The 270,000-nt window shown below is 37.9% G+C and overlaps 4 protein-coding genes and 1 long non-coding RNA gene across 5 annotated transcripts in view; 2 read left to right on the top strand and 3 right to left on the bottom strand.

The window, feature by feature from the left end:
* LOC140242291 (quinone oxidoreductase-like protein 2 homolog) overlaps positions 1-19,333 on the bottom strand; it is a 23,300-nt gene extending 3,967 nt beyond the window's left edge. The window contains exons 1-6 of the mRNA XM_072322037.1: positions 19,173-19,333; positions 16,811-16,966; positions 13,985-14,053; positions 10,969-11,078; positions 5,073-5,154; positions 787-968 (exon numbers count right to left, since the gene is read on the bottom strand). Coding sequence (XP_072178138.1) covers positions 787-968; positions 5,073-5,154; positions 10,969-11,078; positions 13,985-14,053; positions 16,811-16,966; positions 19,173-19,316 — 743 coding nt within the window. The 5' untranslated portion in view covers positions 19,317-19,333. The remainder of the gene's footprint in view (positions 1-786; positions 969-5,072; positions 5,155-10,968; positions 11,079-13,984; positions 14,054-16,810; positions 16,967-19,172) is intronic.
* Positions 19,334-62,588: 43,255 nt separating this feature from the next.
* On the bottom strand, positions 62,589-70,682 carry LOC140242284 (uncharacterized). The gene is made up of 3 exons (XR_011902136.1): positions 70,564-70,682; positions 66,990-67,043; positions 62,589-63,051 (listed from the first exon to the last, which is right to left on the bottom strand). It is a non-coding gene; the product is annotated as an uncharacterized lncRNA (long non-coding RNA).
* A 58,075-nt stretch (positions 70,683-128,757) lies between these two features.
* On the top strand, positions 128,758-211,736 carry LOC140242273 (uncharacterized). The gene is made up of 21 exons (XM_072322021.1): positions 128,758-128,977; positions 139,262-139,345; positions 147,475-147,510; positions 155,384-155,818; positions 177,751-178,574; positions 181,477-181,491; positions 183,185-183,292; positions 188,501-188,649; positions 194,858-195,014; positions 195,955-196,042; positions 197,085-197,135; positions 199,901-199,959; positions 203,201-203,344; positions 204,302-204,397; positions 205,262-205,360; positions 206,584-206,661; positions 207,760-207,891; positions 208,679-208,807; positions 209,273-209,404; positions 210,273-210,424; positions 211,316-211,736. The coding sequence occupies exons 1-21, from the start codon at positions 128,758-128,760 to the stop codon at positions 211,401-211,403; spliced, it is 3,276 nt and encodes a 1,091-aa protein (XP_072178122.1). The 3' UTR covers positions 211,404-211,736.
* Positions 211,737-221,032: 9,296 nt separating this feature from the next.
* LOC140242264 (uncharacterized) lies at positions 221,033-237,625 on the bottom strand. The gene is made up of 18 exons (XM_072322012.1): positions 237,503-237,625; positions 236,441-236,584; positions 235,374-235,487; positions 234,638-234,973; positions 233,321-233,432; positions 232,477-232,619; positions 231,617-231,757; positions 231,007-231,191; positions 228,964-229,093; positions 228,204-228,367; positions 226,804-227,018; positions 226,047-226,197; positions 225,458-225,577; positions 224,178-224,284; positions 223,584-223,856; positions 222,910-223,074; positions 221,902-221,999; positions 221,033-221,272 (listed from the first exon to the last, which is right to left on the bottom strand). Exons 1-18 carry the CDS (start codon positions 237,611-237,613, stop codon positions 221,039-221,041), a joined length of 2,943 nt encoding a protein of 980 aa, XP_072178113.1. The 5' UTR covers positions 237,614-237,625; the 3' UTR covers positions 221,033-221,038.
* A 13,508-nt stretch (positions 237,626-251,133) lies between these two features.
* On the top strand, positions 251,134-257,862 carry LOC140244584 (uncharacterized). Its single transcript, XM_072324211.1, has 2 exons — positions 251,134-252,144; positions 257,569-257,862. Exons 1-2 carry the CDS (start codon positions 251,191-251,193, stop codon positions 257,860-257,862), a joined length of 1,248 nt encoding a protein of 415 aa, XP_072180312.1. The 5' UTR covers positions 251,134-251,190.
* The last annotated feature ends 12,138 nt before the right edge of the window (positions 257,863-270,000 follow it).

The following is a 270,000-nucleotide window of genomic DNA, read 5'->3' as shown; positions in this document are numbered from 1 at the left end:
CAAAAATTCTCGGATCACTAACAAAATTTAATCATCTGTTACTTGTATCATTCTAAACCTTTCCTGCAAGTTTCATCCAAATCCGTTAACTACTTTTTGAGTTATTTTGCCCACGGGCAAAGTACCTAACTAACAAACAAACAAACAAACAAACAAACCAATGGTAACGAATACATAACCTCCTCCCTTGGCGGAGGTAATGATGGCAGCTCTACTGATGATGACTCTCTCCTTGCTTCTCTTGCCAGGGACATCGATCTGTTTTCATGATCAGGGGACAAACCTTGGAAGATATGTGCAAGAGAGCGAAGCCACAAAGTTGGGGGGGGGGGGATCTAAGAGGATATTCCCTTTCCACACAAGAAAACACTTTAACCCGCCGAGGACGAGTTACGAGTATACTTGGGCAGAGGTCTATGGGAAATGCGTGTTGTAGCAAAATCAGTCCGTCATCAAAGGGTTAAGACCTGAACTTAAGCACTCTGGTGCCCCTTTTGGCGAAATGTTTGGACATTTTGCAGAAAAAAAGAGAAAAGTGTCCACATCTTAGGCTTAGGATTTTTTTTTTCTTTTTTTCTTTTTTTTTTTTTTGGGGGGGGGGGGGAGAGGAGGGGGAAGGTGGGCAAATGAAATGTTTGCCCCAAACATTTTAATCCCCCCCCCCCATTAATGCCCCTGTCTCTTGCAGTCACTTGTAACAGCAAGAGGGCCCTTGAAAAGACTAACTAGACTAACTTCTTTCCATCAACGTGTATTCCACTGACAGATATGGTATGCACTGTATACCTGCGGAGGCACTGCTTCCAAACGTCTCCACCAACCACATCCAGGATAACATTAGCCCCGTCCCCACCGGTTAGCTCCTTGGTCCGATCCCTGATGCTCTCCGATGTGTAGTCGATGCAGTCTACCGCCCCCTTGGATCGAACGAGGTCACACTTCTCCTGTCCCCCAGCTGCTCCAATCACCTGCATTTTATCCACAACACAATGTGTGGCACAGGGTATTAGTCATACTGGCGCTAGTGTCTTCGGACACATGTCTTTCGAAGGGACTAAACCAACTCTCACAAGGCATTCAAACCTGATGCATACTATTTCCACAACCGAAGTAACCCTATGACCCTTAAGCATGCCCAACCTTGCAACAACTAATGCATGCAACATGCATTCCCATAGATTTAGGCAAAAAAAACAAACAAACAAACAAACAACCCAAAACAACCAAACAATTGTATGCAAAATACTTGTTGGTTAGGGTGAAGCATGGACATTTTTCAATACATTATGAGACTGACTTATTAGTTTACTAATCTATTCAAATTTATAATTCCCACTGTAAGTAGGCTTTCTAACACTACCACAGATGTCCCCTGATACCTTGCAGCAGCATCTAATGGATATGAAACAGATTTGCATTACAGAATTAGACTTTTCAGAGTAACAGAGATGTACAGTTTAGGACAGAATAGTTGAGCCAGGAACATATTGATAATTGGAATACATCAATTCAACTGGGCCACTTCAGGTGAGTCATGTTCCTAGATACAGGATGTATAAGTACAGTTAGGGATCCAGGCAGGGGTGCACTGGGCACGCGCCCCCCTCCCCTTTATTTTTTGTTAAAAGAAAAAAAGAAAAGAAAAAATGGGGGTGGAGTGCGTGCGCCCCCTTTAATTTTGTAAAGGCACCCCCCCCCCCCCCTTTACGGAATTCCTGGATCCGCCCCACGTAATATGCTGGTACTATTGAAATTGTCCTCCTTTTGAGCTGAAGAGCTATCATGGAAACCTGTGACAGTCAATTCCTTCACTGTATGTGAGGTGTCAAATGCTATTAATTGGTAAGTCAGTGGAGCTTCAGACATAAAACCTGGAACAAGATTTGCTGTTGTCGTGGAAACTCAATTTTCATGGAAGTATGCTGAAATGTCAGTACTTGCTTAAAAGGCAGCTTGGCCTATTACAAAGGCAGCTAAAAAATTAAATTCATTTCACTGCATCTTGCTATCTAAATAGGGTATAGTACTCTATACTTGACTGCACTGGGACTTGGTAAGAGCAAATTTTACTCACTAATCACAGTGCATGATTAAAAGATGAAAAATTCTATGACATTCACAGACAGTGTTTATTCAAATATTGCCCAATCCACAGCAAAACCTGATTAGTTACTATTCTCATTAAGTGGAGACTACTGTACATGTATTCAAAAATACTTCCCAGATATCTAATTCTATCATACCTAAAGTATGCAATCAAAAATGCAAATTGGGAACATAAATTTCCTCTCCTTGACAATTATTTTCATGATACTAAATTAAACGGTATATAACATGCTGCCATTTTATTTTTATTTTTTTTTCGTGGGGAGGGGGGGAGAAAGGGGAGGGAGGAAATCACTCAATGATTCCACATGCGGATTACAGAGGTTTCAGATTTCTGTCGCCACTGAATGATGATGATGATGATGACTATTTGTCTTGTATGCGCAATGTCTTATTCATATCATAACTCAAACAGGTGTTCCTAACCACCACATGATGTAAGTAAAGCCACCTTGTCATCCATTTTTTTTTTTAACCCATTGTGGACAGGAACCTTGGGGCTGTTTCACCAAGCTATAAAATCAATCCTAAGTTCAAGTCAACTGATTTTAGCAACAATTCTGAGATCAAGTGACCCACATCTCTTCAAGTTTGTCTCTTTATGTGGGTCTCTCTTTCCAAATAATACAATTATTTTGAACAAATAGTTTTACATATATATGTTTACATATTGTTGTAATACATTGTTTGTTTCCCTTGAAATTATATCGAAATAAAAAATGTGATATTGGAAATAAAATTTGATTTGAAATTGAATTTGAATTTAATAATCCTCAGAAGTTACACGTAGGAACCGTTTCACTATAAAGTCATTTGGGAATGATATCTTGCTTCCACGTCCTTGCCACATCCTAGAATACATCTTGAATGCCTATGTATCCTTCCCAACTAGATCAGATCTGAATCAGTAACAACTTTGGGTTCGTTGTTCGGTTCCAAATAGTTCCTATGATAGTGAAACAAGACCGAAATGTACCAAATTCTGAAAATTGTAATGTCTTGGGAGCATTCCGTTTGAATGGAATCCTATGATTGATGTGGGAAAATACACGTATGTGCAAGATTTCCTTCACTTCTACTTGGCATATGAAACAAATTACAGAGGAATCTTGAAACCAGAAGAGGCCTTGTGGGAACACATAAATGTCAATTGAGTCAAAATCATTCTGAAATGCTTTCAATCTGCAAAAGTTTTGTGGAAATGAATCTCCCTTCCTTGCTGAAAGGAGCATGAAGCATGTAAAAAAAAAGTGAGAGATGTCAAATAAAAGTACTCAAATACCAGCGGTGCATTAGTAAATGTCTTACTGAAAACATTTTGCCAGGGGTCATCATCTAACTGTTACATATGGATGAATAATAGTCAGTGGTAGGCAACAAATCCCCAAATAGACTAAAAACGTGTAAAGAAAATTCTGATTTGTTGTCAATTCAAATTCAAATTCAAATAAAAAATCTTTAAATGCTTCCATGCTGAGAGATCACTTTCATTACATTCGGCTGCTACAGAATGGAATCTCCCCTTCATCTTCTTCCTGCCTTACCCCTCTAAACTCTTAAAACAGTCACATCGGGTCTATGGCATACTTTTGTGAGCAGTAATGCTTTAGTAATGCTTTGCTCACGCAGGATGACAATGGGTTACTTTCATATTCAATGGTACTTAATGAGCTGGCTCAGTCAGAAGCGTGCCCGCCTACAAACAATAGGTGTCTGATTCAATTCACAGCAAAACCATCTGGGTTGATGTAGTCTCCTAGCTTACTGTCCAGGGGTGGTATTTTGAAAATCTTCTAAAGTTTCTTCCAAAGTTTCTTGCTCAGTCAGAAAGTTAGGAAGTGCCTAGGAAAGACAAAATTGGTATTCTGAAATTTCTTCCAAGGAACTTCTTAATGTAAATTAGGCCATCCTTATCCCAGCCCACTGTTCTTTCTTAAGCCAATACGAAATGCCATATTACAAGGAACCAACCACATATTGTTATGACGTAGGGTTTTTACACGTGTGCGCGGCATGTCCCATTCTTCATGCACATTTTGCGCATACAAAGCAGGGGTGGATCCAGGAATTCTGTAAAGGGGGGTGCAAGTAATATTTCTGGTGCCACTTCCAGGTTTCATTTCATTTTTTTTTCTTTTTATTTCTTTTGCTTTTAACGATAAATACAGGGGAGGGGGGGGGGGCGTGCACCCCTTGAGCCCCCCTCTGGATCCGCCACTGCAAAGTACATATTGCACACAGTGAATGACAAGCACCTATCACAATGTTTTGCAGCTTGCTATATCTGAACAACGTCTTAGGACAGGGGTGGGGTTTTCCTAACAATCTTCCTAAAATTCTTTCCAAAGTCCATTTCAGAATACCAACTTCTTCCTAAGTCAGGAATCTGCATATCTTCCTAGGATTCATCCTCATTTACATATTTTCCTAGGTTTCTTCCTAAGTTTAGGAAAAAATAGGAAGGAACTTAGGAAGAAACTTAAGAAGATTTTTCAGAATACCACTGAGGAAAAAATCCTGAATTAAGAAAAAAATTCTTCCTAGGAAGGATTTCAGAATACCGCCCAAGGACTCTCTCCAAGGGATAGAAGAGGAAATGGAGGTTCTCATGTTTGACAGAGGCACAATTTATGCAGTCTAAAACCTCACTTGGATGAAGGAAAAGGCAATGGAGGCAGACAAGGAGAAAGAGACAGAGAAGAAGGAGTTGGAGGAAGAACAAGAAAAGGAGTAGGAGAAAAAAGAGAAGAAGTAGAAAAAAGAAGAAGTGAAATGACAATAGGAGAACAAAAGAAAAGGAGGGATAGGACAAAGAAGAAAAGAAGTAGAAAAGAAGGAAGAAGAAGTGAAATGAGGGGAATAAGAGAATGAAGGAAGAGGAGAGAGGAAAGGAGGAAGAAAAGGAGGAATAGTAGAAGAAAAAAAGGAAAAAGAAGAAGAAAAGAACGAGAGAATTAAATATCCACCTTTGCACCGAGAGCATTCGTGCCGAGCTCGACAGCAGCCAGTCCCACGCCCCCTGCAGCAGCCGTCACCAGCAAACTCTCACTGTGGACCATAGAGGCAAAGAACAAATAGAGAAACAAAATACACAAAGGAGTGAGCTCCTAGGTCAGATGGAAAGGACATTTTGAGAATCGTTGTCAGTTTTCCACAAGAACAGTGAATCAGTTTCAAATCTAGTGGATGTCGGGTATACTGTGATTGAGCTACATACAGTGTATACATGTACAAATGTATGTGTACAGGGATGCCAACCTTGTAAAGAGCATTGCTGTATGATAACTGCCTTTTTTTTTAGGAGGGGGGGGGGGGGAGAGAGAACAGTATTTTTACTTTTCCTGCAATCGACATGACTAATTGTGTAGTATACAATTTGGAAAAAGACAGAATTTTCCATGAAACCTGATTTCTTTTTAAATAAAAGAGAAAAAAAAAAACCCTGCAAAACAGTAACAGTTTAATAGCATCTCATTGTGTAGCATTTTCATAATATTACAATGTCTCTTCACCCATTGAGGACGAGTCCCGAGTTTACTCGGTCAGGGGTCTATTGGAAATGCGTGTTGTAGCAAAATCAGTCCATCCTCAATGGTTAAAGATGACTACGGTATATGCTGAATATTTCACAAGGTTTTTATTTTGCGAATTTTGCAAGTCAGGTGCTATTTGCAAAATCAAAAACACATGAAAATATTGACTCCAATCCCGATGTGGATGTGATGTACACGAGTGCATTTCTCTGTTCGGTACAGAACTCTATGATAGCGCATTTTACCACTCGCGAAATCATTGGGAATTCCCAATTCACGAAAAGTTAGACTCGCGAAATACATGGCGTATACAGTACATGTACCTTCCTCAATTCAATGTTAATCATTTCCAATCTTCACAATAAGAGATAAAATTCAGAGCATATTGGCTCCAGAGATATCATTCTTCATTCAATGAAAGTGGCACATTCAACAATAACAAAAACAAAAACACATGAAAATTGTATTTTCTTTTTCGCAGATTCTCTAACTAGTAGTGTGTTGGATTAGCACACAGATTTGTAATCATGGCTACATCAAAGATACTGATTAAGTTGGCCTCAATCAATAGATATGTTGCAATTTGTGAATCAATTAGAGTAAATTGGTGTAAACTGGAGCAAATCATGCATGATTGGTCACAGTCTTGGAGTGAACTCCAGTTTATCTCAGACAGCAATGAGAACACACAATTTTTGACACAACTCCCCAGGGGTCACGTTATAGCATTTCACCAGCTGCAATCCCAAAACACCACAAATTCACAATTCCTGAATTCTAGATCACTTTCTCCTCATGGGAGAAGGAAACATGTGAATGATGGAAGAGCACGCACAGCAAATCTAAAACAGAAAAATAATAGTAATAAACAAATTAGAACGATAAATGATTCACAACAAAGTAATAAATGAGTCACTACTTCTTGCTGGGAAGAGGAAATTCATTTTGTCAAACTTCCACTAAAGAGGAGTAAAAACACGGGTACTACGAGGTATCACAGTGCCATAGCCACTGATTTCTGTTTTTTAATACTTGATGTGAACACTGCACTTTTCACACGGCAGTTGGCTCAAGTTCAAACTCACATCAAAATGACTTTTTTGATAGACATTAGTTTTTAAATTCATCTCCTCCTTCAATGACTAAGGGTGCGTTTATCAACTCCTTTTCTCGGCAGAAACAGGTTTTCCAAACAGCTTTCTAGGAATTTTTACGAGTTGATAAACGCAAAGCTGTTTTGAAAGCCCTTTCGGAAAGCCTTTTCGAAAGGGTGCGTTTATCAACTCTCCTTTTCTCGGCAGAAACAGGTTTTCCAAACAGCTTTCAAGGAATTTTTACGAGTTGATAAATGCAAAGCTGTTTTGAAAGCCCTTTCAGAAAGCCTTTTCGAAAGGGTGTGTTTATCAACTCTCCTTTCTCGGCAGAAACAGGTTTTCCAAACAGCTTTCAAGGAATTTTTACGAGTTGATAAACGCAAAGCTGTTTTGAAAGCCCTTTCAGAAAGCCTTTTCGAAAGCCGCAAATTTGTGGCTTTCCAAACAGGTTTCCTAAACAGGTTTTCAGAAACCTGTTTGTAAAAGCCTTTTGAAGTTGATAAAAGCAAAGCTGTTTTGAAACGGCTTTGTAGGTCGCCCTACTGCGGTTACGCAACCATGCGTTTCCGGTTTCTGAAAAGACGCGCGCCACATAAAGTGCACACAAGTACGTGTACACACGTGTATACATACAGCTGTGCGTAATGCACGCACATGCTAGGAACAGGGAGGTGTACCTCTCACCAAGGAGGCTTGAGAAATGGAGTAACAACAGTCTCATTCCCTTTGATCCCATGTCTTATGCCGCCACTCAGAAACATTTGAAGTATGTGCTCAACTGGAGCTGCCTCACAGATAGGAAGACAATTGATTCATGTGGCATTGCATCATGACTCGTCACTCACAAAGGAAGATATGTCTTTATGATGGTAATTGCTTTTCACCGTCCCTTCTTAGAAAACAAGCGGCACATTAATAGTACAGGGCTTTGGAAAGGGCTTTGGAAAGGGCTTTCGAAAGCCGTTTAAACAGGGGAAAGTTGATAAATGCAGCCTAAGACAACAAAATATGAAATATAAGAGAGAAAATGAAAATCACTACTCAAAAAGAAGAAAATCTCAAAATAACATGTTTCTACAGATGGAAATAGTGACATCTTCTTGTTTCTCCAACTGAGTGCTGATGGCATTTATTCATTATGCGTCCGAGGGTGTTGTGGATGTTAAGAACTTTGGGACAGGAAGGATCACTGTTCAATATTGAAAATTATCATGTGAGAGGGAAAACTATACTTCATTTGAAAATCAATCTTGACGAGTTTCAAAATGGTAACACCTGATTTTCTCTTTGATTACCCAGAACACACACACACACACATTTGGGCCCTATTCTATTTACAGTGACATTAAGGTTCTAGCTTTTCGTTGACATGAAGGCAAATAAGCTCAGGTCCAATACAGTGTACATTTTAAATTGAACATTAATAATTGTGCATACTCTAAAGTGAACATTATTCAGATTACATTTCTACTTTTGTGGAGGCCTCAAAATCTCCTAGAGTCAAGACTTAATAATGCTCGAGGAAAAAACAAACAAACAAAACACCAGTAAACTTGAACTTTACGTAAAGAGGTCAATAACACTGTTGTCATTTCTATTCAATAGAGCCTCATTGACATCTGGCCAAAATGGAATAATGACTGGACAGTGCATAACTAATATATAAAGCAAACATACTATGCCAGAATAATGAAAACCTTCCTTCTCTTTAATCATCTCTCACAAAGTTACTCTTATTCGACTCTTCTCTCCATGTCACTGTATCACCCTCTCTTATGGCCCTATATGACCATCCTTTAACCCGTTGAGGAAGAGTCCCAAGTACAGTTGAACCTCTCGTATCCGGACAAGTCGGGACCGGGGCTCATCCGGATAAGGGATTTGGCTGGATACGTGAGACTCAATGCTTTATACGATGTACATGTACATTATACATACACATGTACTGATGTAGCCCATTATAGTACCACATGTAGTAATGTGTATACTGCAACCTTTTCATTGTTACACTCAGTAACAGACCCCAAAATAGAGGTGTATGTTAATGTTGGAAGTAATATGTAATTCATGTATGTCTGTGTAGGAGTTAAAGAGTTGGGAATCCCCCTTTCCTCCCGTAATTATAAAAAAAAAAAAAAAAAAATCACGGCGAGATTGCATCCGTATAATAGAGAGATCCGGATAAAGGGAGGCCGGATAATTAGAGAGGTTCAACTGTATACTCAGGCAGGTGTCTATGGGATGTGTGTGATGTAGCAAAATCAGTCCGTCCTCAACGGGTTAACAGACCTTCTCCATTTCCCCCTCTCTGTGATTATCTCTCTCCTCCCTTTTCCTGCCCCACTCCTGTCGCTAAATTCCAACCTTCTCTCCCTTTCAATCCTCATTGATAACATCTACCCTTTATATCTACCTTTATCTATTCCTTTACCCTCCCCATCCATATCACCAAATTCCCTTCCCCTCCTCCCCTTTAAACCTCTGAATCTTCTGAATCCCTATGCCTACATACAACTCTCGTCTCCCCATGTAACTGCACTCCACTCACTCTCCATCCCCTCCTTCATTTTGACCTTTATGAACTTAAATTGGCAAATGGAATGGTTAATGCCCCTGTGTGTCAGTCTCGAACTCTCTCCAAGTAATCACCTTTAGTTCACACTGTATCAAAATGCTCTAATATCTAGCAGAGAAGAGAGCTGGATTGAATTGAAATGAACTGAATTCATTTAGAAAGATAGTGAATGTCTTGAAGAAAGAAATCAATGCTTCAATGGTAATTTGTCAATTCTTTTATCAAATTCCCCCCAAAATCAATCTTGTCTGATTTCAATTTGTAAAAAAAAAAAAGTGCATGTGCATGTCGTAATTTTTTTTCCAATGACCCTGAAGATGAGGTGTCTTGGCCGACATCCATCCGAGGTAATGAAGGAAGCTTCGAGAGTAATGGGTGAGGTGGAACGGGGCGGAAGTATGATCCAAAATCATTTCAGTTGAAATAAATCTCAAGTGCTTGTTTGAGGAGCCAAAATCTGAGAGGCTACATATAATTATGACTAATTTTTCTGAGAGGATTTGGGGTGGGGGGGGGGGGGGTAGGGGAGGGCGAGGGGGCTAAGCTCATGTTTGAAACAGTCTCACTTCAACAGCTGCATACAGCTTGCGTGCAGCGTAACAAATGGGGCGGCCGATCCTAAATCAAACTGTCATCATGGTAAGAGTGGGCCTAATAAATTACTTCCTGCCAAACGAATTACGAAAAAAAAAAAAGAAACAGAGAGAAGAACTTCCTTCTCCAGAGATGGGAAAGACATCAGATCAAATGGAATGATAGACAGAAGGGATAAAAGGAGGATATCGAAGAGGAATCTGTCCTTGGCAAAGCGTTTGTCTGTGTCCCGTGCTCCCATGTGAACAGTAATCGTTTGGCTGTTCGACCGTTGCTCTTCACACACGGGAGGTAAGCAGGGCGCCTCACAGGGTTTTCCTGGCAGAGCCCATGACAGATTAAGCCAAGGTCTTTATAAACTGGAAGGGTTTGAGGGAGTGATCACCCTATTTATGCATTTTCTTCACCAAGGAAACTGTATAATGCTTGGTTTCCAATGCAGGTTTACAGCAATGCTCACATATGAGCCCAAATCCAAGTTAGCATTCACATCATGATTTCAAGGAGAAAGTCCCATTGTGCGAGACTGTCTCTGCATCATGAGTACTAACGTGAAAGCAGGGTTAGTTACAATACAATGGTTTCACAACAAATCCTATTCTTTCATTGAGAATGCTGTTCATACAAGAGGTGTGAAAATTTGAAAATGTGCATTGTTGGATGAAAATAGATGCAATTTTACTTATTTGTCACTGCTTTGCACCCAAAATAGTCCCAATTCTATCTCCAATCACTTAACTACAGAATAAAAAAGAATAAAAAATTCAGTTACTTACCTGTTGTGTGATGAGAGACAAAAAGATTCTAATAATATATGAACCTCATTCTTCTAGTCAAAGCACCATGGTGATAAAGAGAACAATTCAACATTACTCATTTGTGCACAAAAGAATGGTGGAAAACATTGACATTCTAAAATGTTTAGAAAGCCACACAACCCACTCTATAAACTATTGTCTATTATAATCAATGGGTGGTGTACATGCTTTTCATTAGACGTTGCCAATTTGCCGCATGAAGGACAGACCACTGGCATGAGTCAGCCACGACCTCATCCCTTCCTTACCCAGCCTGAAGGGCCGCCTTTCTGGTCAGAGCCAGCCATGCCGTCCCGTAGTTACAAGGAATGGATGCCGCCTCGGGAAAACTCAGTGAACTTGGTATGCGCCAGACTTCCTGGCAGATAGAGAAAGAGAAGGAGAGAAAAAGAAAGTGAAAGTTTTTATCAGATAATGGCTCAGAAGGATGAAATTCCCCCCAGAAATTTGAGACAGGGAAACGTGATGATCTGATCCTTCTTGCAGCTGACGTCCTCTTCATCCATTTACATCAATGGCAGCGAAGTGAGAAATTTATGTCTCATATTTGCAGCAAAGTACATACAGCTGAGAAACTGAACACAAAATTTGTTCACTTGGTTTTTCCATTGTTGATTTAATTGGATTTGTATGCACTAAATTTCAATGTTTTGATGATGAAGGAATTTCTTGATGGCAATTGTCAAAATTTTGTAGGCAATGAGTGACCGCAGCGATGCTCACATACACTTTATCTTACGGTGGAAAATCCAGAACGAGAGAATTGCTGACAAAATATTTAATGGTCTAAACCTTGAGACACATACATATCTCCTAAGGCATCAGCTTTCACTCTAATTGTAAATGCTTTAAAATGACAGCTTTGCTATCATGGTGGTGGTGTTCCAGTACTAAACACATGGGTCATTTAACGCCATATGTGCATCTAAATGCTGATGAAGTAACTGCGTGATAGATATTGATCAAAAGATATTTGTGGCAAATCAAACTGTTGTCAAATTCTTCATGTGCCAAAAGCACACATGAGGATGATTCATGGACCTGCACAGGAGACCTTAGCCCTCTTCCAACACGGAAACAATCACTCAACTTTCAGAACAGGAACAAGAGGGGGGCGTGCTGCAAAATTTCGTAAGAGTGCACGATGTCAGCGTCATAATCTATTACCAAGTGCTATGTTTGACACGGCGAACCAGTGCTGATTGCCGGGATCTGATAATGTCAAACAGAGTCGCAAGAGTTTCTAGTGCCAACTAAACATGAAGACTATGACAGCTCTGCAGAAACCCGATGGGCTCTGCATGCACCTTTTTTTTTGGGGGGGGGGGGGGGAGGGGGAGGGGGAGAGAACAGAAGCGACAACATGCTAACTGATTGGTTTCCGTTTCATGTCATCTGGAACTACTAGCCAAAAACAATGGCATCCCAACAGGGAGAGAGATTCGTGGAAATTTCCTCACACTAAAAAACTAGAATTATCACTGAAGATGATTAATACCCCCTCCCCTAGTGTTGCTTTATTATTATAGTATGTGATGTCATGAGGGCAATGACGTTAATACCAAGTTTGTGCACTTGTCGAATTGGAAACAGAATAATTTTAGTTTACTGTACAATTACAGAGTTGACACTGAGTTCCACAAGGTTTGGGTAAAAAGTGTGGTTACCATGGCAATGCATTGTCTGATATAAACACAAGGGACATTTTGCATAACTACACTTAAAAACCATCATACACACCAAATTTGACCTTCATAGCTTGAATGGTTTATTTTGATACAAAAATTAGTGGTTACCATGGCAACACATTTTCCTTAAACTATCACATTGGTGTCTTGCAAAACTACACTTCTAGATCATGATGCATTATACTAAATTTGACTTTAATTGCTTGAATGATGGAAAAGTTATTCAATCTGCAAGGTTTTGGTAAAATTGTGGTTACCATGGCAACAGTTTGTGTAACAAACACAAAAATTATGCGTTCCACATCTATACCTCAGGGCCATAATGCCTACCAAATTTGGTTTCAATTGCCTGAAAAATGTGGAAGAAGTTCACTCCACAGGATTTAAAAAAAAAACATGCAAGGTTTGGGTAAAAAGTGTGGTTACCATGGCAATGCATTGTCCGATACAAATACAAAGGCATTTCACAAAACTACACTTAAAGAGCATCATACACACCAAATTTCACCTTCATAGATTAAATGGTTCAATTTGATACAAAAATGAGTGGTTACCATGGCAACACATTTTTCTTACATTGGTGTCTTGCATAACTATACCTCCCGATCATCATACATACTAAACTTGACCTTAATTGCTTGAATGATGTGGAAGTTATTCAATCCACAAGGTTTTGGTAAAATTATGGTTACCATGGCAACGCTTTATCTGACAAACACAAAAATTATGTGTTCCACATCTATGCCTCAAGGCCATAATGCCTACCAAATTTGATTTCAATTGCTTCAAAACTGTGGAAGTTGTTCACTCCACAAGATTTCAAAGAAAACATGCGGTTACCATGGCAACGCTTTGTCAAGTACAAACACAAAGAGTGTCTTGCATAACTACACGTATAGATCTTCATAGATACCAATTTTGAAATTGATTGCTTAAACACTATGGAAGTTATTCAATCCACAAGGTTTGGGTTAAATTATGGTTACCACGGCAACGCATTGTCCGACAAACACAAAAAACATGTCTTGCACATCTATACCTCAATATCATCATTTACCCTAAGTTTCATTTAAATTGCTTCAAAACTGTAGAAGGAGTTTGCGACGCAAGATTTTGCAACAGACCGACCGACCGACCGCCCGCCCAACCAACATCACGGTGATTCCTATATATCCCTTCACACTACATGTGGCGGGGGTATAAAAATGCACATTATTTTCAAAATGATATCACAGCTATCAAATTCATGGTGTAGTGACAGCTTTTTGCAGGGTATAGGAAAAACCACAAAACATTGCATTTCCATGTTGCAGTCTGTCCCATGCTATCACTGCACTCAGTAAAATGAGAAATAACACATTTTCAGAAATCAGTCAGTCTGTCTGCCAGTAAATGTACATTACTTTGCTGTGTGGAAATTTTTGCACTCAAAAAAAAAAAGAGGAAAATAATACCACATGCGTGCTTTTAGTGATACCAAGAAGATAAATCTTTCATCCACAATATGACGGACCACTAAGTTTAGTGTGAAAAATTACCTGACCGTGTAAGCAGTCTCCAAATTTACAGTACTTACTCCTTCACTGGTGATGAGTTCCTCTGCCATACATCCAGCCTTTGATGACATTGCCACCACACGGTCACCCTAGGGAGAAATGAAGCATATTTTTTCCCCTTTACTGACAAATGCACATTTAATCTTGTTGAAAACCCATCATGCCTTTTAGCACAAAAAATTACTCTTAAGAAAATAACCACTTTTACAGCATCTCATAGAAAGGATATTGGTCTTCAGGAAAAAAGTGTTACATTGACATTACATTGACATTACACTGACAAGGTGTTAAAAATGTTCACACAACAGGTGGTACTGGCCTAAGTGAGACCACACTCTGAAAATTTATCTCCTAGAACGTGCTGATGACAGTTCAGTTCATCTATGCAAATTGGTATGAACATATGCTCACAAGTAGGTCAACTTACAAACAAAATGAAAAATATGCATTCGGCAATTTTATTTGTTATATCTAAAGTAAGGGCTCTGTGATATTTGAAAAAAAAATGGAAATTCAAGGATAATGATTTTATTTTTTTAAAAAGAAGAAGAATTGTGTTTTAGAAATTTTGCTCAATCTTGGCAGGGCCCAAATTGTATTCACAGCTCCTAAAGAGAAATTAATCACTTTAACCGACTGTGGGACCCCAAATAGTCTAATGCAAAGTATTCAGGGATTTCTGAGCCTGGTAGGGAATGGGTTAGCATGCTGTTCTCCCCAGATCATGGAGCATTCAGTCTAATCATGAGCAGTGTCAGATTTTGAGATATGTATGTAGCCATGCATGAAGTTCTTTGCCCTGGAAGCCCTGCTGGACCGCTCTCAGGAAGGGTGGAGACAAACTACAGAGTTGTTTATTCTCCCCTCACTCGGAGGAGCATTTACACACGCTTTTACGACATACCCCTCAGACATCCCTTCAATCTTCAATGTATATTTCCCCACGAGTCCTTCAGGCACGTGACACGATCAAACAGATCTGATTCACAGGTTTGGTACGATCAAGGATAAATTTGTCCTTTCATCTCCCTTTTCCAAGTGCCCAGAGCATATCTATTTTTTTCTTCAATCTTCTTTTGCACAATCCAAGTGTGTTAAAATGAAAATCATGAAAGTTTCTCAGCTGCATTCAGGTCCCCCCACAAATTAGCAATCCCCCACGCAGACAAGTCTGTTAATACCAGCTGTCATCCACAGACATTATCAGTAAACACCCTTGGGAGAGTACTTTTTGAGGGAGTTTCAGGGAGTTTGGGGAGTTTTGGTGGACGAAACAGCATACAGATTTATAAAAAAAAAAAAAAAATTCTCATTACAACTTTCCTGGATGGTTACCCCTGGAGCAAGCTGACACTGAAAACGACATTTGATCCGAGTAATCACAGCTCACAATTTCTCGGGAATACCATCACTGCAACTAGTCCCCTGTGATTCAAACCACGCTATGAAGAGCTGATTCATATCTCCCTTGAAGTGCAGTAGAAGAGTTTTACAAGTTCTGCTCGTATTTCTGTTTTTCATAAATGTATCCGAATGCAAACTCTGCAGGGCATTTCCAAAAATCATCCTTGACGTATTTCAAACTTTAATGTCATATCTTGGTGAAGATCTGGATTTTGATGCACTTCAGGATCATCAATGACAGCGTTATGGTAGCATCCATCTATGTGACTCTTGACACGAACTGGAGTTCATTTTTTGCACTAAGGACAACTGTATGTCTGTGTCTTTGTGCATGTTTGTCTTCATAATTAAAGGTTGCTGACATATTTCCTTAATTTCTGCACTGGACAGGAAGAGTAGCAACTATTTTTGCACCTGGAACAATTCTTGTCATCCTCTGAAGCGACACTCGAATGATGGATCATTCCTTACTGTACTACATTTTCGACAGCAACACTGCGAGGACCATTGTGAACACCCTCCTGTCCTGTATTAGTGAGTATTGGCATGGTGGATCAAGTCATCAAACTTTACTAGTTGTTGTGTGTGTTGTTGTTTTGTTTTCTTTGTTTGTTTGTTTGTTTTTACCATCTTGTGCATAAGCAAATGATAGCCAATAAAGGGGTCCCTGCTAAGAAGAGTTCAAAATTATTCTGATCATTTGATTCACTGCTGTTCAGAAAGATTATATCATAACATTTGTTCTTTTCTTTTTTTTTAATTTGTGTGTGTGTATGTGTGTTTGTGATTTTTATAATGTTCAGGTTAAGGCAGCAGCATTGTTTGAGTCTAATTTATGATTTGCATGTCTGTAGATAGACTTTCCATGTGATATTTCAATGTATTCTGGTGTATACCATTCAGATTCCTCTATAACATTCAACAAATCGAGTCCTGAGAATTGTTTCTACATAAATCATAATTTTGTCATTGAACTGGCGTCTCTGAATTTCACTGTATATTTCATTTTAGAGTGATTAGACAGGTAAATTCATTCAAGCTCAGTATAACCATAAAGAAATTTGAAAAATGCATATCAATTCTACAATAAAGTTCTTTTTTTTTTTAATAGAAGAGGTGCATAGGCTTCAATTCAATTTTCATTTTTCCATGTGATGCTTCCAACTATAAGTATTACACCTTACTCAATCAAGCAATGAGTTGAAGACAGTTTATCATCAAACTATGTAACAAGAATTTACAAAAGATGATGGAGAATATCAGCCATTTGAAGCTTTTAACAGCTTGTATCAATAACCTCTCATTTGAAGTTATCTCCTGAAGATGAAAAAAAAAACCAAGCAAAAACAAAAACAAACATTAAACTGCAAGATTTCAGACTAAATATTTTTCAGGGCTTGAAACAAAGGGTTTGTTTGTATATAAAAAAGTGAAAAATTCACCTTGGCAACCGTCTCAACTCCCTCACCAACTTCCATGACCACGCCCGAGCACTCAGACCCAGGGGAGAAAGGGAGGGGCGGCTTCTCCTGATACTGGCCGATCACCATGAGGAGGTCACCAAAGTTGACCCCGACACTGTGGACAGCAATTTTCACCTTTGACAGGAAGACAAAAAACAAAACACAAAAACAAAAAAGTGACTGGTCATCGCTCATATCAAAGCTTGGCAACACGAATACTACTACCACACCTGCCATTTCAGGGGTCGCACTTAACTTTTTTTTTAACTAGCCAGGCGAACTACTTAGAATCAATTTTGACACTGAAGCAATATTTTGGCTAGCCAGACAGACTAGTAACTTCAGAATTTTACGATTTTTACCTAGTCCAATGTGATTTTGGGTGGCCAATGGCCAGCGGACCATCGCCAATTTCAAACCCTGCATTTACTCTCACTGAGGCAACTAGAAAAGCACTCGCTGAGCGCAGACCTCCGCCAAACAGCTCATTTCAACCCAAATACCCATGCTGAAAACTGGCTAAATTTCCCAATATATAGAAGCCTTTTGTTTACGTCACACAGCTTCCTGCATGCTGCGCAGCACCTTGAGTAGAGCATGCGCTTTAGTGCGCATGAGCAAACCTCAAATAAGCGCTGCTTGAACTCTAAAGTTCATTGACCTTATATGCCAAAAGCTCAAAAATCCTTCAAAACTATATTAAAAATTCTCAGTTCACTACCAAAACTTAATCATATGTTCCTTGTGTCATTACTGACTTTTCCTGCAAGTTTCAATCAAATCCATTCACAATTTTTCGAGTTACTTTGCAAACAGACAAACCAACGCTGATGATCACTTAAACTCCTTCCTTGACAGAGGTATTAAGAAAAAAACAACAACAGCAAACAGAACAACAAATGTCACTTTCAGGAAGACTTTGGTTGAGCTCTAAAGGTTAATTCATGCCAATGACTGGCAATCTACATGTATGTGCATATATCTTGACATATTATATATTTAAATGGTCATTACATACAAACAGACACATTAAAAAGAATCATCATGGACAGTAATCTTATTAAAACAAAAGAGGCTATGAAATACAGGCTAGTGCTAATTTTTGTCCTTTTTTTAAGTTTGGTATACCAATCGCCACTTGCAAAGACATGTAAGTAGGGTCTGGGTTTTAAACAGCTTTATCTGGTCACTACATCCCAATGCAACTGAGGTTCTATACATAATCATAACACATTCTATTAAATGCTAATGATCATGGCTAAATACATTATACATTTTGCACAGGTTTTATTTTTCACAAATTTCATGAGTTCACTGCCATGATCTCTCGTGAGATTTAAAAAAAGCTACCCCAAGGTGAGGAATCACTAGTTTAGATTCTTATTTATGCATTATTCATCACTAATTTATCGATACTTGTTGCTAATTCAGATGCTGTAGTTCTCAATCATCAGGTCAGCCAGCTCCAAACTTGCCTTGCAAGTCCCATTCCTGAAACATACATGTATGTCATACTCTGTGTTAAACGGTGTTGTGTAACATAAACAGTGTTGTGTAACACCATTTTGTGTTCTTTTACAATTACACACTGCCATCATGACAGCTAAATTTTAGCAGTCCCTGATAATGATCGGAACACCAATTCAGCCAAATCATGGTTGTTGGGTTTTTTTTAACTGTAATGACTATAATAACGATACTTTTTCATAATTTTTTAAATACATGAGATTACACTTGTGAATAATATTTTAGAACAAGATCATTTCAATCCAGACACACGTCCCATGTTAACTTTGGAATAAAGTGTCATTATTCATATAAATATTACAGCCACATTGGTTTTTGGATTGAACAGATCAACTCAAAATCCTGAGATTAGCAGCAGACCCATGACTAAAGGTTGTTAATCCACTCAAGCTGAAATGGCTCAAATAAATAACATCATGACCTAATCACATCTGTTGATAGATAGCTTTAATCGTTGCCTTCAAACATCTCTCTATATGCAACAGTATAAAGTATGTGTGGCTTACTCTGTGATGTGAAAATTTTTGAAATTTCGCATTCCACTGAATAAGTGTGACAACAATAATGCTTAATTATCCAGGGAGATATTAAAGTATGTGCAAAAACACTCTCATTTATGAAATTATAAACAATACGAAGTCACTAACATTGGCCCAATAGGAAAATTAACCCCATGAGGACTAGCTGATTTTGCATAACACACATTTCCCACAAACACCTGCTCAAGTATACTTGAGACTAGTCTTCAGCGGGTTGAGGCCTGAAATAGTTTCTGTTTTAACAGCAACTGAAAGAAGAAGATCGATGAACAAACCTCCCCCGGCCCAAGTTCCTCCACGGATGGAAGGGTTGCCACGGAGAGTGGCTTGCCCAGTTCGGTGCACTGCGCGGCTCGGTACCAGCGTCTGGCCTGGGCGGAGGCACCGCTGACGTCATGTAGCCTGACCTGCCCCGCCATGGGCCTAGTCCTACTCAGCAGGCCCTGGGATCTGTGCCAAACGGAAACATCAGGAGATCTCAAAACATATTTCAGCACTACACATCATCATCCACAACAACAACAACAACAACAATTACAACATAAAAATAATGCTATATCCATAGGCTCTTTTATCAAGAGCAGAAATCATAGGACACATGACTCAACCTCCACGCGACAAAGATCTTCGGAACTCTTCCAATTCAACCACACTGCTTTTTACGTTGCCGCAACATTTCCCCTTCCTGTTGATGAAACATGTGATAAAGTTTTGTGTTTGGTTTCAACTGAGGTCAGCTGTAACATAGTTACCTTGAAAAGGTACTGAATAATAATGTAATATGCCATAAAATAGACTATAATTTCTAAATAGCCATATAGAATACTGCATGCTGTCACATTAAACTTCAAGGGAGGTGTCAAACTATGTTGTTTTGATTTTTAAAGATCATATCACCAGTATGAGTACAGCATTAACAAAGTGTGTTGTCTTACAGAGAATATATGTGTAAGTGCTTCATATTTATAGTAATCATACTTGATGCACATTGTCAGAAAAAAAAAATGTCAAAAAACTGCCAAAATGAGATGGAATGACTGACTTTCAATAATGTGTCACAAATTTCGGAGCAGCTTTAAATGTAGCAATTAAGAGGCAGTGAATCATGCAGTGTTAAACTGATCAAAATAAACAATGAAAAAAAAAAGATCACATATATTACACCATCTATATGGAGTTAAGTTGGCACAATATTTCTCGAATCTATTCTACACATATACATATTCATACATTAGGACAATATCCGTACTAACAAAAAAAATATATATCCACATCTTGTGGGACTTCAACAGATTAACTTTGGGAATTTTTTACTGTGGATATCACAACATTATCAAGCCACAACCCTTAAATTCCAGTGAAAAGGAAGAGAACTCTGAGCTCTGCTAATATCAATAGTGTAATGTTATTGTCATCACAATGTGAAAGATATAATCTGTCTTATTGCAAAAATTGATGAGCACTTATCTTTTTTCATAGACTTTCTTTATTTCATTTCCAATCATGAAACAGAAAGGAAGCAGTTCTAGTGTTCGGGGAAAGTTCTGCCTGATGAATTATAAAAGTGAAAGTATGGGGACTGTCATGCTTAAAGCTAAAATTTAGTACTTGGCAGGACTCAAAATTTACCTTCTTCAATACATTTGGAAGTTGCTTGCAACATATCGATAAGCTCTACCAAAAAACTTGTCAGGATGGCACAACTTGCCGTGATATTGAGCTGTTTTGTTGTATTTTGAGATTGAATGTGGGCAATAACAAAGGTCGGTATCCAAACAGCTTTTATTCCAGAAGTGCCCTCCCCATTCAGTAGTAGGTGTGCAGAATGCTGCTCATACAGCAATGACCAAATTGTGTCCAGGCAGTAGTATTGCATTGCATGCATTACAAGCTGCACATAATTCAATCTTGTGGGCTATTAGGCCAAGTAAAAAAAGAAACCAGTTTCTCGTCCTCGCGCGCATCGATTTTGGCCGCCGCATCGATTTTTTTACTACACCTGTATTTACTATTTTCAAAATGGTGCTGAAAATACCACGAAATTCATGATTCTCGTCCCAGCCCGCTCCCTGCCCGCATCGATTTTCAGTTGCCGAATCGACTTTTTTGATATTTACTATTTTTTCGGCCGCCGAAAAAAGAAATTGACAATAATATTCACCTACCAATGGTGATGTCTCATTTCTAATTACGCCTTGCGTCCTCTACTTAGCTGTAGTACAGCTGTAGCTTCTGTAGTGCGTATGTAATAACGTATGCATTTCACACTGCTCCACAAAGCAGTCGAACTGTAGTTGGATGGGCGGGCCGCGGGCGGGCCTGGGCTGTGATGTACAGCGCACTCGGTACGTCGTGAACGCGATAGCGGCAACATTTTTGCGAACAATCGCTGATATTCCACGCGTATTTCGCGCATTGTTCGTATTTTCCCCCGTTTCTCATATTTTAAGCGGATGAATTGTACTGTACAAATGCTTGCGAGGATTGTATGGAGTTTGTATACATTTTCCTGTCATTGTGACTATGTGCATGTGCGTGCAGTGTCGGAAGGTACGGTAATGCAGTGGCCGTGCCGCACCGTTTATTGGCAAAGTGTGCGTGTCTGTAGCTGTGTAGAGGCCCGTACACTCTGCTCTGTAACGTTGCATCTGACGGCGATGTATTGTTATATTTTGAAGATAAAATGAATGCGCCTTTCCAGCAAATGTAGAATCATTAAATGGGTGTATCTACAAAATAAATAACTTTTCCACGGATTCTGGTTTGTCTCGTATTTCTGCGGGATACTTTTCTTTACGATGTAAATTCACGGACACGGCCGTGAGTCGTATCATCTGTAGTGTGGTATACAATCATTCATCATCCAAATGATGAGTGATTATCAAATGTCTTTTTAGAACATGAAGAAACATCTTTAAATGTTTAATGCTATAATGCCATATCAGTATCATTTTGACATCCATCTGCAATTGTACAAGCCAGTTTCCAGTTGAATGTGCTACAATTGTACTGTGAAGAAATGCAGATACATACCAGCTGTGTGGACACAAAAAGTCACAAACACCAATGATAAATAAAGCAGTGTTTTGAATATCATGGAATTTATTTCAGTCGTACATTGTTGAAAGACATGTTTTATACCTGTTTCAATTAATAGCACAATACATCAGAATTGCAAATACACTGGTATCAGAAATGCCATTATAACACTATAGAATACCAGTTTTAAGATGGTCATTTTCCCTTGACATCTGTAGTGGAAAGAAAAAGCAAATGTATTTCTGCATGCATGAAGTTTCATTTCAAGTATGGTACATATAGTAAGGGTACTAGGTCTCGCGCAGGGACCTAATGATCGCGCATAGCGTAACTGCGTATAGCAAGCGATATTACGCGTAGGACTAAGCGCAAAATTTGCCGATACGCCCATGGAATAAACATACCTGACTTACCGCTCAACATGAGAAGGAAGCAGGTAAGAAATTTTGATTTCCAACAAATTTTCCACTAAATTTCCAATTTGTTACCTTGTACAAACCTACCTTCCCTTAAAATCTGTTCTAAGGATGTTGTAGCCTAGACGTGTCGTCTCGCTTGTCTCGTTCGTAGTCGATAGAATTCGTAATTTGTTCGATCGATCGTTTACCACGTGACGTCATCATACACAAGAACAATGTATGCTGCCAGCTACACTGAAATACTGTTAATAAATGCTGTTTTAAGTCAAATTTTAACACAACGATTATAATATTACAAAGGAATAAATATTTCAGTCTATCGAAGTTGAAGTGTGATTTCAATTTGAATTTGCTTGTGATTTCTTGCGCTAACTTGTGATATATTTGTGACAGGGGAGGGCCATAATGATACTGAAGAAAACAAATTAGATGAGAGTGTGACAAATGGGTGACGAAAATGAGAGGGTGACGAATGGGTAAGCACACACACAAACACACACACACACACACACACACACACAAAGTATATGTTCATATTTTACTTTTTTCCATTTTATATTACGTGTATATTATTGGTTAAAGTGATTAGAAATATTGTAAGAAAACTGTATAAATGAAAATCATTAACGATTATGAAAATATCAATGATAGAAATAATGATAATAAGAATAATAAAATGATGATGGTGGAAGTGATAATAATAATAATGAAAATGATAATGATGATGATTATGATGATCGATGATGGTGATGGTGATAATAGTAATAATGGTGATAATAATAATAACAATAATAATAATAATAATGACATTGATAATAACACATATAATAATAATAATAACAATAATATACACAAGTTAGGTAAGACTGCTGTTGCTTATAACAGGGACAAATTTAATATCAAGTGAAAAAATATTCTACGAAAGCCGGAGCACGTTACAGCCGCAGAGGGGCAGACACTTTCACGCATGAAACTACAGAGGGCAGCTGCGCGATCTTTACATACCCCGAGAAATTGAACGCATAAAAGAAAGTCCGACATACAAACGGCGACAGCGCACTATTCCGTCATCGTATCATCAGGAGATTCTGGGAGGTGATTTTTCTGCTTTTTCGTGATATTCATTGAGAAATTCAGGTACGATTATAGAATAACTTCTATTATGAGAGCATTTCAAATTTACGTGCGCGATATCTAGACCCCTCAACCATATATATATTTGTTTGAAAATGCACAGAGTGCAGGCAAGACATACACTTGGGACCTGGTCTCTCATAACACAGCTACCAGAGTGATATTTCATTTCATAAATTGGATATAGAAAATAGTAAAGCCCTCTCTCGTTACCTTTCTCAGAATTACCGGACGAGAAACACATATTACTTTCATTTTGACAATCCTCGAAAAAATAGTAAGATATCAAATAGTAAGGACCTCCCTCATCGCCTTGCTCAAAAAACCCGGACGAGAAACTACCGGTACTTTCTTTTTTTACTTGGCCTTAAAGGATAGCGCAATGGCCCAATATATTGCAGGGCTGCACGCTAACCCATTTTTTCTACTGGTCCAACTTGTCTGTCGGACCAGTCGGTAACTAATATTTCTATGTTTTACTGGTCCATTCCCAAAAAAGTTACTGGACTCACAGTAATTTTTACTGGTCCCGGACCATTAGACTAGTGCCAGTGTTGTATTGTATTTCTTATGGCATTCTTTCACTTATTTCTTTAAAACACATTGGTGTGCATATTACAGCAACAATTGACAGTTCTGCAGGCACACGAGATCTACGTTTTCACTTGAAGACCTTGCTTGTGTTTCTCTGTTGATGTCATGCAATACACTTAACAACAACAATAACAATAGGTTTTTTATCACAACTCCCCATGCAACTACGTGTAGCAGCCCCTTGTAATACCAACACCCAAATTTTCATGGCCAAATTCATATCCAGATACACATGTATCTATGACGATGAAGACTCTGACATTTTTTATTTATTTTTTTTTTTAAATGTGAGTCCTATGTAGTGATTCACACAGTTAATACCTTGGGCATTACGTCAAAGCTTTTGATGTCTCATCCGGGCAAAGCTGTGTTATTAGTGCCATATTGATAATGCCCTCAGAGCAAGGAAAGTATAATCAATTGCATAGCCATCATGTCCAAAAATGTGTTACAAAATTCCAAATAACACTTGAAAGAACAAAATGCTGTGATGGATTGCCACTTCATACTGAAGTTGGCATTAACATTCTGTGTCTACACGGAAGCAAACACTTTAATCATACATGTACAATGTAGATGTTTTATTTGAGCAAACATACAAATAAGACAGTTCAATCTTAAAGACTCAGCCATTGTTGGGAAGTGGTAATGGTGGCTTCGAATGAAAACAAGTGTCAAAATTTTCACTTTCACAAGTCTCCCACTGACCTGTAGACACAGAAATCTTTACTAAAGTTCCTGAGTGTTAAACACCAATGTGGGGAATTTGTGAGGTGGTATGACATCACAAACCTCATCTCATTTGAATATCCATAAACTGAATGTAGTTGCGACTATTATCAAGTTTCATGAGAACATGTGTACAACTTTTTTTAGTTAATTTTGATAGTACTTAGTACATGACTTTTATTCCTGAATTATCCTCCGTGTTTAATAGTGGGAAGATAAAATGCTACAGGTTACTATCAATGCATGTGACTAATCACACCCATAACACTGACGCTGCATTCAATTCACTCTCATGCAGCGGATACTGAGCATGGCCCAATTTGTATTCGATTATTCAACATTGAAACCACAATTGCGTAAGCTCAGAGACTGCGACCGCAAGACTGCAATACTTTTTTCTGGCAAATAACAACATTATTTCACGTTTTCTTACACATACAATGCATCCTTTTTGGAGCAAAAATTAGCACTTTTACCTTTAAAACAGAGCATAGCATGTACAATACCAACCATCAAAATATTACAAAAAAAAACATACAGAAGAAATACAGAGAAAGTGAGTGAAACGTACATGAGTGGAGATAAGTAGAAACTTGATGGTATCCAAGGAGACAAAAGGTGGATTTAGAGGGAGAAAGAGAGGGAAAGGAGAGAAAGGGATGGGGGGGGGAAGTAAAGAATGAATATATGACAGAATGATGGAGGGAGTGGGGTGAGAAAGAGGGAGACTGAAATGCTGAGAAAACTACACCATTATCCCGAACCACACTTCCTGCTATTTTGAGCTGTGTTCACACTCTCAGCAACAGTCGTAAAATCGCATAAAAGTTTGACTTGTAGGTCAGCGGGGGATTTCACTTTCTGTGAAAGTTACAGTCAAAGATATGTCAAATAGCTTAATGTTCCTATCACTGATTCTAAAAGATTTAAGATTTTTAATGTTTGGTTGCAATTAAGTGATTTTGAATAGAAATTCAGCTCAGTGTTTAAGAGCATTCATTCTCCAATCAGGACACCATCAAAAGTCTGATCACTTCAGGTTTGATAAATACAAATGCATTCTTATCTTCTTTTTTGTTTCAAAGCCTACTGGGCAAATCATTATAGGACAAAATCAATTTTCATTGCGATATGAATTTGATTCTATTAAATGCACAAGCAAGTTATCTTGATATGTACATTATCATTGAGGTACCACTGAGGTATGAAAATTAGGTATGCCAAGTAGAGCATGGAGTGATTACTCATAATTAATGATATACCATTCCACTTTGATATCCATACATGGGCAGAAAAGAGAGCAATTAGATCCTAAACACATTCATTTTAGATGCTGCCAAATGACAGGGCCATTTGAAGTCAAAATGTATCCCTTTTCAAGACAGAAGCCATTGCTATATCTCCAGATGACATTGTGCAGTACATGATACATGCATCATATTGTTTCCTCATCCATGCAAGGAGATAGGTCGGAAGATGTGGGTTAACTCTTTCTCTACCAGGGACTTTGGACAGTGTGTACACCAATGTGGTTTTCTGTGACATTCAACACACAAAGAGTTACTACAGTACCCCTTTCTGTGCCATAGACTGGACCTTCCGTGTACCATGTCCTCAAAATGTAATGGGCAATACACACAAGCAGCTTGCTCATGATAATGACACACACACACAAAGCTAATTCTATGCATCATCCTAACAGTGTGGGTCACCACATAATGATGAAACTAACAAAATTGAAGAAAAAAAAAAGAAGAAAATTACTGAAAAGGGAATAATATCACCCTAAGTTCAAGTTGACTGTAATAAATAAAACTGAAATCAAACAAACAAGATTACAGAACTTTCACTGATATCACTCTTTTAAATCATGAAAGAATTTTAACATGCTTTAAAAAATGGTATATGGTCACAATCAAAAATGCAAATTGTATGAAAAGATAATGAGTCCTTAAAGTGCTACTCTATCACTGGTTTCCCTATGAATATGATACGAAATTATTTTTTGTCAACATATGATCACCTGTGATCCCTCATAGAGCTTTTCAAAAAAGTGACTGTTGCTGAATCATTGAAAATCTCATATAATTTCATGCAAAGGAAGCAGTTTCTTCCTCTTCAATCAATGTCATGCTAGAAAATTTAGTCATGTGACATTAGAAAATGTCGCCCAATGGATAAAGGCGAATAAATTATCTCTCAATCTTCAAAAAACAAAATATATGTTTTTTAGCAACTCTATAGAGAAACCACCTGTTGACGTTGTTTTTGACGGGACTCCACTGGAAATTGTTTCCCATATTAAATTTCTGGGAATAACGGTTGATAATAAGCTTTCATGGAAATTCCATATTGATAGTATATGTAAAATTATTTCAAGAAATATTGGTATATAATCAACAAGGTTAAATTTTGTCTTCCTTTGTCGTCCCTTATTACATTATATTCATCTCTCATATTGCCGTACTTAAATTATGGTATTCTTGCTTGGGGAAATACATATCAAACATTCTTAGATAAATTACTTTTATTACAAAAGAAGTCACTCCGTATTATATGTCATACTGCATTTCTGTCTCATACCGACCCGTTATTTTTTGAAAACAAAATATTGAAAATCAAGGATTTGTATCTGTATAACCTAGGACAATTTATGTTTAATTATGATAAAAAAAATCTTCCAAATATATTTGAAACAATGTTTCCAAGAAATCAGTCCGTTCACAATTACCCAACAAGGCGTTCGAATGAGTTTCATTTGCCCTTTTTCAGAACTCTGCTGGCTCAGAACACCTTTATTTACGATGGGCCAAAGTTTTGGAACTCACTTCCTAATGATATTGTAACAGCACGAACTTTGAATTCTTTCAAGAATAAATTGAAATTATTTTTATTGAAATCTTATAACATATTACCGGACTAGGTTTGTTTCATTAGCTCAATTAAGTTATCACTTATCTTGTATATATATATATATATATATATATATATATATATATATATATATATATATATATATGCATTAATCATTACACATTATTTTCTATCATGAGAGTAAAATAATCTGTCGAATATAAGTTCTCCTTAAATATGACAGTCATCGAACAATGCATCATTGTGTCTATTCTTTCTTTTCTTTGTTTTAATATGTCCGCTCCTTTGTAGTTTTTCGGGCATATGTACCCAAATCCGTATATTCACAATATCATTCAAGGGTGCGTCTTATTACTCCTATACATCCTGGAAATCTGTTTGCTTGTGTCCACGATGGCGTATGTTGCAGTTTCATTTTCTTTTGTTTCCCTTTTCTCTTTTTTTTTTCGTTCTTTCCTGTTTTTTCATTTCATGTCAGTTGACATTGGTTTCTTTGATTTTGTTTCATATATTTGTTTGTAGTTTCATGAAGCCATTATTTGCTTCTTATGTATTTCTGAGGGTCCCATATCGTACAAGCTTGGCTTTTTAGTGGGACCCTCCATTTCCATTCCCATCCGTGTAATATGCATATGTATATACCTTATAAATGCAATTAGGTCGTTAATCATCATCACATGTATCTTGTTGATGTACGTTTATCGAAATTACTACAAATTTGTTTTGTTTATGCATTGAACATAATTTCTCCTTATTTAATGGAAATGAAAAATAAAATAAATAAAATAAAGTTGACATCATCACCAATAGCTCAATGACTTGGCTCAGCTGGTAGCACGTCTGCCTCCCAATCCAAATCACCTGGGTTCAATTCCCAATTCCCCTGAGCAATGCTGTATGTAATCATACCATCTCCTCTGGTTGGAGGCAAAACACAGGAGTCCTCGGACAGGACAATAAATGGAGGTCCCATGTGTGCGTTTACGATACATACAGCTCACACACTAAAAGATCCCACTTCCTTCATTTAAATTGCAAAGAGCAGGGTACTAACCTGTTGAAGTGGTCCACCTACAGTACCTACCCACACACAAAATAAAGGCGTGAATGATGCCTATCCCTTGTGGTTCGATTGCCCCAGATGACTAGCAACAGTTAGCAAACGGTATCAACCAGGCACTTGTGCCATACAAAGAAGAAGATCATCAGTGATGTGATTTTCATATGTAAGGTGTGACTGATATCAATATTTCATGAAAACAAACAAAAGTTTAGAATTCCAAGTCTTTCTTCATCTTAATCTGATCTTAACCCGATGAAGACGGTTTGATTTTGCTGCAACATGCATTTCCCAAAGACGCTTGCCCGAGTATACTCAGGACCCGTCCTCAAGGGGTTAAGGAAGGTTGCCCTTCTGGTTCAACTTCTCCATGTATATCTCAAATTCTTCTTATGAACATGTGGTGGATTTTCACCTAAAGACTGACAAATGCTCATTTTAAAAGCACATCTGTCCCTTTTATTTTTTTCCCTTTCTGTTGAAGGAAAACAAAAAAAAAGCTTTCTGAAAAAAAAAAAATCTCTGCGCTGTGTATGAGAAAAGAAATAATCAGAAAATCAAGAGCTATCTTTGACATAAAAAAAAACCAACCACCATGTAATCATAGATAAGAAGGAATGATATCCACTTTAATAATGGTTGATATTTGAAAATGGAGACAGCTATTACAGCAGCTAAAAGTATCTCAGATATTACATACCTACATGTATACCACCAGTTTCTGGCTTTTGATAAGGTGCAATTTTGGGTACAAGGAGAGAAATGAAGTGCATTATGCAACAACAATGTTGTTACAGCGACAATTAAGGCATTACAGGGTCGACTGATAGTTATACATTAACAGACAATAAAGTTACCATAACTAGTTACAGGGATACGCAGACTACGAAACAAACAAGCAAGCAAGCAAGCAAAAAAAAAAAAAAAAAAAAAAAAAAAAAGGTAATTAGGACCCAGTGAAGCAGAGCATAGACAAGCATGTGATTCCATGACAATAGGCTTTGGCCGTGTTGCAAAGCTGTCACCATCGAAAATTTAATCGGGCAGTCAGTGTGAACACAACTTCCTCTGTAATGTAAAGCCTGGTTAGTTTTATTATGCTACGAAAGGGAAACAAAATCCTGTTAGTCGTGAACCACCGGAATTCAACTCGAGGCCAAACATACACATGGCACTTCTGGTCCCTGCTCCTTTCAGTATTGAATTATTGTCTTTCATTTTGTGTCTATCTCTTCGTTTTCCCTTCCATTTCCTCCCAGTCGACGTCAGAGTGTGTTTTGTGTAAGTACACTGAAGGTTTTTAATTGGTACTGATTTGACTGTACGGCCTACTGTACTGACACGATTCTTTGCCATGGGTTTCTGCTGAAATGTCGTGAGATTACCTCCTACAAAGTGCCTTTAAAAACCTTTTTTTTCTCCAAAATCTGACAAGCCTGATGTAACTCGGAAGAGATTACACAGCGGGAGAGTGCGAAAACAGTGATAGGGAATGGTGTCTATAAAACAAAAACAACAAAACTGGCAGAACTTTTTTCTCACCGTCTCTAGCTGCTACAGTGTGTCACACTGACAAAGTGACACTCGGTATAAATCATCCGTGCTGCATGTGATGGAAGTAATTTTGGAATACTCAAAGACTTTGCTGAAGCTCAGAAACACTGTGATTGTGTATCTCTGAAGTGACTTAACCATCATTAACACATCTGAACTACTTGTTGATGGACAGAAAAGCCTCTCGTCCATTTCGATTGACGAGAAAGGTGGTGTGTGAGAAAGTGACCGCTGTCTTCTGCTAGTGTGGAATCCACAGTGATTTTGAGACCTTTCAAAAAAAATGGAGCGTGGAAGGAAATCGGCAACTTTTCCACGTCTAGGCACCGCCGCGGCGTTACGAGCTCAATTTGAACAAACAGGTAAGGTTCCCACCCCATGTCTTAACAAGACCATACAATTGTAACTAATCGAGTAGAGCAAATCGAGGTGGAATTAGATGTCATCAAATCTTTTCACAGCTAACCAGAGGACTGGATAAGCTTCAGGTTTAATATGACAGAGCATACATGCCAAACATTTGGTGGAAATTCGCAAATTTGTCACCACTTTGCACAAGGTTTGGAGGTTCTGCAAAGGTTCATACCTTCATTATGAAGCTTAGGCTTTCTAGCTTGGCTATCTTGCATGCATGCCATATCCACACTGCCCATCAAAAAAAAAAAAAAAAAAAAAAAAAAAAAAAAAAAAAACAGTCACAAAAAACCATGGCAACATTCCAGAATGAAGTAAATGACATTCCTTCCATTACTTATCCAATTTTTATATCTGCCACCTCCTCCCAAATTTCTTTCTATCCCCCTCCCCCATTTCTTTCCATCTCCCCCCCCCCATCTTTCTAGTATTGCTACATGCATTCATCAAGTGCATATGAATAAATATACTCTAATATACTGTAAATTTGCATACCAAAGTGTATTGGTAGGTGACACCATGTTTGCTCCTGTGACAATTGCTCCTGTCTTAATTTCTCCAAGAACTTAGGGTTAGGGCTAAGGTTGTAATAGAGTTTTAGGTGTAGTATGATGTGAGTATTAGGATTAGGGTTAGGGTGATGTGTGTGGGTAGAACTTATGCTTGGCTCAGCGTGCAGATATTTCATGGGAGCAATTCTTGCATGAGCAAGTGTCGTATTGGTAGTAGGGGTGTTGCAAATGCCTTCTCGCGTTTACAATTTGAATAAATTGTTTTATAGTTATACAACTTTTGACAGCTCGCTGACTGTTTCATTGACTATTGCCATTACCAAAATAGACTCAATATACTCGACAATGTAAAGAAGTATTGTTCTCTCCTATTTTTCTCTTAAAGGGAAGGTAAACCCAAAGAGCAATGTGGATTGAGTGAAAGCAGCAACATTAGTAGAACACATCAGTGAAAGTTTGAGGAAAATCGAACAATCGATGCAAAAGTTATGAATTTTTAAAGTTTTGGTGTTGGAACCGCTGGATGAGGAGACTACTAGAGGATATGACGTATGAGTGGACAACAATACAAAGAAAATATAAAGGAAATTCAACAAAAATTCACTTTTCTAGAATTATGAAAGAGCAATGGACCAACCTCTTTCAGAAAGCAGGGGGAATAATTGCTACCCTTAACATATGTCAATATCAAGTTGATGGAATTTGTAATTTTCATGAAAAGTGGATTTTTGTAGAATTTTCTTTATGTTTTCTTGGTACGTATTGTTGTCCACTCATACGTCATAACCTCTAGTAGTCTCCTCATCCAGCGGTTCCATCACCAAAACTTTAAAAATTCATAACTTTTGCATCGATTGTCCGATTTTCTTCAAACTTTCACTGATGTGTTCTACTAATGTTGCTGCTTTCACTCAATCCACATTGCTCTTGGGGTTTATCTTCCCTTTAAGGTGCAGATAAGTTTAAATTCATATTAACTGATTTGTGTCAACAGTCATGCTTCTATAGATTCACAAGATTTACTGGCCAGATAAGGAAAAGGTACTTCCTGGTAGTCTCTGCTGTATTTGACACATATGTGAAAGAGAAATGTTTTGAAAGGAAACCAAAACCCAAAGAGCAATGTGGATTGAGTGAAAGCAGCAACATTAGTAGAACACGTCAGTGAACGTTTGAGGAAAATGGGACAGTCGATGCAAAAGTTATGAATTTGTAAAGTTTTGGTGTTGTAATGACTGGATAAGGAGACTACTAGAGTTCATGATGTTGTGTGTGGACAACAATATAAAGAAAATATGAAGATAATTCCACAAAAATTTATTTTTCATGAAAATTACACATTCCATCAGCTTGATACTGACCTATGTTATGGGGTAGTAATTATTCCCCCTGCTTTCTAAAAGCGGTCAGTCAAGTGCTCTTTCATTACGCTAGAAAAGTAAAAGCATGTTGAATTTTCTTAATATTTCCTTTATATTGTTGTCCACACCTGATGTCATAAACTCAAGTAGTCTCCTTATCCAGTGGTTCCAATACTAAAACTTTTAAAATTTATAACTTTTGCATCGAGTGTCCGATTTTCCACAAACTTTCACTGATGTGTTCTACTAATGTTGCTGCTTTCACTCAATCCACATTTCTCTTTGGGTTTTGGTTTCCTGTAATGAAAGTAGGGATCAATATGCTTTGAAAACCACTGTGAAAATGTGGTAAATATCTTGTTTGTTTGTTTTATAAGGGGGTGTTGTTCTACCACAAAAGCGTAGAAGACACAGTCTGTATTATAAACAGTCTGTATTATAAACAAAATGATCTTGTTTAGATAAAAAAAAAAAGGTGTACATATTAAACATTGCCCTAATAACAGGGAGGTTCTTGTTACACAAGCTTAGACACCAGTTCCATTTTATACCGAGTGTTGGCAGGGAGTAGCAAATCTACAGCAAGTTCTCATAATTTTGAACAATACCACCTAGACAATGTGATCTAAATACAGTGCATGAGAAGTGCAGTATCAACAGGTAACATAATGATTAAATGCCAAAGCACCATGCATACTTTTATATCATAAACCTCTGTGGGAGCAAGGCTGTTCGACTTGGATTGAAAACTTTGGAAAGATAAGCTTTTACGTCACATTTCCATTGAAAACAAACTTCCTAAAGCAAGTTTCACCCAGTTATTATTAGCTGTACAGCTAGCTCACAGCCATCATACAAACAAACAATCCTGATGTCTACTTTGGCCAAGGTTGCTTGGGCTGACCAGAAAAACATGCTTTGCTGAAATGAAATGTATAGAATCTTTTTCATAGCTGCATTGCAACTACAAATCATATGTAGCTTCACTTTAAGCGGTAGCCTTGCTACCCAGTAATGAAGTTACTGACATGAGAGTTGAGAAAAATGAAAAGTCAGTTTATGAATTAGTTTTAAATGGAATTGATAATTTGTTCAGGAAAATGACATATCATACAGACTGTTCAAATGTCACAGCCTAATAATATTAAAATGTTCAGGTTTCTTTTTTGCTTTGTTTTTTGTTTTGTTTTGTTTTGTTTTGTTTTACTTCATTTCTTGAGGGGGTTATGCATGTTATGATGCTAAAATGCCATCAAGTTTTGAGTTGAACAGTCGTATTTGAAGGTGAAACCTTCTGGATGTGTGACTGCATTTCAATTTGAAGGCCGAAATATTCAAAACAGAGTAAAATGGACACCAGCTCACTCACTGATTCTGTGGTACATCTTAAAAGATGAAATAGGACAAACTATACACTGTACATCACTAGAAAGCATAGAGTCTGGAGAATCTTTTGGAAATAGACCGGTTTACTAATGATATGCATAATGACGTCAACCCCACGCGACCCTAGTGATTGTAACTAAGTCGGGCAAGTGAAATAAGCGCGGACGCGCGCGCCACACTGTTTTTGCATTCACACGTGTATTGTCTACGATCATTACTCGCTGCGGATAATCGACAACTTTTGTTTGCTATAATCTTGCTTTGAGATGGCGTCAGCTTCAAGTTCTAGCCAAAGTTCGAGCAAGCCATGGAAGAATTGAACAGTTAAGGAATTAACTGAGTATTTTAGGGATATATGGCGTGAGCACAAGCGGCTACAACAAGGAGAAACTCATCAAACTAGTGCAACTGCCGTAGCCGATTTGGGTTTGCCCATCGATCCCGACCTCTCCCGGGCTCCCGGGCGGACACCGGCCGGTCACTGCAGGAGAAGCTCGCTCTGGTAGGCCGCTCGTTCTCCGATCCTAACAAGCTCACTGGGTTTACATCCAACTTCGAGAGTATTCCGGATTTTGGACTCTTTGACGTGTTCAACTACCTGATCATCAATCGGACTGACTATGACTGGAAAAGCTAAAGGGGTACAAGTCATTTGAGGACTACCGTCTTTTCGCGGATGGGAGTGTTTCAAGCTTGAAGTTCAATGAGGTTTCGGACACGAGCCCTTTTCGTGTTTTCCTTAATGAGGTTAGGCCGACCGGACATACGATACCTCAACAAACCAACGTACCAGACCTGGGTCGTGATGAATAAGTCAACGGGGGAAATAAATGTTGCCTACTGCGAATGTGAGGGAGGTTAGGTCTATCATTGTTTTTGTTTTTAATTTTAGGTCTACGTCTAGATCTACTCTAGATCTAGTCTATATAGGGCTAGGCCCCCTAACTGTTATTGTTAATAGAAAAATAGGTCAAAATCGTCATTCTGTTTCATGAGGTCTAATCAGTCTGAGTCTAACTTAAAAAAAAATCCTTGGAAACATATCGATTATGAGAGATTCGTTGTCTAGTTATATTTCACAATCAACCATAATGCTTAAAATCATTGAAGTTTGATGTGATGCGGTCATACTGTTGTATGTTCCGACAGTTCCGTTGCAGCAGTGTTTTCCACCCATTTTCAGAACTACTGTAGACAAAATCGAAGCCAAAATTCAATAAAATCGAAACTGTAGTCCAAATTGCGTTTGATCACAGCAGAATTTTCCCTCATCTAAGGTTGGGAATTGATTTAGAGCCACACGAAATGCCAGGAGGTAAAGTCGAAGTTGATGCATCGCACACATGTACACAACATACACGTAAGTCTACATGTGGGGACGTGTCGGGGACGGCTGCAGCAGCCGACGTTGCATGCTCGCATCCTTTGTTTGCCCGAGGTTGCGGCCGTGTGCAAAATTAAAGATCTGTGCATACATTAGTAAACCGGTCTATTGGGATACTGATGGCATGTGACGTCATCATGCTTTGGTTGGTGCTGGTCACAGACAAGGTTCTGACATAATGACTTGACCAAACTTTTAAAAGCTCTGGGTGTGAGTGTAGTCATTTTGAAACTGCCATCAAACTGCTGATCAAGACAGGATTTACTCAGTCGCTGTCACCAGCGTACTGCATTGTTCTCATGATATTCTCATTTCTATCATAGTCCTACTCCAGTCAACCTCTTCAGCCAAATCTAAGTCTTGCAAATGTGAAATACACAAAATAGTGAGTGACTGGTCATAAGTGTGATGGTGCAGGATTTCACATTTCAATAGTGAAAGTCTTGTTGTTTGGAAATAGTACTAGTGTCTCATCTTGAATACAAACCTTGTTCTTTGGCACAAACAAGGACTAGTCACTATTTGTAAATTTTGCATTGCAAGCACTTACATGTACAGATTGGGCTGAGGAAGTGCTGTTGATTAGATTGTCTCATCTTGCATCAAATGTGAAATCCTTTTCCATTTTACAAATAAAGACCATTCATTATTCATTTTATACAACACTTCAAAAGTAGGCAGGCATTGTCCCAGAGTAGGCCTGAATATTGGATAACCAGGTCTCTGACACGGGTGAATGTAGCGCAAGTATTGACGGCTAAGCTGCGGGAATTCTGTAAATTTATGGTTTGTAACATTATTGTGCGCTATCAAAAACTACTTCATAGCATCTGCATGCTAACTTGCAAAAAGATGTAATTGTACCTTTAAGGGAATGGCATGTGATGAGCAGCCAGCCAAACCAATCGGGTAGAGGGAGTCTTCCTAGTTGTACAATGATAACAAGCATATCTTCTTGTGGTAAATATATATCAATTTTTGAGCCTCAGTTTTGTGTTACTAATGGTACAACTTCAAGCCCGTCCTTTTTGCGATGAATGAATAATATCAACATCGTTTTAAGTCACGCTGTGGTATTGGCAATGTGCAGTATTTCAAGATAATGTGCCTGCAAAATTTGCTCCTGCTTGGACAAGAATGCACACATTCTGGATCAGTGCACACTGCAGAACATCACATACTAGTAAGGTTTGTGGTTAAAGCTACTCTCACTGAATGCTCACAAAATTAAACGTGACACTTAGGATTGGTGGTTCTGAGTAATGCCTTTTTAACACAAAACCAGGGTGGGGTTATCTATATATACAAATCCTTTTCACATTATTCTGCGTTATGCATAAAGGGCATATTCCTGGTAAAAGAAAATCCTACAAATCACTTCAAAAAGTAGTATTCAGTTATTTCATTCATCATGAGTGCACCAAGTTCCTGTTGTGTTCTGCTAAAATGTTAATGTTTCTGTCAAACACAAGTACTGAATCAAGAAAAATTGACAATGATTGCAGCTGCTGAAACATAATCACTCTGTGAGATGAAATATTTTTCTAGCTGCTTCAAAAAAAAAAAAAAATCTTTACTTGATATACAGATTTCCACACATTTCCTCATTCTGAATGATTTCAAAACCGACAATAATGATCAGATGAACATCCATATCACATTTCACGGAAGAGAACACTCCAGTTTTATTCTTGGAAGCTCGAACTGACAGAGATTATTTCATTTCCTGAAAGAGACAACAACAACAATAGATGATGTAAAATACAAGGAAAATAAAGTTTCTTTGCAGCAGAGTTGTTCCAGGAACCATTCCAAGTTCTAAAATAGATCTGGAAGCAAAATTGTCTGAAATTTTCTAGTATTATACTAATCAGACCTTAAAGGTATTAGCCCACATTTGTAAACCTGCAGCAATTGGTCTCATAGTTAGCATGGAGTTTGGGTATGATTGCAGTAACACCTGTGCAAAATTTCTTTCCAATTAGTCCATTACTTTCATAAAAATAAATGAAAATGCACCGTAATCCGTATGCATGCGTATAACGCTCGTTAGCTCTGGTCCACGTACGTGTTACATGTACAATGTACGTAGCTATAGCCCGCGCTCGTAATTCGATTTTGGGTCGGGTTGACCCGGTTTGAAAATTGATTTTAAAACGATGATTTTCTCTCTTTTATCGAATGGTATAGACAAAGAGCGACAGGTGAGGTATGTTACTGTTATAACTTGTACTTGAAGTCATATTGGACCTGTTTTATGCAGTTTTGATTTTCGTGGGTTTGCAAATGTGGGCTAGTACCTTTAATGCATGACAGTGGATACACAGACTTGCCAGTGGGCTCGGAGGGCCAGTTTCTCAATGAATGGCATGGTCAAGCCAGACAACGTGATCCCATTAATCTTCTGACAAAGTGAAAACACCTGTCCACCGATTCACCTGATGATGAGAGTCGTTGGCGAGCAGGTCATCGTCCAGCGCGTGACAGTTACGCAAAAATGACAAATTTCTCTATGAAAGGGTGGGGCACATCACATCCTAGTCTGGGCTGGTCCTGACAAAACCAGCGACAATTTGGATGAAAACTCTCCTCTTTTCTGGAGAAAAATGCTGCGGGAGGGAAGAGGATTGGTGGCAAGTCTCTAAAATTAGAGCAATGAGAAATGTGACACTGGGCTGCAAAATAGCCAAGCACATACATTTAGGCTGCGTTTATCTAAAAATTTTCTGAGGCAGAATCCCGATCCTAAACGCGTTTGAGGCATTTTCAGGGGTTAGATAAACGCAACCGTGTTTTCAAATGCGTTTAGGAACGCCGTTTTGAAACGCCTTTCAAAGGGCGTTTTGAAACGTGTTTGAGACCACGATCGCTGTTCTGTGAGTAGATAAACGCAATGCCGTTTTGAAACGCGTTTATATCTCAAGGTCAAATCCCAGCTGTTTCCGGTTGTACTCTCTACCCATTATCTGTGTGTGACTGAGGAGGCATGTTTTGTGGTTGCAGTTGACCTTTATTTCCCGGGTCAAACGGCGCAAAGCAGCTGCGCAGTGACACCACTGGAATCCCGATTGTATGATGGTTAGATAAACGCGGCTCATCGAGAATCGCGTTTCAAAACACGTTTACAAACACCGTTACAAACGCATTTGGAAACGTGATTCTCTCTCCCAAGCTAGATAAACGCAGCCTAAGTCTTCTCCACGTGCAACATATTAGTTTTTATTTCAATTACACATATCAATCATCATCATCATTTTTATTATCATCATCATCATCAACATCATCATCATTACAATCACTATATGATTCTTAGCATCAGTATTATCATTATCATTGATGCCATTATTATAAACTCTCGGCATCACCATCACATCTACAACTACAGTGTACTAGTACTATGACAGTTATAACATCACACAAAAATCATCTCTCCATGAGATAATTCAGAAAAACAGGAATCGCAAACTCAGTCCAAGCGATATAGAGATTAGAGTCATGGTTTTTAGGGACATATTTCAGGATACTGATATTGCTGCATAGAGTAAATCATGGAATATTTCATGACACCTTCCAACTCAAAAGCTGTTACCTCACCTTCTGGTCACTTTCCCCTTGTATCTCCTTTTTAGTTTACCCTTTCATCCCCGATGCTCCCCTCCCTCAACTCCCACACACCCTTGCAGAGGTGGAAAAGGTGAGAGGAGTGGGTGAAAGGGACGGTTGCTAAGTGCTTCCCCCTGTTGTTCTACCGTAGTTTACTGCGCTTCCTTCCCTCTGCCAGGAATCAAAATGGACCACTTCCCACTATCCCCCCCCCCCCCATCCCCCTCCCCCCTCTCTTGCAGAACAGCCAAAATTAGCGCAGCGCTAGCTTGTGGGAGAGGGAGAGTAGTGGCGCACTGGAGAAGGCCAGCACAGAGGCTTTGTTAAGCGTTACGTCATGGCGCCCAAGAGTTCTATCTCTCGGTGTGACTCCCACTAATTTACGTGTTCCACGGCATGTTTCTCTCTGCCCCTCTCTCTCTCTCTCTCTCTCTCGGAGGCTGCTGCGATTGATCTTGTCGAGGATTTTTCAATTTACTATGCCAAACTTTCGCACCAATAGATGAATGACTGAATTAAAACAAGTCATACTGATTAGGGCTCTGTGACAGTCTTGGGAAAACAGTCAAGAAGATTTGGAATAAAAAGGGCGGCGAAGTTTTGTTGAGTGCGTATCATCAGCAATCTCATTTGAACTTGGACTATAATAGGAGCATCCTAAGGCCAAAGAAACACTGATAAGAATTTACAGAAACTCAGTGGCCTTCATCGACAGAGCATGTGAGCTTGGATTGATCTTGCAGGACACATGATAAAATATTCTGCACTGCACCAGTGCCTGAACGTGATGAGCCGTGAAGTGTGATATGCTGAAGCACCATCAGCCATTGCCAAGGGGCATGAATTCTGAACCAAAACTTGTGGCAGCCACCACCAACAGGACACCATAGGAGGGCAGCGCAGAACACGAGACTCGTCTGCAGAGTTCGTCGATCACGGCTGCGGCCATGAACTGGCCGGGGACGCCACGTTGGAAATTTTTACTGGAAATATGGCTCTCTGCTGGGCCCCACTGCATCACTTGATCCTTATCTGGAAAAGAGCGGGTGAGTTCCCGGCACCTTCCTGAGCCACTTCTCCCCTCCTTTGCTCCCCTCAACCCATCCCCCTCTCTCCCATCCCTTGTTAAGTTCAAAATGTCACTTTCAGTTCAAACAATTCACCATATTTCCAACTTTGCACACTGATGGCATTAATAATACAACAACTATTTAATGCAGAGTATTTCACATCACTTCTTGTTCATTGTATTTTGAGGCCATTGTTTTATTTCTCTCGAGGAATAAAAAGAACTATGACATCATTTTTAGCTTCATTTGAACTAGTGCAGAAAACTTACCGGGAAAAAAAAACGTCAATACTTATTGTCCCAAATTTGTATTCTTTCTCGAAATTTAATTCAGAGTTTTGAATCAATTTGTGACATGAGGCCATACCTCCATAGTATTCCCATCAAACAGAGTTCACAAGAAATTATCTTGTGTTGATGATGATGATGGTGATGGCGATGATAGAAAATTTAACTGCAGATTTTCAGAATAATCACGCAGATAAAGAGTCTTGCACACAGATGTGCAGCACAATGCTGTGGCGGGGGTTGGGGGAATAGCTATACCCTCTGAATGCCTCTTTCTGAATGCTTGTGACTTTTCCTATCTGAAGGTAGTAACCCTATTTGCAAATTCCCTTGGTGATTTGAACAGATATATGATATTACATAATTTTTTTTTACAAGACATTAGATTCATTTTACAGGCAACTGCACAGTGAACAAAATGACTAGAACTTAAGGAATAACTTTATATCCTGATATACCACACATATGGGGGAAATTGCCACTTACTATACTTATAATTAATAACAAAACACAGCTTTGGGATTGGGATGAATTTTTCTACAAATTGGGAGAAATTGTTTTTCAATACTGCCATGGCTAGAAATGTGAGCTTGAAAGATTTAAGTACTTGAAAACTTTACTGAAATCATGTTGATTAATAAATGGCAAATCATGAGTAATCCATGAAAGCTATGTCAGGCCGCATAGCTTGCATGCTGATGAGGCCAATTTCAAAAAATTATATCAATCTACAGTTTCTTTCCTTACAATTAATTAGACTACTTGACTACAGGAATACTACAGGATTGCTAAGTAGGAATTTGTTATCATCCATTCAATAATAAACCCTAACAGTACTGTACAAAACAGATTACACATTGCCCTGAGTGCGTGATTGAGCACTGGGCTCTAAATTAAGATCTCCTGTAGGGGTATAATTACATGAAGTTCCAGCCCATGGTCCCATGCCCAGGGCCATCCGTGGAACATAATTACTGCAATTAAGCTGTACATAGTCCAAATTCTCCTTGCATTTACACAAACACACATTCCAATTCAAAGACAGCTTTATTATACAAGCACAGCAATTTGTCACTTGGCGTGTAACATGAATGCAAATTCTGTGACCGAGGTTATGCACACAGGGCATGGGGCTACCAAAACATTGCTAGCATGGTAGAAAACAATGGAGTCAGCGGGAGCAGACAGACACGACCTGGCAAATCTGCGTATACGGGCTCTGCTATATCAGGAAATCACTTATAAAGGACAATTCCCACTCCCGTCCTTCCCCGCCAATCGCTGTTTGACTTTCACTTCCCCCAAACCATGGCCAATCCATCGGCAGCTGAGAGGGGGTTTTCGCGCGAGCCGATGACTTTCCCGGTCGTGACGACGACGCAGCAGGTAGAGGGTGTCTCTTCTTCTCTGCTTAGCTTGATCAACACCTATACCCCCTTTTCCCTCCCCAAAATTTTCTGTAACAAGGTTGTTGTTGTGTTTTAAAGAAAGAAGAGAGAGAAAAAAAAAATGGGACCCAATACAACAAATAATTTGCCCCAGACAATACTAACATAAAACAAACATAATAAATCTAAAAGATATTAAATAGGAATATTAGATCTACCATGATGTCTCCACAAGGGAGCTCATAACATCTCTGCAAAGGAGCTCTTAAAGTCTCCACGAGGGAACTCATATAAAAAAAAATACAAATATTAAATATTAATTATTAGAGTATCATTATCCATGCAGTACCAAAAATAATAATGTCTTTAAAAAGAGCTCATTATTAAGGTGACAATATCTATGTTGATGAATACCTCATATTCTTCATGCAAACTCATAAATAACTATACAATACATGCGCGCGTGTACCGCACACTAACTCACCCACACACATACTTATATCAGGGGTATGCCCAAAATATCAAGGCAAAACTTACATTTGTTTTCCTGTCATAAAATTGAACACAATCAAGTTATTTTTATCCCAGAAACCTACCTCCTTCTATACTTTGTCATTTATCCTTCTAGCACAGTAAAATGTGTGAAGCAGCGGAGAAGTCTCGAAGGAAGTCATTTATTGTCTGATTGTAGCTCAAAATAGCAACCCACGTAATATGCACGTCAAAATGATACTCATTGCCAGTGATTCAATAACCAAGATTCTGGTTTTATGCAGTAATATACCTATCATGAAACAGCAGGCTGTTTTGACAAACTGCATTTTTAGTCAAAAAAGAAAGGACATACAATGTACAATTAATGTGCTACTGATTACTACCTTTATCATCTGCACAGCATATTTTTTTTCTTTTCCTTTATATGTCTGCACACGTTTGTATATTAAAGTGCATGTGTGTATGCATGATTATGAATAACATGCACACTTTTGATGTGGTAGTCTCAAATACAAACTTTCTACTGATTTGAGATATAGCAAGCATTGCGGAAAGAAAAAAATGAAGAAGAAAAAAATCCAGTTTATTTCAGAAATCAGTCATGAATGAAGGGACAAATTCATTAAACTACTGGTACACCAAGTATTAAGCGAGTCTAAATTTTTGCAAATCGGGAATTCCTGATGATTTCGTAAGTGGTTAAATTCACGACCGTGGACTATACTGTACTGAACGGAGAAATATACACTGTATACGTGTGCATCACATTCATACCGGGATCAGAGTCATTATTTTTGCATGTCTAAATTCGTGAAAATAAAAACCTTGCGAAATATTCGGCGTAAACAGTACTTCTAGGTGATGCTATGCGATTGCAGCTATTTACGATAGGACATGAATAAAATGCACGTGACTGGAATTTAGACTACTCTTTATGTCGGTTAGCATGAACCAAGGGGATATCCTGTCTTTTGATCTGCTTTCCTATTGCCACAGATCTGAGGTTAGGGCTCCTGGGCACTGATTGCCACTAATTGAATATAATGACACATTACTGACTGCAGTCCAGATCTATACTCTGGAAGTTTTCATGGAGTTAATTGGTAGTTCTAATCTAATTTCTCGACACTGCAAGCAAGTGAGATACCTGTAAGTGTCAAATCTCACTGCGGAGTGCAAAAATCTATAAATCATCAATACACAAAACGTGCTTCCAGAAAAACACAGACACCACTTTGAATTAAATGGTATCATCAAGAACACACACATTATACACAAATACACACATGCACACAAAACATGATGATGCGTTCCTTTCACTTTCGAAGTAGAAAAACAAGTGTACAATACACACACACACACACACTCTCACACACTACACAAAATACACATAGGACTTGTGCTATACTGTAGATGTGGTATTGCTAGAGGTGTAGAAATTGTGAATTTGGTGATAATACTGAAGTTCTGTAATATTTGCTCCAGGTACAATTGCTCCCATGAAATGTCTGCATGCTGCGCCAACCATCAATTCTACCCACAAACATAACCCTAACCCCAATCCTAGTCCTCGCATCATACTAAACCTAAAACCCTATCACAACCCTAACCCTAAGTCACTGGAGAAAATAAGACAGGAGCAATTGTTACAGGAGCAAACGTCGGGTCGCCTCAACTGAACAAGCAAGACAGTAAGAACACACATTTATCATTTGGGAGATATCAGATGTGTAATACACTCATGACTGAATCATGATTAGGATGAGTTTTACTGAAACACATCCAATGGTGAAAATAAAAAGCTTCCACTTTACAGTATTGCATATTGTAATAATGCGATTTATTATTATGTGTATGACAATATTAATAACAGATATATTTCTAGGGTCTTGGAGCTCTCTTTAGAGTTAGACTATCATATGTGACCCTGCACCTCAAAACAAACAAAAAGTCGCCAGACATGAATTTTTAGTTAAGACTATATTCTGAAAGAGCAGACTTTAAGCTTTAAAATGATGTACAACTCAAATCAAATGGACTCTCCTAACCTATCTAAATATTGGAAAGAAAGCACAAACTTAGGAAAAGTGTGAACTGAGAAAAGAGGCTCTGAAGTACAGTGTCTATTCAAGCGTTTAATCTTTACCAAACCATGCTGGCTGTGAGATGAATGGGACAAAAAACAGGAAGTAAACCACCAGAGTAACAACAATGAAGAGATTATTAGATTAAATTGAAATTAAACATGCCTCATTAACACATTCTGTCCATAATTAATGCCTACTTTCAAAGCAGTAGCACTATCCTTTCAAAAGTTATTAGAGTTGAAAGTGAAGAGTGTGGACAAGGTTTTTCAGAAATTGAAAAGGGATTCTAAAGACACACCTAATCACACTATTCTACCAAAAATGTTCGAGATAAACTGCTAAAAAACACACTTTCCTGCCCGTTGTATGATACCAAATTCTAGCATAATGTAAAAGAAGACCCGCTCTTTCAGAAAATATGAAAAAGTCAAGTTCGGCTAGGTTGACCCATTTCACTTATTTTCAGTCCTTATGCAAAATCAGTGTGTACGACTTTATGTTCGTTTTGAGGTGCACGGTCACATATATACTTATCTCTAAACTCCACAAAAGGTTAAATTATTATTATCTAGACTACCACACGCAAGTGTATTAAACTTCACCATAAATTGCTTGAGATATTTATGAAAAAATAAAATCCTCAATGTACATTGCATGTTATTAATAACAATGTAGTACAAAACAAAGAAAAAGCAATCAACTTGTAACTTCTTTTATATGATGTCTTTACCTTTGTCTCATGAACAGAGGGAATATTTGGAAAATTTCTGGGCTCAATTCCAACTTTAATGCAGTCTCACATTGACTCTAAGCCACTATTTGCTAAATCAGGTTAAAAGCAAAACAAAACAAAAAAAGATACAACACTTTGTAAATTTGCATGTGGAAAGGCATGTAAATTAAGAGTTACATGTATGTGTATACTATTATACAACACTGTAGCTAATATAAAACTGACAAAGTTTGCTTGTTGAAATCCTCTTGACTATGATGCATAGTCTGCCTGTCTGGGATTTACCAGCCCAAGCTATATCAGTGAATTAGCACTACATGGCACATGCCAAAAACCAAGCTCAAGATCCTGAGGGTAAAAGGGGGTGGGGGATGGGATACCTCTGAGCCAAATAGTGAAGCAAATCGTCATCCCCCTAAAGTCATCTTGCAGCTGTTTATTTACCACACACCCTCCCCCCCCAAAAAAAAAAAAAAATAATAATAATAATAATAATAATAATAATAAATAGAAGAATACATACAAGATGCAAAGGTCACTTGTGCAAAAAAAAAAAGTTAACTCAGGGTGTCAAAGATTAACCCCCAACAAATTATAAGTCACAGGGTTTTAGAGGGTCAAACACAGCTCCAATTGAAGAGGCCAACAGTAGGAGGCTGTAGGGTGACTTGCATTATAGGGATTACATACAGCAGTTGAGTGTGGGTAAAGTTGAGAGAAATCGCTCTGAAATTATACCGAAAAGCTCTTTGGGGCCAACATTTTGATGATTTCATCAATTTGACTAATTTCATACTTCAAGAAACAAACAAACTTTTTTTTTTTAATGCAAGTGCTGCATACCCATATCCAGAGGGATAATTGTGGCATTCTTAAAGTAGTTGTTGATGTGATTGATTTTCAATGGCCCACACATTCAAGAATGCACTGGAATCTGTGCAATCCATGATTTGAAATACATAACTTACCATTTTATTTCCAGATCTGATTAAATTACATAACATTAGAGGAGAACAGTTTAAAACATCAAGGGCCCTTTTGAAAGTCATAAAACTTATACATACCCTACATATTCAGAAAAAAAAAATCTTTAAGAAAAGTACACAGGAAATATTGGTGTTTGTATATATGTGCTTTTTGCCAAATTTTGGCAATGTCTGTATTTTACTGAACATAACTGCGTAAAACCATTTTATTCTTCATTCAATAACAAATACATTATGTCCATGATATCATGAAAGAAAAAAAATAATGATTGTGTTATTTCACATTGTATGCCAATTTACTGATAAATGAGAAAGCCCACAATTTAGAAGCAATTTAGTGAGAAATGCCCAATTTGATCCTGACAAATCAGAGGTAAGAGTCAGTTAATCACAAGTCACATAATGCGTCCCTGTCATACCAGACACAAATTAGCAACTTTGGTCCATAGGGACTTCATGAAAGGCTACCACAATGCTCAGGATGCGCCAGTAAAGTTTGTGACCCCCCGACACAGACGTGTACTTCCATGGTGCAGATATTCACGCCTTCCCGTGTTAAGATCACCTTCCGCCCAACTCCCGTCAGCACAGCAACTCCTCGTCCTTTCACACCCCGTACGGATGGAGGGATGTGCAATTTAACGCGCTATTATCGCCTGGCAGAGTGGGAAAGCCATCTATATCTTACGTACTGGAGGGACACTAGCAGCCGCATCTATACGATGACAAGTAAATCCCACTGACAGACCGGCACTTTCATCTTGAGTTTACCAAGAGTAGCAACAAGTAGAATGAATGGAGGCAATTTTTCCCCTATTGCAAACTCTGTCAGTTTGCATCAAAATGATGATGATGATAATAATAACAAATTCAACAATAGCAATTACAATAACAATGATAATAATGATAATGATGATAATAATAATGATAATAATAATAATAAACGAGACATGAAAACTCGTCACATTGAGGACGAGTTAGGTGATACGCTTGTGGTCATCAGATGACGGTCATCTGTGATCGACAAAGAAAAGAATGTGATATAGGCACCTTGAACTTATATTGAGCGTGCATGCGAAACCGTTTCTGTAACCACTCGGCCACGGGTCATCCACGGAAATGGTAAGACAAAAAAAAAAACAATGTATAGATATAACAGGGGGAAAGTCAATGCCCACTCAACTAACGTGGCCTGGTGAACATCTATTGCATTGCTAGACGGAGAAGCGGCCCTGTAACGACTGAGGTCACTATGCCATTTCTGGCAACTTGGGAAAAATACGTCCCGCAGACATAAAACCTATAATCGGCTGGTTTTGATACCTTGCCTTTAATCACAATTTTCAGTGTAATGACGTCATCAAATTACAAAACAATGACATCGTCTTGAAAGACAATTGTTCAAAGTACAACACCTCAGTCGTCGTCATTACATACTATGATCGGTTTGACAAAGTCAACCTGCAAAATGTTGCTGCAGTCGAAGCAATGTGGTCTCCAACACACAAAAAAGAGGGATATGGCGTGTGTGTGTGTCTGTGTGTGTGTATAGGTGCGTTTATATACGAACGTGATTTCTACATGGACGAATATGAAATACAAAATTGAAGAAAAAAAGTAAAATAAAAAAAAAAATGTTTCGTGATCTTGTGGGGTTCGAACCCGCAATCTCACGTCTCTGAGACGGCGCCTTTAACCACTCGGCCATACGTCTCGATGAGAAAATATGGGGAACGTAAACTTATGTATGTGAAAGATACATGGGGAATCGTTTTGTCCACATTCCATTTTCATTTTCAGTTTTAAACTGCAAAATTGTCAATCTGATGAGGAGATTTCAAAGAATAAAATGCATGATTACTGCAGCTTATTGTCTCAGCTACAACATATTAAAGTTTCAGAGGAAATGAAGCAAAATCAGCTGAGATAAAGGTGCTTAAACGTTAAGTCAATTGATGCTTTTAAAAAAAATCACCTCCCATAGACAATACACGTAAACTTGTCCGATTTTGCGTCTTTACCTTTAATCACAATTTAAGGTATGATGACGTCATCAAATATCAAAAGCATGACATGGACTTAAAAGGCAAATGTTCAAAGTACAACATATCTGAATTTGGGATAATATTGAGCTTAAACAACAGAGATACGAGCAAATGAATGTCAGAAACAGTACCTTAAAAAAATTAATTCCACTTTTTTGATTTCAGATGACGATATGATGACGTCATATTTTAATTATGGAAATAATGATACTTGAAAAGTTATTTTCAATTCATATGCTTTTGTAATATGCAATAAAAACATAGGGTCACCTGACGTTTTAAAGAGCTATGGCGAAATAAACAAAGACATGTTTTTTCACTATATTTGCACATAGATGCGCACGCGAAATTTCAACTTTGACGCCAGTGCATTGCTTTGTTATTTGTCAAAATCTATCAGAAATCAATGTATATTGTTACTCAAAGTATCAGGAATCCAGATCAGTCAAAAAATGTGCATTTTCATGTTACTGACGCGCTGTGCGCGCGAAAATGCGCGGACGGACGCGCACGCGCAAAATTGTTTGAAACGCTTAAAATTGTCTGAAACTTCGAGATTTCCCATTGGAAAGTTGTTTTGAGCCTTTTAAATGTTTGACGCGCGCTTACGCGTCCTAGATGACGTCCTAGGTAATTAGCATCTGAGAAAGAAAGATAGAGCGTGACCTGAACTTTATGTCCACAAAAACTGATACAGAAATGACCTTTAGTTATGAAGTTATGATCGATCATGTAACATGGTCCGAAAATCACAAAATGGCGCCTAGATGACGTCATAGATACGTTACTGTCATGAAAACCTTATTGTGGCTAGATATTGTCATGAGACATGTTGACTGAAAATGTCATGTTACTCCGTAATGTCATTCTTGAGATATTGACGACACAAAATAGGCCAGAAAGAAAGAAGAATAAGAAAAAAGACAGATTTTGACAATCACAATAGGTGATACGCTAAAAGCGTATCACCTAATTATATTATCTTTATTATTATCATTATTACTATTATTACTACTACTACTATTATTATTATCATCACCATTATTATTATCATTATCATTATTACTATCACTATTATCGTTATAACAATCATCATCTGCAGATGTTCCAGCTTGAAGATGAATGTATTTGGTCATTTTTGTACATTTTGGAATTTGGTCAAACTTTTTTGCGAGTCCTTTGCAATTGCTGAATGTGACCTTCAATGCAAGATCTTATTGAACCAATGGACAAAAAAAAAACAAAAAACCAAATGAGGAGGGATTAGATAAAAGAAATAATCCACTTTTATCTGTTACACTTACATATCTCATCACACTAAGCAAATGTCAATAAAATTGATCAATTGGCAAAATGAGAATGACTATTAATCATTTGATCAATATGGATTGGATGTGAAAGGGTCATGTTTGCAATCACTTCAGGATGCCATGATATGCTAACATCATTATTGATCATATTTCTACGTATAAGCTGTGCAAGAGGCCCAAAAATGATGCATTGTATTGAAAGCAGTTTATCCCTTGCATGAATGCCAGGAAGATAGGCCAGAAAATGATCATGAATGCATAGATCTAGATGCATGATCACTAAAAGCTAATATGAAGTCCTGCAGTATTAAGACTGACCACTAGAACATTGATGAATGATGGCTTGCAGCCTAGCTTTTATGCCATATATCATCTGCAAATTATCAATGGTTGCAAATGTTGCATAATGACCATTAAATAAAATTCTTGAAAAACAAGGGATCCAGGTTCCAATGAGAAGAGTCATGTATCAGTCCAATGACCACAAACCCAGACACTGGAGGGTTTTTGATAATAATACCACTGATCCAAAGTGGAAATGGAGAAGAAGCCTCCGTCTAATCCTCCGACTGTACAATGGGGGAAGAAGCGATCTTGGCTTCCTTCCTGGTGCCACTAGCTGTGCCATTCCTGACAGGTAGTGGAATCCTCTTCAGGATGTCTACTGACAAGCAGCTCGCCAAAAAAGCAGGACCGTTGTTCCCGGACATGAGGCAGCTCCAGAGACGGCTCCTTAAAAGACAAACTTGTGAGCACTCACAAAATGTTCTAATGCATAAAACTCGAGATGGCTCAAGTGCCATGAAACTTTTAGCGGTGTGTATTTTAGCATTCATCATTTGCAGCATACTGAAATACACTACTTGACAGACAAGCACAGCTCTGTGAAAAAAAATGCTACTATCATAATCTCCATGGCAACATGATACCAACCTGCATCACACTGCAATGTTTCTTTGAACCTCATTTTTGTCTAAAGATTTCCTTATTTTGTAAAGTGGAGGTGTGGTGGAAATAATTACGTACTGATGAATTTCAAGAGTTATTTGTAGAAATATTGCACTGTCTGTCTGAAGATTTTTGACATCTGTTTTAAAGCTTAGGTATATTCCTAGAGTTCAGATGATTTAACAAACATTTTAACTTCAAAAAATGAATACAAAGAGAGTTGTTTATCCAAAAAAAAAATGTCCATGTCATCATGATTTGCAGGGAAGTAGAATAAATCTCTGCCCTCATAACATGACCAACATACCTGCAAATGACATCTAATCCTGACTGGCGGAAGGTGGCATTCAAGCCCATGACACAGCAGTAATTAGAAATGATATCGGCCCTGCGCTTCTTTACTTACTGACTAAACATACTTCCTGATGGCAACTTCCTGTTGATTTCTCACTACGATGTTACTACAAGAACTGACCGAGTGCCCACTTCCAATAAGTCGTTTGTGTATCTGTTTATTTATCTCCAGGTTGTGTATGCATAAGTGTGTATCATACACATTATCTCCACTTCTTTAATAGTATAATGTTTATGTGAGGTGTCAACATCTTGAATATTCAAGGCATACGTAATGTAGTGAGTGAATAAAAGGAGACACATTCAATAATATGACTTTCCCACACTTCTTATTTTGTCATGCTTTTGGACTTTCTAGGCTGTGATTGTGCCTGCTGTGCAACAAACAAAGTCATAACGAATCACAGTATGAACACAAATTAGTAATGATACACGGATTGTCTTAATAGAAAGTCTAATGTAGTCTAAATAGTGGATAAAGTAGATCAGTGTAAATATATCATAGGTGAAGAGAGGATGATGATTCAAATATGGTGACAGTTTAAAGGGTGTCCAGATGTCACAGGTAACAGCTGCATGATAGGTGTGTCAGCGGCATCCAGAAAGGCTGAAAGCTTGGCAAAATGATAATGTGGGAAAGCCATGTTATAGGATGTATCACCCTTTATTCATTTTAATATACTCACAAGGTAGCACAACTGAACAGCTACAATATTAGTCATCTATTCTTATGTTTTAACACTGCTAGTGCCTGGGGAATTTGTGAACCCCTAAGAACAATGAAACAATCGTCCAAATTTGCAGATAAAAATAAAACAGTGAAACAAATAATTTTATAAAAACTGTCCAAAAAGATCATAAAAGCAACATAATCTCCAACTCAACTTAACAGTTATATCAACAGGATCTCTATTTCTGAACTCACAGCTACCTGCAATTGAGATACTGTTGTTCTAAAAATGATATCTTTACGCCAGGGTATCGCATCTGCGAGAGAGGAAAGCCGGGAGTGGACAGGGAAGTTGGTCATTTGATGCTAAAAGGGAAAAACAGGTCATTTATGCCTTTCTTTTGCTCTGTCAGGGGGTTGCATTTCATACCTGACTCAATTTGACTTCAGGGGAGGAAGACAGATAATCTTGTCAGGTAGCCTATTCAAGACTGTCAGCTCTTTCCTTTCAGTCCTCCAAGAACCCCCCCCCCCCCCCATCAACACAAACACAAACACAAATGCACACACACACACACACACACACACACGCACAAACACCCACATGCTGGCTTTTTATTCAAATTAATAGTCAAGTTAATGCGGTCAACATTTGTAACCTTCAAATCTTGTAAACTTCAATGATTAGCTCGTAGTTTTAAGCTACGATGTGCATCCACACGACGCCTGGTCTTAAAAATTTGATTTTCAAGCCAAAGACCAACGCGATGATAAAACCACAGAACTGGAAGAAATACATGCTGTAGCATGAGTGATAAACTCAATAATGTGTGATCATTGATGGTGTAAAACACATACTAGAGGTTCCTCTGAAAGCTGAGGGGATCAAAAGTTCACGGAGAGGTCACGGTAATTTCCGAGTTCGTTGATTATCATGTCCACACAACACTAAACTGTTAAGTGATGACCCCCACGGCTTGTGGACAGAGCATAAATCCTAACATGTCTTGTGGTTCTTATCACTGACTTATCTTTAAGATTGGTAACTTTCAAGCGTGTCTACATGGAGCTAAACTACGAGGTAATCATTAGTTACGTTCAGACGACAAGCCTTAGCCTCAAGGTTAGGAAACCTCGAGGTTAGACCTTGTAGTTAGGGACCGTGAAGATGCACTCGTAGTTATATAACCTCGAGGTTAGTTCGATGTTAAGAGCCACGAGAAATCTTATGGTTAGCGCTCTAACCACAAGCCGCGGGGATCCCACTTGTAGTTAAGCACCGTGTGGACACAAAAATTAACGTACTCAAAGGGGCAGGAGCTTAACCTCGAGGTTAAGATTCGTCGTGTGGACACACGTCGTAGTTAGGGGGCGAGAGCTTAACCTCGAAGTTTCCTAACCTTGAGGTTAGGGCCTGTCGTCTGAACGTAACTATTGCAGATTGAAGCTTCAAGCTAGATGATCTTCAAGGTTAGGAATGTTGGGTGAACCCAACTATTGATTCTTGCATTGAGTTGTCTTTATTGTCACTGATTGACAAATTGTCCTTTATTGACATAAATTAAAAAAAAATTATTATTCACTGTTGAGAGTAATAGCCATAATAAAAAGTAAAAAAAAAAAATCATGGGCATACACATTTGTATATTAAACCCAAGTATGTATGCTCATGATTACTATCATGGCTACTATGCTAAAGTGTAAGATCAGTCTTTATTTACATGAAGGGCAAATTTGTAAATCAGTTGCAAAGTTGGTATTTGTTGGTAAGGACTCTCGCCGCCTTTGTGTGATAATAATTTTTCTTTAAAGCAAATGGATGATACACTTTCTGTCTGTTAAGGCTGTTCATTGTATAATCATGTACGAGCATTACGGTTTATACGGTGTAACCTAATGACGAAGGAGGATACAATTCAGCAGTGCTTAATTGTGTTTATACTGCCAAAGGCTGGTACATGTGCACAAGTGTAAAAATGGCTGCATGTGAACACAACCATCATGATCAAAGTGGGAGGCAGTACTCAATTGTGTTCATACTGCCAAGAGCTATTACTTGTTCACATAATAGTACTTTCAGCATTGGCTGCATGTAAAGATACTGACACTGCACACTTGAATGAAGAATTATCTTACATAGTATGAGACCTGTGTTGTTTGTATACAGTTTTATAAAGAGTTGTTTTTTGTTGTTGTTTTTGTTGTTGTTGTTTTTTTTTTTCATTAGTGGCGTGATTGGTAAATTCATAATGGTTTCTTAACTTGGCAAAGAAGATTGCAGTTCATCTCTAATATCCCTAGAAATTTGGCAATTTTTGAAACAATTTCTTTCTTTTAACTCTTTATGTGCCATGGTGGAAACCCCCTGTGTGCCACGTTATTCTGAGACACAAAGATAGTCATGCTTAGAGAAAGAATTCTGTTTTTCCAATCTGTATAACTTCTACAAATTTCTGTTAAGCTGGATATAATAGTGAGCAAAGTTAAAGAGGAATGCAAAACTTTGCTTCCATATACAATGTATAACAATTCTATTTTTAATTTTCCTTTTGAATTACCAGTTGCTACATTACTGAAAAGGAATGACTTTTGCACATAAAATAGTGACAGAAACTTAAAGTGTACATGCAAAATCTAGTTGGGAACACCGCTTGATAGTCATTCACCACATAGAATGCAAGCCGTATGTGAAGTTGGCACGCCGTCGACTGAGTCGGACGTGCAAACGTGGCACATAAAGAGTTAAACAGATCTAAGGAATTTAACCAGTTCCACCTTATCGTCCTCCCAAATAAAACATGCATTTAAGTTCAGATCTGCCAATTTGAAGATGACAACACGATAATTTCTTCAGTTGAAAAATTCTCCAATACTTCATGGCTAAAATGCAAGCACACACACACACACACACACAAAGGCTATAACTGTCGTGAAAATTGAATACAATGGCATGGAAATGATGATCATTGCGTGACTTCTGGATGAGTATTCACCAAACACACAAGCAGAGCCACTTCCGCCTGACACAACAACATCCCTTACACAATTCATGGCTGGAAAGCCCAAGAGGGAAAAAAAGTATAGGAAATTTTTTTGAATCTGCCAGAACTGTGCATGTATCTGCATGTCATGTTCTTCCGAACATTGCTGCAGTAAACACACCATCCTGTCTATTACACAGACCACCAATGGACGTGTCATCGAGCAAAAAATATGACGAGCCAGCGTCTAAATTTAGACATGCATGACACCCCTCTGAGATCCTTTGAGGGGGGAGCCCAACCCCAGCGGAGCACCTACCTCTCTGCTCCCTCCTCAAACACATTCTAGGCCCAATTAGTTATAGCTTGTGGTCTATGTGTCACCACAAACCAAAAAGCCCTTTATCCGGCAGGGACAAAAATGTGAATTAAACTGCTGGAACTTGATTCTTGTGCATTAGCACGCTTGATAAATTTGGTAAACAAGTCCTGTTTTAATGGGCTCAAACAAAAGCTATTGAAACAGCCATGAAGTCACAAGCTATTTGACATTTAGAATACAAAGTAGATTTTTTTTTTCTCCATGACCAAACATGTCAAACAAAAGAAATATTTTATGTTTTGTAGTGATAAAATGCTTTATTGGTTCCTAGGGTTTGATGAACATTTACTACTTTAATTCTGTTTATTTGCTCTTTTTTTTTGGCAAAATTGCTTACGGTATTAAAATCAGTTACTGTCTGACGCATTAATCCCACCTTGAACACTGTCCAATGTCCCATGCAATACACTTTAAACTTGCACGTTACAATTTTTTTCTCCCAAAACAATTAACATCCTTTGTTTTCTTCCCCATAAAAAATTGATTTCAAGTTTAAGACTTTCATGCTCTTAGCCAAAGGCATTTATAGCAAATTGAAATGCTCATCAGGAGAGAGAGAGAGAGAGAGAGAGAGAGAGCAAGTGACAAGCAAATGATAACTAAACTGGATATATCGCTACGGCTACTGATATGCCTCCGCCATAATGCATGGTTCTCCTAATAGGTCTATAGTACAATGTCTTGACAATGTGTGATGACAGTTTCACACAATTGGCAAAATATTAAAATGACAGGTTTGCCACAAATGTGCTGAATGTTCACTTTCCTAGAACTAGGTTCAATGGATGAATGATTAAAACATCAGAGTGCAGGTATTTGGGGGAACTGATGATTTTTACTTGACTTTTGACCCTTTTATAAGTTTATGCATTGAGTAATTTTCAAGGTATTGAGAAAAAGTATAATTTCAGTATCAAATGGTAAAATAGTATTATCTAAACCTGGCCTTTGACCTTTGACCTCACAGTTCCAAAGAGAATCACTGTTAGGTAGAACATGCATAAATATGTAAGTTTCATGATAATACCTTGAGTTACTTCTGAGATATGGAGGAAGAAGTGCAATTTAGCACTTTCACTTGACCTTTGACCTTTTGGCAAGAAACTTCCCACAGAATATATATTGGATTATACATGCATACATCAAGTTAAAAAAAAAATCCTTCAGGCATTGCATAAATATAAGGAAAGTAGTGATATTTTGAGGAGTAGACCTTGACCTTTGACCCATGACCCCCAACTTCCCTAGATAATCACTGCCCATCGGTACATGCATATATACTAAGTTCCATGAAGATACCTTGAACCATTTGCGAGATATGGAGAAAAACATGAAATTTCAACCTTTTTTTCACAAAATAACCTGTGACCTTTGACCTTTGACCCCGTGACCCTAAAATCCAAACAAAGTATCATCCCCCCAGGATATACCCTCATGCCAAGTTTGATGCAAAACCACCTCACGGTCCTTGAGATATCGACAAAAACAAAACGGGACGGACGTACGGACGGACGGACGGACGGACGACCCGAAAACATAATGCCTCCGGCCACTTTTGTGTTGGCGGAGGCATAAAAAGAAAGACCTGTTAGAAATAAACCTAAATAATGGATAGGAGAAAAGGCTTTTCAACAGTAGTTATATAATTTCTCAATATTTGCTGCACACACTCTTTGTTTATGTACACATACAAGATAATGCTAATGCAATAGATGATACAAATATTTTGAATCTACTCTTTCACTAACAAAACTGTTGGTAAACACTAGAAATAAGCAGAACAGTCCACAGCATGCAGAGTCTGATTACACACACTCTCCTTAAGATTGAGATAAATCCACATCTGTAGATATTCTTTCACTTTCCAACAGTAAAGTCTGGAGTGACAATCATCCTACACCTCCTCACTGAGGCTGAATTCAACAAACTTGATATTTGATAAGTGTGGAATCCACCATGTCTTTATTTAAATCTTTCAGTCGCTGGTTTGTCATACATATGTATGATTATTTTTCCCACTTCTGTTTTCTTTAAATTGTGATTTTATTGCAGGTATTGGAAAGCCATAAAAAATCTACTTCGAGGGCACATTTGATAATGGGCATATCTTGCTGTGATTGAATGGGTAGAGTTTTGATTATGATATTGTAAATGATGATAATGATAATAATAATGATAAAAATGATAATAATAATAATAATAATAATAATAATAATAATAATAATAATAATAGTAATAATAATAATAACAATAATAATAATAATAATAATAATAATAATAATAATAATAATAATAATAATAATAATAATAATGATAATAATTATCATCATCATCATAATCATCAATAACTGTCATTATATTTTTATCATGATTTTGTTATCATCACCACCTTCACTATTTCATCATTGTCAAACACAATATGCCAAAACAATGGCCATATCAAAGCCTATCCTCTCTCTCTCCTCCCAATTAAGTTCATGGGATGATACTTGGGTGGCTGATCCCTAGATTACTGGAGGGAAGAAGTCTAGCCAGCAGACTGGATCCTGGGCTAGAACAGTATTTGCTGGCACTGTGCACTATGGCAACACAGGGCCTGTATTTCCAAACAACAAAAGAGTCCCACACTGCCTATTGTTTGCTGGCTTATTCTGCACCCTGCAGAGAATTATTACTGCTTATAACTGGAAGTTCGGCTGCATGGCAGCTAACTGGTCAACGTTCTAAGGATGAACCTGCCAACTCAGAAGCTTGAGATAAAAAAAGAACACATGAAAGCAACATTTAAAGGGAAAAATATGAATTTCATTAACTTTCACATTCCATTATTAACAGATGTTTGCGAGAATAAGAATACAAGGTAGAATAAAGTGTTTCTCTCCTGAAAATTAAAAATACAGATGTACCTACAAAGAATAGTTAGCAAGGATGCCATTCAATCTGTACAGGCAGCTACTTGTGTCATTTCCACTGGGCATGGCTGTTCATTTCATAGATGCAATAGAAATTTAGAGAAGCACTCTGAGAGAGCAGACCTCTGCCAAGTAGCCATGATTAAATATCACCAATTTATACACAGTATCTTCAACACAAATATAGACTTAAAGGGAAATCTATACCATACATTTGGTGAAAATCTGACCATCCATTGTTGAGTTATTGGGAGATTAAGCTGTTTTATGTCCTTCATGACCCCTATGAACTATGACCTCATGACCCCAAATTTCATTGTTTCTTCTTTACTTTACTATGAAGTATGAACACGTCCTGCAAGTTTGCTGAAAACCAAGTCATTTGTTCTTGAGTTATTGGGAGATTGCACTTATTGTATATCCTTTATGACCCATATGACCTTTGACCTTAACCTCTCAAATTAAATCATTTTTTACTTCATTACAAACACACCCTGCAAGTTTAATAAAATTCAGTCATCTGTTCTTCATTTTTTTTTGGGGGGGGGGAGGAGAGGGGACAGGGGAGGGGGAAATCAAGCTTATTTTATGTCCTTAATCATGATCCCTATGGCCATTGACCTTTGACCTCATTATCCCCAAATTTAATCATTTCTTTCTTACCTCGCTATGAACACATCCTGCAATTTTGTGAAAATTTGTTCATTCATTCTTGAGTTAGATTTCTTGTACACAAACAGAGAGACTGACAGCTGTAGGCTTCATCTACTGGCAGATATAATAAATTTCCTTGTTAAAGGTATTAGCCCACATTTGTAAACCTGCAGCAATTGGTCTCATAGTTAGCATGGAGTTTGGGTATGATTGCAGTAACACCTGTGCAAAATTTCGTTCCAATTAGTCCATTACTTTCATAAAAATAAATGAAAATGCACCGTATGCATGCGTATAAAAACGCTCGCTAGCTCCGGTCCACGCGCATACTACATGCATGCGATACATGCATAAGTTAATGTACGTAGCTAGCCCGCGCTTGCAATTCGATTTTGGGTCGGGTTGACAAAGAGCAACAGGTGAGGTATGTTACTGTTATAACTTGTACTTGAAGTCATATTGGACCTGTTTAATGCAGTTTTGATTTTCATGGGTTTGCAAATGTGGGCTAGTACCTTTAAAATGAGAATGGAACAACCCCACTGCATAATGATATATATACATATATTTTTAATCGCTGATGGGAATGATAGAGTTAAACAGAGCCCACATCTAAATCATCCCAAAACAGATGTGAAAGGGGAGTACATGTACCTGGCTCTCAATCAAGCCATACACCATTTGTTTCAGGCTCAAAATAGTTTGGAACTGATTCAACATCCTATTCTGTTTTCCGAGATATTCTCTAAATTGCTACCATCACTCAAGGTCTTAAAGAGTTATGTCATTCCTCAACAAATTGGAAATATCAGTCATATGCATGCCAAGAATTGAAAAAAAAAATGAAAAAGGTAACTATCAGAAAATTAAATGCACTGCATCTAAAAAAAGAGGCATCTAATGACATCTAGATAAAATTTCTGTCAGAAACTACATACATGTGTGGTATACAGGTGAAAGGAGAACCCAATGCGTATCATCTTTGGTAGCAAGGCTTTTCCATCGGGTTTGACTGATGAAATGCTATGAAACGTTCATCATCATGAATAAAGTCGACTGTCCTTCCTTTTTCTTTGAAACGCTATTCCTCTAAATACAGTCAACCTCGCGTAAGTCGACATAATCGGGAATGAGCAAAACACGTCGACTTACGCGAATGTCGACTTACGCGTAAGTCAACATTTTGTCGACTTATAAATGAAAACTAATTTCTCCTGTACAGAGTAAGATTTGGATCACGATGCGGATCGCTACCCAAATCTTACTCCTTTTGCCGCCAAAACATGCCTACTGACATCAGCAACAATAATGTTTTAGTTCATGCAAAAATCTCGCGCGGGTTAGTAACGACAACGCACAATTCCCAAATCTCTAGAGAGATTTTGAGAGAGCGGGATCGGAAACCTAGGCCCGTTTCTAGACACTTTACGTTTTAAATTTGATTTGAAATATCAAACGCAAATTCCCCAAAATTGCATTAAACTTTGCGATTTAAATTCAAGTGCGTTGCTGCGAAGATATGCGTGTGATTTTGCATGATTCTGTCGAGATAATTTTCAGTGCCGACTGAGTTGAAATATGTGTGATTTTCCTTCCCTAAGTCGCCATATTTGTTCTGTTTAAATTCCTATTGCCAACTCTGAAAATGAATTGTTCTCGCGCTCCGATTCGTAACATTACCGCTCTGTACGGCGCGGGCCCGTCTGAAATAAAAAGAAGAAGACAAGTTTGTTTGAAAACGACATCTTTCGGACTACTATAACCTTCGTAAAAACAAACCTCTTTCCATTGTCGGACTAATTTAACTTTGGACTGAGATTTAAACCTTCGGCATAGCGAACTTTAACAATAATTCGTTGTCATTTTTTCATTGACATTTTGTGAAGCAGCATGCGTTTCGGCAGTTTGAAACGTGTGAATGTTGCTATGTCTTCCCCTGCAAGTGCCGACTAAGTTCGGTCACAGCGAAAGTTCCGTTACGAAATAAAAAATAATGCGAGCCTTTTCAACCATAACGCACTTACGTAAATTTTTATGCGTTTAAACGCAATTTCTAGTTTGGGACAAAACCCGCAAGTCTTTTCTGCAACGCTTTTGCTTTTTAAATACAGCGTTGCTTGTGATTTGACAGACTTGCATTTGATAGTTGCGTTTAAACGCAATTGAGTTTAAATTTCATACAATTTTCTAGTTTCCTATGATTATCAAACGCAAGTCTCTCCAGCGTTCCGTGTGATTTGATGGACTTGCATTTGATTTTCAGAATTGCGTTTAATTTTTAATCTTGCTTACGAAATGAAAAATAATGCAAGTCTTTTAAACAATAACACACTTCCGCAGATGTTTAGAGATGCGTTTAAACGCAGTTTCATATAGTTCCGTACAAAAACCGCAAGTCTTCTCTGCACCGCTCTTGCGTTTAAATACAGCGCTACGTGTGATTTGATGGACTTGCATTTGATTTTTAGAGTTGCGTTTAAACGCAATTGAGTTTTAAAAAAAGTTCCCTACAATTTTCTAGTTTCGTATGATTATCAAACGCACGTCTTTCAGCTTTCCGTGTGATTTGATGGACTTGCATTTGATTTTCAAAGTTGCGTTTAATTTCTAATTTTGCTTACGAAATAAAAAAGTAATGCAAGTCTTTTCAACAATAACGCACTTCCGTAGATGTATAGAGATGTTTTTACACGCAGTTTCTAGTTTCGTACAAAACTGCAAGTCTTCTCTGCAACGCTCTTACATTTAAATACATCGTGTGTGATTTGATGGACTTGCATTTGATTTTTAGAGTTGCGTTTAAACGCAATTGAGTTTCAGGTTCGTACAATTATTTTCTAGTTTCATATGATTATCAGACGCAAGTCTTTTCAGCAACGCACTTGCGTTTAAATGCAAAAGTTGCGTGTGATTTGATACACCTGCATTTGATTTTTTTGAGTTGCATTATTAGTTGCATTGTAATAAATTTTCTAGAAAGGGCCCAGGTTTTAATACCGCTTCGGAATAATTAACGTCAGAATATGCGGATTTACAAAAACATTTCATGTTCGGATAATGAATACTTACTGGGACATAGTAAAGTGTACAAAATTTTTGCGTTTTGAGAAAAACGAAAGGAAGAAAAGGGGTAAAGTAAACTGCCTTGGGTACTACATGTAATACTCCAGTGTAAATGAGTGTATGCCCTTTCTATTCTGGCATACAAGACAATGGACGCATGGCGCGAACGCTACCGCGCCGTACACTAGCGAATTGCCGAGTAGAAATGCAGCGAATCGGAGCGGGAAAACAATTCTTTTTCAGAGAATGGCGATAAGATTTTGAGCGAAAAATTATGTCGACTTAGATGAGGGAATTAACACGTATTTCAGCTCAGTTGGCACTGAAAAATCAGGTCGACTTACGCGAGTTGTCGACTTATAAATGTCGACTAAGACGAGGAAATTTTCAAGGAATAACAAAGGCAAAAATCGGGACATTTTTATTGTGTCGACTTAAGCGAATTGTCGACTTATGCGATGTCGACTTAGGCGAGGTCTACTGTACAAGCTCATCTTGAAATTGAGAGGGGAAATTGCCACTGACCACTGTAATTGGTCAGATGACATCTGCAATTGCAAGCCATATATACAGACGTCATGCTACTCGTACCGGAACAGCAGAGAAATAGCTCTGTGGAGAGACAGGTGTATTGGACGTTCCGTGCAGCGCAGCGGGTTAGCCGGGGGGACAAATTTACAACATCCCCATTACACAACCAATTGATGAAGTGATGTCATGCTATCAATGTGGCTTATCTCAACAATCTGTAATTACAGCTCTGTCTGACAACAATATCAGTTGCAGCGAACCAAACATCTCAACACAGAGCGGGTCTCTGCGATCTCAGCAGGAAAACTATACAAGCATTTGACAGTTTGCACAAAGATTGCAATCTGATGTAACTGACTCAATTCACTAATTACTGATTTATCATCAGAAATACCAAGGAGAATAAGGAAACGTTAAAGATTTCAACCTTGGGCTGTGCACTAGCCACGATCAATGTATAAAGTAAAAGAAAAAAAAAACTGTAATGTGCAACAGATAAATACCATCGTTAAACAAAATCTCTTGGCAACTGTGACAATGCATGGCAAATTTAAGTACCATATACGTGTCCATTACATATGTGTTAAATGAAACCGTCAATTCGTAAAAAGGTAGAAAATTTGAATGTCAAAAATTATTTCATCTTCTGCTACGTAGATCAGGTGTGAATGACCTGCCATTTGATATCAATGAATTATTGATGCATTATAGGGTAAATTCATGCACTGCACAAAACCAACATTAATACAAGAACATACTCTGGATGGTATTACATATGTAGGCCTTGCACTGCACAAGTGATACGGAGGGTATCTAAGGTGCCAGTGTGTTCATGCAGTCCTGTTTAGGAGTTGACAAGCTTCCATTAAAACTGAAACTGAACACCAATTTTCTTTTCTAAGACCCCTCGAGTATTTGACTGCTTACAAATTGGGGTTATTTCCTCCAAACAAGAATTTCTAATCCACACTAAGTAAAACTGAGAGTCTAAATTTGCTTAATGCAGAGCATGAACGTGGATTGGCGCTCGACATCAGCCTGATTAATTCCTGCAAAATTTGCTCGTTTGCACTTTTCAACCTTTTTTCGCGAGTTGACAGGAAGTACGGCCGAGCGAAAGATTCTTGATGCAAATTGCATGTGTCATGTTGAAAGGCTTCTCAGGGGCTGAAGGTTGTATTAAATCAGCGAGGATCTGAAACCCCAAAATAGACAGAGAGTATAAAACGCTTGGTGGTGCACCAGGAAATGAATCAAAGTTGCCACACTATGTCATGTTTAACTCAAAGTTAGGTTTTTCACAACCCAGCCTATGACTGTTCATAGCATCATATCAAATGCTCCAGATAATCTAGTATAAAGTCAAACTTGGATCTCACTTATTACCTGTTGAGGATGAGCTGATTCTGCCACTGTAACAATGAAAATTTTCATGCATTTTGCGCAACCAGAAGCTAGCGCAAATATAACAGCAGGTTAATATTTTTGCATGCTATATGTTCCAGTAATTAATGTCCTGATTCTGTGGAATTAAAAACATGCGAAATTCGTCTTACCCAGTCAAAGCATTACTCATGCAAAAATATCCACTCTTACAGTATAATATGCATTTCCCATAGACACCTGTCCGAGTATACTAGGGTTTAGTCTTCAATGAGTTAAGACATTTGCTTTCCATCCATTATATATGGATCATACTGACAGCGTAATCCAATGCTATGTCTGCCTGATGAATTCAGGAAGCATTTCGAGTACAGTATGCTTTCCAGTATGTATTATATGTTTGATCTCATCCTTTTTTTTCAATAAACACCACAGGAATAGCAAAATTAAAAGACAGCCAGAAGTTAAAAGAAAATAGACATTGAAGGTTAGATACAATTTACCTTGTAGGAGATAAGGCCTGCAAATACAGGACAATTTTAAACACCTTAAGAGCATGGATCAGAAAAAAGAGAAGAAAACAGTGATTTTTATCAAATAAAAAAAAAATGATAATAATAACAATATGCCTTGAAATTCACACAGCAGGTAATTAAGGTATCACACTTCCATGCTTTGTTTTGTTTAAAAGCCCAAATCAATTGTCAAAAATTTCTCTAATATCACATTTGAAATTCTTCTCAGCTTTATATAACCCATGCAAATAGTATTTGAAACTTAATCAAGGGAATCTAATCATTATTATTATTATTATCATTACTACTACTACTACTATCATCATTATTATTACTAATACCTATCATAACAAGAGACCCGGGGGTCACGCGCTCACCTGAGTATCGCAATTTCACCTTCCATGCATTCTTGCACACTCTTACCTGAGCAGAACATTGGAAACTTAGGTCTGCATAAATGGATCCCCCCCCCTCAACTCCAGGGTGGAGGGGGGGGGGGCAGGCAGCCCTGGATCTGCAATGAACAAACTTGGAACTAAAGTCATCAATGTACAATACAAACTCATGGTATTAACTTTGCTTTATCATTTCTGGTTCTAGAGTGGGGGGGGGGGGGGGCAGGTGGGCCATAGTGTCCATTTGAACAAATTGAGATCCTATCCCCCTAGGGATGCTATCTGCCAAGTTTGGTGAAAATCGGCCATGGGGTTTTCAAGAAGAAGATGAAAATGTAAAAAGTTTACGCACGACGGACAAGGCACGACGCACGACGCACAACGGACGAAGAGTGATCGCAATAGCTCACTTGAGCCTTCGGCTCAGGTGAGCTAATAATATGTATTCTGTCATTATTGCTACAGCATTACCCACACATATCGATTGATGCTTTTGGGTCAAGAGGCACATACTGAGCAACACGTCTTCCCCAATGATGAATGCATTGGGCAAAATTTGAACCCATGATATTCTGTTTAGAAATCTTTGGTCTCATCAACTATACCCATGGTGCTCCCACCATAAGATGACATGGCATTGTCCCAAAAGGAGCATGTATCCCAGCCCAGATCTGGCACTTTGAAGCATCCAGTCCCCCCAAAAAAGTTCCCCTTGTGGGCATATATAAAAAGGGCAACTAGACAACATTACACCAAACTTGGCTCATTGGTCGCTTGGCTGTTGCACCACAGCCATTTGTTCACAAAGGTGGATACAAATACCGCTGCAGATGATTGCTGTATCCATGGGTGTGTACATCAATCTGTACTTCCTGGCCTCCTGTTTCTGAATATCACAACAGTAACCATAACAACAACAAATTTAAAGTGAGGAAAATAAACTTTGATTGGGGGGGGGGGGGGGATGACCCAGACACTGTTGAAGAATTGATTAACACTGTAAGCATTTACAATTCATCTTGGAGAAATCATCAAAAAACAGACAAACAAACAAACAAACAAACAAAAAACCTGAATTCATATGCTATATGTCATGCGGATACTTTCTGTCTTCATTGACAGGCACTCTACAAACCGAAAAGACTTACAGCCGTATTACAATGCAGCTAAATTGGTTTGTTTATGATGAATAGCTAATCATTAGTAGTAACAAGTTTGTCTTTCAAGGGGTTAGTTCTTTCGCTCATTTCAGTTCAGGTAAACTCATTTGAAGCAAACAAATTTGGGACAATTGCCAGCTAAGGAACTGTGCTTCCAATAATGATAATAATGATGAACACTATAGAGGAAAGAAATGGCAAAAGTATGAGAAATGAAAAAAAAAAGTGTGTTGGTTCAAGATACTCCTAGGACTAGGTGGGAGACAGGAAAGAAAACAAAGAGAAAGGAACAAAGAATTAGGCACCTAATTCAGAATACAGGGCAAGGAATCACTGTAATTCTTCAGTTCTTATTGACTTCTGCCAATTTGTCATGTACTCAAAGATGTTTCCATCAGTGATGAAATCATATCTTCTTCCTGTTTCTAATTTAGAAACAGGGGTGGTTGTGTAATAATATGGAGTCGTCCAAAATGTCCTCGATGTTAACTGACCTTCAAAACTATGCCTGTCTGAATTGAGAGCACACCTGTGTGTTTGATCTCTTTACAAAGATTTAAAAAAAAAAATCCTGTATTAGTAGACTTCAAAATGCAAATAGATTTTAGATTGACACACTGCTATTTAGCAAAACTGTTATGCTCAAATACATCACACAAATACTGTAGTAACATCTCACCATAGAATAAACTCAGCCAGTGTCAAAGTAACCATTATCAATTAAGCATGCTGCCCTCTAGTGACAACTGTTGCAATAGCAATGTCATTCTCAAGCAGTGTAAACTTCACCATCACAACTGCTTGCAGTACAATTTCAAATGGTGTCTGGTCATTTAAACTGGAATCTTGTTGATCAAAGGGCAATATGCTTTGTACAAATCAAAAACATACTGTGTTGGCCTGATTGATCAAAAGATAATGGTTTTTTTTTTTTCTTTTTTTTTCACCTACAGTACAATTTTCTCTTCCATTGAGTAATTCCATATTTGAGAAAGTCTTTCAGCCAAAATGATTTTCATGAATACACATTAATCATACAGAGAGAAAGAGAAAGATGACAATATTTGAATGAAATTAGAGAAAGAGATGATGAATGCAGTGTTGCAAACTTTCTTCTACAGCTCAAAATAAAACATTCTGTGTTCTGCCTTTACTTTTTTCCACAATTACAAACTGAGTACTGTAAAACATGATATATTTGCAGCATGAATTTTTCGCGAATTGGAGCCGACAGCCTTTTTTGCAGCATGAAATTTTCGCAAACTGCCACTGGCATTCAATGTATATAGTGTAGACAAGAACTTTCGCGTGCATTTTAATTTCGTGAATCTTGGCGCTCGTGAAATTTGCGAAATTAAAATGCACGCGAACATTCCTCGTTTTACAGTAAGCTATGGAATTATATTGCTGTCACACTGCTTTAATATAAAGTAGAACATTTGGAGAAAATAACATAAATAATTATAATTACTGTGTTTGCTAATCACTAAAACTGTGCTATTTCACTGCACTTTTATTCAAATGATGCTGCTATAGATATTGAATATGAAAGGGGGTTGAGTTGGTTGCACCATGTGAGGAAAATCATTGCAGCTGAAATGTGCATTAGGAGCAGTGCAGTGTACATCTACTAAAGACCCTTTTCAGCAAATCTTGCTTCGGTGTAGAGAGTATATCTACCTGATGCAGGGATGTTTTCCAAGAGGTGTCCTAGCATGGTATGATGATGTATATCTGAAAGGTTACACACAGAAAAAATAATGCAGATGAACAAAAATGCATGATAGACTTTTAGACACAGCATGGAAGATAGAGATAACGTGACACATTACCATGTTATTCTGAAAACATCACAGATAAGGTGAATACAACATCTTCATATGATTTGAATTTAAAGAAAGCTTTGATATTTGTTTGAAAAAAAAAAAATGACTTCCTGAAGACACGTCTAGATTTCAAATTCTATGAATAACCTGAAATTAGAAAAATGTATATTTCTAATAAAGCATGTTAATGTGGTAATATTGGTATTTGCATAAACCAATTGCACTCAGATATCTAATCTTCTGTACATACATGTGACTGCACCCAAACTTTTGACCGAATTATCTCAAGAACAGATTTATCTCTTGGCTGATAATTTCACTATCTCTCCAGCAGATTACTGGAAATAGATTGAGACAAATCAAATATCAGTGAAAAGGTAGGAATCTGGAAAAATCTACTGATTTACCAATATTATAATGTCCATATTCTGTCACTCAGGATTTGTTGATAAGTCAGGGCCATTGATAAACTGGAAATGACATGAGGATGGAGTTGGTCAGTTGAAATATATCAACTTTTCATTTCCTCCAGAATTAGAATAATGATGCACAGATGCACATTCACTCATGAAGAAGACTTTGCGAATGACAGGCAACAGTAACTCCATTCTACTCTAAAATCACAAATTGGTACCTAAATCATACTGCTTAAAATGTGTATTTTTGACATGTCATTCCTACCACCAGAGCAGAGCTACAAAGTTTGTGACTTTGAGATATCTCTAGATCTACCTACATTTGCTTTTGAGCAGAAATGTGGCACATTTGAACTAGGTCTAGTGAGATTGAAGCGACTACTTGTATGACAGGTGACAGTGGAACTGACATTTGGGTGGGCTGAAGTTGTTATCAGAACTGTGTGAGCACTTTATAATAAACACATATGATGTATCAAATCGAGTAGTCTACATCAACCAGAGCAATGATGTGATGATGCGATGATGATGCCTGTGCTGTGTCTATGATTGTTGAACCTAGCCTGACCAGACGCTGTTAATACGCTGCGCGAATACAGCGTCTGACCAGCGAGCAGGCACCTTCAAAGTGAGGAACCACAACAAAACTACAAAACTTATGAAAATGTATACTTATTTTATAAAAAAATGTACATGTTACCAAATGTTGCTCACCTTAAGTGCAAGTTTGTATTACAGAAGGTTCGTAAGTCCATTGAGAGCCCTCTTGATAAGTCCGTGGAACAAAAACATGACACTTTCTGGCGGATTCGGTGACCGTTGTGGTTCACCGTTGCAGAATTCAAAACGGCGCCCTGGCTTCTGCAAATTATGCGTATGCGCTTGAGAACGTATTACAGAACCTATATGTACTTGAGTGCGTGCGCTGCTTGAGTGTATGTAGCAGCCATAGAGATATATACTGTGGTAGCAGCACGGTCGACAGCACGACCTGCATTCAGCAGTTCCTGTGCATCGAAATGGCCTGGCGTGAAATACATGTAGAACCTAGGCCTACGATGTATCGTGATACCGTTGGCGAGCCGTTCACACATGCTGCATACAGAGCTACCAAGTCTCACGCATTCTGCGTGAGACCCAAGCATTTAGGGCCTGTCTCACGATCTCACGCAGGGCACCCATTTTTCTCACACATCGGGTGAAGTCTGCAATTTGTGCCAAAAATAAGGAGTATAGCTCAAAGGATTCAAGTGATAGTTGCAATTGAGGGTATATTTCCCTTTTGTCTTTCAAAGTTAGTAAAATATAGTCACTTAAGTACAGTGTATGCACCAGATCGCATCATTAAGAGCTAATAATTAAAAAAAAAAGCTCCCTACCATGGGAGGGGTGACACCCTCCTCGTTCGCGCGCGCATGCACGCGAGCGCCGCAACGCCGAGTCATGAAAATCTCACTCATAAAAGTTTTTTGAACTTGGCATCTCTGTGCATATGACCATCATTTTAGGTAAGTTGTTAAATTCAAATTTCAATATTGATAGCATAGATATGAAGTCTCATTAAGTTTGTCAGATGGGTTTAAGGTGACAAAAATGATCTAAAGTATCAAAATTCAAAGCGATCGCATGCGATCGTTGAACTCTCTTCGTGTTTGGAGCTCCGCTGGTACAGCCCTGTCGCACTACGTACGTACATAGAGCGACTGGGCTGTGTATAGTTAGAGTAACTGCGTCAGTAAGCGGCCGTGCAGCCGTTCGCGGCAGGTACAACATACACGGTAATATACAGCTAAACACAGCATTGCACTGTTACATGCACACTACACATATACTAACACACTAGCAATCAACAAAAACCAACCGATAAAATGGGCACGATCTCTGACGAAAGTGAAATTTTCTCACCTACATGACAACATATCGCATCCAAAATGAAATTTTCGGTACTTCTTATCATGACAGTTAAGAAACAATGGTCCAAGAAACTGGATTTTTTTTCGTTTTCTCGATGTTCATGGATTTTGAAAACATATCCTCACGTATAATAGAATTTTCGCGAGCCGATGTGGGCCGCCATTTTTTTCAGAAAGTGGATGTTACCATCGAAAAAAATGAGAAAAACACGAGAAAGACATCAACAACACCGCCAGAAGTGCGATCTTGTTCGCGGCCAATGCATGTGCGCACGCTATTTTCACATGCTTTCGCAATGGGAATTGGCGCTTACGCAATGTTCGCGAGACATGTGAAGGCGTTCAGCTAAAGATCGCGGAGCACGCGCGTATTGCATAGGGATTGTACATCGTGCCGCAAGTAGAAATACAACGTCGCATATCGCCCTTATTGGCGAAAATTGTGCCGGGTTTTGCCGTGGTAAATCATGAAAACTGCGTTGGTCAATGGTAAATTTCTTTCATGAAAACAATTGCGTTGATGAATAATCTTGTCTATGATATATGAAATGGTTGAAAATAATTTGCCTGATTTGTTTACAAGTTGGAAAAACTCTTAACAATGCTTAAACTGCCGCAAACGGGATATTTTACTCTAGTTGAACCCAATTCGCACAATGTACCACCGACACCTCAATTCAGTTTAGCTATATGTGCATTTCTGCACATAACACTGGTGGATGAGCAAGTGATTTTCATATGCAACATCATGTCATAAGACAGAGGACGGAGTTGTGAAAATAAGAGTTTGATTAAGCCTGTTTTGGCTAAAGAGTCTGTCAAACTCATACATCTTCATATTCCAGCATGAATCCCTACGAATCGGACTGAGTGCACAGTCGCTCGCCTCTTGCTGCCACATACAAAGATCTAAATCTCCATAGACCCTACAGTGTACCGCCGAGTACAGAGTTGCTGTTGTACACCCCCGTGAGGTGGATGATCGGTAGCAAAATTCGCGAGGTGGCAGTTTAAACGATCGGTCGCACAAGCTGCATTAAAATTTAGTGTCAAAGCATGAACGATGAAGACCACATGCAGCTACACAATGACTGCTTACCTAATGGCAGAACGAAGCATTGCTTCTGGAGGACATCTAAAGGCCGACATTTTTGTAAAATTTTCTGCGGGTTCAGTACAGAACGGAGTAGGTTCAGTAGTCGGCACGGGCTGGATGTTCACGATTTTCGGTCAGGTGGTACGCGTACCTGGTTGTGGTTTGTTGAATCACGTGACAAAAAGTGGGCGTGCGTCAAGCCGGTCATATGAATATTCATCAAAAAGTTTGTAGTCATGGGCAATCTCAGCGCTCGGCTTTGTTCATTGGTCAATCAAAAGGCAGGGCAGTTGAAATGAAACTCTTACACGCTGGACTATATACCATTGCATACAGGGGAAAATCGGTCGTCCCATGATCCCAGCACTTCCGTCGTACGCTGTCTTAGGGTTCAAGGCGATAATATCCCACAAAAGCCTACCAATTTGAACATTATGTAGTTGGATAATACTCGGAAGTTCATTATGTAAGGGTTTCACTGCAGGCCTCTGGTGATGACATTGCCTCTCTATATGTGTTTCGTTACTTTTCTCGTGAATTGTAAACTAATCAATTAGACATTTAATCAAGCGATATTTAACATGGTTGCAATTAAGTAAACATGAATACTTACTTCATAATCCAGTGATTGCTGTGATTTTGTTTGGTTGGATGTATATGGACAAAAAAAAAAAACAATGCTTCACACAACTTATTTGACTTTTATTTTTAAATTTCAATGTGTTTGTTTTTTTATTTCTTATGTTGTTTACTATTATTTCTCACACATTATGAAGTTGGTTTTGAGTACTTAGATTTAATGCAGTTTAAACTGCTGCAAACAAATAATAACATGGTCGGTGATATTTAGTACAAGCGCTATCTCGTGTGATATAATGCTTTTTAATTACTAAAGCGAATGTTGGGAGATTCGTGATTGAAACTCACAATACGATCGTAATACATAGCAATTTTTGACAACTTAGGCCAGTGTGGAATACTCAACGGGAAAACGAAGAGGAATAAAAAGAAAAATGGTTTTGATTAGATGAGGAAGGAAAAGAGAGGGAGAAAAGGAGAGAAAGGGGAAAGACTACACTATAGATGGCGCTATTTCGCTTAGAACAGTTGACGATTAATCAAAGAGCACTGCTCGTAGATCTTGATGTAACAAAACAAACAATTTGCTTGCAAATTCAATTCAGAGTTTATCTAACAATAATGTGACAGTTCAAATGATACAGCAACAACGTCAAAGACGTTTTAGCCATGATATCGTGCAAAAAGGCTTACAATGACCTAATTACCTCCTCCAAAGAGTTTATGTTTTTGCCGACGTTGGTTTGTCAAAACTTTATGAACAAAATCCTTTCAGGAAAAGGTGATAATGACACAAGGATCAGATGATTAATTTTAGGTAGTGATCCAGATCACTGTCTCGATCATTTTGGGGTGGAAATCACAATATGGGTGGAAATGAAGTACTCGGCGGAGGTCTGCGCTCTCAGAGTGTTTTTCATTGATCTCTATTGTAAACTTAAAGGCATAATTTACCATTTGCAGATGAAACAAAAACCCAACATTAGTGCTTTAAAATAGATCTAAAATGTGAGTTAGGGATAGAAACAACCACTGTAAAAATCTGAATCCGTATAATCGATGTTAAGTATTGTTAAGTACACAAAATGTGAACAATAGTTATAATAAGAATGCTTCCAGACTAAACCGTATACAGTTATGGTTTATTGAGAAGCATGCTGATATCTCCCCATATTTTAGTCTTTATTGCAAAAATTTTATATGGTAGGATGTTTTGTGATACAACAGACCTACACATATGCATCAAAATGTGATATCTTGAACATTTTTTAAATCACTGCTCCCAAAGGTAAACTGGACCTTTAAAGATCAGCGGTGCTTTCTTGTTACTTTCAGTAAACAGTCACTCTGGCTGAGAGGGCGTTAGTGTTTACTGTATTTTTTGCGACCTTAAAGAAATATTAATCATTATTTAGCACAATATACAATACATGAGTATGCGATTTCTGTTATTGTTATCATTGTTGTTGTTGTGTGCTTCTTCTTTTTTTCTTGCCGTCCTCAACATAGTCTCATATTACTCTGCGGTATTGCTACTTTCTGGGCACAGACGTTCTGTACCAATGCCGTCGGCGAATTTCGCTAATGAAGTAAAGAATTGAATCGACTTGAACAACGACAAAAAATAAGGAAAATGATGAATTGAAATTGTTATTAATGGAAAGATGACAGACGGTAGATCGTACGGGTGTATGTTCCATTAATCATTGTATTAAAAGAGAGATATAGCAATACCTGTATAACATTATGCTTTCCTATGTTGGTTCTGAACCCACCCACCCCCGTGCTGTCCTTGTAAATTACAAAATAACACAGTACTATTTTACGCTCTGGGAAAAATAGGTTAAACTTTTCACCTTTATGTGTAGCACAATTGCAGCACATTTGCCGGTGTAATTTCGCGCCTTTCAGACCAGAAAAGTGCAAAGTTGCACCCGTAAAGGTGCAAAGTTAAACCTATTTTTTAAGGGTGCATACTGTAGTTAGTTATTTAAGACTGCGCATTGATCTGTCCGCTCCCTCGAGTCTTTGCTGTGTCGGACGATTTCTCCGCGCTTCATCGATCTGCTGTCCAAGTTTAATTATAGTCTTTGAACAGGAAATCTCGTGAACGGAAGCACTCATTTTGATCTCCTTCGGTACACATGAAAAGAACTTTGTCAACTCCTTTTCCGGAAGCATTGTGTGAAAACAAAATGGGACTAATTGGCGCTATGAAATCGGGGAATGTCAGATACTTTCGCAACTTTAAACTTGTACGATAATCTACGTGTAATCTTCCTTAGTAATCGCGAGGACGATTAGGGGAGACGGAAAGCAGACTAAACTTAATAATGACAATGTAGCCGCCAAACACCGTTACTTTTTAACGTCAATAAGCATAATAGGTAGTTTACGCACGCTTGCAACTACATGTTTGTTTTGTTTTGTTTTGTTTTTGTTTGCTTTTTTTGGGGGGGGGTGTTGGGGGGTTTGGGGATGGTTGTCTTTGTAAATGCAAAGTGTTTAAGAAGGATGTACATCTCACATTCTCTGCCCCATCCCTCTCTATATCACCCACTCTTCTCTCTCTCTCTCTCTCTCTCTGACAGAGTATAAAATATATTCATTGTCAACAAGCTAATTCATGCTCCCCTAATGCCCTCCTTCCAAGATCTAAACCAAAAAAAAAAAAAAAATATGTATATATATATATATATATATATATATATATACTAGTATGTAAAATATTGTCTTTATGCTTGCAACCTCCAGGAATAAAAGTAGAATAGCGCCATCAACGTTAATTTCCCTATACTCTTGGAACCGAAACGCTATCTTTCATTCGTGTGTGCTTTTATCACTGGCTCTTATTGTACGACCAGTCTGCGTCACAATGAATAACTTTCACTTGTACCAGTGGTACTGTGAAGTCGTTTCCCCCTTGATCGTCTATATGCGCGGGGTACACTTTAATTTCCTCTTCAAAGCGCTAGACTTTGAAAAGGAAAGGAGACTTGTCAGAGACGTGAATTGGAAGAAAATTAAAAGAAATGAACATGGTGACAGTGTAAAGAACGGACGTATTCCGAGGAACATAAAGAGACTAAAATAAAGTCACTTAACACAAAGAGATAGATAGATAGATCACTAGACGAAAAGATGTAGATTCAGTGCATGCGTTTCAAATGAAATGGATTGTCCATAATAATGTTCCACACACAAACGGTATAAAAGACTGATAGCGGGCAATCATCGAAAGAAAGAAAAGAAAAACATTACTAGATAAAATGAGAAGAGGAGAAATGAAATAAGAATGAATTGAAGAAAGAAAGAGCGAGAGCGAAAGATAATGGAGTGTGTAACCTGTATGACAATTCTCTTTCCAACACAATAATTACAATTAGACATAACAAAATTAACATTGTGTGTCTCGTATTCACCGTATTTTGTACAATCATATATAATTACGTGGTTGATGACTCATTTCGCGCATTACGTGGGGGGGGGGGGGGGGCGAGGTGAGATGCTTCATTCATATCCGCCGGATATGGGGTTTGTTTGTCAAACCAAACAAAGCAAACCAAACCAGAAAACAAACTCTATAATGCCGCATACAACCAACTGTGTGATGTTGCTGTAATGTTTAGATGCTATGTAAGGACCATGTTCATATTTTGAGTTATAAAAAGAATTAAACGTCTATATTCTATAACATGTCTGCGGAAGGGTTAGCAGTACAACAAAAACAGCAACAAACAAGCCCCCAAACAAACAAACAAATAAACAAACAGATTAACAAACGAGTATCAATGTAGCTACTTAATCCGTGGGCAATCTATATAACGTTTGGGCTTGAATTTTTTTCTACATCACCTTTCCCACTGAGTCCATAATTCTATTCAATTCAATTTCATTCATCTATAATTGCCTGTTGAATCTGAAGGAATTTTGACCTTAACCGGTTTTAACCCTGGCATGCACAACAGCGTAAAGAATAACTTTGCAGACCGCGGATTGAGTAACTAATTTCGAGTTTTGGCTATAGTAAAATGCAAAAGTGTCAATTAAATCTATGATACGAATGATACACGGACAGCGAATTCTCACTTTGAAACTTCTAAACGTTGACTGAATGACTGAACGTCGACCCCTTCTCCCTGCATGGCAGCCCTTATACTTACGCACTTCTCTCCTCGTATCAAATTCTCTTTTCGATTTTTTTCTTCCAATGCCTCGTTCTATAAAAGTGTCACACCCACGTGTTGAAAATGCGTTTGTCTTACGGCTGTCAACTTACACTCAATTTTTTTATTTGCGCCATTTTTGTTTGTGTGTAACTGGTATATTGCCAATAATACTAAAACACCTCAAGGGTAAGGATACTTACTTACTTGTGCTAAGAAAATGAATATTTTTGAAGATATTGCATTAATTAACTATATTAGATTTTGGATATGCTTATAAACAGTATTGAGACTAGAGGGCTTCGGCAATTCTCCTTACTCCGGGCTTCCGAATTTTAAAATTGATACACTGTATACGTGTGTTTCAGTAATGATCAAAAACAGAGAGAGAGAGAGAGAGAGAGAGAGAGGGGGGGGGGGGGAGGAGGGGAGGGGGAGACTTGGCCTGACGCCAACTTTACAGACAAATCTGTAAATTCTTCTCTTTCCGAAATAGAAATGATTATGCATCAGGAAATATGTGAAAAAAAAAAGAAAAGAAAAAAAGGTGCTCATGAAGGCTAACCACAATGTAGTCAGTCCTGGACTCATTTTGCGTCTTGATATGTATAATAAACAGTGAAGTGCACGACGTGAAACGAGTCTATAAAAAAAAAATAAAAAAAAAGGTATGATGACGTGAAACTTTGTGACCGTATACTTGTAACTCCAGGAAAGTGAAATGGGGCGGTCTCTGACCACAAGACTGCCCCATGACCACACGCTTGACCTTGTCCTCTTATATTTTCCTCTTCAACCAACGGCGAGGAGTGACCAATCTTCTGATTGATGGCAAAGCGTCAGGATAAGAACGCCACTCAAGCGTGTTGGCCATAAAGAAAGATTTCTCTGTTCTCAGAAACGGGGTTGCCATGAGAGGTCCCCCTCCCCTTCTCTTCAAGCCGCAAATATGCGCAGAGAGCAGCGGGGAAGTTTCAACCATCTCACACCTCCTTTCTTCGACTGTGCATGGCTCAATCATGCAGACGGGATTTGTAAAATTGAAAGCAGAAGTAATTGCGATTACCACCATTTATTAGGCCTTCATCTTTTGTCACACACCGACCTAGCGTCAGACAGGTACTAGTAAATCTCCGGCCTTCGCCTCGGTGTTCACTTGTGGAGCGGAGCAGCTCAGAAACCTCTCATGCGCGCCTTCTTTCAAAGTGTTGATACGCCGCCACTTCTTGTTCGCTCGGGTGGCAGCTATCAGGGAGGTGAGCACCTCCCTGCAGCTATGCAACTTTCCAACACACTGTAGTACATTTACATCGCGCACGTGTATTATTGTGCTTACTGCCAAGCGAAAACCACGAACAATGCGCTTCGCCCCACTTCCTGGTTTCACGCAATCGGGATAGATTTCACTTGGCTCTACGTCGATGAACACAGATTGTATTCTTGATATGGCGTGAGCTAGGGGGTGCTCAAGATCTGACAGTGAATGGTTATAGGTGAAGTCGCTTCGGCACCATGACATCGCGGATCGAATTGTTGAAGAAGAAATTTGAAGTGGATTCGAGCTCAGAAAATGAAGGCTCTCGGGGAGCGACCAAGGTGGTTCCGAAACATAACACCTCAGTCGCTCGAACGGGCAGCTCCGGCGCCGCTCCACCGGCCCGGGGCCCCGTGAGGAACGCTACGGTGACCGGTGTTTTCGAGAGCGAAAAAGTTGTGAAAGGACCTCCAGCCGTAGCGCCCAAAACCTCGACGCCAACCACCGTTTCGTTGAAAGCGAGGAAGTTTGAATGGGATCATGGAAGAAAACCCAACGAAACGCGCAAAACAGGATACACAGGATTTAACGCCGTTGCGAAAAATGCAGAGAGTGATGTAAACAAGTCTTCAAGTGATGATTGTGCTAAAGCAGGAACTGAAGATAAAAAACAAACCGTGAAAACAAGCTCGCCCAACAACAATTACATCGAGCAGTCTTGGTTACCTGGGAGGGCAGCAAACACTGCAAAAAGAAAGGAGAGTCTGTCAAAAAATAATAATGCAGAGATCAGTGTGCTCACGACAGAAACCAAGTCTGCTACCAATAAAGAAGAAGACAATCCAGCAAATTATCTTCACTATTATGGCCTTGGAAGGATAAAGCCAGTTAGGATCATCCCTCTGAAGGCCACCACAGAGAATGAGGGTAAGAGAGGTCATTTTGACTAAAAAAAGAAAAGAAGAAAAGAAGAAGAAGAGATTACTAATCACTGTTGGCATATTTTCATAGTGTGTACTTGTCAAGTGCCCAAGTGAACTTACAAACAACAGAGAGTGGATATCTCTGAGGAAGGGATAGTGGGATTTTATGTTAATCCCAACTAGACTCCAGAGAGAATGTTTCTCTCAATATTTGTTCTCATCAAAAACATTGCGTGGAGTTTCAAGTATCATGCATACAATCTTAACTGACATTGACAATGTGAATACATCACACTCATCATGATTTAGCACATCAAAGCACAGTATACAAAGCAAGGAAATAAGTAACTACTCTGTATCAGCATCAACTCACCTCACCTCCTTATCTTGTTTACATACAATCAAAACATTTGATAGCTGTTTTTAAAGATTACACCCAAATGATACGAGAATATAAAAGACACTCATCTGCTCATCTTCCCAAGTCTGAATGACATGCATGTCTTAAAGTATATGACAATACGTGTCAATGATGCCTTTTTTTTTTGCTTTACCAGTTTCTTTCTATATTCTTTTATTTACAGTACATCTGTAACATTGGAACTCTCCGTTTTGAACCATGAGCAGTGAATTTTTTTTTTCCCTTGAAGTAACTTTCATGAGCAGTCATGGATGTTTTCTTTGAGAAAATATGGCATTTGTGACATTGTAGATGCAGTAGTGGAGTATATTGTATTCGGAAAGTAGTTTGTTATCGTATGCCATAGCTGTGTAGCTGTTGCTGCTGCTGTTGTTGCTGTTGTTGCAAACGGCCTGAAGCAGTACTCTGGAGAAGCAGGTGTAGTTAGTTGTCAGATTGTTTCTTTGTTTTGTTTTGTTTTTTGTTTGGATTTGCACTGACTGTGTCCCTTGTTTTAACTCTCTGATGACCACCATCTGCAGTCTATACCTTTGATATTGTGTAGAACTGGGTTGCCTATAGGTTAGAGGGTTAAAGGGAAACAAAATCCGAATATATCTATGGATTGAGTGAATGCAAAACTATCAGTAGAACACATTGATCAGTGAAGTTTGAGGAAAATCAGTCCGTTTTTATCATTTTGAGGTTTGAAAGTTTGTAGGCTGCCATCGCTGAATGAGAAAACTACATCACGTTTTACATGTATTAATGATGATAAAGGAAATAAAAAGAGATTTCTGCAAACTTCTATTTTTCAATGAAAAGTACATATTCTTCCCCCTTGATACTGACATACAATGATGCTAAGGGTACTTAAAGTTCCCCTGTTTTCTGAAACATGACTAAAGTCAAGTGTTTTCTCTTTATACAAGAAAAGGGAACATATATGTTGAAGTCTTTTAAAGGGATTGTATAGTGTTGGTTAAGAGCTAACTTTAGGTTTCTTACATTTTTGAGTGAGATAATGAGAAACCTCCGATGAAATGTGAAAGAGCATGTAATTCCAAGAGAAATTCAGCATTTATTTGATGAAAATTGGTTTTCAAATGGCTGAGATATGGTATCCAAAACAGAGCAATCCTGATAAAAGGTGAGACCTACCTTTTATTATGATTGCTTTGTTTTACTTTGTTTTTGGATGTGTCAGGCTTTTCAAAACCGATTTTCATCAAATAAACTTTGACTTCCTCTTAGAGTGGTATGCTCTGTACTATTTCATAAGTGGCTTCTAGGTATCTCACAAAAAGTTAAAAGCCCAATCCTCACCTCAACCTATACTATACCATCCCTTTAATATTCTCTGATATGTATACAGTGTGACATCATGAAAATGTTGTAGTCTTCTCATCCAGCAATGCCAGTGCCACATTTTAAAACTTATACATTCTGAATGGATGATCAAATCGTTGGTTGAGAATGATAAGGGCGTTAAAGGGATGGTATAGTTTTGGTTGAGACCTAATTTCAGGTTTCTAACATTTTTTGGTGAGATAATGAGAAATCTCTTCTGAAATATGAAAGAGCATATAATTCTATGAGAAATTCAATGTTTATTTGATGAAAATTGGATTTGAAATGGCTGAGATATCCCAAAAGAGTGATTCTAATAAAGTGTGGGACCCACACTTTATTACGATCGCTTTGTTTTACTTTGTTTTTGGATGTTTCAGTCATCCCAAACCCGATTTTCATCAAATAAACTTTGAAGTCCTCTTAAAATGGTATGCTCTGTACTATATCATAAGTGTTTTCTTGGTATCTCGCAAAAAGTTGAAAGCGCAATTCTCATCTCCACCAATACTGTACCATCCCTTTAAGTTGCCACAAAACCCATAAACCCGAATTCACGAAGGTGGTACAAACGAAACCATGGTCTAAACCATGGACAAAAACCATGGAGCGCCAAGTGTCAAACAGAATATTTCGGTCCAAAATTGGTCATTTCGTCGACAAAATGACTGTTTCGTTAACAAAATTATCATTTCGTGGACGAAATGTTGATTTTAGTTACAAAATGTTGTCATTTCTTTACAAAATAATCATTTAATCGACGAAATGACTGATATCGTAGCGAAATATCCCATGCGACACTTGACATTCCATGGTTTTTGTCCATGGTTTAAACCATGGTTTCATTTGTACCACCTTCGTGAATTCGGGCCATAGTGTTCAAGACAATTTAAAGCCCTTCTCATTCTCAACAGACGAAATTTTCTTAACACTTCACTAATGTGTTCTGCTAATATTGCTGCATTCACTCAATCCACATTCTGGGTTTAATTTTCCTGTAATATATGTCCCAGCTCTCATGCTGGATGTTAAATTTTCTGTACCATAAATATATGAGAACTTGAAACTAATTACATCATACAGTGTCAGTCCTGTCTGTATTGTTTTCAGATACAAAAGGAGTTTATACCTCTACCCCCCCCCCCTCATTATTCTTTTTCAGATCAATTCAGAAATTGTGACTCAGGCCATGAGTATATACTGGCCTTGCAGTCTGTGACTTGGGTAGTAAGCCAAGTAAGGCAAGGCAAAGTGAAAAAAAAAATAATCAAACCCCTGAATTCATTTGGCCACTGTGCTGAAATGTTGTAATTGGTATTGCCATAAACTGTATAGCAGGGACACAGTACTCACCAGGTGCCACACAAAAACAGCATACCACAACATTAATAGCAGGCTTATTTGGAGCTAAAAGGTTACTGTATCAGAATACCTTGAGCGGAAAGGACTGGAAAAGATTATGTTTGCTAATCAGTGTTGGTACTTCTACAGTGATGATCATAAACTGCTGATAGGGTTTTAACTTTAGATAATAGAATTGCCATGTGAATATTACAATCATGAAATCACTTGCAACTGACAAAACAGAACGTATGGAAGATCATGCATTTTGGCATAGAAAGAAAAATGTACTAATTGATGATGCCCTAAAAATCTTTCTGCATTGTCATGGTGGTAAATGTGTCAATTTAGAAGCATTCTCAGAGACCTAACTTCCTGCATCGATGATAAATAAAAAGTTGGGTGTTATTGGCCAGGAATTGTATGGAATGATTCTCATTGTCATTGCTGCAAGCTCATTTTGAAACCATACTATTATGGATGAGAATGACACCCATGGGAAACAACCAGGATGAAAGTAATAATTGATAGAAAAAATTACTCTGGAGGACCTTCAAGTCTGGTTTTGGTTTCATTACATCATGAACTAGTACAGTACCATGAATGGACCAGGGAGATGCCAATTGTACCTGCCTGGATTTCACAACCCTACTACTATACTGACCTTCATGCTCTTACGCTCAGCATCTTGCTGGATTAAGTTGACGCACAAGCCAACTACTGAACATGCAGATTTAATCCTTTATACAGATATTTAGAAGAATGGTATAACAGAGGAGGAAAGTCACCTGAAATGAAAATAATGAAGCAATAATGACAAAACAGTAATAGATATTTTGATGGTAGTAAGTTATCGTTATGTAATGTGACACCATAAGGGGGGTGGGATGGGGTAAAGGAATGCCAAGTTTGTCATGTTACCATGTGTCATGTGATCTTGATGTCACTTGCTGCAATTTCTTGATGGCTCCTTGCAATTTGATTTTATGCAAAAACTGTAAGTGAAACCACATTCTCACCCAAATCTAGGAGGAAAAAAAAAAAGTAAGGAAAATTATTAATTCTTTCATCCTTAATTCTTTCTTTTCCTTTTTCTTATTTCTTTTCTGTACAAATGAAACAATGACAATTCTACACTTTGAATTTGTTGTTTCTCAGCAAAGGTGGCATAATTGCAATATATGCCCAAAGAACTCACCACTAGAGGATTTTTTTTTTTCCAGACAGTCAGTCAGTCCCTCCTCAAGTCTCACATTCCCCTTATTCTTCTTTTCACTGATACTGCATGTGTCCATTTCATGACAGCCTTTATCTTGAAACATCATTTTCCCACTGCATATGATTCTCCTAATATACATTGTAAAATACAAGGGTGTTGCAATTATGATTGTTGTTGCTGTTGTTGTTGCTGTTACACATGTTTGTTTTTGTGTTTTTTTTTTGTCCAACATGGCAATGACTAATTTTTGTAGGCAAAATATACATGCAGACATCATATGGAGCAACAGTCAGAAAAACAATGACTTTTTTTTTTTTTCACATTCCCCATGGATGGGTTACACCGATTGTGTAGATGAAAGAGAAAATCAATTGAATGTTGATTACCATTCAACATGATGATATGGGCCACTGTGGTTTTTGATGACATAATGACACAATTCAAGTGCAGAGGTAATTCATTTTCTTTTTTCTTTTTCAAAGCGTGAGAGCACACTCCCTCTTGTTCCTATCATGGTTCAGAGTGCAGGGATGTTACCTGTCTATGGTGGGGTGTTGCAAGAAAGTTGCAATCAATTGCAAATAATTGCTAATTTTGAAACAAACATTCTGATTGGCTCAGGGTCTGCCCTTTTAAGAAGACATGCATGCAACAATGATTTTGATTGGCCAGTGACAATCAGTTGTAAGTTGCAATTGATTGCAACTTTCTTGCAACACCCCAATTATGACATCTACAATATATCAAGTATGAAGTCTACTTGCTGCTCAGTCAGTATAGAGCTTGTGTACATTTGTGTCTAACGTGCTATCGATAATGAAGTCTGCTCTATATGTTCTGTATTTATAAAAGCAAGTCTATTTTTTTTCAAATCAGGACTTCTAGACAATTTTGCGAGTGATTGAATTCATGAAATGTATGTGTGCATGTCTCATTTGTGTCAGGATCAGAGTTCATTTTTGTGCTTCTTGTTAGATTCTCGAAAGGCACCCAGCTCACAAAATTTGTGATTTAAATGAAAAAGCCTCTGCATATCGTGTATAGTACATCACTATATTGTGACAAACAATAGGTCCTATATACAGATTTTCTTGTTTGTTTGTTTGTTGTTATAGTAAAGAAGAAAAGGCACAAAATGAAGTGGAAGATAAACAACTGTGCCTCTTAATCATGCATGGATGACCTAAATTCTGTGCCGTGCCACTGATCACGGCTCACTGGATTTAAGCTACAGTTATCTCCTCTATAAATAGTTTGGGGAAGTGATTCAATGTATGGATGTATGTAAATGCCTGTTGTGTAGCCTTTATTAAGTTAGAGACCGCTCAGAGTGGAATGGTAAAGCTAACCGAGCAATGCTAATTGGTGGAGGATGAGAGAGAGGGAGGGAGGGGAATGGCCATATAAGTCAAGGTTGCGTGATGTATAGTTGAAATGCAACGACTGACTATTTCCTGCGTTTTTCCCCATGTAAAATATAAAACCGCGTACAAACAGTAGAGCAAAACAAACCTGTAATTGAAAGAGACGACCAGTGCCAAATATTTACTCATCTGACATTGCCTAGAGCTGTATTTCAAACAAAATGATGAGCAAAGACAATAGACTCTCTCTGTTAATCAGTTTTATCATGATGAATTTAATTGAAAATGAAGGGCAATTTGTAATGAAGTCTCTTTTCCATACTTCTCCATAACAAGTCACCACTTTTTTTTACAGTTGCAGTGAAGTTAGTAGAGTGGTGTCTGACTCGTCAGTTTGAGAATCATTGGATAATGTCAATATGTTCAGAAGATCATTGCAGTCACTGACTTATGATGTCTCTATTAGTGATGCTCCTTGTTCACCTTTTGGATATATGAGTGCCTTTCATGGTAGATATGTGTATGATTTTAAGTATATTATATAACTCAAACTGTAATTCGCAAATACTATTGCTAGATTATCAGTCATAATGTTCTTCTTTGGTGTATTTGTTTATATTCTCTCTTTTTTTTCAATCACAGATAGGTGAATGTTTTTGTGTTAGATATTTTTCCCCTCTCCGGCATGATCAGTGATCAAAGATTAGCCAAGGAGATGCACATTTGTTGTCCATAAATAATGTTTGCAGTCGAGTGAAAGACTTGTGGTGGAAAGAATGTTACACACAAAGAATATGTAGGGTTTTCATTGCACACAGACTATCCTGGGTGATGCCTTTGCAAAACTTATTCTATCATATTTCCAATTCAGGAAGTTTCCTGCCATCTACTTTCCAGTTAGTTGTCAAACTCCCGAGTGAATTTTATTTTATAAAGTTAAGTAGACCACTGAAACTAGCGTGTATCTCTATCACAATTCATTCTTTCCATAGCGTGGTTGTGGTATAAGGGAAATTGATCTTTAAAGGAACATGCCAGCTTTGTTTTGGAAGAATGTATCATATCTTTGAAAATTCTCATAATGTAATCAGCATAAAAAATCTTGATCTTGCAGACTGAAAAAGTTCAACAAAATCTGTTGATGATTGGTTAAACCAAATGCAGATATGATGGGCTTATTGTGTGCAGCTATTTTTTTTATGTTTATTTGCAGAAATTTGACTAACAATGTAGATCTTAAGAACCTACCTCTTATGTGTACAATGTGTGTGCCTTTCTTGCATAATTTTGATATCATATCAATTCACTAGATCATAGAAAAGGAGCAGACCATCACATCCAAACATCCACAAGCCAAAGTTCCCTAGGTTTTAGCTTGGCAAATAAGGCTGAATGGCAATTAGATTGTTTGGCATTTCAATGAAAGACATGGAACATGATGTATGATTTAGTTCCAAAATGCAAACAGTAATGGAGGAAATAGTAATAAATTGAAGAAAACACTCCCCCCCCCCCCCAGTGTGCTTCAGCAGCTTTATATTTTGGACTTAAAGGCTTGATAGTTGGTATCAACTTGTCCTTTACAAATTTCATTTCTTTACATACCTATGATTTATAACGACATCTTATGTGTATTCTTATTGGTTTAAGTTCATCTATTATTAAGTTAATACTTGAAGGTCTGAATCTGCTAGCCAAAGTGACTCATGCTCTGTACAATAAGATGTTGGCGGAAAGCACATTTTTTGCATGTAGTAGATGATAAAATCAACTGGCAACTTTTAATTAACCCGTAATGCTGGCAAGGTCTTGTGGCAGTATTTCAACATTAACAGGACCATGGGCGCTGTTGAGGTGTCTGTCACCACCTTGTCCACCCTGATTTGCTTCCAAGTTGCTGCAGTTCCATGCTGCACGTTGCCACGGTTGCAGGTTGCCACGGTTGCATGGGTTTGCCAGTTCCAAGGTCGGCGGGCCCAGCAGGCTCCACACTGTGCAATGTGGCTCGGTGACAGGATCTGTTGACAGGCACACCCAGTGCTGGGCTATTCCGCGAAGGCCAACAAGAGACAACTTAATTTAAAAAAAAAGAAGAAGAAGAAAAGAGTATGACCCATTAGAGACCTTTTTTTTTTTTTTTGCGACATGTCAGTGCAAGAGTTTGGAAGTGGTGCCATAACTTATTCTGCCACCAAAGACCTACTGTACGATCATCTATCTGTGTGTTGAGGCACAGTTTGTAAAGAACAGAAAACAACAAGCAAGCTAAATACTTCCCTCAACATCTGCAGTTTTGCTTCTCAATAAAAAAGGGAGATTAAAAACCACCAACAACAACTATTAACAATGTACTCTTACTGACATGCTTGCAAGAACTTAAAAAAAAATATGCCAACCAAGCTAGATGTTTTTGAGGATCAACTCTTTCCATACTGAATTCTTAAATCCCCATTGACTTTAATTACAGAGGCCACCAGATTCCAGTAAGGAACGGGATAAGTGTCATTGAATTTTGTGCACTCATTTTCTAACAATCCCTGTTAGGAATATTCAGTCATGCTTTTAATGTCAAAGCAAAATTCTTTGCACACAATGAGACACTAAAAATACTTTCATTGTCATGCTGTGGTTCGACCTTTCCATGTCACTTAGTCCCATTTCTGTCGTTACATTGGGTTGCCAATCAAAAGGAGGACATTTTCCAGAGGACTGCATAGAATGAACCTGTCATATTAGCGGCGCACACTCACCATTATAACTCCATAATAAGAGCATTGTTCTTTGTTCCCTTATAATACATACCTCTTTCTCTTCATGACTTGGCATTACTAGTAATGATTATTCTTTTTGCAGCTGTGTCTGGATGCTAAATATGTTAGCTACATTTCATATTTATTTATTTGTTTATTTATGAATCAATAGTATCCAAAAATATGAGTGCTGGATGAATATGTTTAAATTGGCAATGATTGTAATAGGAAACAAACTCTATGTAATGAAGATATTGTGAACCTCAGTGCCTTTGTTGCTTGATTTTACATTGAATTATCAGTTCTGCATCCGTAAATAAGAATGTGCTTTCTGGTGCAAGTTTCAACTTTGCAGCCAATTAAAACAATTTGTGTATAATACCCTATCAGTGCTCTAAAATAACTTTTGAATACTGGAAAAAATGACTGCTGTGTGCAGACTTTTATGGAAATAACAATGTAATATCAATAGTGTTTGAATGCATTGTGCGCTTTCTGTGGTAACAAGATCACAGCACTCTGTGGTATTTATTGTTTATTGTTGTCTAGGAGAAATGGTGAACAAGGGTTATTTTGTGTATCTGTTCATCTATGGTTTTTGAAGGGGGGGGGGGGGGGAGGTGACAGAATGAAAAGAAAAAGTCCCTTCAGACTGCTGTAGGCAATCATAATCTTCTGTGGTTACCAATATTTTTTGGTCAGAAATTGGATTGGCTTTGAATGAACTGATTGTGTGCAGTCTATGCCTTGAGGCTGGAACATGTCTGCCAAGGTAGCCAGGCAAGTCATGATTTTAGTGAAATAGCAAAACACTTGCATTATTGGTTTGCTGAATATGTGAAAAACACAACTGAAAATTTTGGGCCAGAAGTGGTTGTGGAATCTCTTAAATAGATGTTATAGATTTCCTTATTTGTCCAGATGCTGACATTTTTTTTTTTTGCATTTTTTTCTCTCTTTTGGTGGGCTGGTCCATGTTAAAATACTGTCCAAAATGGCTTTTTATAGATTTTTACAATTTCAGTTTGTTTTCATTCAGCAGAAAAAAAAGTTGCCAACAGATGAAATGTTCAAGTTATTCATCACCCGCTGGTTCCATGTTTGTAAATAGTGTAAATAGCATGCTAATGTTGTGGTTGTAGGCTGGGTCACAACAAATTTATAAACAAACACAAGCTCAAACAGGAAAAGATGGACAGACAGATTGACTGACAAATTGACAGACAGACAGACATAGACAAACACACTCATAGATACATTAGGGAAAGAATTTTCTAGCATTATATTTTAATTTGTCTCTGCACAGCAAAGAAGGAAGTATTTTTCCCCAGTGAAAGTTATCAAGATTTCATTCAAATTATATTGTAATCATCGTACTTCAAAATTTACACAGAGTCATGCGTTCAATCTTATGAAAATATAGTCCATGAATACAAATCGCAAAGTACTTGAAAACTTGATATTGCTGAATCACACACACAAACTAACAGATACACGCACACGCATGCACACACATTCAAACCTACAAAGACATGATGTACCTCTATTCTGTAAATAATAATAGTGTTGTGAATCATATGCCTAATCTTGGCAGCCTCTCTCGGATGGGGCTGTAAACTGAGGAGCTCATTTTGGAGTCCGCCGTCTAATTGAACAAAACTGGAAAGTTCCCCATCAGTGCTCTACACTACGCGAGTATGAAAACGAGCCAGTGCTGGGAGGAGGCTCTCATTCGGCATGATGCACTGTACTTACCAATACATCAGCATTAACTAGAAAGGTTTACCAGTACCTCAAACCATGTGACAAGATCTCAAACATTCTTCAAATCGTAAGCAATTAAAGGGCAAAATTCTACTAAGATCTTTTTATAGCATTTTTTCTTTTCAAGTGAGCACAAACAAGCTGGAACTATTTTTAAAGGGGATGGGGAAAGATAAGGATTTCATTCAACAGATTGCTTCATTAAAAGAAAAAAGAAGACCCAAACCCAACTATAATTACAGTAGGTACATGTAATAGGTGTCTAATTATTAGTACAGCCTCCAGCTGCTCTCATTGTTATTTATTCTTGTTTGAGCAGCAAATTATAATCATCACTTGCCAGTTTTGATGACATTTTGATTGACAATGTGTTCTCAAGAAGATTTTTGTTTTGTTTTGTTTTGTTTTGTTGGGGGGGGGGGGAAACAAAGCCCTCAATCTCAATGTATAGACTTTTGAAATTGAATCTAACCTGTACATTGCATGTTACTTGTTCCTCCAGCTAGAAATAGGCAGATATTTGCGACGAGGAAACATAGCATGCCCATGTAAGGTAAGGTAAGAAGTGACAGTCACGAAGTTGATTGCGACAGGATTACAAGGAAGTTAAGTGATTAGCGAGAGTAAGGAGTGCTGGTGATGGAGGAGTTAGTGCCCTGTTCACACTGCCACACCAATATGGGGTCTGGACTCGTCAATTCAATGTACTACCTGACCCAGGAAGTTGGTAGCATTAGGCTCATCTGCTTACCCCATCCCATGACTACTGTAAAACATGATATATTCACGGCATGAAATTTTCACGAATTGGAGCAGACAGCCTTTTTTGTAGCATGAAATTTTCGCGAATTGACACTGGCATTCAATGCATATAGTGTAGACAAGAATTTTCGCGTGCATTTTAATTTCGCGAATCTTGGCGCTCGCGAAATTCGCGAAATTAAAATGCACGCCAACATCCCTTGTTTTACAGTACTCTGTCTGGGGCCTGTTCACACTTTGGTCAGGCCTAGACTGAAGATTTTACACTCTATTCAAGCAGATCTCAATGCTGTAACACCTCAGATGTGAAACATCACATTTGCATGCAAAGGCACATCTCTTGGTCTCTCTAGTGTGAACTTGATTAAGCTTGATTTAAAGCAAGGGCAAATACTACTGTATCACGGCCAAAGTTGCAGTGTAGATGGAGTGAATGTACCCATGCCCTTCACGGTTCTTGCTTTTTTTTTTCTTTTTTTCTTTTTTTTTTTTTAGGGGGGGGGGTAACCTTTTAGGGTGAAATTTGGTAACATCCAGCTTTAAAGTTAAAAAAGAAATCTATCAATTCCATAATATGATTATGCATAAATTAAATGCAGAAGCAATGGTCATGGCTCCTGGCTTCTGATCCAATAATGCCTTTGAACATTGCTTAAACACAAGGGGTTATATTTTAGAGATATAGAATGGAACTTATGAAGACACACACACACATACACCCACACAATTACACGCACAAAACACACACATGCTCTCAAATTCACTGAAACGGAAACATTCCAGTCGCTTTCACAAATTAGATGTGGAAACAATATAAGTGATCTCCCCATCACTAATCTACTTATCGTCATCTCCATTTGCACTTCATAGATAAACTACTTATGGAGTTAATGCTATAAAAAGGTTTTGCATCACAATTGTTGAGTAGTAAAGTACTAGAAGCATTCTATTTATGTTTGAAGATTGGTGTGTATTCGTGAAATTGGTGATGAATATAGATAAATGGCTCGATGTGGAATTGATGATGATACTTGCAGTGGTTGTAGAACATTTTTTTAAAAATTTTATGTGGGGGGTGTCTCTCTTATTGGGTCAAGGGGTGAACAGAAATGAATGAAAAAAAAAACAAACAAACAAGCAAACCAGATTTGAAGTTGCATAAACAAGGAAACCATTAGACGGACTGTTCAATAAACTTTATACTTTTGCAAAGTTCATCTATCATAAAAAGAAAGATATCTTTTGCATTGCATTTGTTGAGTGAATTATTTTATTACTGCATTATCATGAAGTATCAGTTTGATTTAACTCTTAGAGGACAAGAAGAGGACAAGAACCTGTTTGGTTAAACAACATGTTGGTAAACAGGTGAATGTTCAACTTTGTCTTAAAGGGATGGTATAGTTCTGGTTGAGATGATGGCCTCTGGTTTCCAATATTTTTTTTTTTTTTAAAGTGATTATCATTATTTTTTTTTTAAAGATAATTCAATTTCGTTCAATTCAATTCAGTTTTCGTTTTTCCATCCAGCAATGAGTGAAACAAAATATGAGGTAGTATAAAGCATGCGTATAACAATCACATTGTTTGATTAATTTCAGTCAAGGAAAAAGGAAATGCAAAATGAAAAGTGAAATGCATAGCATGTAATATGATATGATATAAGTAGTATAATGAGAGACAATAAGAATAAATAGACATAATGAGAAACCTCTTCTGAAACATGAAAGAGCATGTAATTCTATGAAGAATTAAAAGTTTATTTGATGAAAATAGGTTTTGAAATGGCTGAGATGTCCAAAAACTTACTGACTTATTTGTTTAAATGTGCTTAATTACCGGGGGGGGGGGGGGGGGATTAACAAAGAATATTAATACCAATATTTATGTATTTCCATGTATAAATTTGATTTGTACTCATTTGTATGTGTGGTCTCCATTAAATGTTTTTGTTTTTGTATCAGGCATTCCAGATTAGCTGTACAGAAAATGTAGAGAAAGAGCCCATTGAGCCATTTGAATTGAGTCCGCTTCGCTTGATATGAAATCTTTGTCGTCAAATTTACACTATATTTTTGTAGAGTGTACCCATGCACCAGAAGGAATGAAATATAAATTCAAAAACCACTAGATGTCATTTTATGACATTTCTCTTGCTCTATAAAAAAAAAATAGTGAATTTCATAAACAGAAAATGCAATGAATTGAGGGAGCAGCATCAAATGACGTAAGTCACCCCAAAGAAAATATTTCTTCTGTTTGAATAGTTTGTGCAAACCAAATAATGTACAATACTTCACCTGGTATTCCCTCTTAGATCAGTCAAGAACTGACCAAAGAGAACGTAAAGGTCATGCATGACCTACACAATTATAAAACCTGATATTGCAGACACAAATAGTAACTTTTCATTTACAATGGATGGAGTCAATTGATCAATTTAGAAATCCTGTTATGAGTTTACGAAATTTCATATGCCCTCTCTTTGTTGCACTGTGGACACCCCACATCCCCACAAGCAAACAACTGTGTGGGTTTTACTCTTCTTTGGGATTAGAAACTGCCTGAATTACCGACTGCTGTGAAAGAATTCTTTTCATGACCAACAGAGCAGAAACATTCAGACCATTTCTACCGGTCTAAAACCAGTTTACAGCTGTTATTGGGAGTCATTCAACCATCACCCGCAAATTGTCATTGTCAGAAAAAGGCCCTAAGAATATTAGCCCTTATTTGACCCACTGCTATAGCCATGTCAACATAGGAAGAATGATTTTATATAGGATACATGGTATTTGAGCAGATTTAGATTATTTTATGAATTGAAATCATTGGAACATTGTTTCATGTCATGCTGTCATTCCTTTTATATATTTTTTTTTCCTTGGCCATGATAGAGCACAGGGATCATTATGGAGGAATCTATTAAAGAAAATGGAGGGAGTCTTTAGTACATATTGTAACTATCCCGATCCTAACATTGTACATAATCATATTTTACGGAAGTTGTGAGTCACAGCCGTGATATGTGTCAGACTGAAATGTATCCCTCGTTTAAATTGTAGACTGCAGGTTTCACTTGATATTACTTTTGTTTTGATTTACGTGTGCGTAAGCAGACGAAAGGGATTGTGAAAGATGGAAGCTAAAATTGAGCCATGTACACATTATCATATGATAAGCCATCATGCTATGCATCATGAGGATTTCAAGGATTAGAAGAACTAATTCTACTAGAGACTGCTTTAACTATGAGTCCCTGTCATCACCTTAGCTGTACAAGGGCATTGGCTGATGATGCTCACTGCCCTTACATTATGCATCTTAATGATGCCATAACACCTGATATGAATATGATATTATTGGAGAAAGCTAAAGGAATGGGTGGTAGTTAACCCATTGAGGACGGGCTGATTTTGCTACAACACTCATTTCCCAAGACACTTGCCGGAGTATACTTGGGACTCGTCTTCAATGGGTTAAACAATGTTTTAAAGTACTGGCTAGGCATCAGATTCAAGTTTTCTATTCAAGTCTTGCAAAAAAGCAAAGCTGGCTCATCTATTTTGCTTTTGTGACAGTAATGTTGCTCTTTCTTGTTTTAATTAAATACAGTGGCAGTGGCAATGGCTCCCCCATGCATTGTTTTAATTTGAATCCTGTCTAATTTCCTATAATGGACCCATAATCTCATCATGTATAGTATCGAAGCTTGGAAAAACTGAAATAGTTCTCAGTAATATATGTCTAAATCAGATTTGGATGCATTTAATGAGCTCTTACTGTCAACCTTCATTCTGCAGTTTCATTTTTACAAGGACAGTGTTGCATACAGCAAGCCCACAGTTTTGGTTTACATTTACATGTATACAAAATGAAATCGTTCAACATAACATATTGTGGATAGTGATGTATTTAAATGTATATGTCTTGGTATTAAAAGTTGAAGGGGTTGTGGCCAGGATGTGTGGTCAAGAGATACAAGTGGTACAAGATAATTGCCTTCTTTATTATTTCTATTCTTTCTCATCTATGCATTTGCTTTGATTTAAGCCTGAGCATGGATGACAGCTCTGCTTTTAAACATCAAGCAATGGCAGCTTCAAAACTTTGAATCGAAAGTGAAAATGGTATTCTGGTCTCTTTAAACCCATTGGGGAGGGTTTTGACCTTTGAACTTGTCACTGAATGTCATGAGATGCCTGACATGACTTGTGGGTAATCTTCTTGTCAAGCTTTGTTGAATACAGCAAACTCTGACAACTGACTCTTTCATTACCAGGGGCAATGACCATGTATTGGATGCAAATGCTAATTTGAAGCTGTGGTCCTTCAGGAGTTAACAGAGAAAATTTGGGAGGAATGTATGTTCATAATATAATCCTCATATCAAAACTCTGTTTACAACTCCAAAAGCAAAAATCATTATAGGAATCTTGAAATAATTTTTTGAATGTCATAAATTAGTATGACACATATTATACACACTTGACTGGACTTGAAAGGCATAGCGCATGAAGAAACATGTGTCTTAACTTGTTTTGTTGCATATAGTAGGTGGGTGTTTTTTTATGTGTGTTTGTGTGAGTTTGGATGTGTGTATGTCTGTGCATGAATATGTGTGTATATGAGACAAAGGGAGGGGGAAGGTGGGTGGGGGTGGGAGGAGGGTGTAAAGAAGGAGAAAGTGACATATGATGTGATGGAGATGATGCATTCTCTGATTTAGCCTCTACTCCAGCAGGGATTAATCTGGGTATGTGGGGGGAACGGGAACGGGAACTTGGGACTTTGTTTCTTCTTCAGTGACTTGAGCTCTAGGCCTTCCTCAGGCTTCCATCTGCTTTTTGCTCCCTCCCTTGAAATCCAGGCCCCTCTCCCTGTCCTATTTTGGTTCTAGCTAAGGGCATCCCATGAACACACAAATCTGTTACCACCATAAAAAAAAAACATGGTCAACTCAAATTTCATTATGAAGGGCCTCCTCTGCAATACCACAAGAACAAGAACAAGAACAACAACAAAACATAAAGCAAAGCAAAACAAAACAAAAAAGGCTAATCCTTGTGTGAAATTAAACAGTTCACTTTAGGACATTTTATTAACTCCACCTGTGGTTGCTCTGAATAGCTTGCAGGTAATTTTCTCTCCTAGAAGGGTCAAGAGTAAGGCTATTTAAATTGTCAAATTGTCTGAAAGATAAAGAGAGAGAGAGAGTTCATGTGTGATTCTGTAAATATATTGCACATAAATAATGATTTAATTCAGACTGTGACCCACTTCAGGACAAAAAAATATCCTTTTTTTTTTGGTTTAAAGTTATCTGCATAGCATTGTAACTGATAATTTCATTTTCTTCTGTAGAGATTGATGTTTTCATGATGCTGGCAATATGTGATTGTAGTAAATGTACATGAAATACGGTACTTTTTTTTTAACAGTGCTTTTAAAACATAAACTGACATGATGTCCCTACTAATCAAAGGAAAAACAGGAGAAGGAAGTTTTAAAGAGTGCTTTCATCCATCGATCACTTCTTCATTATTGTCTTGTGTGAAACTGTATGCCTTACAAATGCTACCATACTGTGATGCTAATAATGGTGATGGGGGGGGGGGGGGGTGAGGGAGGTTGAGACATTGCAGGGCTTGGTGTAGTTCATCCCTAAGCTTGCAGTAAAGTATATTGTAAGGATGTGGTGAGTCACTTTGTAATGAACCAAACTCATGTAGGTGCCGATTTCCTCCTAGAACCAAACAAATAGAAATTATGTAAGGGAGATATTCTTGCTGCCAGTGAAAAAGTTGCAACATCTGAGTAGGAATTGTTAGGCAACTTCTCAAAAAGCACCCCCCCCCCAAATAAAAAGTAAAGTATGAAACATCAAAGATTAGAGAGTACTATTTCTTGGCTTGCATTAGTAAAGTAATGAGATATAGTAAGAATTGCTAAAAAAAAGTGAGCCACTTGTTTGTATGAATTCCACTCAATATTTGGATTCATTCCTGCGACAACAAACATAATGTGCAGCCAGGCACCCAAACAGTTGTCCATATGATAGCTGTAGTTATAGACAGTGGGCCTCATGGGCCTACAGAAACCTGTCAAATTTTATTCTAAAATGGACACATGCATGCATGTACTTTATGGTGTGAAATAATGCTATGATACAAACATGATTTCATTTGGGTGATGACAAAAATGCAAGTATTAGCCCAAAAAATATACTGATTTGTATTGCAATCTGAGAACCTATCTGATCGTGGTTGCTATGTAATGTTATATTATCAATTATTGATAATTGAAAAATCCAAACCATAGCAGTATCCATCGATCTTCTGCGAGAGAGTGAATAGCATGCAGCTTGGTGAGAAATATGATTGCTAGGGCATGATTGATTATCACATAACATTTTCCATACTCACTACTGAATGGGAGGGCTCTTTAGGAATGAAAGGTGCAGCACCTTTATTATTGTACACTTTTGATCTCAAAATACTCCAAAACAAGTCGTCATTGTGTCAGCCAAATGAGTCTTGGTAGACCCTGTCAATACATTGCAAGCAAATTCCACATCATTGTGAAATACAAATTTTTAACGTCACAATATTTCCTTGTTAGAATGAGCCTGCAGATGACTTTGCTACCTTTTTTAGCGCAGTCTGTCTGAATGGAGAGATTTGGGTACAACCGCTGAAAAGGATGCATTGAGTTGTATACCATAAACTATTGCGTGTGCAGGATGCGACGGATGCCAAGTGGCAAATTATGCAATGTGGCGAGTTCCAGGCAGATAAATTTGCTCCGAATAAGAAAGGTTTAAATAATCGTCTCCTCCCTGCATGGGGGCAAATTAAGTCATCAATTTCCCCCCTTGTCTTGCGTGAATTAGTTCCTGCCATGGCAGGACTGACTGGTTTAATTTGTGGAAATTCGGAGGGGAAAGAATGTCCCACTGATGTCAATCTTGTTTGTGATGCGAGGAAATGCGTAGCAGCGACTCAAAAAGATGTTCTGTGTAGGGGAGGTCATGTTGGTACAAGAGTCAAAGTGATTTTAGGATTTTATATCTATGTACGCAATTGTGAAAGGAGAGGCAATCACTATTAAACAAAGCATCAAAATATTTGGGTAGAAAGTAGAGGGGGAAAGATAGAAATAAAGAAGGTTTAGAAGTTATATCAAAATCCAAAATAATGACAAACACAATGACATTTGTGCTTGTCATCATGAAATATTTTTATTGTTCTTGGCTTTGTTGTTGCTGTTGTTGCTGTTGTTGTTTCTGTTATTATTGTCACAACTTTGGTCGTTATTATTCTTTTGACTTCTGATACTGTCAGCTGTGGAATTACAGGTTATCCACAAGTGCATACTGGTGCACGACTCTATATAGGGGTGACCTGCTGGCTTGGATCCGCTGAAATGTCAGGCCGTCAAATTTCCAGTAAGGTTATCTTTTGGTGGTCTGATTGGGCGACTAAGATTCAGAATGGATTATGTTTCCTTTTACTTTGGGAGGATACACTTTTCTTTTCAGGCCACCAAACTTTGAAATTTAAAGATATTAGTGGCCTGAATGGGCCACCAGAGGAAAAAAAAAAAGTTTGCGTCAAGCCTTCATGATGTATGAGTACACAGACATATACAGGGCAGTAGAATCACAAAACTATCATGACAAGGCAAGGAAAAAAAATATAGTATAGGTTTAAAAAGAACCTCAGAAGCTTGTTTAGAAGGGTGATGAACTATCCTTAGTTTAGTAAGATGATATGAGTGACACAGACACCATCATCTCTGGATAAATGGTAGTTCTTAGGTTACAGTGGGTGACCGGTGACACATGGTTCATCTGGAAAGATGCAGAGTCACGGGAATGCTAATTGAGGAAATGCGCAACATCTCGCCTCTAACCAGAAAACGACAGCTTTTTTTCGTGGACTAATGAGAAAAGGGGATGCAGGATTATGATTTTGTTTATAGTAGATTGATGATGTGTACTATATACGTTGAAATGTGTGTATTTGTTTGTTTGTATGGGTTTTTATGAAAGGTTGAACTTCTTGAAAAACTGTCTCATTGTTTGAAGCACACGAGTGCTATATATGAAGTCTTGACAAATTTCATCAGGATACATGTACAATTGGAAGTCTTCTATGATAGCAATGTCTGTACATGGTTAATTACCTATGCAAAGAGGGATTTTTTTTTTGTCAACATTGGTTTGTTTGTGTGTCTGTTTGTCAGTCTGTTTGCAAAATAACTCAAAAAGTTATCAATGTATTTGGATGAAATTTTCAGGATAACTTGATAATGACACTAAGAACAGATGATTAAAGTTTGGTAGTGATCTGGATCACTGTCTGGATGTAGTACTATGATAATAGTGGAAATTATAATGGATGGAAATGAGATGCTTGGCCGAGGTCTGCACTGTCAGGGTGCTTTTTCAGTTTAGAACTGCATTGGCAACACTTGTAAAAGTTTGCCTTCATGGCTTGTGGACTGATATGGATGAGGCAGTGTACTTTAAAGGATTGTCGAAAGGAGGCCTAGAATTGATGAAGACAATGGGAGTTCACCATTGCCATCAAAACTAGAGATTTGGTATTGTTCAGTCCTTACCCTTGTCCTGGCTAAATGTCTGGCTCCATTCTAAATCAAAGGTGTCGCTTAAAGCTACAGAGCATCATTTGCGAGTGCCGAGTAGTGGAGGTTGACTTGTCGTTCCATTGTATAATTGCCACTCTTCTGTAAGTTGACAACTTTTGTGAGCAGAAGTGATGATTGACATATCTCTGCTATATAAGTGATAACGAAATGAGAGAGGCATTCCATAACCACTTATCCCTGACAACGAAGACATGTCTTGTGACAAGATTACTGTACCCTAGCATCTCAAAACTCTGGCAGTCTCAATGCAATCTCATAATGTTTATTCAAGAGGTTTAATGCTGTTGACTGTGCTGCATCCTGTCAGTTACTTGTGAGTTCAAAAGGTGTCGAGAGATGACAGCTTCAGTAGAAGGTAGAAGGCAAATGGCAGATTGACTATGCATAGAATGATATCAAGCAAACAGGATAGTAATAGTTTCTAATGAGTCAGATGAAGGACAAGAAAGTAATGAGTTTTTGATGTATTTTTGTACATCTTTGCATGAAATAGAGACATCAGTCACAACTGCATCTATGCAAATTGGATGAGGCGATGGTGTCACTGTCTCACAATGCACCCATAAGCTTGTAAATCAAGAATACAACAACAATCATGATTTTTGGTATGTAATGTAACAAGTGAAACCACCTCATTCAACTCTAATAGTCATCATCGCAAAGTTATTAAAAACTCCAGGACAATTTGATCCACAGAATGTAATTGACGAATGAGCGTAATGAAACGTTGGCAACTTCTGATGATAGGATTTCGCTCCGTTCATTAGCAGAGTTGACTTCAACATGGGATGGCATATTGCTTTAAATCAGGAGTATGTCAAAAGTACCATCCGACATTACATGATGGAGTCAGGGATTAATGAGTGCCAATTGAAAGTACATCATATACTTATCAAGTGTTACGATGGTCTCTTTCTCAATAACTAAGTGATTCAAAAGTTTTGACATACAGTAGAACAGTCTAGCTTGGCTTGCTTGTGTACTTTTACCTACTATATCATAGAGCAAAGAGGAAATGACAGCACATCTTTTGAAATGTCACAGGATAATACTATAGTTTGTTTACCAGAATATGCACCTCTTTGGTACAGCACAGCTTTCTGTCATATACTGTTAAACGAGGAATGTTCACATGCATTTTAATTTCGCGAATTTCGCGAGCGCGAAGATTCACGAAATTAAAATGCACGCGAAAGTTCGTTTCTACACTATATGCATCAATGCCAATGGCATTTCGCGAAAATTTCATGCCGCAAAAAAGGCCTTTGGCTCCAATTCGCGAAAAATTCATGCCGCGAATATATCATGTTTTACAGTAACCCAGTCATATAATCTGCAGTTATTTGTTATCTCTTTTCTTTGAAAAAATATTTTCGGCAGTTAATAAACCTCAACATACAATACTAACTAATTCTGTTGAGATGATTGTTAAACAAGTCTGTGAAGTTAAGATTAAAATTAAAATTAGGAATAATAAATGGCAGAAAAAAAGTTATAGTTCTTTATTTCCAAGGTTTGTTAATCCCAAAATGAAATATGGTTCATTTTTCAAAGGTTAGTTAATCAAAGGGTTCCTTAATCCTGAATGGAGGTTCATGAATCTAAAAATAAGATAAGGTTCTATATCTGAATATTAAATTAGGTTTGTTATTCCAAAGGTTGGTTAATCCAAAAATAAAAGAAGACTTGTAAATTCAAAAATAAACAGGAGAAGCAAACCAAAGAACCTTTGGAATCAAAGCCTTATCCCATTTTTAGATCAATAAACCTTCAGAATAACAAACCATATTTCATTTTTGGATGAACTAACAATTGGAATAATGACCATAGTCAACATAATTAAATCTGGTCATTGTTGTCTATCGTTGGCAATCATGTTCACTCAAAACTTTTCTCCAGGGGGAAGATAGAGTCAAACCAGATGTCAAAGCCATTACAGATGTTCATGTAAGTGATCGTGTCATGACATTTGTGATACTGTGCAGTGGAGCCGACAGTGTGATGTCTTGTAATAATCGTGCATGTTTGGCATTTAAAAGCTGGAAATCCTTATTTAATTGAACGCCCCTCCAATTTACATCAAATTCATTCTGTATTTAGCCATTCTGCATTCTGTATGGTGGCACTTGCCAAATTGTGCCTCAGAGTATGCTGCCTACATTTTTGCTTTAAAACGAAAAGTGAGATATGTGCTAATATTTTTACGGGTACATACTAATACATTCCTAAAATCTTTTAAGCCTGATTCCAGTCACACTGTGTACGGAGCAATTAAAATCCATCCTGTTAATTAAGGACCATAAGCGTAAAGTTGTATTTGGCACAGAGATAGTTGACATGAACACCAATCAAAGGACACAATATAGCTTTAGAAAATAGGACATGTTTTTCTTTAGAAGATACAGTTTCTATACTATGGCGCGTCACAGCGATGTAATTTCTGCATGAAGTTTACGCTAGCCTCAAGTGATGTCAAAAGAAACAGGACATAGGTGAAGTCATTATGTCAGAAAGAAACAGGACGTACAGGTAGATGAAGCCATTATGGGAATTAACATGGCGTTACTAGGAAGTGCATGAGTCCCTTCAACTCTGACGATGATTGAATCAAAAGATGTGGCTTTAGTTTTCATGTCTCATTTTGTGGATGGGGAAATCTGAATTCGAGATTTGATGAGCACTTTCCTAACATAAAGTGCCATTAAAATTCAAATTTTGTTCATGATGTAAGTTTTGTTTAACAGTAAGAATATTCATCCCCAAAGTAAAGAGAGCTGCATTTCAAATGATGATATCGCTATGAAACTTGTGCTCGAAGCTCTAGCTCTGCTACTTTGGCCACAAATGGTGTATTTTTAATTCATATACATGTAGTTTAAATGCTGGACATTTAAACCTATACAGTTTGAGCATTGTGCAATTTATGCGTAATGCACAGTGTGTGCTGCTTGTAATAGGGCCAACTAGCATTGCTTTGTGATTTGTCTCTCGTCAGGACATAGCTACCATAGCGCTCTCAGCACTGCCATCTCAAAATGCCATGGGGATTGTACACAAAGTGACAAACAAGTTGCCAGCAATACCGACAGGGTTAAAGCAGTGGAAAAAGAAAAAGGAAAAAATAATTATTGGCATGCTGAAACATATTCAAACTTTCCCTGTTGTACATGTAATACTATCTCAGCGGTAATATAACAGACCATCTACGATGACATGATTTTGTTGATGCTCTTACGGACAGACATGCCAATGCTTGCACAAAGAGTAATGATAGAGAGCAAAATATAGGTTGCTTGTCATCTTAAGAGTCATTCACTATCACGTTTGAGGAGGTGCTACAGTTTCAGATTTTATTATAATTCAAAGTTTGTCTCAGGAACACTTACCTTGTAATAGATAAACATAGCTTAAATGCAGAATAGGAAATGATATCCCCCATCTGAAAGTCGATGTATAGCTGTATCAGTTTGTAACTTTCCTCCCATGAAAAGTGTTCACCCATCAAGTATTTAAGTGTATAAGTGTATTTATCTGTGAATTTAATTCTCAGTGGGCTTCCAGACTTCTTCCTCTTTTTTTTTTGTATTTATGATGCTTCAATTAATCTTCCCATCAATGTTTTTTTTCCAGAGGGGCCCACATTCTACAAGCTCTGTCTTTTTAGTTGGTCTCTCCATTTTTTTGCACTTTAAGCAAGATTGTATGCACTTCATTTCAACCACTTCTGTTTCTTTTTTACTACAATGTATAATTATTATATATAAGGTCCTCAATTATTGTACAGTCTTCTCATTACATAATGTTCTGTTTACCTTACTCTCTGTTATCAAAGGAAGTGAAACATGTTTTTGTCGAAAAAATGAAATAAACTTTTGAATTGAATTTAATTGAATTAAATTGAATACCACTACAATAAAGCATAATTGAAAAAAAAAAATTGAAAAAGTCCAGAGATAATGTTGCTGCAGAAATTATTAACTTTTCCTGTAATGTCAAATTGGCAGCCCTGAATTTCACTGAAGATTCAACAGATGAAACTGACTAAATCTTTTAATTTGTCACTAAAAGACAAAACAAAACAAAAAAGAAAATCTTACAAATATGAAAGGGAAGCAGGAACTTCAGTCTTCTGGATTGCGTTGCCAATTAGTCAGGTATGAATTTATGGATTAATATGCTTTTGAAAGTCTAGAATGAAAACAAGCAGTTACCCTATGAACAACAGAGGGTTAAACTTCAAGAGAAGTGATATTGTATAACGAAATGCTTGAATTGGATTGTAAATATGTGGTGAAAAAGCACCAATCCACCAAAATTAGATTCTTTGCTCTTCGTGGGTTATTGATAAACTGATTCACTAGATCAGAGTGACTTTTGCTTTCAAATGATGACAAAGGGAAACCCAAGTATTGACATATACTAAAGAAGTCAATGGGATTGATAGCTTCATTTTTCCTTCCTGTCTTTAGCTTTTGCTCTATGTTTTTTCTTTATAAATAGAAGTACACACAGTATGTATGCATATCATGGCCATCATTTTTTTTTTAATGAATTTAAAACTTCAAAATATAGGATGTTGTATGTGCAATGTAGACGTGTCTGGTTATCTGGTTGCCTGGATGGCGGTAAGATTGTGTAGACATTGGAATCCACTTGCCCTTTTGAGTGGCTAGGCTGCACCCCCTTCCTATCATGTGGTGATTAATGTTCCCCTTCATCTAGTCAATGTTCTTCTTCCCAATTCTAGCAGGGCAGACACTGACATGAAAGTTGTTTTGGATGTTACAGCCTTCTGCTTGTCACATCACAATATGGGAAATTACAAAGTCATTCGTCATTGGAACTTATTTGTATCCCCCCCCCCCAAAAAAAAAAAAAAAAAAAATGAAATTTGCAGCAGAACATGACGGATCATTGCAGGGTAGTGTGGCCTTAATGTTCAAATTATCTTGGGATTCTTCAAAGAGAGACATGGATCATTAAAATGACAATGTCCCATGGGTGCATTTCCTTTTGAATCTAACAAGTAGCCATGACATGGCTTTCCGATAGGATATGGATATTTTCCCACTACTGAAGGACTGTGACAAAAGTTGATGAAAATACAAATTAGCCTTTTGCTTCTTGTTTTGTAATGATTTTTGTGGAAAGTTTTTTTTTGAGGAAGTAAGATGGCATGAGTTGACAGGTGATGTGGTGATGGCAAGTTTCCAGTGACGGAATTGAATGGAAATTGGGAGGTACGCAGGCAGGAGAAGTTGTTTTTATCCACTTAACTCATTTCAAGGCAAATGATGACCTCAACTTTCCTTTTAATGTGAGATATTCCAGAAATCTTGTGTGTGTATGTTTGTGTGTGTGTGTTTAGTCTTCTTGTCTTTTTTTCTCCTTCTCCCTGTGCTGTCTGAGGGACACATTTTAGTCATGCAATGTGGGTGTTTTGCGGCATTACGGGCCAAGAAGGAATTAGCGATTAAGCGCAAGTCGCAGAGTCATAATGAACTATCGCAAGCAGAAGCACAAGGGGAATAGGGAACATTCTGCGACGTGTGCTGCATTCCATGCAGTGCATAGATACAGCACGACTTTTTGGGTCGTGAAACAGACAGGCGCGGCAACAAGACAGACAGACACGCCACCTCAATGTCCTTTACAAAGGAATATTTGCATAAGACACAGAGTGCTAGTAGGAATATGGGGGCCCTTGATATTGTATGTGGCGTGACGTCGCATCTTGGAGGGGGTGAGTAAAATCGTGCAAAATTTCTGGCTCGTCATGTGATGGATGTAACACGTAACTGATGTGGTCTGATTCATTTCCTAATATTTGTTGCAGTTTGGAATGATACAGTAGGCCTACTCCTTTCTCTTGGATGCGTACTTCAAAATAAAGTACGTTCACCCAGAACTCTCAGTGCTTATATTTAGCATAACAACTGTAGGAATACAGTGCAGACAAGTATAGATTTTAAGGCACGTTCTTTGCAAGAATGCATTAAGAAACAGTGAAGCGCTGTCTTTTAAAGTAAAGTTCTTTTATTTATAGATGTAGTAGAACTTGATAGCAGGTGGCATTACTTCTGTTAACTTCTATGAGTTTCTTTTTAAAGATTCTTTCACATTTTTTTTTTTTATATCCGTGGTACACAGGTTTACCTTTTTTGAAAGCTGGATGGAAATAATAATGTGCTGTTCATGATCATCAAATGTACACTGTGCATGAAATCACAGAAAAGAAATTGTTTGTTTTTTTATTTTTGGTTATGTTGTGCTCTATTTGTATTAAAAAAAATTGATGTGAACAGTGCAGGTAATTAATGATCAGAGGTTTCTTTAAGAAACAAAGTAATGTTGGTGTCCTGGCATGGTTCTTATATAGTTTTAGTCAGTTCAAACAGAAATAATGACAAGGATCTTATGGAGTGTTGTGCATGCCAGTTCAAACAAAGTACATCTATTACAGAGACAGGGAAGACTTGGTTTGACTTTTGATGGAAATAAGTCAATAGATAATGGGTAAAGGTAACAGCTTTACAACTCATCTTATTATATATCACAGTCTTCTATCTCACTGCTATGGATCATTTGTGATAAATGAGCCATATAGCAATCACAAACATTCACCTTTATACACCCAGCACACCACACCCCCACACACACACACACACAATACATGTATACAAAAACAAACACACCCGCACACTCACTCGAGAGTCATGCACTATACTTTCATGTCATGGTTGATAATGCATAGAGTATAGACCAGGCATAGGGAAAGGGCACTTCAGTGCAACATTGCTAGTTTTTATTGCATGGATAGCAGGTGTAAAAGTGGGAAGATGTGTTTTCCTGTACTTTCCTGTGCGATTTCTACCCTGAAAATTAGTGACCAAGCTTTCAAGTATATTAGAGGACACTCTATCTAAACTAAGAAGCTGCTGGTTTTAATGAACACGAACTGAACAAAATTTGTAAAGAAAGATGAGAAAGGGGGGGGGGGGAAACAGAAAATATCAGTGGACATTAATTTACACTTTCATATTTTCTTTCAAATATGTGATACCTTTTTGATTCCCCTTATTCTAAATGCAGTCACTTTGAAATAAGCTTGTTGGGAAAGAATTAGGTATCTTAACAAATTATGTACAATCATATTAACTATTATTTATCTGCCATAAGTCATAAAAATTGTGCTTGATTTTGTTGAACACATCACTGTCAACCCAAAGTTTCTCACATTCCTGCTTTGCAGAGGAAATGTTAATATAAATCCTTCAATTACATCTTGTATGCTTTCTGACAAATTTTTCAACTTGTATTATTTTGTGACTTAGCATGATTTTAAATGTATGAAGACACACTTTGAAAATATTCTAGAGAAATTCAATAAGTTTATTGATAGTATTCATAGTTTTTCTTGATACCATTTTTTTCCCCCAGACAAATCACTACATTTGCAGGCAAAAAAAAAATGCACTTGCTGAACAGGAATTAATGATTGCATTCTGTATTCTTATTTTGTGGGAGACTCCTACTTAAGTGGAAGACTGCTTGAGATGTAGAAAAATCACTCTAATTGTGGTCAAAGGAGCACTAGATTAATGATGCATTCCCACATTTGATTACATGAGTTCTTATATAAAAGGTATTCCCTTCATTGTTGGACATTCAGGATTTTCTAGCAACAATCATATATAAAACTAGAAGCACTTTAAAAAGAGAGAAAACAAAATCCTTCAAGGTCACAGAGTCACAAACACAACAGAACTATCCACACATTAAAAAAAAAATCTCAATTTTGAAGAGGATCAAGATCCACATCACCACCAAAAACTTATCTCCTGGTCCTCTCACAACAAAGTGCATAAAAATTTCTTTAAAATCTGTCAGTAACTATTTGAGTAATATTGTGAACAGCTATAGAAGTAAACAAACAACTTAGCAAAACCATAGCTCCCTTTGTGCAGGCGATTTTTGAGAAGTGGATTAGGTTTGTAGCTGTAAGAATGACTGAAATTTTGAGCACATTACAGGAAGCAATTAAAGTGCTTGACAGTAGGGTGAGTTGAAAATTGCATATTTGATCAAACATTAATAATGAAAGGAAACTGAAAGATATTCTACTCTCTATGTTCAAGTTCACTCTGATAAATGAGAGTAAGATCAAAGAAATTGAATAATAAAAGTTTGAGTCACTTCAGTTTAGACAGAAATAAAGTTATGGACTTTCCCAAGACCCTAAGGTTTTGCAAAACAGGTATCTCCCACAATCATATATATGAAAGTACCTAATGATGTAATGGGATTGTATGTTGTTGGTTTACAAAACTATTGGTTGGTTGGATGTTAAGCTATTCAATACAGTTCAATTCAATTAAATTTTTTGTTTCCATTTTTTGACAAAACATAACAATATACACTTTTCTCTCTTTTGTTATAATGAGTAATGTAGATGATACACTGTGAAATGAAAGGTGGAAAACATTTTGAAAGGGAATTTCCCTCTACAGTTATTATTCATGTCAATTTAATCCTAACACTGGGATAAATGGTCATCGATAAAAGGACATTTTGTGCAGAATCGAGAGTACGAGCATTAAAACAGATATTATGTGCAATCTTTAATGGTTACTGGTAATCCCGTACTATTCATGGCGGGGCTGAAGAATTTTGGCAATCGCATTTCTACGAGAGACGACGTATGCGTGCCGTTGGTAGCAGATGCCGTTGGTAGCAGATATAGATGTCTGTCTTTCGTGTGCCGTGTTTGCATGGGCCACTGCGCGTGTGCATCCCCTGCACGCATGGCTCACCTGGGTGTCTGTGGTTCGTGCAGGAAATCTAATTAGTAGAAACGATATTGGCCCACCGTCCTCCGCTTCACACCGCCAGGCTGCCCTCTTTCCGGCAATCTTCGGAGGAACTCAGATAACTAGATACCGTTCCTCCGCTACCGTGTCTTATCCGAGTACTGATGGGTAATTCTATTTTCGCAGCGACTGAGAGAAGCTCCAGAGAGTTTTTTTGTTGTTGTTCTTTTTTTTGAAAACACAGTCTGTATACTGCTCTGTATTTTACCGCACAAATGAAAAATCTATATGCTTTCTTTAAATTTCATTGCAAATAAGTGTGTGTGTGTGTGTGTTTATGTGTGATATGCAGGATGTACTACGATTCAACAATGGTTATGTCATAATGTGCTCATTTTGAGCACAGTAGGAAATATTAGGGAAGGGATTTTCCCTCCTATTTACCTTATAATCCTATATCTTCCACGACAGTACACTACAATCCCATGGTGTCTGAAGATGAATTTTCACCAGTGGAGGGGCTTTTTTGGGGTGTCCTTGCCATTGATGGCTTTTGATGCATTTCAATGGCACATAAAGCTGTGAAAACACCATAGCTTTCTTAGATTGGGAGATTGGGATTTTTCTGAACTTTCATTTAGAATTGCGCAACCTAGTGAAGCTAGTGCATCAACATAATACACAACAAATATTTGTTTGTTTTGTTAGTTTGTTTGCTTTTTATTCTGCTTAATATTATGAATAAGCAGTCTCCAGACACACACAATTTAAAAAGTAACCAAATAGATGAACTCAAAGGAACTTCATTGTTTGATTAAGTATTGCTTTCATTATCAATAAGATTATGATTACGTGAAGCCATACATCTACATTTGTGTCCACAATGCAGAAGGTTGGAGCTTTATACAAGGTAGACTATTTCTGTATGCACAATTTTTCTTTGCTTTTTTTTTTTGGATTTGACATCCTCCATACAAGAAGGCTTAGAAAGGCGGGTGTCATTGCAGACTGTAGGGAAGGGCCTCATCAGTGTACAGTTAAAAACACATGTCATGCCCAGGATATATTTGATTTAGAAACGGCTGCGTCTCCCCAGGAACCGTTTGAGCTTCTGGTGTGTATCAGAGGACATTACACTGAACCGTGACAAACACCCCATTCACACTGGGCTTTTAAGTCTGGTTCCTGTGCTGTTTTTAACTGTTTTAAAAGCACACCCACATGATCTCAGCCTACTTAACCCAACTTGAATCACCAAAGGTGATTTGAATCTGAATGCAGACTATGAAAACGGGGGTTTCATGGGTGGTTTAAGCCATACCGAGCTTGAATGAATGTTTCACAGGTTAAAGGGTGTGTACAGTTCTGGTCGAGGTGTAGATTTAGCTTTTAACGTTTTGCGAGATACTCAGAAACCACTCTATGAGATGTCAAAGAGCATGCAGTTCTAAGGGGTATCAAAAGTTTATTTGATGAAAATTGGTTTTGAAATGGCTGAGATATCCAAAAACAAGGTGAAACAAAGAGATCCTAATAAAGTTGGGGCATGTCGCCTTTTATTATTAGCACTTTTTTGGATATCTCAGCCATTTAAAAACCAATTTTCATCAAATAAACGTTGAATCCTTCTTAAAATTACATGCTCTTTCATATTTCATAAGAGGCTTTTCATTATCTCACTTAGGAATGTTCAAAACATGAATCCCTACCTCAACCAGTACTGTACAGTCCCTTTAAGCATTTCAAGAAAGGGTTTATTAGTTGACAAAAAGCTGATATTTCGGGTTGTGCTGGGTAATATAGTAATGATGCCCCTTGAAAACTCTGTTGTGGTTAAACAGCACGCATTAAACTTCACACTAAGTGAAAGCAAAATAATGTGCATGGTTTACTTCTGAGGTAGTTGGTCTCCATAGCAACAGTATGAATTGTGTAGCATATGGGTTTCACTGCTACGGACAAGCACTGACATTCTATAAATTTATTTGATTTATCCATATGTTTTTCAGGGAAACACTGCTGTCAAGGAGGTCCTGCTCATGATAAGACTTGTAGAGACTTACAAACCATAGAAAGGACGTATATCACTGTAGAGATCTTGACATTAGTTGATGCAGTGGCGGATCGGGGGGGGGGGGGGAGGCGCAACCGGCGCACGCCTCCCCTTTATTTTTCGTTAAAAACAAAGAAAATAAAAAGAAAAAAAAAATGAAATGAAACCCGGAAGTGGCACCAGAAATATTAGTTGCGCCTCCCCCTTTACAGAATTCCTGGATATGCCCCTGCGATATGACAAGGATCAAAATAAATTTGCCATTCTACAGGTAATTTGTGTCATAACAACGTCCTCACAACTGGCAGCATCCTTTGTTATATTGAAGTTTTGTTGTAACCAAAACATTAAGTATATGTAGTAATATATAGATGATAATTTTGGGACCTGCATTTTTACTTTGTTGTAAGAAAAACTTTGTTTAACCATGTTTATTGTAACTGGAGAGCACTGCAGGCCTATTTTGCCTGTCTTGCATGTCTTTGATTGTCTGCTGAAGAGATAGAGAAAGAGAGAGAGAGAGAATGAAACTTGTGTGGTTCTGAATCAAAAGTTTTCTATACATTATTGTCCTTTTACAGGAAGTAACCTTCATTTCATTGCAGCCAGACTGTAGTATCTGGGATGGAATCTGGCTCACTGTAGTCAAGGACTCTGTGTAATTCATGTGAACACATAGCATTTGACTAATAGTGGCAGTGAAACATGTACATGGGGCTGACCAAATGGCATTGCAAGTGGACTGCAAAATACTGAAGGAAGGCTTCAAGGGATCAGAAATGACAATTCAATGAAGGATTTATTATTTCTCATTGCCATATATGGCAAAATGTCTGCTACTTTAAGTCAACAGTTGGTGTGTTATGCCCCCCCCCAAAAAAAAAAACAATAAAAAAACAACAACAAAAAAACCCCTTGATAGCCGCATTTACACTTACTAACATCGCGATTTTTAAAATCGCGATATTTTGGTTCCACCGTTTACACTTGCGCAAAAGCATGCGAGGTTTGAGCTTCACGAAACATCGCGATTTATTAGTCGGTAGTGCGCATGCGTAATTTACCTCTTTTCAACACGGTAGCTGAGTAGAAGCGCTCGCTATTTTGTTCGTTTTCACTGCAGTGCGGTATATTTTGATCACAGATAGATGGTTGGAAAGTTGAGCCAGGGTTTTTATCAGTACAATGCACCAATGCACACATAAATTTGTGCTTCTCGAGACTGTTTACTTACGGTAAAACTATAGCTTGCTATATTAGATCACATACGTAGAAGGTGTGTAAAACTTCATCTAAGTATGGAAAAGTTGATGACAGCAGCATTCAGGAGGATCATGAAATTTTGCCGATATGACGAAAGTGCATGAGAAATAGGACTTGGAAGTTAGGACTGGTATTTTATCAGGCGACAGCAAGAACTCACACTTGTTACGTACTCCTGCATTCCACAAACAATGTATATCGAGAGCAGTATGGGCACTCCCACAATCAACGCATTTCTGGGAGAACATTACACATATTTTGTTAAGTCGTCATGGGTTAATGATAAGTGGTTGGAGAACTTCAGGTTTGCTACTTAAATTTGAAATAACTAGTAGTAATTTTCACGTACTAGTTTCATCAGGGAGAGTGAGGTGAGAGACCACGAGTCGATCGAGGATCGGCCGTTTAGACCTGTACACTGTACCGTGTACTTAGTACTCTGGCCAGTGACCGACGTACACTCTACACGTTCGAAAGAGGGATCGGGAGCACGCGTAAACTCCCGGTGCAATCCGATACCGAAAGTCATGTGATGAAAAATCGCAATATTTCTGCAGCTTGGGTTTACACTCGCTAACTTCGCCTCAAACTTCGCGATGTTTCAAAAAATCGCACTCCGGCTGGCGATTTTTCTGGCGATGTTTCGAGGGCGTTTGGGTGTAGTTGCTTAGCAACTTGCACCCAAATGTCGCGATTTTAGAAAAATCGCAATTTTTCCAAGCAAGTGTAAATGGGCCTAATGTTCAAATTGTGAGGGGTTATCATTCCCCCCCCATAGGTCCTGTAACAAGAGAAGATATTACCTTTTGAAACTTAGAATGCAAAGTCATTGTGTGGTCAAGTAGCCTTTTAATGATTGAAATGGAACAAACAGAGCAGTATTTTATATTCCATTAGATATTAATGAATGTTATGGAAATTCAAGTTTTCATAAGCTTTTGTGAAATAGAAAATTTTGTTAGTGTGTGTGAGTGTCTTTGGGTAGATCTATAATGTTCCCTGGTGTTTGAGATATTCACATTTAAACTAAAAATAAAGGGATTTTTTTGTTTTTTTGCTTGCATCATGTCACTACTTCGCTCTAAATTTACATCAGTGTGGTTGTTGTTTTCCTGTTTTGCTGAAATGTCCTTTTCACATACCTCCATTGAGGTAACAGTGGTTAAGCATAGGTTAACAGTGACAACTCTCATCACAGGTTGCTTGTTACGGTTTTTGAGTGAAATGGGAGCTGAAAATACCATCGTGAGAAGTAGCATAAAGTATATTTAGACTTGATTCATGACTTAAAATTAGACTTTGCACAGCCAAAGATCGGAAGGTACAAAACTTGTCTAAAGATATCTCCAGTATAAAGAAGAACAAAAACAATGGAAAAACCTAAAGATGACATATTTTTACCCAGAGGAGTGTTTAAACCTTGACAAGTTCTGTACTTATAAGAATGACCCCATATTTGATTGTGAATTATTGACATGCTAAAGTTGCTAAGGGTATGTAGCATATTGTATATTAAGGCATGTACTTTTATAGTACCATTATCTCTGCACTCTCTCTGCACTATGAATATATAAGAAAGACTTGTCGTACTCATATTCCCTAGTCTAGACAAAGATCTTATCAACCAGGAAGTTTATGAGCGATGTTTGACAACACATCCTCACCAAATGTGAGCTGTGGTTTCAAAAGGTGCCTGGCACATTCCATAGTGTAGCCATTGTGTGCCCCCTCCCCCCCCCCCCTCCCCATCTCCCTGAATATGGCTACACTTTCGTAGACTTGAAATTCTATGATTGCCTAGAGGGCCATGATGCCAACTAACAGGAAGTAATGGGCTGGTTGTACGCTCTTCTGTGTCACGAGGAAGAGTTGCGGGATCAAAGTGCAGTCACCCTGATGGCATTACGTAATACGCCAAAAGCTGTCAGATTTAGTTGTGCTGGTGTTTCTGTTGCTTCTAAGGTGCCCGCATCATGGTGTCGGCGGCATCATTTGAATCATCCCCAGGTGATGTGACTGTCCTGGGTCTCCTGCACAGGTTCTGTTTATTAGAACCATGTCCCACCAATGGTTCCCTCCAGACATTACTGGAAACAGTGCGCACCAATAAAGGTTACCTGCTTCCGTATTGGTCACCGGTATAAGGTCACCAGCTTTCTTCCTTGTGCTACTACGCAAGAAAGTTAAATTCTTTTCTATATCTACCAATAGGCAAAACAAATAAAGAAACAAAATGAAACGGTATATTCTAGAGGCACATTTTTGGTTGTGCTCGAGTATCAAGTAAGCGAGAATGGGTGCATCCGAGGGTGCTTAAACGAGGCCGCACAACCTGTCTCCTTGCGAGGTTTATGTTAGGGATTTACTTAAATATGAATATAAGATATTACTTTAATTTAATTACCTTATTACCTTGTGAGGTGGGATAGGAATGGGGGGGGGGGAGGGGTACTAGATACTTGAGCGAGAATGGCGAAAGCGCACCGAGAGTGAAACCAAGGCAAGTCACCTGAGTGCATTTGCACAAAGAAAACGTTTAGCGACGCCTATTATCCAATAACGAAAAGAAATTCCACTCCCCATTCTTAAATTATGGGTCACCAAAAGACGTTACCTTCTGTTGTTAGTTAAACAGCATGTCACCGGTAAAGGTTGCCCAGGCGAATCAGGACTTCCCGACTCATGGGGCACCTTCAATTTTACCAGTACTTCCTGGCACCACTGAATACTGTATACACCTAATATTTCGTTTTTATTTGATAAACAAGGTTTTTATTTTCGCGAATTTTGCAAGTCAGGTGCTATTCGTGAAATTAAGAATAATAACTCTGATCCCGGTATGAATGTTGGTGACAGACATTTAACAACTCGCGAAATTGTCGGGAAGTCCTGATTCGCAAAAATTTAGACTCGCTAAATATATGTTGTATACAGTACGTCACTTGCCTCTTGCCATCATAGTTCACAAGTCCCAACAACGGTTTAATACCTATCAGCACCACAGTGGTCACTGGTCATCGTTCTGGTACCATATCACACAGGTCATCACCGATAGTTTATCTTTCAGCACCACAGAGATTATTGGTGTTCTTTCTGATACCATATCACAGGTCACCAACGACGGTTACCCATCAATACCACAGTACCCATCCTTGGTCACTGTTGTACCATCATTCAAGTTACATATCACAGTAAACCAGCAGTTGTTACCGATTGACACCACAGTAATCCTAAGTCACTGTTGTGGCACCATTAAAATTATATGTCACCTACAGTGGACCACCTCCTGACTCTATCATTTAAAGTGACTGGTCACTATCAAATGTTACCTCCTCAATTTATTTGACATGGTTAGGTTTAGGTTCATGAAATCATCTAAAAAAATAATTTACTTTGATACTTTTCTTTAATTCTAAGAGTGACAATGTACTGTGTCCTGAAATGATGGGTTAATAACAGCTCATTCCATTCTATTCATTTACAATAAGTAATAGCAGTTAAAAGAAAAACAATGTGTGAAAATCCCAAGATTACAGGGATATCCTGCATATTTGAATAGTATATGAATGTATATTCTTGGAATTGTATGCTGGTATGCTTTTGCCAAAATGGAAGATTTTGACAAAATTTGATTTTGCAGGGTACGAGAAGGCTAGCTAAAGAGGGTTACAATTTTACCCTTAAAAGATAGATTAATGAGACAATATTTTTTGTTGCTGTCTGCAAGTCCATTGGTTGGCTGCATGAGGAATCCTTAATGTGCTCAGTGAACTCTCATTGGGCTATTACAAAGCTGTGCTGACAGAGTATGGTATACAAATAATGAATGTTTATGAGTGCAATGGACAGACTATTTCATGAGGTGAAAGATGAAATGATCCATTCAACGAGGCGCAGCCGAGTTGAATGGATCATTTCATCTTTCACCTCATGAAATATTCTGTCCATTGCACGAATGAAAAACATTTATTATTTGTTTTATATAACGCCTGAAAGAGATCCTTGTCCTTTCATGTTTTATTCATTTAGAAACAAGAGAGAATCTGAGATCGCGAGAGTGCTCACTGAGTGCTTTAGCCTTTACGCTATCATCAGTAGCGCGCTGTCGCATACATACACTGCAACACGTACACACAAGCGTATACGCGTAGTAAGCCGGGCTTACAGTGAGCGTGCAATGGAGCAGATCGTATGGATCCAAAATTGCACGGTAAATGGAACCACAATTGCGCAGATGATGACGTCATAGTGAAATGGGCCGAATAATCAATGTCAAACAACCAATCAAATGACAAGGATCTCTTCAGTCGTTATATAAAAGAAAATATCAAACAGAAGGAATAAATGTCAGCCATGAAAATGACAACTTCAAGCAGCTTGTGATGAAACCGAAAGTTTTTTTAAGCCGGACACCCTGCTGAGATGACCAAATAGACATAGAGCTTCTTTCCTTGCATCTCCTCCTTATTCTCCCTCTTCATCTTTGTGTTATTCAATGTTGTATTCTTAATCTCCTTTTTATGTATATCATAACTAATGCAATGAATAGCTTTGACAGTCACGCTAGTTGATAAAACCCCCTAATGAAGTGTGATTATTGGCATGAAATGAGGCATATTATCTTGTCACCCTAATCACGACAGGCCTTTGCTTTGTGATCCAAAAAGCGATAGTGTGTGTGAATGAACCTATAGAGTTTGGAAATGTCAAATCTACTGCATGCATTAAAAAAAGAAAAAGTTTGAATCAATTTTTCTCCAAACTGTACTCACTTGGTTGCTGGTTTTTATTTCTTGTACCCTTTTTAGGAGAGTTTCAGAAAATAAACTTCGATAACCATTATTTGAAAGCTTAGAGAAAGTTCGGAGAATAGCAATAATTAATATTATCTAACCAAAACAGAAAGATCATAATTTGACAACTTTATCGAGCTTCAAATTGTAGGGGGCCCAAATGTAAATATTTCTACAAAAGACCTGCAAACATTTTTTACCTGCCAGGGCCAAAGCAAACTACTTATTGTGCTGTAATTCACTTTTTCTTTGTCATGATATCACCACTACCTGCTCACTATATACTTCTACTTGTGATATGTTTATATAACTTAAAGACTACCGATTCATAACAAGTAATGATGTTAAGAAGAGAGAGGGAGAAAAAAAAGGTTGCCACTGTTTAGCAGTCCAGACAACCATTGACACAAAGTGAGAATGGGTTTCAATATCTGCTTCCTTGTTTTGTGCAGTTTTCCTTGACAGTAGTTATGCTGTGGGTGGGGGGGGGGGGGGGAGGGGGGAGGGGGACGTAAGAGGAGCTATGAGGAAGTATAAAGAAAGAAGATGTAAAGGCACAATGGTGGTATCCTTATTACAGTACCCTCATAATCTCTTTCTTTCAACAGTACACCCTTGTTACTGAAATATCAAATTGTCGGCTGAGAATGAGAAGGGCGTTAAAGGGATAATTGTATAGTTTGGGCCAAGACCTAACTTCAGGTGTATAAAATTTGTTGATGAGATAATGAGAAACCTCTTATGAAATTTGAAAGAGCGTGTAATTCCAAAAGGGATTCAATGTTTATTTGATGAAAATTGGTTTTGAAATGGCTGAGATGTCTAAACCAGAGCTATCCTAATAAAATGTGGGACCCACCTTTTATTACCATCACTTTGTTTTACTCTGTTTTTAATGTCTCAGCCATTCCGAAACAGATTTTCATCAAATTAACTTTGAATTCCTCTTAAAATGCCATGCTCTGTACTATTTCATAAGTGGTTTCTTGGTATCTTGCAAAAATTAAAAAGCTCAATCCTCGTCTCCACCAAAACTATACCATCCCTTTAAGTTGTCTTGAACACTATGGGTTTAGTGGCAACTTAACGCCCTTATCATTTTCAACCGACAAAATGTTCCAGCCACCACAGTGGCATTTTTGGTGTATCGGGGGAAGTACCCGTCATGACAGAAGAATTTGTCTCGGTGCTATCTAGTTACAAGTTACGGATGTTTTCATGTTGAGCACCATTAATGTTCAGTGACAGCAGTGTTAAGTGTCAGTCATTTTTTTTAGGGGGGGGGGGGGGAGGGATATCATCCAACTGAGGGATGTTTTTAAAGTTATTGGTCTTCTGTTTAAGTGAAATGTGTCCTGATGTTTATGTTGTGCAAGTAAACAACAAAGAAACAAAGAAAAGAAGGAGGATTTATTTGTAACTATTTGCAGTTTTTCACAGAAACTGCCACATCTCTGCAATCAAATCATACATATTCAGTACCACAGATTCCAAAGCAGTGTTAAAGCATGTGTTTTTTATGTCTCTCTTTCTGATCTGTAATTACACATTGATATATTTTTCTATTTATCCATGTTATTCATTGATTGCTTTATAATTCCCTTTATTTGTTTGTTTATGTACATATTAGATTATGTACATCTTTGTTTGTTGTTCTGTTTGTGTTTGTCTTGTGTAGCAATTCTTTTATTCACTATCTCTTCATTTAATCTACCCACATATATTTCATATAACTTTCCGGAAGAAACAATACAAGCCTTGTATTTATAAGAGTGAGAAAGATAACAAATTGAGCTAATGTTAAAGCTTTTCGTACTTGCCATATTTCCTGTAGGAGGTTATCCCGAATAACTAAATGATAGATACAACATTACCTGCAAGTCATTTTCTAATCAGACAATGACTTTTGGCTGAATTTAATATGTTTCTGTGAATTTGATGGAGGCACTACAAATATTTGCACCCACAACAATGAAACAGAGAAGAGTGGGACATTTTACACCAGCCAGAAACTATGATATTTATCCTAAGTAAAAAGAACAAGCCAGAGGATGCAGTTACGTCTTAGTATCCTGGTCACATTATCCAAGCTGTTGGAAAGAATAATGGTCGCTATAATGTTATGTCACTTTTTTTGTGTGGATGCTGTTGACTGCAACTCTATCATGGGAATGTGCAACATTGCTCTGTGAAATTTGGCAGAGATATGATGAAAGAGATTCACCATTCGATAACAAAGACCTAGTCTTTCATTCAGACTTTGTTATGTCAACCACTCTCAGACAACCAATTATGTATTGTGTAACATTAGCTGTGTGGTGAAAGCAGGTGCATTCTTTCCTCTCTCCTTGTTAAAGTGTAGCGGTAATATTTTCACCTCTCTGATTGATGTTTGAATGGAGGCCATATTCAGAAGATTAAGAACAGTGCATTCTTATTTCAGTGTTATGATTTGAAATGAACAAAAGATATGCAAGTGCTTTAAAGGCATAGTGATTCTTATATTGCCCTGTAATGCCACTGACTGAGTAAAATCACATTAATGGAGTTAATTTGCATATTCAGGTAGGTGTTTATGATTAGAAATCAATTGTGCATACTGCAGAGAAGCTCTGCTTGACATGAATAAAGCATTGCCATGCTTTATAGCACCTTTATGCAAGATGAACTGAAAAAAAACTTTGAAAAGCTGTGTCATGCCCCAATTAGTTTATTTTTCTTTTGAACACACAGCGATTCTGATTTATCTGTGAACGCTGCGTGGGAATTCTGATCATAAAGTGGCAACAAGTGCTCCAAAGAGTTAATTGTGTTAAAACAAGGCACTCACATGCCCTTTGTGTCTCGCTCTTGTGTCTGTGGGCTAATTAGTATCATCAACACCCAAACCTAGTCCTGTTCCGGCTCTCCCCCCCCCCCCCCCCCCCCACCCCCACTTGCTTAAAACCGCAGAGCAGTTTTGATCAGGAAGGTACCCAAGCCGCTCTTCACCATACAGCAAGCAAAAAAATGTCAAGGGCATATTCTGAAAAATGTTGTCGGAGTCTGAATGACGGAGTGGATGACAGTGATCACATGATCAACTTGCCGAGTTCCAGCCACACAGTCCCATGCCTTTGGGAACTTATTTGGCTCTCTATTTTAAAGTCTTTCCTGATTTCATGATCCAGCAGGGAATAGGTTCCATTAGTTTTCCATTAATCAGAAAGTCTCAAAAGAAATTTGAGTGATTTTTAAAAAAAAAGAAATGACTTATATCTGTGATAAAATAGTCTGCTTGACCGAAACACTCATTAATCTTGCCTAATAATATAGGACTGGACACGGAATGTGCTGAAGCATATTTGCATTTATAGGGCCGGATGCCCACTACAAGGAGGATACATGCCTTACACTTACCATCTTACTGAGATATAATTTGGAATATCCTCCATCCCGTAATGCTACATTTACACCATGTTCCCGGTGGCCATGGCAACCCCGTTTGCCCGAAGTGTATTGCACCATGGGTGGATGAGATATTCTCCTCTTTTCTCCAGTTTTCTCTCAATTGGCTTTATTTTTTCAAAATTGGTGCAGATATTCGTTGAATTGGATAGCACCTTCCAGCCACAATTAGACAAATTTGATTTTTGAAAATGTGTTTGCAAATTCATGAATCCAACAACTGTCGCAATGTCCTGACAGGAGATGCTCTTGTAGATTTCTGACATTTAGACCATAGAGTGCCCTTGAGCATTTGAAGAGATGCAAATGAGCATTAAATGTGGAATGTCTTCTTCCTATTTATGAAATGACAGAGGAGGTTTGCTACAAGCCTGGATTTCCAACATACACTATTCTAGCACAGGAAGGATTGATTGCCAAAATGGGTTAACCCACCGATGCAATTTGCACCACATTAATGATCAGACTGTTTAACACATCTGACCTTCATGTAAATAGCAAAAGGTCACTTCTCCTGCTACTGTAGGAAGCAGGGTCAAGTCAGTTCCAAAACGTAGTACGTGATACACAAACATATTAAGTTTGGAAGATGTACTCATCAACTTGCTGAAGGGCTTCATGGGAGATAATTGCTTTATATCCAATGCATTGTAATATAATAGATTTAATGATGTGAGACTAATCATATCTTATATTTGGTGTCATTGAAAGTACTTCATATTTTGATGTGTCATGAAGAGTACTGTGTTTTCATTGCAACATCAGTGATACAATACATCGTAAAGCGCAACAATGGAAGAATATAAAGGAGACATGAGGAGTGTGTGTACATTTTGCGTGATACCTTGCCTTGATTCAGGAAGTAGAAAAGAGTGCATCCTTATACGGTAAGAAGCGAGGTTCTTGAAACATTTGTGTATGTGTATATAGACAATAACACTAGATGTTACTCAGTTATCATTACTTATGAACAGCAAAATAGGGGAAAGCTAATCAATTGTTAGCCATGTTCTTATCTGCCCCCTCCAATTGCAGAGAGAAATGTTTTTGAGATCTATGGGTTGACCCTCAGATGCCCTTATAGAGTTACAGATGTTCAAACTGTGAAAACTGCAAGGTCAGGCAGTTGACCCCCAAAAAAGAAGATTTTTTTAAATAGTTTTCTTAAATCAAAAGTTTAATATTCTAACAACTATCTATCTAAATTTCAAGTCAGTGAGTCTTTAGAAATTGGCAACATTTCCATGTGAATCAAGCATTGTATTTTTTTTCTGTCATAGAATTTTGGAAACAAATGAAAACAAGTTTTATCTTTAAATCATTAAATTACACTTTAAAATCGATAAACTGGCTGTTGAGCAGAAGTTCAGGAGTCTAGTTGATATGACACCCGTCTAGTAATCAGGGGGTTGTTAGTTGGAATCCAACCTGAGTATGTATGCCCATGATTGTTATTTTGATCATGGCACTACTAAAACACTGAATAAGCAGTGTTATTAGGGTTGATAGAGAGCAATTTCATCAATTGCAATAAATCATATCTTGCTTTGTAGACTAATAAGATTTGTCAAATTCTAAATTTTATCAGGCTTTTGTGGTGACTTCTCATATATCAAACTATTACACTTGATATTTTATTTCATTGCACATGTTGAACAATTCATCAGTAACTTCCTTTACCAATGTGGCGAGTCCACTCCAGTAATTTTGCTGAACCTCAGAGCTTCTGTTGGCAGAGGCCCCCGTCCCCGCTCCTGAGGCAATACAACCAACCATGAATGATGACTAAATTTGGACCTGCTGTGAGTGCAGATCGGAAAGAGGTGTATTTTTAGTTTGCATTTTTTTGCACGAACAGCCCGTCTCGTAAAGGTGAAGAAAGATAGATATGTATAGACATACCCACATAGATCGCGTTTGTCTTCTAGTGCGACTAGAGTTGCCATGGCAAATATATATATATATATATATATATATATATATATATATATATATATATATGTGTGTGTGTGTGTGTGTGTGTGTGTGCGGTTGTATGTGTGTGTGGTTGTATGTGTGTGTCATGTTAGAAGTATCAGATTTTCTTTTGTAATTAGTCTAGCTACATATACTGTAAAATCAGAAATGTCTGCATGCATTTTAATTTCATGAATTTCGCGAAAGCCAAGATTCAGAAAAATTAAAATGCATGCGAAAGTTCCTGTCCACACTGTATGCATTAAATGCCAGTGGCAATTAGTAAAAATTTAATGCCGCAAAAAAAAATATCTTGCTGTACATTATACTCCGAGATATCAGTAATGTTGTGTCATTTGCATTCTGGGTGGTTACAATCTGGATGTCTGCAGTATGTTCATATCTTCAGTAAATGGGCAGTTCCTTTGGGTTGAGGGTGGGTGGTGTAGTGAATGTACAATGAATATAGTGCAGAGCACAAGTATGCCTACTATAGATACCATTTTTCTGTCACTGTGAAAATGGTTATTAAGTGGTTTGCTGGGTAGGATGGAGCTGTAAAGAGGTACATGGGGGTAGCTCAAAATGATTTGATAAAGGGTATGTCTATATTTAAAAGAAGATAAGAAGGAGAAAAGGTAAGAGAGAAATAATGGATATTTTCAACTTCAAACGTGTTGCTTTTTTTGTTGTTGTTGTTCCAGAGCTCAAACTGAGCAGACAAAGGCTTCTGTAATACATGTAATTCATACTGTTTAGTTTCCCACTGTAAATCTCATCATGGTGGTACGATGATTCAGACGTAGCATTTTCAAACCTGTCAGATGGTTTCTTTTTTAAAAAACTTCAGTCATATCTCTGAGAAATGGCTGCAAAGATGATTATAAATTTAAGCTTAACACTAAGTTTGAGGGGTGCAGGTTCCTCCTGCACACAAAAAAAGTAATCTCCAAAAGTAATCACCAAATATCGTGCATTCATGCCTAAATATAGATTTGTCTGACATCACCCCCTTTATCAAAATATTTATTATCTTCCAATACTGTGTGACCTAAATAACAACCCTACTGCAGAAATTTCTAACCTTTTTGCCAATTTTTTTTTTTCTGTTCTTTTGGCTTTTGGCTGGTCATCAACAACAAAAATGTTGTTGTCTTTATGTGGTATGTTGGAATGTTCATGTGTTGTCAGGGACATTGGGAAAAACCATGGATGATCTGATTTAGGGGCTGTCTCGAGTTTGTTAAGCAGCTTTGTGGCTAATTTGCCTGTCACTATGAGGTTGATTGCGTGAGAGATTCCGAAAGCCTTTTTGATGGAAGAGAGTATCTAATGCTCTTTTTATAAAATACGCTGCATTTCCGAACACTGCACACCAACTATTGATTGGCATTTGAGGCGTCATCAGAATTTAAAGGAAGACCGATCTTCCTTTCAGGACAACAATTGATAATGAAGTGGATATTGATTTGATAGAAGATAAGTGCTGCCAAATATCTCAGACATGAAAAGGCATCTGTAATGCCTGGGCTTAATTGAATCAAAATTGCGTGCCAATTTTTTTTTTTTTTTTTTTTTTTTTTTTTTTGCTGGCGAGTATACTTTGGGTATTATCTATATTGCAGAGAATCTCCAGTGAGCTATAAGTAAACTTCTTACTCTGTTACCGCCAATGGTAGTCATTTACAAATGTCTGCTTTGTTCTCTGGATGCTTAAAGGGATGGTATAGGGTTGGTTGAGATGGGGATTCAGGTTTAACTTTTTATGAGATAATTAGACACTACTTATATGAATCATTTAACAACATACTTTTCTTAGAGGAATTCAAAGTTAATTTGATGAAAATCGGTTTGAAATGGTGGAGATAAAAACAAAATTAAGTATGTCCTAAGAAAAGGTGGACTCTGCTTTTTATGAGGACCTCTTTATTTTGCTTTGCTACTTTTTTTGATATCTTGGCCATTTCAAAATCAGTTTTCGTCAAATAAACTTTGAATTCCTCTAAGAATATTAGTGTATGCTCTTTAATACTTCATATAATAACAGAATGTAGTTACTAATCATCTCGTAAGAAGTTAGAATATGAATCCCCATCTCAACCAAAACTATTATATCTCTTTAAATGTCCAATGGTAACTATCACAGATCATTTTTAAATTAGATGAGCTCATCAAGCTCCTTGTCATCATACCTATTGTTGTGGTTGTTGTTGAGGAAACATTAATCATCAAGATGTAGTAACTTTAAAAAGGGAGAATTTTGTCAACATGTACAGAGACTGACACCCCCCCCCCCCATCATCCTCACCATGGTTAGACAGTATGAAACAACATTGCCAGCAAATGGGCACTTCATAGGCATGGAGTCGTGATTTCCATGAGGGTGTATCCAGGCATAATTCACTTATGAGATTAGTATGCAGCTCCTGTTTGTAGTGACTCACCACACCAGTATTGAGAACAGCGTGCTGTTATTTGCAGCACAATCCCCAACAACAAACGACCAATGCTGCCTACAGTGCTAAGGGTGTGAATGGTATAGTACCCATTTGTGTGGCGCAAACTTTTCTCTCAGTACCTAAAATAAAAAACAGAGACAAAAACTCCACATCTAGACCCAACAAATTACTCTCAAAACTAAGCACCACATCCTAGTAATAATAATGATAATATATAACATTTATAAATTACTTAATATCATATTTCTAAGCACTGGGGAAGTGAAAGCAAAGGTAAAGAATAAGTGAAGTAGAAAAAAACGATGAACAAGTACATCCACATATAATTACAGTAGATAATTATGTATAAAGATCAATGCAAATGTATACTACTACTAACACAGGAAACACTGCCTGGAAAAAAAAAATGTTTTAAATTGTGACTTAAATGATTCTAAGGTATTGGCATGTTGGATGCTGATGGGGAGATTGTTCCATAGTTTAGGGGCAAGAGAAGAAAAGGCCCAACCCTACATTTGTTTTCTCTTCAAATTGGGAGAGTGTTTTGGGACCGAGTTAAATTTTAAGACAGGATGTTTAGAACCCCCCCCCCCCAAAAAAAAAAAAAAAATAGAAATAACATTTCTATTTCTAACATTTGATGCTACCACGAATTGATTTCTCTATAATCGTCCAAAGACTTATGGGAGTCTCTACTGCTGAGCCATTACTCACAATGGTTTTCTTCTCTGTTTTGAAGTGTATCGTTAAGAGGATCAGGTTTCTGTGTGTATTAATACTGTCTATAGTTTTCCCTTTTCATCAATCATTTTCTATCTTCTCTCTGGATTATCTAAAACAGCATCTGGGTGATGGGAGTAAAGGAAACGAAATCAGATAGTGCCGGCAGAGAGGTTATACGTATGAGGCATGTTCTATAAAAAGTCATCTTCATGTATCAAGGAGAAGCGTGAATGTCGACACCTAGTTAGTCACTGAGGAATGGGATAAGGTAAACTCAAGTTTTGATCAAAAATAGGATATCAATGCCACTGACTCAGAGAGAAAGAAATAAGTCTTCTTTAGGAGACACTTTTCACGCAAAGTTTTGTAACTCTGCAGGTGCCTGAAAGGTACCGACACAGTGCGGTACAATGCTGATCACAGAGCCTGTTCAACCTGTAGCATCTCTTTTGGCCCCATTTCCCTTTCTGGGAACAGATGTCATGTTTTATGGCATGACATTTTCTCTGTGGGTTAATGACTGTACATGACAGTTTTGCAGGTGCAAGTATTTGTTTTCCATTTAGCACCATCCCTGTTCAAGATAGGCTGTACTTTGCCTGGTTTGTCCCCCCCTGCCCCAGATGTATAAAAATTATGTACCAGGTGATGTTGGGGTACCAAGGTATAGATATGGCAAGAACCATTAATAGTGGAGCAGTGGCAATCCTGAAGAGGCTATCTATCCTAAAGCTACGGTCACAAGTGTTCGTACGAACGATTCGTTTGTACGAATGTCACTGTTCGTACGAATCCTGGAGTTCGTACGGCCGCCTTGCGAAGAGAGGGTTTCGTACAAGGTTAAAAAAGAAAATCTTGGACAAGACCATCGACCAGGCTACGAACTTGCCCACGGTCTACGAATGGTCTGCGAACGCTGATTTTGTATGGCCTTCTTAAGAAGATCTTTCGAAATTGTCTAAAAATTGTTTGTACGGCGTTCGTTACAATTCTTAATGGTATTTGTGACCAAGCCAATAACTGATGACACCATAAAGCTCATGGTATCATTATCATTATTTTGCATGTAAATGATACAAATGATGTATGATAAGAATTTTTAATATGATGTAAATGTCTTTCACACAATTCTTGCCTGTTGCGCATTTTAAGCATTTGAAAACCATGGCATTTTCAACTCACTGAGGCTGGCCCTGTAGTATGTTATTTTGCAACATCTCTAGTATATGAAGTTACGACTGCAAAAGTGGAAATTCCACATGCTCAAATTGGGGGAAAATGGGGATATTTTAACCAGGATGTCGCAGTGAAATAGACCGACATGTCATCGGGAATGAAACACCCTTACACGGAGTGATTTCCCCCGCGAGGAAGCGTGCTCATTTTGGGATTTGCAGTCCGCACATTATCGGATGCAGATTCCGGGATGCTGTCGATCAGCGGTTGTCCTAATTAGGTGCCGTATTTTGCGATGTGCACATGTTGGCAATGCTGAAATTCAAAACCAGCCATCAGTATGAATTTTTGGATGTGTAATTGATGCAACATTTCTTCTTGTTTCTCTTGCTCTCATTCTCCTTCAGTGCAATGGCACTGAGCGTCCTCCAGACTGAAATAAAGCAGCCACAAAAGTAATAAATATTTCCTGGCCAACTGGAAGTGAGCTATGGGGGGGGGGGGGGAACTTTGTGAAACGTAAAAATCAGCCAAAAAAAAAAGTCAAAACTTTTGCAGAGCACTTGCAAAGCACAGTTCATCTGGATTGACTGAAAAGAATGTTTTTGACTGCAATATGTATTAGTGCTTGAGACATTTGTTGTGATTATGCACTATATAAGTATTGTGAATTGTTGTAGTATCTGTGGCTACCTGTATTTGTTGTCTTCTTCTGCACTTGAAGAGTTTGTTTGCAAAAACCGATAAGTCCATATTTGCCAAATGGAGATATTTGCGATTAAAGGTCAAGAAAAATAAAGAGAATAGTAAGAAAATTTTTGCTTCTTTTGACCATAACTTCAAAAATGTACCTTTATATGTAGTGACCAATATATCATTTAAAAGGGATTGTTTTGTACTTTATGACAGAGAGCGTACTTCAAAATCTTCAAAAATGGACTTATCGGTTTTTGCAAACAAACTCTTCACTTGTTGATTATGTTGTTTTCTCAGAAAACTATGACATCACTTTGTAAACTTCACAGACTTTGGATTATAGGTCTCATCTGCTTATGGAAAATAGAAGGTGTATTTTTATTTTGAAAAGCAAAGATAAGGTTGTAACTCCCTGTTTGTTTGTTTGTTTGCTTGTTTGTTTGTTCTTTCTTGGGGGATTTATGCATCATTCATCAAGATGTGCAGGGAGGAGAGAAAGGAGAGAGAAACAGAAATTGACAAATAAAGGGAGAGAGGATGAGAGTAAAAGAGAGAGAGAGAGAGAGGGAGGGAATATAAGTGATACAGTGAGAGAAAGATGGGGCGAGAGGGGAAGAGAGGGAGAGAGAGAAAGAGAAAGAAAAACTAGCAGACAGGATATTATGAATCAAAAGACAGTTAACATATGTTCTTCTAATGGCAAAGTATGTTTTTTCATGGAGGGGCTTATTTGAAGGTGTATTACATCATGTAGTTTCACACTTTACATTCAGTCAATTGTCAAATTCCCCTTCTCACTTTCTGAAACGAAGGAATATTCACCCCTAACCCTCATTCATTACCAACACATTTATTTTAAAACATTTGACTAACTTAACCTTGAGGGCATATCCATGATTAATATAATCAGGAGGCCTGCCACGATGAGCCTTGAGACATCATTGATTCTGTGATGCTTGAAGCCAACCTGAACTGGAGAATTGCAGTCCAGTTTTATCACCAAATATAATTGTAGGTTTTGCATCTGAAAAGAGATGTCACAGTACTCAGAAACTTTACTTTTTCTCTCCCCCTGATAGTATCAAAAGCCCATGAAGTGCAGTTTTGATTTCAACCATGATTAATATGCAATTCCGCATCCTGTTCAAGGTAGCTTCAGTGCTTCAGTAGCTGCAGTGAATACAGAATAGTGAAACCAGAAATGCTCACATGCATTTTGATTTTTCGTGAATTTCGTGAGACCCAAGATATGCGAAATTAAAATGCACACAAAAGTTCTTGTCTACAGTATATGCATTGAATGCCAATTTTCATGAAGATTTCATGCCACAAAAAAAGCCATTATCTCCAGTTCGCAAAAACTTCATGCTGTGAAAATATCTTGCTGTACAGTAAATCAGATGTACAGATAAATAATAAAATTGTGCCTAAGATGTAAAAAGTTTGGAAATTTTATAAGTTTCCTGTATTTTCACTAATTAGTTATGCTAGTTATACTTCTTTTTTGGTACGAAAAAGTGATGGGACTCAGACAGGTCCACTTTATCAAAAAAGTTTAAGACTTCTGTATAGTTTTATTTTTCCTTGTCAAAGACACACTAAGGTAGTAATTCATTTTTTTTTTGAGGGTCTCACACAGTTTTTCTACCAATGAAAAGTGAAATGCTTGTCATGTCGTAAATTATGGTGCATTTTCCAATAATCAATTAAAACCCATCAAAGTTCCTAGTAGATGGCACTGCTCCTACATAAGAAGAAAGCAAGCCTCCAACTCCTGTCAAAAACCTGATGACTGCTTTCCTAAGTAGATGCTAATTACGACAGGTGCTGTCTAGCAAGGAAACTGTATGCCAAACCATTAATCATATTGCATTTCTTCTCATGTTGGGGGGGGGGGGGGGGGGGGGGGAGAGTGAAGGTTTTGTTCAAATAATGGCACCTCTAGCACACTTAAAGGGAAGATAAACCCCAAGAGCAATGTGGATTGAGTGAAAGCAGCAACAGTAGTAGAACACATCAGTGAAAGTTTGAAGAAAATCGGACAATCGATGCAAAAGTTATGAATTTTTAAAGTTTTGGTGTTGGAACCGCTGGATGAGGAGACTACTAGAGGTTATGACGTATGAGTGGTCAACAATACCTAGAAAATATAAAGAAAATTCTACAAAAATCCATTTTTCATGAAAATTACAAATTCCATCAACTTGATATTGACATATGTTAAGGGTAGCAATTATTCCCCCTGCTTTCTGAAAGAGGTTGGTCCATTGCTCTTTCATGATTCTAGAAAAGTGAATTTTTGTTGAATTTCCTTTATATTTTCTTTTTATTGTTGTCCACTCATACGTCATATCCTCTAGTAGTCTCCTCATCCAGCGGTTCCAACACCAAAACTTTAAAAATTCATAACTTTTGCATCGATTGTCTGATTTTCCTCAAACTTTCACTGATGTGTTCTACTAATGTTGCTGCTTTCACTCAATCCACATTGCTCTTGGGGTTTATCTTCCCTTTAACCCATTGAGGACCAGTCCTGAGTACACTCGGGCGGGCGTCTATGGGAAATGTGTGTTGTAGCAAAATCAGTCTGTCCTCAATGGGTTAAGAAACCAGGGCACTGTTTCATGAAAGTTGTCAGCCCTGACAAGTTAGCTGACAACTTAGTAAAATCCTTGGTTCTGATTGGCTGACAAGCTCTGGTGTCTGACTGTTAGCATGGTGATTTTCAGTAACTGACAACTTTCAGGAAATGATGCCCTGGTGTCCTCTGATTTTAAGATAAATATGAAACTGCATGGGTTTCTGATGCGGGTAAAATATGATTCACTCATATTTTAATCAATCTGTTTGTTTCCGTATTCAATCATTTCACATTCTCTTGTGGACTCTAGTAAATCTAATTCAGTATTGCAGGACATCAAGCATGAAAACAATGGTGAAGATTTCTGTGAGGCTGTAATAATACAGTATGAGAATTATAAAGAGGTTGTTATTGTCGTCATGGACAGTTGAAATGCCTGAAGAGGGGAAATTTAGACTGAAACTTTCTCAGAAATCTATTGATATCACATACATGGACAAAAGAAAATCAGAGCAAATGAGGAAAGGAGGATAATGTCTTACTGAAACCATCCTTGTCATCAAGCGAAGTTTTTATAGCTGGTGTGAATGAGTGCATGTTTGACATCGGTAGTGAATTTATAGTGTATGCAGCACAGTATGCAGTCCAGATTAGATTGGCAACATCTGGCCATAGAGGGGGTAATTGCAATCTGTGGTAATTGAACAAGTGGACCAGTTCAGACCTTGAATAGTATAGAGTACTTAGTATTTGTTAGGTAGCCTTATTCATGAAAGTGAACGATGTTGTGACCCCATACCAGTGATACCAGTGATTATGACTATATGATTGCCATGCAAGATTTATTTAGTAGGAATCTACCTATCTAAAGTTTTTTTTGTAGTTTTGAAGTCTGTATGTAGGCAAAACATGAAAAACAAGGGCCTGAATTCACAAAGGTGGTACAATTGAAACCATGGTTTAAACCATGGACAATTTGCATGGAGCGCCAAGTGTCACATGGCCTATTTCGTTACATTTGTCATTTGTTGAATCAGTCATTTTGTCGACGAAATGATCATTTCGTAGCGAAATGACAAAATTTCGTTAACGAAATGAACATTTCATTGACGAAATGGTCATTTCATCGATGAAATGACTGATTTCATAACGAAATAGGCCGTGCAACACTTGGCGCTCCATACAAATTGTCCATGGTTGAAACCATGGTTTCAATTGTACCACCTTCATGAATTCGGGCCATTGTGTTTAGTGGCATTGCTGTGGGCTCAATGCCCACCTAAAAATTATAGGGATAGAACCTTCTCTTTGAATGCCCCACATCTATGGAACTTGATCTCTACCAATCCAATTTTAGAATTGTAACAACCTCGATACCTTCAAAATTAATGTTAACTGAAGACCAACTTGTTCCAGTTACTTTGTGAATTATATGTGACATACAGTTGTATCAATTGTGGGAGCTGGGTGCCTTTGAATGTTCCATATGTGCTATGTAAATGTTGTTTATCATCTTCATTATCAATCAAGTCCATAGAAAGTATGAGATTTGTATTCTTTCAATTTTTTTAAAATCTTTCTCCAAATTTCTCTCTGCAGCTATCAGCAAGGACAGCGCTGAGAAGTGGGAGGACCGCTGTACCTTGCTGGATGGCGCCCCCACGTGCAAGACCGGTCCCAACAAGTCGCCCCTCATGGAGAAGTTTCGACAGCTGTCGGAGGGCAAGGGGCTCAAGTCCCGGGCCCGCAAGGAGACCGGGGCCCCGCTGGCCGCGGACAAGCTCGGTGGCAGTGGCAGAACAAACAGCGGTGGTGCCGTGAGCAACGGCAACAGCATGGAGAAAATGGACGAGGGGGATGATGACGACGAAGATGACGATGATGAAGACGATGATGATGACGATAGCTCTGAAGGTAGGGATGGGTACATGGAGAAGAACAATTTAACAGATGAAATATGAAATAGTCACTGTGCAAGAAAAAATATATTCTAACAGAGTCGGAGAAAATTCTACTTTATTTGCAGTTAGTAGCGAAATTTAAAAAACAAAAATCTGAATATGAAATAGTAGCTTAATTGTGCTGGATGGGTGGATTCGTCATTGATCACTGGAGACACATGCTATTCTCTTTTATGATGTGATACTCTTTGTGCAAACATGGCAACGATTGCAATGTCTTGCAATGATCCTGGTATTGACAGCATGTAAACGAGCATGAGATGTGCTGCACATTTTGGGAGAACATTCTTTTTTGTTTTGCATGTGTAGTAGTGTGTGGCATCATCCATTTTGGCTTTTGCAAGTCATTGGCTGATAGTTCTCTTGGTTGGCTAAGTTGTGAGTTAATCATTTGCTTGTCAGCTACAATATAAAGAATCATGCATCCATAAATGTCATTTCAGGGATGGTACAGTTTTGGTGAAGATGGGGCTGCAGGTTTCCAACTTTTTGTTTGCATGTTTGTGTGATAATTAGAAACCTCTTATGAAATATGAAAGAACATGTAATTCTTAGAGGAATTCAAAATTCATTTCATGAAAATTGGTTTTGAAATGGCTGAGATATCCAAACGAAGTGATCGTAATAAAATGTGACAGGCCACAACTTTTATTAGGATTGCTTTAATATACCGTGTTTTTGTATATCGTAGTCATTTCAAAACCGATTTTCATCAAATAAACTTTCAATTCCTTTTAGAATTGTATGCTCTGTAACATTTCATAGAGTGGTTTCTAATTATCTCGCAAAATGTTAAAAGCTGAATCCTCACCTTAAGCAGTACTATACCATCCCTTTGACGTGTATAGGCTGTGTAGTTACTGAGGAGTGACAAATGCAAAACATGTTGAGAGAGACAGACAGGGAGAGAGAAAGAAAGTGAGATGGAAATGTTATGAAGAATTAAAATGCAAAATGGGATATATCCATTTTTATCAACTTGAGGTATTTGAGATTGAATCTCCTGAAAAATAATGAAAATAATCAAAACTTCTGTGTGATGCTTTTAATGATGTCATAAAATATCAATACTGTAAACGCTGAAATTTTAATTGAATTAAAATTAATTTTCACATATTTCGCGCGACTTTTGGTTAGCGCAAAATTCAAAAACCGGCAAAAATATCTTCCCAATTTTATGTGCACATTTTTAATGGGATAACAATTGCACACTGTGAATTCAAGAACCCGGGAATATGTTTTTGAGTCACTCACCGCGACATTTACAGTATAGCTTACAGTAACAAATACAATATTATTGAAAGGACTTTTTTCTCTGTTTGATGATGACCTTAATTGAAAAACTCTGAAAATGCAATTTATCTGTTATTGCATTCAAAGCAGTCCATTATGAGGTGAAGTCTAAGAAAATGGTTATTTCATCTAAATCAGTTAAAATGAAGCATGAGCACGAGAAAAATATATGAAATAACTGCTAGGAGAGAACTGATATGTTTCAATGTAGAGGATGAAATTTATTTTTGATGATATGCCAACCAGCAATGTGCATGTGTTCATCATGGTCCTTGGGCTCAAACCATCACAAGAAGAGGAATTTCAATGGTTCCGTGTGCACAAAAGTGCATAGCGCCCTCTCTAGTCTGTGGTGTTGTTGCCCACCGCTGGGGGTGGATCTGTCACAGAGACTGTTTGATAAGGATGTGTGATTTGTAACCATGATGAGGTATCGTATTTGTATTAGCACTGCCCCGTTCTCTACTGTACTTTGATACTAGAATTACCACACACACACACACACACACACACACAGTACCGTTGATGTTTAATTAGAAAACAATCATGGCTACTCCACCAGGTAAGTACTCAGAAACCAAGTCTGACTTTTTATTAATTTTTTGTCTACTTGACTGCTTCCATCATTTCCTTCTTTTTTTTCCCCTTCTGCTAGTGGTGTATTTCTTTTTTTTTTCACCGCTATATCACCATCCACATCCAAACTCCTTATAATGTGGGTTGAAGACAATAGTGGTCTCTGTGTATGCTGTCTTGCAGGGTAATGTATATTATTATACCCTTAAGTCAGTGTGCTTCATTCCTCTCTGTCTGTTTAAACCCTAGTGAAGTCCTTGACAGAACCTTACAAAAAAGGGAGCAAATATGCACCAACTTTACAAAATAGGGGCAAATATGCACCATAATTTGGTAGTTAGATAACAAATGACCAATTGTGGCATCAGATTGTTGACTATTACAGCCAAGATTGTTTATAAATATATTCACGTTACAACATGAATTTCATTGATAAATGTCAAAATATATCCATCCATATTCTTGAGTCATTTTGTGAAGATAGATTATTATGTCACAGACTCTCCAGACTAAAAACAGCAGAAGCCGTCCAACTGTGGTTTTTGTTAGTCACATTCCATGTCCTAACGTAGCCACGGAAGAAGTAGTGTTTGAAACCTAGACAGGATGCAGTGCCCTTAATAATACCGGTACTGAAAAAAAAAAAGAAGAAAAGAAGACCAAACTTCAAGTTCCCTGTCTGCTGTGTAGGAAACATGCAAGTGGGATATTGTCCGTGCATAAATGCACACCTTGAACGCTGCTAAAAGAGAGCAACTTTTTTTTTCTCTCTTTTTTTTTAAAACCGTATCCTCTGTTCAGGAAGTGATTAATGGGCTTTGATTAGGCGGGTAGCAGGTGGCAGCCCCGTTTGGACTCCTTATTATCGAATCAGTCGTCAATTTGTTCCCCGGACGGGCATTTGACGGAGCCTCAGGTCTCCCCCGGCAGTGCCAAGTTCATGCCATGAGGGCATTTGTGACCATTTCTTTCTTTTTTTCTTTCTTTTTTTTTTACAACTTCAGTGGCGCTGCATTGTTGAAGCCTTTGCACTGTCAATCAAACACAATGAGAGTGGCCTGTGATGTAAGCCTGCCACTATATAGGATTCTTTTCCTTGTAAAGTTGATTGGGGGGGGGGGGGATGAGGTCAAAGATTGGGTTGTATAGAAGATAAATCTCATCACCTTGTGTTAATAAGTTTTAGTAGTGTTAGCATTAACCCGTTCCATACTAAATTCTGAAATCCCCATAGACTTAATACACAGGCCACCAGGTTCCCATATGGAACAGGTTAATATGGTGTCATCACTTACGTCATCTGAGAAGAGAATTATTGGGATGGAAGGGAGGAAAAAAAGGACTAATGGAAAAGGGGCTTTGGCAAGGGGAAGGGAAATGATCATTGTGTGGTTGTTCGTGAAACTTTGCGACATTGATAGTGTGTAAAGTTTAGAGGGTTATCGCTCAGATGTATTCGTGGGATACGTGAAAGCCACAAGCAAAAACCTGCCCGATGTTCAGGTATCTAATAATCATAGACTTCAAGAGAAGCTCTACTCTATGGGCAAGCTGATCATCAAGAAGACCAAAATACAACATTTAAAGATACTGTTCACCACTGGGAGCATGTTTTAGTTATCACATTTGATGCATATCGTCGCCGGTCACACGAACCGACGAATCACACGATTTTGGGTCAAATTTTCGATTTTGAGATTTTCACTCATTTCGATAGTAGACATTCCATACTACATATTCTGAAATTCTCAGTGTGTAATTCGGTGTAATTTTTACGTAGTTATCACTTTTGTAGAAGTATGCAATTCCATTTGTGAAAATTATTTGTTTTCCCCATAGACGCGTGTGTTAAACAATCAGGCAATTCGACGGTTCGGTGACCGCGCGTACTAGTAAGCGCAGTCACCGAACCGACGAATCAGTGCGCATTGACTTGCGTGTAGTTTTTGAGATTCAACAGTTCATTGACCGCGCGCACAGTGCGCGTACTATGTAATACATGCGTTGACATTGACAACGCTCGATGTACATGTACATATGGACACACATGGAAAATGACAACGTTCTTTGCAGACTGAAAATACATGCATGCAGCTCTTTGACAATTTCCCGCTTATTTGTTAACAATACAATTCGATAAAAACTTCACAAGTTAGAGCAAGAATTGAAGTCTGATGTACTACAAAAATAATTGGAAATTATGGACATGAAAGTGTAGCAACCATAAGTCAAAAAAGGGTTAACTTCAAATGCGATTTTCTCGAATTGTCATTCTTATGCAAACCTGAGGGATTCGTCGGTTCGTGTGACCGGCGACGATATTTTATGTTGTCAGTTGTATCACAAAACATCATACCATATAAAAATTGCATAGTAAAGCCTGAAATATAAGGAGATATCACTATTTTTTTTCAATAGATCATTACTCTATAGATGGTTTACTCTTGAAACAATTCTATTGTAACTTTTGTTTACATTTTGTATATTTAACAATACTTAACATTGATTGTACTGATTAATATATTTACATTAGTTGTTTCTATCCCTAACTCATATTCTAAAACTATTTTGAGGTACTGAAGCTGGGTTTTTGTTTCATCTGCAAATGGTAAAGAATGTTGAAAGTTTGATTACAATGGGCCACAAGAGAAGCGAGTTAATGGAAATCAAAGGTTGTGTGCATTTACACGAAACAGAAAGATAGGTAGCAGCTACATTTAGAAGTACATTGAATGAGATTATGACATCATTGCCTAACTACTCTTGCAGCAGTTTGTTCATCAAAATACAAACAACAACAGCAACGTGGTTTGGCTGACAACTTTGCAATGACAACTTCCTCCTGTACTGAACGTTCGCCATTGCCAAGATACTGCAAGTTTGCAGTGATTAAAATAATGGAATCATACAGTTAGGACTAATTTATTTCATGTAACAAAAATAAAAGGAAGTGAAGTGACGATTTGTGTATGGATCAGCAGGAGACCTGTCAGGTAATGGTGACATTGTTGTCTCAGTGAGAGTGTACTTTTGGAAATTACTTCTCTACCACGCCATTTGTTTATTTTACTAATGTTACTTCTTGAGAAATGGCTGGTAAAGCCGAGTTTAATATTGAATGTTCATCTAATACTGTAAAAGCTATGACAACATAATGCTTTTTTTAAATTTCAGATGTTGCATGTTCATGATGATGTCAGTAGGTACGTGCCAAATCATGTGTGAAAAAAAAGTATGGGGGGGGGTATTAATATCTATTTTACCCTCCCTTCAGTTTTTAGATTATACAATGTATATATGTGACCCTGCATCACAAAACAAACAAAAAGTTGTCAGACATGGATGTTTGGTTAAGGGCAGATTCTGAAAGAGCAGACTCTAAGCTTTAAAATGACGTATAGCTCAATTGAAATGGACTCTCCTAACCCATCTAAATATTGGAAAGAAAGCACACACTCTGGAAAAGTGTGAACCGAGAAAAGAATCTCTGAAGTACAGGGTCTAACTGTCTATTCAAGCGTTTAATCTTTACCAAGCCATGCTAGCTGTGCGATGAATGGGACAAAAAAAAAAAAAAAACCAGGATACAAACCACTGAAGCAACAACAATGAATGGGTTATCAGATTAAGTTGAAATTAAATATGCTCTATTGACACATTCTGTCCATGAATAATTCCAACTTTCAAAGCAGTAGCATTATCCCTTCAAAAGTTATCAGACTTGAAAGTGAAGAGTGTGCAAGTGGTTATCAAGAAATGAAAAGGGGCCTCTAAGACATACCTGATCTCACTACTATACAAAAAAGGGTTGTAGAAAAACAGCTGAAAATGCACTTTCCCATTCATTTCATGATCCAAAACTTCAGAATAATGTAGAGGAAGGGTAGCTCTTTTCGACAATATGAAACACTTAATAATATTCACTTGGTTGACCCGTTTCACCTTTTTTGAGTCCTCATATAAAATCAAATGGGTGCGACTTTTTGTTCGTTTTGTGATGCACGGTCACATATATTGGTGTTGGGGGGGGGAGGTAAGGGGAAAGGTTTGGAAGGACACTGGAAAAAAAAGATATCTTGCAACTGATGATTTTGCTTTTGATTACAGTCTGTCTTGCTAATGTTTTTATGAGAGATAAGAGAAAAGAGATGAAAGAAAAAGAGATCAACAATGAGGAAAATTTGAATGCTCAAGTACAGAAAAGATGAACAGCTACTGAACACACCTGCCCAGACTCTGTAGTGATGCAGGAAAAAAAATATTCATGGTCATTTCTTTACTTTTTCTTCTGCAGGCTTTTAAAATACATGTATTGTCTCTTAAATTCTCTCTGGTAAGCTGAATGAAGGAACAATGATTTTGAAACATATATAGTGAAAGTGGGCAGGTTTCTTTGCATTGTCAAAACCTTCACCAAAGAGAACAGAACAAGGTAAGAAGGCCTTGAAAAGAGAGAGAGAGAGAGAGAGAGAAAGAAATTAATCAGTCTTTATAATGATGCACTTTTACGATATATCATGAGTTATGGTAAGTGAAAGTGAAATAGAGGAGAGAGTGGGAGAGAGAAAAGAGAGAGAGAGAGAGGGGTAGGGATGAGAAGAGATGGGAGCATAAAAATGGATGCTAAATTACTGTGCCGTACCATAAGATTGATTATTTCAATGATAGATATGCAGTTACCCAGAGAGAGGTAAAGAAGGAAAGAGGATGAAGGGGAAATAGACACCAAACATTATACCCAGCTATACACCTAAAGGTGTGTGATACTGTTTGTTTTTCTACATCAGTAGAATGAGAATAGTGACCATTACAAAAGACATAGAATGTCAGGAAATAGATCATTTTGTTTTTTGTCTTTGGCAGATATGAATTTGTCATACGCAAAGCTTTAAAATCATTCATGGTTTGCCCTACTTCATTACAATTAAAGAAAAATGTTAAAAGAATTAAAAGCTAGAAAACTGTAAAAGATTATATCGCCAAAGATGGCTTTTTGTGCAGTTTTATTTCCTTTTATGATCTGTGACTTTATACAGGTGAAGTGATAATGCTCCACAAATGAGCAGGGAAGAATGAAATGTATCCTAGTAATTACAAAGTAGCAAACAAAAGAGAGATCATAGAATACTAAGATATATTTGCAGTAGACATGATCAGAAACAGTGAACAAGTGAGGAAGATCTTATTATGCAGGGAAATAAGGAAAAAGAAAGAAAAGACGGTATTGTAGTATAGATTGGATATTGCCATGTCAAGTGAATGGACAGAGAATCACATGCAATAAACAGGGAAAGGAAATCAGTATCATTTGTGTTGTGATTGTAGAAACTAAAACAAGGTTGGGAAGAATGATAACAGATAAATCGAAATGTACTATGTACCCTGGCAAACATTGAAAGCTCAGAACACGTTGACAAGGACATAGCGGATGTTTACCATGCAAAACTTTACATGCACTAAATCCATTCCTTACAGGATTGCGAAATTCATATAGAATTTGTTCTCATAAACAGTGGGTTAACAACCCATCTTCTTTATAGTGGGAGATATACAGGTGAAGCATTTGATGCAACAACTCACTCATTAGAGAGATTAATAGATAAATATGAAGACATGTTATGTTTTTATGATACCAGAGAGGGAAAAAGAGAGATGTATATAGATAAAGATATATGGAGATAGAGAAAGAGTGAGAGAGATCAGGGGGAGAGAAAAAAGAAAGGGAGATATATATTAGTGATCTCTTGCACTATGACATAGACATTGAACAAACGAGGAAGAGCCTGCACTAGAAAACTTTCTGGTCTTGTGATTGATATCACCAATCAAAACCACTCAAACGAAACTCTGATGGGAACAATGGAGCCGGATAAGGGAACGACTTGTGTCACTTATTGCATCTCACTGAACGTCGTCACTGTTTAATGGCAGTGAAGCTGGATTAATTGCCTCTCGACTCTCTCTTTCTGAGAGGGATTACATTTTGGTGTGGCGGGGAACGCTTCTTTCAGAACGGAGTACGCCATCATGGAGAATGGGATCCAATAAGTGGAGTGTGTATTTCGTGATTCTCCTTCGTTGGTGTCTTGACCAAAGTGGGCATCATTACTGCGTGTTTCCTCTTACAGCGTCCATTGTTGAGGTATCAATTGTGGTCACATTCTGTTGATCTTTTCTAAATGTTTCTCCATTCGGATGTTTCTTCATTAGCGAGGTTTGTTTTCGAAACTTCAGCATTGTAGATGAAGCTGAGCATGATGACAGGGAACAAGCAGGTTATGCCTACAGGAGTGTGTGTGCGTCCATGTGTTTCACCCATGGTGTGGTCTTGAGGTGGCTGCTTTTTGAGACGGCTGTTACAAAACTTTGCTTTGTTTCTCACATGGTAATTGTTGGTTAAAATTCCTAGAGTATACAGTGCCGAGTAGCCTATAATCTAGGCAGAGGATGCAGCTATTTTCTTTGCTGTTATGCTAAACATCTGATGCAGAGAGAGTATTGTCTTTGCTAAGCGATACATCTGATGCGGCGAGACTACGAACAGTGGAAGCATCTACTTGTGCTTTAGTCATTGTTTTCTTATTGTCAACTATGAATCGATGGCAGTTTTTCGTCCGAAAGACTTTCATGGACTCATAGTCAATAATTGAAAAAAAAAAAAAAAACTAAAGCAAGATGAGTGGATATAGGCAGTGGATTGTTCAACTGTTCGAAGTCTCGCCACATCAGACGTATTGCCTACCAAAGACAATAGTCTCGTCGCATAAGACGTTAAGTGTGATGGAGAAAACCATAGCTGCATCCTCTTCCTCCTAGATTACAGGCTAAAAGCAGAAGAGAGCAGGGTGGTGTCATTATACCAGTCATCTCACAAGACGGATTCGTAGAGAAGAGGAGCTTTATCCTATTTGAGGTTTTACAGATCTCTTACCAAATGTTCTCAAATATGGTGATTTCTTATCAAATTTGACTTAACACAACCCCCCAAAACCAATTGAGGAAGGTCAATAGTACAGTAATTGGTTTCTGAGACATTTCCTTTGATGTAGCACACATCCTAATGAAAAGAAAACAATGACTCAATTTGTGAATCCTTCTTTAGTGTTATTAGACAAAATGTGTTTCAGGCAATTTTTCATTAGGTCAAGTATAGCATCCATTTCAGATGTGTCTTGTAGGATGTTAGTGGTGAGCATTTCTGGCCATATATAGGTAGTATGTGTATGTACATGCATTCTCAGGACATAGTGTGCTCTTTATAACAAATTTGAAAGCCAGGAATAAAGTTTGATCTGATATTCCTCTCTGGATGAGTGGCCTAGGACTCAAAATGTCAGTTGCAGGTGTGTATGAAATCAGGAATTTGGTCACTAGAGGAGATCTTTACTTTCACAAAAATTTGTATTTCAGGAACTTAACTAAAATTTGAGCATGTGCTGTCCCTTAAAAGTATCTACTTGCACAGACTCCACTGCTTTGTAGTACCTGCCGTGAAACTCATAAGAGATATGAAATAACTGAGCAGTAGCATTATGTATTGAGAAAGAGATGTGTTGTTAATGACATGATGAGAGTTTTATTTGTGATGTTGCCTAGGTGAGTAAGAGTGTTTTGTCCCTGTAAATGAATGGCAGTTTCGCAGTATATTTCTCCGCCCTAACTATGTTTGCATCAAACATTTCTTTGGCAAACTTTTCGTCATGTTATCTTCATTGCATGGATAAAAACTGCATGCATCCAAACATGAGGTAATTGGTTAAAAAAAAATGTTCCAAGAAGTAAAGCGAAAAGATATTGGCAGAAAGAGAGAACAGCACTGAATTAGCTGATTTCTCTCCCGCCACAAAATGCATATCATACTATGACTTGTCTGTGTAACATACAAAACTTTAAAAAAAGAAAGAAAGGGAAATTGTGGTGCATATTTGGTGCTCCTTTTGGGCTGGTGACTCATCTGTCTTGATTTTGTTTAAATTTCCACTTATAAAGTAATTTATGTTTCTCTCAGAGTCACTCTTCCTGCATGTGTGATTTCTCCCTTTTTTATGATTTGCAGTGGATCTTTCTCATGCTATGATTTTCAGCATTTATCTGCATGTGTACAATGATTTTTGTATGTTTATTTCCTATTCTGTCTGTCTTACTTTGCTTTTTTTTATTTACTTCCTGTTCACCTGTAGCACTTTGCTTTTTGTTTGTATAGTTTCTCTTTCATATGTCTCCTTCTTTTTTTTCAAATCCAAAGCAAAGTTTTGTTGGATTAATTTGTGCATGGCTCTTTAATAGCACTATTTGCTTTATTTTCTGTTCATGTTTATTTTCGTTCTTTCTCTTTGTGCATGTTTCACTCGCTAATACCCCTTTAAAGATGCCCTAAGTGAGTGCAGTGGCCAGCATGAAGTATTCTGGACTGAGAAAGACGAGTTTGGTTTCCTTGATAATGAGTATGCGGGTGGAGATGATGATGAAGTAGGGAACAGAGAATTATCGGAGGAGAAAGGTATCCTTGGTAAGTTGTCATGCTGATGGACGTGCCAAAGTCGTAACTATTAGTTTCAATGTAGCTGTATGCCATTGATTGGTGAAACAGATACTCAATGTCTTTCACTGTAATAGAATTAATGTTCAGTGTAACAATGTATTGCTTAGTAGAATAGAGTGGGATTAAATGTTAGTTTAGAGACAGATACAGAGACAGTATTTTTTGCATGGAATACACAGTTACTTCCTTAATCGATAACAATTTGGTACATCTATTTGGGGATAACAGTGCAACCATTGCAGCTACATAGTACTAATCCAGTTTTTGTTGTTGTTATTGTGACTGCCTTGATCCTCATCACATTGTGATAGAGCACTGTTATCAATATCAACATTATTAGCATTATTATGTTATCTTTATACATTTTAACTTTCATCATCATTTTTATCATATCATTACATAGCATTAATTCTTAAAATACCATCATAGTATACCATTATTAAACATATTATCATCATAATTATCTCTCTTTTTTTGCATATTGGTAGTGCCATTAGAACTGTTGCTGCTAATACTGATAATGCCATCATACTATAATTATTAAACCTGTTATTACTTTAAATCTTCATTATAAATCAATCCTTTGATTATAGATCTCATAACTGAAGCTACTTGTCCTTACCTCATGTATTCATATTTTTATTTGGAAAAATCATAATATATACTTTTGATATGTTTCTGATTTACAACTACTTTTTTTTTGTGTTGTATAAACATGAATTGTCAATGTTTGAACTCTTTGCATTGCTTCTATTAACCTTCAAAAAATCTGTCCTTAGTTATGGAGATGACCCCTCCCACCATTGAAAAAAAAAAGTTGACCACATCTCTATGGTAGAGTGATGTTCTTAGAAAGGAATGAGATGTATGACACTATTTTATATTGTATTGTAGCACATTCAAGGCAGCAGTGAAATGACTGAAGTATTTCACAATTGTCAAGCCATGGAAAGCCTTCTTTGTATAAACACAAAGTTCAGATCCAGAAACATGTCAGATAGGATTTCAGAGCAAGTCAATATTTGTCTGATATCCACAGGGTGATGTGAGGGGATTGTGAGGCAAGAAGTTTCTTGACTCATTTTAGCTGTCCCCCGTGACAGCTTCCATCCCACGATGATAAGCGGGCCTGTCGGCCGTCGTTAGGGCCCGTAATGCCTGATCTTGCATCAAACTTTTGACCCACGGTCGAATTAAATTCGAGCGAATTATGCACTGCGCCCCACCAGTCGGCTACATAAATTGTAGGGCAGGGGATGCTAGTGGGTTCTCAACTCGCAGGCCCCATCTGTATGTGTCAGTCAGTGACTTGAAGGCACCACTCCTCTGTGGGTGTTCACGGAAGGGTGCTTCTGTTTAATACCTGGATGTGCACACCGGTCCACAAATCACGCACAAATACACATGGGTGTTTGTGGTATAAAAATGTGTTTGCTGGACCAAGACGCACTTTTATAGACTATAGTCAAGTTGAAAACATGTTCCACCTTCAATCTGTCATCCTGCATCATCTGTTCCGGTACTGAGTTCCCATGTTTGCAGGAAACCAGGTAGATGCCTAACAGGTGAGTTCTGATTACAGTTCAATTTCAAGTCCATCAACCAGCTTTCGTGTGTTTGAAATCTTCAATGTTTTCCTCCAAACAATTCAGCTGTGTACAGTATTGGGCCTGTGTGTATTTCACAGTGCAGAGTTGTGCATGCATGGAACATTGACTTACGAGTCTTTGAGAAGTATGGAACAGTCCAGCTGTCTTCATGAATTATGTCTCTTGCATTTCCAAGTTCACCTAGGTATCGCTAAGTCCTAGAAATAGACAGACAGATAGATAGATACATGAATAGATAGATAGGTCATTAGAGATAGATAGGTTGATATTGGGTAGGTAGATAGATAGGTATGTGATAGATAGAAGGATAGATACATAATGGATAGATAGATAGATTGATTGATTGAGATAGATAGATTGATAAATAGACAGATATTGCTATTTAGTTAGGTAGATAGATCTATAGGTAGGTTGTTAGATAGGTAGATGATAGATAGGTAGAAAGATAGAAAGATAGATAGATAGATAGATAGATAGATAATAGATAGATAGTCAGAATAGGATATATGAATATATTGGAAATAGAAGGGTAGATAGTTAGACAGGTAGGTTGGTATGCAGGTAAGTAGATTGATAGATAGATAAAAAGACTGAGATAGACAGATATTATAGAAAGATGGACAATAGATAAAATTGATATGTAGAGGGAGAGAGAGAGATGAAAAGGAGAGAGAGGTAAAGTCTAACTCATTGTTTATTGATATGCATCAAATGAGACAAACATTTTGCTGATTGGCTGGCAGAAGGCCGTGTCTTCTCACACAAAAGAAGCCAACAGAAAACACCTTTTTTGCTAGTAGCACACCAATTTTTAAGCTACAATTGGAAGCCTTATGTGAAGGATACAGAAGCACCATACTTCAATAGCAACAACCTTGTTTGTACAATTAATGAGAAGTTTGCCACAGTTATAACATCACTTCCCAAGTATATTGTTGTGGTTGTTGTTTGTGAAAAAATAATGTAAATGGGGCCCTACTGAAAAATTATTTGCCCCAGGCAATACTGAGTAGAAAAATCAAATAACATTATTAACAGCTTAAGGATTGAAATTGTTGTTACGCTAATAAATGTCTCCACAATGGGGCTCATAGTGATAAATGTCACTTTACAAGGACCTATGTATACTTTGGAAAAAGAACACAAAATAACAACACAGATATTTGAATATAGCAGCTTCCTGCTTTGAGTTAACATTTTTGTTCCTTTTTTTAAAGCTTTTATTTACTTTAACCATCTTAAAGGAAACCAAAACCCAAAGAGAAATGTGGATTGACTGAAAGCAGCAACAATAGTAGAACACAGTGAAAGTTTGAGGAAAATGGGACAATCGATACTAGAGTTATGAATTTTTAAAACTTTGGCGTTGGAACTACTCGATGAGGAGACTACTTGAGTTTATGACATCATGAGTGGACAACAACTATAAAGAAAATATATTATAAAGAAAATTCAACATGCTTTCACATTTCTAGCATAATGAAAGAGCACTTGACTAACTGCTTTCAGAAAGCAGAGGAATAATTACTATCCTTAACAGTGTCAAGTTGATGGAATGTGTAATTTTCATGAAAAATGAATTTTTTTGTGGAATTCCCTTTGTATTTTCTTTGTATTGGTTTATATATATATATATATATATATATATATATATATAATAGTGTGTGTGTAAAAAAAAAAACAAAAAGAGGAAGAGGATGGGGAAGATGGAATGCAGGATAATAAAAGGAAGAAAGCAGATTATGTAGAAATAAAGCAATCAAACAAAACTCATCTAATGTGTGAGTCAGCACATGAATAAGTGAAGACTTCTGATTTGCATTTCATGAGTGCCACCAAACTTCCTGTGCTTATTGGTGTCTGTGATATGAGAGCTACACTCAGTGCTGATTATTTCATGAGAGGAATGAGCTTTCGTTGGCATGACTTAGTTTGTCGATGTCAAGATGATTGCAGTAGGATGCTCTTGCTGCTGTAATTGTGGAAAGATTAAGATGTTGTTGGTCCGCAGCCTGAGAAACAGACTTCAGGGATGAAGTTTATTTGGACTTGGTCAAAGGTGGGTTTTATTTCACTCATTTCATATCAAGTGCTGGAGGAATTTTGCTGGGAAAACTATCATCTTGTCATCTTTAGATGGGCAACTTTGATTTTCTTTGCATATTTCATATCAGAGAAGGATTAAAGGTGATTAGCTAAATTAATCTATTTGTTGACAATTTGTTGACAATTTTAAGAATATGTTATAGATTTAGCAATTAAGATACTTGTCAAGATTCTACTGCATGAACTAACAATTAGATATGATAAGAAATGGATAAAAATACATACAATGATTTATAAAAGTGATGATAAAAAGATACAGCACCAAGACCACAGAAATCTGATATCAAAGACAGAATAATTTAGTGCTCAGTCCAAGAATTCAAACCAATAGGTTCTGCTTGAAAATGCAGATCCTTACCCACTTTAGCACAATTCTATCATGTTTCTGTCGTCAGGTAAGATGAATTTTGCCTGTTTTCAATTCTGTAGAATTAGAACATAAGTAGTGGTACATAATCATGACAAACAAACAAAAAAAAAACAAACCCCAAAACAACAACAACATTGTGTACTTTTATTTTCATACTGGTTTCTGGTGCAAAATGTATGAAATTTCCCACTTTAACAGTGGCTTACTATCTTGGTACATGTATCATTTTTTCCACTTTATCAACTTTTTTTATCAACTTATTCTCATATCAACAAGCAGCTTGTGGTGTATATGGGCAAGGCAAGTTGAGTACAGTTTTCTGAAATTTTTGTGAATATCATTTTTGGGGAAAATTCAACACAATAGCTAAATAACATGTTATTTTGTCAGTGGCTGTATGATTCATTTCAAGCTGAAAGTAGCCACTTTGCCCTGCTATAAATTTTGCTACTACAGTTCGACCTCGATTATCTGGCCATGTCGGGACTGGCGCTCATCCGGAGAAGCAAATTGGCCGGATATGGGAGACACAATGTTAATGTATATAGCTGCCGTCCAAGCTGCCGTCCCAGTGCACTGGCAGCTAGGCAGGTAGCGTACCCCGCAACGGTGATGTAATCTATGCTAGCCTGCGCAAAATTGTGGTCCCTTCTTCACAAAAATAAAGTATATCTTTATGTGAAAATCATACATGTTTTACCTCATTAAGATATTGAGAAACCTATCATGCACATCTTATGAAATTAGTGAAATAGATCCATGTAAAGATGTTAAAGTCACTGTTTTTTCTCAATTTTTGGATGAAAAAAAAAGGTTCTTCACTGCGTGAACGCGTCCGGATGATAGAGATTTCCGGATAAAAGGAGGCCGGATAATCGAGGTCGAACTGTATAAGGAAGATTGCAAACTCTTTCAGCCAACAATTGATATATAATCATGGTTATTCTCACTTTATTGCAAGAAATCCACCACAGAAACAGCGGAACAACTGATGTTACAAATACAGCATTGACAAAGAAATTGGCTGAGAAATTTACACTGGAATGTGGTGGGCTAGAGTTTGGGCTCAGTTCGTAGCATACTGGTGGAGTATGTGATTTGTTGTGTGGTAACAAGCTCTGAACTACTGCTGACTAAAAAGAACATAAAAGCAAACAAAGCTGTGAACATGTATTTGCCATGACTTTGATATCATTGCCTGTATTCCCATAGTTCTGTTTAGTTTCATATTCTTTGAATTTTCCTTGAGTGAGAAAAATGTATGTATTCTCAGGTATTAATTAATTCAAAGTTCCTATTTTATACAAGTATGATTTGATAACAGGTATTTCCTGTTTTACACTGATGTGAAAGTTACATACCTTGAAAATGTTCAGTTTAGGCAATGTTTCTATTCATCTGAGTTCCCGACTGGAGTCTCACACATAAACTGGCAACAGTGGTGATGAGGAAGTGCTGTATGCTTCATCTGAATGAAGCAGTTTTAGGTTGTGTTTATCAGCTGTGTTTTGTGATCGCATGAAGAGAAGGCACAGGGAAAGTCCCTTTTGAACAATTGTGATGGTAATAGTCTCTGTTCTAGACTCTAAGGTTAGAGCTTCTCTCAAGCAGAAAAGAAAAAAATGCCTCTGTTGAGCATGACTACTTAGGTTCTGCACCCCTTTGAAAGCACGCTGCAGTCTGTATCATTTATTGTTCTGTCATGCATTGGCAAAATCCTTTGTCATTGCCTGATGTGGTGTTGACATACACGGAAAGTTTATGAAGGTAGACTACGCACACTCAAGCGCACGCACACACAGACAAGAAAGAAATGCATGGGCAGACCTTTTCTTTATCAGTCTTACAATCAATGCAGCCATTATGTCCCAGTGCTGTGAATACACCAACAAAAAGGCTACATCAATACCAAAAGGGGATTTCCTATATTTGGGTGTGACATAATGGGTCCTGAAGATGTCAGAATTTCCCCTTTTGTATGTGTGTGTGTGTGTGTGTATCTGAGTGTTCATAATGCTTGTGTGCATGTGAGTGAACAGGTATGTGCTTGAGCTTATGCAACTGTAAACAAGAAGCGACTGAATGAAAATGTGCTAGATTGAGTGAAAACGGCATTATTCATCCCTTTCTGCCAGTGCTGAGGTGTCAGTTTTGTACACCTGCTATACTTTAGAAAGCTTTGTTCAGAATACCGGTATACCTTTCTTCTGGGCTCATCTCGTTGGCTTCACTGGGGATAATTAGTTGGCACAGAGATCTTTGAGGTATGTGCATGTATTGGTAAAGTAGTCTGGATGGTGTAGGGTTTCTTCGACTGTAATTTCACTAAGATATTGAAATTAATCATAACCTTCAGAAAAAACAACAACACCCAAAACATGGCCAAGCAAGCAGCCGATAACATATGTAGTCTGTATTCCAATAACTGATATATAATATACTCAATAAGAATGGGATGACATGAATAGCTCACTAATATCAGGTCTTCAAGGATATTTTTTTTTAGTAGATTTGAGTACTTTTGGTTAAATGTTTCATTATCAAAAGCTCATTTTTTAGAGAAAAAGTAATATTAGAAGGTGACTTTGCATTTTAAAAATGTTTTAGGGGGAGAACTATAAAAAGATATGTCACATACATCTTCTAAGCATAATTTTTCTTGTCTTTGCTGTATTTTACATTACTGTAAAAGTGGAAATTTTTACGGTATTGAAATTTTCGCGCATTTCGCGCAACCTGAAACTAATATTTTTGTTTGCCATGTTTTCCAGCAGTTGATGACTTGATTCCGCGAAGTTAAAAACACGCGAAACTCTTCTTATCCCGCAGAGTGCGAAAAATTAGTCATACGAAAATATCCACTTTTACAGTATTGGAGGGAAAATACAAATATATATGATATACTTTGGTGGTAGAGAGCGAATGTCCTTATTGGGTTGTGCGGATCTGCACTTGTGAGACTCATAGAAACAGTCAATTTTATTAAAAAGAATGTTCTAGTTCGGCAGTTATAACATTCTTCAATGTGTTCGTTCTTTTCATTTTCCATACTTCACACAATGTTTGCTTAAACTTTAATTTTTCTTACAGTTTTTTGCTGTAAAAGATGAAGATATGTGAAGATACATACTTCTGGTAATACAATTGCTCCTTGATTGGTTGTTGATTTCAACCTTTGAAATTAATATTCTGCCATTAATAATTGGAGCAGCAATTAAAATGATTTCTTAGTGTGGACTATGTATCCAAATAAAGAGCGAGAGCCGACATCCTTGATTCTATCCATATTTGATAACCTTTATCCCTGCCTATTTACACTGTGCATATATGACATCATTGGTTGTACCTATTTCTGCAAGACACTAGTCAAATGGAAAAATCCCCTAAAATTTTGTGAGGGGGGATTCTGAAGTAAATGACAATGGTGCAAATACACAATGACCGGGGTTATTCGTCTGTGCACTCAACCATGACTCTTCCCCCCCCCCCTTTGCGATCACAATGCTGAATCATGTGCGTACTGAGTACATAGTTCTGTGTGGTACATTTACGACCACTCATTAGAGAGAGGCTGGACTTCGAGAGCAGTCAGTCAACCTCTTTGCCAAGCTTTTTGTTTTGTTTGCATTGGAATGCAACGTGATATGATGAGATGTGAGAAGTAGTTGAGTGCACACATATCCTTTAAAGTACACACTTGTATCGTCTCAGTTTATATCAGTCGTCTGTGCCCCACTGATCAGACGATCCTTTCTCAAGAGGATGTCGGAGGATCTCTACTCGCTGCGTACCTGCTGTGATCTCACGGTGTTGTCTCACTTCTCACAGAGAAAATAAGTAATCCAGGCTCGTGGATGTTTTCTCGATAGCAACCCGTCAGAAGAACATTTTCAGGATGTTGTGGCCGGGGCACAACGGAGCTTACGCTGTGAGCAAAGTTGAAAAGCAGTTAGAGCACGATGAGCATGATGATAATGATGATGATGATGATGATGAAGGTAAAGTCATTCCACTTTATTTTGCATTGTCCTCTTCTTCTTCTTCTTGTAGATATTAAGTGATAGATAAATCATTCACAGTTCGTTTGAGAATGGTGCATTTCAAAATCCACCAGCAGTGTTTTTGCAGTTTCACATTTTCTCTCCTTCAAAGAGCACCCTCCTTCCAATAACACAGCAAAGCTTGAACTTGATCTTTAAACTCTAGGGTTTTTTTTTCTCTTGTTATCTTACTCTCTGTCACTCAGTTTCTTTGCTCATTAGCTCTTCCTGACTCTTGTCATTTTGCGATTGTTCTCATCGTGGGAAGATATTGTGGTATGAAACCATGAACAGCAAAACTGACACAGATTCAACATGTCAATTCTTACTCAAATTATGCAAAAGACTAGTGCCTATTTGTGCTGTAATCTAACCAGAAGTAGATTGAGTAGATGCCTGAGTAGCTGCCTTTGTTTGACAAGTGAACATCTGTATGTGAAAATATTCAATTAGTGTGAGTTTTCTGTCCATTTTCTATGTAGTGAAAAAATAGTTTCACACGTGGATATGGATAAACACTGATGAACAGAAGTTAAGCTAGTAATACATGAATGAGATATGACCTGTGCTGTTGATTCTCATTTTGATAGGATTAGGGGGGACAGCCTTTTTTTGGACAGGATTTTGAAAAAGAAAATACAGCAAAGTGCTACAGTGAATCCAGTGCTTGCATTAAAAGAGCAGTAGGTAGGAATGAGCAAGTAGAGTCTTCCAAAGTAGAGAAATGTTCTAAGCTCAAGGCAGCATTGCAGTGATATGGGCAAAATTTTCACACCCATCTCCAGATGAAAAAAAAAAAAATCAGAAGAATTTATACCACTAATTCTCAAAGACCAGACTTCACTGGTACAATGTATAGTGCTGTATCTTTTTATAATAATCTTTTACTATTGATAGTTAATGTGTTCTGATGTAGAGCAGAAATTCTCCCCATGAGAGTCCTTCATTACTCATGCATAATTTGTTTGGTTGCAGAATTTTCACCTTTTTGAAAACTTCTCAGTTGCCCGGGTTAAAAAGTATGTCCTAGTTTTGCAACAATTTTCAGAGGATTAGAGTTCCTGTTTCTCTCAAAACTTGGCATTGTTTTGGTAAATTTCTTTTTGATTTTGTACAGATATCATGAATTTAAACAACCTGTCCCATCGAATCTTTCTCCAATCATATCAGTGAGTGCCAAGGTGCAAATATTCTGTAAAACCAGAAACATTCCCGGCATAAAACTTTCTCAAATTGGAACCAATGGCCTTTTTTTGCGGGATGAATGTTTCGCAGATTGGAGCCAACTGCCTTTTATGCAGGATAAATCTTACGGGAATTTGCACTTGCATTCAGTGCATTATATAGACATTTTTTTTTTTTTTTTACTTTCAGGAGTCTTCGGTCCTTGTGAAATTTGTGCGAGTTTCATGCATGCGAACATTTCTGGATTTACAGTAATGAAAACAAGCTGATCAGATTTCCGCAGCAAAGTCTCCCAGAACGTGATAGTTTTATGCCTTCAACTAAATGCGATGTTATCTCCCGTCATTTTATAAACTGCTAATATGCAATGTAGGATTCAGAGTGAACATCTCCCACACCCATCTAGAAAAAATCTATTGTTTCGTGTTCGAGTGTACTCAAAAGTACCTATTTTACCTGTCTGCTGACTTTGATACAGGAAAGTTCAATCAAGTGTTTGTTTGCACATACTGTATGTATATTAACCCTAATTTCTCTTGGAATATGTTTGTTCTAGTCATTCCAGAGGCATTCCAAAGGTTCAATTTTAGAGCTTCACGTATATTTAGCACAGTGAACCGTGCCAATATGCACTCACCTATGCCAGAATGATTTGCGCTCTGATATATGGATGTCTTTTCCTCCTTACCATAAAGCAGCATTGGGATTCTCCATTCTCTTGTAAAGAATTGAATCAAAGAAGTGAGACCAAAGCTTCACATAAGCCAATATTTGAGTGGAATCAGGAAAAGAAGGAAGTTTCATCTATCAGTAAATCCACCTGAAATGGCATGTGACTGGAATACAATTTACATCATATACCTTATCTATTTCCTCCCTGATATCTTTCTGTATGTTTGTCTTTTATATATCTATCTCTTTCTTTCTGGCTCTTTGTCCCCTTCCTTATCTCCACACTTACATACTCATACATATACGTACTGTAATGGTATGATAATGAAAAATGTACTGTTGGCTTTTGTCATCTTTGGTATGTAGAGTGAGAAATCATGACAAAGGAATTTGCAGGAGGGAAGATTTTATATGTTTTTTTTTTTTTCTTTTGATAAGCTTTCAACATTAATCGCTTCCTCAGCCCTATTGGTTGGGATGGTTGTGTACATGTACTGTATGTATATTTTGTATATTGTATGTGAAGGAAATTACCACTTTTGTAAGGGTTGGAGGGAGTGTTATATCCTGAACATACTAGTAGTATTGCAAAGTGAGTAGAGAGTCACGATACACCTCATTCTTCATTTTGAGAATTGTGAATGCAAATGAGTTACATTGTATTCCTAGCCAAAAATCAATACTTTTAAACGAGGAATGTTCGCATGCATTTTAATTTTGTGAATTTCGCGAGTGCCAAGATTTGTGAAATCAAAATGCACGCAAAATTTCTTGTCTACACTATATGCATCGAACGTCAATGGCAATTTGCCCGTGGCAGTTTCATGCCACGAAAAAGGCCGTCGGCTCCAATTCGCGAAAATTTCGTGCTGCGAATAGAACATGTTTTTATATGGAGTCATCTACATGGCAGTTTTCAGTTTTGTGACCAAAGCAGCTATGGAACACCACGTTATATGACTTTGATAGATATTAATCAAAAGCCACCTGTATCTGTATAGTTTTCTGATACTAACCCGTTGACGACGAGTCCCCAAGTATACTCGGGCAAGTGTCTGTGGGAAATGTGTGTTGTGGCAAAATCAAACCATCCTTAACAGGTTCAAGTTTCACATCATGTGATGCCTTCGCTTGCTGCTTTCATTCAAAATAATTTCCCCAGTGTGGTCGCTTCTCCCACTAAAGGCATAGTGCGGATCTCAGATGCTGGATCAATCGTCAGATATTTACTTGTTTGCATCCTGTTTACATGTGCCTTATCCGTGAAACTAACATCATCAGATGCTAATATCACATTCAGTGCTCCCTGTATCCACAGTGTGGAAGGGAAACGTATGTTTGTAGTTAAAGAAAATGTTGCGTCTCAAGTAGTTTCACTTTCCAATGCCCTGGATGAATGCTAGACATGGAGAAATTCTAGACAGAGGACACCATGTACAGTCTAGTCTTCCTCAAGTTTCTGTGTATCTAGTGCCAAGGCTTTCCTTGTTTTTACATGAAATTTATTCCTTGATAAGGTGCTAACTTACCAAGCACTGTGGTTTTTAGATGTGCACGTATCACTGTGCCATCATATATTGAACGATTTTGTAGCTTTTTTTTTCTTCAATCCAGAGTATAGAAGTGATTTGCTATTCCACCAACTTAATGCTGTTTATAGCATTATGTAAAATAGTCCTGGAAGAAGCTGATTTTGCGGAAGATAAGATAGACGCATACACATATGTCTCTTCCCAGGAATTGGTGATTTTACCATAAAACTGGAAACTTCCAGTCAAATGTGATTTTTGGCATTGGTCCTGGACCTGGTCCTGGACCAACTTCAATCTTTGTAATTCTTTATTAGAGTATTTCTGCATCTAAACAATATCTCCCCAATATCCACAAACATTACCCTGCTGTGATTTTCATTCCTATAGTACTGATAGTGTATTCTATTTTGCCTAACATTGTGGAGCAGATCAGATAAAAACACAAAGGTATATAATGCCCCTAGAAAGAGTTAGATTGTGGTAAACAAAGCAGTGAAACTGGAAAAAAATACACCATATGCAATTCAAACAAGAGAGTCTGCACTTAGTATGTTAAACTAGATGTTTTTGTCTTCTTGTAATTTGCAATCACAGTAAATGTGATAAAAGCTTCCTTATTTAATTGCTTTTAAAAAAATGGAAGTTTAGATATGAAGTGACTAAGAAACTTGTTGTAATTTGTCTTGACTCCTTGATCTAATTAGGACAAGATAGCGAGAAGGTGACTCGTCAAAAGGTAACTCTATTCAAACTCACCTTTATATCCTGTTTAGTATGAAAAGAAGAGAAGTTAGAAAACTTCTCCAAACTCACCTACTCACTTTCTCGTAGATGACTTTCTCAACAATGAGAAGAAGAGGAAATGACTTGATAAAACTGACCAAGGTGCCTTGTTTTGGAGGATCAGAAGACGAGAAGGCAATATGCTGAAATTCCCCCAAGCACCTTGTTCAGGACAAGAAGGCAACTTGTTAAAACTTGCCCAAGAACTTTGTTCAAGACAAGTAGGCAACTTGTTGTTACTTGCCCAATTACATTTTTTTGAAGACAAGAAGGCAACTTGTTGAAATGTACCCAAGCAACTTGATCAGGACAAGAAGGCAACTTGTTGAAACTTGCCCAGGCATCTTGTTCAGGACAAAAAAGCAAGATGGGGACTATTCAAACTCATGTGGGTGCCTTGTTTGAGAGAATAAGGTGCCTCAAGTGGCAAGTGATAAGAGGTTGCCATCTAGCTTTCTTATGCTAAGTGATATGTCTAAACAAGGTTTTAGAGGTTGTCTGTATGTGCCTTTTCATCCTATAGAAGGACCCTGTGGATGTTCAACATGTTGCCTTTTCTTGCCACATACTTCATCTTCTATGGTTTTGGACTTGTGAGTGATTCTCCTCTGTAGTGCATTTGTTCAGAGCAAAGCAATGGTGTCAAGTGCGATAGGAATTATTTCCTTTGGTGTTAAGCCGTTCCGTACAGGAACCTGGTGGCCTGTGTATTATGTCAATTGGGATTTCAGAATTCAGTATGGAATGGGTTAAGAGACAGACAGCAGATCTCTACAAATGAGGCTTCTAAACATCAGGTGGATCAATGGATTAAGGTTTTGAGTGTGTTTATCTGTTACTCTCTGTGTGATACCAACATGTTTGTGACCAGAGTGTGACGTATGAAGACTGCAGTATTTTGTTCGTGTGCAAACAGTCGTTGGTTGGTGACGATCTCCCAAAATTGTTTGTCCAGTTCTGTTTGAAGTACCAAGCCATCAAGGATTTTTATCACTCTGACGTCTGATGTGGGGCGTAGAATTCTCCTTTTGTCATTCTTGGTTCCTTGTTCCCCTGACTTTTCATCCAAGTAGAGGTCTGATAGTTTCTAAAACTTTATGCTGTCTTGTGGATTTTGTAATGAAGTTCATCTGACTGTGTACAGTAAGTAGAGGGCATACCTGAGATTTTGTGTTCTTCGTGTTGATGTAGCAATTTTATGTCAGTTAGTGCAATGATCACTTGCATGTTCATATACTGCAGATGCATAGTAAACCTTATATCCTTCAAAAATAGCTTTTGGACATGTGTAGTTCAGGTAGACATTTGTGTATATTCGTGTTAAAAATCATCATTGGCTGTGTGCAAGCTGCAACGAGGAAGTATATTTCTGGACATCAGGATCTTTCTCATATCCCCATTTCAGGTGCACTTCATACCTGATGAATAGCATCATTTGAAACTGCTAAATGAGCTGTTTCTTATTTTCAGTGATGCTATTTTGAGATTTTTTTTTTTGTTTTTTTTTGTGTGTGTCAAAGTTAAAGATAATAAAAAGTTTTGGTACCTCAAAAGCTTCCCTGAATTTCCTTGTCTTGGTTTGTGTTTCAGGTTAAAGTACGTTGTCTGTGAGAATTACTCGCCCCAAAGTGCTCTCATGTCTTAGTAATCATGCAATAATGGTTTCGTACCAGAGCCGACGCTGTACAGCGTCGATAAATATTGTACGAAACCACTGACTGCGACCAGCAGCGTGCAGCCCATTGTACGCATAGCTAACTGCGACCAGCAGCCCCATACGCATAGCGTAATGGGGCTTCGCATTGTAGCATTCAGGATCATGACAGAATTAATATCGCGGGTAAATGTCAACTTAAAATCCAAAAATTTCTTCGATTTGAAGACTTACCAATTAAGTTGAAGTATTGAAAACAGGCTTCGATCAACATTTGGTTCTGCCAATAGTCCCTTTCTGTTCGAATTGATGACTGAATGTGACTCGGTCGAGAGGACCTTGGGAGAGCTACATACACTGGATACCATGGCCAGCGCATGCGCACACAAACATCTTATCCGTTCATGGATTTGAAATTTGTGTGCATGTGATGTGTTCGCATGCACTGGCTGTAGTATTCAGTGTACTGTATGTAGCTCTCCTAAGGTCCTGTCGACCGAGTCACATTCAGTCATCAATTCGAACAGAAAGGGACTATAGGCAGAACCAAACGTTGCTCGAATCTGTTTTCAATACTTCAACTTAATTGGTAAGTCTTCAAATTGAAGAATTTATGGGATTTTAAGTTGACATTTACCCTGCGATACTAAATCTGTCATGATCCTGAATGCTACAATGCGAAGCCCGATTACGCTATGCGTATGGGACTGCTGGTCGCTATGCGTATGGGGCTGCTGATCGCAGTTAATTGCATGATTACTAAGACATGAGAGCACTTTGGGGCGAGTAAGTCTCACAGTGTTAGTTATATGAAAGGTACTTTAACCTGAAACACAAACTAAGACAAGGAAATTCAAGGACACTTTTGAGGTACCAAAACGTTTTATTATCTTTAAAGTGTGAGTTATGCATCTGAAATCTTTGTAGTAACATTGATGTCAGCTTCATTCATAAGCTATGATGGAACTGTTACACAAGAATCACCCTTTTTATTATTTCTCCTTAATTGGGTGAGAGTGTGATAATGTACCCTGATTCAGAATGACAAGGGTGTGTGTGTGTGTGTGTGTGTGTGTGTGTGTGTGTGTACTTTATGCATAAACACTGTATGTGCTAAGTATATGCACATAAAATATGAAAACAAGAAAATATTAAGTAGAGGGTGTAAGGTTGAGTTGCACACAGGGCATCATGTTTCGATGTTGTTTAGAACCAAACTGAATAGCAAAAGCACTCTGGATGATATTTGTATGTGGATGGCAGTTCGATGCATCACATTAGAACATCAAAGCTTGGTAGATATTAATAATAATGCTGATTGTGAATGTGTTTCCTGCAGGGGAAGACGGAAAAATGATTTCGGATTTACATGAGCAAGTTGTAAAAACTGAACATTACATGTAAAGAGGTTCAAAAAACCCCATTAAGCCTGCTAGTACGTGCATGAGTATGTGCTTGCAAGATTTAATGAATGCTGAAATATCATACTTTTAACTTCACTCTTTCACTTACCTTCCATGACATGCTTGCAGCACTGATGTGCTAAAAATTTAGATGCATTTAATGCAGTTGTGATACACAGGAAAATTAATTGTGCCAGGCAACATTGTACACTACATGAAATGCAATAACTTTCTTAATGTGATGAAATCCTTTTATAGCTTCTTTTCATCTTTAGCTGGTGAACTGTTTACTCAAAAGTGCAAATGCATGTTATATTCTTTATTAATGCATCTTTCTTTTCTTACAAAGTTTGCCTTCCCAATGCATGCTTCATCAAGTGTCATGCCCATTTTCTTCTTGCTGCATGCGTATGGTTTTTGCCTGTATGTTGCATGACAAGGGATGATGGATCCGCATGAAATCTGGAAAGTTGGTCTTGTGTCTCTGTATCTTCAAGAATAAAAAAGCCAACAACAACAAGCAACTCACGTCTAGCCCCCCTCCCCACCCCCACATCTGTCACTTATTTCCCCCCTCCCCCACCCCCTCAAACTCACCTCCTCACCCATTACAGAGTACCACTCCGACTCCAGCCTGCTGGACACCAACGAGCAGCAGAACAAGTTCTTCCATCAGCAACACAACAACCAACATAACAACCATTACCACCACAAAGACCATAATCACCATCACCACAACCACCACCACCACCACCACCACCACCAACACCAGCACCACCAGCAGCCAAAGAGGGCTGCAGGGGGGACGACGGGCGTCGGCTCCACCTCGCCCGTGGTCATCCCGCTCCGCCAGAACAAGCTGCTGCAGAACAAGTGCTACCGGGAGTACCGCCTCTCGCGGTCCCTGCCCAACCTTCCCAGCGAGGACCAGGTGGTCCTCTCCATCAGCAACGCCCGGGGCCTGTTTCAGCGGGCCCAGCAAAAGGCCCGGGGCCACAGGCGCAGCCACAGGATTAGCCGCTACAGGCGTAAGACCCACCTCGCACCTTATCTTTTTTCATACTGCATCAGTGTCACCCATCTCTTCCCATTCATTTGTATTAATGTAAAAATATAATTAATATCTAATATCACATCCATGCATGTATATATTGACATAATTTTAACTTTCTGTTTACCTGTCTCTATTTTCATCTCTTTCTCTCTCTCTGTATTATGTATGTATACATACACACACACATGTATATGTGTGTGTATTGTGTTTTTATTCACGTATACATATATGTATCTTTACAACTTTATTACCTGTACCCATCTCTGTACCTATTGGCTGTGCTATTTTGTGGGTATGGTTCTTAATTGAGCAAGACATACTTTTCATGAAAACTAAGAAATGGTATGCTAGAGTGTCAGCTCATTCATAAGAGCAATAATGTATGAGAGCAGATCATGAAAATGGTGCATTTCATATCATGTATTTATGGGCCTAACTCCATTTTTGGTCTAAATGTTTTCTTCATTCAAAGGTATAGGGTGGTAATGGGATGAGAACTTCATTGAAAAATGTTGGCAGACGGAATATTTCCCATGATGTTCTCAATGCGCAATGTAATGGGGGCCTGTTGAGCTTCATAGTGCATTCGCTTGGCATCAAATTTTTGGCTTTTCGGGGAGTCTGGAAAATTCCAGCTTCTGTCTCATATTTAACACCACGGCACAATTGTTCCAGAAACTTTTGTTTGTAGGTCTACATAATGTCTAGGACAGATGATACTTCAAATTCTGAAAGAGTGTGAAGGAATACATGTACACTTGCCATAAATACTGATAACTTCCCCCCTCAAAAAAAAAAAAAAAAAAAAAAAAAAAATCACTCTGTTAGCTCCAAGGAGGCATCCACTGCACAATCCCTGGATTTTTGTTCAGCAGATGCCTCATGTTCCTTTAAAAATTCAGAGGGTGTAGAGCCTGATGAAATTTGAAATGTTTTCAATGAACACATTCTAATGACATAATATGCTAAGAGTGCTTGCAAACTTAAGGTATCTTGTTCAGCAGTGTTAAGCTTGCATTAGTAAACCCACCCCCCCCCCCAAAAAAAAAAAAAAGCGGAGCTGGCTGTACAGCTTTAATGAGACAGCCGACGCTTTTCCCCTGTAACGTTTTGTCTGCATCGAATCTGTATCTAGAGGGTGATGTGGGTAGCTCAGCAGGCAGTCTTGCCATTAATAGACACGTGAGCACAGCTGGTGCTTTCGTCAGGAACGAAGCACTGAGCTGTCCAGCAGAGAAAAGAATCCAAACCTCTTCCCGGAACTTTGATCATGATGTCAACTTTGTGCACTGTCTCCCAAGTTTGTAGCACAACGTTTCTCAAAGTAAATTTAGCCATTAGGAAAAAAAAAATAATTACAAAAGCCTTTCAGAAACGTCACACTTTTTAGAATCCATAAAAACACGCTCGCAGGCAATGAAAGGTGTCTGTGAGAGATAAACCTTTACAATGTATTGTTGGAATCTATTGGTGACCTCCACTTTTGCTTTCTAAAACTGTCTTCATATCTGAGTTAATGATTGTTTCTAATGTATTGTTAGATTCAGCAAAACTTGGCAATGTTGTCTGAGGTAATTTCTTAAAGGTGTCATACCACATTTGAAGACAGCAGGTGTTTGCAAGTCTTCCCAACTCATCTTTTTTGAGGAATTCCTCCTCATCTGGCATTTAGCCAAAAAATGTTTGTCTCAAATATATAGTTTATATCACTTCCTTCAATGTGATAATTAGGTATGGAGATCTTAATCAAGAGACAATGTTTTTATGAATCGATTAAACGATGGTTGGTGAGTGTTCAATGATTGAAGAAAAAACAGGTATGGAAATCTGCCTTCAATTTTCTCCCTATTCTTCTTTCCTATTTGATAATGCTCACAGTATTTTTCTGTGATCCTCATGATACAAAATGATTAATTACCACATTCTGTCATCATTCAGATTCTGATGTTATGGTATGGCTATACCAGATTAGTTATGACATTGTGGTGTGATAAATTACAGTCTGATTTAACCATTGCCACAATAATTTGTAAACACGACCATCTGCCTTAAGTTATTGTGGGATTGATAAAAATCATAGTCTGCTTTGTAAGTTTCACTTCTGTGTTTCCATTCTTTTCTACCATATCAATATTTGTGCTTGGTTATTATTTTTACATATACCCACCTGCATGCTTAATGCTTGCTCACATGCGCAGAAAAAGAAATACCAGAAAAGATGCTCAAAGAAAAGACAGTTGAAGCATATTTTGAGTTTCATCACAGGTCAGAAGAATGTTTTTGTTACCTCTTCATTACCCCACTTAAATCTCCCCCTTTCATTTGAATTCATCTGCATGCTAAAGTGAGCATTTTAACAGCCACAGCTCGCAACAAACGACTCATGTCAAATCTTAGTTTATCATATTTTCAATATGCTTGCAAAGTCATGACTGCCCCCACCCCTGCTTTCACCTTCTGATGAATGTACACTATCCCTTTTGAAGCTTAAACAGTGATATTGCATCCATGAATTCTCACTCTGTTCGGCAGTTAGACCTGAGAGGCTCAGAATTGTCACTTGAATTGTTTGTGTAGGAAGGAGGCACCGCAGGAGAGTATAATACAGTCAAACCTGTCTGTAGTGACCACATGCCCTATGCAACCACACAATGTACCAGTGGTACTCTTTTGTGTACTCATGCAGCATAGAAAGATGTGAGTTTTAGATGGTGACTCTATGAGGAAGTGCACTTAAAGGAAACCAAAACCCAAAGAGAAATGTGGATTGAGTGAAAGCAGCAACATTAGCAGTGGAAGTTTGTGGAAAAGCGGACAATCGATGCAAAAGTTATGAATTTTTAAAGTTTTGGTGTTGGAACCGCTGGATGATGAGACTAGTAGAGTTCATGACACCATGTGTGGACAAGAATGTAAAAAAAAATATGAAGGGAATTCCATAAAAATTCATTTTTTCATGAAAATTACATATTCCATCAACTTGATACTAACATTATGTTAAGGATAGTAATTATTCACCCTGCTTTTTGAAAGCAGTTAGTCAAATGCTTTTTTATTATGCTAGAAAAGTGAAATCATATTAATTTTTTTTTATATTTTCTTTCTAATTATTGTCAACACATGATGTCATAAACTCAAGTAATTTTCTCATCCAGCAGTTCCAATACCAAAACTTTACAAATTCAAAACTTTTTCATTGATTGTCTGATTTTCCTCAAACTTTCACTGATGTATTCTACTAATGTTTCTGCTTTCACTCAATCCACACTTCTGTTTTGGGTTTGAGTTTCCTTTAACTCCTACAGGGTGTTCAGATGCAAAAAAAATTATACTATAAAAACAGTATATAGCTACAGTTGTGTGTATATCAAAATGGTATATCTATAAGATTAATTTATACGTCTGAATGCTGACTATTTAACCAAACAACATATAACGAAAGGACGTATAACGAAGCAACGGTCAAAGCATCCTTTCAAACTAGAACTCGATAACGAATCAGCATTCCATCATGTCCATATGTGTCTAAACATATGGTGACCATAGAATGGTATAACTGGGCGGGGCTTAATGTAAGCTAGCGGAGATGTCTTGACCATAACTACATGTACGTGGAAAACTGCACATCTCTATATCACGTTTTCCAGAACGGTCAAGATTAATCGCGGTGCTCTATCATCTTTGGTCTGAATGGTCTCCCGGCCACAAAAGGAATCTTTATAGTCGTTTCTTATCGAGTTTTGGTATAAACTGGCTTGTGTCTGAACAGGGGATTATTGTCACTTAACACATATACTTATGCCACACACCCACCCACACACACACACACACATGCTGTTTCTCTTCCAAGAAATCACGCTCATGTTTGTTTTCATAATTTTACTAATAAAAAACTGTAGTCAGTTTCCTTGTGAACCTATGCTTTGTCATATAGAGATTCAGTGTGGATATGATACCAATAATTTATAGCAACTTAGCTGGATATCTCAGCATACATCAAATTTTCCTTGATCATGATCATGATGTATAAACAAAACAGTTGTAGTCTGCTTCACCTACAGTGTAAGTGGAGCTTTTATGACAATTTGAAATATCTACTGTCAATTTTTACAGAGTAGAGATTGAGATTGCAAGATATTTGCTATGTGCCCAAAGGGTGTAAGTAACATGCAAGGTTTTGCTGCAAATATCTCTTATCTGGTTCTCACCACAGTGTAGTAGTGGCTACCTGTTACACTGTTTATCAGATTTACGATTTATGTGTGTGTGTGCTTAATTATCAGTGAATGACGTTGTGATTAATTTTTTATTGATAATTGGCTGTCCTTTAATCTGAAGTGGATACTTGTACAACTGAAGTTCCATGAAATTGAGTGTGTTGATGCTCCAGTACCTTGCGGAAATACGTAGATGATGGACATTTGATATGATAAGGCACAATGGGTGTGAAAATCACACCATCTAGACTTATACTCTATGTACAATAACTCTCTGAACTTTGAACATTGTCAGAGCTTTATTAGTTATCTGATGTTATATAGGGCCTATGTGTTGAATATTATATAGATTTCATTGTAAGAGAGCAAGGTATATATGCATACCCCCATGATATGCTCTTACTTGGGTTATACACATTATGATGAAAACTTTTCCATGGCTTTCCACAGTTTTCACAGTCAATTTAAGTTTGACCCAGTGTAACAAAAATGTAGAGCATCTTTGGGGTTTTTTTCTGTTTGTTGTGCTAATGTTAATTGCCACATCCATCAAAAAAGATTGATTCCTGTACTGATATGTGAATACCCTCCACTGTATGATGGTACAGGAAGTTTTATTGTGGTATTTTAAGTCATTCAAACTTCCTCATTGATCTGTATGCTAGAGACAAGGGCATTGAGGGTGTAACAGAAGGGTTCAAACATCAAAAACCAATTCTTCACAGAGGTTCTGCAAACTCCTATTGTATCGACCCGCAGTGAATCACAATCATCACGACATGACGGCTTGGTTAGGTGTTAAGGATGATGTATATTGCACCACCAAGGATTGTACAGACTGACTACCACTGCTGCAGCATCTATTTCTATTACTATTAAAACTGCTATTGCCATGAATACTACTTATCAAAGTGATAATTTGAACTTTTTTTGCAATGTATTTGAGAATAATGATAAATGACATATAAATAATACAAAAATATCTTCTGTTTGTGATAATAAAAAAAAAAAAGCTTTCTAAACTACCGAAAGATGTGAAATGAATATTAGTGTAACACATACTTCATCTGAATTTTGTGCTCAAACTAGAAATTCTGCGCTCATTTTGTAATCAAATACTTTCATCTTTGGGCTTGCCATAAAAATTTTAAAGCAGAAATTAGAGCATTGTGCCTCAGAGCAAGGATAGGAGTACATGGGAATATACTCATATGCATAATGTTCCCTTTATACCTGTTTGTGATACACCACACAAGATATTGGAGTGAAGATTTGATTCGTGTCAAAAAAGTCTTCTTTTCTGCATGATTATTCTAAATCTAATGATGAATCATCAGCATCATATGTGAATAATTGATAGGATTATAACACTCAATTGACACGTTCATACCTTTTTTTTTCTTGTTCATTTCTTCATCTGTACTCTTTTCCCTCCTAGGGATGAGCACCACTTAGAATACTGTAGTCATTGTTTCAGGATACAATAGGATAGTCATTGCATTTCCCAAGCTGTTCTTATCAGGGATGACTAGTTGTCTGATCATGTGATTCAATGTAGAAGACGAAATTGGATAGATTTAGCTGCTATCTAGATGAGCCTGCATTGGATGAGACACCACTGCATGGAATAGGTCAGATGACTGCAGTGAATTTGAATCTAGGTACCACTTTAAAGGTGTGTTGAACTTTAGCTTACAAAATCTGGTAGATTTTGAATGAAACAACAACCATAAAGATGTTTTGAGCAGTGCCATAGCCCCAAATCACAACTTGGATGTAAGCCAATCAGAGTCACGCATTATGTGACCTGTAATTTGATTTGCTACTGCAATCAAGATTGTATTAGAAAAACAGAAAAAAAAATTGTTTCTATTCTACAGGTTTCAGGGCAAATGCACATCTTAGAATCTGGTTACAGTTCCCTGGAAATTCAACCAAGGAGAAAATATGATTTTCCCAAGGTTAAAATTTCCACTCATTCAATTTGGTTAGTATCCAATTTGTAGGACAAAGAATCTGAGTAACTTTTTTTTTTTCTTTGTGTTATTTCTTTTGTGTGTGTCTGTGCTGGGACTTTTTAACACCTGCCTATACTAGAATAGTAATTTTTTTTTTATGTGTGTTTTGGTTGAAAGGATGGTTGGTATTATGCCTCTTAAAATCTGACAAATTGATGAAGGAAAGTGGTCTTTTTTGTTTTTGTTGTGTTGTGATATTCAAGGAAACTGTGAAAACACTATTCTGAATGGTTTATTATATATTTTTGTTCATGTGGACTCTAGCAAATTGAAAAAAAAAAAGTAGGAACAGAAACTTGCCAGGGAACAGTGCAGGTTATGAAAACACTGCCAACACGGATATAGGTGTAGCGTTGACCAAGGTTACAAGTGCATTTTTCATTTGGTTTTGAAATATACAATGCTACTGTAATCATGAGCAGAAGATACATCTTCATGCAATTTCATATATAAATGTTGACTCCACTGCATGCAATAAAATGTCTGATTCCCGTCAGGCTTGAATAGCGTTAAATCAAAGCTTTTGAAAACTGACTTATAGGGTGGTGTTAGATATTTTAAGAATTTTGATTTATGTTTCGAATTGAGGTTTTGAGTTGTAGGTGTAGATTTTGGTACATTTTGAATACTTATGATGACATCACTCTTCATGACATAACCCTGTTCTGCATGTTTCATGGGTTTTACAGTCTCTGCTTTGTTCTGAGACACAGTTGATGACTCAACTTGTATCTTGATGCATTGGAATGTTGAGTCAAACCAGCATCCAAGTTGCTACAATGGAGTCAAACAGTCCATTTTTATCTTTTTGTAGTCAAACAAATCCTTATGGCATGAGTCCAACGTGTATCCATGTGACTCACATTATAGTAGGTATCCACATGGCTTGAGACGTACTGGAATCTAATAATCCATGTGGCTTGAGTCAAATTGGTATCTGTGTGGTTTGAGTCAAACGGGCATCCATGTGGCTCGAGTCAAAGTGGTATCTGATTGGTTTGAGTCAAACAGGCATCCATGTGGCTCGAGTCAAAGAGTCAAATAGTCAAAGGGGTTTCCATGAGGCTTGACTCAAAGAGGTATTTGTGCGGTTTGAGTCAAACAGGTATCTATATAGCTCGAGTCATATCGTTATCCATGCAGCTCGAGTCAAATGGGTATCCATGTGACTTGAGTCAAAGAAGATTCCAACCACTGTGGCCAAACAGGTATCTCTCTCTGACTAAACTCCAATTAAGTATACACATGACAACATTGGGATCTTGCGGTAATAAGACCACCTGTCTGATCATGATCAGATAATTGATTACTTGCAATAAACTTGACTCATATGGGTTTACTATATTCACATCAGGCCTTGATCAGACTAGTTCTCTCTGGAGGACAGCCCTGAGACTCTGCATTCTGAACAGATCAATGTTGAGTGACTGTATTTATAGTCATTGTGGGATCATTCATTTCTCCAAACTTCCAGCACTTTCCATGGCTGTCTGTGTAGTCAGTGGGTAGATGACTTTATGAGCATATTTCTTGTTTGATCAAATAATAAAAACTCTTGTGTGCAGTAGAAAATGAAAGTTATTTAATCTGCAAACTGCTGCACATTGAGACCCTGAACAAGGAGAGTATGCGAAAGGTGAGACTTGTCAATCAAAGTGACAGAATGCAATCAAGACTCAAGATAAATTATCTATTTTAGTCTTGCTCTTTGGCTATAAACCTAGGGGATCCAGCTCCCCTCATAACCTCATAAGCATCTGTTGGCTTCCATAACTGGTGTTAAGGAGAAGTGGTATCATGGAGAAAAAAACAAACCTCTCCTCTTTTACATAGTGTATTTACATAGTGCCTATTAAAAGAAAAAGGCATGTTAACCCATTGAGGACAGACTGATTTTGCTTCAACATGCATTTCCCATAGACAATTGCCCGAGTGTACTCGGGACTCATACTCAACGGGTTAACAGACTTATCAGCTGGTGAAAGTTGAGTTAAGTCTGACAGCCAGATCAGAAGCTGCACTTACAGTAAATGTCAGTTTGTCAGCTACTACTTGTACAATAGGCATTTCAAAATAGCTACCACAATCACATGCCTACAACATCACCTGACTGACTGCAGTATCACCTGCACTGGGTGTTATTTGTTTTATACATAGACCAAACCTGGCTATGATTCAAATCAACTATTTTTAAAAGAGGCAATCCCCTTTTAAGATTTTCATGAATTTTAAGATTTGTCATGAATTGTTTCATGTATTTTTAGAATTTCAAACAGTATTCGTCTTGTAATTTTTTTTCTAATATCTGTTAAGATTATATGTTATAAGATAAACAATATTATCAATATCAGAATATACATTAATTAAAGGCTTTGATATTTGTTCAATCAAAGGAATATGTATACATGTTTTGTTTTGCTGTTTATTTCCTCTTATTTGATTTTCCTATTCAATTGTATAACTGCTTGATAGACCTACTGCATATGAAACTCAGGCATGCATTACCTCCCCCCCCCAAAAAAAAAAAAATGATTCATTTCATGAAGTAACGAGTAAAAGGCACGCCCGGAATTCTTGTCAACTAAAATATCTGAGTTTTTTCCTTTTAGAAATAGAAGAGAGAATCAGTATTGAATTTGTTCTTGTCTGTTGATAATACAGGGTTGGAGACTTCATCCTATTATTTTTCCTGTTTGTGGAGCTGTTTGTTTACCTTTGGGTTAGAAATCCATAAAACGCATGCTATTGGCAAGATATGTTGCTGCATCCACAAAACATGCAAAGGAAATGAGACAAAAAGAAAAAACATATGAAATATTCTACAGTATCTACTTCTTTGTTATGGGTATGTTCATCCTAATGATTGAAAGACATAGGATATTATTTTGAAAATTAATAACTGTCTTGTTAAATGAGATAAATGTAGTAATAGCATTTGGAAGAATCCTCTTAGGTTCTATTCAAGACATTTTACATCACCTTGAAACTTCAGAACTAATTAATATCATACCCAAACAAGGCTTCCAGGCCTCAAAAGCCACAGAGAATTAAGGTGAGTAGACTTGGGTCAAACATGGTTGAATCAGGATATACTGTACTATTTTGTGGGAACTTTTACACACTGGAATACTGTATTTAAATCTAACTCTGATGTCACAAGAAGGCACAGTGTTTTTGACATTCCAAGCAACATCAGTTCAAAATATTATTAAAATTTAAAATAGTTGCATCACACACACACACACACACACACACACAAATGATAGTATCTTAAAGATTCAGCCCAGTTGTAGAGCTCCACTCTGCATAAAGTAATGAATGAATAAGACAAACAGTTTTCTTAAAGAGATTATAAATCATCAACTTCTACAAATCTTCTGCTGTACTTTTGTTTCCAGTGTGGATAAACCCCTCCATGATGGAGAATTGAAATTAGAGAAAAATAAACAAATAGGGTGATGGTTACTTCGTGTCAACCAATACCTACATGGAATAAATTTTATAATGCCATCATTCTTGAAAATTGACAAGTTCAAAACAGGAAAGGTTATGTGATTGTGATCGAATGAGAAAAGCATAGGATATCTGCACAAGGAAGTATATGATAACTGCAGACAGTATTATACTCTCTTGGCTCAGGTGTACCTGATAGAGTGCAGACCAAAATATAATTAGATTGTCACCGCAAGCTGTCTCTAGGACATTGCCTGAGTTGGAAAATGAGCTCTGTCCAAGGTCTGATGCAATACAGGGTCGATGATGATATAATTGGATGTTTAATGAGCTAGAAAATTAGTCCAGTAAAGGCACTTTTCCTGGGCGGAAGAGCCATTTCTGACTCTGGCTGTAGCATTAAGTTTGGGCCTCTGTCTGAAAACTCCTCAAGTTGCTGGCCTGGTACTGGGCTTGTTGCTTTCCTCTCCAGAGAGGGGGGAAATGAGAAGCGGGGGATCTTGATGTACGTAATGTAATGTTTAAAAGTTTGAGACGTTCTAAGCGTTGTTATGGTGTGCCATGCTGTTGGATGTACCGATGTTGCATGGCTTGGCCGGAGGAGAGGCGCACTGCTGGATCATTGGTAACATCTGTGATCCGCTGCGAGAGTCGGCAGTGGCTGGCCCCACATTCATTAAACGGGGGGAAGAGCAGTGAGTAAGGGGTGCTGAGCCTGTGAATCATGCTAGCGGATCAGAGCAAATTGTGTCGACGGATTTTGACTTCATGCGCCTTTCCCCCGACACTCTGCCCTCTGCTGCAGCCTTAATCTCCATGGAGTAGAAGGAGAGAGTGCCACAGTTGTTCGGGATCGTTAATTGCAGCTGTACTCAGATTGGGATAAACAAAAACCTCAACAAGTGTCTTTGCTCCTTCATGCAATGAAAAGAAATATTGTAATATGCGGGGTGTGAGCTGGACCTTCTTGTCCGAGAGGTTCTGTGACGCACCGCCCAGTAATGGGTGGCTTTTGTGCCTGGTGGTGACGTAGGCCGCATCAGGGATATTACTTTGCCTGGTGTGGCAGCACTGCTGTCATCGCAGATCAGGATTAAATGTCCATTATCCATTGGATCAGGTGTCCTCGGAACATTTAGTCCCTTTTTTTTCTGATTCTACTCGATAATTTCTGTTGTTGTTATTGTTGTCCTGGCATCTGCCATGTCGTCATCGAGGGGTGCTCCCACTGTTCCAAAGTTTCCTCCCCCACCTCGGCCGGTTGGGTTGCGCGGCCCCCACAGTCGGTCTGTTCCTACAGGGGCTGCAGCAAAATGTAAGTGTTTATGGTTCTCTCAATATTTCTCTTTAAAAAAAAAAAAGATTTCTTCAGTTGCATGTAATATGCTGACAGCTGTAGTCAAAATGAATCTGGGCCCTGTTTTATGAAGACTTAAAATTGATTATGAAGTTGATTTCAACTGTAAGTCTATAGCAGACTGTGTAGCAAGGAAATTTAAAATTGATTTTATCTTTTGATAAAACAGGGTCCTGGACTGATAAAAGCTTCTTCTTGATTTTTGAGGGGATGGGAGGCAGATCAGAGGAAGGGTTGCATTAGATTGCAGCTTTATTCTCAGCTGAGCATGGGCATCATAGAATTTCTTTAGTAGTACCTTTTAAATACATAACGGTGCTCAAAATGCAAGTTTCAAAAAACAACAACAACACCACCAAATCACCTGGGCCCTGTTTTATCAAAATATTTTAAATTGCCTTAACACACAGGCTGCCAAAGACTTATGATAGAAATCAACTTTATAATCACTTTTAACTCTTCATAAAACAGGGCCCAAGTCTGATTTCATCCCTGAATAATGGAGTGTTGATATAAAAAGCATCAGTAGAAAGGAGCCTGTGTTAAATTCTCTTTAATTGTCGCCTAGAATTCTTTAGGGAAGTGTTTTTATTTTTTTTAGTTTCATGAGAAGTCATCAGTGATTAATGTGACAACAACATTTAGGTGGCTGTTATGCTCTGGTCTCATGTAAAATGGGACAAAATGGTCTGTAAATTGTGTGTCTGCTCACTTGGTAGCATTCAAATGAAAGCTCAGAAGCCAGGCTTCAGATCTCTGTGCAATATAGCTTTGTGTATCATTGAGATGATGTAATGCGATTCAAGGATAGTGTAAGGAAATAGATCGCACTGTAAGAACTCGATACTGCATCCATGAGATTTGATTTTTTTTTTCTTGTAAGTTGTGAAAGTTTAGAGTTATCTTAATATAGAATTAATGGAATGAGCAAGAGAGAAAGTAAGAAAGTGAAGAGGAAATGAAGAATTAAGGACGCAGAAAACACAGTTGAAATACACAGGTGGAATACACAGGTGGAGACTGGCTGATCTTTGTGTGTGTGTGTGTGTGTGTGTGTGTTTGTGTAAAACTCATCCAAGCCTTTGTAAAAGCTGTGAATTTTCTATTAAATGGAATGCGCCATCATATTTCTCTTTCTCCATTTCCATTGTTGTTTCCTCACTAGTGGTTGAAGGTAGCTGAGATTTTATGCAGTGTCATCACATAATTGGTTGAGCTGTTAAAATACATAGCTAGTTTCTGTCACTAGAAACTTAGTAAGTGTATGTTTTCTTCACAAATTAGAACAATAATCTAATATGCAATGTCAGTATTCAAAGCAATCCAGAATTATCATGAACATCACAATCTTTGCCAGATAACCAAGGACAAAATGCAGTATATTGTGCATTCATTTGTTCATGTAAATATTTATTCAACTTTTTCTCATTCTATTCATTTGTGATTGTTTCAATTTGATTGATTTGAATTCATTTCAGATTTCATTGTACTAAATTTGACCATGAGTGAGTATTGTTGTCACATTTAGAGAAAATGATTTAGCATTCAGTTTAAAACAAAAAATAGCAGACAAATAATTTTAACTTTTTTTTCTGTAAAGAAGAAGGGTACTGTTGAAAATGATTTATATAAGTGAACAGATGTGCGATCACAGACCACATTCCACTCAGGCAGCCGGGTTAAAGTCTTCAATTTTAGTTCACAGTCGAGTGTGTTTTTGCTTTGTCACCATTCCATTCCTCATCCATATAATGATGAATCTGCTGATTGTCTCAGGAAAATTCCATTTTTAGCATTAGATCTCATGGAGATAAAAGACCAATGCTTAAAATAGTCTTCAGTGTACATGTTGAGCGAGAGTCGCAGAATCCTTGGTAAAGGCACTCATTATCTTAAATCATTTATATTTGAATTGAATTTAGTTTTCACAGATATCCTTCGCTATGTCAGGTAAGAAAGTATAGTACTACGTGCTATTGCTGCTCGAAGAGAAGGGCACGAATCTCAGTTTATTTGTGAATGATTTCATTCGGACAAAAAGATGAGTGTTGACATGTTCCTGGTGAAAATATCGTTGATAGCTAGGTGATAGTGAGCTAGTTTCAGTGCCTTGGGTACAATCAACCCATTGAAGACTGTAATTAGTCACCAGTATACTCCGGCAGGTGTCTATGGGATAAATGTGTGTCACGGGATATTTGTGTGTCATGGCAAAATCAGCTCATCCTAAGTAGGTTGTAAAGGAAACCTTGCACGATTTCACATTCCATAATGTGATGTCTAGTTTGCATTTGAATTAGGACAATGCAGTGTGGAATTGTTCTTATCTTAGGAATGATCCATGGCAGAAACTAAAGTTTGGATGTCGAAACCATATTGTATTCACCATTACAGTTTCACAGTGCAACAGTCTTTGGTGAGACGGCTGTGTGTGTTATATTTCAATACTTTGGTCTCAGTTCAGTCAGAAATACCATAGTACTAGTACTTTGTCATTATGAATAAGAATGATACCAGCGGGTATACTATGATATCTACATGTATTCACTGTGGTATTTTGCCATTGAGAATGATGACAACAAATTACTGTGGCATTTAACCCGTTGAGGACGAGTCCCGAGTATACTCGGGCAGGTGTCTATGGGAAATGCGTGTTGTAGCAAAATCAGTCAATCCTCAATGGGTTAATATATTGCAGTAATTCTAATGTTAATGAACCTAGTGTATATTATATACCTCATTTCTAGAATCCTCTCATCTGATTGGTTAAAAGGGGAGTCATGAAAATAACTGTGCCCTATTTTTGAGTTACTGTGACCGGGGCCCGGGCACAGTTAGTAAATAGGTTTTAGAGACAGTCGCGACCCCGTACACGTAGATCGCTCATATGTACGCACCAATGATACGACCGCCGCGCATTCAATCAGCGTGCTGTAAAAGAGACTAGCGGACTGGTTTGGAGACAATCGCAACCCCGTAGTACACGTAACGTACACTGTACACATCACTGTACGCACCAGTGATACGACCGCCGCGCTCTCGATCAGCATTGATTACGAGTGCTGTAAAAGAGACTAGAATCTATATTTTCGGTATCTATATTTCGGAATCTATATTTTCGGTATATAAAACAATAACTGCTTGACATTCGGGTCACAGTTAAAATTATGGGCCCTCGGTGATGTGAAAACCTTAACCATGCCCTCAGCTTCGCTTCGGGCATAGTTACGGTTTTCACATCACCTTGGGCCCATAATTTTAACTGTGCCCTCATAAGCAGTCATTATTTGTATACTATTGAATCATAGGTGGAGTGTAAAAATTATAAGGGTATGTGTAATCAGCATAGTCTTCTTGTCATCACCCACCTTTTCTCCACACACACACACACACACACACACACACACACACACATGTATTTATATATATATATATATATATATATATATATATATATATATATATATATATATATATATATATATATCCATGTGTATGTAAGTTCACGCATGTGTATGTAATTATGTACACGCATGACTACACACACTGTCAAATGTATTCAATGATACACAAACTTGAACCTCCCCCAAGAATACTCGTATTGAAAAGGTTTTGAAAAGGTCGCTGCACCTTTGTCATAAAGGATTTGTGAACATGCTCGTGGGTCCTTCAGAGGACGCTAGCTCTGAGGATCATGATTGCTTTCTGTCGCTTTTGCTGCTGAACTGGGTCATTCAATGATATTATCTCAAGTAAGATCAAAGAGAAATGGGTAATTTAGGATGTCATCGAGAAAGGCCAAAGACTGGTCAGGGCAATGAACACACGAATTGCTCTGTCTGTGGAAAACATTCCATGAGCGCAGCAGTGCCAAAATTGAGAAATATCACATGTTGCCCTTATGAGCATGGATTTTGTGCTCGTTCGTAATGGTGGAAATGTTAGCCCACGGAGAACAGGGAAAAACATCAGATATTGTTCTTTTAGCCATCCTTAACCCGTTGAAGGCGAGCCCCGAGAATACTCGGGCAGGTGTCTGTGGGAAATGCGTGTTATAGCAAAATCAGTCCGTCCTTAACAGGTTAAGGTTCTTGAATCTTAAATTATGAATTCTGCTCTTTCATTTATGTTGCATGATGTTTTGATCTTCAAACTATTCTTTCAATCTCTTCATTCCTTTGTCATACATGATTTTAATAGGGTTTGCTTTGTTTTTATTATTATTGTTATACTACAATGTAATGAATAGCATCAACCTGCAGTATTACTGCCAGCTAGTGCCCATAGTTTTTCTACTGTCAACCCTTTTCAGTATTACTTCTACTTCTGCTGCTGCTACTGCTGCTACTACTACTACTACTACTACTACTACTACTACTACTACTAATGATAATAATTATGATGGCAATACACTCTAAAAATTGAACAGGTAAATCCACAAATGTTTTCATTCCTGACCCTTTTTGTAATATGTCAGATTTAATACTCAAAATGATGGATTTACCCTTTAATTCTGTAGCTAGAAATAATAAATTTGTAAATCCAACATTTTGAATGTTAAAACTTTACATATTTCCAAAAGGTTTGAGGTTTAACAACATCTAAAGTGTTGATTAACTTTTCATTTTTAGAGCGTACTACTACTTCTACTACTACAAAGACTACTACTACTACTACTACTACTACTACTACTACTACTACTACTACTACTACTTCTACTACTACTACTACTACTACTACTACTTCTACTTCTACTACTACTACTACTACTACTACTACTACTTCTACTTCTACTACTACTACTACTACTTCTACTTCTACTACTACTACTATTACTATTGTTACTACTACTAATAATGATGATAATAATAATAGTAATGATGATAATATAGTAATAATAATAATAACAATAATGATAATAATAATACCACCACCACAATTAATACTACTTCTACTAATGTAGTTGTACTCACTATCAATGCAAGCCAAGCATCACCATACCAGTAATATCTGTGTAGCCCTAAACTTTGTCATCTGTAGTAGAAAGCAGACTGTATAAGTGATAGTTTTACAATTCATTTGAAATGCATAGTGGGAAAAAGGTAGTTCAGTGTGTTATGATATTAGTACCCAGTAGGTATGCAAGGAAAAGTAACAACAACAGAAGGAGGACGAGGCAACTTAATTTCTTCAGTTTTGGTTTAAGTTCGATGTACATTGGACATCAATTAAGGGTAGAAGCATGTACCGAAACATGACGAGGATGAGTTTTAGTGAGCAGGAGTTTTAAAACAAGCCAATCACACCCAAAGGCCCAAAGGGTCATGTAGAATGAGAAAGAGATTTTCAAAACAGTGGTGGTGGGAGGGTTAATGGTCAGGGGGCTACATCTCCGGTTGGAGAGGAACTCGAACCTTTCCTGCCTCCCCTTTGATAGTCAGAGGGGGAGAGCTTCCTCTTTCGTGGAATGAGATGATCATGATGTCATCACGGCATTTCCACCTAACTTCCCGCGTCACAGTTCTGATACGAGGTTGTAGCCAATACTGCATTTTGATACCGATGACTAAAGATTAAAGGCATAATTTACTATTTGCAGATGAAACAAAAACCCAATAGTAGTGCTTTAAAATAGCTCTAAAACGTGAGTTAGGGGTAGAAACAACCACTCTAGAAATTTGAATCCGTATAATCGATGTTAAATATTGTTAAATACACAAAATGTGAACAATAGTTATAATAAGAATGCTTCCAGACTAAACCGTATACAGTTATGGTTTATTGAGAAAAATGCTGATATCTCCTCGTATTTTAGGCTTTATTGCAAAAATTTTATATGGTAGGATGTTTTGTGATACAACAGACCTACACATATGCATCAAATGTGATATCTTGAACATTTTTGAAATCACTGCTCCCAAAGGTAAACTGGGCCTTTAAGAAACTAGTCAGCATTCAGACAAGTATGCAGGGTAACAATGATGAAGGTTGAGAAAAAGATTTAAAATAGATACTGAGACAGTGTGATTACGGGAAAATGAGTGAGAGGAATATACTGGATATTTCCTACAATACTGTAAAACCAAGAATTTTTATGCCTCCACCACGAGGTGTCGCTGGAGGCATTATTTTTATGTGCGTGAAACTTTCACTAATGCGGTGAGGAGCCAATATTCGCAAAAGTAAAATGCAAGACAAGTAAAATCAAGACATCAACTAATGGAACATATGGCAAGCGAGCATTTTTGTGTGCTTTTATTTTTGTGCTAGTTTCTAGTTGTGCGAAATGCGCAAAAATTTCAACACCGCAAAAATTTCCACTTTTACAGTAGGCAAGAGAAGTTTCTCTACAATTTATTGTAATCAGTCGTAAAAGAGAGTTGATGTCAATGTCATGCATTCCAGTACACTATGCATGAAAGTACACAGAGACAGGCAAAGATAGATAGGTGGACAGAGAGAGAGAGACATGGAGACAGACTACTGTAAAAGTGGATATTTTCGCACGACTAATTTTTCGCGCTCAGCTGGGTAAGAAGAGGTTGGCGTGTCTTTAATTTTGTAGAATCCAGACATCAACTACTGGAACATATGGCAAGCAAAAATATTTGTGTGCTTTTATTTTCGCGCTGACTTCGGCTTGTGCGAAATGCGCGAAAATTGCAACATCGTGAAAATTTCCACTTTTACAGTAACTGACTGACAAACAGACAAAGACAGACAGAGAGACTGACAGTCAGTCATAGACAGATCAGAGACCAAGGAGTTATTTTTTTTTCTACTTCATGTCTTGCTGTGTATGTTTGTGTGTGCGTGTCTTTGTGTTATGTGGCCATTGATTACGTCCACCTTCTTATTGCAGTGATTGAAATATTCCTTGTCTCATTCAGCTGTCTCTATTACACTTCCGTGTGAAGTGTATGTTTACCTTGCGTGTTCTTGATGGTGATATGAGTTATGTATTCCTTCCTGTGTGATTCGTCTAATCTCTGGGATCTTTAGTCTCTGCCCCCCCCCCCCCAACACCATGGCCTCATGTTTTGGCAAAATGTTGCGAAATAGACTAGGGATCGTGACAGAACACCACAGGTGTGAGTAGGAGCATGTAGTGTTTGCCATATTGTGACTCAGATTGTCTTTGCGGGCGAGGGGAAGGAAACATGCACGAGTTTGTACCCCTAATAGTCGAGTGCTTTTCGTGTTTTATTGCATAAAGCTGTGAATTCTGTCTAATAGCAGGACTGATCGTCACGCTGTCATTAGTGTGTGGTCATGCTCATCAGACATCAGGATTTTAGAAACAAAGTACCAATCACACATGTTTAACAACCTGTGATGTCACATATCATCATCATATGATATTTCTTGAGGGAATCACTACTACAATCAATGTATTGTCTGGCCTAGGACCATATTTCATGAGTCAAAAAGACAGATTCCAAGGTAGTTCTGATGAAGGTAGTACTATATTCTAGCTTGTATCCCCACATATGTGGCTGGCTGATATCATAATAAGTTATGTATTTAATGATTTTCTCTTTCCTGTCAAATATCAACCAGTTCTTTATCATTTTAGAGATGCAAACCGTTAGCTGCTGCTGCTGTATGCAAAATGAAATATTCTGTGATTTTGCCATGGAAATTCTTGCATACTTTTGCATGTTTGACATGCTTATATAAATCTGCAAAGACTGGGGTCAGGTTTAAGGTTGTGTCGCAAGCATGCAATGTTGGATAAATTGCAAATTCTCCTGGAAGGAGAATAATATGATGTGGCACAACCCATGCAGAATCTAGCAATGTATGAACTGGGCAATCAAGACATCTTGTAGACATTTCCATCAGGTTCACACAAAAACAAGAAAATAAAAATAAAATAAAATTGGTGCTTCAGGAATACCATTATTTCTTCATTTGCACTCTGTCAGAGTGGATGATTGCAAAATTCACAACTTTAATGAGGGAAACTTTGAGCAAAAAAAAAGGAAGTGGTGTAAATTTATGCCAAATTGCACGGACTGATTGCATCAGTATGCTATATGCCACTGAACTCTTCAATGTCATAGATGCTAGCTGCTGGTTGAGATCCAAATTCTGAAGGAGGATCCTAAAACCTCTGGTGGATATGGAGACAAAATCTGAAGTGTGAATGACCCCAATGGTCATTTGGTGATTCATATTTCAATCATCATGTAATCTAGGTCACCACCCTCACAGTGACTTCCATCTTTAATTTTGCTTTTATATGTAGGTACATTTTTTTTTTCATTTGAGCTTTATCTTATACATCTAACAAATCAAATAAAGAAAATGTGCTGCCTAGTTATGATAAGCATAATTTCTTTCTTTTTTTTTTGTTACAAATTGTTCTGTGGTGATGTGGTATTTATGGTGTGCTGCTTCGAAACATCGAACTGATGTGAAAATGCTTAATTATTCAACACTTGTCTTCAATGAGAATTCATATTATTGTAGTTATTAATCGATGTAAATCAACCTTTTTGTTTAAACTTTAAAATCACAGTGCAATAATGACAGATTATAACTTCCTTGTACACATATTCATTTATTCATCCAATCAAATGTGTATGTTTATATTATGTATATATATATATATATATATATATATATATTTTTTTTTTTTTTTTTGAAGCTGCCTTGCAGTGTGTTCACCAACCTATTTTAGTTGAAATTATTGTGTTTATGTGTATTTGGTGTGTGAGTGCATGCATACAACATGTGTTTATCACTCTTTTGTGTTGACTACCTCTGGAAACATTCTTAGCCTTCCGGAGAGTATCTGCGAGGCAGGAAACGAGTGAAATGACATATTTCCTATCAGGAAAGAGGGAACGCACCGCTCTCTCACTCCAGACACCACTGACAAGATAACGTATATTCAGCGCTTGTCTGTAGACTGAAGCGTGACTGGCAAGCTTGTTGCTATGTCACCCTTTTTCCTGTGACAACCGGTTGCTATAAAACACAATCCTGGTAGGTAGATCATCGTATTTTCGGTCCCAACCGCATACTCTCACTTTACACTCTAAACGAGAACTCGGGCCGTATTAAAAGGCAGGTGACGTTGGTTCCTTGGTTAGGCATCCAGGAATTGAATTCTTTTGAGCTACTGTAGGTATCCTGTTGGAATAATTTCTTCAGCAGTGGAATTTTTTAGTTTTCAGTGTATATATGCATGTTGGTATCCTTTTGCCAGCTTCTCTACTAATGGCGAGGGATGCTCTGCACTCAGGACTGAGTCCCTGTGTGAGCTCTCAGTGAGTGAGAAATATTTTCGGTGTGGAGCGATGCAGTGTGATCACAGTGTGTTTGAACACACTGTGTAATCATCACACTGTGACTCGTCTTCAGGGTTTCATCAGTCTGGAGTTGGAACGCAGCATTTTGACACCCTTTCCACGCTGTGGGTTACTCTCTTGTTCCCCAAAGAATTTCAACACTCTGTATAGATTTTGCATCTTTATGCACATGTAATTAAACTGGCAATCCTTAAATCTTTCCAATGAGAGAGCACTTCCAGATGACCCACAAAAGACCCCCCCCCCCAAAAAAAAAAAAAAAAAAAAAGAAAAGGAGAAAGAAAGAAAGAAAGGGGTAGAGAAAGGAATGAATGAAGAGGAGATTTTGTTTGCAAAATTTAGCTCATTGCTGTTGGTATTGCCCTATCAATGGAGCCTGGGAAATTAATGATTGTAATTCATCCTTTAAAGACAATATTTCTCTGATCCAACATTTCAACATTGAATTTTATTGCTCCTCAATTGCTGATGCGTTACTAACTCAAAAGTTTGTGGATGAACCAATATCATTTCCAGCTCATTTTTCCATGTCATACTGCATTGTCAAAGTAAGCTTTGTGTGTCTTGATCATACTTCTGGTGTGTACCTTTAAGAAGGCCAAGTGCTCAAGACATGTGGTGAAAACATTTGGGGACGCGGATGCCCCTGCCGCAAATATCTGTATGAGATTCTGCTTTGCAGACTTTTTTTTTTTTTTTTTTTTCAGCTGTCTCTTTTTTTTCCTCCCTCTGGCTGTGTGATGCATGTATGACCTTTCTATTAAGCAAGTTGATATGGCATTAACCACAGGCGTTGATCACTGTGTAGTTGCCTGTAGCACTGGATGTAGGTGTCCTGAGTACCGGGAAAGAGAAAACATATATGTGAGAAGCATTCAACGCTGTGGACAAAGTGAGCAGCAGGACCCCGACTTGCTCCTGCTTGCAGTATTTGTATGCACCCTGTGGAAACTTTTCTTCTTTTTTTTTTAATGGTGAGGTGACTGGGGCTAACATTTTGTGTTGAGGCTTGTCAATTTTGGGTCCGATGACCCAGTGATCTGATTGTTTGAGTGCTATGTGAAATTGTTGCAGATTTGGATTCTTAATTCCTGTTCACTTTAATTCACTGTGTTGTTCATAGAACTACAATATATTGTGAAACATTTTGCAATTGTAATCTAAATCTGCAGTGATAATCTAATCTTTTTTTTTGAATTTCAAGTGGGAAACTTTTTATCTGTTCTTGTTTGTGGAAGCTGTCTTGTTTCTTCATGTGATAGTTTCCAAGTAGGAGCACACACATATCCATGCAGAGTTGAAAGCTGAATCCTCTCTTGATTCTGAACTTGACCAAGCAACTTTTCAAAGTATGACAGCATTGCTTAGGTGAGAGCTTTAGCTGCATGGAATGCAGTAAAGTTCAAAGTCTCTTCCAAACTTTATCATGCGTATGTGAATAGTAGCCTTCCTCTCCTATGAAGTCACATCCTGGCGTTGGGCTTCTACATAAATAGCACTGTTAAGCTCTGATGTATTGTATTTCTCAACTCCCCACGCAGATTCCAGACGGAATAAACCTCCCGTGCCACGCAAGCCTACCCACCTGGCAAATAAGGTGAATGGCAAGCAATACCTCACCAACAGTGACTCTACTGGCTTGACGGATAAAACCAGCCCAAATGTGCCCAGCAAACCACCGCTGACAGCAGCCAAGAGTGCCGGTGCAGCCCTTGAACAGAGGCGGGTGACGGACCTGTCGGACGATCAAAGGACGTACGATCAAGTGTGCTTCGAGGATCCCTCAAGCTTTTTGCCCGCACCGAAGAGCAAGAACCTGGAACGCTTCTTAGGAATGTCCCCAGGAATGGCTCAACCAATCAAATCCATCAAGCCGTGCGAGCCCTTGTCGCCTACCAGCCCCAGTGGATCCAGTGGATCCAGTGGTGCCAAAGGGATTATGAAGTTCATCAGGAGAAAGTCAGACAATGGGGATGAGGAGGATGCAGATGGCAATGCACACTATGCCGTTGTGGACCTTCATACCAGTAGCGGTAGCTCAGAAAGGACTTCTCAAAAGAAGCGTGACAAGAAACCAAAGAATTCCCCCGCAAATGCCCTCTCAAGCTCACCCGGCAAGAAGGAACTCAAGCGAATTTCGTCGGGGGCGGACACATCCAAGCTTAGCGGTGACTCTGGAATATCCCTCATGCTGGATACATCGAAGCGTAACTCCCGTGGGAACTCAGTTCCTCCGGGACTCAAAGACCCCCTGGACAAGACAGGGTCTTTGGACTCAGACTATGTTGAGGGAGAAAGCTCTGATGATGACCATTACATTGTTGACTCAGATTTTGACCACAGTGAGGATGAGCATGTATCAAAGGTAAGCCAAAGGTCTGTGTTAAAATTTGAATACGTCCATTATGCTTTTGTTTCATGCGTCAAAGTAAGCAAGCATGTTTCTAGGGATTTGTAATCACCCCGGACAGATTTATCACAAAAATAAGATAGTAACAATGGAAAACTCTTAGATAAGCATGCAGCTACAACGCTTTGAAAAATTTTTGAATGCATCATTTTTTTTTCTTTTGAAATAACAGGGTTTGTTCATGATAATTTTCGGCTTAGTACAATATATGGGCATTCCAGTGCCCTGACACCTATGCAGGGTGCATAAGTGGTCCCCCTCACGTCCACCTGGACTCCATGGAAGACCAGCTTATGCAGTTAAATCTTCTCAGATGGAAATGACACAAACAAGAAGTTCATATATATATATATATATATATACCTGTTATGTTAGGCTATGTAAGAAGGGTTATTTCAACTTGGTGACTAATTACTGCAGTAGAAGCTAAAAAGTCAAAAAAAAAAAGTCTTAAGCAACCAGGCCAAATATTCCGAACTATTTGTGATGGAGCATCACTCAATCTTTAAATGCATGGTGTAGTTCTTATCAGAGTACTTGGGTTTTCATCAGTTTGCTGAATATGAACACATAAATGGAGTGTTCCCGCAACTGAAAGGACATGTGGAAATAGCTGTAAGCGAAACAGGAAGCCTTTCATGATTAAACTCCGGGGTTATATCAACACATTTAGACAATGTGCGTTACCTATATAAGCCGCACAACAAATGAAAGAACATATGTGTTTTTATTTCATGCAAGTTATTTCCTTCTTGTGTATGCCTTTCATAAACATAAACTGTCATGATTTCAGTCTGAAGAGAAGAACAGAATGCACATGAGTGCAACACCTTTGTTCTTTTGCTGTCAATGTATCATGATGTCTAACAAGCAAAATCCTTTATCAGAAATGTAATTTCTTTATTTCTTTCTAGGTAGTATATGCATTACTGATATAATCAATCTAAATTTCTTAAATCCATGGGCAGAACATTTTGTTTTGTTTTGTTTATGGGGGGGGGGGTATTTTTTGGTATAATGGAGAAGGCCAAGAAAGCTTTGGTTACTTTAATTTCTGTTAGTTTTTGCTTATTTTATATGAACAGATGAGACTGAGTACATATTACTTGAATAGTATTGACAATTGAAAGAGGATTAACAAAATGTTCAGACTCCTGAAACTGCATTACCATAAGATTCTGTGTTACTAATTCACAGGTCCTGCTTGCGTGCTATATATGGAAAAGTGGAATTGTATTGCTGCTAATTTTGGCACCTGTTTCCACTTCCCATAAAAAAAAAAGTATAGTTTTGTGGCTAAAAAATTCCTTGACAATGCAGATCAGGCAGATTAGCAAATGAGGACACGGTTTAAGCTATGTATTTGAATTTTCTGCTTGAGGGGGATAGGGGATGGCGTGACTGGAATCAAGCAAAATGGGAAATGGGGGATACGGGAATGCAAAAAAAAAAAAAAAAAAAAATGATATATATTTGAAACTGTCTGTTGCGTAATATTCCTATGAACATTTATCAGTGATGATAGAGAGACAAAATCCTCAGAATTCTCAAGATTTTTTTTTTTTCTGCACGATGGTGTTCATCTAGTAGACAATTCAGATTTTTAGACTGACCATTCTTACACTCCCTTCCCTGCTCCAACAAGAAATGATTTTAAAAGATGGGCCCGAGTCTTTATTTAGCCTCATGTGCTGATGACTCATTTCATTCATTTACGCAGCGACTTTTTGCTTCAGACACTTGCTGTACTTCAGCTGTTATGCGGCCCTTTTCATTACAGATGTATGCAGCAGTATTATATGAAAACATTGTAGTATGCACCAACACACATACAAATGATGTACACGTATGTAGAACATAACAAGCCACCGATGCGCAATCGATATCTAATGCAGATTTAGATAATGAATCAGACATACTAAATTGATAAACCAAACTTCACTTCAACAATGTGAGAATCAAGCATATCCTTGTCACAAGAATATGATTAGGTAATTATAACATAATTTTATATTCAAGGCAGTGAGTCATATCAATTAATAACAATTTCCCCCATGAATTAATTACATCCACATTATACCCCAGTCAGACATCTTAATATAATTTGTAACCAAAAGAAAGCCTGATTACATCCAGCAGCACTGATTGAAAGAATATGGTCCCCATAAGCATGTGGCATTTATGTTCTACTTTTCTGTAGTCATTTGTAGTGGAATGTCTTAAAATCATTTGAAATCAGTTGAAATCAAGTACAAAAGAGTATGCCTCATCACTGAAATCAAATGGAAAACCACTATGAAAACATGTAATAATCTTCAATTTGCAGTGATACTCTCATTTAAAAAAAAATGTAATAAATCTGTAATGATATTCATTACTGATGGCATTGATTGTCAAAACCATACTTGTTAAAAACTTTTTGATTTGGCATCATGATTCTGAGGAACCACTGGGGAGGTTTGAATGGTGGCCAAGTAGATTATGGATGATTTAACTGATTTTTTTTTTTTCATTCAGTTTCCCAGTTAGAACACATATTGGGATTTTGTGCATGATATTATACTTGTTATAAACTCTATGGAAATTTTGTTTGCTGATAAATAACCCTTACTGGGCTTTGTTTACTGATTGCCATACATGACGTACATAATACGTGTAGTGCTTTCTGCGTGGATTGGCTTAGATATCCGGAAACTAATCATGAATGAGTAGTGATTATCTACTCGCTATTGTCTCACAATGGCTTCCTGCTGTGACTGAGGTACCTTGTTATACCTGAGTGGGCTTCCTAATCCACAACAAGGTCAAGTTTGGATGGATAGCTGAATTCCGATGAAAAAAAAAGTGAAAAAAAAAGGAGAGACCTTGGCAGGTCAAGCTAAGTTCATGGACACACAAAGGGTTAACTGAAACTGTGCATGTCAAGATGTATCTCAGAAAGAGCCAAGTCAAGTGACTGACTCAGCACGTTTAACCATTGATCTAAACAGCAGATGCCAATGGCCTGATGAACTATATATCCATTCATTCAATTTTTTTTTTTTTGGGGGGGGGGGTGGGGGTGGGGGGGGGGTGATTGAAGGTATATTGGTGGAGTTGGAAAGATGAACAGGCCATTTCTAACAGCTGTAGATATAACTTTCATTCATGCCCTTCACAAATGAAGATTCAAAAGTAAGTTTCCCCTACTCCATGACTAGAAATTGTGGTTGTACGTTTGTGTTACATGCAACATACATGCCATTTCTTATGAGCCAGTTAAAGTGCAAGCATCTTTTACAATATTTTTAAACAATCAAAAACACTTAAAGAAAATCTGGAAATACAAAGGGTTTCAATGTTATTGACTTTTCCATTAAATTCCAAGACAATTGAGGCTCTGTTGACTTGATTTTGATATTTGTGATAGCGACTCACATTTAATGAGTATCCAAGGCATTGATAAACCTTGACACACAGACAGGTAGAAGAAAGCCCTACATACTAATGAGTGTTGTAAGTTGCAGCCAGATGTATGCATTCAAAACCTATTCATTATATTCATTATATGAATATGAGAACATCAGTAGAAAATATTTCATACTAATAACCTCTCAAAATGGGGTACTTACTTGAGTGATGCAATAATTCAAGACAAGGATGTTATTTTACAATGCAAAAACCCTCAATGCCTGGTTACTGCAAGTGTTCAGCCTGAATAGCCATTTTAAATGTCATGATTAGTCATTGTTTCTGTCAATACCTAAACTTCATGTTCATGAGAAAGAAAAAATGCTTTAGAAAGTATACTTACAATGAAATGGCTTTTAGTTACATGATGTCCTATATGATTGTACTGAAATGTTTCTATCAATGTGTGTCATGCAGTAATTGTGTGTTTGTTTGTTTGTTTGCTTGTTTCATCATCTTTGCATCAGATGTTATCGACTAAAACCTGTTCCAAGTTATATCATGACATCAATATTTTTTTTAATACATCTGATTTCCTCTTGTCCTTCCTGTACAAGGATGTTTGGAAAGATTTATAGATCTACAGATACATTTCCTTGAGGTGAAAATGATCAGAATATTTATTATCCAGAATTGTTTTTTTTTTCCTGTAATGACTTTTCATAGGAATAGAATATTTGTTATGCATGTTGTGCATCACCACACAATAGATGCAGTCTTTTTAGCCTTCTTATCTCCTATTATATTAGTCAGTCGCTACAAATGGAAATACCATTCAGGGTTCCTAGTAATAGTATATGATCTGCTCTTGGTTTTCAAATGTGGTAACCATCTTCATCGTATGTGAAATTGCTCAGTGATCATGCTGTTTTTCTTTTCTTTCTTCCTAAAAATAAAGCAAGGAGGTCTTACATCACAAGAGGAAAAAAGAATAGATGTCTGTAAAAAAGTTTGTTGTTGTTGAGAGTATATTGCAAGATTTTGAATACAAAAGAATAGAGAAGAGAGAGAGAGAGAGAGACCCTTGTCTAAGTCAAAAATAGGCTTGTGTTCAGCTCTCTTAAATAGATGCGCAGTGTCTCAATGAGATAACGATTCTTGTCTTCCCATCGCAGGAAAGGCCAACGGAAAACATCAACTTTATCAATCAGAGTCATAAAGTGGCCTACGAGGTGCTCACGTCAGAGCGGCAGTTTGTGGACCGGCTGCATCTCTTGCACAAGGTGAGGAAAAATCTTGGGGAAACAGTAGCGAGTTTGTTAGTTTCGTTAAGACAAAAGAAACCACTGACGAGAAACACCAGCACACACAAAAAATGGGAGGGGGATACTAAGCCCCAGCAAAACTGCCTGTTGGAAAATGTGAAGTTTATGTGACTAATTTTAGAAAAAATTGTCACCGTGATGACAATCAGGCAGCTGTAAATTTGTTGCTGCTGGAAATGGCTTTTTTGGATTGCGAGAAGAGCGGTGTGTCGTGACGAGAGTTTGACGTCAGGGTCTGTGGTACGCTATTTCTATCATTCTGCCATCTTTGTCTTGTAACTCAATTTGTCATTTTCTTCTTTCCCTTCGTCTGCTGACGTTTTGGCAGAGTGTGCAGTGATGCAGGCGAGCTAAATCTTGTAAGGCATTGTCTGTCAGTCCCTTTTAGTCTTGCCATGATTTTAAATGAATTGTTGATGTTAAACAATGCAATATATATATATATTGAAAAAAAAAATCATTAAGATTCTTTCATCTTGCAATTTCTTTCCAAAAAAAAATTTGTAAAATTGTGTCTTAATTTCTCAAAAATGTTGTCATGTGTCGCGCCTGTAATGAAGATGATAATAATAATGATAATAATAATAATAATAATAATAATAATAATAATAATAATAATAATAATAATCATGATGATAATGATGATAATAATAATAATAATAATAATAATAATAATAATAATGATAATAATAATAACAATAATACAAAATCATAGTACTTATATAGTGCATTATCCCATCTATAAGTGTCTCTAAGCGCTAGCAGGAAAAAAAAAGTAGTTTTGAAACATGCCTGTAGCATGGTCCTGCCAATACCAACTACACATCACCGCTCCTCAAGTCAGACTGTGCAATGGAGCTGCCTATTGTGACAAGACATCCCAATTGACTCACGATACAGTTTATGAATGCAACAACTTGAGAAATCAGATCCAAAAGGCGTTTGATAATGTGTTCTGATAGTGGATACTTAAAGGTAGGGAATCCCATTTGCATGCCTTAAATGAAGAGTTGTATAAATACAGTGGTATGTTGAAGAGAGTATCATTTTAGAAACTCCCATAAAGTATTGAAAGTGGAAGGTAACATTTAGTACATTTTATTGACCGTTAGATTTTGAATTGAATTTTTTTCGGGGCTCACCGTAAATTCCAGTACATTACTAGGCTACCTTTGCAGACCCATGCACTGCATGTGTGTCCATCATGTATATTTTGTGAAGAAAGTTCATCAAAACTTACAAACATTTCTATATACATTCTTGCCACACACTGTATATGTTATTACATCAGCTCTTATACTTTTAGATTTGTGTTTATAGAAAAAAAAAATACAGAAGACTGCAACAAAAAGGCTTAAAGGGAAGATAAACCCCAAGATTAATGTGGATTGAGTGAAAGCAGCAACATTAGTAGAACACATCAGTGAAAGTTTGAAGAAAATCGGACAATCGATGCAAAAGTTATGAATTTTTAAAGTTTTGGTGTTGGAACCGCTGGATGAGGAGACTACTAGAGGTTATGACGTATGAGTGGACTACAATATCAAGAAAATATAAAGAAAATACTACAAAAATCAATTTTTCATGAAAATTACAGATTCCATCAACTTGATATTGACATATGTTAAGGGTAGCAATTATTCCCCCTGCTTTCTGAAAGCGGTAGGTCCACTGCTCTTTCATAATTCCAGAAAAGTGAATTTTTGTTGAATATCCTTTATATTTTCTTTGTATTGTTGTCCACTCATACGTCATATCCTCTAGTAGTCTCCTCATCCAGCGGTTCCAACACCAAAACTTTAAAAATTCATAACTTTTGCATCGATTGTCCGATTTTCTTCAAACTTTCACTGATGTGTTCTACTAATGTTGCTGCTTTCACTCAATCCACATTGCTCTTTGGGTTTACCTTCCCTTTAAGTGTGGCTGACACACAGAACTACTGAGTAGTTGAGTTTTGTGCATTATTCAAAGTGTAGATAACTGTTGACTTCCAAATTTCTCAGCAGTGGCCTAAACAAGTCCCCTGAGGTTCATATTTAATGTTTTGCTGCATTTTGGGAGGTCTGTAAAAGGTATCCCCTACCTTTAAATGCGTTTTCAAAAATGGGAAAGTTGATCAATGCAGCTGAAGTTGAGCATTAACATTTCCTTCAATTGACCTACCATAATTTATCATAGGAGATGCATATGAGACCCTTTAATTTGTTATAAGACACTCTCAGGGCGGGCTTTTCTTGATGCGGTTGCTCATAACAAAGAAGGATGTCGAGCGATCGTGCCAAGATAGCTAGCCACAATTTCCTACCCCTTTCCTAATGGAGAGCCCTGGACTGACAAGCAATCATGATGACCCTTAGCTCTATGGCAAAGCAGTGAGTGCCCCAAGGGGGAGATGCAGGGGGGAAAAGGAGGGAGGGGAGGGGTCAGTCAGGGCTTGGGACCTACTAATAAGGGACTGGACATGTGGCACAGATAACGGTCAGCGATGACTCAGCCAACGAAGATCCGGTCTGTGATGCCCGAGTGGTCGCTGCTGCCGCAGGTTGGATGTCCAACCCAAGCAATTTGTCACCAGTGCTCTATACACTTGAGTGAGAAAGATACCCTGCTCAATGACTAATTGATTTAATGTAATTTAATTGTGTATTGTTTCAAAGAATAGCCACCAGGGGTATTGTGTGCGTCAAAATAACAAAAAGTTATACCCTGGCTCTCCTTTTTTTCAAATTATTCATTTTTTTTTGGTAAAGGAGATCCTTTTTAACCCCTTTGTATAGCTTTTGATAAAGCTGTGGAGACCCACCTACAGACTGTTGTGTAGAGGAACAAATAGTGTCATTTGACAAAATAAATCCCGATAATGGCATATATCTTTTTAACTAACTTGTCCAGAATCACTTTTCTTCAATTTTGTCAAAGCATCTTAAAAACAAACAAACAAACAGAAAGATGATTCTCTTCAGGGATGGTGAAGGTGTCCCTCTAAATTGTTACTAAGTAGCTGGCAGGATTGTAAATGAGGCTTTGAATAATGTCTATTAAAGACCTGAAGACATGCAAGCCCTTACGTACTGTCGAGGAATTATTCATTGCCAGCACATTTAAAAAAACTTGGATCTTGAATGTCACAATCATTGCTACGCTTAACAAATGCCATCGGCAGTAGCGGAAGATACTCGGTGCGTGACAAGTGTGGTTGGGATTTAGAGTCATGCATGGTTTGTTTAAGAGCACAGTTTCCGCACCAGACGCCAAGTTAGTTTCCATATCCGCGCTTTTCTATTGGCATTTTAAATCATGCTCAGTGGATTGTGTGTTCAATATTTGTATTTGGTAGAGGTATAGCATTGTTTGCAAACCCATTACGATAATGCACAAAGGCCAGTTGGATATCTGTTCTGATGGTGTTGAAGTCTGAGTACCTACAGTCCAATGTAATCATGTTCATAAAGAAAGAAAAAGCAGCAATATTTGTCGTCAAAATGCAATCCACATTTGAGTACAATCTATACACATTAGCAGATAATTGTTGACGTATATTCTGCAACAAAAAGGAGACTCCCTCAAGGGCAATTAAGGTGAGCCTTTCTATCAGTTTTACAAAACCTGGCAGAGTTTGAAATGTGAGGCACAACTAATGCCTGTGACGTACATCATCAGTGCCAAGAGTGTCAGGGTTTCCTGTCACAGAAACCACCGAAAAAGTCTCCTCATGCAAGCAAACTTGCACCCGCATCCTGGCATAATCCAGGATTCAATTTGCTGTCGTAAAGTTTGTGAATTGCTTCATTACTGAATATCCTCCAACATGTGTCTTTGAGTTTCAAATGCTGATATCTCCCTGTGTTCCCACATGTAGAGATAGCTGTATTTTTTTTCTTTTTTGAGATAACCTCATTTGAGGTGACATTAGGTTTGATCAAGGCTGAACATGAAGTAAACAAGGTTGATGAAATCAACCGTATCAAAGTTGATTTGAGGGAAAACTTGAGGTTTTCCATTCTGTTACACTGTTGTCAAAGGGTCACACTTTGGTCAATTACAGCAAACACGTCAGAAACTCAGACTTCATATGTCAAGGGGAAAGTGTAGATCTAGATAAAGACGAAATGTGTGTTTGTTTTGCCTATCATTGGATGTGAAGTAATGTAATGCATTTGAATCATCACTTAATGTTATATGTTTGCTGAAAGGGCACTAGATTCACCCATTTGCAACTTTTTCATTAGACCCTGCAGGAATTTTAGGGCTATGCTAACTCTTCAAATGCCATCTGCAACAAGTTTTGAGGTGCCATTTTCCTGCCATCTGTTTTGTGTAGCAATGTGGAAATGGGCTTGAGTGATTCACATATTACTGTTTGGTGTGTGCTTCTAGCCTTTTAACACACAGTGTGCATTTTGTACAACAAGTTGTGCAATGATTTGCTTTCTTGAACACAAAGATATAACTTTTGTTTGCTTTGAAGGTCTACAATATTGTGGTAGATATTGTAGTTCACATAAAACGTACTTGATTTTTTTCCAAACATTAGTCAATTTTGAGAGAGTAAAAAATTGTCCATTAGCTCTGTAATAATAGTAATGATAATAATAATAATTGCATTTTTAAGGCGCTTTATACCTGTGTTTCTATATAATCATGAAGCAGAATATAAAATGCCATTATCATTACTGGTGCCTTTTCTTGCCTGCATATCACCAAAACACTAGTGATGGAGCAAGGATTTGCCTGTGTGATGTATTTTTATTTTAATTTGTAGCATCCATTGTATGTGTGCTGGTCATGTAATTCTGACAATCTATGTTATCAAATCAGTTCTGTGCGTTTAGGAATGACTTTGATGAAGTAGACATAAGGTCATTACATTGCAAAGTATGAACTTGAGACTTTGTGCTCAACATAGAGATTATTATGAAGGTGTACATTTTGTTTGGGGTGTAGTGTGGATATGAACTGAGATAACCATCATTATAATCAATTTGGAGTGTCATGTTCTTCCATACCATGGAAATACATCTTCAAAGAATATAAGCCAATGTCCAACCATTGTATTGTATGATACATATGATTCTGAGATATTATGTTATAATGTGCTTCAAGTGTATTCAGTGTGATGAAGCAACTTCAATCGTGGAATCAATCTTTTTTTTCCCTCACTAGGTGTTTGAGATGAAGATCAGAGCGGAGAATGACAAGCATAACTGGTTCCCCAAGGATGTCATCAACGTCATATTCTCCAACCTGAGCACCATCTATGAGTTCCACAACAAGTTTCTCCTACCCCAACTGGAGGACAGGATGCAGGAATGGTAGGTGTTGTCTAGCCAAGAGCTCTTCTTATTTACTTTGTGCATGTCTTCTATCTCTGTCTGTCCTACCTCTCCGTAGCTCTTTACAGTGTGAAATAGTTACACTTCAACTGAAGAAAGAAGCCAGGGTTGAATCAGGTGTTTACACTTACATTCACTGAGATATAACAGTCAAGATAACACTTTTCTTTTTAATGTACAATGTCTTTTTGTTTGTGTCAAAGAAGTTGCACAATATTGAAAGTTGAAATGCAAAACCAATATATCCATATTTATAAATTTTTGATATTTGAGATTGAAGCTGCTGAAAAACAAGGAAAATAATGAAATTTGTATGTGACAATTTTAATGATATCTTTGTATATATTATTTTATCCTATCATTTTATATAATATTCCTGTTTGTTATGTACCAAGTGCAGTCTCATTGAAGAGATATGCTTATTCGCTATTTAATGATGCCCTTACTTGAACATTTTTGAAATGACTTCAATCTGTTTTGCATTCAAGCTCTTCAATTGTACATGCAAGAAGATGATTTCCAAATCAGATGTCTTGTAGGTGAAAAAGACTTTACATCTTCTACAATAGCTCCCAAAAACCTGCAAAGAAACTATGGGCTGTTCCTCAAGCTGAGTTGGTATGGGTATCATCACTCTCTAGGATTGTTATAGTCAGTTGTGTTGATAGACATTGGTGATAGACATGCACATGTATGTTACAGTTTTGCAGTAAAAAGGAATCACTGTTACCAAGTGTGATCACCTTTACTGATGAGTCAGTTGGCACTTATTGTCAAAATACACAAATGGTGCAGACTGGTATTATGTGACATATTTCATGGTACAATAGACTAAAGTGAAGGGGGGGGGGGGGGGCTAAGGGGGAGGGGAGTATGGGAGACTTCGGATATTTTGATGGTTGTAAGCAAAAAGAGCTTTTGGCCCGAAGACACCCCTGCAGACAGGAAAAGGTCTAGCCACTTTCCCCTGTCTTTGGGGGTTGGTTGGACAATTCTCCAGCGTGCTTTCTGAGAGATGAATCTCAATCTACCGTCACCTACTTGTTTTGTCAGGTTTATCAGCCGGTCATGAACCTGGAGGTTTTTTTTCCCCAAACAGAGAGATGAACAGGGATAAACATTCTTTGTGAAGGTCATGAAATCCAAATTCGACAACATCCTTGAAATTACCCTTAATGGTTTACTCATTTCATACTATATTGGGGTCTTGTTTTGCCATTTTTCTCTCTGGCAAAATGCATTTTTATTCAAGATCTAAATCTCCTGCAGAAAAAAGTGAAAAATTTTGTTCTGTTGAAGACTGTTAAAGACTTCTTTTTTCATTATATCTTTTAATGTTGGAAGGACTGATGGTATCTACTTCAGTGGTGAATTCAGGCACGGAGGGATGCACCCTTTAAATAGTTGTGCATTTACAAAGCTCTCCATCGAATCTGAATATCCTTAGATACTTTATAGATTGTTTTTAGTATGAAATGCATGCACTGCAGTGACGTGAGGACTATTTCATTTCAGTCTAGGAAATAAGAGCAGTTTGTGGTTATGCCCCACTTCATATCATTCATTGTGTCCAAGCATCCCCATTCATGCTTTTTCAAATTGGTGGTCTTTGACCAGTGTCATTGGAGAACTAGAATTACTGTTATTGTGATCTGAAGTTAGCAGAGACTTTTAAATCAAATATTGCTGGGTAGTGGGCTGGTAGGGTGGCTTTTTCACTTTGCTGTTGCTAGGCTTCCATTTGAAACATAGGGTCAGGGAGGGTATGATGGAACCATTTCTTCTGAGTATGGTAATGTGCAAATTTGTCATTGTGGAGAATCAACGATTTCAATTTACCATAATTTAGGACCCTATTCAATCATGATGTACCCAGTCGGAATATGCAAAGTCCAGATAAATGTGACGGAAATCGAATGCAGGGGAATAAATTGTGGCATGCAAATGACACTAATGACAGACACTTACTGGTTGGGGGATTGATTGAGCGAAGCTTTCGTTACGAGTACAGTCAGTGCTGCCAGTGAACTAATATTGTTTGAATCAAACATAGAAGGTTGCCTGCAAATACATTGATGAAGCAAAGTTCAGTGGTCATGAGAGTCTTAGGCTGCATTTATAATATTTTACGTGCCGAGAATCACTGTTTTGAAACTCGTTTTTGTCAGAACAACGTTTATAAGATTTTTCACACGAGTGTGTCGGGGCTGTCTCGGACTGTGCCACTGCGCAGCTCAATCAGCGCATTTTTTCCTCAGCAAAAGGTCAAATAGGTTGTGCGCAAGGCATTGTGATGTCATTTAAACAGTGTTTGAGAGCGTGGTCACGTTTATAATATTTTTAAAACACTGTTTCTACAGAAACACTGTTTTGGAACGCACTATTTTGTACGTTTCAAAACAGTGTTTCAAAACACTGTTTCAAGTTACGGCTAGCATTTATAAGATTTTTTTGCTTGCTAGAAACTCTGTTTGGCCAGAAACAGTATTTGAAAACACTGTTTCTGGCCAGGAAAAAAAAAAAATCTTATAAATGCACCCTTTCGTACACAGAAGGTTTAGAAGTGTTGAAATCTGTGTTTTTAAAACAGCTGAGAAGATGTACCCTCAAGAGAGCCATTTTCCTTTGCATGAACTTGACACTTTTTGTCCTCTTTGTGTACAGAAAAGGACATTTTGCATGAAAGGCTATAGAATAGCGTAGGCCTATATACACACACATACATTCCCCCACAAAGGCTTTCTCATGCATATATGATTATGTACGTATACATTTTATACAATGCCAGTGTGTCTTTTGAGATTGTGTGAAATAACAAAAATCACAAAACAAATAATGGAGCATGAATATGTGAACACGTGCACAGTCATGTGAATGTGGCCGTTGTTATGAAATTCCCTTTACTGCTGTGGCATTCATTGTGCATCAGCCAACAGTGTTCTCCCTCACGAATGATGTCATACCGATGTTCTGCCAGTGACACAATGTTGTCCTGATTGAAAATAGTTGGTATTGCCAATTTGAGGAGGACAGTGAGTGATGTGAACTGCACAAAGAGCAACCTTGCCACCAGCACAGCTAAATAATCATTGGCTGAGAGCTCGTACAAGGATCTGTTTGAAAACTTAACTCCTTTTCCTCTGCAGCGGCAATCTCTGCAAGAGTGTTACACAGCACATCTCAAAGCTTTAGTTTTGAAAGGATTAATCAAAATCGGCAGGGGGGGGGTGGGGAAGCTAGGGAATATTCTTTCTGAGAAACAGGGATCCCTGTGGTGAAGGCTTCCTCTCTGGACACTCTGGTGGTAACTCAACCTTTTCTAGTTGCCCGCTGCATCCTTTGACGTGGGGTCCTGCTTATCAGAAAGATTGCAGTTTGAATCTGTGGTTGTGCCTATAAAATACTGCACAGAATTCAGTTGGGAATCTTGCGAAAGCTTTCTTCTTTTTCTCTAATCTTCTCTCAAAGTGTGTGGGAGTACCCAGTTGCAATTTCACGGGACATGATCTTGTGGCAGACATGGCTTTGTTGACAAATTTTCCCATGTCTTTCAAACGTGTGGCGTAAAGCTGTAATCTGCATTATCAAAGAGTTAGGGTTGAGGGTTAAGGTGAAGGATTTTGTTGTTGTTTTATTCTCCTCTTATGCCTGTATGTTGAATTCATTGGGTTGTGATGATGTCAGTTTACAGCATTTTGCATCGAACCTGTTTGTCAAACCATTTAATTCTTATCTAGGTATATATTTGCCATTACTCAAATGCTACTCGCTGAACGATGAACCCATTTTCTCAGAGTGGTACCTTTTCACCAATTCTCTTACTTATACATCAAAGTCTATAGTGCATTTTTAGATTTCATATTCCTACGTTCCAGTATTCAACCAGAACTATGAGCTCATTAGGTCATGTGATATCGAGCTGTCACGTGTCCATGCATTTGTAGTTCTTAGGAGAGTGCTTGGGCCTAGAAACATTCATTTTCCAAATCACTTTTTTTTTTAAAGTGTATGTCCTATTTTTGCCTGGTGTAAGTTAGATTTAGTGAGACTTTTTTTTGTGACCTGGGAAAAGTAGGGTTATTTCTTTCAGGTATTTCTGTTTTTGTTTTTTGTTTTGTGTGTGTGTGTGGGGGGGGGGGATTAAAATGGATGTATGGTCAGTGCTGTGGCCTGCTTTTACTGTCCCCACAGGGAGGAAAGAGACAAGATTTGACAGGAAATGGCAGCAGGAAACAGTGGAAAGTCGGTTGACATCAAAACAAGGGCAACAATAATTCATACTTTTTTTTTTGTTCCCGTGTGAAATCTACTGTTTAGTAAAAATGATATGAAAAAGAGCTTGTTCACCAGATACATGCAGATAATGTGTTTACTTGTGTGTGTGTATATATGTGTGTATGAAAGAGAAGGAGAAAAGAAATATATTTAACATAGAACCAGATGAGAATTCATGGTAATGTCCAGTCATTATCATTTTGATAATTGCCATTGTTATGTTCTGCCTTTTGAACTACCAAAAAGTAACAAAATTATATTGGCTAAACATAAAATTAGGCTCATTGTCACTGGAGCATGGCAATTTTCATATCATAGCATATTTGTCAAAGATATTTTCCTGTGGTTGTCATTATTTCATAAACTTGCCTACAATCATCCCATAACTAAATGTCAGCTATGAGCTGCAATCAGAATGATGAATGATGATTGATTGAATGAATGAATGACAGAATGAAAATGAATAAATGAATGAATGAATGAATGAATGAATGAATGAATGAGTAAATAAATAGATAAATAAATAGATAGATAGATAGATAAATAAATAGATAAATAAGTAAATATATAGATAGATAGATAAATATATAAATAAATAAATGAATGAATAATTAGATAGATAGATAAATAGATAAATAAATAAATAAGTAAATATATAGATAGATAAATATATAAATAAATAAGTAAATAGATAAATAAATAAATAAATAAATAAGTAGATAGATAAATAAATAAATAAATTAATTAATTAATGAATAAATGAATAGATAAGTAAATATATAGATAGATAGATAAATAAATATATGAATGAATGAATAGATAAATAAATGAATAAATAGATATATAAATGAATAGATGAATAAATAAATGGAGGAAGGAAAGAAGGGAGAAATGAAAGAAGGAAGAGACCCTTTCTTGAGAATTCCCAAATCATAGGTGAGAGAAGTTACTTGTGGTGCACACTAGTGAATAGCTTGCACAATGATGACAAGTCTGTGTACCCTGCTGGGTATACCGCCTTACCTTGATTACCTTCCAAGAAGAAAAAAAAGTGTCAGCATATAGACAGATATGTCATGGCCTTCTGCCTCCAAGCGAGTGACGGACAGAGAGGTATAGGTAGTCATAACACTGCTGATTCAAACAGAGATTCTGTTGGTTAAAAAAAAATGCAAATAAACAAAGATCACTGGTAGATGTTAAACAATTGTGTGGAAATTCAATATTGCTTGAAATACTACTATGAATCTCTTTGAAAAGATACATCATAATAGAGAGCAATACAGTGTATGTGTTTGTTTTTTTAATGTTATGCTCCTATCATGTAATAGATTGATGTACTGCCTTAAAAATCTGGAATTATATTCCACAATTTAAGTGTTAACCTGTTCAGGATGTTCTGATTTTTTTATTACACGCATTTCCCATAGACACCTGCCCGAGTATTCTTGGGACTTGTCTTCAACGATTTCACAGGTTCATTGCTTACTTTCATACAATGAAAGTTCTTCCATAAATGTATGTGGCTGAAAAGTAATCATACATAAGCATTGACCTGTAATGTGTCTTGACCTGATTGTTATACTGTTTCCAAGTTTTCCTCTTCCTTATTCTTTCATTTGACTTTCTCTCTTCACCCTTCTGGATATGTCAGTGTAATTCTTTTACTAGCATGCAATGAATACATACATCTTTCCTACACTTTAATGTCTTTATATCCCTGGAGTTGTTCACTTTGCAAGAAAGGATTTTGCTCTTGTGAGTAGACACCACTTACACCAGGTTAAAAAGCTTTAGGAAACCTTCATTGATAGTAAACAAAACACTGATGATTTGTTTATGTATTCGTTTGTTTATTTGATGCTGTAAACCACTGTGTGTGTGTCTGTATCTTTGTTTGATCTGAATGCAGGGAGAAAAACCCTTGTCTGGGAGACATTCTGGTCAGATTATCACCGTTCCTCAAACTGTACACGGACTACGTCAGCAACTTCGACAATGCCATCAAATGCCTCAACACGTGGACAACCAAAGTACCAAAGTTTGCCTCGCTCCTGCAAGAGATCCAGGTACAAAAGGGCTCTGTTTTACCAATGTTTTGTTTCAAACCATTGGTTGTTCTGAGAGGGAAAGTTATAATGTTATGATTACTCCATGTTATTAGTATCACTCCAGTTCCTTGCATTGCGTGCAAGTGTGTGCTGCTGGACAATCTTTTTTTTTTTTTTTTTTTTTTTTTACTAATTGTCTGAGAATATGATATGTCATGAGCAGTGTTGTTTCTTTTGTTTTTACTCTGGAAATTTCATTGCAGTGTAATAATAATAAAAATAAAAATGATTGAAGATAGCTCTGAAACATGATCTTCCTGGCTGCCATCCAAACATACTTAGTGTAATGCACTTAACCGTAATGGTCCTTGTATTGCATGCGAACAATTAATGCTATGCAGGCAGTATTTACAAAGTGCAGTTAGACACCTTTGTAGAACACTATTGTGTGTTTCTGGTTAGAGGTGAAACATAAAAGTGTCATGAAAACATAATGCTGCTACAATCAAAGTTCAGTAGCTGTTATTTGTTCTTGCCCCACACAATGGGACTAAAGAATGATATCAACAGCTTTGTCCTTCATCGCTAATAAATAACACAAGACAACTTGGATGGAAGGGGATAATTACAAACATGGAGAGAGAATTAAAGAGTAATTGTTACAAGATAAAATTGTATGTGTAAAACATGATTTGATGCTCTTTGTGTAGAATTCAAGTTGAGCAATACTACGAGTACTGTAAATGTTGACAGGGCAAGCCTCACAAGAAGAATTGTGGTTTGCTTAATACAACCCCTTTTTAATAAAAAAAGTATCATATTGTGCCTTACTTGAAGGAAACATTTGATTTGATTACATTGTTTTGTTTAACAGTTTTAAATAACAGATCAATGAAATGAAAAATTGGCTCTGATGTCATCAATTCTAAGCATTTTCCTCTCCACACATTCCCCACAGAAAAAGGATGTCTGCGTGTCCCTGACCCTACAACATCACATGCTGGAACCGGTGCAGAGGATACCAAGATACGAACTCTTACTCAAAGGTGTGTACCGTGTGTGGGAATAACAAAGCTGCCATGCCAACTTTGTTATACATTTGTCTTTATCCGAAATAAGAAAATATGCGCTTGATATAAAAGGAAAAAAAACCCCAACATATTTCTGAAATCATATTTAACATGCTTCATATTATGTTATGTAATGTTCATTGAACCAAAATAGGTATTTGCTTCTGGAATATGTATATTTTGAATGTTTGCTATTACAGTCGTATGTTTCAGATCAGCAGGGGTTGATGGATGTGGAAAAAACTGCATGTGGTGGACATTTTGTACCACATTCTTTTTTGTTGTTTACAAAATCAAAGTAAAACAATGTTTACAAAACAGTGATTATGGTATGAAAATTATGTTGTGAGATGATTTGTTTGTAGTTTATGAGTGCATGGGGAAAATGAATCTCTGCCATTGACTCCCTGGCAAGTGTAAAGTCAGCGACATTAATGGTGTACTCTTCATGGTATTATTGACTTTGAACTTTGTACTGTTTGTGTGTGTGGCATAGTAGACAAACATCAGGTTATGGGCATGGCTTAATTCTGTCATTTATTGGTCATTTAATGTAAATAAAACAGGAATACAGAAGCTTTTGGTGTTCTGGAGAAAGACAATAGCTCTCAAAGCATTAAAATACATTATTGTGCGTATTAATCAATGTAACGAAAGCGCAGTTTAATAGCCTATGTTAGCGAATACAGACATTGCATTGCTTATTTTGTTTGCACGATTGCCATACATTGCACAGGAGATGATTATTCTAGCTGATTGAATAAAATGTTTTGATATGAGTATGTGTGTATGAATGCTCATTTGATGAAGCAATATAGAAGCAAAGTATAAAAAGACATTGTGTGGTACCCGTGGGAGCAACAGGATGAACATAGAAGGAAGTTGTGGTGAAGAAATTTGTGTTGAATGGTTTCCGCTAGGTTGGCTCCTTTTGTGCAGTAATTTTCTTTTGAAAAACATAATGTGCAGATTTCATAAATGTTTATGATTCCCCCCCCCCCCACACACACACACACAGCTTACCTGAAGAAACTACCGGAAGAGTCATGTGACAGGGCAGATTCAGAAAGTGAGTATGAATGCTTAGACTAATCAAAAGCCTTCCACCTTTTTTTCCCTATCTTCTTATGCTAAATTTGATCTGTAGATGGGAATTCAAGAGTAAATGTAATGCTTTTCAACTTTTGAAACTTTTTCAAATTTTTAAACTGAATAAAAGAAAAATTCCAGTGTGACTGCAATAAACTAAAGCATTTCTCAAACTGCTGCAAGATTACAAAGTATTTGGGCAAAGTAGCTACCCCAAGATGAAATTGTAATATCTATGATATGACATGACCAATATGTTAAGCAAATCAGCCAGTTTTGTTATTTGATATCAATTGGTTAGCAGTCTCCAAGCCACTGGCTCTACATTGATTTCCTCTACTCATATATTTGGTTAACAGAGTAATATGCTATAATTGCTTATCTGTTTTGAAATAGATTTAAGATAATATGAAGAGAAAAACTTAAAGGAGCAACATTCAACTTTTAGGATCAGAGCAATGACTGGTCCATATACTCTGGCATAGGTTTGATCGTGAATGTACTGTAAGAAGACTATTTCTGCCAGACAGAACAATAATGTTGAGAGGAAGCTCTGGAAACTGGATAACGTGATTTAGAATGCTGACATCCAGAAGTGTGTTGTGTGATACATGTGTGAATCTGGGGACTGGCTGTGGTGTGGAATAAGTCCTTAGCACTGTGATGAGACTCAACGTATGACTAGTTGCATGGCAGTATGACCCACAAGGGACAATCGGCCCGCTTTTCACTGACATTACCAATTTGATCATCATGTCCCATAATGACATCGCCAATTTGATCATCTTGTCCCTTAGCGGCATTGCCAATTTGATCATTATGTGCAGCAATGGCATTGCCAATTTGATTGAGAAGGATGAAGCGAATTATCCCCAAATGCAGTGTGTCAGGGGGGTGACATTACAAAAAAAAAAAAAAAAAGGCAAGGAAAGTACGAACATTCCTGTGATAAAGATATGTGGCTATCATGTTTGCCCTTCTCGAGTCCCGAAACGTGGCCCCTTCTAAGGGAATTTCTTCAACAACTAAAGGGCTGATGGGCAGAATGTTGATGAAGAATCTAGCATCTGCTTTCTTCATGTTCGGCTGTTCATGTCCCGCAGATGTGCATAGCTGTGTTTGCATACAATCATAAATCATTGGGCTGCCAAACAAACATATGGCAGTATGAAGATGATGCCCTTATTATGTGATCCATATTGTCAAACCCTTCATTTCCTGAGTAATTTAAGATGACAAAGCATCTTTGAGGTGTGGAGTTTTAATTGCCAACAGTTTTCTTGTGATACTTCAGAGCATTTAATTGCAAAAACTTTTTTTGGGGGAGTCAATAAGCATTTAATAATTGCTCTCTTTAGAATATTGCTAATGCCTTCTGGATGAGAAATATGCTTGAGTTTATCAATCTCATTTTGCTCTCAGTCATTACACCCATTTATCTGAACGGTGTTTGACTTTTGATCAATTAAAGTCAAAGCCTTCATGTAGTGATATTAAAGGAGTTGTGTATGTTATTAAGTATCGAAAGAAGCAGCAGTGAACTTCCTCGTTAACAAATAGGCAGCCTCTCCCTTGCATGCCTGCACAGAAATGTACAGTGGCCTTAATTTCCTTTGAGACTGAAAGTGTCCACATAGGCACTTAGGTCAAGAGTTAGGATAAAGAGTTCGGATAAAGGGCATGTGACCTCAAACTTTGTTCACATTTATTAAGGCATGGATTACTAAGGGATCAATGAGAAGCAAGTGGACAGGTCTGTTAGTCTCTATTGAGATTAGTTCAAGATCTGTGATCAAGATCTGTGATATTGGTCATTGTTTTATCTTTTATGACTAACCTCTGGATGGCACAGGTGCAAGAACTGGATCACTGCACCCCTCCCCTCCCCTCCCCATTCTCGATTGATCACCCCCCCCCCCCCCTCACATTGATCTCTTTGGACTTCTTGTCCTTTTACCAGGTACATCAAGAACCAGAATGCATATGAAAGATAAAATCCTCCTCCTGTTGGTCATTGATCATTCTCACAACCCCATATTCCCCGGAATTCCGTCTGCAGATTGCCATTTAGGATGCTAACAAGATCTTAGGAAATCCAAATAAGTCCATGAGTTTAACTTACTGTGGGATTATGCAATGTCTTGATGCATGATGCAAGTGCAATGATTTATAACTGTAGCAATTTATTCTTAGATCTATTTCTGTCTATTCCTGAAGCAGTTATCAGTAAATTTGATGTAGTACCTTCATCCAACTTCATGAGCCTCTTGTTTGATGATAACCAGATCAATATGGCAACACAAGGATGGTATATGCTGTTTTTAATCACCTGTTTTGTCACTGATGTGAAAAAGACCCCCAAATCCCATAAATGTATCAAAGTGCACAGTCTCTGTACAGATACTTCCCCCTCCCCCCCCCCCCCAGTTTACAGATATATGTAGTATGAAAATACTTCATGAAAAAAATAAAATAAAATAAAAGCATTTGAGATGCCGTATTTCTTTCTTGTCCAACTTTTACCTTTCCCAAGTCTTGTCATTACATTGTATTTCTGGCAGAAGGACAGTATAACACTGTTTTTACTTTCCCTCCATCACATTGAGTCCATAGTGTGAGATAAGACTTTATGGCACTATTGTGTGTGTATGTGTGTGTTTATTTGTGTTTAAGACCTTATGGTACTATTGCATGTATGTGTGCATGAGCTTACACCACTGTTTTGTGTGTCTGTGTTCATTGCAGAGGCCTTGGGTCTCATCTCTAAAGCAGCCCAGCATTCCAATGACATGATGCAAACCATGGTAAGTTTTATATCACATCTTTCACTTCAGCTTTTACCATATCCCACTACCTTCACCCTTATCCTAGATGAATTTAAACAGTATGTGAGTGTGTGAATTAGAAACAGTTTAGGGTATGCATCCACGCACCCTGAACATAAATACACTGAGTGTGTGAATCTATGCAGTAGGACAGTCTATTGTGTAATGAAATCAACAAGTTCTCTGATGTAAAGAGAGCCAAAAAAAGGTGAATTTGCGGGGAGAAACACAGGAACAGAGATTTTGTCAGTGTTGCACCGTACAAATTAATGTTATGTTCATAAAACTAGCCTTGGAAAGTTATGATCTTCAAGGGAAAAAAAAAACTCATGTTTTATGATGAAACAAAAAACCCACATATTCACGCTCACACTCTGACCTTCAGCAAGAGTTGGAAAAGTGAACCAAGTCACTATCACTGAAAAAACAAACAAACTGAAACATTAATTTCACATTTTGACCAATATGCAGTAACCTGGCCCTCTTGCAAAATTAATATTTGGCAAAATCATTGCCTCCAGTAACACAAATGTGCTGTATATTGTAATCCAAGGAGGAAAATTTTTACATTTTCTCCTGAAAAACGATTACTTATCTTTCTCATTCCTTCACTGTGATTTGTTATTGTGAATTCAATCACTTTCAAACCATTTTACAAGTCCCAATTATTCAAATATTTCACTTGTGAAATATGTGGCATATAAATGTATATTGTTGTTGTGAGGAGAAAATGTGAATGAGAGGCACATTATCAGGAGAGAAGGGGAGAGAAAGAGAGGGAGAATGAGGATGAGGAGGATGAAGAATAAAAAGGAGGTGAAAATAGAGGGCAAATAACCTACAGGATGGCATTCGGGGTGGCTCAAAGGATATGGGAAATTTCCCTTAACGGGAAGCAGCAAGGCACGGCAGTGTTAGCATTGACATCACTTCATGAAATCAGTGCAAAAGCATATATGGGATGAGAAAGAACGATAATAAAAAGAAAAGAAAAATGAACAGGACATAAACATCACCCCCCCCCATCTTCTGTTCTACAAAAAGAAAAGAAAAAGAAAGGGGGGGGGATTTGTTAGCCTCGTCACTGACAAAATCACTCAGCTGGTCATAAAAACATCCCGCTTGATGCGTGATTGTGTGAAGATTGTTGATTTGTTGTTCCTCCCTCGTGTCCACATTCCAGAGGGGAAAGAAAGTGAAAGTGTTTTCCTCCCAAACAACACCTCATTTAATCAGTTTGACCTCAGTGTCTGCAACAATTGATTGGAATGAAGAGGGCATATCAGTCGGAGGAAAGGTCACTGTTTCGAAGATCCAAGAGAAACTATGTCAAACCAAATTTTAAACCCGTTGAGGACAGACTGATTTTGCTACAACACGCATTTCCCGTAAACACCTGCTGGAGTATACTTGGGACTCATCCTCAACGGGTCAAGATATTTCAGACACGATTGTAGCATTTCATTAATTAGCACATTTTGCCACAATGTTTGAAAAGTAAATTGAAGCATGATATAATTTAGATGTCCGATTCGCACTTGAGCAATTTAGCTCATAAATACAAAACATGTCTGTGTGTGAAGTGAGAAGAAAAATTTCTTCATGTTTGGCTGTCATCTTTGTGCTGTTGTTTGCAAAAATATTAGAAATTTACTGAAACTGAGAGATTTCAGAGCATCAAATCTTTCACAAGTATGTGTGTAAGTTAATGTTTGGGTTTTCCCCCCTGAAAATATCAACCAAATCCCCCAAACTAATCACGTTATCTGCCATTCTCTGCAAGAAGGATTTGCACCAGTTATGCAGTTCCTTGCTTTTATTCTGATTTAAATTTGCCACATTACATTTATGCTTCCATGAAGCCCAGTAGAATGGAAGTGATCAAGATTAGATTGCTCATTCCCTTCATTATGCATCATCACATTTGCTAAAACAGTGTACATAGGGTAGATGGAGTACCATTACACATTTGTGAATGGCCTCTTCAGTTAAGTTGTGAGATCAATTACTCAATAGCCATGATATTTTTAGTATTGCTTGGCTTGAGACTATAAAGGGATGATTACGGGAAGAGTTGTTTTTCCGAGAAACCATGTGACACCTCGGCTATCTGCTTAATTTTACAGTCTGCTGGGAGGCTGATTTTTATTTTAGTATAGCATCACTATAATTAGCATTCGTTGCCAAGCTCGCAGAGAGCAGTATTTGCATCTGTGCTATGTTTCCCAGCAGAGGAATCCTGGAAGGAATTTCTCCAGCTGTCTTCTAAAAATGCCACATGCCGTCACAGGCTGCTGGATGAAAAATAGAATGTAATGACATTTTACACTGACCAAAACAGTATGTATTTAATGTCAAGGATTTGTCCACTGCCAGAATATGTCTATTTTTACCTTAGGAGGATCTGCTTACATTGCTAAGACCCCGTTTACAGTGCGAGGCTCGGCCGTGGCCGAGCCCGCCTTCATTTCAGTGTAAACGCGCAAAAGGCCAAATGCGGGGCCAAAATTGGCCGCGCATTTCGCCACGCTCTGGAGGTGGTCTTGGCTGCGGCCAAGCCGTGGCCGAGCCCGGCCTTTTCTCAGTGTAAACGCAAACTGGGCCAAATGCTCGGCCAATTTTAGTCTGACTTCCAAACCCTCTGCCCGTACTGTTTCGCTGTTCAGGATATTAACCCCCTCAATGTCTAAAACTTGTATAGTTTAAGGTGGTTTTGTCCTGCAAAGGATTTTTCCTTCGGCAAAGGCCTTTGCCCGAACGGTGACTTCGTCGCCACAGAATCCAGTTTGCAAAGGGTCTGAAAACCAGACTATACCAAATTGCGTTTGTTTACAAGCAGAGCGCCACTACGACAAAATATTGAAAGGTTTGAATTAAAAGCGCGGCCGAGCCCGGCAGTGTAAACGGACAAAATTGCGGGGCTCGGCCGTGGCTCGGCTGCGGCTCGGCCCAGCCCCGCACTGTAAACGGGGTCTTACATAGCATCCGAGGTCTCGGGTTCGAATCCCGATGGACTCTCATTTTCTTTGCTCCAGTTTCCACGGATAATATATAGTAATAGATAATATATAGATAATAATAGTATTAATATATGAATGTTGACAGCCCAGAAGGGGGTCAAAAAATCTCCCCTGCTAAATTCATCATGCAACTTTTGAGATGTGTTTGATCACATTCTCATTGCTTTGAATCAATGATGTGTGTTTTGTGTCATCCTCAGGAGCACTTTGAGAAGCTGTTGAAGCTAAATGAACGAATCGACGGGGAATCCATCATCGACCCCAGCCGACGTCTCCTCAAGGAAGGCAAAATCACCCGGGTGTCGGCCCGCAGCGGGGAGCTCCTCGACAGATACCTCTTCCTGGTGAGACGTTTTGAGCAAGCTGATTGGATGATCTTTTCATGGTTTAGTGCATAAATGTATACTTTTTTTTTGTTTGATCTATTGGCATTTTGGGAATGTATCAATATCTTCTTTGTTCTTTCTTTCTGCTTTCGTTGTGATTAAAGTTTGTTGGAAGAAGCTTTTGGGGTAAAAATCATTTTGAAATCAGACAATGTAATTGGTAGGGGTGCAATGTATTTTTTTAGTATATTTTCTTTTCTTTTTTGAGGGGGGAGATTAAAGGATGACTCGTTTGTTTGATTGCATAAGAAGCTAAGTTTGCAAAACCATTGGGAACATGGAACCATTTGCATTAACATTTCTTGTTTGCTTTATTTCCATTTGCCTGTGTTTTGTTCTGTTAATTTTGATCTGTCAGCATTCAGATTATAGATACATTAATCAAGAGAGCATGTGACTTTCAATTTCTCTCTGGAATACACTACATTATATTTGTGCCACCTCTCTATATTAAGTGTCACTCTACACAAAAAAAAAAAAGAAGAAGAAAGAAATCCTTGGAACTTGCCCTGCACAAAATGATGAGTGCCTCATCAAACATTTTGCAGGTTCATCATTTAAACCTTTGTGAAACTGCCTGACAAGCCATGATATGACAGATTACACTGTGGGTGTGTGGGAAAATCAAACTGAAATTAGACCCAAAACCTGCAAATGTAAGCACACAGATATGCACAGTCACGATAAGCAAGCTATGCACATTGTAATAACAGGAACTTCAGTTTCTTCAATTCTCTGTTATTAATAGATTTTCTACGAGGAAGTAGGGGATCAGGTTTATTGATATTACTTTTGTCGACCTGGCCGTTGTGTTGTTACTATGGAAACAAACTTTTTTGCCCCCTTTGTGTATCTATGTTCTCGTTCACATGCTTTTTATTTCATTGCTATTTTGTTTTGTCATTGGATTTGCAGTTCAACGACATGCTGCTCTGCTGCACCCAGAAGCGGCAGATCACAGGATCGGTCAGTTACAAGGTCAAAGACAAGGTGGACATTGATGAAGTCAGGGTACGTTGTTGAGTGGTCACTCCTGTATTAAAGCATGGAGCCAGTAAATGCCCCGGGGGGGGGGGGGGGGGGGGGGGGGGTGGCCAAAGAATTAATTGTGAATCACAGTCCTCAGATTCTGCAAATCCTGTTCTCTGACAGAACAGTGAATTTATTTTGCAATTCCTGTAATAATAGGACTCTGAACATGCATAACTTTAGAGAGAAGTGGATAATTTCATAGATAAACAATTATTACATATTGTCTCCATTTGACTGAATTGGAGAATCAATGCAAGGTAAATTTTCAAAGAAGATGTTGGTATGACAATGTTAGAATCTTTGTGTCAGAAATTTATACTCCCTTTCTTACCATGGTGATTCATTTATATCAAAAGTGCTCTTTTATACAGTCTCTCTTCTTCGTATAATTTCTTCTTTAAAAAAAACAACAACTAACAAGTGGCATATGTATATGTGCTTCAGCATAGAGGATGTGGTTTTAGTCTCACTATCTCAATTAAAGTATAGATTGCAAATAAAGTTCAGATTCAGACATGATATCAACTGAAAGTTTTGAATGAACTGAAAATGCAATGAGCTTACTGTTTTATAAAATTCTCCTTTGATCAGAATTTGAAGAAAAAATATAGCTTGTATGAAAAGTGTAATGCCGTCAGCACCTGTTGTAAATATAGTGAGGCATCTTAAATTTAGCCTTTTGTTTTCTCAATTCTATCAAGGCTGTAAATATTTCATAGATTGAATACAGCCAGCCAGTGTGTATCCGTTTTGTCTTTTGTGAAACTGTACAACAATGTTTGGTTATCACATTGAGGATTCTAATTTCCCCACTCTTCATCCATATATCAACCTGTTCCACAGCTGCTTGACGGACAGGCCACACGCTTCAGACTGGAGAGGTCTCCCAAGTCGCTGGAGTTTGAGACCAGCACTGACGAGCAGAAAGAAGAGTGGATGGCGGTGAGTGACCCAAGAGTTTAACCCTTACAGGTCCACCATCTCGAAATTCCCACAGACATTGCATTCAACAGGTTTACCAGCAGTATCGACAGGCTTAAAATCCCCTCTCAAGTAAAACTTGAGAGTTGTAGCCAAGTGAAAGGTACAGTTATTGTTGCTCAAACAGAGACAGCTGTCGAAAAATTCCTTTGGAGTAGTTAAAGGGATGATATAGTATTGGTTGTGATGAGGATTCAGCTTTTAACTTCACGTGAGATACTTAGAAACCACATTATGAAATGTTAAGAAGCATACAATTCTATAAAGAGGAACTCAAGGTTTATTTGATGAAAATTAAATCAGTTCTGACATATCCAAAAACAAAGTAAAACAAGGCAATCCTAATAAAAGATGGTTCCCATCTTTATTAGTATTGCTTTGTTTGGGATATTCCAGCCATTTAAAAGCCTATTTTCATCAAATATACTTTGAATTTCTTGTGGAATTATATGCTCTTTCGTATTTCATAAGAGTTTTTTCATTATCTCACAAAAAAAGTTTAAAACCTGAAACCCATCTCAACCAAAACTATACCATCCCTTTAATGCACAACCTGTCAGGTACTGTTGCACATGACCACAATTTATATTTCCCTCTCTCTCAGTTGTTGGTTGGCTGCATACATTGTATTTTATTTTAGCTGTTTTGTTGAAGTGTCTATTATCTTGCATACACAGTGCCCTATGCATTAGTGCACCTGCTCACTCAGAATCATTCACTACATGCCAGCATTGTAACTTCCTGGTTCAAAATGACAGTGCTTTTCTAAGGACTATTAGCATTAACAGTAGTTAAAAAATGAGAACAAGCCAGAATCATCGTCTGAATGTTGAGAAAGATGAGCACTTGAAGAGTTTTAGCAATGTTTCAGCTGTGTAATAATATTCAGAAACACAGGGATGTGTGTTCCTCTTGCATTTTAAGGTCATACTTTTGTTATGCTGCGTGGTTATACTGTACAACTGTGTAAACATTTATGGGGAAGCAGACACTGTAGATATTCCATTCCAAAAGCAATGACTAGTGCCGTACATGTAAAGGAGCTTTAATATGGGACAATGGAAAGCTGAGATGCTATCAAGTGACCGAAAGCTGGAGCAGTGCCGGAGGTCAAAGGGAAGAAATTAATTACTTGCTGTTTTTTTTTTTTCCACCCATACTCATCTGGATTCATCTCTCATTAGGTCTTGCTGGAAGCCATCAAAGAAATGGTTCGGAAAAAGGACACTTTCAAAACCAACTCTACTACCTCAGAGAAAGAGGTGAGTCCATAGAGCCAATGAAAGAAGGGAAGGTTGAATGTGATGTGCTATCCATGATTATTTCATGTGAGTGGCTGCTCTGTCGGTATCTGTCAAACTGGGTGTATAATGAAAGGGTTTCACAAAGAACAGGCAGTTTCTGTCCTATGTATTGTATATAGTGATCATGCTCAAATTTCAGGTTCCCTAACACTATTATTGTTCTAAGCAATTGGTGTAATCTTTCACTGTAATTCATTGCCATGCTATTGTATGTTTTTCACGTCTACTGGCAGCCCCCCCCCTCCCCTTGAAAAGTTTAAATTGATACATGAATGGCTGCTCTGCATAGCCAATCTAGGATAGCTGTGAAATATTAAGAAGTAAATTGAAAAATTCTAGAAATGAAGAACCCTTCACTCAAATAAACAGGGCCCCATTTTATCAAAAGATATAATCAATTTTAAATCCCCTTAACCACACAGGCTGCTATGACTTATGATAGAAATCAACTCTATAATCAGTTATAACTCTTCATAAAACAGGGCCCAGGTATAACAAAAATAGAATAAACAACACTGAGGGATATAGATAGCAGATGATATGAAAGCTGTAGAGTTGAGAATTTTCCTTAAATGTGATGATTATGAGGACTCTTGATCGACACAGTAGGCTGCATTGCCACAAGATTAATGCTTTGATATACAATGAGGAAGTGGTAATCTCAAATTACAAATGACAATTTTAGTGTGTGCCAAGGAAGTGCCCATCTCAAGACTTACAATAATTATTTCAATGAAATGTTCTGCGAAAAAGTACAAAAGTACAAAATGCACCTTGATGCTTCTGATCTACTGTTCATGTGATGTTGGTGATGATACTTTCGTTGATTATAATGATGAAATTAATGATGTTGATTGGTAATAGAGGACGTGATAATTAGAGGGATGCTTATGATGATAATCTTGGTAAATTACAATGAAGAAGAGCATGACATCAGGATCATCACTGTGAATTTAATGGACAGAGCAGCCATATATTGATGGCATGGATCATTGTCAATTCCCACGATACAATCAGAGCCGAATGAACTAGAAATCTCTTACTGCTCACTCACAGGATGACTATGCCATACCACTGGGAGAACGCATGCCTGTACAGATCAAGGATGACGAGGTTACTATGTGCATGAGGTGCGGCATGGAGTTCAACTTCACGAGGAGGAGGCATCACTGTCGGGCGTGCGGAGCAGTGAGTGCATAGAGCAGATTCCCGTAACATCATCATTATAACTAAAAAAGCACTCTGAGAGCGCAGATCTCCACCAAGCAGCTGATTTCCACCCATACACACATGCTGAAATCGACCAGTTTCCCCAATTATAGAAACCTTTTGTTATGCCATCAGCTTCCAGCTACATGGTGCCTAATTGCTAGAGCAGAGCACGCACTTTAGTGCGCGTATGCAAACCTAAAAAAAATTGCGCAGCTTGAACTCCCAAGTTCATTGACCCTACCTGCCACTATATCGAAAATCCTTCATAAAATCCATAAAAATCCCTGGATCACTACCAAACTTCAATTATCAATTCCTTTGTGTCATTCTCAACCTTTCCCGTAAGTTTCAACAAAATCTGTTTACAACTTTGTGAGTTATTTTGCACATGGTCAAACAAACAAACAAACCAACCAATGCTGATGAAAACAAAATTCCCTCCTTGCCAGAGGTACATTGTAAATATGTTGATGTTACTGTTGTGCTATGGGTGAAGTGGCCATTGTGGATTCTGTCAGCGATAGTACATAGCACAAGGTAAAAGAGATAAATAATGGCAACCCGGGAGACTTGATTGAAGAGTCTACATCCTACTAGTGTCATTCATTTCCCAACACTTCATGTGTGTGCTGTACATGTGTTATGTTTGCACACTTTACGTAGCATATGATTGAAATGGTTTTATATAATGTTACGTTGCGGTTGTTACAAGCGAGATTCTAAATAAGCATGCACTCTTTATATGTGTGCTCTGTTTGACCAGGTTGTGTGTGGCAAGTGTTCTGGCTTCACAGCACCACTCCCCTACGATGACAACAAGCCAAACAGGGTATGCTGTCGCTGCAATCACATACTCAAGGGCGAGGATGACCCAACGGAGGGGTCACGCAAGGTATGAAGATAGTGTAACCCATTGCGCCTTGATCTCACATAGATTGTTCTATTTCTTGCAAGGACTACAATCCAGTATACTATATACCCCGAGTTATACCTCCAAAATTTGTTTTAACAGTGCATGTCTTGCATTTGTTGACACTCGGCTAACAAAGCCACATTTGGTAAATGAGCTCACCCTGAGTAGATTGCAATAATAATTTTCCCATGCTAATAGAGTCCAAAATATGTGTACATGGATACTTGTGCATTGTCACAATATGATGCAGTGTATCGAGAGCTTAATTTGAATTGTACATGTGTACATTCTGACAGTTAGGAGTTAGAAATGCATCAAGTATTTGGTTAATAAGGTCTTTCAATTATCCTGATAGTGAATGCGTAAATATGATGGTGTAAATGCAAGGACAAAGCACTTAAAATTTCTAATCTCTCTCTTTTTCAAATCTGGCTCTCTGTATAGTCATTTGTGGACATCGATGAACATAAGTCCTTCTGCAGCTATCTGTGGTACCTGCAATCCAAGGGCCCATCATGGGTCAAATACTGGGTAGCAGCAACGGATCAGGACCTTTTTGCTCTCCGGGCACCGAAGGTATGTGTATACTAAGTGGAATGCTCACTTCAGACCACTAGCTGACAAACGAGGTGTAAACTTCATGCATACTTTTCTACCGTTGGTGCACTCTTGATTAATCGGAGGGGAGTGGGGAGGGGAGGACTTGTGCTGTTTTGCAAATAGGGCACATGAAGGATTAAACTGCTCCCATTCAACTTGGCAGTTTGCTTGTTTGAATAAAAGACATTCAATATGCAGTACATTTTAGAGACAGACAGTTACACCTATTTATTAAAATGCTGATTGTTGATTGACTAAGCTCACATCGTGATCACAATGGTTAGATAATGATCACTCTTTAATAGCCGACCTTTTCTCTGTTTTAGAGTTTGCTGGTTGAAATATAATAAAACATTCATTTCTCTGTGTGTGTGTTGTCAAAATTAGAAGTGCAAGTATACAATGCAAAGGATAAAGCGTAATTGAGATGTAGAGTTCATTTGAAATATGCAAGATGCATATGAGCTAAAAGTGAAGATGATGATGTCCTTTGTCCTTCAGATATTTCCTCAAATGATCAGGTTTAATCGCAGGGATTTTTCTTACATCAATAATGAACATATTTACTGCAGATACAGTGATACGATAAAAAGATGAAAAGGATTTATCACTGACTATACGGTCTTTTCCATCAGTTTCTGATATTATCATGCAGCTTGAGAATAGTTTTCAAGACACTGCATCATGATATCATCAACATACATTTTGATTTTCAGGAGGAAAAAATAAGATGCAGATGTTATTAAAGCATGCACTCTAAAGAGGCTACCGTGGATATATATATATGACCATATTATCATCATCATTATCGTTAGATATCATTGTCGTTACTGATAATTGACAGGATGTTCGTGCAGTGCTGACGCTTCCCCTCAAACACTACGAGGGCAACGAGGTAACAGAGGAGGATGGCATCGACAAGGAGTACGCCTTTAAGGTCATGAGTAAAGACAAGACGCATTACTTTGCTGCCGAGAACAAGGAAACCAAATACAAGTAAGGAAAGGCTTTTCATATGGAAGGCAGCGAACGGTTCTTTACCCATTAAAAAATATAGTCCTGAGTATGCTTGCATGTTGTAGCAAAATCGGCTCATTTTCAATGGGGTTAAAGTCCTTTACAAGCAGGATGTATGGATATGTGTCATGACTATTGTTCTTGTTCTTGGTTTTTTCTTTTTTTTTCAACCTCGCAATTTATAATGGGAACACGAAAAGTGACAAAAAGTAGCAGAGTATACAGGTACTTAGATTTTTACATTTCTTGCATGTCCAGGCAATTTCTTATCTCATGTGTACTGATGGAGCATTGTACAGTGGGCATATTCTTCTCTTTTGCGTTCTAGGGGAAAAAAGTGGCTTTTACAGTTGTAGATTCCCCTTTATTGGGTAACGAGAAGTCTGAAGTGTAAGCAGTAGTCTGTAGAAAACGTGGTACTCTTGTACTGGGAGTTTCAAAATATATATATATATTTTTTCCTGTATCTGTTTGAGTGTCTGCAATGAAGGACCTACCGTTTCTTATTTTTCACAAACACGTGCCCCTACACACACATACACAAACGTGTGCAGCGGCAGATCCAAGAATTCTGTAGAGGGGAGGCGCCTTTACAAAATCAAAGGGGGTGCATCCCGCCCCCCCATTTTCTTCTTCTTATTTATTTTGTTTTAGCAAAAAATAAAAAAATAAATAAATGAGGGGTGCGCACCTCTCTGGATGCGCCACTGATGTGCATACACAAATTGAATGACTGTCACAGTTAATGGTGTATTTCTGTGCATTCCACATAAATGCGTAATTCCACGTGCATTGTGTCTCCCTTTACTGGTAATATTTTCTGTTTTACTCCCTCACCAAACCACTCTTCCCCCTCTTTTTCTTGTCCAGCTGGTTGCTGGTCTTACAGAGCGGAGTGTCCTCGGTCATCAGTCCACTATCAAACGGTCAGCCTGAATCCAACTCCACGAGCTTTTGACCCTAACTTGGTTGCCTGCTAGCTGACCCGCAGAGAAACATGCAAAGACTTGAGTCATCCCTCGCTGCAGGCAGCAGTGTGCTTTACTCCCCCCTCGATCTACCATACAATATCTCATCCAGCGGTGACGTCCAAATGGAGCAAGAATTTTCCTCCAGAATGAGGATGATGAATTTACCTGGGACTATAATCGTGAACAAGTGTGCACCACTTCGCAATGAACTGTAGATTTTGCAGGGATTTGCAAGATTTAGTGGTGGTATGTAGGATCCTTGGTGAATCAGGAACCATGCAAGTCAGTACCCAGCATGTCCTTATCAAAAGCTGCACATCATCGAGCACTCTGGACTGTGTGGAAAATGCAGCAGCCAAGTAAATACCAGGACTGTGGACTGCCTAGAAGGGGACGATGTACAAGATTGATGCAATATTAAAGTGGTCAGATTTTTTTCAGGAATATTTAGGACGAGTATTTTGTGTGGTGAAATAAAGTTTTGTGCCGTATGGAGTCAGAGCTTTTCCCATTCTGATAAACTCAGTGTTGTGTCCTTCCATAGTTGCAACGAGCAAATCTGGAAAGGGGCTACTTTACAAGCAGGCTCTGCAAGATTGAGTAGAGTATGGAAAGCCGTATGGAAGCTATTTATATTCAAAATTTGATGAACCTGTGATGTTTCGAAGAGACAGCGAGAATTAAACGTACGACCCCCAACAACAAATGCAGTAATCTTTCTTCAGCAGTGTGAAAGTGTAGCAATCAGACCAGAACATTTCATGCTAATGTTGACTCTTCTGTAACCAAGAGATTTAAGCACTATTCGGGTGAAGAAAAAAAACCACACACTATGTACATATATATATTGAATATATATATATATATATATATATTCATATGTGTGTAGAGAAATAGATAATCAGGAGTAATTTCATGATTGTCATTTTCCTATTAGATATTTTTAAGATATGTTATTGAATATGCCAAAATAGATCAGGAAGTAAACATGAAAAAAAAATATATATAAAAAAAAAAGAAAGAGAAAGAGGTGTAGTAGGCAGTGAAATGGGGTTCAGTACTGGCTTGCTCATATGTTACCATGACAGTTTGTGAAATTGATGTGACTGTAAACACAGTTTGATATGCTGTTGCTGGATGAGGAGCGCAAGCACAGCAATGGCATGTGACCACCAAAACAACAGACGCTTCCTTGATGAGGTGTGATGCAATTGGATGAATGTGGACACAAAAGTCTTGTTTCAAAGTTCATTTGACGTTTACCTCGTCAGAAAATTGGATATCTTATCTACAGTGTTACCATTACTTAGTTCTGGACTATAAATGGAAGACTGAAACAGTGAACCCAAATGGAAATGAAGGAAAAAGAATTAAAAAAAAGTAGTCAAAAAGAATTCAGTACTGCATGCTTAGCAAATGAACAGGCTAGTTGTCCATATTGCTGCTGCGTCTTTCCTGAAGCAGATATGCGCAATTTCAAGAAAAAAAAAAAGAATGCTTGAAGTTGCATCACTTACTTGTTTCATAATCATCATGCGAAACCCTTATTTGTTTTTCCCCCTTTGCATACTTGCTGTCGCTTATTGAAGAATTTTTGTCATGTCCATACTTTAGAGTGCTGAATATGTTGTTTGTTTTCCAATGGCCTTTTTCTATGCTTTGATTAAATAAATCAAATAAGATTTGGTTGCAATGCATAAGATTATAAAAATATCAATTTATTAAGCACAAAACCTACTTATTTGTTCTTGTCCGTGAACAAGCTCGCACATTCTAGGTTATACACGTGTATGATCACAGTGCCATGCTTGTATATAATTTTATGCCATGAATATATACTGTGCATATACATATCTCTATCATGTGTATATATTATATACATGTATACAAACATGCTTAGCCCAAATATGCACAGGAATGTAAAGCTGCGCTGGTCGCATATTTTGCCCCTCTACATCTATCAATGACTTTCATGTTCATATTGATTCACGCGCAGAGCAAGTGAGTAGGCTATGTACCAGCCTGAATGATTTTACTGCAAGAAAAAAAAAATCAATACTTAGTGCAATCAACACCGCAGTGAATTTTTCTATATTTGCAAGATTTTATTGAGATAAAGTTTGGCCAATGTCTGTAGCTACTGGTTAGATGCTTCTTCTTGTCGACTTTATGGCAATTTTGATTCTGTATTTGATACTTTGTGAAAAAAAAAAAGGTATCGTGCTTCAGAAAGCAAAGTACATTGTTGTTGTACAGCGGTGAAGAAAATGATGAGCTGGTGCTTACATTTTGTGTCATATTAATAAATTCATGTTTCAGATAAGAATATAAGGAGCTGCTAGTAATTGATGACAGATTAGTCGTATCTAACACAGTGCAGAACTTGAGAGCAATAGAGACAGCGTGGAAAGCCTGCCTCAGAATTGCTTTCAAGTTTTCCTTTTTCCACACTGCTTGTTTGTTTGTTTTTTGAATCAGGGAAGATTTATTGTGGGGGATACAAATCCTCGTATTTATTAGTGGTAGTGATTTTAAGGTGGAACTTTGGCATGTCGTGGCGTGGTGTAGTGACTTTTTTTTTTTAAATCAAATTTTATTGTCATTGTGTTAGAGGAAATCATGGATTTGATTATGCAAGGAGCTCCTACTTATAACTAGTGTCATGTATACATACCCTCTGCATGTAGAGGTGACATTGGTGGGTGCAGAAAATAACACCTACCGGTATTTTCCATCTTAGAAGACGTAAATGATGAGCACAACCAGGCAGGGACTAGTGAATGTTGTTTGTATTTCAATATCAAATTCTGTTGTATTAGGGCTGTGAAAACATGTTGGCATCTACACAAATTTACTCTGAACTGATACCATTTCTTAAAGGTTGGTTTTGGCACTTTTGATGTGGTAACCTGCTACTGGTTTATGGTACACTGGTCCTAGAGATGACTTTCACTCTTCTTTTCTCAGTTCTAAGAACTTGAGAGCACTCGGAACTGAGAACTACCTCACACAGTGTAGCTGGGTAATCGTCTGCAAACTTTCCCTTCATACTGTAAAGGTGTGCCAAAATGGGACATTCACTGACGAGTTTTGCATACATCTTTACATTTCTGTTTCATATTAGTGTAACCTTTAGTGGTCAAACTTTGACTTCAGTAAAGTGTAATGTAGTGCATGTTGTTGTCATATGGGTGTCTTGCTTTAGATACTGCTATGCCTTTTTGCTTCTTTTTTTTTTTTATTTCACTTAGCAATGACTTCAGACAAAATCCATCTGCTTTCCTCTGCATTAACACCTACAAGTATTTTTAGGAGTTAGGTTTGAAGTTCCTGCATGTTTTGATGTCCAATTTTAAACAGATATTACTTCTGTAAGATATGATGCCTCACAGATGTTTCACAATTTTACTCTTGCAAGTTCTGGTAGCAGTTGAATGTAAAATATTTGTGATTGTATAAATTGCTTTGAGAGGAATTTTTTAAGACCCGCACAATTTCGTGGTATATATTTGTACAGAATTGTTTCCATTAGTGTATTTTCTACGATAGCATCATAACATCAGTGTCACCTCTATCCCTCGGACTGTTGTAACAAGAATGATGTTGACGTTTGTGTGTCCTTGAAAATATCCCTTCTTATGTGTAAATTCATCCGTTGTTATTTAACTATGCAGAAAGAATGTGTATATTTACTGAAAGAAATCAGATTATACTGCATGTTACATGACAAATTCCTGGGGGAAAAAAGATGTGGATGATCATACGAATGCATACAAATGGATACATGGAAGTTTGCCACATTGGCTATTAAAAACACCAGGAGAAAATGGAATGTGCCACGAAGAGCTATATTTCCCAAGATTGGTAAATGGTCCATATGATGAAAAGTTGCCGTATTGAGACAGTTTAAGCAGCATGAGGCAGAAGTGCTCCTGCCATTGTTGTCATATGCAATAGCAGTGCTTAGTATACGATGGTACATGTACTTCGCTTTTCTTGTTAATCTGCTGTGGGATATACACACTTACTCTCAAATACACAATTGTCTAATAGCAAACAGTGTAGGCATTTGAGTGCTGTGGATTTGATTGATGGGCTGTGCAAGCTGTCTGAACTAGGAGACATATGATAGTTTAAATCTATCTATCTGCACAGGGACACAGTTTGATTGGTGTTCAGTATTTTAGCACCGATTGTTGATATGCATTGCAAATTTTGCTTATCTACAGAGTATCTTACCTTGTGTGTAATATTTTTATCACATTCACAAGTCGGGATTCTTGGGTATTGTGATTAAAAAAACAAAATATCATCATCCATTTTTGTGTAGAATGCTCGACAATGAAAGCATAAATGTTTAAGGTCAGATAATAGATTTTTTTGGGGGGAGGGGTGGTGGTGGGGTAAGGGGTCTTTTAAATCGTGAGTAGGCATACTCTATATGTGATAGTTGTGCTACTAGCACCTAACACGTCACTTAGTATATGCAAGAAGTTGTACCCTTTTCTCTGCAATGTGGTCAAAAATTGGAGGGTGGCTTGAATGCTCACAAGCAGCAAAGAACCATTGTCACAGTCCAAGAACAAGACATATGCACAGCTGTAGGTCACATTGCGTGTGTAGAGAGCAATATCGTCTATGATGTAGAAATATTGTCTGCGATGCATTATTAATGATGTTCACTGTACTCGTCTTCCACGTTACACTGTTATAAATATAGGAAATACACAACTCACTTGAAACGTGCAAATATGTGACCCGTGTTGTAGCTTGGCTTTGATATTTTCTGTGTCTGTTTGTGGATGTGCCTTTGAGCATGCCAGTGACTACATCACAATATTCTTTACTCACAATAACACATGGAGCAACGCACAAGTGTACAGTCAACCTTGCCTAAGTCGACTCTATTTGGTCTGAAGAAATAGTTTCGACTCAAGAGAAAATTCCACTTATGAGGGATTAAAATCAATAGAATATAAAGAGGAGTTAAAAATGTTTTCGACTTACTTGTAGACAATGTAGTCATATACAAGTGCCTTGCAGCACTGCAATCCTTGCATTTAACTACAAGTTAGTTGAGGTCATGAGGCATATGGTATACTATTATATACACACCAGGTGACTAAAGGGTGTATCATTGAATTTTGCTTATAAGCACACACACACACACACACCCACCAATGTTACAATGTCATACACAAGCTCTGAGGAAGAAAGATAAACACAGCCTAGAGATTGATATAAAAGAAAAAGAACAAACAAAAGAAAAGCATGTACAATGTGCTACAATGTACATGCCACCCTGGATAAAAAAAAAAAAATCAAAAAGAAAAAAATCATACATTCCACAATGCGAGTGTGCAATGTTGTGCTGCACTTATAAGAGAGCCAAAGTGGTAAATAACTTGGAAAGTTTTCCCCATAAGCATGTATCTTCTCTCCCCCTCTCTCTTTCCCCATTCTATCTCTCTCTTCCTCTCTTTCTTTTTTCCCCTCCATCTCTCCGTTTTCTTTCTCTCCAACTGATATTATCGTAGGCTTTTAGAAAGGCTTGTATGACAGAAAATTGTGGAATTTCTCATGAGTCTGTCATAGTTATGTTCTTTATAAATCACAGAAGGGTTCTCCCATACTATATGTAAATCTTTGCTTTCTTTTTTCAAAAGGAGTATGTATTAAAGCTTTCGGTGTAAAAAGAAAAATGCAAAAATTTGACAACCGCACACAATAAGAAAAATGATATGGAAAGAAAAATAGGAAATAGAAAATTTTGGTGTTGCAGGATTTATTTCGGTACAGTTCATGCAAACGTAATATAATAGCATCTTATCCTGGCCTGCTAAAATTATTACCAAGACCGACATGGAATTGGAAAAAACAAACAAACAAACGCTTATAGGTACTAGTACCAAGTTTGCATTGACACACTGCTTGCTATACGAACTCAACAACAAAGTAAGTCTTGTTATGGTTATTATGTGAGTAAAAAGATGGGGAAAACTGCTCGTTGCCATGAATGCCTACTGCCAAACAATGTTACAAGGCTAGCAGACATGAAAACGCTGGAGCATTAATTTGCAGTGTGAAAATCTGCCATCTATCTGTGAAGTCAAAAGAAGACGGAGAAGAAGAAGAAGAAGAAGAGAAAGAAAAGGAAGAAGATGAAGATAAAGGAGAATAGGAGGAAGAAGAAAGGAAGAAGAATATGACTAAAAAGAAGAAGATTAAAATGAAGAGGAAGATGAGGAGAAAGAAGATGGCCAAGGTGAAGACAAAGACAAAGAAGAAGATGAAGACGAAGGCACCGACAAAGAGAGATACCCAGTTCTCTCATGCAAAATAAATAAAGACAGTCTTGGGTTACCGACAACAAATTTTGTCCCCCAGTTTTTGCTTCTCAATCTTATCTTTCTATAAATCAAATCAACTCTGTATGTCTAGTTTTTCAACCCTCTAAGACTATGCCTAAGACAAAATGCCCATTTGTTACAAATTACCAACTCATGCAGACTTTGGGGATGCTGCAAAATTCATGACATAACAATCTGCAATCATAAAAGTGTAGTTCATTCAAATGTCGTTCAATGGCTACATTCTCTATCGGATGATGTCACATCTGAAGCATGAAAGCACCATGCCTCTCAACCACTTCCCAAAGATTGGTGGCCGTATTCTGTGATCCCGACTACTCTGTCACAATGCCAGGCCAGTTTCGATCTTTGAAGAGAGTAACCAAAAGTGAAAGCTCTTTTGAAGGGATGCGCCAACACGTTAACCCGTTGAGGACGGGCTGATTTTGCTACAACATGCATTTCCCACAGACACTTGCCCGAGTATACTCGGGACTCGTCCTCGGACTCGTCCTCAACGGGTTAAGGAATGGATGATGAACATAGTGTGAGCAAGTCTATTTAGAGACACTAAATCTCTGATTACTGAAACCAGGTGCACAATGTGTCAACCCCATGAGAAATTATGTACTTTCTCAGAGGCACAGGGTTTATAAGGCTAAGACCACTGCAAACTTAATGAGTCGCCTCAGACGGCATTTTGTCGGCTGTTGTATGGTCATGTCACTTTATACATAGTTATACATACATACAGACAGCTTCCTCATTTGTATCCAATGGTACATACAATGTGGCTAAATAATGCATGCAGAAACTGACTACAGGTACATAGGCTCTGTGAGTAGTCCTCTTGAAGAAAACTGAATGTACTTTCAACAAAGAGTAGCAGTTTTCTACCAGAACGTAAACTTTGACAATTCTTCTTAATTACCAGTATGTGAGTTCTGAGAATAACTAGGAACAGCCTTTCAGAAAGAGGCATAAAAGTGAGCTCTTGTTGGAACTTGCTCAAGAGGAAATTCTCTCCACTTTTTTTTTTTTTTTTTTTTTAGAACACTATTAAAAAAACAAACGAACAAAAAACTCACAGTCCTTACAGGCCTTTACACATAGTATCAAACAGATTCTCAGCATAAGTACCTCATTAAAAGATAAATAAATAAATACACAGAACACTGGAACTGTGACCAATTTCACATTTAGGCATCAGGTGAATCTGGACATTTCTTATGCCCACTAATGCAAGGGAAGGCAAGTTTCTTGCACAGATGAGAGGAACTCACACTTGGTTCTTCCAAGAGAAGTCTTGGATATATTTGTATGATCAGGCTGGATGTGGAAGTTGAGATGTCCATAGGGTGTAACACAAGATGATAAGCTGACATCTTTGCAGTCTCTTCTTTATCATTTTATAATCTACTCCATGTATCATCATAGCGCAAGCATGAAATTTACAATGCACACAGCACAATTCAGAACATTTCTAGTGCAATTACCTAGAGTTTGATTTCGCGACTTTGTGCAAGACTTAAGTGATGTAATGTTACACAGAATGCTTTGGTGCTTCTGAAATACACTGGTTTATACCATTACATATCTTGGATATGATTTTTTTTTTTTAACAGTGTTACAATAAAAAGGCATTTTCAAGAGTGGCTCAGTGTCTCATGTGCCAAAATATGCAGGCTAATTATTTCCGTCAATTCCATTTCAACTATTTTCAGTTGCTGAAATCAGCCCCATAGCACAACATTTCATATAAAAAAAAAAAAAAAAAAAAAAAAAAAACCACCTTTCTGTTCAAAAACATAGAAATTCACAATATTTCATAAATAGAATATTCCATAAGTGAAGCCATTGGTTAGTGAATCAGTAATCTTCGGGAGTACATTGTCAGGCCAAGCACAAATACAGTCTGGAGAAATTAACATATGGTACGTATCCCTTGCGAGCACTTTTAATAAAAGGGCGGGTCTTTTAATCCTATATTCCACGATGACATGAAAACATTTTGTCAATACTGATAGAAATTGCTTATCCAGAAGATCTGTGGACTTCACTCAACTTCGTTGAAATTTCACCTAAATCGCCCATACATCGGGTAGTCGGTCCCGCCCCTCGAAAAGAGTAAATACTACGACAGCAACATGAATTTCAATCATTTCCAAAGATTGGTGGCTGTTCTCTGTGAGCCTGACCCGTTTGTCATAGTGCTTTGCCAATTTGATCTTTGAAGGATGTGACAAGAGGTGGAAGCAAAGCGACTGTCCACATGTCTACTTGTCTTTTTCTTTCTCACGGACAATAATTTTTCTATATCTTATTTATTTATTTTTTTGCAAAGGCAAAAGGGAAATTATCGTGGGTAAATTGCCCATAAAATGCCACTGGCATCTCTTGGTCTCTACTAAAATGTTTGAACAATATATTCAAATCATTTTGGGGGACATACAGATTGTCAAAATTGTGTAAATTGTGATTTGAAATTATATTCATTTTCATTTATTTACATTGCCAGCATACAATATTAGTAATAATTGGTGGCTTTGCAGAGGCTTCTTGTTGGTAAGTCATATTTCACCAGCCAATCAGCTACCAATTTTTGTGGGTGTTCCCAAAATTAAACAGCTTTTTTGAGCTGTTTCTTGTTACTGGGCAATTTCTACTTGATACAAACATCAGAATTATGTTAAGGGACCCATGTACCACATTTTTCGCCCAACTGTTTATCTTAAAAGATCCACCCTTTAAATCTCCAATGATTGTTTATTGTTCAATAAGGTCAGTAAGAGAAATCCTTCTGACCATCTCATACTTTCATCTCTCAATCCACAAGCTCTGTCTTCTGAGAACACCTTTAGTTGTGCCAGTAACGAGTTGTGTCTTGGAATCTGTCCAGATGAGCCACCTGTTTTTTGTCTTTGTCAGTTTTGACATCTCATAGGATTCATATCCTAAAAAACAGAAAGAAAACATAATGCCTCCGGAGACACTTCGTGGCGGAGGCATAAAAAAGCAGATGCCGCATATGTATTGGCTGCTATCAGGTGCTGAATTCTACTTGGGTGGTGGTATATTGGCAGGACCACACCTCTTGTCAACAGATGGCATGGGCACTTCCAAAGGCTCTTATGATGAAATTGCCAAAACACACACCCACAAACCCACTCTCACATATACACACACACAAAATGGCTCCCCTTAATTTGCATAGATGCTCATGCCAGGGGATGCCAAAAATGAATTCTGGAAGGTGCTTCGTTGTGATGACATCACTCAACATCCAGGGCAAGCCTAGTGTCCCTAAGGTAGTAGGTGATCGTCCGCTCCCCCCGCCTGGAGCTGATGCGGGGTTCCAGGCAGCACTCCATCTTGGGATGCTCAGCATCTGCCATGCCCTCGTATTCCTCCCAGAGAGGGCAGAGCCTCATCATCTGGTCCTCCAGCTGGACCTTGCTCTCCTCATCAACGAGGAGATTGCTCGCGGGGACTCCAAAGAAGAGTTCCTGAAGGGATGCACGTACGAGGAGAGATTACAATACATTTCTCTTTCATCACCACCAATACCAGTGCATCATTGCGATGGGTCAGAGGTAGTCACAAAATGCAGGGCAAAGAGCAGGGTAGAGAGACATTTATTTATTTATTTATTTATTTACTTTTTTTTTTTTTTTTTTGGACACGATGATGATGACCTAAAAATAATACTCAGAGAGCCCTGGAAATATCTTCCCAAACTTCAGCTACTCGTGGCTTGTAGTATTAGCACAAATCTTCCTGAAGCTCTCCTCAAGTTGGCATCAAGATGCAACACTCTTTCTCCAGATTTTGTTATTCTTGTTTGATTTTTTGTATTTTTAGATCATGCATCTACTTCTCACCTCAGCCAAGGCTGTTAATCGGGAAACGTACACAGGAATGACAGTCAGACAGAGGGGCATACACATACATACAAACATACATACATACTTGTACATAAACACATGCATACAGCTTGACATACAGACATACAGACAGAGAGAAGGAGACATACACATGCAGTATACAGTACACACATTCACATGGACGGACAGCTCAAAAGACATACAGACAAACAGACAGACATAAACAAGCAGCAGGGAACCTATCTACTCACTGCATCTTGTCCTTCCAAGATGGCATCCAGGGTCTTTGATGCATCCTGGAGACAGAGTTTCAGCCAATAACGATACTGCAGCACGACCACCTCAGCATCTGTTTGGACAGGAGAAATGTGGTTGTCACAAGAGAGTTAGGCTGCATGTAGCTTTTATCTGCCTTGAGATAGAGAATCACATTTCCAAATGGCTTTCAAATGGCATCTACGAACATGATTTAAAATGCGATTCTCGGAGTGTATCGTTCATCAAACCATATAAAAATCGCGACTCGAGTGTCACGTCACTGCAGAGCTGCTTTGCGTCATTCAACCTGGGAAGTAGAAGTCAACTTTTTTTTTTTTAACCAACAGCCTGTACAATGGAAGGTGTCTTTGGCATCTTGGAGATTTAAGCACACTTCAAATGAGCTTCCCTTTTATCTACCTGCAAAAAGGATATTGCAGTCCGAAGCACATTTCAAAATTCTTCTTGAATGGCACTTCAAATCACTGTTGCGTTTATCTATCACCCAAAAATGCCTAGAACGCACTTCGGATCACGACTCTGCCTCAGAATTTTTTAGAAATATGCACAAACCGTCACAACAATACTTTTGGTCAACAATTTAGCACCTGCAGTACAACCCTTGCCCCCTTTCAACCATCATTATCAGTTTAGGGTTTGTTTTTGCTTTTTTTTTTTGCGACAAATCAAAGATGTGATCCCAAGGACATACCATTTTTGGTCGATTACAGTGAAAATCTGTGAGTAGGCAGATGGAAGACTTGTGAGGTTACTGCATCATTACCTTTTCTCATCAACACATGTGGCTGCTACTAATATCACTAATTCTATGAAAATGTGTGAAACTCACAAACTCCTTCATTTTCAAATTCTAGATCGGAATTGATGAATCCCCATCACTTTGCTTGATTTTACTCAATTTATCCAAGTCACCTTGGACACGAATTGGAATCGGACCAAGCACTGATCATGTCTGGTAATATTGTATCCACTGTCTTCACCTTCTGCTTGGTCTGGGCAGCACACAGGGCAGGTGTAGAGCTGCATGGTGGGCGCACTGTGGTTCCCCCTGGCCCCGGTCCAAAGATCCCTCATGAGAACCTTGGGTACCCGCTGCAGCTGCAGACCCTGCTGCATAAGAGACAGGCTGTCCTGGACGGTCAAATCTACATGGAAAGACAGAGGAGACTATTTATCCATTAGTAATTGAACCACCCGAAACCACCTGTCAGATTACTCCCTAAACAGCCTGTCTGCTCTTTTTTAGTTTTATGCTATACTATTTTTTATTATTTTCATATAGAATATATAATTACGTAATTCGAAAGAGGTCAATATTCAACAAAATTATGTCAGAATCATTCCTGTGACACACAAATCTCTTGGTAAAGTCTTAATAGGCTTTCAAATATTACACAAGTAATAAATATACATGCAGTGATTTATTTCACATAATTTAGAAAGTTGTTGAAATAATTGCTACAGAATAACAAACAATTATAAAGGCAATCAAAACGGTTCCCCTAAAAAGTCAAGGGCTTTGCAAAAGATTTTCAAGTAGTATGAGTCCAACAGGAATGGCCACATATGACCCCTTCCCCCCCCCCAAAAAAAAAACAAAAAAAAAACAAAAACCAACCAAACAAACAAACTATTAATGATAATGTAACGTTACCTTGAATGTATGCCAGAGAAATAGTTCTTTCTTGACCATCTCCAGATGTTGGCTGAACCACTGCTGTCACCCTTTGCACCTTCTGAGGTGTCTCTTGCCTGCGCTGTCCCTTCTGAGGCGTCTTCTGACTGTGCTGCCCCTTATGAGGTGTCTCCTGCCTGCGTTGCACCTTTTGAGGTGTCTCCTGCCTGTGCTGCCCCTTCTGAGGTGTCTCCTGCCTGCGTTGCACCTTTTGAGGTGTTTCCTGCCTGCCTTGGGATTTGTCAGGTGGATCTGGAAGAACACAGAAACATAGGGTGAGGTCACATAACACTAAGGTGTACGATTCTTTGGCACAACTTGTCCCTTTCACTTTCGGCAAAATTATGCCCTATTTGTTGTATAAACATGACAAGCTCGTTGACATGGATGATGTAAGATGAGCAAACCCTTATCCCTGCTGTCTCCGTTTCTCTGGAAGATTTTCAGATTCTGAACAGTAATATACGTCACTTCTCAATGTGTCTTATTGCTGTCACTTTCTCCCACACTAAGATTCATCTCTGCCATTACTAATGTGATAAGCAAGGAAGCCACATGGGCGTAAAATCTCACCCCTGGTTTCGCCTTTCCTCTGGCGTAATCTCTGGCTTCTGCGAGTGGGAGAGCTGGCCTTCTCTGGCGTCTCATTCCTTGGATGACCCAGATCCTTTTTTGAAGGACTGCAGAGAGAAAAGAAGGGCAAACAATAGAGATGCTGCAATGCAGAGTGCATCATTCCGGGCAGTATCAAAATTTGATCACAGCAATTTTTTAGATGGATGTCTCGCGGGGCTAGGACCACATTGCCATGTTGTAGAAATGCGAAGACAACGTAGGGAAGGTGACAGCATACATTAGATTCAACAAATGAATCTGAAAGCACTTTGTGAAATTAAAGAAGAAAAAAATGTTATGAGCCTAGAAATTAGAGTGGTAGGAGATATTATACAACGTCCAAGTAGATCCTTGTAATTTGATTGGAGGATTGTTGGTGACGTGATATTAAATAAGTACTCCATTCAACGCGCCGTGCAATTTTGGTTCTATTTTTGCGTGCAACTTGGTTCGATTTTTTCGTTCTATTCCACGGTTCGAGAAATTGTACGGTACTGCGTGTACTGTGTGTTGCATATTGAGGATCGCATGCAGCTAGCGCAGGTACGTGTGCGGTACATGCATGCGCGTACGTAGGTCTACGTAGTGCTAGTGTACGTGTATGAGCGCTAGTATAGCTGTGACCAGTATCTACACTGATTGCACAAGCCAGAAAGAGAATCGCAGTGGATCCACATGTAATTATGGCTATATTTTTCATACATATATAGACTTCTAGGCCTACTTAGACCAAAAAGATCTACTTGGACATTGTATAAATCAAATAGTGTATGGTCTTTACTCGTGCAATGGAACGAGATTTCGCACTCGGTGAAAGATGAGGCGCACTATTCAACTCGGCTTCGCCTCGTTGAATAGAGCGCCTCTATCTTTCACCTCGTGCGAAATCTCGTACCATTGCACTCGTGACCATTCACTATTTGTATACCAATTGCTGGAATGTAAATTTGCAAAATATGCAAATGAGTTCAAAAGGAAACAGGTCTTGAGTGCAAGGAATTACAAACTCAAAGAAGGGATTTTCGTCTACACCTTAAAACAAGTAAACAACTCCTCTATCTACACCAAATGCAATGGAAATTATTTCATTGTGTAAGTCACTATTATCAAAGTTGTACTTTATCATTTTTTTTTAGGGTGTAGGAAGGAGGCAAAAAGTTGCTTTCTTGTATACAAAGATGCACCCATACGAGTTTCTATGAAAGATTTGATCTTGAGGTTTCACTTGCTATACTAACGAGGTCTGTGATTGATCCTGAAGTCGCCTCTTTCGACTCAGCCTGGTTGTGACTCCAGGCTTGCTCTGTCCCTGCTTGGTTGCAAATGTGACTCCATTTACTGGCTCTGGAATTCTGCAGCTAAGGGCAAAAAAAAGGGGGCAAAAGGAAGGTTCAAAATGTATTCAATACATATCTCTGTACAATAATTTCACTTGATCCTGGGAGATACATTCAACAGAATCTGTTGCTATTATAATTTGTGTGCTCTCATCAGTCCTACATGTTCATTATGGTGCTGGCCTGGCCTGATCAGATGATTGGCATTGATAACGAGTAAAGTATAAGCTGTCAATTTGGCATACAGATATTTTTGCAAATGAGGAGATAAATATTTTTGTGAGATGTTGTTAAAGCCAGTTGACACTGAGGCTATCAAATGTGCACAAAGATACTAGTCCATACCTTAATAGCGTGTGGCAATATTTTCATGTGTCATTAAATTCGCAACCCAACAGTGATTAGAGAATTTCAAGTAAATTAAACCCTCGCAAAAATAACAGCTTTTACGGTGTTGCGATCATGCATTAGATTGTCTAGCAATGATTACCTTAGTCTGCATTTGGGACAAAAGAGACTGACAAACTCTTCCACAGCCCTCGGCTGGTAGTCCACTACTCGGGCCTTGGTGCGGAACACGATAGAGCTATCGAGCACCTGTTGTAGGGTTGAGAACCTGGTATCGTAGTTGGCGGTGATGACTGGGGAAGGTAAAGCAGTGCAAGGATGAACAAACAAATATACATTAACATGGTACAGACATTAGTATCAAAGAACAGTGCAGCCCTCCCTGAGTAAGTTTTCAAGCTCTGTAATCGGTACACCTTCAATCTCATGACTGAAAGATGCGACAGCTGAGAATTGGCTGTTGAATATGACTGAAATCAGTTATGATTCCTTGGCAAAGAGAATTATAAGCCCTGAAAACTTGGAATAAATGGTCGTATTGCAGGCTACGATAACATGCAAATACAACATAAAATCTACAAACATTACAATGCATACATGAGACACGAGACAGCAAGCATGTGTGTAAGAACATAAAGAATCACCAGTCTCTGAAGTAGAGTTTTGGGTGCTTGGACAAACATTGGCATTGATCTTGGTGTTATATCGTTCAAGTTCAAGTTGAAGTTCAAGTCATTGTTGAGCCTTCACTTATAAGAAGACACGATACTAGACAAAAGAATGAACTCTTTGATTTCTTCCAGACAAATGGAACAAATATACAAACAAATGGGGGTGGGTGGGGATGGGGCAGACCAAATCGAGCGCACAAATGAAAACAACCAACAAACAAACATTACCCGAGGCAGATTTCTGCATACACCTTGGTTCCTGATCACTGTCCAGTGACTCCGGAGCATTGCTGACACTCCTGGGCTGAGCTTCTGCATTGTCCAGCATTGCAACGTCCAGCCAGTCCAGATCCATGTCACTAGTCGGCGATGGCTGGCCATTGATGGGCGAGGAGTTGGGCTGGGCAATGGAGCTGTGATTCTTGGTGACTTCCAGCATTTTGCTTTTTAAAAAAGGGGGAGAGGATCATTAGACACACTGAAAGGAAGATGTGTAATGCAGAATCCTAAGAGAATTCCACTTTGAAACACTTTGTAGGAGACATCCTTTTGGTCTCCATTAACTCTCTATGTGCCATGGTGGAAACCCCCCTGTGTGCCAAATCATTCTGAGACACCAACGAAGTCATGCTTTGGGAAATCATTCTGTTTATCAAATTTATGTAACTTTTATAGATTTCTGTTACCCTGGACATGTATGGAGCAAAGTTGTAGAGAAGATGCCAAGCATTGCTTTGATATAAATTGTATGACAAATCTATGATTGTTTTTCTTTCAAATAACCAGTAGATACATTATTGAAAAGGCATGACTTTTGCACACAAAATAGTGACAGAAACCTAAGAATTTTCTCGCAAATCCAGTATGGATCACCACTTGATGGTCAATCACTACATAAAATGCAAGCTACCTGTACATGTGAGAGAAACAGAATTGTGAGAAAAGCTTTCAATGTACTGTGGCATTTGGCTGCTTATTGATCGGTTTGGGCGGTTTTGTGCGTTTGAGCAGAATATGCGAACTTGGCATGCTGTCGACCGAGTTGTATGTGAGTTAAGGGACCATGGTATTGGGAGGACTCTGCTCTTCCATAATATTGATAATCTGAACATAGTGCAAAGATTTTTGGTTCACCATGAAGTCAGAGGTCCACTTAAATAAAAAGAAATGCTGACTAGTATGACATCACAAATTGCAACCATACATCTACAGAGTCAACAAATTAATCAAAAAGAAACAGCAAACATGAAATCATTCAAATACGTCGATGTTGGGCAATTTGTCAACCAGTTGCAATGAAAACATGAAATCTGCCTACATGGGGCCAGTTAAAACTTGGTAGTATAGGATCTTCCTGTCTATGAATGCAGGTAATAACAAAATGTAAGGCGATGTGGGCAACTCCCATTATAACAAAGTCCTTGGGACTGGTAGTTTTCTTTTGTTACATCGAAATTTCTTAACAGTTGATCAATACAGCATATGAAGACATATAGATAACAATTTGGGGGGACCTGAATTTTTACTTCATTGTAACAAGAATTTTGTTATAAACTGTGTTTGTTATAAAGGGAGTGCCCTATACTGAAAAGAATTTTGACAACTGAAACCTGCTTGGTAAATCTCACTTCTTAATGCTTCTCACATCTTCTTCCCACTCGGCAATGGTGGCGAGACCCCGCCCGTACGATGTCCCACGATGCAACACCAGCTCGATCATTGTGGGGATAGTAGCTGGTGGTGGAGTGTAAGGGGCTGCATGCAGGTTGTACAACCTTACAAAATCACCAGGCTACCCGATAGGAAGATAGAAATAGGGATGCAATCATATGTGAATATTTCATTTCTTACCTGATCTCAGACATAAATCATATAGTGCACGAGGCAAAATACCTGCATGATAAGGATTGCCATTGAATAAAATTTGATATGTAGCATGAGCATTATTGTGTGTTGAACATGAACATCAGCAAAATGCATTGAAATATCAAAAGCTGAATTCATTTGCATTATATATCACTGAATTACATGATGTCAAATCAATACCTGAAATGAATTAGCAATGCTTAGATTGACCAAATCATTTATTATCGAAGCTCTTTCCTTTATGTATCATGCTCAAGAATATCATGAAGAGAAGACTCTGCAAAGATTTCAGAGATTGTCTATGGCACCTTGTGAGAAAAATTTGCTCAATTTTTGCACACACACACAAAAAAAAAGCTTAGCAAGTTCTCATCAAACAATTTGTTGCAGAGTGTATACGATTTTATCTTGCGTGATCTCAGTCTGTATCTCTCTGCATTAGTAGACATGCAGTATGAAATTGAGGAAAAGCAAGCCACAGCCCTGCATATGGGTGGACGTCACAGTTTAACCATTTCATACCTTCAGCTGCTGTCCCGCTACCATGTGGTTGTCGTAAAGGGCGACGTCTACCATCAACCCTTCGGCCCTGCACGCCAGCTCGGTATCCCACTTGACTTGCACCTGGGAGACATCCAGACATCGCACTGGCCTGGTGTGAACACAACACTGCATTTTAACCTCTCTCACGACCAGTGTCACAAGACGACATTGACGTCACATTCACAAAATTTGCCAATTCCAATGTTGGAGTGAACGGCTGATGATATGGGCATCACATGACAGGCTTGCAGTATCTCCCTTTCACATGACATGCCTTACGATTAACTTTGATATACTGGTAGTTAGAAATATATAATGAAAGTATGATATTGGATACAGTCACTGGTGAGAAATAGGAACTATACACACACTAGGTGCATGCAAGATGTTGGACTTCTTGAGGTTCCAATAGCAAGCAGCCTGTATCCCCACTCTATGTGATGAGGGCTTGAATAACTAGAAATATCACTGAAGGTGATTAATACCCCCGCCCCGTGACAACAGTCTTACCCAAGGATTGATTTTTCCTTGATCTTCTGTCATTTAAATGCCGTTACCATGGCAATGCAGCTTCCGACACGTCCGAAAAATATGTCTTGCACATCTTCCCATCAAGACTATTGTGTGTGCCACATTTCATAAGCTTTTGTCAAAAACTGAGGAAGTAGTTCAATCCACAAGATCTTTCCTTGATCTTCTGCCATTAATATGCCGTTACCATGGCAACCAGCTTCCGACACGTCCCAAAAAATATGTCTTGCGCATCTTCCCACCAAGACCAATGTGTGTGCCACATTTCATGAGCTTCAGTCGAATACAGAGGAAGTAGTTCAATCCGCAAGATCTTTCCTTGATCTTCTGCCATTTATATGCCGTTACCATGGCAACGCAGCTTCCGACACGTCCGAAAAATATGTCTTCCACATCTTCCCACCAAGATCAAGGTGTGTGCCACATTTCATAAGCTTTGGTCAAAAAACTGACACATTAACATATTCAGATGAACATCTGTACCTAATTTCATAAAAATTGATCAAAAACTGTGGGAGGAGTTCGCGACGCAAGATTTGTACCCATTTCTGCCCATAATATGCCGTTACCATGGCAACGTACTTTTGGGTACTGTCAAAAAATACGTCTTGCACATCTACAACCCAAGGCACACATCTGTGCCAAGTTTTATGGGAATCGGTTGAAAACTGAGGAAGTAGTTCGCGACGCAAGATTTGCAACGGACCGACCGCCCGACCGCCCGACTGTCCACTGATTCCTATATACCCCCTTCAAACTTCGTTTGGCGGGGTATAATTATTAATTTACTACATGTACAGTTCACAAAGGCTAGACAATTACACAAACTCTTTGTGCGCCAAGATGTAAACTCCATGTGTACAACATGTTTCTGAGACTGCAAGGCTCGATCAATGTGCACTTTTGGAAAACATTCTGCATTTCGAAGCCTGGCTATTTTTGTTTCAAGTGGTCAGTATTCAAATCATAACCCCAAAACAGACTGCAAAATTGTGTTACGGTAATGATTACACTTATTTTCCTAAATAGGTCTGCGGGCATGACTCTTTGAAGACAACCTCAACAGAAAGTTAGAATTGGAGTCAAACTCTAAGAACAGTCTGTACTACTGCTAGTCTTGCCCACACACTATCGATTCCTAAAGAAGTTGTACATTTTGAAAACCCATGCATCATCTCTTCTTCATTGTATTTGCCCTTTAGGATAAACTCTTAGTGCTAGTTGTGATGCTGCATGACATTATGTTTTTAAAGTTTGACATGAAAGTTTCACTTTCTCCACAAAAAAAGGAAGACTTTAAAAAAAAGAAGCTCATCCACACTACTCACAATATTCAAATGTTTCACAAATGTATGACATGTAATTTGAGGTCAATTTAAAAGACAGGCCTGTACAGCATCGTTGTAAACTGCACAGGCAAATACACTTTGGGAAGGCAGAGAGAAGACAACAGCCTGAACAATGGTATAAGGAACAACCGGTAATATTTACCACTTGCACTTGGTTCCATCCCAGACTTTCAGCAGGACACAGCTCTCGGACGGGATGATTGCCACGGCAACGACCTGGCATATGAGGTCGAAGTATTCCTTAGCGACAATCTGGGACAGGGTCCAGGTCTTGCTGGAAAAGGGGATGGCCGTCTGCTGGACAGCCCACTTTCGCAGTTCCTCAACCTGTTGGGTGCAGATACCCATTAAGAATACACATTAAAATGACAGAGTCAGCAAACAACCCAATCATGTTGTATTAAGTCTCTCCTTGCGTGTTATCATTTTTGTGCTAGTTCAGCAGAGGGTGACATCCGTAAAAAAGGTCATACTTTGTAATGATGCCCATTAATAGTATCATAATTCCCCATTCTCTGACATCTGGGTCTGTTCACTATTTCCCTTATCACTTTTTCTCATTACACTCATCTTTTAACATCACTGTGTGAAGGTAGCAGCACAGAACTTGAAATTTGTGACAGGATTTATTATATCAGAGATACTGAATATAGATTGAATCACAAGGTCATCGCACCTTCAAATCAACAATCTGATTTTCAAAAACAGATCATAGAATTTGAAGTGAGAAGAAAAGTTCTCAATATCTCTACCTTCTTCTTGTCCTCATCGCTGAAAGTGAAGCCAGGACTAGATGACCTAGGTTCGATCGGAGTCCCTGGCTTGCCGTCAAAAACCAGGCAAGAAAAGCCATTACCTTTGATGCCCTGGTAGTTGGCTCCAAATTTTTTCACCTGCAAATGAGGGACAAACTTCTTTAAACACCATCAAAGAAACTTGGAATTTAAGAAACACAAACTGACCTCAGTGGGCAAATAAAATAGAAATTATATTGAAGCACTGTCTTCAAACTTACATACTGCCAGACTCTCTTGGCCCAGAAATTCATCATATCGGGCTGAAGCAAGTCTGCTAAGATGGGTAGATGGTTGATCACTCCTGCATCATGCCAATCATTCATACACATCACTTGGCACAAAACAGGAATAAAAGCGAACAAATGCTACTAAAGGGACTGTACAGTACTGGTTGAGGTGAGGATTCAGCTTGTAACATTTGCAAGCTATTCAGAAACCACACTTTATGAAATATTAAAGAACATACAATTCTAAGGGGAATCAGAAGTTTATTTGATGAAAATTGGTTTTGAAATGACTGAGATATCTAATAAAAAGGAAAAACAAGAGATCCTAATAAAAGTCGTGGCCTGTCAATGTTATCAGGATCGCTTTTTTGGATATCTCCACTATTTCAAGACCAATTTTCATCAAATAGATGTTGAATCCTGCTTGAAACTACATACTCTTTCATATTTCATGAGGTTTCTCATTATCTCGCCAAAAATGTTATAAACCTGAATCCTCACCTCAACCAGTACTGTACAGTCCCCTAAAAAACATAAGACAGCTTGGACATAATGCAAGCCACAACAGGTTTTGAAGCTCTTGTTTACCTTTAGCCTATGAAGCCTGACAATGTCTCCGATTCGGTGAACGTTCGGAAGTTCACGGACCTCTTGTTTGAAGAGAACGCATTTCAGGCCATGTTCTTCCGAGTCCACTGACGGGTCCACAATGGTGAGAAGCATACAGTAATCTAATAAAGACGAATGTGTGTGCATGTTAATTGAGTTGATAAATGGGTGCATGAGTCAATGAAAGAAACAGGAATAGAAATAAACAACAAAAATGCTATTGCTGATTGCTTCACACTTTCAAGAACAAATGCAGTCCTTCCTTGTGCACTTGTAAATAAAGAAATATACTAAAGCACATACATGCCAATATTTATTGTAAATAAGATATATGCAATCAACCTGCTGCTAATGTCTATGCTGCAGGCAAAACTTCATGAAGCTATTGCAATACATAAATCTTATCTACATGGCCAATTACATCATCCATTTTCCATATTTTGAGGAATATTATGCTGAAAGCCAAGGCAATGTCTAATACAATGTTGCTCAACCAGTGGGCTGCAAAGCTCTCGCAGTTGAACCCCACTGTCTTCCCATAATAAAAATAAGAAAGATTTGCATTTGATCTATACGTGTACAACTGGGCCTCAAAAAATCTCTGTAGGAATCTAAGTGGGCCTCAAATAAAGGTTGAGAAGCATGGACACAATATGCAAGACAAAATATTCATTAACAAGAAATTCAGCAAATGCAATGTCATCCAACTAGGAGATCATTATTGCCGTAGGTAAGGCATAGCACACAAGCAACCCTATATGACTAGACCAAAAAACCCCCCCAAAAAACAAAACAAAACAAAAAAACAAAACAAAAAACATACCAGGTCCTTTTGTCTTGTACGGTGGCTTGAAAAACTTGACCACCCCATAGACATCTATGGAGTTTGCTTCTTTTACTTCGGCTAGTGGCGTGTAGGTGTACGTTCTGAGCTCCTGAAATCAACAAGAGTTATCCACACGGATGATCAAATTTGGATGACCACATTTTGTTGCAGTCATATCGTACCTGCAAATCAACATTTTTCTGCCAAAAATTGTCCCTGCTAACCACTATTATGAGTTTGAAGCATGCAACATTTCATGATAAAATACAAAATTGCAACTGTATGTATCGCAAATCATTTTGTTGTGATGTGCGATGTATGTAAAATAAACCGTGCAGAATATATTTTCAAGAAATGAAAGCACATTTGGGACTGGACAAAATAGAAGCAAATCAAAATGAGCTTGTCTTTGTTCTTCTTATCACCCATAACCCTAGTTTAACCTATGTACAATAAGTTACTAACAGACACATCATGCTCCTAGTTTTTACCAGGCCACACAGAAACAGGTTGTGCACCCATAACCCTAGTTTAACCTATGTACAATAAGTTACTAACAGACACATCATGCTCCTAGTGTTTACCAGGCCACACAGAAACAGGTTGATACAGTACAAGACTAGGCTGTTCCTCTTACCCACTCTTGCCCTTCAACTTATTCCATAAAAAACAATGCAATAGCACATTACATCCATGTCTGCTGTCACAATACACAGGTACCAGTCTATGCAAACAAATTATGCCTAATGACAAGGTGAACAATATTACATGTTGGCTTGCAAAAGAGCAACTATATTGTGTTCATGAACTTTGCTAGAAATCAGAAAGAGCAAAGATTTATTCATCTCTCATTGTCAAACTACAAAGAAGTTTTAAACCAATGAGTAGATTATATTGCTCGTGTACAGCAGAATCCTGTTGAAACACAGCCTTGATTTACAGTCTGAGGATAGAATAGAATGAGATAGAATGATGGTGGTTATGATGACAATAAAATGGCAGTAAAAGTACTAATTATGATCATCAACATCATCATCATCATCAAACTGATAATACACTGCAATCACTATCATGATACCAATAATGGCAATGATAATTTTAGCAAATTTAAAGCAGCAGGCACATGAGTGTCGTCCCGACCACTTTTGGAGAAGAGTACTGGCAAAGCTTTCCTAGAACCCAATCATATGTGGAAAGTGGTGTTTGATTACTTGATCACCTTGGGGTTATTGTACACTACATGTAGTTTTTATACATGACTATCATGAAGATACCGTACCAGATACTATATCATCTGGGAATACAAATTCCTACCTTCTTGGGTGACGCATTGCCAGTATCTGTGATTTGGACGAAACGAGCGTGGTTATGTCGGGCTGGCGAGGCCTGATCCTCAGGCAGGCTGTTGCTGGGTCCGCCACAGGTTCCCGTCCTCCCTTCTTGGTGGTCAGTTCCATTGTTGACCCCTTCTGCTGGATCGGCTGCCATTGCCCGGGACACACTGGTTCCCGCTTCCTCAATACTTCTTGCTGTAGTCGGAGCCGTCGCTGCAGACGTTGTTGCAGATGCTGTGCAGGCAGCGCTCACAGCTACTGCTTTTGACTGGAGTAATGTTACGCTCGCATCTCCGCAATCATTTTGTGGTTGAACCTGTCCAAGCAAGTAAGGTGAAATCAAAGTTGGCCATTTGTTTAGAAAATAAAATAGTTATAGCATATGTAATAGTCAATGATGAATAGGGGGGGGGGGATTATTCAATCAAATATAAGATGAATTTGGAGCACACTAGTCAGATGTTCAAATGTAGTTCATGTTGTATAGATATGATAAGTGTGTACTTAAGTATCACTTAAACAAACATTTCTGTCCCTCATTTATTTGGTGCATTCTTTTGGAACATGACAGTAAATAATAAAGATATTAACTGATGAAATCAGTAAAAGCAAACATAACCCATTCCCCCTCAAAAAAAGAAGAAGAAGCAATTAGTAGGTATGTTAGACACACAGTAATGTCTCATTAGGTCTAAACAAGCAGAAACCAGTCTTACCCATAGTAGTGGATGGCTCCGCTTTTTGTCGACAATCAGATGGCACAGGTGGTGCTGGTCTTTCTGAAAAGTGTGTGAACGCTCCAGCACGGCATTGCTGATGTAAACAATGTCCTGCAAGGAAGGAGGAATCAAGAATCTTGAAGTGGGGGACTGATAATGCACTGACACACCGTCCCACCTTGTGGAATGAACCTCCCTCCTGTGTGTGTCGTCAGTTTCACTCTTATGCTGTCAATGTCATGTTCAGAAAAACACTGTGAACCAGAAGCGGGGAACAGCTCCTCTGTTTAGGCATCATCAAATTTGATCAGGTTTCACTTCCCCTGCTGGGGCAGATTTCGGCAATTTTTGCCAACTTCCTGTAAACTAGACACATAGGCCCGAATTCACAAAGGTGGTACAAATTCAAACCATGGTTTATGCAAATTTCTTCTGTGTAAATACGATTGACAGATTGTGTAGAGATGTTCACTAACTAAAGCGCATTGATACGCACATGTCAAAGGTATGCCTATTTCAGGCTTATTTTAGACCATGGTCTAAATTTATTCCATGGTTTAGGTTTAAACCACCTTTGTGAATTAGGGCCATAGTGTTTTGACATGAGAAGTATGGACATATTTTCTACCTACATATGGCGCTACACAGCATGGGACAATTACTTGCAAAGATTTTTAAAGTATGGCTTTTTAACTGGAAAAAAAAAATACAGACCAACAAATATTTTTCTCATTGAGAATATGAAATTACACCAGGAGGCAGGAACTTTAAAACAAATATATTCTGCAACTATAGATGAGATAAAAAATGGACAATTCCATGCTGATTGAAAGAGTTTTCATAAAGGTAATCATCAATATGCACTTAGACCTGTAGGTCCTACACAGCCATATTCCTGTTGGTGGTTTTAGGATAGCCTGCAGCAAGTCTGTGCATTTTTTAATTTTGTATTCAAATTTGTTTCTTCATCTAATCCATGTGTCCAATATTGTAATTTGTCAAACCAACCTGCACATTATATCAAGGTGCTGAGACTTACCACCTCTGCAAAGGACTTCACTCACCCCAATCTTATACTTGTCCAAGCTTTCTGCATATTCACAAAACGTGTAGATGTTGATGCAAGCCCCTTGAGCTTCCTGTATAACTAACTTCAGGACTGGTCTCTTGCCGCTGGTCACAAGTGGCCATCTCACGCTGATGTGACCCTGAGTGCCCAAAGGGAATTGTTTGTTGAAAAGAAAAGAAAATGCCTGCCTGCATACAGCAAATTGATGATTATATCATAATCATGAAGTGATTATTTGCATGGATATTAAAAAGTACAATGCCCCCTCTACAATACTAAAGTAAACATTAACAGAATGTTATAAGTATCCATAAAATCAGACAAAATTTAGAGAAGTCATGGGAGTACAAAGTTTCCTCTGTTAACCCGTTGAGGACGGTTTGATTTTGCTACAACACGCATTTCCCATAGACACCTGCCCGAGTATACTCGGGACTCGTCCTCAACGGGTTAAACACACACAAAAAGTACAAATATTGCTTGCAACCACATTATGCATTTAGAACTCTTTTTAAATGATCTGCACAGCTCAGTAACATTCACCAAAAGACCCTTTACTGTATGCTAGTAACCAAGAAAGAGGTAGTGTAATGATGTACCAATATTTATGTCAGTTGCTGTTGTTTGCATTATTAATATTATTGACCAAAAACATGATTTGAATCATTTTTGTTTTCTTTGCGTTTGATCCATGGAAGCACTATAATTGTGAGGTGATGACATCTTTACTCATAAGTTGTACCAGATGTGTTTACACAATCTCATGCTGTACAGCTGTAGTGTAGGTACACTCTACGAGGGTTTGCCACCCACCCACTACTAGCACCACACCCTGGCTATAGATTCTACTGTCTCAGGAAATGTAACATTTTACATTTCATTCCCATACATTTTTCTAGATTGTACTTCTTATCATTCTCATCAAAATGCACATTGTTTTTCTGAAACAGCCTTGCCCTCAACTGCAGTCATATATGGTAAGTGGTAGGGCCTACTAGTGTAGTGGCCAGTGTGGTACTCACAAGTTCCAGTGGTAGTAAGCAGCTAGTGTACTTACCTTCACATATTTGTTGAGCAAGGAGCTGACTGGCTGCAAGGATGATATCTTTACGTGTTGAAGACCATCTAATTCTGATGGAGGGTCAGTTGTTTGACGAACAGAAGACATGGTTTTATTCCAGATGAGAAAACTCTGCAGAAACAGGGGAAATGCCACATTTTAATAGGTTACCAATAGAACAATGGCAATGAATACAAACAACACTCAATAGTTCTAACACTTGATTCTGAACAACTGACCAAATAAGTTTTTTGTGTTTTTTTTGGTTTGTTTTTTGTTTATTTGTTTGTTTGTTTGTTTTTTAGAGAGAGCAAGAACTTGGTGTAACATTAGAGCCTATCCACAAGTAAAACCATTAGTCTCTCTTGGCATCTTGCCCTAGGCTCAGGCTCAAGATCGCCCCCGTCTGAAACCCCTCCATTTTCCTTATTGCCCACCAGGCAGCATGCAGCTTGAGGTGCAGGCACACACAGCACCCTTGCCTAGCCCTGCACTCATCACTGACAATAGTTGTTACTATAATGTTAGTAAGTAAGTGGTTATTTTCGCGAGGGTTTAATTTTCGCAAATTTTGCAAATCACAGACACAGTTGGATCGCGAAGTTAACAACACGCGAAAATGTCGCCATACACTAGACTAGATCTAGTCACTAGAGCAACAATGCATGCAAGATATTGTTGGTGTCAGTTCGCGAAAACAACATCTGGCGAAAATGTCTGTGACCTTCTAATTCGCGAGAATAACAGCTTATAAAGTTTACAGTAGGCCTAAGTAGTATGAAGGCACCTACGACGCGTCGATCTGCATACTATCTATATAGTATATAGGCATAGCATAGTCTGAACGTTGAATTGGCTGTAAATTTAGGCCTAATTTAATTTAGATCTAGAAGCGTAGTGTGTCAACCTCGTACCGAGCTCGTCCCACCTACAATTTGTAGGTGGGACGAGGTTTTGTTATAATAAGTCACACTACAATATTCAGTAAAAGTTTAGGGCCTACATCTGACATTTTTTAGATATCGTTGCTCGCAGCTGCATCTGTGCATTGCCATTGCTGATCGGCATTAGCATGATTAGACCCAAGTTTACTTGTTTTGGCCACTGTGTAGAAGGAAATTGTCTTTTCTACTTATCAATTCGATCCCATCAGGCATTCTTCCCTACCTTATCTGCAGCATATAAATCACTGTAGGCCCTAGGCCTAGGCCTAAATTAATACGCGGATTGGAATCGGATGACCGAAAATCGTTTCTACAACTAACGTAGAAAACAACGTGTGGTGCTATTGCACAGCGTCCACACGTACGGTACCGTATGCCGTACTCCAATGGCAATAAATACCACTAAATCGATGTCAACATATCACTTCTAACATGCAGAAATTAACACATCTAAACTCTAAGCAACGAGCACCGTGATATAATGCAAAGCATAAAAAACAGGTTAGTATTGAGGTACAGGGTGGCACATAACTGTATAATTACCGTCGTTTGGTGCTGGCAACAACCACATAGTTTGACAGTTGCTTTGTGCGCTACGTATATACGAGCAATACAAAACAACCAAAGAGATCCGCCAAAAACCACTGACCTCATCAGTGACCAACCGGACGTTCTTTGAATGGTATTACAAGCTGGCGGCAAGCGCCAGCAGCGCGAGCTTGATGAGCTAGTCAATGATAATAATCAGTGAATAATAATTGCATTTATATGGCGCTTCATACTGACGTTTCTAAGCGCACTTTTGCTACTCATACAAAATAGACTAGAAAACAAAATAACATTAACAAAATCAGCGTTAACAGTAACAAAAGAAGAAGAAAGAAAAGAAAAGAAAAGAAAAATACATGTGATACTATGGTACAATAATTGATAACTGTGTGCGCCTCCAGGAAAAAAAAAAAATACAACTGATTAAACAGGTGAGTCTTGAGAAGAATTTTAAATGATTCGACAGATGAGGCATTCTGAATATAAAGAGGGAGTTTATTCCAAAGAGTGGGAGCAATGGAAGAGAAGGCTCAAGGGACCAACCTCAAGGAAGTGGAACCAGTGATGGTCATGTCGAACCAAGAAGAGATAACTTCTGCATATATATATATATATATATTATATATATATATATATATATATATATATATATATATATATAATTTTTTTTTTTTTTTTTTTTTTTTTAAAGTGAAGTGGGCACTTTTTGAGCAACTATTCAGAAATATGTCATTGTGAAAGTGTATGCTTACTAGTCCACGTCAATGGGAAAGGACCGAAATTATGGGGTAGGGTCAAGGGTATTGGGCGGCGCCGGGTAAGGGGTAACCGGTTATACCCCTGCCACGAGAGGAAGATTTGACATTTTCAGAACTGAAATTCAGCAATCAGGCCCCATTTCATAAAAAAAAACTGATATGATAACATATCAACTCTTGCTGGAATGGCAATTGACATGAAGAATCCAGTTTCCTGATTGGCTGTTGCCATTGGAAGTTGCCATTTTAGTTAAGAGTTGCTACCCTAACTTCTTTCATAAAATGGGGCCCACTGGTGCACATAATGGGTGAAATATATATTTTGACATTCAGACATTTGTAAAATAAAAAAGCAAGAAAATGTACCTCATCTCATGGGGTGTGTGTGTGTGTGTGGGGGGGGGGGGTAACTGATGTGTTTGCACTTCCCGTAGGCCTATCATAGTCAGAGACTCCAACCCCAAGAACCTTCTGATCTGGAGATTCTTCCGCCTGAAACCCCTAGCAAACAGGAGACTCCAACTTGATGTGCCCGAAGCGCGAAGTTCCTTGCGGCCGGGGTCCAGCTCTAGGGTTTTAGATGCTCTCTTGTGCTGTCTCAGGCTTATTTTTCAACATAAATAATGGCTGGCAGTAAGTAAGAAATCCTTTCCAACGGGAGACACAGAGCCAGGGCGGGAGAAATTAAATCTCGAGCGGGAAAACGGGAGATTTTACAAAAATTGGCTTTCGGCGAGAGAGTTGGAGTCTCTGTATAATGTTATTTTATCTAAATTGTGAAAAATGCAGAAATAAAACAAAACTAAATGAAACCCTTCCCCTGATCCTAACCCCGATTCTAATCCTGAACCTGATCCTAACCCTAACCCAAACTCTATTGTAAACCTATAACCCTAATCCTAATCTTTACTATAACCTTGATTTTGATTTTATTTTGATTTTATTTCTGAAATTCTTTTTCATACATGAATGAAATACACCGTCAATTGAACAAACTGAAATTGAGGACAGTTTAATTTGAATCTGACAGTTAAAACAAATAAATGATTAATTCAAATATTCAACTTTGTCCCCCTGGCACAATGCAAAATAAAAATAAACAAACTATACTTTGTGCATACATTAATTTATGCAAACATAAGTTACAGTATATTTATTGCTCAAAGACACATCAGGCAATTCCTGATGTACAGAAATTCAGGAGACAATCATCATAAGCAAACGCTTGACGAGGACATATTCAATGGCCTAAGAAATGATTGTCTAAACAATATACAGCATTTTAAATAACATAATTTAGTCATCAGTCACTGAGTGGCGATAAAGAGGAAGGGAGGGAAGAATGAGGGGAAAAAGTGCAGCGGTGCATTGTGCAAGATGTGAAGTGTTTGCGTGGAAATGAGCTGTGAATACCCATGTTCATGTTTGTAGTGTATAAGTTTAGTTCGTATAGCCCTTACTTTAACTATGGAAATGAAAAAAAAAATAAAACAGATAGCAAAATAAATAGCAAGATGCTTTAATATTCGGATACATATTGAGCTATTTAAGCAAAGAGCCGTATTACTAACCAGAATTAAGAATGGGGGGGGGGGGGGAGGGGGGTAATGCCCTGCTACGCTTGGTAGGTCTACTCTAGAGGTATTCAATTACACATAATCTAATCAAGTGATTGGTTGAGAGCGTGCATGCACACGTGCTCAAACATTTTTTTTTTTTTTTTTTTTGGGGGGGGGGGGGTTGACTGGTCATTATTTTTAGTAAGGTATATAAGTCCTATATTGACCGGTCGGTCACCACTGTCACGTCGCGATGGTAACATGCCCGCCGGGTCAGATGTCACTGTTTTATTTTCTCGCTATAAGGCGGAGAGTAATAAGTATTGAAGTATTTTCCTCATCATTACTTTTATAAAGCAAACAATACACATTATTTTGTTCCGGCATTTCCATTTCATTCAGGGTGTTCCACCCCATGAAGTGGAAAAAAAAATAAACACAAAAAACATAATAATTTGATTCAATTCAATTCAATTCAATTCAATTCAATTCAATTCAATTCAATTCAATTCAATTCAATTCATACTATTACCCATCACACTCAACACATTCAAAACAGTGAAAACACACGATACCGTATTTTATCACATGGTTTGTGACCGTTTCAAAGATCAGTGTAGGTAATTCTTATTGTACCCTCACTGTAAATACTTTCACAAAATGATGAAGCAACTAGCTATAAATGATTGGTTAAGAGCCAACAAGTGACCAGAAATTTATTTCGCCTGTAGAGTCGATACAGGCAATCTTTGGCTTTGACCGGTCATAAGTTACAGCCATTTACCATTTGCAGATGAAACAAAAACCCAGTATTGGTGCTTTAGAATAGTTCTGAAATGTGAGTTATTAGGGTTAGAAACAACCACTGTAAAAATTCGAATCCGTATTATTGATTTTAAGTGTTTGTTTGTTTGATAGATACTTTATTTTCTGCAAATCAATATATACATAAATTAATGAACATGGGAAACATACAAAGTATATTTGAAACAGAGTCGTTTGACTTGCATAAACAACGATATAAAAGGAAATTAATTATATAATATTACAGTATGCATGTCTATGCAGCAGGGATTACAATAACAATATTATATTTAAGAAGTGATAATGCAGAGGGCCGCCATTGTAAGAATTGCTTGAAAAGATGGCCGGCCCGAGGAAAAGGTAGGGAAGTATTAAATTCATAACAATACAAATTCTGCTGCGAAGATAGCAGGGGAAAATAAACTCTGATGTGTGATGGTGGTGAATGTGCATGCAAGTGCTTGAAAGTGCACAGGGGCAGATAGGCTGGAATTTAGAATAGTAAAATTGGTTTGCTGGAAGAGGGAACGACATACGATGTTGCTATCGGGAGATCAACATGAGTCATATAAATTATTCGTGCTTAATTCGTATTTGAAGTATACTGTAATAAAATATGCTTCTTTAAGTTTGCTTTGAAAGAAAACAAGGAGGCACACTGTTTGAACTCCTCAGGAAGAGTGTTCCATGTATCCGGACCGTGATGTCTAATCGACTTTTGAGCAAGTAAAAGCTTTGGATTACTTAAATGAAAATCATGGGAACAAGGGGTAGCGGTTGTTACGACGGGTAAGTGCTGTTAAATATACAAGATGTGAACAATACCAAATGAAAATGTTTCAAGAATAAACAGTGTATTTATAAACAGTAATGGTTTATTAAGAAAAATACTGATATCTCTTTATAATTATCTGCAAAACATTCTACAGGATGTTTTGTGATACAAGCAACATACATGCATCAAAATAATGTGAAATCTTGATATTTGTTTTTTAAATCACTGCTCCCAAAGGTAAACTGGACCTTTAAGTGAGACCTATGGGAACGACTAAGCACTGCACTTAAACCAAGGTGCAATATGGAAACCGGATGAGATTTAACAGTTTTCTTTATATACACGCAATGAGGATGATTTATCAAAACGACAAACATCTGCTTCATCATTTTAAAATGCAAATGATGCAGATCATTATGTCGCGTTAGTTAGTGGCGAACTGCCGGGCTCTAGGTCCCTTTAGGGCAATTTAGTCAATCAGTTGCAAACAATAACTCAAAACAATAATCCTTAATTATTTTGAGCATCTAATTTTGTTGGGGCATATATCCATATGTTATAGGGGCCCAATCTCCTCTCAGTCAGTATACATTCGAAATAGTTCAAACGCTTCCAATGTCTTTGTGTGGGTAAAACATATACAATGCGTGCACATTACATAATACTTCGAGTATATAAGCGCTCATTAAAACTCTAAAAATCTCTCAAAATGCGTAAATTGTATAATATTGTACATACCTGTATGACTTATAATACTGTATATATACATATAATTGTATATATATATATATATATATATATATATATATATCAGTGAGGGTGTATTAATGGTATACCTATACAATCATGATGGTCTATTATCATATTTACCTTTCACACAGTCCATCACGGCCGAGGTGATAACGGAGCAATAGAGTGTTTGTATACTGCTTCGAAGGTATCGAGTGTATGTAATAAAACAAATACCCGGATTGAAAAAGTTATGTGCATTTTTTATTTTGTAAAATGATTACATACATGTATATCACTCCTATAGTCATTTTGATTAAATTCGGTGAAAGCTAGCCCGCCGTTCTGTTTAGGCCATATACAGCTGACAAGCCTATACCCATGTCCCATATAGAACTCTACACCATTGACCGCGACATCATACAGGCAGTGTCAACGACCGGCCATTAGACTTAATAAAATTTGGATAAAGTTATTCCATATAACTGATTGGATGAAATAGCTTCCCCTGTACGACATCGTTTTGTTTCGTTTTTTACTTTTATTGTCATTTATAACGCTCAGTGACGGATTATAGATAGCATTTGGAAATGACATCACTTTTCAAGGACATTTTCCATAATATACAGTGCACCATTTTGTGTGGTGCCACATGAAGTAACTATAAGAAAAGCACTCTGAGAGCGCAGACCTCTGCCAAGCAGCTACTTTCCACCTGATCTTGTTCTTCCATAATCGAGATCAGTAATTTCCACTCATACGCGTGCATGCTGCAACTCGTCCAATTTTTCAATCGCGATTATAGAAGCGTCATCAGCTTCTAGCTACGAGGCGCCTCGCCCTATCGCCAGAGCAGAGACCGTGCTTTAGTGCGCGTATGCAAACTTCAAGTACGCTCAGTTTGAACTCCCTAGTTCATTGAACTTGATATCTGCCCAAAGATTAAAAAATCCTTCAAAAATCAATAAAAATTCCCAGATCATTACCAAAATTTAACCCTCTGTTCCTCGAGTGTCATTATCAACCTTTCATTCAATGATCCGTTCACAATCAAACTTTGAGTTATTTTGCACACAAACAAGCAAACTAACCCAAGGAAACTAAATAACTAACTAACTAACGAACGAACGAACAAATGGACGAACGAACGAACGAACAAACAAACAAACAAAGTCGATGAAAACATAACCTCCTTCCTTGGAGGAGGTATACATCATAAAGGAATTGTGACATCGCGCACTTTTTTTTTTTTTTTTACGTTATGTCGCGTTTTGAAATGTCGCATCGAGAAGGGCCTGCGAGGTGAGTGACATTGCGCCGTTCTTCATACGGTCACTTTTTAGGATCCTTCCACATTGCATCCTAACACGATTTTCGGCTCATTTTCCCTTTCTTTTTTATCTTTTTTTTTTATTACAAAAAGCAATTTTTTGATCCAATATGACAGCAAAAGTAGCTAAGGGGCCTAATATTTTGCCTGATTTTTACTTTCAGATTAAAACTATATATGCCTCTGTACTTAATATACAATGGAATTATTTTTAGTCACCTCAGGCCATAATCTTAACTGGAAACTAAAGGAAAACTTCTTGTATATTGGACCAAAACTTCATTCCTTTAGTGATTGGGTGAAAGAGCTACAAGTGATTACATGTGTTGTTTTTTTTTAAAACTATTTCAGAATGTTGGCAATGTACGTTTTTGACACCCTATGATAAACTGGATAAAATGACGTCACTTTTAATCACATTTTCCAAGTCAGTAGAAGTTTTATTGAACTTGCGCTCCGCGTTCGGTCCTATGTAACTATTCTGTGAAAGTATATTGCGTAATATTCCCATCGCCGCGGCCCTGCATGATTCGTATAGGCCTACCCATGGGTCCCTGTCTCGCATCCATTGCTATGCCAACCAATTTCCCCGTCTTGGATTTCTTTTTCTAAGCATTTTTTTTTTCACGGCAAAATACAACGCAAATAATTATACTCTGCCTATTACCCAATCCGGTTTCAATGGTTGAAACTATCTCTGCCGAACGGTGCCTCCACTAGGCCTATAGTAGGGCCTACTTTTTGGAGTTGACTTCAGTGACCTGATGTCCAAACTGTAAACCCTCCAGGCAATTATTTTTATTTTGTTTAGGCCTACTTTATAATAACGACCAGTCATATTCAAAGATAAGGCAAAATAACGTGTTACGCAAGAATTGAATCTGTCTCGTCACATGTACGCTCTCTAAATCAATCTTTCGATAGAGTCACCATGACATTTATTTTTATAAACTATCACTGCTGTTTTACAGTGCATACTAGTATACACGCGCGGCATAATAGAGGGGTTGGTCTTTTCAGCGGCTCTTTTTACCAGAGAGTGTCGCACTGCTGTGCATCTTCTATGCTTGTATCCTGGGCACACTGCATGCATTTTTAAGTACGACGCGACGACAAGACGCAGTGAAGGGAGATGCAGATCGAGCCCAGTGCGGTGCCGGGCAAAGAGTATAATATAGAAGCTACGCTTCTATACTCATTGGTGCCGGGTTGTTGTTGTTGTTGGTGGTGCTTAAAGGCGCCTCATTCAATATTGAATATTTACGCCTTTTATCTCATATATAAAAAGAAATTCACACTCATTTTTCCGACAACGGAAAAAATAATAATTCCATTGTTATATAACTAAAATAATAATCGTGATAATAATTTGGCGCGGGGAGCAATCTGCACGCATAAAGGTTGAGAATATAGAGAAGAGCACCTCGTACAAGGCTCGCAAAATCTGGTCAGTCCGGCTCGTATATGTTATGTTGAGCAGGCTTCTCGGCCGATCGCGCATGACCTAGACCACTCATTTGCAACGAGGGCGCTCCACCCAACACATTATTTTGTGAGACAATTTCCCGATTGTGTATCGTAAATACACCAGAACAAAACTACATACATTATGTATTACTGGTACTATAATTCTAAACACATAATACAAACAGACAAGCCCATTTTCCAATATCTCATCTATCACTTTGTCTTTGTTATTATTGCTTAGGTTCTCTGTTTGTAAACTCATACTCGTACTGTTTAATTATATTAATTTTCTCTTGTTTGTATAGTTTGTATAACATTGGATTTCTGTAAACTCTGTATATTTGTAAAGTTATTTCATTTGTATGCTTTTTATGACGGGAAATAAAACCAAACCAAACCAAACCAACCCAATAGCTGGTAAGTGCAGTGCAGTGCTGTGCATCAATGATATTACGTTATATACAATTCCTCCTGATATAATATCTTCTCATTAGAGAGAAATAAGAAAATAAGGGAAAAGAAAACGGAGGAGATGATGTGAGGCTTGACACAGTCCCCGATAAATATGTTTCTTTGGAAGAAAAAACAAATCATATTCTGGCATATATGCCCGTGGATTTCGAGAAGAATAAAACACATTCCTGGCGGAGTTCGTTATTTTGGAGCAAATATTGTAATGTGAGAGCATTAGATGATATCTTTAAACGTTTCCATATATCTTTCGTTCTTTGGAGTATTCTTTTTACAATACATCATCAGAGCATGAGAGATAGTCTCTTGTTTTTTTACAAATATCACATTGTCCATTACCATGTTTTCTTACTTTACACAAATGATAATTAAGCTTACATTTTCCAAGTCTTAATAGATGTAATACACATTCATCTTTTCTACTTTTACAGAATGATTTAAATTTCGTATATGGTGCAGGCTGAATGGTATAAAGGTACCGTTTCTCTTATTAGTCCAAGAGCATTAGTTTTAACCTGGACATTTTTGGTAACAAGCTGATTTTTTTCAGGATAGGTCCAGAAAAATGTCTAGAATAACATACTAAAAGTCCTCATAAATCCTCTTTGAGCGTTTTCCGCAATCCAAGATGGCGTCCAAAATGGCCGCCATATCCAGAAATTCTTATAACTTTTCAACCAGAGAACCCAAATACAAAATTTAAATGCCTAAATATATGTTTTGAAGCACGAAGAACTCAATAAAACACATATTAAGAGATGTTGATGCACGCAAGAACCATAATCCAAGATGGCGTCCAAAATGGCCGCCATATTTTGAAATTCTTATAACTTTTCAACCAGGTAACCCAAATACAAAATTTAAATGTCTAAATATATGTTTTGAAGGATGAAGAACTCAATAAAATACATATTAAGAGATGTTGACGGACATAAGTACCGTAATCCAAGATGGCGTCCAAAATGACCGCCATTTCCTGATTTTTTTTCTCATAATTTTGCAAGTAGATTTCAACTGTACACACTTGTAATGTCGAAATATACGTTTTGAGTCAGAGGGAACCAAATATAATATTTATTCGGAGATTTTGAAACACAAATAAAACATTTAAGCACTTCAGAAATCCAAAATGGTGTCCAAAATGGCTGCCATTTCCTGTTTTTCTCATAACCCTGCAACTACGTAACCGCGATGCGCACTTATTGAGACATAAGGAACCCAACAAAATACTTATTCAGTGATCTTGAAGCACGTAAGTACAAATAAAACCACGTGAGTTCTTCGCGAAAACCAAATGTTGCCCAAAATGGCCGCCGTTTGTTTATCACCAGACAATGATATTCAACATAATGTTCGAGATCCAACAACTCAGATGGTCTGGTGGTAAAGGTTCGCTTGGATGCATTCCCCCCCCCCCCCCCCCCCCTTGGGGAAAGGTGTGACCTGTTCAATCATTATTTTCCAAATATTCATCCTGAAGTCATTGAATTGCAATCATAAAAATGCAAAACGTCCCTCGCTCGGCCCCTTTTCATAGACTTTGTACACTTTTGAGATTAACAAATTTCCGAATAATAATGTCATCAAAAAGTGTGCACTAGATCTTTCACTTACAAAATGCAAAAGTAAGGGTAATATGCCCTTCCTACAAAATCCTTCCACCGCTCACTTCCCCAATATAAATTAAATACCCCTTTGATTAACAATTCCCAAATATTGCATCGAATGTATGTAAATGATGTAATTATTTTCATTTCAATTCAAGTGTAATAGCTCCCTGGAGTTAGAGGGGATGGGGATACTGAGACAATGAATTATCTACTCTTTAAGGATGGACAATCAATATAACACCAAAGGTGCACTAGGCCGGTTAATGATCATAGAAATGCCAAACTCCCTCCAGTCGAAAGGGATCCCCCCCCCCCATCCTCTACTAGCTCATTGCCTTGGATATACTAGTCTTTATTCTTTATTCTATACTTACACTTTTTAATAGAAACAACAATCTGGTATGTCATCAACATTGTGCACCATAAAACCCATATATCTTGAAAGAAAAAACAAAAAACCTCCATTTTGTGGGAGAGTGCATCACCCTATACACCTCCCCTGCATATTTCCATTAGTAATATATATTTTCTTACTTTTAGGACAAAAACAAATCTCAGATATTTCACCAGAAGAGTGTGCTAAGTCTCTGAATTTCAAATGGGAAAATGCCAAAATCTCCATCGTATGGGAAGGAGTATTCTCCCCACACACTTCCCCCTCCCCGACACTTTCCTGAATTCGTTCTTCCAGCGTTAAATAGAAAACAAATATCAAATATTTCATCAAATACGTGCAACAAATCTGTAAATTTCAAATCTGAAAATACGAAATTATGCCCTCGTGTGGAAGCGGCCATCTCTATGACTGCGCACTTCCATGATTACATAACGTTTTGTTCCTTTTTATGGAAACAAAAAATTAATATTTCACCAATATGGTGAATCAATGTCTGAATATCAAGTCTGAAAATGCAAAATCTCCCTCATGTTGGGGGGAGGGGATCCCCTTCCACCCCCTCCCATATATTGCCCATTTCCCTGAAAACTTCTTTATATATTTCCTACTCTTTGATGGAAACAATATTCAATATCTTACCAAACGTTTGCACTATATGTTTCACTTTCGAGTAAAAAAAAGAAGATCCCTCGTGTGGGAGAGGAGTATTCCTCCTCCATGTACCAATAACTATGAGTGCCACATTCTCTGATTTCTATCTGTAATATAATTTTACCTAATCTACACGAAATGAATAGGCCACCCTAAGATAATTTAGACACTTTGTTTTAAGGTGGAGCAATACACTGCAGCAAAGAGATTCACTGTCATTTGATGAATTACACATTATTTTGTCGCACATGAAGACACTAATTTTCAACAGTTATGTAGCACAGACATCAGAAAGAATTGTTTTAACTTCTTGAGTGATAACTGACAGTTTCAAATGTAACTCACCTCATGGTAGACACCAAATGCGTTGGTAATAAAAAAGGGCTAGCACTAAATTTTCATTTCATGTGCTTGAGGTGACAAAAATAGAGCATGTGGTAAAAAGATCTTGTAGGCTCTCTGCTTAGCAACATATCTGATGGTGAATGTTTCTATCGAAACAAGGACACACTCCTTGAGTTTAACATCCAAATGTTCTATTTGTATACTTTACTCATAAGAACTATTTGTAAATAAAAAGCTTCTTATATACTATACTGACATTTATTTATATTATTGTGAGATAAAATTGTGACTGCCAGCCATTTTGCACGCCATTTTGCATTTTAGGAAGAGCTCGAGCGGTTTAATCTGGACATGCGTGCGTCAACTTCTCTTAATATGTATTTCATTGAGTTCTTTATAAATGTTTCGAAACATAAACACTTAAATTCTGTATTTGGTTGCCTATTTGAAATATTTCAGAAAATGGCGGCAATTTTGGATGCCATCTTGGATTACGGTACTTATGTCCGTCAACATCTCTTAATATATATCTTATTGAGTTCTTCATCCTTCAAAACATATATTTAGACATTTAAATTTTGTAATTGGGTTACCTGGCTGGAAAATTATCAGAATTTCAAAATATGGCGGCCATTTTGGACGCCATCTTGGATTACCGTACTTGCGTGCATGAAAATCTCTTGATATGTGTTTTATTGAGTTCTTCATGCTTGAAAACATATATTTAGACATTTAAATTTTGTATTTTGGTTCTCTGGTTGAAAAGTTATAAGAATTTCTGGAAATGGCGGCCATTTTGGACGCCATCTTGGATTGCGGAAAACGCTCAAAGAGGATTCATGAGGACTTTTAGTATGTTATTCTAGACATTTTTCTGGATCTATCCTTTAGACTGCTGTTAACTGGCGTTATCGCGTTGCAGAAATTTGTCTATAAATAAGTCATTCATTGCGTATTATGCTGTTTCTATCTTTTTTCTTGGGGGAGGGGGTTATTCATCAAAACCCGCTATTTTATAGAAGAAATAGCGCACTTGTTCCGTTGTGCGACAATGTTGTGCGACAATGTACATATGTGCAGTGGACGCTCGGTTTCTTATGGTGCGCACTGCGTACTCGCCTGCGGCGCGGCGGCTCGTACGCAGAGGCGGCACCAATCTAAAGAAACCTCGCGTGCACTTTGTGCTGCAATTACACTATCGCACTCCGTGCCGTGCGCTATTTCTATACAATTGTACTATCGCATGATACTATAACAGGTAATGACGTCAACTCTTGCAGACTATTGCCGAGCAAGATGGCGTCAACCGGAGGCGGAGTGGCAGTGGTTGGAGAACCTGATGATTGTGAGGTATTTCTCACTGTTGACACTATCGAGGACAATGAAAATACATATACTAGAAAAGTGATTAAGTACTCGCGGTCAATTTTTGAAACGTACTGCGAGCAGAATCACATCAGCGCGGCATGTGGTGGGAAACAAGAGGTTTTTGCGACCCTGGACGGTGTACTCGCAAAGTTCTACGTTGAAGCTCGCAATCGTGGCGGCAAGTTATACTCGAAAAAGACGATGCAAGCTGTTCGTTTTGGTTTACAGCGGCATTTCGCGTCTCTCTACGAAATCGACATCACTAGACATCCTGCATTTTTTCACTCCAACAGCGTGTACAAACATGTCCTGAAGGGTCTGAAGACAGCAGGGAAGGCAAACGTGAAACACCGTCCCCAGATCACCTCTGATGACATAATTCGCATTCAAACTAGCCTGCAGGCCAAGCAATCCACAGCAAAGGGTCTGCAGCAGAAGGTCTTTCTCGACATCGTCGTCCATTTCAACGATCTTCGTGTGAGCAACTTTCGCGGCTTAAAGCGTGGCGATTTCCAATGTCATTCAGGGGCTGGTAGTGGACAGAAATTCTACACCCTTGGCGCAGGCGTTTCCGCGAGGCACCATAAGCCGCCGGAATATTACGAGCAAAGCCGCATGTACAGCGTGCCGGATAACAAGAATTGCCCTGTGGCTAGTTTGCAAAGGTACCTCGCAAAACTGAATCCGACATGCGAGTTTTTGTGGCAGAGACCAAGGACAATTGTAAATGAAGAGCAAGCCGTGTGGTACGACAACACACCTTTGGGGAAAGAAACTCTCAGAACAATGATGAAAACTATCAGCCTGGAAGCTAACTGCTCGACAGCGTACACTTTCCACTGCCTTCGAGCCAGCAGTTTCTCCATGCTTCAGTACTATAGGGTAGGCAAAATTGCCTGTGTAGAAATGCTGATTGGGCCTAACTTGGTTTAATAGGCCTATTCCATGTTTAGAGAAAAGAGGGTTCTGCTACAATTTAAAGCTAGCTTTGTTGCATCAATCAGAAATTAACAGGCCCTGCACTACAAAATGAATAGAATACTTTCTAATGATGTGTCATAAAAAAAAAAAAAAAAATGTAAAGATGATCTTGAGGAATCTTGTGGTGGTACGTGTTTGTAAATTTATTGTAAGTGATTATGTTTGGGTGTTGCCTGCATGATGATATACATTGTAATATATCAAATGACTTTATCATCAAAATGATTTTATGATATTGATAGTAGAATCTGACTATAGTGATGATCAATGGTGATGACAATGAACAGAGGCTGTTGATCATTTATAATTGATGGTAAACAATTGTTCAATAACAGTGTTGACTATTGACTAGTATTGTACTGGTGTACTTTAATTGATAGAGATTACATTGCAGGTATGTTGGGCAAGCCTGCCTTCTAGTAACACTGACAGGATAATACAGTCAACCTTGCTAAGTCAAATCTATTTGGACTGAAGAAATAGCTTCGAATTTGACATCTATAGGCCTACTAGTTTATGTATGAGGGGTTAAATCAATAGAATAAAAGAGAATTAATCCACATGAAGACTTAATAAGACCTTCAACTTAGGCGATTATTCGACTTATGTGATGTCAACTTGAGCAAGGTTGACTGAATTAATGTTGAAAAGGTACTGCCAATAATTGTGACATCAAGGCATGAAATGCTACTAAAGTCCAAAGCTCAAAAGTTTGATTTTTTACTTTTTGATGTATTAGGCAAGGTTTCTTGCAGCCAAATGAACAGTGTATGTAAAGCAGACTGAATTACAAGAGGAATGGTAGATGATGGGCCCATTACACTTAATTATAAGGGATTTGGTCCTTAATATTCAAACCTTTTTAAGTGTGGGCTTTTGTAGCCATTGTCCCTTTTATTAAATGCTCTTCTTGCAGTAGGGCCTAGATTTGAAAAAAAAATAATTCAAACAAAAACAAAAAATCAGAAATCTGTGATGAGGCTATAGATTGTCATTTATGTTACCTTTGAAATACCTATGTGTAGATCAAGGGAGGGGGAGTTTTGAAGGGGGTATATATTTCCCAAGAAGTAGGACTGTTTTAGAGATGCTTTCAGTTCACTAATATTAAAAGTACAAAGTTGTGGTTAACACAAATTGCATACTACAGTATTGAATATTGCTGCAAATTATTACAAGATACAGTAGAGTCATGAGAGGTCACTGTGACATTAAAATCAACATTGGTCATATTGGAGATCCCTAGTTGAATTCAGTCAAGTGCCTTCATATGGTACCTGCACCCACACTGTAGGCCTACATCATTGTCGTGGGGTAGTTTGCAGGCACAAACCCTTGTTGGTCATAAAGGAGTCTGCGCCAAGACTACTACATGTGCCACTTTGGCACTGTGTTGAAGCTTCTCCCTTGTTGGGAGAGGCTGCAGTGTAGTGGTGCGTGTATTAGTCTTGGCGCATGCAGACTCCTATACGACCAACAAGGGTTTGTGCCTGCAAACTAGTCGTGGGGTTTGAAAGGTCATAGGCCTAATTTAGAACATGATTTCCTTTTAATCTACAAAAGAACTGGAAATAATGCTGTTGTGACGGGTAATTGGTACACTTTATAATTCCATTACCCTTCCAAATACTGTATGTACCTGGTACGCATGTACCATACTGGCACGTACGTTTGTATAGAGTTGATACAGAGTACTAATATTGAGAGATGACGGTTTTGCTATGAAAGGTAATTTATACCGGTATGTAAGAAATGGGAAGAAATATAGAAAACATGGTTTAACCCCCAAATGTGTACAATGGAATACAAAGATGGTTCTTTAAACCAACCACCAACCCCCCTCCCCCCCCCCCCTTTATTTAAGTGCACCTGAGGCATGGTAAATGTTTTCGGATTGTCTGTCCTTCCATCCATCCGTAACCAATTTTGTGGACAGGGGACACGTAAGTAAACAACCATTTGACGTACGGTATCCTAATGAAACTTGGCAGGTACAGCTGTATGTACAATGTACATGTACAATTGCCCGTATGAGGGGGTGAGGTTGTGCCTATCAACTTTTTAGTGCAGATGCTCAAGGCCATACATGATAGGTTGTAGGTCAAGGTCAAATGCTCAAAAATTCATTTTTTCCCCCATATCAATGCAATGCCTGAAGGTATTTTCTTAAAACTTACAATTTGTACATGTAGTGTATACATGTATTTCACAATGAAGATTCTCTAGTGAGAGTTTCGGGTCATGAGGTCAAAGGTCAAGTGAAAATGTTAATTTCACTTTTTTTCCATATCTTGGAAATGCTACAGGGTACTGGTATCTTCATGGAACATAGTACATGCATTTACTGACTGGCAGTGATTATCCAGGGAATCTTGGGGTCATGAGCTAAAGAGTTTCGGGTCATGAGGTCAAAGGCCAAGTGAAAATGTTAATTTCACTTTTTTTTCCATATCTTGGAAATGCTACAGGGTACTGGTATCTTCATGGAACATAGTACGCATTTACTGACTGGCAGTGATTATCCAGGGAATCTTGGGGTCATGAGGTCAAAGATCAGGGGTCAAAGGTCAAGGTCAACTAATTAAAGTTAGCTCTTTCCATCATATTTATGTAACGCCTGCAGGATTTTGCACTTGAAACTTGGTGAATATGTATTATCCAAATAGAGATGCTCTGGGGAGTTTTTGGCCAAAAAGGTCAAAAGTCAAAATGTCAACAGTCAAGTGAAAGTGAACTTCACTTTTTCCTCCGTATCTTGGAAGTGTGCAGGCTCAAGGTATCATCATGAAACTAATACTATTAGTTCTGCCTGACAGTGATTCTCTTGGGAATTTAAAGGTCATATGGTCAAAGGTCAAGGGTCAAAGGCCTGGTTAAAATGGTAACAAATTACCTTAATACAGAAATTACACACTTTGTCTATAACACTGTACCTTGAATATTACTCGATGTATATATAAGGGTCAAAAGTCAGTATTTTTATACCATACACGTAACTGTTTTAAAGAGCAATTATTTCCAAAACGGGAATTCTAATAATTTCAATATATTATTATTAACATAGCACCATTCAGGTACTTTTTAAAGTATTTTACCTTATGATCAACCAATTATTGTACAGATTACTTAGCGGATCAATCTTTTGCTACATTTTGAATAGCTTAAACACTATAATTTCACAGATAATGTGGGAATTTGCAAAATTGTAGCATTTTATCTGAAACTTTGACACTGTTTCTAGCCTTGACCTTCCTCCCTTTCCTTTTGCAATCTTGTACACTGTATTTAAATACACTGTAGTTACAAGTGTACTTTGACAATACATAAATTTCATGTTAATGCTTTGAGCCATTTCAGAACATGGAGAAAATAATTTGTGAAATGTCAGTGTTTTCAGCTGACCTTCAACCATTGACCTTTAACAAATGCCCAATTTGGGTTTTTTGTTGTTGTTGAAGAGGAAGGGAATTTTGGCAAGTTCCATTTCATTTTCATTCAGCTACAGAATCTATTTTCAAAATATGGAAAAAATGAATATTTAGCACTTTCACTTTACCTTCAACCTAATGGTCCAAAGATATGGCTTCAGAAAAGTAACTATGTGTAGGTACATGTACCTTGTAATGTGCCTGTGTGTACACAAAGACTAATTTAGTTTGATTTGAAAAGTGTATACCAAATAATTCCTAAGGTTTGAAAAGAAAAATACCTGTTAGTATTTGAATCTGTACAAATAGTGCAATTCGGGCATTTTAATGTAATCTTTGATCCTTGACCTAAACTTCCCAAAAGAATCATCAGGCAATACATACATTCCATAAAAGAGAACATACTATATTTCTAGAGTCATTTTTGAGAGAGAAAAAGTTCATTTTACACTTGATCTCTGACCTTGTGGCCCAAAGTTAATTCTAGAAAATCTTTCTGGTAATACGTGGACACATTAAATTTTCTGAAACTACCTTCAGGCATTGGAGACAAATAGGAGTAGTAAAATGTTAGAATTTGACCTCTCAAGACCACTGAACCAGTGCATGTATGCCCACAAGTTGATTGGTGTACAGTTGTATATCTTCATCCACTTACTGGATAAAAAAACTGCATTTTACACGCTAAGTTTCATATGGGTGTCATAAACAATTTTTTATTGTCAACAAAATCAGTTGTAGATGGACAATAAAAAAACAGAATATTTCTGGTGGCACATCATGCATCATGGCAGAGGTGTAAAAAGGAAGAAGAAGTAAGAAATGTTGCTACATGGCAGCTGGTATGCCTCCACCATAAAGCATAATTCTCCTGATAGGTGTGGAGTACACTTGTACATGTATGTATCTTGACATTGTGAGATGATAGTTTCACATACTTGACAAAAAAGTTATATAACATACAAGTGTATCACGATTGCATCAGCTGTTTACTTACATTAACTCATGTAGGTTTCATTTGGATGGATATGACTAAACTGTTTAAAAGAGAAAGGAACTTACATTGTGACCTCAATGCCGAAGTCTTTAATTACAGGATCATTGTGCAGTAATGCATCTACTGTACATGTACCTAGTTTGATTAAGTTTTGATGCATATAATTACACCCTCTAGAGTAAAACTCCAAGGTATGGAAAAATTTTAGCATATTATCCTGACCTTTGACCCTTTGACCCAGAATTTCCAAGGAGAATCATTGTCATGTAGTACATGCATAGTATCCAGTATTATGACAGTGCCTTGAGACATTTCCTAAAAAGGATGAAAAAGTGACATTCTAGCATTTTCTTGTGACCTTTGACCTTTGGCCAATGTCCCAAAACTCTTTCTATAGAACCTTTGTGGTGTACACACAAAGTTTCAAAGATCGCTTTCAGATACTGTGTAAATCCCTGTATGGGGGAAATACATGTATAGTGAAATTTAAGAATGTGAGCTTGACCTTTGATCTTGATCATTTGCATCAAAAGTTGATGGGCACAACTTTGTCCACTCTTACATACAATTAATACATACAATGTATACCAGGTATGGGGTGTTAAACCTCAAACGGTTTTTAAGGTACACTGTCCACAAATTTATTGATTACAGATGGAAAGAGGAAAGAATGGAAGGACAAACAATGCCAAAACATAATGCCTCCGACGTTATATGGGTTCTTGCACGAGCTGTTTTGTCGCTTCCGAAGTACCGGTATTGCTGATCCTGTGTAATGTTTCATATGAGTTACTAAATTGCCAGTGATGGATATTAACAATAATGTATATCATGAAACTAGGGGAAAGAACTCACAACCCCAAGATTGCTCTCTCTTGCTTACTTTCATATGAACTGCAGACAAAGGGCAAAGAGATTGAGGGTACTGAAGATGCTGTACAATATGACATTGATGAGGATGATGATGATGACGATGATGACGATGGTTGGGAGATGGACTTTGGCAAGGAAGACAACACTGACGATGCCACCAAGGACGCAACTTTTCCCAGTGATGTCACACCCAGCCCTGTCCATGAGAGCAAAGAGTTTCTAGAGACATTTATTGATAGCAGTAGCAAGAATGGCCCAGAGATGCACAAGGAACCAGAGAAGAAAACTTGTGGACAGGCTAGTATTGGGCTTCAGTTGTGATTTATGCTTTTGTCTGTGATTGTAGTGTGTAATTTCAACATGAGATTATCTCTGACCAGATACTAATAAGTTGCATTTCTCCTGTGTGCCTTGTTTCCCGGACATTTCAAAGGAAATCATAAGATAATTCAAGTTCATTTTTAATAAGCTTTGTGTTTGATGGGGGGGGGGGGTATGTATGGATCAATGGTTAAGTCTCTCCCACGCACTAACTGAGATGATATCCTTGAAAGAAAGGTTTTCTGAAATGTATTTCTATTACTTGTTGCACAATTCTACCTGGAAATTTCATGGACTAGAGAAATGTGATTGATTTGAATGTGACCCTGCACCACAAAAGCAACAATTACTTGCCAGATATGGATTTTTGTCGAGCCTACCGGAGGTGAGGGGAGACTAAGGGATCGCCTGTGGCGTCTGTCCGTCCGTGCGTCGTCTGTCCGTAATGCTACAAAAACTTCAATAACTCTTTACTCTGGGCTTCAATTGCAATCAAACTTCGAGGGAAGAGGGGTCATAAACAGTTTCACATTTTACCATATATGAAGGTCACCTCAAGGTCAAAGCTCACAGGCAGGGGTCAATGAACTTTTAGAGCCCAATGTTAAGTTTTTATGGCGCGTTTCTATTATGGGTCATAACTTTTGATCCATAACTCCATTTGTGACCAAACTTGGATGGTAGATGTCCCTTGGGGAGTGGATGGTCACCACAAGGTCAATGGTCACAAGCATGGGTCAACAAACTTTTAGAGCCTGATGTTAATTTTTTATGGCGCGTTTCTATTATGGGTCATAACTTTTGATCCATAGGTCCGTTTGTGACCAAACTTGGATGGTAAATGTCCCTTTGGGAGTGGATGATCACCACAAGGTCAAAGGTCACAAGCAGGGGTCAACAAACTTTTAGAGCCTAATGTTAAATTTTTATGGCACGTTTCTATTATGGGTCATAACTTTTGATCCATAACTCCATTTGTGACTAAACTTGGATGGTAGATGTCCCTTGGGGAGTGGATGGTCACCACAAGGTCAATGATCACAAGCATGGGTCAACAAACTTTTAGAGCCCAATGTTAAGTTTTTATGGCGCGTTTCTATTATGGGTCATAACTTTTGATCCATATAAACTCCATTTGTGACTAAACTTGAATGGTAGATGTCCCTTGGGGAGTGGATGGTCACCGCAAGGTTCACCGCAAGGTCACTGGTCACAAGCATGGGTCAATGAACTTTTAGAGCCCAGTGTTCAGTTTTTATGGCGTGCTTCTATTATGGGTCATAACTTTTGATCCATAGGTCTGTTTGTGACCAAACTTGGATGGTAGATGTCCCTTGGGGAGTGGATGATCTCCACAAGGTCAAAGGTCACAAGCAGGGATCAATGAATTTATAGAGCCCAATGTTCAGTTTTTATGGTGCATTTCTATTATGGGTCATAACTTTTGATCCATAACTCCATTTGTGACTAAACTTGGATGGTAAATGTCCCTTGGGGAGTGGATGGTCACCACAAGGTCAATGGTCACAAGCATGGGTCAACGAACTTTTAGAGCCCAATGTTAAGTTTTTATGGCGCGTTTCTATTATGGGTCTAAGCTTTTGATCCATAGGTCCGTTTGTTACCAAAACTTGGATGGTAGATGTCCCTTGGGGAGTGGATGATCACCGCAGGGTCAAAGGTCACAAGCAGGGGTCAATGAACTTTAAGAGCCCAATGTTAAGTTTTTATGGCACGTTTCTTTTTTTGCCATGAATTTTTACCCTTTTATATCTCTTTTTATCTGTTATATCTCTCTTAATCTGTTATATCCCATTCGGGTACAATTTCTTGTATGCAAATGGGCGAGACACATTATGGCACTTGCCTTGTTAAGGGCAGATTCTGAAAGAGTAGACTCTGAGCTTTAAAATGATGTATCACTCAATGGGCAATTCCGCAGTTAGGTGGACATGACATGGATAAAAGAAATGTGCCTCTTTATCTTACCCTTTAATCTAGGTATCAACTAATGCCATGTATGTTCACCAATCATTAGGGTCTTTCAAATTCAGTAGATTTTATTTTTCGTATTCATTGATTTTGTGAGATCTAAAACCATCATTTAAAATGTACATGTGGGACTGGGTATGCTGAAATTCACTTAAATGCAAATTACAGTGGGTTCCTTTGAAATTTTTTCCTCAAAGTTTTGCTAAAGGGTAAAAGATGAATACATTTAAATACTCCAGAAGTCATGTGACATTTTGTCAATTAAAAAAGGGTGAAATGACCTGCGGAATTACTCCGGACAAATGTAACGTTACTAACCGTAACGTTACTAACCATGCTTTTGGGGGTCTAGCTAAAAAATTATTGGTCGAACTGCTAAAAAAATTTGCATGAACATTTGTCATGATGCAATAATTGAAATTAATGCAACACTTTGTTTGAAATAACTTGAATTTTTGCACACTTTTTGTTACAAGACATTGATTTTTTTGTCATGTCCTTTTTTCGTAACGTTACTAACCAGCCCTTTAAGTTGCTATATAGCAATTCTAATATTTCTTGGATTGCGTTCATTCTTTTCTGTATCATAAACCTTGGAAGGATGAACATGTTTTTGACATAATTTTGACTTGAAGTGAATAAATGGTAATTTAGTGGTAAAAACAAATATCTAAATTTGTTCAAATGTAACGTTACTAACCGCGGAATTGCCCCAATGCAAATAGACTCTCCTAACCTATCTAAATCTTGGAAAGAGAGCACATGCTGTGGAAAAGTGTGAACTGAGAAAAGAGGCTCTGCAGTACAGGGTCTATTCAAGTGCTTAATCTTTTTCAAGCTGCACTAGTTATGCGATGAATGGGACAAAAAAAAAAAGACAGAATGTAAGCCACCATAGCAACAACAATGAAGAGATTATCAGATAAAGCTGAAATTGAGCATGCTCTATCAACACATTCTGTCCATAATTAATGCAAATATTCAAAGCAGTAGCATTATCCTAAATTCAAAAGTTGTTAGAGTTGAAAGTGAAGAGTGTTCAAAGGACTTTCAAGAAATGAAAAGGGGCCTGTAAGATATACCTGATTACACTACTCTACCAACAAAAGACTTGTGGAGAAACTGCTGAAAACCATGTTGCCATTCATTTTATGATCCCAATCTTATGAATAGTGTACAGAAAAATAGCTCTTAAAGTTCAGAAAAAACAGAAAACTCCAAATTGACGTAGTTTACCCTTGTCACCTTTTCTGAGTCCTCACGTAAAATCAAGGGGTGCAACTTTTTTTGTTTTGTTTTGTTTTGTGATGCATGGTCTCAAATGTTGATTAATGGTGAAGTGGTGGAATCAAATTCCTCAGAGGAAAAAGATTCATCTGTACATTTGTTTCACGATTGTAATTTGTACAATTATTGTGTTTCCACCATTCGATTTAGCAGACTGCAGCAGACAGACATAGTTTGACAGCATCTGCTCGCGAAGAATTGGAGTACTTTTCCAAGGACATTGCCAGCAGCATGAGGCGGATACCAGAGGAATGGTGGGATGATGTTAAGATTGAGGTGATGACTGTCATCAGAAACTTTTCTATCACTGCAACCAGGTCAGCCGCCGAGGGTGTCAATAGGAGGGCACCCCTGTCTCCACCGACATTAGCCACCGCCCAAAAGTTAAGTGGCACATCGAGCCTCGGTCGCCCCACACCTGGGCATACCCATCCCTGGATGTCCACCTCACCAGCCACCGGCAACTCACAGTACTTACCGGTACAACAAGGAGGATTGTCCATCACTCCAGCTACCTACATTGGGGTATGAAAGTACATCAAGGGTTCCCAGCCCATCAGGGAAATCAAGGAAAATTATATTACTTTTTTTCCAGTCAGGGAAAAGTCAGGGAATTTGATAAAAATGCCTCAAATCAGGGAAAAGTCAGGGAATTTGGATTGGTCCCAAAATGGAAAGTAGTCAGTAAAATCTGTGATATTTTTTTTTTTTGCATGTGAACACAACATCCATTGGATGAAACTGGATGAAAATTGGATGTGAAACTGGAAATGAATTGAAATAGTTATGGAAATTTGATACTTCATCAGGGAATAATCTGGGAAAAATCAGGGAATTTTGTTTTCTTGAAATGCTGGAAACCCTGTACATAGAGTTCATGCAGAGCTAGACATTAGCAAGGGACAAAGGGTCACAGGTTAAGAAAATGCTTATTATTCCCAAATGATTGCTTTCTGAATTAATTATGATAGCCATCTATAGAAACCTTGTGCAAGGAATGGATACACACCCAATACATTTGGGGTTATGCTGTCAAACTTGTGAAGTTATGTCATTTCAGTTTTTTGCCAATCATGTGAAAATAAGGTCATCCGACATTGTTGAGATGTACTGTATAGACCCATTGAAAGGATAATGCGAGATGGGGGAGGCATGCCAGAAACCATAGTGACGTTTTTCTTGTCCTTATTTGCTTTGTTTGTCACACGATTGAACAGATGGCAAATAATTCACATCCCAGCACACACTGCAAGGAGTCACAACCGGGCACACATGCTGTTGGCATCATGCACAGCTAAGAATGGGTCGCATGTGTTGCATTTGCAGTCTCTGTCAGATCATTACACGAGAAGCCGAAGGTACTATGTAATTCCCACTTACTCCCAGAGCAAGCAGCATACTTGCCAACTAGTAAGATTTTATCAGATTCAGTAAGATTTTTTTACGTTAAAGATAGCAAAATCAGATTTTCTGTCAGAGAAATCAGATTTTTAAAAAATATTAAGATATACCTTTCATGTGTATTTTCTGAAGATTTGACCGAAAGTAAGATTTTTAACTTCAGTTTGCATATAAAATAAGATTTTTGCAATCCATGAGTAAGATATTTCATCTTGAAATGTTGGCAGGTATGAAGCAGTACAGTGTACTATCTGCCTATAGAAATACATGACATGGTTGTAGCAGAGGTTGTGGCTGGAGCCCAATGATCTGCGTTTTGTTAAAATAGAGTGTATTTCTTTGCCTTTCTTTGTCACTGGCGCTGGGAAATGACTTCAATTTCTTTGTAACTTCGTTCAGTTGTGTAGAGTATAAATATTGAAGGCTTAAAGTCAAATTGGCATTTTTTTGTTGTTGTATTTTTGTTTTGGTTGACTTGCTCATTGCTTTGTTGTTTTTTGGTCTCTGTGGAAAACAGCTACATCTGGCTGGTCGCAGGCATTTTAGCCCAAGATTAAACAAAAAACAAATAATCACTATGCAATGTGATATCATGCAGTACAGTGATGGTAATAACGAGAAAAGCACCCTGAGAGTGCAGAACTCTGCCTAGCCAGCAACTCATTTCCACAAAACAAGCATGCAATATTTGTGTGTGTGTGTGGAGGGGGTGGGGGGGGGGGGGTTGTATCTGTCATAGTAATCGCTATAGGAAAATTAACAGTTCTCCAAAACGTGTTCATCGAGTTTTACGTGAGTAACATCCCATCTGGTATTTATAGTATCCACACACATTTTTACTTTCGTCTTATTCGCATATCATTGTAGAATATACTCTACTTGAGTGTTGTTTTTTGTTGTTTTTTGCCTCGAAAGTGAAATAACAGAATAAGGCTATTTTTAATCGGCATTCAGGACAAATGAGTGTTCACCTTAAAGGACAAGTTCACCTTCATAAACATAAGGATTGAGAGAATGCAGCAATATTAGTAGAACACATCAGTGAAAGTTTGAGGAAAATTGGACAATCGATGCAAAAGTTATGAATTTTTAAAATTTTTGTGTTGGAATCGCTGGATGAGGAGACTACTAGAGCTTAGGACGTATGAGTGGACTACAATATAAAGAAAATATAAAGGGAATTCAATAAAAATTCATTTTTCATGAAAATTACATGTGCCATCAACTTGACACTGACATATGTTACGGGTAGCAATTACTTACCCTGTTTTCTGAAAGCGGTTAGTCAAGTATTTTCTCTTTGCTAGAAAAGTAGATCTTTGTGGAATTCCTAATACATTTTCTTTATATTGTTGTCCACTCATACGTCTTAACCTCTAGTAGTCTCTATACCCACCAGTTCCAACACCAAAACTTTAAAAAATTCATAACTTTTGCATCGATTGTCCGATTTTCCTCAAACTTTCACTGATGTGTACCTACCAATGTTGCTGCTTTCACTCAACCCACATTGCTCTTTGGGTTTGCGTTCCCTTTAACCTCCTCCTTGGCAGAGGTAAAAAAGATACCAATAACAATGGTGATAAGATGATTATCAGTTATGTGATGTATCAATGTCCAGAGCACTAAATAAAAGAATGTAGAAATACAAGTGTAGTAAGTAGCATAGAAATGATATTTGAAGGAAAATCAGATGATATTTTGTATTAGATATTGAAAATTAGCTTAAAAATTGGCTTCACACACTCTCCTCTTCGCAGAAAAAAAAATAGTGGTACAGCTGATTCCAGTATCCATCCTGGAGACAGCGTGTACCACTGACTGAAGCACATCTCCTGTGTTTGGAGTGTTTGACATCTCCTCTTCCTCTTCAACGTTGGTGTTGACATCAAGATTGTGGCAACAGCTGTCCCATCAGCAACTCCGTGAGATTACAGGGAGAGTTTCCAAGATGTCATGCCATAAGAAAAAGGAGAGGAATTAGGTCACAACAACTACCATGGCCATGACTCGTAAATGCAAGGGATCAGTTAATTGCAATATTCTGTGGCACATTTTGTAAAAATATGCAAAAGCATAGGAAGTTGTCAAAAACTGCAGCTACATGTACACGTCAGCAATGGCATGCATGCTTACGCTTACTACTGATTGACCATTTCCTGGCTGCTATCTGAACTTGTACAATGGAACGGTGTTATAACAGGTCAGATGCACTGAGATACATGTATCTGATATAACAAGGTAAATTTGCAGGTCCCTTTTTTGTCAATATTCTCTTGTGTTTATATCTGACGTAAGGAGATACAGTAGCAAACATAATGCGGACATTTCAGTGGTGCCAAGCAGGTAGGTAGTATGGGGTTTTCCTGTACATGTACTATTGCAACTTAAGATGTTTGCTGGTATCTTTTTGGAACAGACTCCTGATATGCCATGAAATCATTACTTGCAGGGAATGCAGTGGCTGCAGCCACCTTCCTCAGCTTGCTGGGAGTAATTAGCCTCTGGTCAGCCAGTGTTAGAAATTATGTTGCCTTGTGGCAGTTATGTGTTCGTTTACCTCATTACTGTTGATAGTGTCAGAATCTGGTCAAATTGAGTTTATTTAATGTTGTTTGTTGTTTAACCCTCAGAGCAGTCGAATAGATTGCATTCTAGCATCACAAGTATTCAGCATTGTCAGCAAAAGAATACAGCTAAAAAAAAATGAAAAACTAGAAATGTCGCTACGGCGACTGATGCCTCCGCCATAATGCATGATTCTCCCAATAGGTGTATAGTACAATGTCTTGACAATGTGTGATGACAGTTTCACATAACTGGCAAAATATCGAAATAACAGGTTTGTCAGAAATATCTTGAATGTTCACTTTCCACGAACTGGGTTTGCTATAATTGTCTATTAAAGAGTGCAGGTACACATATTTGGGGAATTGAAAATTTTTACTTGACTTCTGACCGACCTTATTATAAGTTTATGCATTGAGTATAATTTTCAAGGTATGAAGAAAGAGTGTAATTACAGTACAAAATATTTCTTTTTCATTTAAACCTGACCTTTGACCCTTAACCTTTGACCTTTGACCTTCTGGCTGGAAATTTCCACGAGAATCTCCATCAAGTAATACATGTATATATATTAAACACTTTTAAAACTAATAATGCAATCATTGCATATATACTAGTATACATGTATGAGGGAAATACAGTAGCAACATTTTGAGGAGTTGACCTTGACCTTTGAACCCCTGACTATTAACCCATGACCCCTAAATTTCCTAGATAATCCCTGCCAGTCAGTACATGCGTATGTACCATGTTCCATGAAGATACATTGAACCATTTGCGAGAAAAGTGATATTGCAACATTTTCACCTAACCTTTGACCTTTTGACCTTTGACCTTATGACATGAAACTCTCTCTGGAGAATCCTTACGCAGTAGTACATGTCTACACTAAGTTTCAAGAAAATAACTGCGGGCATTGCATAGATATGGGGGAAATAGCAACATTTTTAGCATTTGACCTTGACCTTTTGACCTTTGACCTCTTGTCAATGTCACTAGAACCTACTCAACTAATTGTCCCACCATACATCATCCTTGGACCAAGTTTGGTGAAAGCCGCTTCATCCAGTTTTGAGTTATCACATAAACAGATAAATTTTAGGATTTGACCTTGATCTTTGACCTTTGACCTCTGTCCGATTTCACTGAAAAACTAATCAAGTAATTGTCCCATCATACATCATCCTCCAACAAAGTTTGGTGAAATTTGCTCCATACAGTCTTGAGTTATCGCGTAAACGGATACAATTTCATGATTTGACCTTGACCTTTGACCTTTGACCTTTAGCCGATTTCACCCAAAATCTTATCAAATCGTTGCCCCATCATACTTCATACTTGGACCAAGTTTGGTAAAATTCCAGTAAATATTACTCAAGTTATTGCGTAAACGAAAGCGGACGGACGTACGGACGTACGGACGTACGGACGTACAGACGTACGGACGTACGTACGGACGTACGTACGGACGTACGTACGGACGGACGGACAACCCGAAAACATAATGCCTCCGGCACCACTTCGTGGCGGAGGCATAAAAAACAACAAAACAAAACATGAACGATGTGTAGTTTTTACACATTCAAAATGTTCAGTGTGTAACAATTGAGAATATGCTGCTTTAAATGCAGACAAGCACTGTATGTAGATCATACCTCAGTGGTGAATGATGGGTTCTGCATAGAATCTGGATCTTCACTGTCTGACGCACAGGTGCGTTTTCAGAGAGGATAAGTAGGAGGGCGCACTTTATTTTACTTGGTGAAGATGGTTGAATATCTTGTTGACTTGCAGCCATTCATCCTCTCGAAACAACACATTACCAGTACATAAATGCACCAAATTATTAGAAGTTGTTTGCAAGTATTACGTTGTGCCAAAGCTCCCCTATCATCTATGAATAAATGTTTGTAATGGAACCCTGCAAAAAAATGCATGCACATTTTCGGAACAGCGATGTAGAAATCTTAATGTATCCAATGTCTTTAGTGAAGATTAAAAGCATTAGAAAATTAATTTATGATAAATTACAAAGAACCCCAAGTTATGAACTGTTATGAACTATAAGTGAACATAAACAATAGAAACACATACACAGTGTAGAGCGGATACTGTTTCGGCCTTAATTTTTACTTTGTTGCAACCGGAATTTCTTTATAACCGTATTGGTTATAATGGGAGTGCACTGTATCTAATGATCACCTTCTGCTGACGTATACAATGTACATCTACATGTATGCAGACTTACATTCTCTTTGATGATAAATTGGTACAGTGTTCATGACTTTGCATTTTGAATTTGTAAATCTATTATTACAGTTGTAATAATTTGTCAATTATTATGTCATGGTTTAATACCACAAAACATCAGGCTCTGTCTTGTTAAATTAATGATTTGAAATTTACATACACACTGTACATGCTTCAGAAAGTATTTCAAGATCAGTGATAGATTTCCTTGTAAAATGACAAAATATGTGGGTCACATCCAATTCAAATTGGCAAGCAGAGGCATTTTACATAGTACAGTTGGGTATCATGTACGGTACATAGTCGGAACTATAACAATTTATACAAAAGAGACGCATTCCCAGAGTCTGAACCAATTCCAGTTTCCCCTCTCACGTTGTTCAATCATAGTAAGATGTAACCCATAACCTTGAATGTTTTGAATGTTTTGTTTTGAATTTCTGAATACATTTTTCATAATGTTTTCTATGCATATATGGAATGCAGACCTCCATTCGTGTGACATAAAGAACATGAATAAAATTTGTGATACAGTATGTACCTTGCTTTTCAAGCTGTTTGAAAATATATTTCAAAAATATATTTTGAAAATATATTTTCAGCTCAGAGCTTCATAAGTGGAGAGCCATTCTACAGCTACACAGTAACTGCATTCTTCATGTGAGTTTTTCTTTGCTTGATTCATGGTGTTCCTAATGTGTATACATATATATATATATATATATATATATATATATATATGAAGGGCGCCGGAAGCGGGGGGGGGGGGGGGGGGTGGCACTTGCCCCCCCCCCCAACAAAATGTTGGGGGGGGGGGGGCAAAACGAGTTTTTGCCCCCCCCAAAGTGCCCCCCTGTAACAAATAATTAATCACTGATTTAAAGACCAAAATGAACAATAAAGGCATATTTCTTGTCTAAATGTTGTAATTTCATAACTGAAAATGCAAAAATTTTCGCTTCGCCCCTAATGGGGCGAAAATTATAATACACTAACAACATACATTATTGTATCTATACACTAATAGTAACTTACGAGTAAATTTAGTGTATAGATGGTAGCCTCGTGTCCTTGAGTGTGCCCGCTGAAACATACCTTTAGTAAACCTTGCACATTTCATTTTCTTCTTTGCTTTCTAGCATATAAGAATATTTTTTTATTGTTCGAACGATGCGATCACGTTTAAGCTTTTAATGAGTACATTTCAGATAAATTGCAAAGTGAAAGTGGCTCGCTCGTTCTGCCCGTACAGTAAAATGAAAAGTTTTCATAAGTTATTTTCATAGTCCTTCGCAGTGATTTCTTTTACTATGTTTAATTCCTCAGAAATTTAATTTAAAATGCTCTAAAAAAGCGACTTTTATACTCTGTTTTTACAAAAAGTCCCTACCGTGGGAGGGGTATCCCCCTCACACACCCTCCCCCGCTCGGTCGCTTCGCTCCCTCGACGAGGATCTCACACAATACCCCCGTATGTTTAAGATCATAGTCCTTCCAACTGATTTTCTTCAATATGTTAATTCCCTAGAAATTTGCTTTTAAATGTTCTATAAACGCGACTTTTATACTCTGCTTTTACAAAAAGTCCCTACCGTGGGAGGGGGTATCCCCCCTTCCACACCTTCCTCCCGCTCGGTCGCTTCGCTCCCTCGCCGAGGATCTCGCACCATCACATTATTAATGTACTCCCGTATGTTATGATCATAGTCCTTCCAACTGATTTTTCAAGATGTTAATTCCCTATAAATTTGCTTTAAATTCTCTATAAACGCGAGTTTTACACTCTGTTTTTACAAAAAGTCCCTACCGTGGGAGGGGGTATCCCCCCTCCCACACCCTCCCCCCGCTCGGTCGCTTCGCTCCCTCGCCGAGGATCTCACACAATCGCATTATTATGTACTCCCGTATGTAATAATGAGTCCTTCGCACTGATTATTTTTCACTATGTTTAATTCCTTAGAAATTTGCTTTTAAATGGTCTATAAACGCGACATTTGTACCCTGTTTTTACAAAAGCTCCCTACAGTGGAGGGGGGGGGATCCCCCTTTCCACACCCCCCCCCCCCCCGCTCACTCGCTTCGCTCCCGCGCCGAGGATCTCACATCGTCACATAATGTGCCCCTGTTGAGATTTTGCCCCCCCCCCCCCCAAAAAAAAAAAAAAACCAGAAGTGTTCTGGCGCGCTTGATATATATATATATATATATATATATATATATATATATATATATATATATAATGAAGAAATAAACTGGTAATGCATAAAGAATAGGTTTATTCGACTCAAATTTTCAGCGGCCTCCGCCTCCTTCAGGAGTCTTGACAATGACGGAGGCCGCTGAAAATTTGAGTCGAATAAACTCATTCTTTATTGACAAAAATGCATTACCAGTTTCTTCATTTTCTTCATGGAGCCAAAATGGGAATTCTCAGCATGTTTTTACATAATATACATCTCTTTCTCTCCCCCCCCCCCCTCTCTCTCTCTCTCTCTCTCTCTCTCTCTCTCTCTCTATATATATATATATATATATATACATGTACAATGTATCCCCCTGACACCACACCACACACAGCAAGCATATCCCAACGCCTTAAAAGCCCTTGAAAAAGACTGGTAATACAGTCGAAAGCTTGAC

The sequence above is a fragment of the Diadema setosum genome, chromosome 2 (assembly GCF_964275005.1).
Source record: "Diadema setosum chromosome 2, eeDiaSeto1, whole genome shotgun sequence".
Taxonomy (NCBI): Eukaryota; Metazoa; Echinodermata; class Echinoidea; order Diadematoida; family Diadematidae; genus Diadema; species Diadema setosum.
This window is presented reverse-complemented; position numbering and strand designations above follow the sequence as displayed.

Bases quoted from the DNA above. Each gene is read 5' to 3' on its own strand.
- LOC140242264 (XM_072322012.1), bottom strand. From the start codon at position 237,613: ATGTCTTCTGTTCGTCAAACAACTGACCCTCCATCAGAATTAGATGGT. The intron at 226,198-226,803 runs GTAATGTTTGTT...TACCTTCCCCAG, and splicing joins TATGCAGAAATCTGCCTCGG to TCATCACCGCCAACTACGAT. The intron at 223,075-223,583 runs GTAACGTTACAT...CTTTCCATGTAG, and splicing joins TTCTCTGGCATACATTCAAG to ATTTGACCGTCCAGGACAGC.
- LOC140242273 (XM_072322021.1), top strand. From the start codon at position 128,758: ATGGAGAAGTTTCGACAGCTGTCGGAGGGCAAGGGGCTCAAGTCCCGG. The intron at 206,662-207,759 runs GTGAGTCCATAG...GCTCACTCACAG, and splicing joins CTACTACCTCAGAGAAAGAG to GATGACTATGCCATACCACT. The intron at 209,405-210,272 runs GTATGTGTATAC...GATAATTGACAG, and splicing joins TTGCTCTCCGGGCACCGAAG to GATGTTCGTGCAGTGCTGAC.
- LOC140244584 (XM_072324211.1), top strand. From the start codon at position 251,191: ATGGCGTCAACCGGAGGCGGAGTGGCAGTGGTTGGAGAACCTGATGAT. The intron at 252,145-257,568 runs GTAGGCAAAATT...TATGAACTGCAG, and splicing joins CCATGCTTCAGTACTATAGG to ACAAAGGGCAAAGAGATTGA.